Source organism: Poecilia reticulata, chromosome 3 (assembly GCF_904066995.2).
Source record: "Poecilia reticulata chromosome 3, P_reticulata-male-v2, whole genome shotgun sequence".
Taxonomy (NCBI): Eukaryota; Metazoa; Chordata; class Actinopteri; order Cyprinodontiformes; family Poeciliidae; genus Poecilia; species Poecilia reticulata.
Genome location: NC_088832.1, coordinates 22,510,146 through 22,756,527, shown reverse-complemented (window position 1 = coordinate 22,756,527; position 246,382 = coordinate 22,510,146). Strand labels below are relative to the sequence as shown.

Sequence of the window (246,382 nt, the reverse complement as noted above, 5' to 3'; positions counted from 1 at the left end):
CTTCCTTTTTTCTAATGGGATTTTCGACTTCCGGTGTTGAAGAATTTCCGATTAGGCAGTTGGAATTTCCCATTTCTGAGTAGAACTGGAACGCATCATGAGTTCTGTCGTCTCTGCAGCAAAAATGTCTCTTCCACCAGATTCACCGGCGCCTGTCTGGCTTAGAAAATAAATTTTTTTAAAACATCAATAAAGACATCAACAACACATTTTTGCAATTTGCCAACTTTTTCTTGTTTTTCTTTTGTCTCTCTGCTGATGATTTGAAGCAGGTTGTAATTGAAAAGACATTGTCAAAGCAAATAAACAGTTTTTTAAAAATAATATTCAACTGTAATTGCATTGTTGAGGCTTTTTTTCAACACTGCGTAATTTTTGCATGAATCCTGCATCCATTTGCTTTCTATTATTCACTACTTTCTGCATTTTCTATGTAAAAAGTATTAGTTTTGTCACATGTAATCAAATTAAGTTTGTCAAACATTATTTACGTTTATTTAACATGACAACTTAATCAATTTAATAAATGTATTTGGATAGATTTTATTTTATTATCTAATATTATTGTGAGTGGGATCAACTAACTCACTCACTCTTTGGTTACCTAGTAACCGATTAACTTGTGGTTACCTAGCAACAGCCTGTTGTGTAACTTCCACTTTGCCAAATAACTGCTTAAAAATAAACAGCAACGGTGTGGAGTGAAAACTGTAGATAAAACAGGAAACGTTAAGGAGCATTTCAGATATTTAAAATAAAAAACTAAACAGTAATCATCAAAATAAACTGACATGAAACACTTATAATCGTAATATGTTTTTCAGCCATATTCAAAACCTGCTTCAGTTGAAATTCATTATCAGATCAGAAATTTTGTTCATACAATTTGTAATTAGTTTAAATTATTCTAAAGTAAAATAACTTTGATAATATGGAAATGAGTGCCCTTTAACCAGGTGAGGACAGTTTTTATTTGCATATTATGAAACAATTGTTTGGTTTAAATAGCATTTTTAAGGCAGCAGGTGGATGTTCGTTTTCAATTTAAACCATCTTCATATGTTTTACAGTGCTGTTGATGTTAGAGGAAAACAAGCAGAGTGTTTTGATTTTAAAGAAAATCAACAGTATGTAAAATACCGTCTCTAAATTCACTTCATCTCACATCTTGAAGTAGCTGGTCTACAGCAGCAGAGGAGTTTATCTGGAAACAAAGGCTACAATATTCACAGGCTCACCAAAATTGGACAGCAACAGCTTGAGGAAAAACCCCCACCACACCGGAAAAGACTATCTCAGAAAAACACACTGAGTGAGTTTTGTTGCAAACTGCCAAAGCTTTCATTTCTTCTCCCTTCCATGTTGGCCTTGGCCCTGCTACCCATGTGAAAGTGTCACATGCTGCACATACTGTACACACAGAGAAAGAGACAGAAAAAGTGCAGTCAGCTAAATTTTCCTTCTTCCCTTCTCTTCAGTGTCAACACATGCACCTACTTTCACTTCTGGGGAAAAGAGCAGACCTAGAAATTACAAAAAAGTGGCAGCGACAATCGCTGCCACTTTTGGCAGTGACAATCATGGGGATAGAAAATAGAAAAGAGAGAGAAAGGAGTAAAAGTGGTTAGAGACAGGTACCATCAGACTGTTTGCTCTGCAGGACATGAAACACAAGAGACTGTTTTTGGAGATGGCATCACTCCAGCTGCAGCGCCACAATCCACAGCCAGGTCCCATTACACCATTATTATGTGAGCACTCAGTATTCATAGGTTAGATTACAGCCGTCTTCAAACCCGGCTGTCATTTGGATCCCAGTTTCATTCCTGAGAGGTTTCCTCACCTGCAAAGTTGTGACACTTTGATGTTGACAATGACTGATGATAAAAACGCTCCAGTGACAAAACATTTTAGCTTTTTAAGTTCCTGTGGCGGCACCGTAATGGTACGGTAGCAAATGTAACATTTAAAGTATCTTGTGTCCAGATTAGAGCTGCAGCATGTAACTTTTATAAAACTTGTTGTGACTGTTTGTTAGGAGACAGATAATCTGTGAAAAGATCAATCTCCTCCACTTCCTCCCTTCTTCTTCTCGTCAGAAGAAATGCACAGCTCCCGACCAAAAACAACCAATCAGAGCCAGGAAGAGGGACTTAGAGCTGTCAATCAAACTCATGCACTCGCTGCTAAATGTGGTAACAACGTACCGTTACAGGAAGTTATCTGTCCTCATGGGTGGGTATGTTAATGAGCTAACAGGCTATGCTAGCTGCAGCAGAAAAAGGGGGGTTGGGAGGGAGGATGAGCAGCGCCACACAAGACTGTGATTAACAGCGCTAAGACCCGCCTTCTTGCTCCGATTGGTTGTTTCTAGTTGGGAGAAAGCAAAGGAGCTCAATTTATTCACAGATTATATGTCTCAGACTTTACTGTCACAGCATAGTAACAGTTTGAACAAATATGTAAAAAATATACTTTTTTTTAATCAAAGTTACATCCTGGAGCTTTAATAACAAAGGATCCAGAACATTTAGGATGCTCAGAAACCCAAAAGAAACGTTTCAGGGCTTAATTTTGATTCTAACAGCCAATTTTAAATTAAAACAAAGGATTTCTGAAATAATCAAACAGTCCCAACTCTCGCCGAACCGGAAACACCTTGAAGGTTTGAAATGGTTTGTCTCCAGATTAAGGAAGGCCACAGCATCGCACAGATGTTTGACGTCTGGAAAAGTGCATATTTGGGTCACACCAGGTCCGAATTTTCATTCTGACAACAGAAAAAACAAAGGAAAGATTTTAAGCTGAAAGTTTCCATTAGAGGAGTAGGAGAGAATTAAAACCTTGCTGGAACTTTATCAAATACACAAGCAGAAATAATTTATCAAAACAGTTTAACCTGGTCTGGTCAGTCAGGTTTATTTGTATTCCATATTTTAGTAACATGGCAGTTTAAAATGCTTTTCATCATAAAAACACCCAAAATACAAAGTCATAAAACACACCATGCAGCCAATGATTGAGAAAAAACAGTAATAAACATTATATTTTGATAAAAATCATCAAAATAATTAATACCCACCACTGGACAGTACAGTTAATAGCTAGCTGGACAGTGCAGGTCAAAGTTCATGTCTGAGCAGAGTAAGAATCGGTACTGACTGCTGTGGAGAGACGTGTGCAGCAGGTTAGCTGCTGGTTGGAGATATTTTTTTTTGTCATGGTTACATCTAAATCAACAAAGACTGAAACTTGTAAACAGAGAACTGATGATGTGTTCTCCTTCCAGGAGAAATTTAAAAAGTGAATCAGAAAAAAAGATGAAATAAGAGAGAAAACACAGCAGGCAATTCAGCCAAAAACCAATACAGAAGCAATTTTCAAGTTATGTCTTCTTAATTTTCTTAACATCTCTACAAACTTTATATCTTTTTTTTCTCTTCTTGCTTGATCCAAAAAGGCTGGGTAAGAGAAAAGGAACCGATTTTCAAAGATTATAGGAGAGTGAGGGTTTTAATAATGTTTCTGTGTAAAATAAAAGAAGCACTTTAAAAGTTATTGGACTCCTAAATAATCCAAAAGTTCCTGGATAACGAGGATAACAATATGTTTACAGAGTTTTACAACTTATGTGAATGTTTTCTGTATGTATATAACTAATAAAGTAATTGTGACGGGACTTAGAAACAACATATTTAACACGGAAGTTAACTTTCTGGGTTTTATTGAGTAAAATAAATATTTAGAGACGTTGGCGCTCATGTAGAGATTCACAGATGGAAAGATACCACTGCTCCTGACAAATACATAAAACAGATTTATGTTGCTTAGATTGTGCTGATGAGGTCACCAAGAAAGATACAAAAATGTAAAAGAAAGTAAAACTTATCATCTTTAGAAACAAAAGTTCAGTTTCTCCTACTTTGAAATCCACAGTAGTTTAATCTGTCAGAGAGAAAACAAGCTGAGAAAATAGACTTTTATTTAAAAATAAAAAGGTTTTCAACTAATAACATTTTTTTATATTATTGAGCTTAATTTAAAAAAAATAATATTGACATAATACAAACTTTTAGCATAAAAGGGGAAAACAATAGAAAAGACAAGATGGGTCCAGAGTTTCATTGATAAACATAAACAAAACAGACTAAGCCAAACCTAAAGAGTTAAATATGTTAAAATAATATAAATAAACTAAATAGATGAAAGAAAGCTGAAGCTACAGGTGGATGAATGACATTTTGTGACATCATGCTACGTGACGATGCAATCAGAGAAAAATGCATCGCAGCACCAACATCTGGTCCGACGGAGTAATGCTGAAGATGTCCTCCACATTTATGAAGAAATTTTTCTTTTCCTTTTTGCTACAGGGAAGCTCAGAGCTTTGCAGCCACATCCTAAAAACACGGTGATAATAGAGATGTTGAGTTTAACAGCACTATTTTTAACTCCACGTTTGCTTCAGGAATCCAACTCTGGTGAGCAGAAAGAGTCTTTATTCCATAGAGGCAAACCAAAATGTCTGGAAAACAGGCCGATTACGCTAAACTGGAAAGAAGCAAAATAAATTTACTGTTTGTAAAGTTTGCTCCCACTGTTTTCCTGACAGTAAAACACCGGCCCAAACGAAGAGAAGTCATAAAAATGAGGTTCCGTTTGTTATTGCTGTGTTTTGCTGTTCAACATCTCTTACTGTTAAAAACTAAAATATCTTGTGGGAGACAGCATTTGAAACGAAAAGTTTACAAACCAATAAACGACACACACACACCAACATGTCTCTAGTTAGAATTACCAAAAACATTTCAGAGATTTATTTACTACTGCCTTCACAATCTGAGTGATTTTTTTAAGCAAACAATGGGAGAAAGGCTAAATTGTCACAATGTGAGGTTTGAAACAGATAGGAACTGGAAATTATCACTGGAAACGTACATACACACAAACTTAAAAATTATTTTAGCAGGAACAAACGAGGGAAAACATGAAATGAGTGAACGAGAGAAGGAGGTTAAACAGAGAGGGACGAGTGGAAATGACAAAAAGAGCTAATTATAAGTGAGTGGAAGCAGCTGGGGAAGAGAAAAAACGAGGAAACGATAAATAAGTGTTCACTTCTCCCTTCTTTTCAGACAGAGTGGTAAACAAATAATGTTGTTCTTGGTTATATATGCATGTTTTTCTCTGATTGCTTGTTTTCTTAAAACCTGTTTGAAACAAATAAATAAATAAATATAACAAAAACAGCAAAGGTGTAAAGAGTGGCAGGCTGGAGGTGAAGTGAAAGATAAACAAGAAAAGTGGAAACACCTGGACCTGAAATAAACAATAAACAGAAGCATGTAACATAAAGATGAAAATATGGGAAAAGAAAGAAGCAGAAAGTGTTTGGGGAGTATTTCTCGAATGAACATTGATAGTTTAAACGTTATTGAAACATTATAGTTTAACTACAAAAGATCCTAGTTACCTTCTCTACCTTGTCACAGTTTTTAGCCTTTATCTGCAAATAAAAGTGAAAAAACGTATAAATGTAAAGCTCAAAGGAAACAAGCATTCATGCAGTTTTAATAACTCAAACACACAAACCTGGACAGCAATCAGAAGAATTGATCCAAAGCTCAAACAATGCTAAAGGTAAGGAATAGCATAAAAACGAAATTAAAACTTTCACATGCTAATCAGCAACAGAAAATTCACTTGAAGCAATAAACAGACAGATACATTTTTTTAAGCCCAGCTACGGAAGTCAATACATGTCACCAGGATTTGAATAAAAATACCCCTCAGATTTTAGTATGTTTGTGCTTACTTTTTCAGTGTTAAAAGTTATTAAGAGTACATTAACCTGGGGTTATTTCTACATGAATTTCATTTGTTATTTTCACTTCAAGTTAAAAATTCACATTATTTTTTTATTACATTTCCTATGGCTGTTTTTTAGTTTAATTTTTTGGTGTTAAAAAAATTAGCATATAAAAAAATTCAACTTTTCAAAATTCAAATGCAATATTTTCAGTCTCCTCAAATTCAACTGGCTCAATTTTGTACAGAGGACCAATGGGCAAAAAAATAAAATAAAAATAAATAATAATAATAATAATAATAATAATAATAATAATAATAATAATAATAATAATAAGTCAAAATTCTGAGATTAAAGTCAGAATTTTGACTTTAATTCTGACTTTGATTCTTTTTTTCGTTTTCAGTGGCCCTCGTCCTTTTCTGTAATTTCGCTGTCTGAAATTCAGAGTTTAAAAATTCTGTAAAATTCAGTAAAAAAGGCAAGATTACTTCAGGTTAAAAATGTATTTTGAATATATTTTAACACTGAAAAAGTAAGCACAAATATGCAACATTAAAATTTCTGGGGCATTTTTAATTTAAACCTTGGTGACACGTATTTACTTCCATACTTTACTTCATGACTTTCTTCATCTCATGCCGCCCTGGGCTGTGAGCCATATCGCCTTTGTCAGAAGACATCCTGCATGCAGATTACACTAAGGTTTGCTTCAAGCCTTAAAAGAGTCTTATCACGCTCTTTGTATGCTGAGTGAGTAAACTTCTTCTGCTGACTTAAGTATTATTATTATTATTATTATTATTATTATTATTATTATTATTATTATTATTATTAAATATTTAACCCTCGTTTCCATTACTGCCGTTAGCCAAAAGCTAGACACAATTAATGGAGCTAAAATGTCCCCAAACCTTTTCTCTTCACAGCTCTTGTGTGATATATCCAATGTAAACATCTGAAATGCCATTTCATTCCCACATTCACACTTTGGGAGACGGCTGATAACACTTCCTCCCCGTGGTTTTTGCGCTGTCCTCGTGGATTAAGCCTCAGTCAGCGCACGCGGCTCTGCGCCGCAATGTCCGCGCGTCTCGCTGTGGAGGAGCGCGTCAAAGCTCGTAACACATTCCAGCAGAGAGAAAGCGAGAGACGCAGCGCCGGCGTGTCTGTGTGAGAGCGGGAAGAAATGCATGAATGGGTTCTTGGTCAGACCTGAGTGCCCATTACGCACCTGGCGTTTCGTTTTTGGCCGTTATCAGCTATGGAGCGGAACATCTGGAGTTAGTTCACACGAAATAATCGGGGCTACGGAGAGGTAAGACAGATAACACTAAGAATGTGTTTTTATGTGTTTGAGTCATTGCTGCAGACACCCACTTTCTGCACAAATTGGAATTTTTTTAAAAATTTTTTATGTGTTTTAGATCAAACAAAGAGGAACAGTTTCTAATAAATAAATGACAGGGAAAACCATTCAAGAATACAATTAGACTATTAACTTCACAAATAAATTGTGGCATGTTTATTAACCGAATTTATTATTTTAATTTAAATAAAGACAGGGGTGTGATGGATGAACACAAATCATTTCTCTATATCATTTTAAAGAGTTTGAAATATTTTTACATGCAGAAAGATAAATTGCAACATGAATTTGTACGGATTCCTGAAGCCTCCTTTATGAGGACGGGCTGTCCGCCACCCATTGTTCCTCATTACGCACAGCAGACTTGCGGTTATCCATAAAGTTTCTGCCACCAGGTGACAGAGGGAGTGAGAATGGATGCCGAGAGTCTTATTAAACACTTCCAGCGAGACCCGGGGGCCACTTTAATGCCGCTGTCAGTCACCTCTGACTGGCTGGACGACGGAAACGAGACCACCGGGAACCAGTTCCAGCAGCCCGACTGGCAGGTGAGAGAGGACGCAATGAGTGAATGAGTGATATTTCCGTTCAAAAAGTAAAGACACAGCGTTGATCACTTAAATTAGTTCCTCAGAATACAATAGTTGAGACTAATAAAAAATAATTTTTAATAGAAATTGTCTGAAATAGACAGCTGATGATGTAGCAAATATCCTGCTTCTTTTTCAGTGTTATGTTGTCCTTTCACTCAACTTTCCACCAGCAGTCTTGTAACCAGTTGATCAGCTGGGTTGTGACGTCACTGTCGTGTTGTGCGGTTTTTGTAGCTGGTCCAAAATGTAGAAAGGGAACTTGGAAACATTTTTAATGGAGAGGCAAACTTAAAGATACCTGGATGGTTGCAAATGGTGACACATGAAAATGCAACAGAAGGAGCCAGAGGAGGATAATGAGGTTAATAAACAGAAAAGGGCTAATAATGACAAAAAAACAAAAAAGATTCTAATTACACACTGTAAAAAAAAGATTCTGATTTAAAGAACATACCAGCAGAATTTATACAGTAAAATCCTTATAAATATGGATATAAGTACGGATTTTTCCATATGTACCTGGTAAAGTTCTGGCAACCACAGTTGCTGGTATTTTACTATAAATTGGAAAAAAAATATATTACAGGGCAGGTAAATGAATGCAGCTGGGGAAGGGAGCAAAGGAAAGGCTGAGTGTAAAACAGACAAAAAGAAAATGGAAGGAGGGAAAGAAAACTTGTACAGAAATAAAAATAGAACTAAATCTGACAGAACAAATCCAAAAAATATCAAACAATAAGAAAAAAATGAACTAACACAAGGAATTAGCTAAAATGGAAGATATAAGAAAATAATAAAGACCAAAACAGAAAATAACTGAACTAAAATGTCCGAACAACAACAGATAATAATCATTCATTATTTCTGTGTTAAGATGTATATTTTAGGATCTTGGGTTGTTTGAGCTTGGTTTTGTCATTTTTTGTGTTCCTTAGTTTTCATTTCTACTTCAGCTCTTCCTCTTCCTTGCATAGCTCTGGGTTCGTGTTTGGTTTCTAGTTATTCCTTGTCACTCTGGTTTAATTATTCTATTTATTTACTCACTGTGTGCCTCCTGCTCTCTTCACTCACACCTGCAACCCGTTAGCTCATCAGCGTCTGTCCTTTGTCTCAACATTCAGCCTCCCAGTAGATAAGCTTCTCATTTTCGGCCGTCCCTTGCCGGATCCTTTCGTCTAATCCCGTCACTTCCTCGTTCCACCCCGTGTCCTCCTCGTGCTCCTTTGCCTGGTTCTTCATTGCATCCATTATTGATCTTTTTCGCTGGCTCCTTTGTTTCTTTGTAATTTTTGACGTTTTTTCATTAAATCCTATTCAGTCGCCACCTCCATCTCTGCATTTAACACATCATGACAGGATAATATTTTAATTTTAAAAATAACTGAATTTGCAAATTCATTAAAAGTAGCAGAAATTATCATTTCATATCACATTGTGTGTGTTAAAAACACAAGTTAACACAAGTTACTGAGATAAATACACTTTCTGATGATATTCTAATTTATCTGGATTCGTCTGAAAGAGGCAGATTGTAACTGATAATGGTTCAGCTCTTCGTTTCCCAGTGTTCTCCTCCCATCTCCTGATCGTCTTCCTCCTCCTCCTCTTCCTCTCAGGTGGCTCTGTGGGCCATCGCCTACTCCCTCATCATCCTGGTGTCCATCACCGGGAACGTCACGGTGATCTGGATCATCCTGGCTCACAGACGCATGAGGACCGTAACCAACTACTTCATCGTCAACCTGGCCTTTTCGGATGCCTCCATGGCAACGTTTAACACCCTCTTCAACTTCGTCTATGCGCTTCACAACGACTGGTACTTCGGCCTGGGCTACTGCAGATTTCAGAACTTCTTCCCCATCATGGCCATGTTTTCATCGATATACTCAATGGCTGCCATCTCAGTGGACAGGTGAGATAATATGTAAACTATCAGCTCACTCATGCTTGTCGATGTGCCATAATAAAAGCACTTGGTCTCTTTTTGCTAATGTGGGAGCTGCTTTGTTTAGTAGACATACGCTGCAAAAACACAAAATCTGACCAAGTAGTTTCTAGTGCAAATATATCAAAACAAAATTCAGTGTCTCAACAAAAAAAAAATCACTGTGAAAACACAAAGTCTTAAGTATTTTTGTCTAGGGTAAATATCTTAGTACACTTGAAATACGACAAAACTAACTTACAAGTAGCTTTTCAGCAAGAAATAAGATCTTATTTTAAGTTAATAATTCCTTAGTATTGATGAAAAAGCACTAGCTACATTGGAAGATTAATTTACGTATAATATGGGAAAAATGCCTTGTAAGTTAAATAATCTGTCAGTGGAACAAGTACTTTTTCATCCATATTAAGGAATTGTTTACTTAAAACAAGCTCCTATATCTTCCTGAAAAGTTTCTTGTAAGTTAATTTTGTCTTATTTCAAGTGCACTAAGTTATTTGCACTACAAATTAGCAAACTAGACCTAGCTAGAACTAGCTACATTCTTTTGCTTCTTTTCTCATTTGTTTTGCTCATAATGCTGAATTTGTTTTTTAAATGTTGGCATTCGAGGCAACTGGAACATATTAGATTTATGAAGAAGCCTTTTCATTTTTCAGTTTGCACATTTTCTTCTTAGATCACATAGCACCTCTTTGTGAAAATCATTTAGTTACACTCTATGAGCAGAATCACTTGAAATTATGTTAAGCAGCAGCCATACAAACCAAGCTGCAGCATGGAGGAGATGTGGGTCAACACACAGCTGCAACACAGATGTTATTGATGCTTACTGAAGCGTGGATGGTCAGTCTGCTGATGGTGAGTCTGTGCTCTCTGTATCGCCTCTGCGTTCCAAGTTACCACTTTAAATTCACTGCAGAGTAAAGGTTGATATTTCTATTTAATTCTGTTTTCCCAGAACTAATTCACACCAAATTTTGTCTGAAGGCACTTCACTAAAGAAGAGCTGGACAGTAAATCAGTAACAATATACATGGTGATAGGCACGCGGTCAATATCAATCTGCTACAATATTCAATATATGGGATATTTATTAAACTATGATCCAGAACCGCACAGCATTCTGGGAGATGTAGGCAGAGGGAAAGACTTTAGTTGCTCAAACTCTCGAATCCAGCTAAGCTAGGTTGGTGGAATCAACTCACTCTCTCACTCTTCTGTTACATAGCAACTCACTCACTCTTTGGTAACCTAGCAACGACTTGTTGGGTAACTGGCACAAATAAAAAGCAGTTTAAGGTTTTGATACAGGTGGCTCATAACTGCTTAAAAATAAAAACACAACAGTGTGGAGTGAAAACTGTGGATAAAAGAGGAAAGATCACGCTACCAGTTTGGCAGTACCTCAGATATCTAAAACAAAAATCTAATCAATTATTATTGATACTAATTGATATGAAATGCTTACATTGTGGTATGTTTTTCAGCCATCTTGTCCAGTCCTATCTGGGAGTTTGAAAAGAAAGAACATAATTACAACAAACAGAGAAGTAATCAGAAGTACTTTCTATGTTAGATTTATGCAGCCAAAAGTGACCTTACATTAATCTGCCACTGTTTAAATTGCAGAGTTAAAGTCAACATTATTTGTGTTATTTTGCTGAAACCAACCCTGGGTCAAATATGAACAAATCCAGCTCTAATTTGATTTAACCCAACAAGCGTTGTTCTATACATTCTATACATACAATACTGAGTTTGGTTTTCTCTCCAAAAAGTGGCTTAAAGTTAAAATGAATGTTCCAGAGCTGCAGGCCTCTGTCTCCTGCAGGCAATTAAATAGGTAGGGTGCACTATGGATGGGGCATCCCAGGGAAAATGATGGTGCACTTTCACCCTGGGGCAATTTATAGATGCCACTGACAAACAATTGAATGTGGGAAACAAAATTAATGGTCAACATACAATCCTCAACCACTTTCTTGGTTCTTTTTAATTTCAGAACTGCCCTCATTGTTTGTGGCAGACATTTAACAAGGTGCCTCTAACGTTCCTCAGAGGTTCTGGTCCATTTTGACTTAATGGTATCACAGAGTTGCTACAGATTTGTCAGCTGTACATCCATGACACTGATTTCCAGTTGCACCACATCCCAAAGGTGCTTGATTGTATTTATAGTTGTGGATTTCTTAATACTGGGAACTCTTTGATATGATCAGGAAACCAGTTTAAGATGATGGGTAGCTGTGGCTGTAAAGAGATAGAGATGGTTAGTGACTGTGGTGTTGCTTTAAGGGATAATAACAATGACCATGAACAAATATATCACACACTATTACACCACTACGGACTGAATTACTGACATACGACAGGATGGATCTATGATTGGTTTTCTAATTTTCTGGCCCCTTTTGATCCCACCATCTGAATGCCGGAGCTGAAGTTGAGACTCATAAAACCAGGCAGCGTTTTTCTAATCTGTTTTTTCCAGTTTTGATGAACCCGTGTGTCAAGCTGTTTTTACTCTCTTAAGCCACTTTTGCTTCTGGCCAGACTTGAAAAGGTTTGCTTCCTCCAGAAAGACACGGGACCAACTCAACTCAACTCAGCGACATTTTCTTACTCATCTGTTTTCTTTTGGGTTGAATCTCGCCAGCAGGGCAACATTAGTAGGTTGATAACCTACAGAGACAAGAAAAACACTAAACATCATAAATAACAATAAGCTCATTTGAATTTTTAATATCTAACTAGTTTCTTAAGTCATTTTTAAAATAATTTACTTTTGACTTTACAGTGAATGAAACCGGTAAGCAAACTATATTAATAATATGTGTTCAAACACATTGAATCAAGCAATCGGCTGGGCTTCCGATTGATAACTTTTTGATAATTTCCAAAGTTTTACTGCATTGGATTGCAAGTTGTACCAAACTGGCTCTGAATAAAACATAATTTCAACATCTTGACTGAACTGATTTAATGATGCAAATTATGATTTTCAGGGGAGTTTCAGGTGAAACGTCTTTAGATTATTATTTTTTCTTTAGTTAAATAAACTCTCATAATACAATTTACCTGAATTAACTCAAAAGCCTGGGTCACAATGTTTGATTAGAACTGTCCAACTCCAATCCCTTCAGAAAAAAGCAGCATATAGGTTAGAGAAATAACATTTTTTATGATGTAAAGGTTTGAACTCCTCTTTTGACAGCATGGTAGACTTACTGTATTTAGAAAAAGTAGAATATTTTGTCAAGGAGAGAAAAACAGAGTGCTTTTCTTAATGGTTCAGAGCACATGTGAGATGGAAAAAAGGACTGGATGATTTACAGTAGATAAATTGAAAGTTTCTTACAGAAAAACAAGGGGAAGATTCAGAGTGTCTACAACAGGAACTGTCACGTTCGGTGCATTTTAAACTGAAACGTATAGTGCTAAACCCCGGCTGTTTATTGGTTTTACTGTAGTACCCTGTTGTTTTGGAAAAGACCAAATTTTTATAACAATGTTTCAAGACAATGAAGATGGTTTTCTCATAATCTCTGTGAAGTATGAACAAAGTTTCAAGATTTTGGATGAACATATCTGGAGAAAAAAAAAAAATTCTCCTTATACATCGAAAGCATTGCAAAGTCAAAAGAGCTAAAAAAGTTTATTTTCAAGAGTTAAGAGCAACTTATTCAAGCTGAAAATGTTTCACCAAGAAGCAACCAGCAAACCAAACTGCTGTCATTTACTCAGGGATAATGAGTGAAGACGCTCCAGCACAACACACAAATGGCTGATTTTCACACCTTTATCTTCTAGTCATCTTGATCTGAATACACAGTTAGATTTTTGGTTGTCCAAAGATAACACAGAAATGATCACTTTTGATCTCGACCAAATCTCATCACAATAATTTCATGCTCTGCCAGTCTCAACCTCCGTAGATTTAAGCATGAAGTCGGTCCTTTATTGGAACACGTTTAATTTATCTAAAACAATAGTGCAAAGTATTTTAAGATGTGCTTGGAGTGACTGTTTTTTTATTAAGACACTTCAAGCACACTTTAAAAATGAATTATATGTAGTTTTGAATTATTCTTTAATCACAGTGGCAGTCCACTTTCTCCAGGGAGAAACCCCCATTATTCTCTTGATTTTTACATAATAGGACTCCTTAAATAGAGTTATTATTCAGCCGGGTTAAAGAGTGACATCCAAGCAGAATGTGAAAGAAAAGAAGCCAAAGATTATGAAAAGCAAGAAAAACACATGAAAACACACAATCACAACTGCTGAATGCCTTGAAGAAGGATGTTAAAAACATGTCGCCTTTATGCAAATCAAATTATGCAATATCTCACTTTATTAGTCATGAAACACTCACGCTGTCTGCCCTGAATGGTTCAGATGTGTGATTCACAGTCTTAGCCTAATGATTAGACCATGGCGATGACACCACTGAGTAATCCTGTTTTGCTGAAAATGTCTAGTATTATTATTAATTTTCACATTATACACTATTCTGACCTCTTTACACTTATATGCTAAGCATAATTTGCATAATTTGTGACTTATTTACAATTATATGTTAAGCATAATTTACATTATTATTATTATTATTATTATTATTATTATTCACTGAATTTAACATGATTGTACGTAATTACAAAAAGGTGACGTGCAACATATTTAAGCATAACTTATTTTGGAGAGAAGAAGTCTTTTATTTTGAAGAATACTTAATAGGATCTAGTTTTCTCATTCGTCACTATCTTGCCTTTGGTTGCTAGGATACGAACAGCCTTTGCCGTTATCTGATGTCGCCGTTGTTTGTTCAGTAAAAACGGGTCAGAAAATGTTCAGCGAAAGACATGAGAGCCTCCGTCATGATTGAAGAAACTTTTTCTCCTGAATATACACTGTAAAACAAAACATCTCTAATTTCTTTAATAGCGGCAGCTGTACTTATTAGCCACAAAATTTTACCGTATAAATACGCATTTTACCGTCTTTTACGTATAAATACAGAGTTTACTGCTTTTGTACGGTGAAATTTTGACGTATAAACGGATTTCACCGTATTTATACTCCAGAATAGAGATGCTCTTCTGGCTCTGGACCTTGGACGGTTGGCACATACTACCCGCCTAAACGTTGTCAGGGACTAGCAATCCATACTGCCGTTGAAAATAATTGTGTGTGATCATTTTATCTGTAGATTGGATTATGTTGTGTTATTGCTTCAATGTCAGCTGGTTAGGACATACCCAGAGGCAGGCCATCAGGTTTCATTCCTTGGCTTTCTGCAGTGTGGTAAAACAAACCTGCTTTTCATTTCCTGTCTCTAATACAGATGTTAACGCCATCCAGTGTAGCACATTCCTTTTAAAATTGGATTTTGTGGCGTTATAGCCCATTTCTCATTCTATATAAACTTAGCACCAAAAGCTTGAAAGTTGTTCCTTACAAATGCCCTTTATCTGTCTTTATACATTTTCACACATAAAAAACACAAAGTTTGATGTATTTTGTTGTGATTTTCTGTGTTGGACCAAAACAATAATTGTCCTGTCAACAGATTTACACCACCTAGGGTCACCACCCATTGCCTGGCCTGTTAATTTATATGCCATATTTTGGGAGTTTTGCATTTGCATTTTTCTTAAAGCTGCAGTTTTTAAATTAACTTGAGTGAATGTTCGTAATTAAATGTCTGTCCAGACAGAATACAGTCTTTAGGGGAATCCTGTTTCTTACTTTAAAATAATTATTTCCCCTGGTTCTTTTAAAGGTACATGGCTATCATCCACCCGCTGAAGCCTCGCCTCTCCTCCACCTCCACAAAGGTGGTGATTGCCCTGATTTGGATTGTGGCCTTCTCGCTGGCTTTCCCTCAGTGCTACTACAGCGTAACGACATTTTACTACCCCAGGACGGTGTGCATGGTCGACTGGCCGGATGATTACGGAGGAACCCACCAGCTAAGGTGAAAGAGGGAGACAAATGAAAAACACATACAGGGAGAGTCAGAGTCAGATTTCTATGTGTGTTTTATGTATTTATGCACAGGATCTACAGTGTGTCAGAGGGTTTGGTTTCTTTTTCTGTGTGCATGTCAATTGCCTCTCTAATTTCTCTCTATATACAGAGGTGGGTAGAGAATACCCCAAAATGGTACTCAAGAAAGAGCAGCACTACTTCCACATGTTTTTACTCAAGTAAAAGTAAAAAGTAGCCGTTCAAGAAATAAGACTAAAAAGTATTTGGTAAAAAGTCTCCTAAAGTACTGAGTAACTGATAATTTAATATTAAAAAATTACATCTTCAGACAGACCAAATTATGAGGTTAAGAGGAAATTTGGGTATTTTAAAGAACCAAAATGTCAATAATTCATGTAAGTAGCAAAAAATAACAAAATTAGATGAAAGAAAAAAAAATTCCAAATCAGCTTCTTTCAATAAATAACTTGTGGAGCTTTAACAGAAACTGCAGGTGTGTGTCTGTTTCTGATTATTGTTATTTGTTAAAACATGTTTATTTTTCATTCACTGGGTAGAAAATCCAGAAATTTTACTCAATTAAGAGTAACACTAAAAGTAAATAGTAGCTATCCAAGAAATTACCCAAGAGTAAAAGACTATTTGGTAAAAAGTCTACTCAAGTACTGAGTAATCGATCAAATTATCAACAATTTAATATTTAAAAAGTACATAATCAAACAGGGCAAAATCTGAAGTTGAGTAAAATCTTTAGTATTTTAAGGACCAAAATGACAATAATCCATATAACTAACAAAAAAATAACAAAATCGGGTATTTTTTCTTTTTCTCCAATCAGTTTCTTTCAATAAAAAACGTATAAAAGTTGAACAAAAACTGCAGGTCTGTGTCTGGTGAATTTTTGGTTAAACATGTTTGTTCTTCATTCACTGGGTAGAAAATCCAGAAATTTTACTCAAGTAAAAGTAAAAATACTTTATAATAAAATTACTCAAGTAAGAGTAAAACGCACAGTGTTGTAAAAATACTCCTGTTAGTACATTTCCAGGTAAATGCGAGTAACTGTAACGCAGCCCTGTCTGTGTCCAGTTACCAGTTTGCGGTGATATTGCTGATCTACTTGCTCCCCCTGCTGGTCATGTTGGTGACCTACAGTTTAGTGGGTCGCTCGCTGTGGGGCGGACACATCCCCGGAGAGGCGACCGAGCATTACCACAGCCAGATTACAGCCAAGAGAAAGGTCAGCCTGCTTCCATTCTCTGACTCTTGGTCATTTGATCTGATTTGAAGCTGATGCCTCATTCATTTGTTCTGCATCTGTAACTTTCCGAGCTGCAGGTGGTGAAGATGATGGTGGTTGTGGTGGTGACTTTTGCCCTCTGCTGGCTGCCTTACCATGTCTACTTTATTCTGGGGTCGTTTAACAGAGACATTTATAAACAGCATTACATTCAGCAGGTGAGATGCAGATTTTCTGTTTAACGTGATTTAATTATTTCATAATATAACAACTCATCTCTTGCCGTCTCTTTGTCAGGTGTATCTGGCTATTTTCTGGTTGGCGATGAGTTCGACTATGTATAATCCAATTATTTACTGCTGTTTGAACCAAAGGTAGAATTTTGAAATATTTTAGCCATTTTACGCCAACAGTACGAGCTTTTGAAAACATTTCCCTCTCCTTTCTTCAGGTTTCGGGCCGGTTTCCGTCACGCTTTCGCTTGGTGTCCCTTCGTCAAAGTGTCAGAGGAAGACAAGATGGAGCTGCAGTACACGCACACCTTCAGGGTCACGGTGACGCGCAGCCGCCGCAGTGACAACTCAAACACGCACGCCTCCATCAAAGCAAGCAGCGCAAACTCGGAGAAAGACGCTTGCTTGCAGCGGAAAAAGTTCCCATGCAGCATTCAAAACTCCCATGTGATTACGAAGCCGGACGACTCCAGAAACCCAGCGTCTAAGACGGTGGCGCACGACCTCTGACCTCTGAGCAGCATCATGTTGACAACGCAGCAGCTGAGGAAGACGTTGGAGAAAGACCTGGTCAGACGTGGGAAATCTATTGAGTGCTGTTTGTAAAGTTGCAGAGTAAAAACTAAAAATATTTTTGATTTATTCAGCCTGACGGAGAAAACAGATATAATCATTTCAACGTCATATTTTCACCATGTTGTTCAAACATTAATGTCAAAGGTCCAAACTAAATATTTAACCCGCAACCTAGATATTTAGTGTACAAGCTAAATATTTAGCAACCTAGATATTTAATTAGCAAGCTATAGATTTAGTTTGAAAAAATATGAAATTGAAACATTTAGTTTGGAAAATAAATATTTAGTGTGGAACTAAATATTTAATTAGCAAACTAAACAATTAGCCTCCTAACTAAATATTTATTTCACAAGCTAAATATTTTTGTTCAAAAACAAAATATTTAGTTTTCAAACAAAAATTTTATTTTAAATACTGTATTTTAAAATATTTTATATTTAAAAAATATTTAATTTAAATATTTGGTTTCAATATTTTAGTTTTAAATATTTATTTTAAAAATGTATTTAGTTTTTAAAGTAAATATTTAATTCTTAAGCTAAATATTTATTTTTAAAATTAAACATTTAGTTTGGACTGCTGGCATTTATAAAAATATGACCAACATGGTGGAAATATGACTGAAAAAAATTAACACCCACATTTTGTCTCTATGGAAGGCTAAATAAACCAAAAATATTGCTGTAATTTCTTTTTTACTGTGCAACTTTACAAACGGTTATCCACAGAATTTTAATGGGATTTTTTGTGATGAATCAACATTAAGTGTTGCATAATTGTGATTCCTAGCAGAGTGAGAGTCAGACCTGGTGTTTGGGGTCCACAGGGCTCTGCTCTAGGACACCTCATATTACACGTGAAACATAGAAAACTTCAGAAATAAAGCGAATTTCTAAAATTGGTTTTATATTTAAAAGCATTTTATAGTTTATATTGTTAAGTTGTTATTAGTATGTGAATCTATAGCTGCGTGTTGCAGACTCCTGGTTGAGGAGAACCGCCATGTGTGGTGTGTCTGTTTCAGATTATTAATAAGAGTTTTTCCATCTTGTTTTGATCTGTGCTGCATCGTTTTCTCTAGCCTGTCTGCTGCGTTCCTCGCTATTCTTGTTTGTCTCTCTAACAAACCTTCATAGAAGACCTAGATCTACTCTAGAAGTAAATTAAATAGAGATCGATCCTGCTAGTGTCCATAGAGATCATTTCTATTCACTAATGAGGTTGCACCGGATTTTGTTTAGGGGTTTAATGGAAGTTGATGCATAGATAGCCCACACCTTTCAGATTTTTGTTTGGTTAACATTTTCTTTGCATTTTCATCACAATTAAGCATGACTTTGTGTTGGTCTGTTGTGTAAAATCCCAGTGAGACACAGTGAGGTTTGTGGCTGCAATGTGACTGAATGTGGACACGTTGACTGGATGTGAAACGGGGAGAAGCATGGTGCAAACTGAAACTGACAACCTCCCTGTGAAATGCTGACCTTTGAACTACAGCGTTCATTTAGTGTTTACATTTGTAAAATACTGTATATAAGAGACAAAAAGACTAAATGTGGCATTGTGAAGTTTGTTGCTGTGTGAAAATACGTATCTTTATGCTTCTGGACAAATTCACCTTTATTCTCTCTCTCCAGCTGTGAACTTTGACATTTTGGTGTTGCTTTTAAAAACTGTAGTTTCTGATTTCACAGGGAAAGTTGAGTGCTGTTGGTGCCAAACTTTTAGGTAAGCCTAATAATCACTGACGTGAAAACCCAGACGTGTTGCAACGCGTTTTTCCAGCTCCATTTTCTCCCATCAGCTGCTGCAGCTCCAGCTCAGTAAGACTATAAATACACTTGAGAAAAAAAAATCAATAACGATGTTTTAAAAAAAATAAAATTCATCAAAATATGTGGAGGAAACAATCTGTACAATGCTCATAACTATCTAATTAGCATACATCAGTGATATTTGTTCAATAAGCACACATTATATATATTTATGGTGCAGTCTTACTTGCAAAAAAAAAATCATTTTTATGGCCAGGTTTTAAGAAAAAGTTACTTGCTGAGGCTATTAATGTCTACAATTGTAATGTAAATATCAATATTTGACTTGTGATTATGTTTTGATGTTTCGGAATGTTGAATAAAATTCATGGAGCTTTACATCAATGTTTTTTTTTATTATTGTGGCCAACATGCAGAAAATCGACATGAGTGGAAGGAACTTCCTGTTTGCTAATAATAATAATAATAATTCATTTAATACGTGCATCACTCAGGAGTGCAAGTGTGAATCATACAGCTAGGACATTGATCAAAATTAAAATATAGTAAATCGACATCTGATGGTAACAGCCTGAGGAAGAAAGTGAAAATATCTTCTCAGAAAAGGTTAGTCACTTTCATTTAAGTGACATGGAAACCAGGGGAGTTGCTGCAGGATGAGCTTCCATTTTTTATTCCACACATAAATACTATTTGCTCATTCCTGAAGGCAAGACGTCAGAAGTAAAAGGGAGCGTAAAACATATGCACGCCACACTTTTTAGATTTTTATTTGGAAAAATTAAAAACCGTTAGCCATTTTGCTTCCTCTTTACAATCATGCACTCCTTTGTGTCAAAACAATGAATTTAAAAATCTAATTAAATTGCACGGAAACCGATCGAGCAACTATCAACAGAAAACCGCGGCTTCGGATGAATTGAGGTTCAATTTATTGAGAGTCAGACGGACAATGTGCAACACATCCAGTCTGGGTTTTGCAGACCAAAGTAAGAAAAGCACCTGGATGCCTCGCAGGAGCTGGCAGACAGACAACAGGACAGGAACACAGACGGAGAACCGGTTTTAAAACAACAAAACTCATCCAACAGAACAGAAAACAGAAAAAGCTCCACTTACAGAGTCAGATTTTTGAACAGTTCATCAAATATCTGGACAGTTTCTACAGTGGAAAATGCACACTTTTAAATATCCAAGTATTTCTTTTTGCTTTTCATCAGAGAGATGCCAACGAGTCGCACAGCCTTAAAACTTTCCTGAGACTTTTCTAAGAAAAAAAAAACTACTTTATAAAGTGGGGGTAGATTTATATATCATATATGCATGTTGCCAAAATGTAATAAATCTTCTTACATTTACGCACAGCTTGTTTATTTTTTTCCCACTGTGTTGGCACCTCGCTCTGGCAGGCTTTTCTATTAGCACCAGCAGCATGAATTGTTTACACCGGGTTACAGATAAACTGCAGCCAGAGAGCAGAAACATGACATGAAGGTTTTTGTGCACAGGAGAAATACAGTGAGGGGAAATTAGCCAGTGGATAGTTGTGTGTGCATCATTTTTGCAGCAGTAATATTTTTAAACATAAAATAAATAACAACAATGCTGAACACACTGCATCATGTCTGGGTGATCTATTAAAACCGTAAGCACAAATATTCCCTTCCTTCACCGCACATATTTCTGCTCCATCAGATCCCTTTAAATCATCATGTAAAAACACAAATAGCTCCAAAAAGACCCACTTTGGTTTCAACTGCTTAAAGTTCTGGATGTGCAACAAAATAAAGCTGATAGGAAAACCGCCAGACTGCAGTAACAAGAGGAATCCACCAGGTGGAGACAGAGGAGCCACCAAGAGCGGGTAATATTTTATTAGATTTATTTATGTTTCAGCAGATGTTTTATGCTTGTAATTAATTATAATCAACCTTTGAAATCACAAAATTGCACCCTAAAGAGGCCGGGTGCTGATAGATATAGTTTAACTAGAATGGATCACCTTTGCTGCCAAACGCAGCAGAGAAAGAGGGCGACGCTCCCCTTTCTGTCTCAGGAAGACACATGGATGAAGTAGCAGCAGGAGTGTGAGGCGCTGAGGATGGCAGCAGTGGACCGAGAGCCACAAGCTACCTGATATGTGGTTATTTTTTACTCTTGGCCTCTTCCCTCAAGCGGCAGGCCACCGCTGTGATCAGAGCGGCTCCCTTGCCGCTGCCGTCCTCAGACAGCAGGAAGGTGACGCAGCACCTCGGGGCCAGATCCTTGACCGTCTGCTTCATGATCCGGGAGAAACTAGGCAGAAACACCAGACGTGTGACAATCAATTTTACAATTTTATTGATTATTCTGGTGATTAATCAATCAATAGGATCAAAAAATAAATAAAAAATTCACATGGTGTCGAATTTTCACTGAACCGCTTAATACTTTTTTATACAATATTAGAAATGCATAAAAATGCAAATTCAAATAAGAAAATGTACATTTTATTGTGTAAAACGCAATAACATAGCATCCCTTCAGTGCATGCTTGATCATTGGTAATAATAAATATCATTTGTCATTTGAAATCACATGAATAAAGTGCAGAGCTGATCTGATTTTTATTTTTTGGATTAGCTGATTAATGACTGGATAGCAAAAGGTGCTAAAAGGAGATTTGTTTTTCAGATTTGAACCAAATGAGTAGTTCTGCCTACAAATGTCGCTAGATGATAGATTGTCCCAGACGTGTTTGCGATAAACGGTACTATTGTGTAATGATGTTGTTTTGAGACCATTTTCGAGTAATATAATAGAAATAATGGCACAATAATGCAAGATCACATTCTCAAGGATCAATAACCTTTAAATTCTAATGAACATTTAAAGACTGGAGCTGGAAGACATTTTAAATATACAAAATAAATAAAGGAAACAACAAAAACAACAAATAAAGTGAATTATGAAGCATCTGTATGCAAAATAAGAAAGGGATAGTTGAGCTCAAATCACCAGACTGACGACTTTTATCATTCAGTTTTTGGTAAAAAGGAGAAAGAAAAGAGAAAAATATTAAATCATACAAATGAAAATTATTGAGTTTCTTTTAATTTGTCGTGATTCATAGGCCTAATTCTGGGTTGAACATCACATATCTTAAATACAACGTATATTTTTTTTTTTACCGTTTTGGCTTAATTGCTGCTCTGAGATTGTTGTTCTTTTGTTTTGGTCTGTATACTTCAGATAACAATTAATCAATTGCTAAATTAGTTGACGATTATCTAAATAATCAGAACTAATCTGACTAATCGCGTCGTTATGTCACACTTACTGTGGGTGTAACTTGTAGAGTGTGCCGTCCACTCCCACAGTGATGTTCAGGTGGTCCAGTCCCCGGTTCTCCCGTATCTTATCGACGACAGCTGCCACCCCGGCCCCGCACAGCTGAGCGCCGCGCCGCGACACCGCTCCGCACACCTGCCAGCACAGAGCCTCATCATCCATCACTGCAACATCTAACACACTGGACCAGCTGCCACAGTTTGCAGAAACGGAACGAGGACGTCAATGTTTAAACCCAGAAAACACACGCAGGTCTGTCTGCAACTCCTGCGCTCCCTCAAACACCGTTTCATTCAACGGGATAATAACGAGATTCTGCTGCTCTGGGTTTGAGTTCATGACTGAGTCGGTTCCCGTTCGCCTTACCTCTTTGACAATGATGCTGTCATCACAGGTGCTGTCCAGTCCTAAATGCTGCAGGATGGTTCTCACCTGCAGCAAAGCCAACCTGTCACTGAAGACACAAAACATTATGATCAATTTAAATTAACCAAAACTAGAGCTGGACAACGTCACGATATAAGTGTTTCATATCACTCGATACCAATAATTATTCAGGGTTTCCCCCAGTGTAGTATAAGCCTGGCAGGCCACCAGGCTTCACTTGTGCCCCCACCAGGCTAAGCATTGCTTATTTATTTTATTTTTTTTTAATGTTTGCAATTTTTAAGGCCTTATAGTCGGTATTCAAGCATTAATCTAAATAAAGTTATATTTTCAAATTTCCTGCCCACTTTAAACATTGTTTAACTCATAAACACGGCAGGCCGCTGAACGAATGGCTGCCTTAGCGCCCCAACCACTGGACTTACCAAGTTTTCTGTGGGAAACCCTGTTATTGATCAGTTTGTTTTTTGTTTAAAATATCTAAAACGCTTCCAAACTCTTGACGTCACGTTCCCCGTTTTATCCAGTTTCCTCTGAAGTTGCTGTCCTCATTTTCTCCTTTAACTTCACGCAGATGTTATTTTTGTTTTCATGCCGTTTTGAGGCGCAGTGGAAAAACCTGAAACTGCTGCAGCGCAAGTTACTCAGCAGGTTGTTGCTAGGCAACAAAAGAGAGTTGGCTGTTGCTAGGCAACCAAAGAGAAAGTGGCAACTGTTTGGACTTTAGGAAAAAATAAGAAAATTAGCAGAAATGATTGAAAATTGTTTCAGACATATTTTCTATCGATACTGATCACGTGTCTATTTTTATTGATTTACTGCCGAGCCATAACCAAACCCTTACACGTTTCCTGCAGCTTCCTTTATATTTGTTTCTCCTGCAGATAGAAACCCCCAGACAGGCTGCTTGTGTCTCACCTCTCGATCTGTGAGAGGAACTTTGTTTCAAAGATGCCTCTGGTCTTCAGGGTTTCAGAGATCTGCCCTCTAAACAGGAAGCCTCTCTTGGTCATGTCTATGAGGATGTTCCTCACGATCTCGCCGAGGTACATGCCGCTGATCATCTTCTCATATCTGGAACGTGAAGCACAGGCGTGTAAAAACGCTCCAGAACCGAAACCGTCAGCGAGTGTTTCTGGGAAGGACGGAAATGTTTCTGATCACCTCTGCTTTCCTACGTTAAGGGAGAGGTCATCCACGGCATGGTCGTAGTCCGTCCTGAAGTCGTCAAGGCAACCGTTGTCTCCAAAAGCTCCCCACTCCATGTTGATGCACATGCGTCCCTGATCGCCATCGACCATCTCAATGTTCCTCATCTCCTCCATGTAGCAGGCGTTACTGCCGGTTCCTGCAGCCAAACGCAGATGTAAAGCCGACGCAGCGCAGGGAGATGAATATCGGTCATTCGGCTGCGTTCACACTGCAGCCTGAAGTGTCCCAGTTCTGTTTTTTTTTTTTTTTTTTTGCCGTAATGCAACCTTATATCTGATCTTTTCACGACAGCCTGAAAAACACAGGTTGGATTTTTTTTTTTTTCGAATGCGACTCAGACCACTAGGATATCTGATACGTATCCTATTCAAATGTGACCCAACGTCCGGGTCGCCTTCATCCAAATACTCGACAAACGTCACTATTCTGCGTCTTGATATGCGAAGGCGAGAAGAAAAACAACAACCAAGGCGGACTTTATGAGGGTTAAGTTGTTAATGTGCTGCTCCGGTTGGACAACAACTTCAAATATGTAAGCTAAGCTCCACCTTTGGCCTCCATGTTCACTTCCACCCACAATGCGCATTTCTTCTTCTTTACGGCAGTTGGTAAAACACTGAGCTCGCTCTCTATGTGTGACGTTATTGCGCCCTCTACTGTGCATGCAGGACACCTTCAGGCTGCTTGCAGTTCACACTGGAGAACACATACAAGCCTCGTATGTTCGGAAGTGTGAACAACCACTGCAAAGAAAATCTGATTTGGTAAAAAAAAAAAATTGGAATTGGGTCACTTCAGGCTGCAGTGTGAACGCAGCCTTACACTCGATATGTAACTAACCAGCAATGAGTCCAATCTCACAGGTGGACTCTTCGTAGGCACAGGTCATCATGGTTCCCACTGTGTCGTTGACGATGGCCACCACATCCAGCTCAAACTCCTGAGGAAGCAGGCCGACCCATCATGCTGAGCTACACTCTGAACTACCGCTGTAAACCGAAAGATGCTCATCTTCAAATCTTACCTGGTTTCTCTTAATGGCGTCCCTCAGTAGTCCGACAATGTCTTCAGACTCACAGCCTGTTGCCTTGAAGCCTTTGGTCCAAGTCAACAAGATGCCCTGCATGCAGAAGCGGAGCGTCATGAACTGCTCAGCGACTCCGGAGCAAACGAAGGAGACGCTCTACTCACAGCGTCCAGACCCGTCTGTCGGCAGGGGAAGGAGAAGGTGAAGCCCAGAGGAAGACATGCGGTCTTCATCCCCATGTAGTCCAGGAAGTCACTGATGCAGTGCACTATGTGATCGAACAGCTGCAGCAGGAGAAATCATTATAAATATACAGAACTTGATGAAATAGCTCCATGTTTTCAAAGTTATTTCAGGTTTTCTACCGAGTAAATCACTCCTTTTTATAAACAAAACTAAAAATGTGAGGTGGACATACAAAGATTTTCGGATCAGAAAAACATTTCAATGTCAGACAAGATAACTCCAGAAAAATAAACAATGTTTATATTCATTTAGGCAAAACGGAGAAGAACACGTCCAAATCAGCCTGGACTTAAAAAGTAACTTTCCACTAAACCCAATAACTGCTTGTTCCAGTCTTGGTCACCATAACCAGCATTAACCATTTGCAATAATTCAGGCATTGATCTCAGGGATGCAAAAAAAATGTATCGACTTACAATTAAACGTCAACTAATAGTTTATTAGATGATAAATTAGTTCCAATAATGTACATTTATTCCTTTGTTAGTGTCTGTAGTTTGGCCACCGACCAGCAGAGCCAGTTGATATAGAAATAAAATATCAGCTATCTCAGAACAGGAAAGAGAAACGGTCCTAACAGAGTCCGATGTGGGAGTTTTCTTGATTCCCCAACGTCCCAAAGCTCCTTTGTTATCTATCTGGAAAGAGTTGATAGATGTCAAGGACTTAATTTCTCAACTGAATTTCTTTATATCTGGTTTGTTGTTGCTTTTTGGATCTTTTATGTTTTGCAATCAGACAGATTCTGTTTGAGTGATTTATTGACTCTACAGGTTGGTAATCAACTTGTAGCCCTATAATTATCCCATAAAGCCCAGTTGGTTTAGATTGACTTTTTCCCTCAATTAAATCATCAATGGAAAATTACATTGTATATTAACTCTGGTTACATATATATTAAAGTTATTTTGATGATCTAAAACATTTAAGAGAGACAAGCAAAAAGATCAGAAATCTGTAAATGGAGCAAATACTTTTTCACAACACTGAAAATAATATATTATAGGTCACTGCTGAATAACTCAATCACCAATTTAATCTCACGGTGACTCAGGTAAGGCACAATAAGTTCATCAACAAAAACTAACAGGGAAAAAAATACTGTAAGCCCAGAGAAAAGGTCTTTAAAGGTCTGAACACATGGTGGAAACAAGTTTGACGCTTTGTCGTTTCCACTACATCCACGTTGATATTCACAGCCTTCATCCTCAGAGTGAGGAAGCAGATTAGCCTCAGTCAGTGCAAATCTGTTAAGTTCAAATCTAAGCTTTAAAGATTGTTAACTTGATCCTAATCTGAACCATTCGTAACCAGCAGGCATCCTGTTCCCAGTCCCTTAATCCTCCCAGTATGATCTGGTAAACAGGAACTGAGGCTAAAGCTTTTCACCAATCCTTGGATCTCCTCAGGGATCTCACCTCTTCTCCTGTGCCCTGCATCACTTCAAGAGGAATCGCGTAAATCTTGTTGTGCATCTCCACCGATTTCTTCCCGGAGCGAATCTTGACCAGCAGAACTCGAAAGTTGGTTCCCCCCAAATCCAGAGCCAGGAAATCCCCGTTCTCTGCACGCGTGTGGAAATGTAAGAATGAACAAACAAGCAGCAAAAACAGCCGTGCTTGTGATAAACGGCACAGAGACTTTAGCATTAAAAAGAGCAGAAATTAAAACTTGATCACAGAGATGGTACCCTGTAAAGTTTGAAAGGTTAAAGTTGATAAAAGTTTAACAGAAAGTATGAGAGGTACGAGCTCAGGCTAAACTGACACAAAGACGATTTTTAATCTGAGTAGGAGGGCTGAAACGATTAATTGGATTAATTGTGATTAATTGATTATGAAAATAATCGTCAACTAATTTAGTAATCAATTAACTGCTAACTGAAGCATACAGACATGAAAAAGGCCATTTATTGAAAGAACAACAAACTCAGTTCAGTAATTTAGCCAAAACTGTAAATATATATACAGTATATATATATTACAAACCTTTGTTTGTAAATATATTCAACCAAAAACTTCTTCACTTTGTTAAAATTACTGTAAAACAAAATCTCCTATTAAGCTCCATTTTCTATCCAATTGTTAATGGGTTAATCCAAGAAATAGTCAGATTAGCTCCAAACTGATGTTAAAGTGAGCAGAGCTGAGCTTTTACGTGTAGTGGTAGTTGTATTTTTTAGCTGTATATCCTTTGCCACAAAAGATCAATGCTATGCTATTGCATTTTAGGCAGTAAAAGGTTTGTTTAATAATAAAATATTTTAAAAAGCAGTAAATGTTTGCCAGAAAAAAAAATTCTAGAAAAAACTTTGGAAAGTTTGAAAAGTCAAAAATCTGCTTAAAAAAATGAAATTTTGTGACTAATATCAGGAACTTCCTAGAAAAAAATGTGAATATTTCTGAGTTCCAAAAGTCACATGTTGTTTTTTTTACTTTTTTGGTTAAAATGTACTCCTCTGTTGTTTTTTTTCTATGCAAAAAGGTCCTAATGCACTGTAATACCTTTCTCTGCTTATTGGGTTTAAGGATTTTTTCTTGATTTGTTTTGCCTTGTTGTGCAGCATGTGGGTCCAACTATTCTTGTTTTAAATGTGATTCATAATAAACTGAAATTTACATTAAAAAATGTTTACTCACCCATTTAAAAAGGTAGTTAAATTATTTGCAATGTATAAAAAAAAGGTTTAAATGAAAAATCAGCAGGATTTAATCCATCAGAATGATACACAGATTAACCGACTACGTCGAAGCCGTGAGTGAGCGTTACCTGTGCCGTCAGGTGTGCTACGGACGTACGAGGGCAGCATTCTGACGACTGCGACGTCCTGCGTGCTTTTCGAAAGGCCTTTCTGCATCTCTGCCCTCATTCTGTTTTTCACCTAAAACCCACACAAACGTCAGCTAAACGAACTGGGAAAGAGTCGCAGACGCCGATGGCGGCGGCGGGACTCTCCCCTCACCTCCAGCAGCTGCTCCGTCGTCATGCGGAACTTGGACAGAATCTTGCCGATTTCCTGGGTCTGTTCGGCGAGTCTGTAGGCCACGGCCGTTACCATGGCAGCCCCTTTCCCGCTGCCGCTCTCTGACAGGAGGAACCGGACGTCGCAGTCAGGGACCAAACGTCGGACGGTCTTATGTAGGCGCCGAGCGTAGCTTCAAACGGACAGAGAACGTCAGTCTGAATAATCTTTTTATAAACTGAGCGGGTGTGTGTATCGACACACTCACTGTGGGTGCATCTTGTACAGAGAGCCGTCGATGCCCACGGTGGTTTTGAGTCGCACCCCTCCCTTGTTCTCCTTCAGCCGCAGCAGGATGCCGGACAGGGCAGCAGCTACCAGGTTGGCGGAGCGATGAGAGACGATGGAACAAACCTAAAGGACCGAAACCAAAGATAGCAAGATGCTCATGCAGCAGCTGAGTGCACCTGTGAAAAATCCTTAAAATGAACATTTACTACATGTAAAACCAGAGAAGGATTCTTGTAGAACTGGGGGTCAAACTAATTTTTATACCTGGGCCACTTCAGGATCGTAAATATCCTTCAAGGGCCTCTTAAATGTACCGATACCTGTTAATCTGTGGAAGTGTTTTCTCTAAAAATGTAATATTTAACATATTTCACAATGAAAATTAACACCATGCAAAAAACTGATTTGATTTTTATGAGCCTCCAAAGAAGCGGTGCCCAAAGTGGGGCGTGGGGGACATTTGGGCCATTGGACTGAGTTTGTGTGTAAACGTTGCATTATTAAGTCTATAATGAGCATTTTAATGCAAAGTTCTATTAAAATTAGCATTAGAAATTAAGTAAGTGTCATTACTTACTTAATGACACTTCATGACAAATGTAAACATTTATGAAGACTCCTTAATGTTTATGACATATTTTATATCGTGTTTATGAAAGATGTTGTGTCATGTTTATGACAGACGTGTTGTGTTCATGACAGATGCTGTTTCGTGTTCGTGACAGAAGCTGTGTCGCGCTTGTGACAGACGCTGTTTCGTGTATATGACAGACACTGTGTTGTGTTCATGAAACATTTTGTCGTGTTTATGACAGACGTGTCGTGTTCATGACAGACGCTGTATCGTGTTTATGACAGATGTGTCGTGTTTATGACAGACGTGTCGTGTTTATGACAGACGCTGTATCGTGTTTATGACAGACGTGTCGTGTTTATGACAGACGTGTCGTGTTTATGACAGATGTGTCGTGTTTATGACAGACGTGTCGTGTTTATGACAGACGCTGTATCGTGTTTATGACAGACGTGTCGTGTTTATGACAGACGTGTCGTGTTTATGACAGACGCTGTATCGTGTTTATGAAACATTTTGTCGTGTTTATGACAGACGTGTCGTGTTTATGACAGAGACTGTGTTGTGTTCATGACAGACGCTGTGTCGTGTTTATGACAGACGCTGTATCGTGTTTATGACAGATGTGTCGTGTTTATGACAGACGTGTCGTGTTCATGACAGATGCTGTTTCGTGTTCGTGACAGACACTGTGTCGCGCTTGTGACAGACGCTGTTTCGTGTATATGACAGACACTGTGTTGTGTTCATGAAACATTTTGTCGTGTTTATGACAGACGTGTCGTGTTTATGACAGACGCTGTGTCGTGTTTATGACAGACGTGTCGTGTTTATGACAGACGCTGTATCGTGTTTATAAAACATTTTGTCGTGTTTATGACAGACGTGTCGTGTTTATGACAGAGACTGTGTTGTGTTCATGACAGACGCTGTGTCGTGTTTATGACAGACACTGTGTCGTGTTTATGACACATTGTGTCGTGTTTGACAGACAGTGTTGTGTTCATGACAGACACTGTGTCGTGTTTATGACAGACGCTGTGTCGTGTTTATGACACATTGTGTCGTGTTTGACAGACAGTGTCGTGTTTATGACAGACACTGTGTCGTGTATATGACAGACACTGTGTTGTGTTCATGAAACATTTTGTCGTGTTTATGACAGACGTGACGTGTTTATGACAGACACTGTGTTGTGTTCATGAAACATTTTGTAGTGTTTATGACAGACGCTGTGTCGTGTTTATGACAGACACTGTGTCGTGTATATGACAGACACTGTGTTGTGTTCATGAAACATTTTGTCGTGTTTGACATGTTGTGTCGTGTATGACAGACACTGTGTTGTGTTCATGAAACATTTTGTCGCGTTTATGACGGACGTGTCGTGTTCATGACAGAAGCCGTTTCGTTTTCGTGACAGACGCTGTGTCGTGCTTGTGACAGACGTGTCGTGTTTATGAAAGACGTGTCGTGCTTGTGAAACGCTGTGTCGTGTTTTTGACAGACGCTGTGTCGTGTTTATGACAGACGCTGTATCTTGTTCATGACAGTTGCTGTTTCGTGTTTATGAAAGACGTGTCGTGTTTATGACAGACACTGTGTTGTGCTCATGAAACATTTGTCGTGTTTATGACAGACGCTGTGTCGTGTTCATGACACATTGTGTCGTGTTTCACAGACATTGTGTCGTGTTTATGACAGACACTGTCGTGTTTATGACAGACACTGTGTCGTGTATATGACAGACACTGTGTCGTGTTTATGACAGACACTGTGTCGTGTATATGACAGACACTGTGTCGTGTATATGACAGACACTGTGTTGTGTTCATGAAACATTTTGTCGTGTTTATGACAGACGTGTCGTGTTTATGACAGACGCTGTGTCGTGTTTATGACAGACGCTGTGTCGTGTTTATGACAGACACTGTGTCGTGTTTATGACAGACACTGTGTCGTGTTTATGACAGACACTATCTCGTGTTCATGACACATTGTGTCGTGTTTATGACATGTTGTGTCGTGTTTATGACAGACGCTGTATCTTGTTTATGACAGACGCTGTTTCGTGTTTATGACAGACGTGTAGTGTTTATGACAGACGCTGTTTCGTGTTTATGACAGACGTGTCGTGTTTATGACAGACGCTGTGTCGTGTTTATGACAGACGCTGTATCTTGTTTATGACAGACGCTGTATCTTGTTTATGACAGACGCTGTTTCGTGTTTATGACAGACGTGTAGTGTTTATGACAGACACTGTTTCGTGTTTATGACAGACGTGTCGTGTTCATGACAGATGCTGTTTCGTGTTTATGACAGACGCTGTGTCGTGTTCATGACAGACGCTGTGTTGTGTTTAGGACAGACGCTGTATCTTGTTTATGACAGACGCTGTATCTTGTTTATGACAGACGCTGTTTCGTGTTTATGACAGACGTGTAGTGTTTATGACAGACACTGTTTCGTGTTTATGACAGACGTGTCGTGTTCATGACAGATGCTGTTTCGTGTTTATGACAGACACTGTGTTGTGTTCATGAAACATTTGTCGTGTTTATGACAGACGTGTCGTGTTTATGACAGACGCTGTTTCGTGTTTATGACAGACGTGTCGTGTTTATGACAGACGCTGTTTCGTGTTTATGACAGACGTGTCGTGTTCATGACACATTGTATCGTGTTTATGACAGACGTGTCGTGTTCATGACACATTGTATCGTGTTTATGACAGACGTGTTGTGTTCATGACAGATGCTGTTACGTGTTCGTGACACACGCTGTTCGCGCTTGTGACAGACGCTGTTTCGTGTATATGACAGACACTGTGTTGTGTTCATGAAACATTTTGTCGTGTTTATGACAGACGCTGTGTCGTGTTTATGACAGACACTGTGTTGTGTTCATGAAACATTTTGTCGTGTTTGACATGTTGTGTCGTGTATGACAGACACTGTGTTGTGTTCATGAAACATTTTGTCGCGTTTATGACGGACGTGTCGTGTTCATGACAGAAGCTGTTTCGTTTTCGTGACAGACGCTGTGTCGTGCTTGTGACAGACGTGTCGTGTTTATGAAAGACGTGTCGTGCTTGTGAAACGCTGTGTCGTGTTTTTGACAGACGCTGTGTCGTGTTTATGACAGACGCTGTATCTTGTTCATGACAGTTGCTGTTTCGTGTTTATGAAAGACGTGTCGTGTTTATGACAGACACTGTGTTGTGCTCATGAAACATTTGTCGTGTTTATGACAGACGTGTCGTGTTTATGACAGACGCTGTTTCGTGTTTATGACAGACGCTGTGTCGTGTTCATGACAGACGCTGTGTCGTGTTTATGACAGACGCTGTGTCGTGTTCATGACAGACGCTGTGTCGTGTTTAGGACAGACGCTGTATCTTGTTTATGACAGACGCTGTATCTTGTTTATGACAGACGCTGTATCTTGTTTATGACAGACGCTGTTTCGTGTTTATGACAGACGTGTAGTGTTTATGACAGACACTGTTTCGTGTTTATGACAGACGTGTCGTGTTCATGACAGATGCTGTTTCGTGTTTATGACAGACACTGTGTTGTGTTCATGAAACATTTGTCGTGTTTATGACAGACGTGTCGTGTTTATGACAGACGCTGTTTCGTGTTTATGACAGACGTGTCGTGTTTATGACAGACGCTGTTTCGTGTTTATGACAGACGTGTCGTGTTCATGACACATTGTATCGTGTTTATGACAGACGTGTTGTGTTCATGACAGATGCTGTTACGTGTTCGTGACAGACGCTGTTTCGCGCTTGTGACAGACGCTGTTTCGTGTATATGACAGACACTGTGTTGTGTTCATGAAACATTTTGTCGTGTTTATGACAGACACTGTGTCGTGTTTATGACAGACGTGTCGTGTTTATGACAGACACTGTGTTGTGTTTATGACAGACGCTGTGTCGTGTTTATGACAGACGCTGTATCTTGTTCATGACAGTTGCTGTTTCGTGTATATGACACTGTGTTGTGTTCATGAAACATTTTGTCGTGCTTGTGACAGACATGTCGTGTTCGTGACAGACGCTGTTTCGCGCTTGTGACAGACGCTGTTTCGTGTATATGACAGACACTGTGTTGTGTTCATGAAACATTTTGTCGTGTTTATTACAGACGCTGTGTCGTGTTTATGACAGACACTGTGTCGTGTTTATGAAACATTTTGTCGTGTTTATGACAGACGTGTCGGGTTTATGACAGACGCTGTGTCGTGTTTATGACAGACACTGTCGTGTTTATGACACATTGTGTCGTGTTTATGACATGTGTCGTGTTAAGTACAGACGCTGTATCTTGTTCATGACAGTTGCTGTTTCGTGTTTATGACAGACGTGTCGTGTTTATGACAGACGCTGTATCTTGTTCATGACAGTTGCTGTTTCGTGTTTATGACAGACGTGTCGTGTTTATGACAGACACTGTGTTGTGTTCATGAAACATTTTGTCGTGTTTATGACAGACGTGTCGTGTTTATGCCAGACACCTTGTCGCGTTTATGACCGACGTGTCGTGTTCATGACAGAAGCTGTTTCGTTTTCGTGACAGACGCTGTGTCGTGCTTGTGACAGACGTGTCGTGTTTATGAAAGACGTGTCGTGCTTGTGACAGAGGCTGTGTCGTGTTTATGACAGACGCTGTATCTTGTTCATGACAGTTGCTGTTTCGTGTTTATGACGGACGTGTCGTGTTCATGACAGAAGCTGTTTCGTGTTTATGACAGACGTGTCGTGTTCATGACAGATGCTGTTTCGTGTTCGTGACAGACACTGTGTCGCGCTTGTGACAGACGCTGTTTCGTGTATATGACAGACACTGTGTTGTGTTCATGAAACATTTTGTCGTGTTTGTGACAGACGCTGTGTCGTGCTTGTGACCGACGCTGTGTCGTGCTTGTGACAGACGCTGTGTCGTGCTTGTGACAGACGCTGTGTCGTGCTTGTGACAGACGCTGTGTCGTGCTTGTGACAGACGCTGTGTCGTGTTTGTGACAGACGTTGTTTCGTGTTTATGACAGACGCTGTTTCGTGTTTATGACAGACGCTGTTTCGTGTTTATGACAGACGCTGTTTCGTGTTTATGACAGACGCTGTTTCGTGTTTATGACAGATGCTGTGTCGTGGTTGTGACAGACGTTGTTTCGTGTTTATGACAGACGCTGTGTCGCGCTTGTGACAGACGCTGTTTCGCGTTTGTGACAGACGCTGTTTCGTGTTTATGACAGACGCTGTGTCGCGCTTGTGACAGACGCTGTTTCGTGTTTATGACAGACGCTATGTCGCGCTTGTGACAGACGCTATGTCGCGCTTGTGACAGACGCTGTTTCGTGTTTATGACAGACGCTGTTTCGTGTTTATGACAGATGCTGTGTCGTGGTTGTGACAGACGTTGTTTCGTGTTTATGACAGACGCTGTTTCGTGTTTATGACAGACGCTGTTTCGTGTTTATGACAGACGTGTCGTGTTTATGACAGACGCTGTTTCGTGTTTATTACAGACGCTGTGTCGTGCTTGTGACAGACGCTGTGTCGTGCATGTGACAGACACTGTGTCGTGATTATGACAGACGACAGACGCTGTGTCGTGTTTATGACAGACGCTGTTGTGTTCATGAAACATTTTGTCGTGTTTATGACAGACGTGTCGGGTTTATGACAGACACTGTGTTGTGTTCATGAAACATTTTCTCTTGTTTATGACAGACGTGTCGGGTTTATGACAGACGCTGTTTTGTGTTTATTACAGACGCTGTGTCGTGCTTGTGACAGACGCTGTGTCGTGCAAGTGACAGACACTGTGTCGTGATTATGACAGACGACAGACGCTGTGTCGTGTTTATGACAGACGCTGTTGTGTTCATGAAACATTTTGTCGTGTTTATGACAGACGTGTCGGGTTTATGACAGACACTGTGTTGTGTTCATGAAACATTTTCTCTTGTTTATGACAGACGTGTCGGGTTTATGACAGACACTGTCTCATGTTCATGACACATTGTGTCGTGTTCATGACAGTTGCTGTTTCGTGTTTATGAGACGTGTCGTGTTTATGACAGACACTGTGTCGTGTTTATGAAACATTTTGTCGTGTTTATGACAGACGCTGTTTCGTGTTTATGACAGACGTGTCGTGTTTATGACAGACGCTGTTTCGTGTTTATGACAGACGTGTCGTGTTCATGACACATTGTATCGTGTTTATGACAGACGTGTTGTGTTTATGACAGACGTGTTGTGTTCATGACAGACGCTGTTTCGTGTTCGTGACAGACGCTGTGTCGCGCTTGTGACAGACGCTGTTTCGCGTTTGTGACAGACGCTGTGTCGCGTTTGTGACAGACGCTGTGTCGTGTTTGTGACAGACGTTGTTTCGTGTTTATGACAGACGCGGTTTCGTGTTTATGACAGACGCTGTGTCGTGTTTATGACAGACGTGTTGTGTTCATGAGAGATGCTGTTTCGTGTTCGTGACAGACGCTGTGTCGTGCTTGTGACAGACGCTGTGTCGTGCTTGTGACAGACGCTGTGTCGTGCTTGTGACAGACGCTGTGTTGTTTTTATTACAGACGCAGTGTAGTGCTTGTGACAGACGCTGTGTCGTGTTTATGACAGACGCTCTGTCGAGTTTATGACAGATACTGTGTTGTGTTCATGAAACATTTTGTCGTGTTTATGACAGACGTGTCGTGCTTGTGACAGACGCTGTGTCGTGCTTGTGACCGACGCTGTGTCGTGCTTGTGACCGACGCTGTGTCGTGTTTATTACAGACGCTGTGTCGTGCTTGTGACAGACGCTGTGTCGTGCATGTGACAGACACTGTCGTGATTATGACAGACGACAGACGCTGTGTCGTTTTTATGACAGACGACAGACGCTGTGTCGAGTTTATGACAGACACTGTTGTGTTCATGAAACATTTTGTCGTTTATGACAGACGTGTCGGGTTTATGACAGACGCGGTGTCGAGTTTATGACAGACGCTGTTTCGTGCTTGTGACAGACGCTGTGTCGTGTTTATGACAGACGCTGTTTCGTGTTTATGACAGACGTGTCGTGTTCATGACAGATGCTGTTTCGTGTTCGTGACAGACACTGTGTCGCGCTTGTGACAGACGCTGTGTTGTGTTGATGAAACATTTTGTCGTGTTTATGACAGACGTGTCGTGCTTGTGACAGACGCTGTGTCGTGCTTTTGACAGACGCTGTGTCGTGCTTGTGACAGACGCTGTTTCGCGTTTGTGACAGACGCTGTTTCGTGTTTATGACAGACGCTGTGTCGCGCTTGTGACAGACGCTGTTTCGTGTTTATGACAGACGCTGTGTCGCGCTTGTGACAGACGCTGTTTCGTGTTTATGACAGACGCTGTTTCGTGTTTATGACAGATGCTGTGTCGTGGTTGTGACAGACGTTGTTTCGTGTTTATGACAGACGCTGTTTCGTGTTTATGACAGACGCTGTTTCGTGTTTATGACAGACGTGTCGTGTTTATGACAGACGCTGTTTCGTGTTTATTACAGACGCTGTGTCGTGCTTGTGACAGACGCTGTGTCGTGCATGTGACAGACACTGTGTCGTGTTCATGGACACATTGTGTGTCGTGTTCATGACAGTTGCTGTTTCGTGTTTATGAGACGTGTCGTGTTTATGACAGACACTGTGTCGTGTTTATGAAACATTTTGTCGTGTTTATGACAGACGCTGTTTCGTGTTTATGACAGACGTGTCGTGTTTATGACAGACGCTGTTTCGTGTTTATGACAGACGTGTCGTGTTCATGACACATTGTATCGTGTTTATGACAGACGTGTTGTGTTTATGACAGACGTGTTGTGTTCATGACAGACGCTGTTTCGTGTTCGTGACAGACGCTGTGTCGCGCTTGTGACAGACGCTGTTTCGCGTTTGTGACAGACGCTGTGTCGCGTTTGTGACAGACGCTGTGTCGTGTTTGTGACAGACGTTGTTTCGTGTTTATGACAGACGCTGTTTCGTGTTTATGACAGACGCTGTGTCGTGTTTATGACAGACGTGTTGTGTTCATGAGAGATGCTGTTTCGTGTTCGTGACAGACGCTGTGTCGTGCTTGTGACAGACGCTGTGTCGTGCTTGTGACAGACGCTGTGTCGTGCTTGTGACAGACGCTGTGTTGTTTTTATTACAGACGCTGTGTAGTGCTTGTGACAGACACTGTGTCGTGATTATGACAGACGACAGACGCTGTGTCGTGTTTATGACAGACGCTCTGTCGAGTTTATGACAGATACTGTGTTGTGTTCATGAAACATTTTGTCGTGTTTATGACAGACGTGTCGTGCTTGTGACAGACGCTGTGTCGTGCTTGTGACCGACGCTGTGTCGTGCTTGTGACCGACGCTGTGTCGTGTTTATTACAGACGCTGTGTCGTGCTTGTGACAGACGCTGTGTCGTGCATGTGACAGACACTGTCGTGATTATGACAGACGACAGACGCTGTGTCGTTTTTATGACAGACGACAGACGCTGTGTCGAGTTTATGACAGACACTGTTGTGTTCATGAAACATTTTGTCGTTTATGACAGACGTGTCGTGTTTATGACAGACGCTGTATCTTGTTCATGACAGTTGCTGTTTCGTGTTTATGACAGACGTGTCGTGTTTATGACAGACACTGTGTTGTGTTCATGAAACATTTTGTCGTGTTTATGACAGACGTGTCGTGTTTATGCCAGACACCTTGTCGCGTTTATGACCGACGTGTCGTGTTCATGACAGAAGCTGTTTCGTTTTCGTGACAGACGCTGTGTCGTGCTTGTGACAGACGTGTCGTGTTTATGAAAGACGTGTCGTGCTTGTGACAGAGGCTGTGTCGTGTTTATGACAGACGCTGTTTCGTGTTTATTACAGACGCTGTGTCGTGCTTGTGACAGACGCTGTGTCGTGCATGTGACAGACACTGTGTCGTGATTATGACAGACGACAGACGCTGTGTCGTGTTTATGACAGACGCTGTTGTGTTCATGAAACATTTTGTCGTGTTTATGACAGACGTGTCGGGTTTATGACAGACACTGTGTTGTGTTCATGAAACATTTTCTCTTGTTTATGACAGACGTGTCGGGTTCATGACAGACGCTGTTTTGTGTTTATTACAGACGCTGTGTCGTGCTTGTGACAGACGCTGTGTCGTGCATGTGACAGACACTGTGTCGTGATTATGACAGACGACAGACGCTGTGTCGTGTTTATGACAGACGCTGTTGTGTTCATGAAACATTTTGTCGTGTTTATGACAGACGTGTCGGGTTTATGACAGACACTGTGTTGTGTTCATGAAACATTTGTCTTGTTTATGACAGACGTGTCGGGTTTATGACAGACACTGTCTCATGTTCATGACACATTGTGTCGTGTTCATGACAGTTGCTGTTTCGTGTTTATGAGACGTGTCGTGTTTATGACAGACACTGTGTCGTGTTTATGAAACATTTTGTCGTGTTTATGACAGACGCTGTTTCGTGTTTATGACAGACGTGTCGTGTTTATGACAGACGCTGTTTCGTGTTTATGACAGACGTGTCGTGTTCATGACACATTGTATCGTGTTTATGACAGACGTGTTGTGTTTATGACAGACGTGTTGTGTTCATGACAGACGCTGTTTCGTGTTCGTGACAGACGCTGTGTCGCGCTTGTGACAGACGCTGTTTCGCGTTTGTGACAGACGCTGTGTCGCGTTTGTGACAGACGCTGTGTCGTGTTTGTGACAGACGTTGTTTCGTGTTTATGACAGACGCTGTTTCGTGTTTATGACAGACGCTGTGTCGTGTTTATGACAGACGTGTTGTGTTCATGAGAGATGCTGTTTCGTGTTCGTGACAGACGCTGTGTCGTGCTTGTGACAGACGCTGTGTCGTGCTTGTGACAGACGCTGTGTCGTGCTTGTGACAGACGCTGTGTTGTTTTTATTACAGACGCTGTGTAGTGCTTGTGACAGACACTGTGTCGTGATTATGACAGACGACAGACGCTGTGTCGTGTTTATGACAGACGCTCTGTCGAGTTTATGACAGATACTGTGTTGTGTTCATGAAACATTTTGTCGTGTTTATGACAGACGTGTCGTGCTTGTGACAGACGCTGTGTCGTGCTTGTGACCGACGCTGTGTCGTGCTTGTGACCGACGCTGTGTCGTGTTTATTACAGACGCTGTGTCGTGCTTGTGACAGACGCTGTGTCGTGCATGTGACAGACACTGTCGTGATTATGACAGACGACAGACGCTGTGTCGTTTTTATGACAGACGACAGACGCTGTGTCGAGTTTATGACAGACACTGTTGTGTTCATGAAACATTTTGTCGTTTATGACAGACGTGTCGGGTTTATGACAGACGCGGTGTCGAGTTTATGACAGACGCTGTTTCGTGCTTGTGACAGACGCTGTGTCGTGTTTATGACAGACGCTGTTTCGTGTTTATGACAGACGTGTCGTGTTTATTAAAGACGCTGTTTCGTGTTTATGACAGACGTGTCGTGTTCATGACAGATGCTGTTTCGTGTTCGTGACAGACACTGTGTCGCGCTTGTGACAGACGCTGTGTTGTGTTGATGAAACATTTTGTCGTGTTTATGACAGACGTGTCGTGCTTGTGACAGACGCTGTGTCGTGCTTTTGACAGACGCTGTGTCGTGCTTGTGACAGACGCTGTTTCGCGTTTGTGACAGACGCTGTTTCGTGTTTATGACAGACGCTGTGTCGCGCTTGTGACAGACGCTGTTTCGTGTTTATGACAGACGCTGTGTCGCGCTTGTGACAGACGCTGTTTCGTGTTTATGACAGACGCTGTTTCGTGTTTATGACAGATGCTGTGTCGTGGTTGTGACAGACGTTGTTTCGTGTTTATGACAGACGCTGTTTCGTGTTTATGACAGACGCTGTTTCGTGTTTATGACAGACGTGTCGTGTTTATGACAGACGCTGTTTCGTGTTTATTACAGACGCTGTGTCGTGCTTGTGACAGACGCTGTGTCGTGCATGTGACAGACACTGTTGTGTTCATGAAACATTTTGTCGTGTTTATGACAGACGTGTCGGGTTTATGACAGACACTGTGTTGTGTTCATGAAACATTTTCTCTTGTTTATGACAGACGTGTCGGGTTTATGACAGACGCTGTGTCGTGTTTATGACAGACACTGTCTCATGTTCATGACACATTGTGTCGTGTTCATGACAGTTGCTGTTTCGTGTTTATGAGACGTGTCGTGTTTATGACAGACACTGTGTCGTGTTTATGAAACATTTTGTCGTGTTTATGACAGACGCTGTTTCGTGTTTATGACAGACGTGTCGTGTTTATGACAGACGCTGTTTCGTGTTTATGACAGACGTGTCGTGTTCATGACACATTGTATCGTGTTTATGACAGACGTGTTGTGTTTATGACAGACGTGTTGTGTTCATGACAGACGCTGTTTCGTGTTCGTGACAGACGCTGTGTCGCGCTTGTGACAGACGCTGTTTCGCGTTTGTGACAGACGCTGTGTCGCGTTTGTGACAGACGCTGTGTCGTGTTTGTGACAGACGTTGTTTCGTGTTTATGACAGACGCTGTTTCGTGTTTATGACAGACGCTGTGTCGTGTTTATGACAGACGTGTTGTGTTCATGAGAGATGCTGTTTCGTGTTCGTGACAGACGCTGTGTCGTGCTTGTGACAGACGCTGTGTCGTGCTTGTGACAGACGCTGTGTCGTGCTTGTGACAGACGCTGTGTTGTTTTTATTACAGACGCTGTGTAGTGCTTGTGACAGACACTGTGTCGTGATTATGACAGACGACAGACGCTGTGTCGTGTTTATGACAGACGCTCTGTCGAGTTTATGACAGATACTGTGTTGTGTTCATGAAACATTTTGTCGTGTTTATGACAGACGTGTCGTGCTTGTGACAGACGCTGTGTCGTGCTTGTGACCGACGCTGTGTCGTGCTTGTGACCGACGCTGTGTCGTGTTTATTACAGACGCTGTGTCGTGCTTGTGACAGACGCTGTGTCGTGCATGTGACAGACACTGTCGTGATTATGACAGACGACAGACGCTGTGTCGTTTTTATGACAGACGACAGACGCTGTGTCGAGTTTATGACAGACACTGTTGTGTTCATGAAACATTTTGTCGTTTATGACAGACGTGTCGGGTTTATGACAGACGCGGTGTCGAGTTTATGACAGACGCTGTTTCGTGCTTGTGACAGACGCTGTGTCGTGTTTATGACAGACGCTGTTTCGTGTTTATGACAGACGTGTCGTGTTTATTACAGACGCTGTTTCGTGTTTATGACAGACGTGTCGTGTTCATGACAGATGCTGTTTCGTGTTCGTGACAGACACTGTGTCGCGCTTGTGACAGACGCTGTGTTGTGTTGATGAAACATTTTGTCGTGTTTATGACAGACGTGTCGTGCTTGTGACAGACGCTGTGTCGTGCTTTTGACAGACGCTGTGTCGTGCTTGTGACAGACGCTGTTTCGCGTTTGTGACAGACGCTGTTTCGTGTTTATGACAGACGCTGTGTCGCGCTTGTGACAGACGCTGTTTCGTGTTTATGACAGACGCTGTGTCGCGCTTGTGACAGACGCTGTTTCGTGTTTATGACAGACGCTGTTTCGTGTTTATGACAGATGCTGTGTCGTGGTTGTGACAGACGTTGTTTCGTGTTTATGACAGACGCTGTTTCGTGTTTATGACAGACGCTGTTTCGTGTTTATGACAGACGTGTCGTGTTTATGACAGACGCTGTTTCGTGTTTATTACAGACGCTGTGTCGTGCTTGTGACAGACGCTGTGTCGTGCATGTGACAGACACTGTTGTGTTCATGAAACATTTTGTCGTGTTTATGACAGACGTGTCGGGTTTATGACAGACACTGTGTTGTGTTCATGAAACATTTTCTCTTGTTTATGACAGACGTGTCGGGTTTATGACAGACGCTGTGTCGTGTTTATGACAGACACTGTCTCATGTTCATGACACATTGTGTCGTGTTCATGACAGTTGCTGTTTCGTGTTTATGAGACGTGTCGTGTTTATGACAGACACTGTGTCGTGTTTATGAAACATTTTGTCGTGTTTATGACAGACGCTGTTTCGTGTTTATGACAGACGTGTCGTGTTTATGACAGACGCTGTTTCGTGTTTATGACAGACGTGTCGTGTTCATGACACATTGTATCGTGTTTATGACAGACGTGTTGTGTTTATGACAGACGTGTTGTGTTCATGACAGACGCTGTTTCGTGTTCGTGACAGACGCTGTGTCGCGCTTGTGACAGACGCTGTTTCGCGTTTGTGACAGACGCTGTGTCGCGTTTGTGACAGACGCTGTGTCGTGTTTGTGACAGACGTTGTTTCGTGTTTATGACAGACGCTGTTTCGTGTTTATGACAGACGCTGTGTCGTGTTTATGACAGACGTGTTGTGTTCATGAGAGATGCTGTTTCGTGTTCGTGACAGACGCTGTGTCGTGCTTGTGACAGACGCTGTGTCGTGCTTGTGACAGACGCTGTGTCGTGCTTGTGACAGACGCTGTGTTGTTTTTATTACAGACGCTGTGTAGTGCTTGTGACAGACACTGTGTCGTGATTATGACAGACGACAGACGCTGTGTCGTGTTTATGACAGACGCTCTGTCGAGTTTATGACAGATACTGTGTTGTGTTCATGAAACATTTTGTCGTGTTTATGACAGACGTGTCGTGCTTGTGACAGACGCTGTGTCGTGTTTATGACAGACGCTGTGTCGTGTTTATGACAGACGTGTTGTGTTCATGAGAGATGCTGTTTCGTGTTCGTGACAGACGCTGTGTCGTGCTTGTGACAGACGCTGTGTCGTGCTTGTGACAGACGCTGTGTCGTGCTTGTGACAGACGCTGTGTTGTTTTTATTACAGACGCTGTGTAGTGCTTGTGACAGACACTGTGTCGTGATTATGACAGACGACAGACGCTGTGTCGTGTTTATGACAGACGCTCTGTCGAGTTTATGACAGATACTGTGTTGTGTTCATGAAACATTTTGTCGTGTTTATGACAGACGTGTCGTGCTTGTGACAGACGCTGTGTCGTGCTTGCGACCGACGCTGTGTCGTGCTTGTGACCGACGCTGTGTCGTGTTTATTACAGACGCTGTGTCGTGCTTGTGACAGACGCTGTGTCGTGCATGTGACAGACACTGTCGTGATTATGACAGACGACAGACGCTGTGTCGTTTTTATGACAGACGACAGACGCTGTGTCGAGTTTATGACAGACACTGTTGTGTTCATGAAACATTTTGTCGTTTATGACAGACGTGTCGGGTTTATGACAGACGCGGTGTCGAGTTTATGACAGACGCTGTTTCGTGCTTGTGACAGACGCTGTGTCGTGTTTATGACAGACGCTGTTTCATGTTTATGACAGACGTGTCGTGTTTATTACAGACGCTGTTTCGTGTTTATGACAGACGTGTCGTGTTCATGACAGATGCTGTTTCGTGTTCGTGACAGACACTGTGTCGCGCTTGTGACAGACGCTGTGTTGTGTTGATGAAACATTTTGTCGTGTTTATGACAGACGTGTCGTGCTTGTGACAGACGCTGTGTCGTGCTTGTGACAGACGCTGTGTCGTGCTTGTGACAGACGCTGTGTCGTGTTTATTACAGACGACAGACGATGTGTCGTGTTTATGACAGACGCTCTGTCGAGTTTATGACAGACATTGTGTTGTGTTCATGAAACATTTTGTCGTGTTTATGACAGACGTGTCGTGCTTGTGACAGATGCTGTGTCGTGCTTGTGACAGACGCTGTGTCGTGCTTGTGACAGACGCTGTGTCGTGCTTGTGACAGACGCTGTGTCGTGCTTGTGACAGACGCTGTGTCGTGCATGTGACAGACACTGTGTTGTGATTATGACAGACGACAGACGCTGTGTCGTGTTTATGACAGACGCTGTGTCGAGTTTATGACAGACACTGTTGTGTTCATGAAACATTTTGTCGTTTATGACAGACGTGTCGGGTTTATGACAGACGCTGTTTCGTGTTTATGACAGACGCTGTTTCGTGTTTATGACAGACGCTGTTTCGTGTTTATGACAGACGCTGTTTCGTGTTTATGACAGACGTGTCGTGTTCATGACAGATGCTGTTTCGTGTTCGTGACAGACGCTGTGTCGTGCTTGTGACAGACGCTGTTTCGTGTATATGACAGACACTGTGTTGTGTTCATGATACATTTTGTCGTGTTTATGACAGACGTGTCGTGCTTGTGACAGACGCTGTGTCGTGCTTGTGAAAGACGCTGTGTCGTGCTTGTGACAGACGCTGTGTCGTGCTTGTGACAGACGCTGTGTCGAGTTTATTACAGACGCTGTGTCGAGTTTATGACAGACGACAGACGCTGTCGTGTTTATGACAGACGACAGACGCTGTGTCATGTTTATGACAGACATTGTATTGTGTTCATGAAACATTTTGTCGTGTTTATGACAGACGTGTCGTGCTTGTGACAGACGCTGTGTCGTGCTTGTGACAGACGCTGTGTCGTGCATGTGACAGACACTGTGTCGTGATTATGACAGACGACAGACGCTGTGTCGTGTTTATGACAGACGCTGTGTCGAGTTTATGACAGACACTGTTGTGTTCATGAAACATTTTGTCGTTTATGACAGACGTGTCGGGTTTATGACAGACGCTCTTTCGTGTTTATGACAGACGCTGTGTCGTGTTTGTGACAGACGCTGTTTCGTGTTTATGACAGACGTGTCGTGTTCATGACAGATGCTGTTTCGTGTTCGTGACAGACACTGTGTCGTGCTTGTGACAGACGCTGTGTCGTGCTTGTGACAGACTCTGTGTTGTGCTTGTCACAGACGCTGTGTCGTGTTTATTACAGACGCTGTGTCGTGCTTGTGACAGACGCTGTGTCGTGCTTGTGACAGACGCTGTGTCGTGCTTGTGACAGACGCTGTGTCGTGCTTGTGACAGACACTGTGTCGTCATTATGACAGACGACAGACGCTGTGTCGTGTTTATGACAGACGCTGTGTCGAGTTTATGACAGACACTGTTGTGTTCATGACAGATGCTGTTTCGTGTTCGTGACAGACGCTGTGTCGTGCTTGTGACAGATGCTGTTTCGTGTTCGTGACAGACACTGTGTCGTGCTTGTGACAGACGCTGTGTTGTGTTCATGAAACATTTTGTCGTGTTTAAGACAGACGTGTCGTGCTTGTGACAGACGCTGTGTCGTGATTATGACAGACGACAGACGCTGTCGTGTATATGACAGACGCTGTGTTGTGTTCATGAAACATTTTGTCGTGTTTATGACAGACGTGTCGGGTTTATGACAGACGCTGTTTCGTGTTTATGACAGACGTGTCATGTTTATGACAGACGCTGTTTCGTGTTTATGACAGACGTGTCGTGTTCATGACAGATGCTGTTTCGTGTTCGTGACAGACGCTGTGTCGTGCTTGTGACAGACGCTGTTTCGTGTATATGACAGACACTGTGTGGTGTTCATGATACATTTTGTCGTGTTTATGACAGACGTGTCGTGCTTGTGACAGACGCTGTGTCGTGCTTGTGACAGACGCTGTGTCGTGATTATGACAGACGACAGACGCTGTCGTGTATATGACAGACGCTGTGTTGTGTTCATGAAACATTTTGTCGTGTTTATGACAGACGCTGTGTCGTGCTTGTGACAGACACTGTGTCGTGATTATGACAGACGACAGACGCTGTCGTGTATATGACAGACGCTGTGTTGTGTTCATGAAACATTTTGTCGTGTTTATGACAGACGTGTCGTGCTTGTGACAGACGCTGTGTCGTGCTTGTGACAGACGCTGTGTCGTGCTTGTGACAGACGCTGTGTCGTGCATGTGACAGACGCTGTGTCGTGCATGTGACAGACACTGTGTCGTGCATGTGACAGACACTGAGTCGTGATTATGACAGACGACAGACGCTGTGTCGTGTTTATGACAGACATTGTGTTGTGTTCATGAAACATTTTGTCGTGTTTATGACAGACGCTGTGTCGTGCTTGTGACAGACGCTGTGTCGTGCTTGTGACAGACGCTGTGTCGTGCTTGTGACAGACGCTGTGTCGTGCATGTGACAGACACTGTGTCGTGATTATGACAGACGACAGACGCTGTGTCGTGTTTATGACAGACACTGTTGTGTTCATGAAACATTTTGTCGTTTATGACAGACGTGTCGGGTTTATGACAGACGCTGTTTCGTGTTTATGACAGACGTGTCGTGTTCATGACAGATGCTGTTTCGTGTTCGTGACAGACACTGTGTCGTGCTTGTGACAGACGCTGTGTCGTGCTTGTGACAGACGCTGTGTCGTGCTTGTGACAGACGCTGTGTCGTGCTTGTGACAGACGCTGTGTCGTGTTTATGACAGACATTGTGTTGTGTTCATGAAACATTTTGTCGTGTTTATGACAGACGTGTCGTGCTTGTGACAGACGCTGTGTCGAGTTTATTACAGACGCTGTGTCGTGCTTGTGACAGACACTGTGTCGTGATTATGACAGACGACAGACGCTGTCGTGTTTATGACAGACGACAGACGCTGTCGTGTTTATGACAGACATTGTGTTGTGTTCATGAAACATTTTGTCGTGTTTATGACAGACGTGTCGTGCTTGTGACAGACGCTGTGTCGTGCTTGTGACAGACGCTGTGTCGTGCTTGTGACAGACGCTGTGTCGTGCTTGTGACAGACGCTGTGTCGTGCATGTGACAGACGCTGTGTCGTGCATGTGACAGACGCTGTGTCGTGTTTATGACAGACGCTGTGTTGAGTTTATGACAGACGCTGTGTCGGGTTTATGACAGACGCTGTGTCGGGTTTATGACAGACGCTGTTTCGTGTTTATGACAGACGTGTCATGTTTATGACAGACGCTGTTTCGTGTTTATGACAGACGTGTCGTGTTCATGACAGATGCTGTTTCGTGTTCGTGACAGACACTGTGTCGTGCTTGTGACAGACGCTGTTTCGTGTATATGACAGACGCTGTGTTGTGTTCATGAAACATTTTGTCGTGTTTATGACAGACGTGTCGTGCTTGTGACAGACGCTGTGTCGTGCTTGTGACAGACGCTGTGTCGTGCTTGTGACAGACGCTGTGTCGTGATTATGACAGACGACAGACGCTGTCGTGTATATGACAGATGCTGTTTCGTGTTCGTGACAGACACTGTGTCGTGCTTGTGACAGACGCTGTTTCGTGTATATGACAGACGCTGTGTTGTGTTCATGAAACATTTTGTCGTGTTTAAGACAGACGTGTCGTGCTTGTGACAGACGCTGTGTCGTGTTTATGACAGACATTGTGTGGTGTTCATGATACATTTTGTCGTGCTTGTGACAGACGCTGTGTCGTGCTTGTGACAGACGCTGTGTCGTGCTTGTGACAGACGCTGTGTCGTGATTATGACAGACGACAGACGCTGTCGTGTATATGACAGACGCTGTGTTGTGTTCATGAAACATTTTGTCGTGTTTATGACAGACGCTGTGTCGTGCTTGTGACAGACGCTGTGTCGTGCTTGTGACAGACGCTGTGTCGTGCTTGTGACAGACGCTGTGTCGTGCATGTGACAGACACTGTGTCGTGCATGTGACAGACACTGTGTCGTGATTATGACAGACGACAGACGCTGTGTCGTGTTTATGACAGACATTGTGTTGTGTTCATGAAACATTTTGTCGTGTTTATGACAGACGTGTCGTGCTTGTGACAGACGCTGTGTCGTGCTTGTGACAGACGCTGTGTCGTGCTTGTGACAGACGCTGTGTCGTGCTTGTGACAGACGCTGTGTCGTGCATGTGACAGACACTGTGTCGTGATTATGACAGACGACAGACGCTGTGTCGTGTTTATGACAGACGCTGTGTCGAGTTTATGACAGACACTGTTGTGTTCATGAAACATTTTGTCGTTTATGACAGACGTGTCGTGTTTATGACAGACGCTGTTTCGTGTTTATGACAGACGCTGTATCGTGTTTATGACAGACGCTGTTTCGTGTTTATGACAGACGTGTCATGTTTATGACAGACGCTGTTTCGTGTTTATGACAGACGTGTCGTGTTCATGACAGATGCTGTTTCGTGTTCGTGACAGACACTGTGTCGTGCTTGTGACAGACGCTGTGTCGTGCTTGTGACAGACGCTGTGTCGTGCTTGTGACAGACGCTGTGTCGTGCTTGTGACAGACGCTGTGTCGTGCTTGTGACAGACACTGTGTCGTGATTATGACAGACGACAGACGCTGTCGTGTTTATGACAGACGACAGACGCTGTCGTGTTTATGACAGACATTGTGTTGTGTTCATGAAACATTTTGTCGTGTTTATGACAGACGTGTCGTGCTTGTGACAGACGCTGTGTCGTGCTTGTGACAGACGCTGTGTCGTGCTTGTGACAGACGCTGTGTCGTGCTTGTGACAGACGCTGTGTCGTGCTTGTGACAGACGCTGTGTCGTGCTTGTGACAGACGCTGTGTCGTGCTTGTGACAGACGCTGTGTCGTGCTTGTGACAGACGCTGTGTCGTGCATGTGACAGACACTGTGTCGTGATTATGACAGACGACAGACGCTGTGTCGTGTTTATGACAGACGCTGTGTCGAGTTTATGACAGACGCTGTGTCGGGTTTATGACAGACGCTGTTTCGTGTTTATGACAGACGTGTCGTGTTCATGACAGATGCTGTTTCGTGTTCGTGACAGACACTGTGTCGTGCTTGTGACAGACGCTGTTTCGTGTATATGACAGACGCTGTGTTGTGTTCATGAAACATTTTGTCGTGTTTATGACAGACGTGTCGTGCTTGTGACAGACGCTGTGTCGTGCTTGTGACAGACTCTGTGTTGTGCTTGTCACAGACGCTGTGTCGTGCTTGTGACAGACGCTGTGTCGTGCTTGTGACAGACGCTGTGTCGTGCTTGTGACAGACGCTGTGTCGTGTTTATGACAGACACTGTCTCGTGTTCATGACACATTGTGTCGTGTTTATGACAGACGCTGTATCTTGTTCATGACAGTTGCTGTTTCGTGTTTATGACAGACGTGTCGTGTTTATGACAGACACTGTTGTGTTCATGAAACATTTTGTCGTTTATGACAGACGTGTCGTGTTTATGACAGACGCTGTTTCGTGTTTATGAAAGACGCTGTGTCGTGTTTATGACAGACGTGTCATGTTTATGACAGACGCTGTTTCGTGTTTATGACAGACGCTGTTTCGTGTTTATGACAGACGCTGTTTCGAGTTTATGACATACGCTGTTTCGTGTTTATGAGAGACGCTGTTTCGTGTTTATGACAAACGTGTCGTGTTTATGACAGACGCTGTTTCGTGTTTATGACAGACGCTGTGTCGTGTTCATGACACATTGTATCGTGTTTATGACAGACGTTTTGTGTTCATGACAGATGCTGTTTCGTGTTCGTGACAGACGCTGTGTCGTGCTTGTGACAGACGCTGTGTCGTGCTTGTGACAGACGCTGTGTCGTGTTTATTACAGACGCTGTGTCGTGCTTGTTACAGACGCTGTGTCGTGCATGTGACAGACGACAGACGCTGTGTCGTGTTTATGACAGACGCTGTTTCGAGTTTATGACAGACGCTGTATCGTGTTTATGACATACGCTGTTTCGTGTTTATGACATACGCTGTTTCGTGTTTATGACATACGCTGTTTCGTGTTTATGAGAGACGCTGTTTCGTGTTTATGACAGACGTGTCGTGTTTATGACAGACGCTGTTTCGTGTTTATGACAGACGCTGTATCGTGTTTATGACAGACGCTGTTTCGTGTTTATGACAGACGCTGTTTCGAGTTTATGACAGACGCTGTATCGTGTTTATGACATACGCTGTTTCGTGTTTATGAGAGACGCTGTTTCGTGTTTATGACAGACGTGTCGTGTTTATGACAGACGCTGTTTCGTGTTTATGACAGACGTGTCGTGTTCATGACAGACGCTGTGTCGTGTTCATGACACATTGTATCGTGTTTATGACAGACGTGTTGTGTTCATGACAGATGCTGTTTCGTGTTCGTGACAGACGCTGTGTCGTGCTTGTGACAGACGCTGTGTCGTGCTTGTGACAGACGCTGTGTCGTGCTTGTGACAGACGCTGTGTCGTGTTTATTACAGACGCTGTGTCGTGTTTATTACAGACGCTGTGTCGTGCTTGTTACAGACGCTGTGTCGTGCTTGTGACAGACGCTGTGTCGTGATTATGACAGACGCTGTGTCGTGCTTGTTACAGACACTGTGTCGTGCTTGTGACAGACGCTGTGTCGTGTTTATGACAGACGCTGTGTCGAGTTTATGACAGACACTGTTGTGTTCATGAAACATTTTGTCGTTTATGACAGACGTGTCGTGCTTGTGACAGACGCTGTGTCGTGCTTGTGACAGACGCTGTGTCGTGCTTGTGACAGACGCTGTGTCGAGTTTATTACAGACGCTGTGTCGTGCTTGTGACAGACACTGTGTCGTGATTATGACAGACGACAGACGCTGTCGTGTTTGACAGACATTGTGTTGTGTTCATGAAACATTTTGTCGTGTTTATGACAGACGTGTCGTGCTTGTGACAGACGCTGTGTCGTGCTTGTGACAGACGCTGTGTCGTGCTTGTGACAGACGCTGTGTCGTGCTTGTGACAGACGCTGTGTCGTGCATGTGACAGACACTGTGTCGTGATTATGACAGACGACAGACGCTGTTGTGTTCGTGAAACATTTTGTCGTTTATGACAGACGTGTCGGGTTTATGACAGACGCTGTGTCGGGTTTATGACAGACGCTGTTTCGTGCTTGTTGCAGACGCTGTGTCGTGTTTATGACAGACGCTGTTTCGTGTTTATGACAGACGTGTCGTGTTCATGAAAGACGCTGTGTCGTGTTTATGACAGACGCTGTTTCGAGTTTATGACAGACGCTGTATCGTGTTTATGACATACGCTGTTTCGTGTTTGTGAGAGACGCTGTTTCGTGTTTATGACAGACGTGTCGTGTTTATGACAGACGCTGTTTCGTGTTTATGACAGACGTGTCGTGTTCATGACAGACGCTGTGTTGTGTTCATGAAACATTTTGTCGTGTTTATGACAGACGTCTCGTGCTTGTGACAGACGCTGTGTCGTGCTTGTGACAGACGCTGTGTCGTGCTTGTGACAGACGCTGTGTCGTGCTTGTGACAGACGCTGTGTCGTGCATGTGACAGACACTGTGTCGTGATTATGACAGACGACAGACGCTGTGTCGTGTTTATGACAGACGCTGTGTCGAGTTTATGACAGACACTGTTGTGTTCATGAAACATTTTGTCGTTTATGACAGACGTGTCGGGTTTATGACAGACGCTGTTTCGTGTTTATGACAGACGTGTCATGTTTATGACAGACGCTGTTTCGTGTTTATGACAGACGTGTCGTGTTCATGACAGATGCTGTTTCGTGTTCGTGACAGACACTGTCTCGTGCTTGTGACAGACGCTGTTTCGTGTATATGACAGACACTGTGTTGTGTTCATGAAACATTTTGTCGTGTTTATGACAGACGTGTCGTGCTTGTCACAGACGCTGTGTCGTGCTTGTGACAGACGCTGTGTCGTGCTTGTGACAGACGCTGTGTCGTGCATGTGACAGACACTGTGTCGTGATTATGACAGACGACAGACGCTGTGTCGTGTTTATGACAGACGACAGACGCTGTGTCGTGTTTATGACAGACGACAGACGCTGTGTCGTGTTTATGACAGACGACAGACGCTGTGTCGTGTTTATGACAGACGACAGACGCTGTGTCGTGTTTATGACAGACGCTGTGTCGTGTTTATGACAGACGCTCTTTCGAGTTTATGACAGACATTGTGTTGTGTTCATGAAACTTTTTGTCGTGTTTATGACAGACGCTGTGTCGTGCTTGTGACAGACGCTGTGTCGTGCATGTGACAGACGCTGTGTCGTGCATGTGACAGACGACAGACGCTGTGTCGTATTTATGACAGACGCTGTGTCGAGTTTATGACAGACACTGTTGTGTTCATGAAACATTTTGTCGTTTATGACAGACGTGTCGGGTTTATGACAGACGTGTCGGGTTTATGACAGACGCTGTTTCGTGTTTATGACAGACGTGTCATGTTTATGACAGACGCTGTTTCGTGTTTATGACAGACGTGTCGTGTTCATGACAGATGCTTTCGTGTTCGTGACAGACACTGTCTCGTGCTTGTGACAGACGCTGTTTCGTGTATATGACAGACACTGTGTTCTGTTCATGAAACAGACGTGTCGTGCTTGTGACAGACGCTGTGTCGTGCTTGTGACAGACGCTGTGTCGTGCTTGTGACAGACGCTGTGTCGTATTTATTACAGACGCTGTGTCGTGCTTGTGACAGACGCTGTGTCGTGCATGTGACAGACACTGTGTCGTGATTATGACAGACGACAGATGCTGTGTCGTGTTTATGACAGACGACAGACGCTGTGTCGTGTTTATGACAGACGACAGACGCTGTGTCGTGTTTATGACAGACGACAGACGCTGTGTCGTGTTTATGACAGACATTGTGTAGTGTTCATGAAACATTTTGTCGTGTTTATGACAGACGTGTCGTGCTTGTGACAGACGCTGTGTCGTGCTTGTGACAGACACTGTGTCCTGCTTGTGACAGACGCTGTGTCGTGCTTGTGACAGACGATGTGTCGTGCTTGTGACAGACGCTGTGTCGTGCTTGTGACAGACGCTGTGTCGTGCTTGTGACAGACGCTGTGTCGTGCTTGTGACAGACGCTGTGTCGTGCATGTGACAGACACCGTGTCGTGATTATGACAGACGACAGACGCTGTGTCGTGTTTATGACAGACGCTGTGTCGAGTTTATGACAGACACTGTTGTGTTCAAGAAACATTTTGTCGTTTATGACAGACGTGTCGGGTTTATGACAGACGCTGTGTCGGGTTTATGACAGACGCTGTGTCGTGCTTGTGACAGACGCTGTGTCGTATTTATTACAGACGCTGTGTTGTGCTTGTGACAGACGCTGTGTCGTGCATGTGACAGACACTGTGTCGTGATTATGACAGACGACAGATGCTGTGTCGTGTTTATGACAGACGACAGACGCTGTGTCGTGTTTATGACAGACGACAGACGCTGTGTCGTGTTTATGACAGACGACAGACGCTGTGTCGTGTTTATGACAGACATTGTGTAGTGTTCATGAAACATTTTGTCGTGTTTATGACAGACGTGTCGTGCTTGTGACAGACGCTGTGTCGTGCTTGTGACAGACACTGTGTCCTGCTTGTGACAGACACTGTGTCCTGCTTGTGACAGACGATGTGTCGTGCTTGTGACAGACGCTGTGTCGTGCTTGTGACAGACGCTGTGTCGTGCTTGTGACAGACGCTGTGTCGTGCTTGTGACAGACGCTGTGTCGTGCTTGTGACAGACGACAGACGCTGTGTCGTGTTTATGACAGACGCTGTGTCGAGTTTATGACAGACACTGTTGTGTTCATGAAACATTTTGTCGTTTATGACAGACGTGTCGTGTTTATGACGGACGCTGTGTCGAGTTTATGACAGACACTGTTGTGTTCGTGAAACATTTTGTCGTTTATGACAGACGTGTCGGGTTTATGACAGACGCTGTGTCGTGCATGTGACAGACACTGTGTCGTGATTATGACAGACGACAGACGCTGTGTCGTGTTTATGACAGACGCTGTGTCGGGTTTATGACAGACGCTGTTTCGTGCTTGTTGCAGACGCTGTGTCGTGTTTATGACAGACGCTGTTTCGTGTTTATGACAGACGTGTCGTGTTCATGAAAGACGCTGTGTCGTGTTTATGACAGACGTTGTTTCGTGTTTATGACAGACGTGTCGTGTTTATGACAGACGCTGTTTCGTGTTTATGACAGACGTGTCGTGTTCATGACAGATGCTGTTTCGTGTTCGTGTCAGACACTGTGTCGTTCTTGTGACAGATGCTGTTTCGTGTATATGACAGACGCTGTGTCGTGCTTGTGACAGACGCTGTGTCGTGCTTGTGACAGACGCTGTGTCGTGCTTGTGACAGACGATGTGTCGTGCTTGTGACAGACGCTGTGTCGTGCTTGTGACAGACGCTGTGTCGTGTTTATTACAGACGCTGTGTCGTGCTTGTGACAGACTCTGTGTCGTGTTTATGACAGACGCTTTGTCGGGTTTATGACAGACTCTGTGTCATGTTTATGACAGACGCTTTGTCGGGTTTATGACAGACTCTGTGTCGTGTTTATGACAGACACTGTTGTGTCGTGTTCATGACACATTGTGTCGTGTTAAGGACAGACGCTGTATCTTGTTCATGACAGTTGCTGTTTTGTGTTTATGACAGACGTGTCGTGTTTATGACAGACGCTGTATCGTGTTTATGACAGACGCTGTATCGTGTTTATGACAGACGCTGTTTCGTGTTTATGACAGACGTGTCGTGTTTATGACAGATGTGTCGTGTTCATGACACATTGTATCGTGTTTATGACAGACGTGTTGTGTTCATGACAGATGCTGTTTCGTGTTCGTGACAGACGCTGTGTCGCGCTTGTGACAGACGCTGTTTTGTGTATATGACAGACACTGTTGTGTTCATGAAACATTTTGTCGTGTTTATGACAGACGTGTCGGGTTTATGACAGACGCTGTGTCGGGTTTATGACAGACGCTGTGTCGTGTTTATGACAGACACTGTGTCGTGTTTATGACAGACACTGTCTCGTGTTCATGACACATTGTGTCGTGTTTATGACACGTTGTGTCGTGTTAAGGACATGTTGTGTCGTGTTAAGGACAGACGCTGCATCTTGTTCATGACAGTTGCTGTTTCGTGTTAAGGACAGACGCTGTATCTTGTTCATGACAGTTGCTGTTTCGTGTTTATGACAGACGTGTCGTGTTTATGACAGACACTGTGTTGTGTTCATGAAACATTTGTCTTGTTTATGACAGACGCTGTATCGTGTTTATGACAGACGTGTTGTGTTCATGACAAATGCTGTTTCGTGTTCGTGACAGACGCTGTGTCGCGCTTGTGACAGACGCTGTTTCGTGTATATGACAGACACTGTGTTGTGTTCATGAAACATTTTGTCGTGTTTATGACAGACTGTGTCGTGTTTATGACAGACGCTTTGTCGGGTTTATGACAGACTCTGTGTCGTGTTTATGACGGACGCTGTGTCGTGTTCATGAGACATTGTGTCGTGTTAAGGACAGACGCTGTATCTTGTTTATGACAGACGTGTTGTGTTCATGACAAATGCTGTTTCGTGTTCGTTACAGACGCTGTGTCGTGCTTGTGACAGACACTGTGTCGTGTTTGTGACAGACGCTGTTTCGTGTTTATGACAGGCGTGTCGTGTTTATGACAGACGCTGTATCGTGTTTATGACAGACGCTGTATCGTGTTTATGACAGACGCTGTTTCGTGTTTATGAGAGACGCTGTTTCGTGTTTATGACAGACGTGTCGTGTTTATGACAGACGCTGTTTCGTGTTTATGACAGACGTGTCGTGTTCATGACAGACGCTGTGTCGTGTTCATGACACATTGTATCGTGTTTATGACAGACGTGTTGTGTTCGTGACAGACGCTGTTTCGTGTTCGTGACAGACGCTGTTTCGTGTTTGTGACAGACGCTGTTTCGTGTTTGTGACAGACGCTGTGTCGTGTTTGTGACAGACGCTGTGTCGTGCTTGTGACAGACGCTGTGTCGTGTTTGTGACAGACGCTGTGTCGTCTTTGTGACAGACGCTGTGTCGTGCTTGTGACAGACGCTGTGTCGTGCTTGTGACAGACGCTGTGTCGTGCATATGACAGACACTGTGTCGTGATTATGACAGACGTGTTGTGTTCATGACAAATGCTGTTTCGTGTTCGTTACAGACGCTGTGTCGTGCTTGTGACAGACACTGTGTCGTGTTTGTGACAGACGCTGTTTCGTGTTTATGACAGGCGTGTCGTGTTTATGACAGACGCTGTATCGTGTTTATGACAGACGCTGTATCGTGTTTATGATAGACGCTGTTTCGTGTTTATGAGAGACGCTGTTTCGTGTTTATGAGAGACGCTGTTTCGTGTTTATGACAGACGCTGTTTCGTGTTTATGACAGACGTGTCGTGTTCATGACAGACGTGTTGTGTTCGTGACAGACGCTGTTTCGTGTTCGTGACAGACGCTGTTTCGTGTTTGTGACAGACGCTGTTTCGTGTTTGTGACAGACGCTGTGTCGTGTTTGTGACAGACGCTGTGTCGTGCTTGTGACAGACGCTGTGTCGTGTTTGTGACAGACGCTGTGTCGTCTTTGTGACAGACGCTGTGTCGTGCTTGTGACAGACGCTGTGTCGTGCTTGTGACAGACGCTGTGTCGTGCATATGACAGACACTGTGTCGTGATTATGACAGACGATAGACGCTGTATCGTGTTTATGACAGACGACAGACGCTGTGTCGCGTTTATGACAGGCGCTGTGTCGAGTTTATGACAGACACTGTGTTGTGTTCATGAAACATTTTGTCGTGTTTATGACAGACGTGTCGTGCTTGTGACAGACGCTGTGTCGTGCTTGTGACAGACGCTGTGTCGTGCTTGTGACAGACGCTGTGTCGTGCTTGTGACAGACGCTGTGTCGTGATTATGACAGACGACAGACGCTGTGTCGTGTTTATGACAGACGCTGTGTCGAGTTTATGACAGACGCTGTTGTGTTCATGAAACATTTTGTCGTGTTTATGACAGACGTGTCGTGTTTATGACAGACGCTGTTTCGTGTTTATGACAGACGTGTCGTGTTCATGACAGACACTGTGTTGTGTTCATGAAACATTTTGTCGTGTTTATGACAGACGCTGTCGAGTTTATGACAGATGCTGTGTCGTGTTCATGACTGATGTTGTATAGAGTTTATGACAGATGTATCGTGTTTATGACGGATGCTGTATCGTGTTTATGACAAATGTGTCGTGTTTATGACAGATGTCGTGTTTATGACACTTGTGTCGTGTTTATGACAGACGTGTCGTGTTTAGGACATACATTTTGTCGTGTTTATGACAGACGTGTCGTGTTTAGGACATACATTTTGTCGTGTTTATGACAGACGTTGTGTCGTGCATGTCGTGTTTAGGACAGACGTGTCGTGTTTATGACAGACGCTGTGTCGTGTTTATGACAGACGCTGTGTCGTGTTTATGACACGTTGTGTCGTCTTCATGACACATTGTGTCGTGTTTATGACAGACGTGTCGTAATCATGACAGACGCTGTATCGTGTTTATGACAGACGTGTCGTGTTTATGACAGACACTGTGTCGTCTTTATGACAGACGCTGTGTCGTGTTCATGACAGATGTATCGTGTTTATGACAGATGCTGTATCGTGTTCATGACAAATGTTGTCGTGTTTATGACAGATGTGTCGTGTTTAGGACATACATTTTGTCGTGTTTATGACAGACGTTGTGTCGTGTTTATGACTGACATGTCGTGTTTAGGACAGACGTGTCATGTTTATGACAGACGCTGTGTCGTGTTTATGACAGATGTTGTATAGAGTTTATGACAGATTTTGTATAGAGTTCATGACAGATGTTGTATAGAGTTCATGACAGATGTTGTATAGAGTTCATGACAGATGTATCGTGTTTATGACACGTTATTGTGTTTATGACAGATGTATCGTGTTTATGACAGATGTATCGTGTTTATGATAGATGTATCGTGTTTGACAAATGTTGTATCGTGTTTATGACAGATGCTGTATCGTGTTTATGACGTTATATCGTGTTTTTGACAGATGTTTTATCGTGTTTATGACAGATGTTGTATCGTGTTTGACAGATGTTGTATTGTGTTAATGACAGATGTCATGTCGTGTTTATGACAGATGTTATATCGTGTTTATGACAGATGCTATATTGTTTTTATGACAGAAAACAAAACAAGATGCCTTTCTTTGAATATAGTAAACCTGGAAAAACATTTGTATGTTTAGTGTCTACAATGAGGACTTTATCTGTTTTATTTTAGTTTTGTTCTTGTTTTTTTGGGCCATGAGTTCTTTTGAATCAACGATTTTGGCAAACATGACACAAAGATGGGCTGGATTTGGCCTGTGGGCCTCCAGTTTAACACGTGTTGTAAAAAGTCCAGAGTCCTGGATTTACAGAGGATAGTTCAGGTTGAGTCTGGTAAACCATTTTTCTCTTGGCGTTACATTATCCTGCAGTTTTAATGCTTCTGCTGTTTTCTTGCAGAACTTATTAGATAGTTTATTTCATTTTTGTTTATTAAACTGTATATACTGATTCATATACAAAGTAATGCAAGTTGTATTTTTTTGCGAGAATACCCACATGCTGTACAGCGGTGCAGTCCTCTTCAGACGGTTCCAGACTAAGTTGACTTAAAATCTCTTTTGCTTTGATTAAACCTTCCTTACTCCTAAACAAAAGCAAAGGATAGAATGAGATTTAACATGTAATGGTTTATTATAAGGACAGGTATTGTGCGTAGTTAGTTTGTGGACTTACTTCTCCATTGCTGAGATGTGTTTGGTCTGAAGTGTGCCTTTGGTCAGAAGCTCTGGAGTGATTCTTCCCTCAAACAGCATCCCGTCTCGGGCCATCTTCACCAGGATGAGGCGCACCAGCTCCCCCATGTACATCCCACTGATCATCTTCTCAAAGCTGCAGGACACAGAAAAAATTCTCTAACAAACCTCTGAGGCCTTTGCAGAACAGCTTAATTCGTACTGAGATTAAATCATACACTGGTTGGCTCTATGTAGTCCTGAGAGCAATTCCTCCGATTGGAAACCATAGAAACTTTTTCAAACTCCACTTTTTAGTGGATTTTTGACTCAGTAACTTAAAGGAAGCTGTGGTTCTAATGCGACCAAATGTGAAACGTATCAAAGCAAAGTAAAGCGGCAGAGCTTCTCATTGAGTTGTTTTGACAGTAACTGCTGCGTGAAGACAACCGCCCTGGAGGATTAACTCACAGCTGTTTGCCCGGGTTGAGAGAACCTCGGTCTATCTCGATGTCGAACTGCGTCCTGAGGTCCTCCAGACTGCCGTCGTCCCCGAACGCGCCCCACTCGGTGTTAACGCACATGCGGCCCTCGTCTCCCTCCACCAGGTCGATGTGACGCAGCTCCTCCATGTAGCAGGCGTTGGTGCCGGTTCCTGCGGGCACAAAGAGAACCGGCGCTGTAACTCGTCTCCTCTAATCCGACCCGTTCCCCTGTTTCAACAAAGCCGCACCGATGATGATGCCGACTTCGCAGCGCTGGTCATCAAAGCCGCAGGTCATCATCGTTCCCACGGTGTCGTTCACCACCGCCATGATGTCGGCCTCGTAGTCCTGAAATGAACAAACCGTCAAGCGGTTGAGTTTTTCCCGGCCATCTGGGCCGATCCAATAGGAATGATAACGAGACTCACTCCTCGTTTTTCAATGGCTTTGTTGAGCAGCTGGACGACATCCGCCCCTTCCACACCGCTGGCTTTGAAGCGTTTTGTCCATTTTATCAAATATCCCTGGGAAAAAAAATGCAAAAGAAACATTTCAGATTGGATGTCAACATATATAATCTTCAACATCTGGTCTCAGCTGCAGCTTCAACCCCTTTAAGAGATGTTTACCTCGTCCAGCTTTTTCTGTCGGCAGGGGAAGGAGAAGGTAAAGCCAACTGGGAGCTTCTTGTCTTTGATCTTGTGTTTCTCCATGAAGTTTCCGAGACACTCCGCCACGTGGTCGAACAGCTGGAGGGGAGGAGCGGAGGGACAAGGTGAAGGGAGCCAGAAGGAAGCTGCGTTCATGTTCCTGGACTTGGAAATAAACTCACTCTGGTTCCGCTGCCGTGCATGATTTCATCCGGCGTGTCGTAGGTCTCGCTCTCCATCTCAACGGTCTGCCTGTTCTCGTGGCTCACTTTGACACGGAGGATCCGGAACGCGCTGCCTCCCAGATCCAACGCGATGAAATCTCCTTTCTCTGTCGATTCACAGGAGAGATTGACAGAGAGAGAGAAAGAGGGATGACATTGCAGGAAGGCAGGTACGGTTTTGCAAAGAAAGTCTTTTCAGGTTGAAACTACAAACCTATGTATATATATTTTCTTCAAATTTAAATTGATAAAACAATACAAATTTAAAAAATGATGCTTAGATTTCAAACTTCTAAACAGTAACCTTTGACTGGCCCATTCAGACTTTGATCTAAACCGGTTTATTCTGGTTCAGGTTGTGACTTTCTGTCCTGCTGGAAAGTCTTAAACCTTCTGGAGCCTTGAACAGGTTTTCTTCCAGAGCCGCCCTGCATTCATCATGCGAGCTGCAAACTTGTTACGCTGAATACGGGTCACTATGTGACAAACAGCCCGATTCCAAACAGTAAAGAAAGGCATAGCCTATTAAAATGTCTATTCTGCAATCAAGGTCATGCAATGTTTGTCATAAAATTATATAAAAGAACAGAACAGGGTCTGTCTGTGCTCTGTTGTTGCATCGTTCTCCATTCAAGGCAGTGTTGCTGTTCATTCCTGTTTCTTCATGTACCAACATGCAGCTGGAAAACTTGCAGCTTCAGACAGTTCAGTCCAGGCGACGCGTCCTGGATGTTCTGGGTTGACATCACCAGAGGCTTTATGGTGACTTATGGATTTTCTCCTTTGTTACTTCAAAGATCACATTTTTAAATCTCTTTATAAACAAGGCTGCGAAATGTAACATATACAGCGCTGGAAAAAATTAAGAGACCACCGCACTGAACCCCATTGAAAACCTCCTGGTTATTCCACCATATTGGAATATGTTAAAACATCAGTATTGTGGTTTTGAGGTGTGAAAGCTCTGCATCTTTTTGTTATTTTACCCATTTCTCATTTTCTGCCAATAAAAAATTTATTTTTGCTTGGCATTTCAGAGACATGATGCCAGTAGTTCATAGAATAAAAGAACAATGTTCATTTTACTCAAACCTATAAGGAGTAAAATCAGAGAAACTGATCGTGGTTCAAGAGCTGCATATTTATGTTGGATTTTGTAAAATAAGAGATGCTTTTATGTTAATTTATTAATGAGTCCAGTCCAGAACAATTGTCTTGTTTTGTTTGAGATGTTCATAATGATTGGAAAGTGAAGCTTTTTTAAACAACATTTTAACAAGGCGTGTGGCGTTTAATCTTTCTGTTTCTGAATGACGGCTACCATGTAAGATTAGATAAACGACAGATTTATTATATAGATAAGTCTATTTAAACTTATTCTGATATTATTTTCTACTTCCTGTTTCTGTCCACTACTGTGTATTATACAGCACAGCTCTTATTACAATGACTCAATGTAAACGTCACTGGCATGATGATGTGGATCGAGAGGCGCTGATCCACGGTATCGATCATGAAACGGCTTGAAAATCCATCATGCCTGTGAGCAGGAATCACTTTGAATCAACATTAATTTAACAATCCAGATGAGAGAGCAGCACAAGAACCCGAATATTCCCAGTCAGGGTTTATCTCCTGGGAATACGAGTCTCTGTGGGCGATTACCAGGCTTTTATTAAAAACATCTATCACATGAAGAGCAGGATTTAAATCCACTTCTAGACACCAGAACATTTAATTTTTAAGCAGAGCATCTAATTCTGAAAAGTAAACAAATGCATGAAAAATTAGTCTGTGTAAAAATAGCAGCAGCATAATCCTGGCACGGACCCCAGGTACTTGGACGGATCACGATTAATCTCAGACGAACTAACTCACCCGTTCCATCCGGGATGGAGCGGACAAACGTTGGGAGCATCTTCAGCGAGGCGGTGGCGTTGCTGTCGCCGCCCAGACCTCTGGTCAGCTCCGCTCTGAAGCGCTTGGTGATGTCCAGCAGCGTCTCATCAGAGAAGCGCATGGCATACAGGTACTTATCAATCTGAAAACACACGTCAGGAAAACGTCATTACATTACTGGTCATAATTAGGGATGCACCAATTTGTCGGCCAGCCGATTTGTCGGTGCCAATTTCCCTAATTTTGGGAAATCAATGATCGGCCAATTTTTACATGTGAAGCTGATCTTAACCACCAATTTTATCTACCTTGGCAAAGATACTTAAATCAACTTCTATCTTCTTCTGCTCTGCTGTGAGAGAGTTTTGACCAGCAGACCGGCCCACCAGGTCAGGCCTGTATGTTTGCAGTTAACAATAGTCATCTCACTGTTGGCAACTCATCAACTTTCTTGCTACATTTAGCAGCATTTTAGACAAAAAAAAAAAAATCGGTATTGGCCAAAATCGGAAATGGCAGGTCGGGATTTTTAATCTGCAGTCGGTGATCGGCCATAAAACTGCAGTCGGTGCACCGCCAGTCGTAATGTGATTATAATTAGGGCTACAACGAATCAATTTAGTAATCAAGTAATCTGCAGATTATTAATTGGACAAAAAAACTTGTCACATTCTGCTGATTTTTTATTTAATCACTTAAGCTTATTTTATACAATATTAGAAATACATTAAGAGATGAAAATAAAAAAAACAATCCAGATATTATCAAATTATTCAGATTTTAATAAATACAAATTTGGACATCTGTATTGATGTGAACAAATCACATCAATACAGCGTAGGGATGATTTGTTGACTATTTTCTGGATAACCAGTTAATAACATGATAGCAAAAGGCACTAATAAGATTTTATTTTTTTGCTTTTTTATGCAGAATAGGAACCAATTCTGCACTTGATTTCTGTGAAGCTCATACTTACAGATAGAAGGTTTTCTTGTATCGTAGAGGCAAACTGTATATAGTTTTCATACAGTTTTGACATATTTACTGCTTAGACTGTTTTGCTCTTTCAACAAAGAGCATTTTTGTGAGTCTGCATACTCCAATTAAGGATTAATCGATTACTAAATTAGTTGACAATTATTTTGATAATCGAATCATCGTGAAAAATTTGCTGAATCGTTTCAGCCCCATTTGTCTCAGATTTTAATCAATGCACCAAATTTTGCAACATTACATAATGAGAGGAAAGTCCAGGATGTGTCAAACAATCATGTCAGCATGACCAGGAAGGGAATTGAATTCTTCATAGGCTGGACAAAAGTCAAAAATCAGTGACAGAGAAAGCAATTCAAGCAAATCTGCTAAGTTATAGTCCAAACTCATCTGATAAAGAGCCATAAAGTAACTATCGGCCACCTACACCTACAATTATACTGTAGGTGTTCGGTAGCTGTAAAGCTGCCCAGCTGGCTCCGCCCTCTGATCCTCGTCAGAGTCGTCTGGACTTTTAAGGAACAGGACGTTGAACAACTCTGGTGAAATTCAGTTTTGCTTCACACACTGCAGTAAAGAAACAAACTTTATGTGATATGTGTGTTGAAGGAGAATCAGGATGAATAAGGATCAGCAGTCATCTCAGTTACAGTCGATGTGTGTGTTCCCTCTGGCATCCATTCGGTTTTATCTGGGGAAAAACACAGTCAAATGGAAATGTCGAAAGTTCCTCTTTCAACAGTTACACATTTGCCATTTCCTGTAACACCAGGATCTTCAAGGCAGCCTCAGAGGGTGTGAAGAGTTTAACAGGAATTAAAATTTTATAGATCATAGAGCAGGCAGCTCGCCGTTAAAGGGCCGGTTCAGCCTTCCTGACTCAGGGCTCAAACAACCTGACAGAGAGCTGAATAAAAACACACAGTGACGACGATAACACGCTTTATCTGAAGGCTCCAACGTCACATCTGAATGAAAACAACAAAAAAAAATTTTTTTCAACTGAATTAGGATTATTTTCCAGTGATATCCATTTTTCTCAATCAGGTCAGGTTTTTATTCTAATTAGATTAAGAGAAATCAGATCTTCTGACTAAATTGATTATATTTTTGTGACATCATCAGTTCATTTCCGTAAATTTTTCTCATACAAAAGAGATTTTAGGAGAATTTTTTTTTTTTCTAACAGAGTGTACCCTTAACTAGACGTTAAGGGTAAGTACGCATAAACTGAACATTACGTCTTGATTGTGCTAAACTCTCCGTCTCCCTTCTGTCCTGATGGAGTCTCTCCCCCTGATCATCACTCATCGATCCCAGATTCTGAGCAAACCCATCCAGATGTCAGAACAAGTCATGCGTTTTGATGCTCATGTTGCATCCATAGTTCAGAAAGTTGACCTGATTGAGCAAAACCAATGTAATTTCTGGATTCAGCTCATCAAAATGACCATAAAACAGTTGAAAAACCCCAGACTGTGTAATGGATAAACACACAGGATATTTGCTTTCAGTAAAAACAATTTCTCACTGCCAATTATACTGTAGGTGTTAAATTCCTCATGTAAGTTTTAAATATGGTCATGAGAATGCAAAGTAACACCTCATACTGACTGTTAGGTTTACATTAATCTACCAGAATCTGCTTAATGTAAATGTGCTGACGTGATACGGGGGAAAACAAACGCACCCACTGCAACACTTTCCTTCTATTGGCTGAGAGGTTGCTAGGCGACTGCGCCAAAAATGGCGTTTTCAAAAGCGAGCAGAGACTGCCCGTTTACACGACAACAATTTCGGGGGAAAACGGAAGAGTTTTGGTGCGTTTGTAGTGTGCATTTACACGAAACCACCGAATGTTTTCTCTAACAACGGCACAGATTGAAAACGGGTTCCAGAGTGCGATATTTCTGAAACGTTAACGTTTTCCGTTGTCGTGTAAACCTAGAAAACGGATCTTTTCTTCCAGAGAATCCCCAGCTCATGCATAGTATGACGCAAAACATAGCTGCTTCATACAATCCACAGAAGAAGAAGAAACTACTCACAATGCTGGTGTTACCCTTTCCCCATCAGATTCGGTTCCCTCAGCGTCTCTTCACCGCTCCGCACCGCCCAGGTGGCAAAATACACGGCTGCTTGTTCAGCGCTCTTATGTAGAGAACTACGGACCAGCCCGGCTCCAGACGAGTTTAACAGGAGGGGCATCGACTTATTTTGGGGGGCAAAATGAATCTACTAGCTGAACATAGACAACAACACCAGCAGCCTACAGGCTACTTGTTAACAAGCTTAACGTGCTGTATTGATATTAGCTAGTCATCTTTTAGATATCATCACCTGCATCCAACAGCTTTACTCAACTCAGTCGGTTAGTTCGGGGGCAAAACTGTGCCAAGTTATTTACGTTTTGCTGGGTTGCTGCCATGATTCTAACACACCTGCGCAGCAGCAGCAGGTCTCCTTCGCTGCCTCACAGGTGTAAACCCAGCACAAGCGTCTCAGCGTTCATGTTGCGTTTGAAGGCGGCTCGGAAAAACAGGTTACGACTTGTTAGCGACGGATAAAACTGTTTTAACTGCTGAAAAAGGTAACAGAGGACACGGATATGGGACGTGCGGGAACTCCTATTTTATCAAATTGATATAGGAATAACAGACTGTTGGCCATTCCAAGGTAAAAACAATAAACAGCTTCCAGTCCGGGGCCGCTACAGACACGTGAAAGCTCAAACAAGGTTTTTCGGCAAAGTTATCCCACTTTTTCCCAACTGCATGCGCCCTAATCAGACGCACACAATGCTGTTTTCTCACGCAAATCCACAAGCCTTCAAGTACAACTTTTTTTAAACACATGCGCACTTTCAAAGTTTCAAAGAACCTAGCACCAACTAGGCGCAGCGAGAGCATTACACGTTTTCGATGTGTACCGTTACTGTGTAAACACAGATCGTAATTAGAACGTTATCGTGTAAACGATCCAACAAAAACGGAACAAAAGTGCCGTTTTTGTTGGATCGTTGTCGTGTAAACGCCCCCTTAGGGGCAAAAAATATAATTGGCTAAAAATATAATTGGCAAAAAATATAATTGGCTAAAGCTGTTTTCGCACTGCAAGGAACGGAACGGTACGGAATGGAACAGAATGATACAGAACGGTACGGAACGGAACGGTTCCAGCCCTGTTGTGTTTGCATATACACCGAGGGTGCCATCGAAGCTGTACCTGATGTCATTATTTTTAAACTAAACAATGGTTTCGATGTAGCGGCTGAAGCCTTTTCCTCAGAGATGCGGCGGAAAACTTTCTCTTTCCTCGTTGACCTATCTAAGCTCATTCTGTACTTGTTCATCGACGAATAAGCGGAGGAAAAAAATTACCTCATCATTAGACTAGGTGATTGCACTATATTGAGACGAATCCATTGCTAATTAAAACTAAATAAAAATATTGAAAAGAGCACTATTTACAAAATAAAATACAGTTTAGTGAGAGCCAGCTGTCAGCGGAAAATCAACGTCTGACTCCATAACAACCAGCAGCCAATCAGCTGCTGATTCTAAGCAGAACCGCTTGGCCGGCCCGATTGGAACCACAGCTCTTGTGGTTCCAAGGGGCCGGGTGGAACGGGTCGCAAGTTCTAATGCAAACACGGTCGGCCCCACTTTGAACCCGTGCCGTTCCGATCCGTTCCTTGCGGTGCGAAACGTGTGAGCGCGAGGAGAAGTTTTGAGTACAAGCGTCACAAGTTTTGAGAAGAAAGACATGAAGTCCTGCTTTTAAAATAAAAATGTAAGCAAAAGTATTAAAAGCTTTTAGAACAGAAGACATGAACTCCTGCTTTCAGACTGAAAATGTGTGCGCTTGGATTATGGCAGAAAAATTCCCCCATAATGTGACTTCAATATTGTACATGGGGAGATTAATATTTATGCAGTACATGACAATCTGAAGTGTTTAAGCAGAAGGAATTGTCTCTTGTTTCCTAAACAAAAGACGTCCAGCTGCCATTACATTTGATAAATTCCAGTTTTGATAAGTGTCAAGGAGAGGTTTAGCATTTAGCTACAAAATGAACCAATAAGAGATTTACATGCAGATCACATTTTAGCAGCTCTATTCTGACATTTCACACCTGTCACGATAACAAATTTTGTTGGACGATAAATGATTGCAATAAATGATAATATTGTTGTTTTGACACCAAGTGATACAATTAATGGTATAATAATGCAGCTTTACCCTCTCAAAGAGCAATGCATTTTGCAATGGAAAACATTTTAAATCTAAAAAATAAATAAACAAAACACCCAAACAGAAAGACAGAAATAAAACCCAAACACAACCGAAAGCACAAATGAAATTTCTGAGGACACAAGTCAGCACTTTGGTTGAACATGGTTGATTATGATACTGCAGATAATTATTACTTTTTCTTAATATTTTTGATATTTAAAGTTACATTTTAAAACCGCGACCTCACCGCTATGCACTCCTATTATACAAGTTGTGTAGATTAATTGGGATGCGTGATACATCTGCCTTACCAATGGTCACCGACGATGCTCGTCAGACTCATTACTTAACATATTGGTAAATTATTGAACAGATTACATACTGGATACTTTATTTCAGATTACACTGTTTTTAAATAACTCTTCCGGTGTGGAAGTTGAGTATTTTTCCATCCCAGACGCTGTTCTCCACTCCAGCTGCCAGCTGATGTGAACGAGCCACTTAAGTTTGATGGTTGTACCACTACAGCTGCCAACTCTGTGTTTTTGCCAACCGCTAGTACTCCCCTCACGTCATCACAGAGTCTCTTCCTGTTGGAGCTTCAATAATTAAATCATTACTGCTGCCTACAACAGCTCTGAAACACAACGCGTGTTTAATCGGCGCTCAAACTGGATGATTCTGATGCTCTTCCCATAAAAAAGCAGCGGTTTTTAAACTCTTGCTTTCAGCTAACTGACATCGCAGGACTTTGTCTCAGCTAATCCTCTTGTTTGGAGGCTGTGCTCCTCAGTCAGGAACAACAATGTGCTCCACGGGGAAGCAGGGAAATCAGAAAGGCATCCTTAGGTCTTACTTGAACAACAAAGTGTTCTCAGCTGCCCAAACTGATCTTTTGTTACAGCAATGAGACGTTAGCAGCAACAGAACTCCAGCTGGTCGCAGGGGGATGTGAAAAAGTGCAAAAGTATCCAAAGATTTTTTTGTTCTCATATTTAAATGTTTCAGATCACCAAACATTTTTAAATAAATCAAATATAATCAGATTTAACACAAAATACGCCTCTCATATGATGAACTGTTTGTTTTCAGCCTTGCTAAAAACGTCAATCGGCTCTGATAACTGACAAAGTTTACAGATCTATGAAAGATTTTCAAGAATGAACGGCCTGTTTAAGGTCATTCAGCATCTCACTCTAATTTAACTCTGGACTTTGACTGGACCACCAAAAAGGTCACGAAGAAGCGAAGCAGCCATAGATCGACACACCTTCACCATGTTTTACTGTAGATATGCAGATGTTCTTCTAAAATACAATTACTTCATGGGATGCACACCAACCAAAACATTTATACCTAAAGTTTGTGGATACTTTTTGACAAACTTTCCAGACCTTTACAGTCAATTGCTTTGTTTCTCATCTGTTTTTGAGTTTCTCTTGGTGGCGACATGATGGGTGGCTTTTTGAAATCTTTCAGCCTACTTCATGTTGTGAGACAGGTTCTATTCTAGAGGAGGCAGACACATTTTCACATAATTAAAATTATGAAACTGCTGTTTGTATTAACTCAAGTTGCTGAAATTAAAATGTGTTTGCTAGTCAGGAATAATTAAGCTTAAAAAAGAAAGTATATTACTTTGTAGAGGCAGAGTTTCCACCACTCTGTTCCTGACTCAGGATGAGCCGCAGCATTTCTGACTCAGCATTTTTTGCTGATGCATAAACATGTTTTAAAGCACTGCATCATCTGATCCGACAGAACTCTAACAAATAGGGAATAAATCTTTTGTTTGGAAGTAAACTGCCTTGTTTTTTCCTCTTCTGACATTCCCTGAGGTAAGACTGAATCTCCAGACACAGTTTTTGCAAAGGTCACACAATTGACGCAACTCATTGTCTGCTTTACAACTCCTCCTCCCAGCCCTTCCACCCATCCTCCTTTCTGTTTGCATTCTTTTCCTTAACAAAGCCCCGTCCGCCTCCTTCACACACGGAGATTCAGGAAAACTCAAAGCAGCTACGTAGTGTGTGTGTAGCTGCATGCAAACACACATACAGCCTCACTATGTGGAAAAATACTGACCTCCACACTGCCCCCTTCTGTACGGTCTCTTATCCCAATTTAAGCACACACACACACACTCATGCAGACACGGTGAGCCGCCGTTTCAGATGGGAACTAACAGCGAATCAGGAAGTCAGACAAGGTCAGCGCAGCAGATTCAGCTGACTGAGCGGACATCGGCATGAAAAACCTCAATATTCTGAATACTTTCAGAAAAGTCAAACCGTTCAAACTTCAACTTTAACTCAATTTTGCAAGAACGTTTAAGCAAAACACTTCCCAGCTTTAGTTTTTCAGCTGGAGAAGTTTTTATCCATTTGAAAATTGAGGCTCTGATAAACTCCACACACCTGCCGATCGCTGTGCGCAGGCATAAGCCCTCTGCAGTCACCTGTGGTCACATGGTTCAAAGCTGGCCTATTTTAGGGAGGCAGAGAGCGGAAGAGAGCAGGAGTAAAGAAGGGAGGGAGATATGTTGTGTTACATCAGGCCAGGCTGCAGATGAGGGCTGTTTCGCCTCTACAGGCCAGGATCTGAGAAAGGCAGCCTCGAGGATCGCCTTGTGTGATTTGGGGGAAAATATAAAGGTAAAAACAGACGTAGCATGTGGAGACTTTTTTCAGAAAACGAGAGAGGCTTTTGGTGACGTCATTCAGACACCATAAAGAGACAATACATGACTCAAAGGAGTCAGAGAAAGCAAAGTTTTGGTGTAAAATCTGGCAAAAATAAGGATAAATATTAGTTTTACGCCTGGTTTTACGGGAACTGATAGTGAGTATTAGATCCACAATAGCCTACACACACACACACGCTCACACACATACCATGCTGTAAAATCAGCTAAAACTGGTCCAGCCAGTTTTTGCACAGGACTGACACTTAAAGGCAACACTAATTATCCGTCATCATTCACAACATTCATGCATTATAGATGTACCGACTGCGAAGTAATGTTGTCCATTGCCTCTCTATTATTTTTTTCCTTTTAACAAGAAAGCAACACAGATATAATTTTGAAATAGTGCCAAAAACTGAAACATTTTCCTTAATCAACTCTAAGGAATAACTAAAATAATTATCTGTTCATTAAAATATCAAAACTAAGAGCTCCTACTTTCTTCAGGCTCTGAATGCATCAGCACGCTTTATATCTTTGGGTTATGTTAGAAACTGATTGGAACGTTTATTAGGAATACCTACAATAAAACTAAGCAAATTTGAGTCAGTTGTAACTAATATCATCGTTGCAAAAGTCAATAATATCACATGTTCGTGTGTATCTCTATGAATACATATTTGTGTTATCGGGCTGGACAACAAATCATTAACAATATATATTGCGATAGACTAATGCAATCAATACGAATAGATAATACATCAGATAGATAAATACATAGAATATTCACTGAACTCCAATTCAGAACCACACAGCATTCTGGGAGATGTAGGCAGAGGAAAAACTAGCTGCTCAACCTCTTCCGGCCAGCTAAGCAAGATTGGTGGATTCAACTAACTCACTCACTCTTTGGTTACCTAGCAACTCACTCACTCTTTGGTTTCTTAGCAACAACCTGAGAAGTAACTTGCACAGCTCAGTTTAAGGTCCTACCACCGTGATTCATAACTGCTTAAACATAAAAAAAATAACAGCGCGGAGTAAAAACTGTGGATAAAACAAGAAAGGTAAAGCCACCAGTTTGGCAGTATTTCAGCTATTTAAAACAAAAAAACTAATAATTATTGATATTGACTGATGTTGTGATAAGTTGGTGTGTTACAGTCCTTAGAAGAAAAAACTGGGTAAAATCAGTATGAGCAGGTTGGACCTCAAAGAAACTTTTTGACCCTGAAATAAAGACCTGCCTCCTCATCCTTGAGGTCTACTCTCCAGATCACTCACTTCCTCTTCCTCTCCGCCACACCTCCCAGGCTTACATCATAGCATCAGTCGTGTGTGCCACCCCTCTTTACACATCTTACTACCCAAACAGTGCGGTTAGTCACGTCTCACCGGGCCACGTTGAATTGGCAAATGTCTCCAACGGTCAGGATTTTTTTTTCCCCCCAAAATAAAAGTCGGTATTCCCTGCTTGACTCATACATTTCAAAATAGTGCGAACATGTAGAGGCAAGATGGACAAATGTGATTGTTCTCCTCTCAGCATCCATTGGACAAACACTCGGATTGGATTAATAATTGAGAAACAGACTCACCTTTTTAGCTTTGTCATCCTTCAGCTCTGTGAAGAAGTAGGCTAATAACTGAGCTGCGATCATCCTGCTGCTTTTTCCTTCTCAAACACTCATACAGACTTAACTCAGAGACTTCTGTCTCTGCTTCCTACTCAAACCCGCAAAAGTAAATTTAAACAAAAACAATTTAAAAAAACCTAACTAAACTTCGGTTTTGAGCTCTATTTCCCAGCGCGGAAGATTTAAAGATATATCCCGACTCCAGTCCGTTGTGATTCTAAAGCAGCCGGACACTTTTTGGGCTCTTCTGTGTGAGAGAGATGAGGCCAGGAAACACGAGTGAGGCAGAAAGTTGAGGCTGAAGCAGGAAGGGCCACGCAGAGCGCAGAGACGGCCCACTTTCTCTAAGCTCATTGGGTTTGTGCCGCGGATGACTCCGGTGGGGAGGTTGGGGGGAAGGGCGGTGCTGCGGCCTCAGCTCTGCGCTCTGATTGGCTGCTCAGGCGGACTCAAGTGATGGAGGAGGAAGAAGGAGGAGCAGAGGAAGGTCAGGGGGAAACTTTGGTTTCAAGGAAGCCCAGGGCTACATTCTGGTTAGCATGTTGTAGTATGACAATGAATCACCGTGTACTGCCGTATATTACCAGAAGCAGCTTGTAATTCTTTAGTTATTCATCAGCCACTTCAGCAGGATGAGAGGAAGTGAGAGGGAAACTTTAGCTCCCTGTTCATTTGCTCTTAAGTTACAATCAAGGCCAAATAAGGAGGAGAAAAAGTTTTCATGATAGCTTCACTGCTGTTTGGGAACAAAGATGCTGATTTAGATTAGTTTATGCTTGTCCTGCGCATCTGTTTTAGGAGATACAAAGTGTGACATTCAGAAGGTCACATCAGCAAAAAAAGAGCTAGTTACTAAATCTTCCCTCAAATAGTGCAATGGGATGGGGAAATCAGTTTAGTACTGTATTAATAGGGTTTTAATAATAGGTGACCAGACCCATGTGCTTATTTACCCACTTAATTACAATTCAGTCTTATGAAACAATAATGTCAAGTTGATTTTAATTTGTAAAGAGTTTCCTTTCCAAGGATCACTTTGCAGCAATTCCTCCTCTTTAATGAGCATGTTGGGTAAGACGTCAGCTCATGGCATTGAGTTGTTAACTTTGCAGCAATCTCCCAAACTCAGCATGCATATGGTGACAATGGAAAGAGAGGGAGCAAACCAGCAGAAGCAGACTCTGAGCAGTATTACAATTAATTATTATTATCACTTTTATTGTCATTATTATGCCTGCAAAAAATAACAAAACTTTTCACTTGTCAAATAAATAGCATTGTGTGATTACAGTTTATTTCTTTTATTCCCTGCTGGCTTGACTTCATGTTCTGCATCAATCTGCTGTTGGTCTGAAAGTTTTATCGTTGATTTATAATTTATGATTTGGTTTGCATGTGTGTGACTGTCATTTTGGCTTTCTGTTAGTTTACACAACAGCTGTGGGCAAAATATTATTGACGGGTGTTTTCATTGCTTTTCTCTTCAGCATAAATGCAGAATGACCAAAAGAGGAGCACTTACCTGAGCCTACAGGTGTTTAAATGCACATGCTTTCTAAAAGGGTCACAGTGACTCAGCACTTTATATGGCCACTTCCAGGCTCCTCTGAGACAGACGCTGCATCGCCCTCCAAACAAGGATTGTCTGTTGTCTGGACACGCTCCATAACAAAGGAAAACCAGTGCTTTCCTCATAATGGGGCTGTGGAGTGACTTCCATTGAATGCCGACATTCCCAACACAGCAGTTTGATTCAGGCTTTGCTTGACGTTTTTCTCATAAAATCAATGCAAAGGTGTGAACCCTAATGCCAAGAAGTGTTTGTTTTAAGAAAGCCAGTTCCCTAAAAAAAATTTGTTCACATTTTCTTGCATTACATCTACCTACTACACGTCAGCGCCTTTTCTTTTCTGCAGCACCAATTAAAACTCTCCCCGCCAACGTGTCTGGGCTTGTAATCCTAAAGCAGGAAGTGAAAAGCAGTGAGGGTTATGCAGCTTGTGCAATCATTGTGTTATAAAAAAAATGTCACTTTGATCACTTTTTGTGGATCTGACCATTGATCCAAACACTTTCAGCTTGAAAGAAATGTCACAACACAAGCATAAAGCAGGCTTTTTGGAAAAATCCTCAAAAATTTTACATTTTGGTTTCTTTATATTTACTTAAAAGGTTGGAAAACTATTTGTGAAGAAAGGGAACAGAACAGAACCATCTTTTGGAGTGTTGTTGGGGTTGAAAGAAGTGTTTTGATTACCAATATCCTTAGAGAATATAAATAGGATTAATATAAACTAGAAACAGCTGTGAAACATTTTTGATCTTAGATTAAATAACAAAGCCTGTATCATGTCCTGATTATGTTCACCTTTTCTCTTTCAATTTTTACTTATAACATACTTTTTTATTTTTGGCAACTGAAATCATGAATGCAACTATTTTGAGCCGCAAGCCTAAACAAAACAGAAAATTCAACAAAACGTTGAAAACCTTGTTTTAGGACAGTCAAAACTCTTTACAGGCATCTTTTCAGCGCCTCCTAAAACAAATGGAAACTTTTCTGTGATTTTTTTAAAGCCAGAAATAAAAAACAAGCCAAAAACGGGAAAAATAATGCTTCTAACCTGAAGGTGAAGGACAACAAACACAGTGACGTTCCACACACTTTTGCTTTAAAACCTCCTCCTCTTCAGTGTCGTGACTAACTCTGCTCATTTTCCATACCTTCTTTGAGAAGTTTTCCATGATCCAGCTGTCATCACAGGAATGTCTCACTCTTTCACTGCCCACCCCATAGAGGGATCTGACACAGGACTTCATGCTCATTTTATAAACGAACAAAACTATTCTGATATAGAAATTATATCTCCATCCATTTTATGATCCAGGGGAACCAGCAGCTCAGTTCTGCCTCTGCTGGGAAACCATATCTGTTTGTATGGGCATGTGTGACGGACAGTGAACGTGTGTCAAAGCTCTTATTGTTGGTTTGAATAGGAGGCAAAGACACATGCACGCATTCTTCTGCACACAAAGGGACTCGGACACCTTGGTCCCTGAGGCACGTCCAATCAGAAGAGATCTTAAAGCTGGAGGTGAAATATTTATGAGATGAGGGGAAAATGTTCAGAGTGTGGGGGTTCTGCAGGAGCTCTGGTTGCAGTGGTTCTGCTGTGTTTGCATGCCGTGCAGCATGACTGCAGCGTCACTGTCACTGCGTGTGTGATTCAGCAGGGGGATACTAGGTCAGGACAGTGAGGGATTACCAGGTGTGACGTCGCCCTCATCTGGTAACACTCTAACATTTTAATCCCTAGCAGAATAACCACTGTTGCTTTTCATTTTGACATTTCTTGCTTTGTCTTTCCTCGCTGTCTGTATTTCGGTGCAAAAGATTTTCTTTAGTTTTTACTCAAACACTCTTATCTTCAAAAAACTGTTAATCTGGAACCAGTTTGAGTGGATTAGGATACAAATCATATCTTTATACTTAGATCATAACACGGCATGTAAACACAACATTAAGACCTCCTTGTTCAGTTAATACTTTGATAAAATGGATGAAATTGTGTGCGTTTTCATATTGCTACAAGCATAGACAGACAAACCATCGGTCACACGGTCTGAGAATCGGCCAAAAAAAGCTGAACAGAGCGTTTGTTGTTGTTATTGTTGAGAAATCTGGTCGGCAGGATTCCTTTCCTCCTCCTGGTCTTCATCAGTGCCGACATACCGCTGACTAAACCCCCACACGCTCACAAATGCACAGTGACATAACCGTGACTTTATCAAATATTCAGTTACACAAGTTTTATTGTTTTTCCAGATTCACTCTTACTGTTTTGACATTTATATTGTCATAAGCGCAGCCAAATGTAAACTTAAATTGTAATATATAGTTTTATGGAGACTTTTTGAGGCCAAAAGTACTAATTGTTGCTGTAATTAGTATTTTTTAAACATATAAAGTGAAATATTGACAATTTAGTATCTTTGTGTAGGTTCTCCAATAATATTTTGACCATTTTAGCTTCCGAACAACTTATTAATTATAATCCACTATCTGTTCCTAACATCAATGCAAATCTGAGTCTCAAACCAAGAACTGAGGTTTGGAAATAATACATTTTTAATATCCAGACTCTAGGCAAATTGTAAAATAATACACCACCTTTAAGGAATCACAGCTCAATGTAAGAAATAAAATTGTGCACAAACAAGAGACTTCTTATGCTATAGACTGGAGTTAATAGAAGAACTGTCAGGAAATCTGTTCATATGTTTTTGTTCTCACAGGAAATGGAGCAGAATAAAATATACTTTATTGATCTTAAAATATACTTTAATTATCTATACTTTAATGATCTTATTTGCTTATTCGTTGACATGTTACTCCATCTAAGGTGTTAAATATTAATAACACAAATGTAACCATATGAGTTTATAAGTATATATCACCTAACAGATTTAATTCATCTAACCATAGACAGCATGTGAATCTTTACTTCTCTTTCTAAAACCCAACATAAACCCTCATATCAGGAAAAGTCCAATCAGTGCACAGCTAACAGAGGCACAGCTGCAGCTTTGACACGTTTTCCCACAGCGCTCTGACGATTAGACTGGAGAGCTCTGCTTTGAGGAAAAGAACAGCCAAATACAAGTTCAACACAAAGTTAAATCCTTATATTTACGGTAATTCTTGCAAAAGGAAACTATTTAGTCAAGTCAAAGCCAATAAATGTAATTTTGTTGGAATTAAACCAACACAAGAGAAGTAGATAACTATGACGAGAAAGGAAATGATACATGGATCTTCTAGTTTTACAACAAAAAAAATCTGAAAACTGGTTTGCATATATATTTAACCTTCCTTAATCAGATAATTCTAAATAAGATATTCTGACTCCCTTAAGAAGCCATGAACTTAAATAACATGTAAATAGACCAGAGCACTACAAGGGCCTAAACAAATCCTATATCAAAATCTATTTGAAAACATTTGCAAGATTTGAAAACTGATGTTTATATACATAGTTCCCCAATTGTTACTTTGCACAATTCAGATTTCTTTCTGAGAATCCTTAGAAAACAATGTGTCCTTTTCCTTCCACTTCACTGTGATTCACTGCTTTCTAAATCCTAATGATTTAGAAATTTATAGATTTATAGAATGTGACAAGAAATTAAAAACGTCAAAAACGTGATCACTGCCTGTGTTTATTATAAACAGACCTCACGCTGAGCCATAAAAAGAGAAGAGAAACAGTTTTCACAAGTTGGAGGAAAAGCAAATCTAACCTGTGGCAGGGCATGCTGACTATTTACTGTAAATAAGGTCCCTTAATATAATAAAAGTTACCAGACAGCCACTCTTATGTGTAAAAATTAACTAATCTGGGTGTAGTACTCTAAACACTGAAAGTGGTTTTCTCTCTTCTGTGTTGTTTCTGGGGAAGCGTCTTTATTCCCCGTCACATCTGATGCTTCTGTCGGACCACGGCTGCAATGAGGGCGGCACCTTTCCCGCTGCCCTCCTCTGACGGCATGAAGGTCACATCGCACTGGGGAGCCATGACCCCCACGGTCTCTTTCAGGACCTGCGAGAAACTACAAGCAGCAGCAGAGAGAATAAAGCGTTTAGTGATTAATGGACGATTCACAGCAGCAGCAGCAGAGATAACTCACTGTGGATGCAGTTTGTACAGAGCGCCGTCTACGCCCACAGTGATGCTCAGACGCTCCAGGCCTCGGTCTTCTCTGATTTTATCCACCACTGCCGCCATTCCTGCTCCACACATTTGAGCCGCACGACGCGACACCGCTCCACACACCTGCACAACAATCAGAATGCTCATCGTTAGCCAGCTGAGACACACTCAAAACATATCACTCAATATCAGCAACATCAAGATGCACAATTATTTTTGGAGAAGCTAAAAGAAAAGGAGGCATTCTGTTTCAAATATTTATCACAGGTAAAGTAAAATCTTCTTACAATAGAAAAAGTTGGCAACATCGCCAATTATTACACCAATTATTTGACTTTTAAATAATCAAATTCTTTGCTTTGTCTTGCACGGACCTCATATATGCGACTTTGACTGAAAATCCGATTTTAATTAATTTGTTCAACTTTCCTAAATACAGCTAGCGTTTTCAAACAAAGAGTGACTTAAAGCCTTATTTTATTGTTCAGAATCGACTACATTTTGTTCCATTTGTTCCTATTTTTAAGTTTTGGATCTATGATCATTTACGCTTTCCTTCCCAACAACACATTTGACTACTTTGTCTAATTCAACACTGTATAATTTGTTTACTGCTGTGTAGGTAAAATGATCTCTAGTTCTTTTCATGATTTTGGCATATGTGTCAAAAGGTTTGGACACCTCTGCCTTAAGGTATTAATAATTTGGCCTTTTTCAGGTTCTGAAATTAATAAAATGTCTCTTAAAGTATACAACAACACTCAACACATATTCTGTTGTGTCACTTTTAAATTAAAGATGAAGTAAAAATAGAAAAAGCATATCTAAAACATTTTATTGGCCATTATTTTTGGAAATCCAGTGAAAAACGGTTTAAACCTTGCATTTGTTGTTATATCTGTGCTTTGAAACATTAACGGGTTCTTTCTAATTTTAGTCAAAGTTACTAAAGAGCCATTGTAAAAGGTTGCAGACCCCTGATCTATGCTATATCAGATTAATGTTTTAGTAATCTTCACTTATTAAGAATAATCTCACTCTTCCAGGAATGAATAAATATGAAACCTATAAAACTTTACCGAGACATTTGAGTGAAGAAAGAAAACTAGGTGTTAAGAAGTGGAAAAACTTTAACCTATTAGATTTTTTGAACTCTGTTTACAGTCAAAATACAAGCTTTAAATGTTGAACACAATATTTAAAGTATGACTGACCAAACTACTTACAGAAACCTGTTGCATTTCCCTTTAGAATAGAAAACTGTTCCGTACCTCCTTGACGATGATGCTGTCGTCGCAGGTGCCGTGCAGCCCCAGCTGCTGCAGAATAGACCTGACCTGCAGCAGAGCCAAGTGATCGCTGCGCAGAGGAAACACAAAGCAGCAAACCTTTAAAACTGAAAACAAAAAAATGCACCTGAAATATTCCTAAACCACTTCTGCTACCTCTCTATTTGTGAGAGATATTTTGTTTCAAATATCCCGGGGGTTTTTAAGGTTTCGGTGACGTGTCCTTTGAACAGGAGGCCTCTTCGGGTCAGATCCAGTAAAACCTGTCTGACGATTTCACCCAGATACATCCCACTGGTCAGCTTTTCAAACCTGAACATGAAGCAGAGGAAAATAACTTGGCTAACGAACACGTTCGCATGGAGAAAGAGGCTGTGTGTGTCTCTGCTGCTGGAAGGAGAACAATAATAAATGAGGAGTACTGGATGACCTTTGTTTTCCAGGGTTGACTGAGTGTATGTCCACCTCGACATCATAAGGTGTGATTATGTCCTCCAGACAGCGGTCATTGCCCAGACCACCCCACTCTGTGTTTACACACATCTTCAGGCCCGACTTCACAGCAGCCTTATGCCATAGAGGAAACAAACAAAAACACAACCATTAATTAGGGCTGCAACTAATTATTACTGTAGTAATCGATTATTTTGGTGATTAATCAGCTAAATGATGAAAAAGAAACAAATAATTCAATTCCTGTTCATAATTGTTCAGATTAACTGATTAAGAACTGGATAGAAAAAGGTGATCAATAAGAGATTTTTGAACTGGCTGAAGCTAAAATTGAGGAGTTCTGGGTAGAATATTTTCATTGACAAAAGATTTTTTTTATCTTAAGCGCAAAATATTATATATATATATATATATATATAATAATTTTAGGTTAAACCTATATGATGTTCATTAGCAAATGGCACTTTTTGAGAATGTTTACTCCAGTTAACAATTAATTATTAAATTGGTTGACGATTATTTTAAAAGCTTTTGACTAAATACAATTCATTGTTTCAACCCTACTATGTATGGAAGAGGATTAAGGCCACTGAACAAAAAGATTTCAGACTTTAATCTCAGAATTCAGGCTGTAATTTCAGAATTCAGACTGTAATCTCAAAATTATGTCTTTAATCTCTTGTTAAAGATATAGAAGTCTGAATTATTTTTTTTCAGTGACCCAAATCCTCTCCCCTAAGCATGAATATAATCTCTCCATCCCTCTAATTTCCTACAATCTGCCTCTTTACCTCGCCCTCCTCTCCTTCTGACGTCTGTTTATTTGTCCTCAGGATGCTGTTGCTCTGTTCCAGCTTCTCGATGTTCCTCAGTTCTTCCATGTAGCAAAGGTTTGAACCTGTACCTGAAACATGCAGCATCAGCTGGTTTTAGTTTAGACATTTGCACCAAACGTTTTAACGTTTGCTGCAAACGTTTAACATCAGCCATTTACGATGCTCCTTTAAGTGGTTAGGTTGAATCCAGAGCTGATGCTTCTCTACAAACCTTCATGCTGTCACAACCACAGTCCCAGTGATGAACCAGAATGTTTTTTTTATCTGTAGAGACTCTCTGTCACATACCTGCAATCATTCCAACTTCACATTTAGGGTCCTCATAGGCGCAGCTCATCATGGTCCCAACTGTGTCGTTGACTAAAGCAACAATGTCCAAGTCAAACTCCTGAAGGCATGAAAAACACACGTCACTGAATTAGTTATGCCTTACAAAAATACTCACACCTCAAAACATTATTTAGATTTTTATGATAGATCGACACAAAGTAGATGTTGATTGTTAAATGGTTTATTTGAAGGGATAAGACTGATATAACACTGTCATGAACATGATGGACTCTTCATGAATGTATCATTCGGTAAAAAAATGACACTTTTAATGCGAAGTTGAATTAAAAGTACATTAAAAGAATGTAACTTCATGACAACAGTCATAAACATTCATGAAGACTCCAGTTGTGTCATGTTTACATGAGTCTTAATGCTGCAGTTTAAACCAAATAATTATTTCACAATATCCAAGAAAAAAACGGCCCTCACCTAATTAAAGAGACACATTTCTCTCACAATATCAAGTTAAAATAACGAGTTATTTTACTTTAAAATACTTTAAATTCTTGTTTCAAATTGCATGAGCAAAATTTCTGATCTGACAATGAATTTTATTAAACATCACAATGAATTCAGCCCAGAAACATTTAGCATGAACAGGACATCATCCTCAAGCTTTGCAAACTTAATAAAACACAAGAGTCAGATCAACGTAATGCACTTCCATCTCAGGATACAGAAACAAGCCGCTAAGCATTCTGGGAAATAGTTCACACTCCTGTCTTTTGCTTCTTTCAGTTTTTTTAAGTGTTAACCTAAAAACTCTAGTTTATTCGACTCTTAATATAAACGTTAACACAGCTTAACGTTTATATTAAACGTTAAGCATTTATCTTTGATCAAATGTTATCAAAGATTATCAAAGATAACATTTGATCCTAAATGTTATCTTTAACATTTAGGATCAAAATCTAAAACTCACTAAATGTATTTGATTTAAAGAGTAGAAGATAGTTGACACAACTAATTTTAGAGCTCTTCATGGACAGACGCCAGACTACATTAAGAACCTCATACAGCCTTATGTTTCAACTAGGAGCCTCAGGTCGTCGAATTTGAACTTGTTGACGGTTCCTCGGACCTTTTTTAAGACTCGTGGAGACAGATCTTTTAAAGCAGTGGCGCCTCGCCTATGGAATGAGCTACCTTGCACCATTCGATCTCTACATTGCATAGACACTTTCAGGAAACAACTTAAGACCCACTTTTTTAATCTTGCTTTTTAGTGTACTACTGTGTTTTATTGTTTGTATGTTGTTTTTAATTTGTTTTATTTTTTATACTTTGTGCAGCACTTTGTGATCCTGGTCTGTGAAAAGTGCTATAGAAATAAAGCTTACTTACTTACTAAATGTGGCTGAAATGTATTACAGTGTAGACTTTTAATTAAGTAAAATATGTTGACGTAGAAGAGCTACTCTAACATGAGTAATATTTTTGACAACCCTAACCATGCATTCAAGTCCAGTCTTCGCTGTATAATAAGAGTTTGTGTTATTTGGACTCACGTTGCGTCTCTTGATGGCCTCTCTGAGCATGCTCACAACATCTTCTCCTTCACAGTCTGTAGCCTTAAAGCCTTTGGTCCAGCTCACCAATGTGCCCTACAAAGTTACACAATCATACATTTTAATTGACAAAATAATGCTGGATGTTTTTTTGTTGTTTTTTTTTTAAGAAAGAGGTTAAAATCCTAATCTAACAGTGATCCAGGTTCACCTACTGTATCGATGTCTGACTGCTGACAGGGGAAAGAGAAGGTGAATCCTGCAGGAAGGCGAACGTTCTTCAGCCCCATGTAGTCCAGGAAGTCACAAACACACTGAGCCAAGTGGTCAAACAACTGAGAGAAAGAGATTTGACGAATCACTGAACTGGATTTTATCTTCTACTGAAACTTATTTAGACAAGCTGATATATGATAGTCTATTTCTGTACAGAATTATTTCGTTTGCATGATGGCAAAAGGCTTGCCTTACCTCCTCTCCAGTTCCCTGCATTATCTCCAAGGGAATGGTGTAAATTTTATGGTAAAGTCGAGTTTTTTGTCTTTTAAATCGCACAAGCATAGCTCTGAAGTTCGTTCCTCCCAGATCCAAGGCAAGGTATTTCCCACGTTCTGAAAAACAAAAGAATTTGATGAGGACTGAAATGTTTTATATTAGATATATAAGACATTATATATCTAATATAATGTAGATATAAATTATATTATGTGTAATGTATTATATTATATTATAATACATTATAACAGAACTGTGTCCACCAACACAGTTCTGTTGGTGGACAGAACTGTGTGCCGCTTGGAGAATGAGGGATGTCGAGTTTATTTTCACACCTGTGCCGTCTGGTGTGTGGTATACGAAAGAGGGAAGCATTTTAATGGTGCAGCCTTTGCTCTTCAGCCCAGCCTCCAGGCCCTCCCTCATCCTGGACTTCACCAGCTGGAGCTTCTCTTCGTTCAGAGTGAACAGAGATAGAGCTTCATCCACCTGCAGGAACAGGGAAACACCGTGTCAGGTCTCCCTTTGCACGTGACGTCACGCTCTCCAGAACTCCGCCCACTTCGCCATAACGGTCGGCCATGTTTGGTCAAAACGACAAATGCGCTCCAGACATCTGTAACATAAAACTGCTTCTATTTCGTTGATTTCCTTTTAAAATAGTCATAGGATGCTGCGCTGCCGGCTGCACAAACAGACAAGGATGCAAACCAAACCTGTCATTTTATTGTAACTTTTAATGAGAAAAAATATGGCGGCGACGGATAGCAGCCGTTAATAGTAATGCCTGTGTGCCGTCGGTGTAATCGTAGATTTGCAGTAAACACTTTTTATAAGGTAAGAAGATTACCTTGTAAAACGTAAGAGTGATTAGAAAGATGTGAAACATCGCATTATGGAGAAGGTAAGTGTATAATCAGTAGTAACCATGGAGACAGTGGTACCGTCAAGTAGCCTAGCATGTATGGGAAAAAAACTGGATAGCGTCTCGTCTTTTCTACGTTTTTAAGGCTTCTCCGGTGTAAGGGGTTTGTGATATAATGATATAAATCATGTGGTGTAAATTCAGGCAAAATTGGTAATTTGATCAACACGTAAAAGGAGGGAAGAAGTACGGGTCGGTTTATAAGCTAGCTATTTAAAACTTTTATAAATACCGCCGTCTATGACTACGAGCCCGAACCAGGTGTGTTACGTTCACAGACAAATTAGCTCGACTCGAGCAGGTAGCAAATAAACTGACAAAAACAACTTTGGAAAACAATTTCAGTCGCTCTGTTCAATACTCCCGATTCTCACTTCCGACGTCCAGTCAGTGCGCCTCGAACGATTATGTGACGTAGTTGCGCAGGGTCAATACCCAGGAGGGTTGTTTTTAGTTCACCTGGGAAGAAAACGTATACTGACACCTAAATCTGATGAAATCAAGCAGTCTGACCTTTCGCCTCTGTGATGTCAGACGCTGGGCGACCGCTGCCACGAGGGCAGCGCCTTTGCTGCTGCCGCACTCCGAGAGGACGAACCTGACGTGGCAATCAGGAAGCAACCGCCGCACCACCTTATGGAGCCGCTTAGGATACCTGAAGAAGTGTGAAAGTGTGTGAGTGGAGCAGCAATATACACTGAACACACCACCTTGTCCAGGAAACATGGTGACGCAGCATCATGCTGCAGGGATGTTTTTTTTTTTTTTTTTGCAAGACTTAAGAACTGACGCTTTTTATGCAACCGGAGGAATTAACAATAATTTCAGTCTGTTAAAGCCTATAGACAACTGACAAAAATCCAGTTGTCTACAAGTAAAATTACAAATGGGTCACAAATCAGGCAATACGGGAATATAAGAAAGCCCTTAAAATAATATAACAAAGGGATTAAATTGAGCAAAAAGAATGTCAAAAGACAAATAACTATTAATTTTCTGTATGAGTTGTGATAAAAATGGCTTGTTTCAGAATTTAATCGGGTCATAAACCGTCTTGAGCATTTTCTGTGCTTTTGTCCTGTATTTTTCACTCCATGTATTGTGACTTCTGTCCATGGCGACTTACTGTGGGTGTGTTTTGTACACAGTGCCATCAACGCCGACTGTGATTCTCAGTCCTCTCAGGTTCCGGTTCTGTCTGATCCGGGTTAGAATGGCCACCAGCCCCGCCGCCACCAGATTCGAGGACCTAAAGGACACGATGGTGCTGACGTGCTGAACAGCGACGCAGTCGTCAGGTGAAGGGGTCAGATGCAGGTGAGTCAGGATTTCCTTGGTGTTTTTCAGACCGTTTCTGTACCTAAAGAAGAAAAAAGTACATTATTAGAGTGCGGGCAGCTTTCAGATATTGTGAAGCAGAAACATAAAGCGGGCTTACTCCTCCATCGCTGCCACATCTGCAGTGGTTATCTTCCCTTTGGTCCTCAGAGCGTCTGACACATGCCCATCAAACAGCAGTCCCAGTTTAGCCATCTTCAACACCACCAGCCTCACCAGTTCACCCAGGTACATCCCACTGACCATCTTCTCAAATCTACAAAGAAGAAGCATTTGTTGGGAAAAGGTATAAAAAGAGTTTCGGATGAGTCTACGATGAAGAGTCACGTCGTATAAGAAGAAACGGAGAAGCGTTTGTCTAACGTTTGTTTTCCGGGGTTGAGGGAGGCCGCATCAACGTCTCTGTCAAAGTCAGTAATGAAGTCATGCAGGGCCCCGTCATCCCCGAACGCGCCCCACTCGGTGTTCACACACATCCGGCCCTCGTCTCCCTGAACCATGTCGATGTGACGCAGCTCCTCCATGTAGCAGGCGTTGGTGCCGGTTCCTGTGCACACAAACACAAACGTTACACTGAACATACGTACACAAAGCCACGCGTGAATCTACGTTTTTCACATTGCAGCTTCATGTTTCACTGCGAGTTGATGTAGTTTTATGTGATGAAATAAAATAAAAATGTATAAAAGTAATGCATGATTTCAAAATCTGAAACATGTGCCCTCTTTAACTATGCTACCCCTAATTTAAATCTAGTTCAATGTACTCCCAATAGTAAATAAAGTCCATCTGTGTGTAATTTATTCTCATTATAAATGCAGCTGTTCTGTGACGCATAGTGGAGGCAGCATCATGCTGTGGGGAAGCTGCACTGCAAAAAAAGTAATTTACAGTAAAATACAGGGAGCTGTTGGTGCCAGAATTTTACTGTATTTATACTGATTTTACCATATAAGTATGGTAAAATATTTATTTTATTTTATATATACCATATTTATATTTACCATATAGTTATGGTAAATGTTTATAGGGTAAAATCAGTATTTATATACACTGCTCAAAAAAATAAAGGGAACACTTAAACAACACAACGTCACCCGACGAGGGTCAATCAGTGTTGCTTCCTAAGTGGACAGTTTGATTTCACAGAAGTTTGATTTACTTGGAGTTATATTGTGTTGTTTAAGTGTTCCCTTTATTTTTTTGAGCAGTATATATTTACCTAGATGGTAAATATTTTCACCTAGAATTATGGTAAAATTTGTTAAGAATAAAGCTGTATTTATATCTATTTTACCATATATAAATATGGTAAATATTTACACTATAAAATCCGTATTTATACGTATTTTATTGTATAAATATGGTAATAAACGTATTTATATGGTAACCTTCTGGAAACCAATGCTGCCGGTATTTTACTGCAAATCAGAGACGTTTTATTTAGTGAGAGTCAATGGGAAGATGAAAGGAGCTACAAACACTGGAGTCCAAGAGAAAAACCTCTTGAAGACCATAAAAGACTTCAATCGGGGAGGAGGTTCAACTTCCAACAAGACAGTGACCCCAAATACACACCTGGATTTACTGTGGACATGTTTAGGTCAAAGCTTGTACCTCCAATTTGACTGAGTTTGAGTTATTTTGCAAAGAACAGCTGGCAAAAACATGCCTCATGAATTTATGTATATGTAATACTTCACAATTATGAACATCTTTGTGTTGGTCATTCTCATAAAATCTCAGTAAAATACATTTAAGTTTGTAGCTCTAACAGGACCAAATGTGAATGTAAAAGGTAAAGACACTTTAGCAAGAAAATGTAAAAACGTTTTTTTTACTAACAGCGTAATATCAACTATGGCCACTAGAGGGAGTCAGTGGATTCTAAAGTTGCCTTGTAGCGTCTTTAGGTAAGGTAATCTTATTTATATTGCACATTTTCAGCAACAAGGCAATTCAAAGGGCTTTACATGAGTTAAAAGTAAATACAAACAAAATGACAAACCAAAGGAAAGAAAAAAAAGAGGAAAGAAAACTAATCTGATGTTCTAAAGTATGTAAACTAAGTGCTCCTGTTCAGGGTTGCTAAGTATCTAATTCCATTTCTAAATAGTTTATATATTTATTTTGTAACCAGATGACAACCTATAAATTATTGTTACATAATTTTTATTTCCTTTTTCTTTTTATTGCTAATATAAACATGTCTATTTATAGATTAAATTAAACTGATAAAAACAGACTGATACACTTTGCTTTTATATTTTGGACCTTAGGTTAAAATCTTGATGTGGCTTTGGAAATAAATATATTTTTCAGCCTTTCATGTCTATAATTATCAGACCACAACAAAACGTGATGATACAACTTGTATTGAAATTCTAAGAAGACTGGGCATATTTTAAAACATTTGAAAGGCGGCGGCTGAAACGATGTGAATGTTCGTCTTACCGATGATGAGTCCTACTTCACAGCACTGGTCATCAAACCCACAGGTCATCATGGTCGCCACGGTGTCATTAACCACTGCCAAGACATCTACGTCCATATCCTGTGGAGCACAGGAGAGAAAAACATTAAGCTACAAGCTGCATGATGGAGGATATCATGAGGAAAAGCATGAAATAAAACTTTCTCTGAGGCACAGTGGCATTAGTGATAAAAATGTTGGATTCTTGTGCCGTACCCCGGTTCTGTCGATGGCCTGCCTGAGGAACTGGACCACATCTTTCCCCTGAAGGCCGCGAACTTTGTAGTTTTTACACCAGCTTAACAACAATCCCTGCAGAGCAGAAACGGTAAACAAGAGCGATGAACATGCTGTCGTCACAAAGCAGATTTCTGTGGATGGAGGACAATCCTACCTGATCCAAACCAGGGTGCTCACATGGGAAGGAGAAAGTAAAGGCTAGCGGATGCTTTTTCTCTGGACTCATGTTCTTTTCAAGCAGGAAATCCTTCAGAGACTCTGAGACATGGTCAAATAACTACAGATGAGAAACCAGACAAAGGAGAGAGAAAGAAGAAAAGACCTCAGCTCATGTTGTTTGCAACCCGACCAATATTAGTATTTTTATTTTACCTCAACAGCTCTCCCTTCATGCAGCTCCTTTGGTATTGGGTATGTTTTCTCCTCCATCTCCACTCCTCCCTTATTAATCCCCTCATCCTCTCTGACTTTAACTCTGAGAACCTTAAACTTGGAGCCTCCGAGATCCAGAGCCACAAACTGTCCTTTCTCTGCAGGCGTGAACAGAAACCGAGACAAAGTCCGTCACCTCGCTTCTGCAATCCTTAGTTTAGTTAATTAGTTTATTTATGTGGAGATGTTTAACCTGATCCATCGGGAGTGGAGCGGACATGAGTCGGCAGCATCTTCACAGCTGCAGCGGCCAGACTTTCGGCTGAAAGTCCTTTCTTCATCTCAGCCAGGAAACGGTTTGAGATGTCGACGAGCTGCTCGTCCTGCAGACGCATCGCGTGCAGGAACCTGTCCACCTGTACGGAGAGAAGAAACGCAGGAGAAATCCAGCTGAGTTAAAGGGCAGTGAGCTCCACTGGTTTTCTTCACACTAAACAGGAAGAGGTATTTTCTGTGCATTTTGAGCCTAGTCTGACCTGTTTTTCTTTTTAATTTTAAATATTTTTCAGCATCTCCTAACAAATGTGCATCAGATTATACACATATCTACCAAATTTAAGTTTTGTGAGGAAGTATTTAACCAATAAAAATAGTTTTCCAAAAACATCAAAACAATTCATTAGTTTATTGATGCATTATTTTGCCTTTTTATCTTATTTTTATTACTGATTACATACTAACCTCAAACTTAAATAGAGCTCATATTTACAATTTTGTTTTAAAATTAATATCTACAGAGCCAAAAGATGTAAATACCTACCACGTATTACTCATTTTCATCTTATCTAACTTCCTTTTTGCAAATATTCACAAGTGTGGTGTCAGTTACTATTCAGTCTGGGACTGTTTAATAAATGTAGTACCAATTGCCTCCAGAAGACATAACATTTTTAAAAAGACTCCTCCTGTGTGTAATTTAATTTCAGTATAATCTGATGTTTCTTTTGAAAACGGAAAACTTTGTGGCACAACATTCAAAACATTGTTCAGGAAAGTAGCCAGAATGATTAAAACTATGAAGAGATTGGAAAATCTGTTTTCAGGACAACTATTTTAGGTGAACTCTATAGAACTGGTCTTTCTGGGCAAGAAGCAAGAAGTTTTTATTTTTTTGGCACAATCCACGGAGAAGGCGGCAGTGTGAGAAATAATGCTGCACATTCAGCTGAACACGGCATAGTAAAGGTGAAACACGGTGGTGGCAGCATCATGGCACTTCTCTGACTTCAGCAGAGACAACTAGTTTTAAATGGAGAAAATATAACTAAAATAAAAAATGTGGTTTTAAAGGTAAGCATGTAGTAATGACAGAACCAGAAACCTAAACTACTGAACCCCTGGTTGCTATGGCGATTCATGTATCCACATTTATACACTGAGCATGACGACTTTGATGAAGATCAGGAACTTGGAGTGAAATAAAAATACACGGAAAAAAAAAAAAACAGGACATAGACGTGTACATAGATTAAAATAAAGATATTGATATTTATGAAAATGTACTTTAGCGCACATTTATTTGGAGACGTAACTTGTTGAAATCTGACTTTTTTTCATGAGTTTATGAAACTATCTCACTATCCAGTGTTATTACTAATGTGCTATCGCTGCTTGATTTAAACACGTGCATCTTTGCTGGGAGTGTCGGTACTTTGTCCCTGTAGACCAGCAGTTAAATGACTGAGTGGAGCAGCAGTGTGTGTATGTGTGTGTGTGTGTGTGTGTGTGTGTGTGTGTGTGTGTGTGTGTGTGTGTGTGTGTGTGAGAGAGAGAAACGGAGAGAGGGAGAGATGTTAATCATTAAGGCCCAATGGTGACACAGTAACTAATGATTATAGCACCATATTACCTTGTTACAGTGCAACGTTATATGTCTAGTTAATTAATTAATTTTAGTTAGGTGGTATGTAAAGTTGTTTTAATACAAATATTTGTATTTTTAGGAATATTTTTTTGTCATTTCTTTTCAGAGTCAAATTCTGAAAACCACCAGACAGAACTGCAACAGAAGGAAGAACTTTAAATAACTTGAATTAAAGCGTTAAATAAACGCAGTTATTACACAGCTCCTCTACGTCATTAAGTTGTAAATAAACAAACAAAATGCACCAACTCTTCCGAGCCTCGTTGAAGAAACTCCCACCTTCTTAGTCGGATCCTCCTTGAGTTTGGAGAAGAAGAACGAGATGAGATGAACGGCCAACATCTTCACGGTCCAAATGGGAAGCGCAGAAACTGAGGGTTCGTCTGCGAGTCTGTGCGCCTGTCAGAGCGCAGAGGGAGAAACTGAAATGACTAAAATACAGAAATCTGTTCCAACGTTATCTCTACACATTCTGAGTCGTGATCAACCTTCACCAACTCAATGATTAACGAGCCAATCCTCCCGTCATAGTCATCATCGTCACACATGGTCCATCCCGCCTTCACTGAGTCATAATGGAGGAAAGTTTATCAGTGCATTGTTTTCAGGTGTTACATGCAACTTTATTCAAATTTAAAGAGCAATTTTTCTCATTTTTCTCAGAATATCATTAAAAATATTGAGTGAAATAACCTGGAATGATGTATTGAGATCCTAGAAAAATGCAAATATTTAAAAAATATTTTTATTGGCAAATATCTGCTTATATGTACAGACATGAAAAATACAGAATTTCACCTTTACAATGAAACAAAGTCATTTTAGCTCAAACCAATCTGCAGTGATGAATAAACCGAACAGGGAGAAATCCACATATCAAAGGGAATATAAAAACTTTTACGCCAATGATTTCCAAACAAATCCTTCATTAGCTACACAGGAAAGTTTGTTTTCAGGTTATTCAGGTCGCAAAATTAACCCAGCGGCTTTGAGTTAACAGGAGTTATTTGAGTTCATCCATTTGTAGCGAATATTAAGTGAATAAATAGTGTGGAAATATTCAAGAGCCTATTAATATTCCCGACTCTCGACCCGGTCCTAATGTCCAGAAGTAAAACCTGCTGTTGCGTCCATCCAGTCAGTCCTGATTAAGAGTTCCCACATATTAATAAATTTCAGCATTTTCCAGACTCAACTTCCCAGAGTTCCCGGTTCTACTTGCAGTATTTTTATCTAGTTTCTAGAGCTAATGTCTGAGCACACTTAAAATAAGACTAACTTAAAAGTGACTTTTCAACAAGATATAGAGGCTTATTCCAGTACAATAAGTACTTATTTGTTGGCAGATAACTTATAACAAGGAAAAATTTATGTCAAATAATCTGCCAAACTTTTTCATCAATATTAAGGAATTATTTATTTAAAACAAGCCTCTATTTTTTGCTGAAAAGTCACTTGTAAGTTAGTTTTATCTTATTTCAACTGAGATATTTGCACTAGAAACTAGACAAAAATACTTGGTTAGATTTTATGTTTTTGCAGTGCAAGTCCAAATGACACAAAGAAATGAAAGGAAGACATTTAAGGAAAGATGGAAATGAATGAAAAGTAGGACACAAGGATGGAAGAAAAGAAGGGAATAAAGAACAAATGAATCTGGGAATGAAGTCTGGTTTCACAGGTATTTTTTATAAACCTGGAACTGCCATATTTTCATCTCCATTAGTAATTCATGATTAGCATCCGCTAACTTTTAACAGTTCTGAGCCTTTATTTCTTGTTCTTTCTTTTCCCTTTGATGCTCTTGCTATTAAGCTCTGCACTGAATGAACTTTGACCCCCGCCTTCCTGCCTCAGGCTCTTGGACCACTCCCTCTGCAGCTGTTTGAGCAGATCAGGAGTCAACAGTCCGTCTTTCACCAGACGGCTCGCCAGAGATTTCTCCATCGTCCCTGCCGGGCCTCTCTGACCTCGGCTCCTGCTTCTGCTGCCGGCAGCAGAGTTTTGCTCCGGGGACTGGCCCTGCGGCTGCAGCGGGTCGCTGAGGTTCGGGTCACTGGCTCGGATCAGACGGGTGATGTTTCGGACGCCCTGCTGGATGATGTTGTCGAGTTCCTGCTGGATTCCTCGGACGGCGGCCGTGTCCGGAAACATATCCATGAAACGGTAGCTACGGAAAAGCGGAGGAAGGATTAGATCTGTGAGCGTTCAGACACTAAATCCCGTGTGAATAAGGCAGATCACCTTAACCAGAGGTACAGATCCAGAACATCATGCACGGCTTCCAGGTGGACCAGGTCCTTGATGTTTCTGGGTGCAGCCAGGGGCCAGCCGATGTGGCGGCAGACCCAGTTAAACGTCAGAGGCTCGTCTCGACTGAACTGACGTGCAAACTGCAACGTTAACAAGGTTTGAATGAGAAAGGCAAAGCTGTGCAGGACAGAGGAGGTCATCAAAGATCCAGCTTGTTCTTTTCAACAGGAAGTTATTAAATTATTCTGCGCTGATTGGTGACAACACAGCAGCGACAGTGCTTTAAATCCTAAAGGTTGAATCAAGACTTTTATTTTGGAGATTTGTCAGGACGATATGACCATAAACCTGTAGCATTACGACTAGAAAAACTTATTTTACAACCTCCAGTTTAATATTCCTCAACAAACGTCATGAATCTGATCCCTTCCTCCTGAGTGCAGCTTTTCCTCTTACCTTTAGGAAGGAGGTGCAGACAAAAGGCTGCTTTTTATTAATGGGCGCTGTACAGAAGACGTAGCGCGACCTCAGGTTGAGTGGAATATGTTGAATCATGTCAGCCAGAAACTTGAAGTCGTCGATGTTGCAGACAAAATACAGACCGTCCACCTGAGAGAGGCTGACGAATATGTCCTGAAAAACAAGGACACAAAACAAATCGAGGAACTATTTCCTTAGCACAGATCAGAACTTATAAGTTTTTTAACCAGGTTGAATAATTTTACATGATCAGATTTGGAACAAACGTTTTGCTAAATCCCAATTATTTTGCTTTTAATGAAGAAAGATTTATTTGAAAAGTTTATTTCCAGTGCTGCAGAACTTGATAAACTTGTTTAGTTTTGTTTTTAACCAGAGCAGGTCTAAGCAATTTGGAAACAATAAAGTAAAACTTCAAGCTTCTTATCTACATTGGGAAGCAGATGCTGTTGGCAATATACTGACACCTAGTGGCACGAAGTAGAAATTGCAACCACTTGGCAAATTATATATATTTTAGCTTCTGAACTTAATATTTTATTGCTTAAATTACAGGTGATTTTATATTCTGAGAAGCAGTAAAAATGTTGGATTTGTGGCTCCTGTGTTATTTTAACCTGAGCTGTTTTTGTTTTATAGTTTGAAGGTTAAAACTTCCAGCTCCTGTAAAACCTGCGTCTGGTTCTGATGGATCCGGTTTACCCTTCCAGTAAGACATCTCACTTAAATGTTTTATTGGTTTTTAACAGAGACAAACGGATCACGCTTCTTAAGATCGACTGTGATTTTTATTAAGTCTAAGAACTTTAACATTTGGAAACAATGCAGTCAAAAAAAAACTCCTCTTTTTTGGGTTAAAATAACGTTTATCTGATTTTTATTAAACTAAAAAAAGAGAATTAAAGACCAGGTTGTTTTATTTGTTTGTTTGGAGTTAATAGTTTGATGCATTTTACAGAACAAGGAAAATAAATGTGAATTATTTTAATATTAGACCAGGTAGAATTGCATTTATTTAGAGAAAACTAAGAGAAACTGCAGCCAATAAACTATTATAATACTTCTGTGATTAGTTAAACCTCAAATATCAAAATGTAGAAGTGAGAGCAGGATTGGGTTCATTGCTTTACTCACTACAAGGTTGGAGAGCGTAGCGTCGGGGAGCTGATAGGCAAACATTTCTATCTGCTCTGCAGTGGGATGGAGACCTGCAGTCTGAGAAAAACAAGGTTTTGAAGCATGGACTCACGGTGCGATGCGATGCACTCTGACTCTACTGCTGGTGAGACCAGTGAGTGTGTGTGAAATAACCACCTCTACAGGATCAACAGAATGGCTGAGGATTTCCTTCAGCACAGGCAGGTCGTCTCGGTGCATGGTCGTGACCTGTCCCTCTTTAAATATGGAGGAAAATCTGCAACAGAGAGGAAACAGACAGTAAGTTCATCCCAGCGAAGAGGAGAGCCATTTTTCAGACGTCCAAAATCAGTTAACAGTCAAACAGAAGCGAAACGGACCTCCCTGCTCGACCTGCAATCTGCAGCGCCTGCGATGTGCTGATGGTCTCCATCTGCTTCTCTCCTTTCTCATTAATGTTGGGCTTCACCAGGGAGTTGAAGATGATACGTTTTATACTCCTGACAGCATCGAAGGAGGGTAAGCAGACAAAACAAAAAAACTTAAGGTGATTTGTTTTCCTTACTTTGATTCCAGCCGATTTCGTCTAAATATGCGTTTAAATTGCACATATTTAAATAGATCAGAAACACCTCAGGTGGTATAAATGAAATTCCCTTTGGTTTCCTCCAAGCAATTTTCTGTTTGCATTAAAAAAAATACTTTAATGGTTCAAAACTGACTATATGTCACTTACAGGTTGAGGCCCATGCCGATAGCATCTGTAGCAACCAGGATCTTACAGGGGTCGTCAGGGTCATTGAACTTCTTGGCCTGCGACAGTTTAGTGCCTGCAGTTCACAGGAAAGTTCATAAAACTGTAGCATGTAGTAATAATAATATTATAACATTAAACAAACAAAACAGAACAACAAAATGTAAAAATACCACTGATTTCTACAGACAGACAGCAGCTTTAAAGATAATTTTGTATATTTCAAACATTTTTAAGCTGTTCTGAAACTACGATTATATTTATAAAGTCTGATACATAAAATTACTATTTTATTACTTCATCACATTAAATAAAGCATTCACAGGGTTTAAATGATTAATTAGCTCAATACAATCTGAAATAAACCTCATTTTCACATTCAATTCTTCAATAAAGATGCCAGCATTTAACATAAATTAATGTTTATGTATTTTGATGCATTTTAAATGAAGTATTTTATAACTTGAAATCACACAAAGCTTCCTGTAATATTTAAAGTCTTAGAATCTGAAACAACACTGGTTATCCATCATATTTTTGTTTTCTTCATGCTAAAAAGAAAAAGAGGAGAAAAATGACCAACAAATACAGTGCCAAAATTGAATAAGTTATTTGGTAATTTATTTTATATCCGATACATCACTTTTTAAACATTTAAAACACCAATGTGAGCAAATCAAATATTCAGTTAGATATTTAGTGCATTGACCAGCTTATATGTACCTCACTAACACACTCACCTGGAGGTAAACTGCCATAAATTACGGCACATTCTTGCCCTCTGGCCTCGATCTGTCGGTTTAAAGAGTAGATGTCGTTTTTACTGAAGCACACGATGCAGTCTCCTGGTCTCAGGTTGTCCAATGTCTCCACGGCGTGATCCAGGACCGAGAACGGAGTCAGGCGTTTGTAGGTGTGGACCTGCGGAGAGAAGGGAAGAAGGGTCAGGCGGTGAAACCGACCGACACCAATGGGTTAAAACCAGAGTCAGGAAGTAAGGCTGAAAAACGTATCACCACATAGGTGTTTCATATCAGTTTATTGGCAATATTGATAATTAATGATTCACTTTTTTTGTTTTAAATATCTGAAATAGTGCCAAACTACTGCTATGACCTTTCTTGTTTTCACTCCACACTGTTGTTTTTTTATTTTTAAGCAGTTATGAGGCGCAGTGGCTGAACTTAAACAGTTTCTGCGCAGTTACTCAAGCTGTTGCTAGGTAACCAAAGTTGAAGGGAGTGGGGGGGTGGCTTGGAACTTCTTTTTACCCAGAAGGTTGTTGCTAGGTAACCAGAGTGAGTGAGTTGATTCCACCAACTTTTTTTTTTCTTTGTTTTTGCTTTATTTCAAACAAAAGTTTGAAATAAAGCCATCTATATCCATAGAGGATATTTAACACAATGAAAAGTATCACAATACTATGATAAAAATACAGAATAACCACAGACATTGACAATGTCGGTGCTGCAATTTTCAAAGTAAACTAAAAAACAAAAGTGAAATAAATATTAAATATATACATAAATTGGTGAAATAAAACAATGTGTACCTTTTTATGTATACTATTTTCTTAGCTGGCGCTGAGAGGTTCAGCAGCTCTAGTTTTCCAAAGCCTACATCCCCCAGAATGCTGTGCGGGAGTTCATTGAATATTCTAAAAAAAACACTATCTATTGATATTGATTACATGTCTATCACAATATATTGTTATTGGTTTATTATCAGGAAGTTTCCCTTTTAGTCTCACCTCCACCTCCTCTCCGGTGGTGTACATCAGCTCCTGGATGAAGTCCACAGCTGCTGCTTCTCCACACACGTGGATCTCCTCGGCACACAAACCTACACCAACACAAAATCAAAAATACTTTACTCATCCCAAAGGGAACTTAAATAACAGAGGGTGACCAGAAACACATCACAGCATGAGAGAGAGAGAGAGAGTAAAAATGTTTAGCTTCTGTTTAAATGTCGCTAACCGAGTAGAGCTCTGGTCCACGCCCAGCCTCTGGAGGGATCTCTGATCATCTGGATTTCATCGATTACAGCCACCTCGTCTGCAGACAGAAAATAAGACATTATTTAAAGGTTAATCCATAGTAAGAAACAATGTTTACAGACATAATTACAAGGGAAACCAGATACTATAAACTCAATATTAATAATTTCATAAAAAAAATATATAAATTACTTTCATTTTATAATTTTTCCTTACTTGTTTAAGGTAAAAAATAGAAATTAGACAAACTTTTTTCCCCCCAGTCATAGAAAATAAAAGGAGAACAAAAATCCTAACAGTTAAGTATCAAACAATAAATCATCACATTCTCCTTCAACACCTACATACAGGGTGTGTTGACGCTGCACATCTCGATGGTGCATGCCACGTGTCCAGCTGCTCGGCCCTCTGGGTCTACGAAGGTCCGCTCCTCCCCGGTAACCAGGTCACACGGTACACCCTGCAGCACAGACACACGACCCAACACGAACAGCCGTTAATATCAAACGTCACCATGAGAACATGTAAACGCATATAAAGGAAGCAGAAATATTCTTTGGAGACACTTTAGTTGTGCAAGCTGTTAAGGCGACTTGTGAAACTTCCTTCAACAAATTAAGATCGAATAAAACAAGTCAGCAGGCAAAACCTAGAAACTGGGTTGCTAGGTAACAGGGTTGGGCTCGGTCGGGGTTGCTAAGTAACATGCAAAACCACTGCTTGATCTAGGCAGCTAAGATGTTTTGAATCGTTCTTCTGCTACTTAATGTTTTTGTAACAACGGTTTTTCAACTACAATGGGAAAATAAAAAATGGACACACAGCGGCGTTGCTCTTCTCAAAGATTTCGTGGGCGAGAAGTTTCAGGGGACCGCAGTAGACCCCAGACTTAGCCGCCAGATAGCGCTGGATGGCATGGTAAGTTTTCCCGCTGTTAGTGGGTCCAGAGTGAAAGATCACCTTCCTCTGGATGGCTCGGGCCTCAGGGTACCTGGTGTAAACACAAAACATTCAGCTCTTTAACTCGTGTGACTTTTACAGGGATTTAATGCAGTGCATCATTTTGAAGCGGAAAGAAAATAATACATGGTTTCCAAAATGTGTTGCATTTGTTGCATGCTTTTTCATTCAGCCACCCTTTTTTCAGAACAGTCTTTTGCTGCAATTACAGCTGCAAGTCTGTGGAATATATTTCCACAAGTTTTGCACATCTATAGACTGACACTTATGATATATTATTTAAAAAATACCTCAAACTAAGTTAGCCTGGATGGAGAAGATCTGAGGATTTGAAATTTTCAGGCCTTGACAAAAATCCTCACTTGGACTTAGGTCTAGATCAGGGGTGTGCAACTTTTGAAATCCAAAGAGACATTTTTGACCCCAAGTCCAGCAAAATAAAACCTGCTTAGAGGTGCAGTTGTTACATTACCTTTTAAAAATCAACATGTTTCAATAAATATCTATTGTAAGAAATCTGTGGTCATTTATAAAAAGCAGCCGATTATTTCTATTTTTCAGTTTTAAGATAATGGAAATAAAAAAATTGCAAAAACACAACAAATACATTTCCTTCTGTCGGATGTTGATATTTGTGGAAATGCGTGTGAAAAAGCAAATAGCCGACTAGAAAAAATACTTTATGTGCCATTCTGTGGGAAAAATTAAAGGTGATTATTCCATGAAAAACTAAAAAGCAGCTAAAATTTGCATCATAGTCATCAAGAGACATTGTGGAAGAAGAGCCACAGGTTGCAGACCTCTGCTCTATGATTTGTTTAGGCCGATGTTCGGCAAATTTTTATTTAACCACTGATTTATGAGGACTGATAAGTGAAATGTTTACCAGTTTGCTGGGACTCTGAGGTCGGATATCTTTCTCAGGTCATCCATGCAGTCCAGCATGGGGAAGATTTGTTTGGCATGACGCATGAAGTACGGGTAGATGTCATCGATATGACCTGGGGAGAAAAAGAAGACACTGTGTAATAAATGTGAGCGTTATTCTAACGAATTGGTAGAAACCTGAAGTGGCGCACCTGCGTTGCAGCAGATGTCACTGAGGATGATGTGCAGATCAGCAGGGAGGGACGTCATCTCCAGAACGTACTTCCTGAAGCTGACGAAGGCTTGGTGGAACAGACGAGCTGTTTGTCCACAGAAAAAATACTTAAATCACAAAAGGTGAATGAAGTTGCATGAATATCAACACGCAGTGCAAAGATATTCACGGATCCAGAAAATGTTCATATTTGTTGCTACTTTATTACTGTTTGTGCAGCTGAAACACTTTACTTCTTACATGGGGATTAATGAATAAATCTTACTTTGACACAATATAAAAACATAATTCATTGTGGAATTTTATGTGGGAGATAAATCAAAAGTATGGCGAAACTGTTACCCTTAAATAAACTCCAGTTCAACCATTTGTCTTTAGAAGCCACCTAATTGGTAAATAAGAGTCCACTTGTGTGTTAATTAATCTAAATATACATGCAGCTACTTTGTGAGGACCTCATAGCTTTGTTGAGAACATTAGTAAACAAACATAATGGAGATCAGGAACACAGCAGACGGGTCAGTGAGAAAGTTGTGGAGAAGCTTAAAGCAGGATTAGGTTATGAAAAATTCCAGGTTAAATGGTTGTGCATTTTTTCAAAAACCTGCATGTAAATCCTTAGAGGATCACATCAGTCAGAGTTTGTATTCTCACCATCCAGGCCGTGGTCTGCTGCCAACTTCTGCATCTCTTTTCTTTTGTAAAACTTGTTCAAGACTTTCAGCAGCTCATCTGAAAATCACAGGAATAAAAACAGATGTTGACACCAGTTAAATAAAGTTATCTCCGTTGTTAATCAACATTCGCTCAGAATATCCCTCCAAAACAAAAGAAGAAACTGTGGATCACTTTTGTCCAGCGGTTGCGTCAGTTCTGCTCCCACGGTGCCATCAGCCGGGTCGTCTGTCTTCAGTGAGACGGGGACAAACAGCGAGGTGTCCGGAGCCTTGGGGGGGACGCTTTTAGAGGAAACATTTCTGCAGCAAACCGCGGAACCAGGCAGAGGGTGCTGGAGCAACAACCTAGAACCAGAAATCACTCTGCAGCCGCCTGCGGTGGTGTGAGCAGTCCGGGTGTTGAAGTGGCGTTGAAGCCGAGAAAACACAAAGTACACGGCGCGGTTCGCTGACATTACTGCGGGCGGATATGTAACCTAGCCCCGGCAGGTTCTCTGGACCTTTCTAGAAGTTGTTATTGCTGCTCCATACTGTTAAACTGCGCGAAATATTTAGCTCACATAACAAATTCTCCAGCAGAGGACGATCAACACATTTCTGGTATTATCAGCGTGGTACAGGACCGCTCTGCCGACAGATATGCCTGCATAAAAACTATGAACGAAATTTACTTACTTCATGTTTTTGAAAACAATATTTTAGAAGTCTATTTTAAGGTAATATTCTAATACTACGTAATTATATTTCATTTAAAAGTACGCCAGTTAGTGGGCATTTTACAAATACACAAATGAGGCATATATAAAGACACCCTTGACGCTGATCTCGAAGATCGCTTATCAAACTAAGAAGCTGGTCTCGATAGACATTTATGAGTTACATTTATTTTCCCATTGGGACAAATTTTTTAGTTGAATTGTAAATTAGTTGAGTTTAAATGCAGTATTCTCTTCTCTCTCTCTTTTTTTTTTCTCTCTCCTCTCTCACACACAACAGACAACAGAAAAAAAATACATAATACATACTACATACAACTACATACATACATACATCATCGTTCTCCCTGTGCATGCATGGGTTTTCTCCGGGTACTCCGGTTTCCTCCCACAGTCCCAAGCTGTTGCTAGGTAACCAAAGTTGAAGGAGTGGGGGGGTGGCTTGGAACTTCTTTTTACCCAGAAGGTTGTTGCTAGGTAACCAGAGTGAGTGAGTTGATTCCACCAACTTTTTTTTTTCTTTGTTTTTGCTTTATTTCAAACAAAAGTTTGAAATAAAGCCATCTATATCCATAGAGGATATTTAACACAATGAAAAGTATCACAATACTATGATAAAAATACAGAATAACCACAGACATTGACAATGTCGGTGCTGCAATTTTCAAAGTAAACTAAAAAACAAAAGTGAAATAAATATTAAATATACATAAATTGGTGAAATAAAACAATGTGTACCTTTTTATGTATACTATTTTCTTAGCTGGCGCTGAGAGGTTCAGCAGCTCTAGTTTTCCAAAGCCTACATCCCCCAGAATGCTGTGCGGGAGTTCATTGAATATTCTAAAAAAAACACTATCTATTGATATTGATTACATGTCTATCACAATATATTGTTATTGGTTTATTATCAGGAAGTTTCCCTTTTAGTCTCACCTCCACCTCCTCTCCGGTGGTGTACATCAGCTCCTGGATGAAGTCCACAGCTGCTGCTTCTCCACACACGTGGATCTCCTCGGCACACAAACCTACACCAACACAAAATCAAAAATACTTTACTCATCCCAAAGGGAACTTAAATAACAGAGGGTGACCAGAAACACATCACAGCATGAGAGAGAGAGAGAGAGTAAAAATGTTTAGCTTCTGTTTAAATGTCGCTAACCGAGTAGAGCTCTGGTCCACGCCCAGCCTCTGGAGGGATCTCTGATCATCTGGATTTCATCGATTACAGCCACCTCGTCTGCAGACAGAAAATAAGACATTATTTAAAGGTTAATCCATAGTAAGAAACAATGTTTACAGACATAATTACAAGGGAAACCAGATACTATAAACTCAATATTAATAATTTCATAAAAAAAATATATAAATTACTTTCATTTTATAATTTTTCCTTACTTGTTTAAGGTAAAAAATAGAAATTAGACAAACTTTTTTCCCCCCAGTCATAGAAAATAAAAGGAGAACAAAAATCCTAACAGTTAAGTATCAAACAATAAATCATCACATTCTCCTTCAACACCTACATACAGGGTGTGTTGACGCTGCACATCTCGATGGTGCATGCCACGTGTCCAGCTGCTCGGCCCTCTGGGTCTACGAAGGTCCGCTCCTCCCCGGTAACCAGGTCACACGGTACACCCTGCAGCACAGACACACGACCCAACACGAACAGCCGTTAATATCAAACGTCACCATGAGAACATGTAAACGCATATAAAGGAAGCAGAAATATTCTTTGGAGACACTTTAGTTGTGCAAGCTGTTAAGGCGACTTGTGAAACTTCCTTCAACAAATTAAGATCGAATAAAACAAGTCAGCAGGCAAAACCTAGAAACTGGGTTGCTAGGTAACAGGGTTGGGCTCGGTCGGGGTTGCTAAGTAACATGCAAAACCACTGCTTGATCTAGGCAGCTAAGATGTTTTGAATCGTTCTTCTGCTACTTAATGTTTTTGTAACAACGGTTTTTCAACTACAATGGGAAAATAAAAAATGGACACACAGCGGCGTTGCTCTTCTCAAAGATTTCGTGGGCGAGAAGTTTCAGGGGACCGCAGTAGACCCCAGACTTAGCCGCCAGATAGCGCTGGATGGCATGGTAAGTTTTCCCGCTGTTAGTGGGTCCAGAGTGAAAGATCACCTTCCTCTGGATGGCTCGGGCCTCAGGGTACCTGGTGTAAACACAAAACATTCAGCTCTTTAACTCGTGTGACTTTTACAGGGATTTAATGCAGTGCATCATTTTGAGCGGAAAGAAATAATACATGGTTCCAAAATGTGTTGCATTTGTTGCATGCTTTTTCATTCAGCCACCCTTTTTTCAGAACAGTCTGTTGCTGCAATTACAGCTGCAAGTCTGTGGAATATATTTCCACAAGTTTTGCACATCTATAGACTGACACTTATGATATATTATTTAAAAAATACCTCAAACTAAGTTAGCCTGGATGTAGAAGATCTGAGGATTTGATATTTTCAGGCCTTGATAAAAATCCTCACTTGGACTTAGGTCTAGATCAGGGTGTGCAACTTTTGAAATCCAAAGAGACATTTTGACCCCAAGTCCAGCAAAATAAAACCTGCTTAGAGGTGCAGTTGTTACATTACCTTTTAAAAATCAACATGTTTCAATAAATATCTATTGTAAGAAATCTGTGGTCATTTATAAAAAGCAGCCGATTATTTCTATTTTCAGTTTTAAGATAATGGAAATAAAAAAATTGCAAAAACACAACAAATACATTTCCTTCTGTCGGATGTTGATATTTGTGGAAATGCGTGTGAAAAAGCAAATAGCCGACTAGAAAAAATACTTTATGTGCCATTCTGTGGGAAAAATTAAAGGTGATTATTCCATGAAAAACTAAAAAGCAGCTAAAATTTGCATCATAGTCATCAAGAGACATTGTGGAAGAAGAGCCACAGGTTGCAGACCTCTGCTCTATGATTTGTTTAGGCCGATGTTCGGCAAATTTTTATTTAACCACTGATTTATGAGGACTGATAAGTGAAATGTTTACCAGTTTGCTGGGACTCTGAGGTCGGATATCTTTCTCAGGTCATCCATGCAGTCCAGCATGGGGAAGATTTGTTTGGCATGACGCATGAAGTACGGGTAGATGTCATCGATATGACCTGGGGAGAAAAAGAAGACACTGTGTAATAAATGTGAGCGTTATTCTAACGAATTGGTAGAAACCTGAAGTGGCGCACCTGCGTTGCAGCAGATGTCACTGAGGATGATGTGCAGATCAGCAGGGAGGGACGTCATCTCCAGAACGTACTTCCTGAAGCTGACGAAGGCTTGGTGGAACAGACGAGCTGTTTGTCCACAGAAAAAATACTTAAATCACAAAAGGTGAATGAAGTTGCATGAATATCAACACGAAGTGCAGTGCAAAGATATTCACGGATCCAGAAAATGTTCATATTTGTTGCTACTTTATTACTGTTTGTGCAGCTGAAACACTTTACTTCTTACATGGGGATTAATGAATAAATCTTACTTTGACACAATATAAAAACATAATTCATTGTGGAATTTTATGTGGGAGATAAATCAAAAGTATGGCGAAACTGTTACCCTTAAATAAACTCCAGTTCAACCATTTGTCTTTAGAAGCCACCTAATTGGTAAATAAGAGTCCACTTGTGTGTTAATTAATCTAAATACATGCAGCTACTTTGTGAGGACCTCATAGCTTGTTGAGAACATTAGTAAACAAACATAATGGAGATCAGGAACACAGCAGACGGGTCAGTGAGAAAGTTGTGGAGAAGCTTAAAGCAGGATTAGGTTATGAAAAATTCCAGGTTAAATGGTTGTGCATTTTTTCAAAAACCTGCATGTAAATCCTTAGAGGATCACATCAGTCAGAGTTTGTATTCTCACCATCCAGGCCGTGGTCTGCTGCCAACTTCTGCATCTCTTTTCTTTTGTAAAACTTGTTCAAGACTTTCAGCAGCTCATCTGAAAATCACAGGAATAAAAACAGATGTTGACACCAGTTAAATAAAGTTATCTCCGTTGTTAATCAACATTCGCTCAGAATATCCCTCCAAAACAAAAGAAGAAACTGTGGATCACTTTTGTCCAGCGGTTGCGTCAGTTCTGCTCCCACGGTGCCATCAGCCGGGTCGTCTGTCTTCAGTGAGACGGGGACAAACAGCGAGGTGTCCGGAGCCTTGGGGGGGACGCTTTTAGAGGAAACATTTCTGCAGCAAACCGCGGAACCAGGCAGAGGGTGCTGGAGCAACAACCTAGAACCAGAAATCACTCTGCAGCCGCCTGCGGTGGTGTGAGCAGTCCGGGTGTTGAAGTGGCGTTGAAGCCGAGAAAACACAAAGTACACGGCGCGGTTCGCTGACATTACTGCGGGCGGATATGTAACCTAGCCCCGGCAGGTTCTCTGGACCTTTCTAGAAGTTGTTATTGCTGCTCCATACTGTTAAACTGCGCGAAATATTTAGCTCACATAACAAATTCTCCAGCAGAGGACGATCAACACATTTCTGGTATTATCAGCGTGGTACAGGACCGCTCTGCCGACAGATATGCCTGCATAAAAACTATGAACGAAATTTACTTACTTCATGTTTTTGAAAACAATATTTTAGAAGTCTATTTTAAGGTAATATTCTAATACTACGTAATTATATTTCATTTAAAAGTACGCCAGTTAGTGGGCATTTTACAAATACACAAATGAGGCATATATAAAGACACCCTTGACGCTGATCTCGAAGATCGCTTATCAAACTAAGAAGCTGGTCTCGATAGACATTTATGAGTTACATTTATTTTCCCATTGGGACAAATTTTTTAGTTGAATTGTAAATTAGTTGAGTTTAAATGCAGTTATTCTCTCCCTCTCACACACACACACGTTCTCCCTGTGCATGCATGGGTTTTCTCGGGGTACTCCGGTTTCCTCTCACAGTCCTATATATCTCACAGTCCTATATATATATATATATATATATATATATATATATATATGTGTCAGGCGAATTAACCTGACAGTCATGTTTTTGGACTGTGGGAGGAAACCGGAATACCCGGAGAAAAGCCACGCATGCACAGGGAGAACATGCAAACTGCAAGGCAACAGCTCTACCAACTGCTCCACTGTGCAGCCTTATATATATACATATAGATATATATATATATATATATATATATGTTCTCCCTGTGCATGCATGGGTTTTCTCCAGGTACTCCGGTTTCCTCCCAGTCCAAAAACATGACTGTCAGGTTAATTTGCCTCTCCAGAATGTCCCTAGGTGTGAGTGTGAGTGTGCATGGTTGTTTGTTTCTGTGTTGCCCTGCAACAGACTGTCGACCTGTCCAGGGTGACCCCACCTCTCGCCTGGAACATTAGCTGGAGATAGGCACCAGCACCCTTCCTGACCCCACTAAGGGACAACGATGTAAAGAAGATGGATGGATGGATATATATATATATATCGCTTAAAATGTTTTTAAATGATCCAATATATTTAATGACATGAATTTGAATTCATTGTGCTACTTTTGGCTCTAAAAGTAATCTGTTTCAGTTTCTTGAACCTGAAAAATGGCAACTGATCAACTAAAGGATAACGAATTTCTCAAATTCTACATTAGATATATACTTTTTTTTTTACTAAGCATTCATGCATCTTTTTAGTCTTACAGAAGAAAAAATACCTTCAAAAAGTTTGGAAAATTATAATTTAAGAGTTTCAAATTATGACAGGCTTCTTGACATCAAAAAAAGAATTGGGCCATATACAGAAAAAAGTTTTTGTATTAAAATTAGTTGAATCATTTCCAAATTTTTAGACTGCAAAAAAAAAGACACAAAAACAGTTTTTCAAACTAAGTTCAGTATAAATCTGCTTTATTCATGATTTTAGCTTTATATATTTGAGTTTGGTGTATAGAATATATACACACACATTATCCCATACACACAGTCACACAATGACATGAGTAGACAGACATGCAGAGGCAGAGACTGTTGGCTTTGAAGTGTTTTTGACCGTAAAGAAAACCCAACAAATTCTGATCAAAAGGAAAAAAACAAAAACAAATTTTCAATAAATTACACCATTTCCACACAAGATAGACACAGATTACATGATCAAAACTAGAATATAAGGACAGTGAAAACCTGAACTTTAGAGTTGTCTGTTCAAACTAACTGAAAAAGAATGCAACACCAAACATAAGAAGCAAAAAATAAATAAAACATATAAAGCTGACTTAAAATGTGTAGTGAAAAAGAAAAACAGACTCAGAAAATCTGAGGTGAAGTTGTTCCTTGAGTGATGATAACTTTCAGGAAACTTGCCCCTTCAACACAAAGTACAGCACTGAAGAGCAAAGTGCAAACTGTCCACAGATCAGAGCTGGAGGCAGAAATCACATGGGACTGGTAACAGTGTCATTAAAGCAAGACCTAAACCACAGGTCTGAGAGTCACAGTGGAACATCGTTGCATTTACAGTGTGTGGAAAGCACATCCCTTCCTATGGTTACAACAGAAGCCATAAACCGTTTATTACGATATTATTCTGGATATATCGAACCAGCGGGCTCAAAAAGCTTTAACCCCGAAGACCAACAAGATCAGTAAATATACAGGCTGATCCTTCTGGCTAGCAGCTATGCGGCAACAACAGAGTCGTGTTTTCCAGGTAAAAGTGGAAGGATGCGCTACTTCAACTTCTACCTGTGTTGAAATGAGAAGGAAAATGTTTCACACTGAAGGACTGGTCAGCTGACAGAGAAAATGTGAATGCAAAGGACAAATGTCACATTGTGATCACTGAATGCCTTCATTCTAATTACATAGGAATTGACAGAGTTTCAGCAACGAAATTAAAACCTTATCATCCACCAAACACACCCTGAAATGCTTTTTCATTTTTAACAATATGAGCAAACCAATCCCACCGTAGCAAATATACAGTATTTCAGTCAAAAATGGAACTGAGAAGGATCGAAGACGACGTTGTGCGAAGACTTTGACATGTCATGACCTTTAAATTCATTTACACAAGTTCCTGCTGTAGCCTGACAGACACTTTCTAGCAACATATGAATCGATCTTAGCAAGAGTAAAATGCTTTCTCTTTGATATCTGTAGTGCTTTTGTGACAGCCTAACAAAAAACCTGCAGATTATTTGACCTAAATAAATCAGCTTAAGATCATTCATGTTAAAAAGATATCAAGCTCTGAACAGCAACCACAGTCACATTGAGGTGGAGTTATGCTTTTCTGTAAGTGAGAACTATATTGTGGGTTTTATGTCATTGTGGACACTTATTGCACTTGACTCCCCAATTAAAGCAGAACTTCTGTAAACCGCTGTAACATCTTTGTAGTGATAAACCCGCTACACTATGACTTCCTTGACTCTCCAGCTCAGTGAACGGCAGCTCACAGTCAGGTAGTGTACATAAATACGCAGCGTAACTGTCGCCTCCTCCGGTCTTTGAAGCCTTTCGTTCTCCGAGCAGCTCATGCAGACTCTACGAAGCGTTACTTTTATGTAAAGTGTGCAGAAACGTGTGAGAGAAAGTCCAGAAGCTCTTGATTCAGAAGAAGCGCTGCAGTGGTCTGCAGCCAGCTTCTCCTCCTCTTTCTTTTTGCATTCAGCAGACTGAGACTGTATGGCTTCATGTATGTGTGCTTGCTTGGTGTATTTATAGTCCAGAGGAGCCAGAATTAACTCGGCCGTCTTTTCTAATTGGGCTGCTCTTCACGTTAGCTTTAACATTCGACAGCAGACTTGTGTTGTTGCATTTGTGTGCATCTGATTGTGTTTTTCAGCTCTAGTTGAGAGTGCGATGGTGGCAGCTCACATCCCAAGCTGTAAAGTGGTGAGCAGGGTTTGTGGGGGCAAAAGGGAAGTCTGAGGATTGCTAATGTGTGTTTGTGTTGACAGACATTTCTCAGTCCATGGAGAGAGAGCAGCGTCAGCCCACACCATTCTGGCTGTTCTGCAGGAAGGAGCTGTGATGCGTTTGCGTGAGTTTTCAGTTTTTCTCGGGTGTGACCTTCACATCTCCGGCTGCTCTGCGGAAACCGGCTGGCTTCTGGGCTCGGGCGACTCGTAGCGCTGGTGGAAGTTTCTTTTCCTCAGCTTCTCTGGAGCTTTTCGCCACAAAACAATCTCCTACACAAAAAAGTGGAGGACGGAATTAATGGTGCACAGTTTCTCCAAACAGAATCAGGTTTAAAAATGTAATTTAAAAAGTGAAAAAAGCAAAAATACTGCAGCTGAAAAGTCAAAAGAAACACTTCTAAACAGTAATCAAGCTACTGCTGCTGCGCCTGCAGTGCCGCTCTAAGAAACAACAGATCTCAAGTTTAGCTGGATTTACAGCCAAGATTCTGAAGAATTTGTATATTTGTTGTAAAAGTTTTATGATTTTTATTTGCATACTAAGAAAAAAATCTGCAGTCATGTTCATAGACAACACTTATGTCAAAACTGTTTAAATTTGCAATTTAATCATTTTTGTACTTGGAGACAAACTGATGATAATTTTTTTAGATTAAACCCTAAAAGTTTAAAGTTAACAAAACAAAACTTAAAACTGAGAAGCAAAAGACAATGACAAGCTGCACAAAATCTGAGAATATGTGACTCATCTGCTAATTTAACTTCATTTCCATCTGCTTTGTATATAGAAAACTATCTGTAGAAAGATTTAAAGTATGTAACTGTATAAATGTCTTTTACAGCTATGTTACTTTGATAAACCCTAACCTGTAAAGCAAAGACTGATTATGTGGAGAAATGAGAGACTTGTACGGCTCACTAATACAAAGTATCCAGGTGACACATTAAGTCAGAGGAAAGGGAGAGCTGATGTAAGAATGCTGGTCAGAACTGGAGGAAACGTTACAATATCCACCACCAGAATTTTGGTGCTACAAGTAACAGTTTGTCACGTAAATAAAAGTCAGCCTGGTCTCATAAAAGAGAACTTTTAAATCCGTCCACAAGTTTCTGGTTAGTTACGCCTCCCAGCTGTTGCTCTCCTGACTTCCTCTTCATCACTGGATTAAATCACCACATAAATCCTCACTTTATGAACTCAAATTGAAGCAGGAGGATTTTCTATCCCTGCTTTTATCTTGAACATACATTATGTGATGCATTCATGCTGGAGTTCAGTGATCCCAACATCACTCTTTGGCAACTTTGTTCTCAGCTGCCTTGAGCTAATTAAAAAAACAACAACACACATTTCTCCCACTTTGGACATGGAAATTAGTATAACTATAACTAACAAGCCTGAATACAATTCAAAAGAAGTAAAAATGTAGAAAAATAAAATATGACAAATGTCCTTAAACAGTTCAAATAAAATCTCCTCAAACTTTATCTCCAACGATGTTGCAGTTTGTTGACATGAACTCATGAACTATTGTGTGTCCAATTATAATTTGCTTGTTTTACACATAAATCAGTGTTTTCTGAGTAATTATATGGAGTACTGAATCATCACATGATAAAAAAATAAAAGGCAAATGATTCTCACAAACTGAAAATGCTTTGAGACAAGGATTAACAAAATATCCTGTGCAAAATGGCGCAGTTTGAAAAGTAAAACATTAGGAAATTTCTCCAAAACTGATGTAAAACTGAGAAGTGTCGTTCATTTTGTTTGAAATCTGAACCATTAATCTATTAAATAAAGTATGAAAACAGCATTTCTTTTGTAGCAGTAGTTAGGCTAAAAACTTTAAATTTATGTCCAAATATTTAAAGTCAGCCTTTGGTCTTTGCTTGTTTCTGAGTATTAGTAATGATGTGTCATATGAATTACCTGCTGTTTAAAGTATCTCCTGTCCTCCTCATCCACCAGCACCAGATTGAGAAAGTAGCGAACAGAGAACTTCTTATTGACGTCCCTCATGGTGGGCGTCAAGTCATATCCTGGTGAAAGCAGAGCCAGCGATAAGCTAACACCACCAGGACGGCGATTTATAGTTGCAGCAGAGCTTTCGATGCAGATTATCACACGCTTTGGAAGAAGCCAGGACCTACCTGCCAGGAAGAGTCTGATTGGGATTGATTCTCCTTTAACTGGAGCGCCGTCCATGATCTCATACTTAGCAACCGTTTCCGTCTCGGTTGTCGTGCTCGGACCTGAAAGAGACAAAAACAATCTAATTAAGTCTTGGTATTAATTGTTGTGCTTTGATGGAGTTTATTTTGTTTTTTTACGTGCTGCTGTTCTGGATTCATACCTATGCCTGTTATCTCCTTCTTGATGAGCTGCAGCTCCATGTGCTGGATTTTAATCCTGACCAGGAGGAAGTAAATCTTCCCGACGATCACGTCCTTCAGGTGGTATCTAGCAGAAAGAAATATCCTCACACTCACTGGAAAATGAAGATGTTTCATTAGAGAGTTGAAACATTACACCATCTTTCTTACTTGGATTTGTTGTATTCAAACTCGATGTGAAGACAGTCCTCGATGCCGACCTCCATCTTGATGGAGTTGTTTACGTCTGGATAAGTGGCCAGCTGGTGAACAATTAACTCGTATTCCTTTATTAAGTCAGACAGACGGCGGACTATTGTCACCCGGAGGAAATATCTGTGAGAAAAACACAACAAAACGTTAAACCTCAACACCCTAAAGCTTTACTAAACGAGATTAAAGTAAATTCATGAATGTAGAAGCAGGTGTAACACTCAACTATAATATGTAGAGTTTAAAGTCTTAAATGGTTTATTCCTCCATCCATTGCAAAATTTTTTGTATTTGTAGTAAGAACAAGATTCCTCACACTGCTTTTTTGGGTCATTCCTACAACCTGAGCCCTAAGAACATTTTTTGTAAGTAAAATTTACACATTATCAAATTGGTTACTTCAGCAAAACAGTTTCATTCAACAGCACAATAAATGCATTCAATCATATTTTCAAAAATATAAATGATTCCAAACTAAGATTCATCACAATTCTCATCATTTCTTCTCAGTGATGAAAAACTAAATAGGAGGCAGATGCATTTATAATGATGCAAATGATCTCTGCTTCCCATAAAGAAATATTTTCACAACTCTATAATTCAGTCCTAGTAACTATTTAAAATCTGTTGAGCCAGAAGGAAAAGCACACAGAGCCATACTTTCAGATCCCAAGATAAATCACACCAGCATTTACTGGTCCTTTGCAGCCCGTCAGCAGGGCAACACAGCAAGACAACCTTGAACAATGTTCCTACAAACTGTCTGCACCCAGCAGGGTGAGCATGGGTAGTTTTACATTCGCATACCTGCAAAGTAAAAAAATGCACAACAATAAAGGTGTGAGCTGCAGCCCAGCAGGTGTTGCTGGCGTACCTTAGCCTGACGTTTGCTCCGGTGTAGGACTCGTAAGGCTTCTCCACCTGCATGAACTCAAAGTCGTAGCTTCTGTTCTGGGTTAGCTCTCCAGGCAAGGCCAGCTCTTTCACCAAGTCCACAAACTCATGGGTGTTGCTCTTATCAGAGAACAGCTCTGAGACAATGGAGAAAGGATGATTAGTGATTGATTATTGCTTACAGATGATGTGTTTATAGCAGGGGTGTCAAACTCCAGTCCTCGAGGGCCGGTGTCCTGCAACTTTTAGATGTGCCTCTGCTGCACCACACCTGAATAGAATAATTAGTCCATTAGCAAGGCTCTGGAGAACTGATTTACACAAGAAGGAGGTAATTAAGCCATTTCATTCCAGTGTTTTGTACCTGTGGCACATCTAAAAACTGCAGGACAGCGGCCCTTGAGGACTGGAGTTTGACACCTGTGGTTTATAGTTTAACTTCATTAGTTTTACTGTTATGGTCTGTAAGATATATTTATTCTCAGTACTAGATGTGGTCTCAACAAACCCATGGCACTTCAACAATATTATTTTACCTTTTATGTGGAAATAGTGTCTGTTTATTCTTGCCATACAGTCCTCTGTATTAATTATTGCTCGAAAGGTCTTGCCATACCAGTTTCTTTCCTTTAGTTTCTTTCCTGTTGCTAGATTTATTTTATAGTTTATTGCCGCTCATCATCATCAGTAGTCTCATCACCTGCTGCGCCGCTTAATCGTCATTTGTTTCATATCATGTGTTGATTTTTCACTGTTCAGCATCGGATTCTCTGTTTTATGCCATAATTCACATCTAGTTCGTTGCTCTCTTTTATGTCCCGCTTCTCCTGTTTCAGAGGTATGCGCAATGTCCGAGTCTTTTTTTTTTTTTTTTTTTACTCCCTATGTTGCAGGGCCGTGGGGAAGTGTATCGATGGGGAAAAGTCAGACTGACATAAACCTTTCAAAACAACGGAAACAATTTCTGCATTCTGATTATTGAAATTTAAAAGTGCTGTGTTGTTCCATCACCCCCGCCTCATATCGGGGCACTTACAGCACCGGTGTTAACACTATACAATGAACGCTCTCTACCGTGGTGTCTCCCATGGAGGGATTTCTTTATTTAAATGGGTTCATTTCTCAGAGGGATACAAAGTCAGGGTATTGTGATTTTAGTAATTACATGTTTATAAGAGCAATTTTCTGTTGTCCTTCCATGGAAGAGGGCATCCTTCAAACGGAAATAAAACACTTTTTATTATATGTTACTGCTTTGACATGATCACAGAACTGCCAAAACATATGTACAAAAATACCAGACAAAGTGAATCACAGCAACGTCATCAGCCGATGTAACGCTGAACTGATGCGGTGAAGCTACCAGGAGCAGGAGAACGGAGCTGAGCCAAGAAGCTACAAACACTGAAGAGAAGAAGAGCTGCCATCGATACAGTTGCAGCCAAGCATGATTTAATGTTACAAAATACAATTTTACCAAGTTGCTCAAAGTCTAAACTGGTATTGTTGTGCATTTAAGGTGTAAAGTTTACCTTCGACCAAACGCCCCCCAAAGGCATCCCAGCACCCCCCTTTTGTAAAAATGTCCTCCAGCGCCCCCTGCCGTCCTCTGAACGCCCCCCGGGGGGCGGTACCACCCACGTTGAGAACCGCTAGTCTAGAGGGTGAGGAGGATTTAACTGGACGGCACATGACGACCACATGCCTTCATAAACCTTTTGTCCACATGACGACGCGTGAACCAACAGAAACGCAGGCCAGGAATGAAGTCTAAACCTTACATCTCATCCAGAACACAGTAAACCAGCAACAACGTGAATTATAAATCAGGCCCAGCCGGCTCACCTATCTGTCCGACAAACTCGATGCGGATCCCCTGATGCTCCAGCCGCTTCCCTCCCTGCTTCACATTTAGATTCACCTGCAGAGGGAAAATTAATTGTGTCAATGTTTATTAATAGCTTCATGCTGTCAGTGCTGGGTCCCATATTCCTATTTCAGAAGTGTTGGACACACCAAAGAGAAAAAAATGTCCTTTATTTTATTATGCGCTGATTGTTTAGCATTAAGTTAGCAACTTAAAATCACAACAATTCAACAAATCATTGTCTGAAATTATCCATTTATTTTATTCCTCCTAAAAACGTAAAGAATCTCTGATAAAGATTAAACATTAGACATGACAGAACACAAGCACTGATCATAAAAATTAATTATATCAAGCAACTAAAATATTTACTTACTCTGGTAATAAACATTGAGTTAAAACTGGTCCAATAAATAAACTAAGGCATTTGTATCAGAACTTAAAACTTTAAATACCTTAAATCGATTATGTCCTTTAACCTTTGACCATGCAACTACATTTCCATGTTGTTTTTACAGTGAGATCTGAATATTTTCTGTCTCTTTTCAATCACCGGTTTTTGCTTTTTGGGCTTTGCATTGCATTTTTCACCTTCACCATTTTATCTCTGCAGTTTTATGAATTATTTTAATTTGATTCAATAACTTAATAGGGATCATAACTACTAAATTTTAGCATTTTTAATTCTTGAAAAAATATAACTCCAGTCAAAACAAACTCATGCAACAAGGGTTATAAAAAATGGCAACAAAATGATTATTTTTCACAAGTATGGTGTGATAATACTTAAAAACAAAATGTGGATGAATTTTGCTCAAAAGAACCATGTTTACCTTTCCAGACACAGACTCTCCATCATAGAATAGGTAGTGTTTCTCCACTTTTCCATCTTCTGTCTTTAACTCGGCTGTTTTTCTGTTCTCCGCGTCGTTCAGCACCACGTCTATCTCACATACCGGCCCAAACAATCCTCCCAGGAAACTCTGGAAACAAAGGAAACACATTACATCCGAGAAGTGCCACAGATATTGTGTTAACACCCAAATTGTGGAGAAACAGTATTTTTAATTACAGTTTTTGGCTTCCTAAATGGATGTTGTGCCTTTTTCAGCATTTGTAGAGCTTACACTTACAGTAGGAGGATTTGTTTGCACACTATATTACTGTGGGACGTGGGAATAATAAGTTTCTGTTCAAATTCTGTCAAATTCCCCAAACTGCTAAACCAGACAGAAGGATAATAGCAGTCTTTGATATTGCCACAACAACCCCAATCATCACCAGCTGCATTGACACATGCTGCAGCATGCAGAAGCTAAAGATGTTGAAGAATGAGCTCAGTCATCAGGACGTCAGTCAGCTGCACAGGAGGAATCAATGAGGTGAACAGAAAAACTTTACAGTGCAGCCACTGAGAACTCACAACACAAGCAGATTTCTTCATGATCGACAAAGATTATTGATTTATTGTAAGGAATTTAAAGGGCTGCTGCAGTTGTTCAGAGTGCATGTGACATTTCAACTTCACATTCCAGAGAGCTAACCAGGGCACATTACCAAAACTCACTTACTGCACCTACACACAAATTAAACACGTATTAATAAAGCCACTAAACATTAATGGTTGAAAGGACCTTTTTTAAAAGCTACTGAGTAGTTAGAAAACTGAAACATGTCAGAAAAACGGCTTAATACTGATGCTAATTAGCCCAACCCTGAAAGATTATCCCTGACACTTTTATTTCTGCTGTCCAGTTCACTTCACAGGCCCATGCGGTGTTAAGGTGTTTTTAATCTTTATTTAAAAGTAAAATAACTTCAATGTATTGTCAGCTATGTCTTGGTTTTATACTCACCATCTCGCCGTCTTGCCAGTTGAAGCTAACTGCTAGCCTCCCTCCGTTTAGCCTGACGGTCTGCAAGGGGAGGCGAGGAGGGGGGCGGTTGGCGTAGTAACAGGTTTCCCGTCACGTGACCTGCGTCATGTGAGTGTGGGCGGAGTCATCGGATTTATGTTTTCGCATCCACCTAAATAATGTGTAGTTGCGCCACTGCCAGCAATACTTCATAATAGAATGATTCAAGTAAAAGTTAAAAAAATACTCATAAAAGTAAATGTTTTTTTTAAATACTCAAGAGTAAATGTAACTAGTTACTATCCAATTCAAGTAATGACAAACTTTTTGAAGAGATGGAAATTAAATTAACTGAATAAATTAATTTGTGGACTTCACATAAACACTGAGTATGGTGCAGGAACTCCATGAGAAAAAAGTTTAATTTCCAAGCCAACATTTTATTAATGGAAGAGCTGAAACTGAGAAACTTGCCAAATTATATATTAATAGGAACCGTGTGTGAATTACAGGAAACACCACCTCATCTGTAAATAACAAATGGTATATTAAACTTTTTATAGTATAATCCCAAATCCTAAAATAATCTTTCATATTGTTGACCACTAATACTAATATGCAAGGTGCACATCAATAAAATCTACAAATTATCAATCTGAACAATAATAAAGTTTTGAGAACCAAAAAGTTCCCACAAACTTTTTCAATCTACTAATCAATATGTTTTGATCAGCTGTGTCAAACCTAACTTTAAAGCCTTGAAGAAATTATACATATCTTAATTTAAAGCACATTCTTATTAAAAAAAAGACATTACACAGTTTTAAGCAGATTTTATTGAATTGCTTATTGATCAAAATATTTCAAATGCACATTAAGCAATGTGAAATCAATGGAAACAATATACAGATTATTGCTGAGCTGTATGAATATTCATTGTATAAATTTTAAGCTCGTTCACATCGTAAACCCTTTTAATTTTCTCTTAGGGGTTTGTGTCCACAGGGTTTGCTCTATCTGGATATTTTGAAATGCCCTCCTGATTAGGGTGAAAAAATGAAATAAATAAGTTTTCACTGTGGCCTGTTATTCCAAAGACGGCCTGAAAATGTGCAATGGAGTGAAGAAAGTATCATGTTATTGCACTAGCGTTTTCATGATTTAAATGCAGGTTTTATTTACATTACAAAGCATGGTAAATTCTTTCGTTTTTCACAAAAATACTGACGAAGCACAGCTTAGACTTTATCAAATTTACACTGACTGGCAGACTATATTGGCTTTTTTTTTTAAAAACAGCAGTCATTTTTTAGCAAAGAAAATAAATTCTCATGATAATAAAAAATTAGCTTTTCCTCAGATAATCCATTTGGCCTCTGCAAGTTCCGCTTCTTTCCAGCAGGTGGCGATCCTCTGTTACTTTTTCTACCTAGCTGAGGCGTTACAATGGCTGACTTTCCTTTTCCGTCTATATTTTCAGCAGGCTGTCTTCTTCCAGGTCCTGCTCTGTCGGCTTCGCCTCTCCAACCGGAAAACTGCCGGGGAACAACCTCTTCATGCCCCGCACGTTCCCAACTACAAATACAAGAAGATAAACACATCAGAGGCGGCAGAGTAACCAAAAATGTACTCAAAAAGGAAAGTAGCACTACTTCAACATAGTTTTACTCAAGTAAAAGTAAAAAGTATCCATCCAAGAAATTACTAAAGTAAGAGTAAAAATTTATTTGGTAGTAACTGATCAAATTATCAATCATTTAATATTTACAAATTACATAATCAGACAGACAAAAGTAGAAATTTCAGTATTTTAAAGAGCCAAAATGACAATAATTTTGGTTCATAGCAGAAAATAACAAAATCAGGCAAAAATACTTTTTTTCCAGATCAGCTTTTTTCAATAAAAAACATGTGAAACTTTAAAAACTACAGCTTTGTATTTGGTGAATTTTTGGAGAAAAACACGTTTGTTTCCCATTCAGTGGGTGGAAAATCCAGAAATTTTACTCAAGTGAGAGTAAAAATACTTAATAATAAAGTTACTCAAGTAAAAGTAAAAAGTACGGAGTAGTAAAAATATTTGGAAAAGTATTTTTTTCCCAAAAAAGTTACTCAAGAACATGTAATTTAATAGTTACTACCCAAATCTGAAGAGAGAAAAACTGTAAACAAGCAACATAATTAGGAATGTCACAATAATCAATAAATCACATAATAAATTAAAACAAATTCAATAATTACTATTTACATGATTCATCATTTCTCTCTTTTCTCTCTATTTCTACCAAAAACTTCAGAAGGGCAATTTTGTTCACAGAGACTTAATAATTCATTTTAGGTTTTGTTTTGTTTCATTTATTTTGGATATTTAAAATATCTTCCAGTTCATGTGTTAAATAATCATTAGAATTTAAAGTTTATCGGTCTTTTAGAATGCCGTATTGCATTATTATTATGCCATTATACCATTACTACTTAAAAATTGTGTCAAATTAACAATATTATTCTTTATCACAGAAACTTCTGAAGCAAAAAATGTGTTATCATTTTTAGACATAATCGAGACCTTTACAGAAATGAAATACCTTTGGGTTGAGCAGAGTCTGTCCAGGATTCACCGGAGCCTGTCTCACTTTCAGCTGCTGCAGGTTCATCGGCATAAGGCAGGTAATCTGTTGCAGAGCCTTCGTAACCAGAACCTTCTTCTACTGGGACGAACCACGGGGACTCCCCGTCTTCGGTTCGCATCGGTGTCTCCTCATCCTCCTCCACAGGATCCTCCGCAGGTGGACTCTCATCCTGCACTGGCTCTGCGTCTCTGAAACAGGATGTTGATAAAAAATGTTAGGTTTGTTCTGAAGCCTGAAAGAGACAAAGAGAAATAACTTTACGTTTCTTTTAGACATCCTGGCTGCCCTGCTCTCATCATCAGTACCATTTCCTGTCCTTCCCATTTCGCAGAAGCGCCACCCAGGTTATTTTTGCCTTCGCTGTAGGTGGAAGGGGAGTGAACAGGTCGGAAAGGTTTGGTGGCTTTTCACAGCTTCAGCAGGAACAGAGGTGACTCCTTGGCTACAAGTGAAAATACTTGTTTTGTTCAAGTTACTTTAGGATGAAATGTGAATACAGCGTTGTCAAAATCAAGTTTTGTCCCTTATGTTGGAAAAATGGGTTTTATTAGTGCAGATTTTTCTGATATCACCCCCTTTTCTATGCTTTCTGTTCAATTAATTAACTTTTTAAAAATTGTTTTAACTCTTCTTTATGCTTATTCAATCTCTAACCGAATTTTTATATAAGCAAGTTGCTGGACAATTTAGTAAAATGGTTCTTGTAACTATTTTTACTGTCATTATACAATTTTTTTTATCTCTTTTCTTGACGTTTTTTGAACAAACTAACTGCCTGTCTGGTGGATTTCACTTGCAGCATAAAGGCTTTTTAAAGCAAATCATAAAATAGTTCAATTAAAAACCAGTTCCTATGAAAAGTAATCCAAACAAAAGCAGAATCCTCTTAACTATAGTGACATTCAACTGATGTTAAAAATTAATAACATGTTTGCACAGAAATATCTTGTTTTAACACTTAAAGAACGAATAGTTTGGGCTTCCTGGGTGTACTTAATTTAGATAAAGTCGTTATCAGCACGAGTGAAAATCACACTTTCCCCATCAACTCTAAAAATTACCTCTACGTTCTCACAGGAAACTTTTAGAGATAGGCCGATCTGTGGGCTCTGCAGCTTTAGCAAAAATGTATTTGCATCAATATTTTTAAAGATGGAAAAAAAAGTCACACTCAGTGATGGTTTATATACCAGCTGATGAGACCGAAGCACATAAAAAAGCATTTTACCTCTTAAAACTGATAATTACATAATGAAAGTGTCGTACTTGAAGCAGTTGAATCCCTTTGTCTTTTGTTTATATTTAAATATCGGACAATTAAAAGAGTTTTTAAGTTATGATTTAATTTGCAAAAAGGAAAACAGTGATCCAACACAAACTAGTCCTGTTTCTATAACTGCTTCTACCATCCACTTAAAAACTGTGCTTTGTGTTTTACTACTGGATATTCTTGTCTAATAAAAAAAAAAAGTTAGATCTGAAATATTTTACTATAAAAACAAATCGAAAGCAGAGGAAATGTTTGTGATGCTGTTTTAGTTTCTTGAAAGACGAGGCCTCGTGCTCTCGTTGGATTTCAATTTCTAATTTAACAATTTAACAACATCTTGACATTCAGCAGCAGGTTATTTTTAGCAAATGGTTGAAATATTTGACCAGAAATAAATACGCCCCACATGGAAAAGGTAAGGCAGAACAGATGTTTCTATCCAATTCAGCTGTTGCTGCTCAAGCTTAAAAAATGTGACAATGTTGGGACGAACGCAGCAGTGAAACAATAGACCAGAAGCAGCAGCCCATGAAGCGTTGCAGCCCACTTCCTCCAAACATTTCCTCTGACTTCCTGTTCAGAGTTAGCGGAGAGGCCGTGAGGCGCTGCCAGGCGCTCCGACAGGCTCCCAGTGTCATGGCGGTCAGAGAATATTCTGACCAACAACCAACAAGAGCAACCTTCAGTTTTCTAGAAAAAGTTAGTTCAAAAGAAGTCGATGTTTTTTTGCTCACTTCCTGACCTGTAATCTGATTTCACATTTCAGAGGAACTTCTGTTGATAATGTTGGTATTTAAGGCTGTCAGAGTTACAACACCGGCCCAGAAATCATCCTAATAAATGATGATGCTCTAAAAATCTAAATTACTTACTGGGGAAGTGCTGGTCTTGCTTTTAGATCTTTTTTGTTTGTATTTTTTTTTTTTGTGATGTTACACTCCTAAATGTCACTTGGTCTCTCATGACTGTAAATAAGCATAATTGAAAAATGTCACTGTTTTTCACACCATGCACATCTGAGAAATAAATCTAGAACCTGAACTGGACGACATGCAGTCTGTGCTTCTTGTTTTTGACAAGCTTTCTTCTTCAAAATGCAAAACTACTATAAGGAAAAGATTGGCGGTTAAGAGGAACTCATAAAGAGGAAACCGAGGGTTCAGATCAAGATTGATTAATCTTTTGAAACAAACGTTAGAAAACTGCACGGCATTTCAGAAGCTCAGGCAAACAAATAACACTTTCAAACATCCAAAAGGTGTTTTTCTTTTTTTACAGCTTTTAATGAAATAAATTGTATTCCTTCACATGTCTGACCTGCTAGATTCAGAGGATGTTATGAGCTGATCTGTGTAAAATGAAAATCCATCCTAACAAAATGAACTCAAAATAAAATGTTACGTTTTGAAGTTTAAGGTTTTTAAGCCACAAAATGCTAAATCTCTTAGCAGTTTAGCATTTTGCAACACCAAGGCAACACTTTAGTGACGTAAAACTTTAGACACCCTGAGAGTCTACAGACAGAAATTATTAAGTCTTGCCGTAGATTCTCAGTTGGACTTTGACTGGGCCAATCTAGCACATGGATATCTGGTCTGAACCAGCCATTGTGGTTCCGACTGTATAATTAGTCTTTTGCTCTGTCGTGTATTTAACTCCATCTATTTTCACAATAAATCTCACCAGCCTCATTGTTCCTGCTAAAGAAAGTGATCTACCCCGGATGATGCCGCCGCCACCATGTTTCACAGGTAAGGTGATGTCTTATTTTTCCACACCATGCATGCTGGTAGGAGCGTCTTTTCTGAAATGCCATCTTGGCTGCATAACATGTGGCAAACAAAAAGCTCCTCATGGATTTCCTTTTGTCATGTCTTTTAATTGTTGTTTTATCGACAGAATTACCCGCCTCATAAGTGGATCTTTGTGATCGCAACGTACCAAAATGCAAAGAGAAATTAAAGGATTATGGGTACGTTTTCAGATGATTTTAGTTATTTCCCACTTTCACGATCTGAGCAGCGCTGAAAGAGCGTGACAATTTCTTAGATCAAATGTTGTCTTTTTACGTCATGACTCATCCTAGAATTATCAAATGATTGTCCAACCCAGCAACAGATAATAATACTACGGCTTAACGATGTGTGCACGTAGTCTAGACTGAAAAAAACATCAGATATGAAACATTAAAGTAAGTCATAAAATGAGAGCATTTGCAACCACAGTGCCGTGCAGCAGAGAGGCTGCGTCAGCTGCTGAACTGATGCAAAAGTTCAGTTTGCCTTTAGCAAAACAGTCCCTTCATTACAACCACACACTTAAATTAGAAAACAAAATGACCACAAATAGATCTGCAGCCTTTATTTTGCTTTTTGCAGAAGTGAAATAAGGCATCTTTAATGTTTTAAAGGTAAGTTTTGATGGCATGAAACTTTCTGACACATAATAATCTAGGAGTTATCACTCTTGGCCAAAGACTTTTAGAACAAAAGAAAATAAAAAAGCTTCAGCTCAACCCCTTTCATGAATAAACTACAAACTTTTTAAACTGTTGTCATTTTACTACAGCTCTTCCCTCTCTGGTTTTCTGCCTGTCTTTCTTTAGCCATCCACGTTGTCCTCTATTTTTGCCTTTCTTGGCCATGAACCTCACACTTAAATCCACTGTCAAGCAGAGATCATGTGAATACACACGCACGCACACACACGCACGCACGCACACACGCACGCACACACACACACACACACACACACACACACACACACACACACACACACACACACACACACACACACACACGCACACACACACACGCACACACACAGATCAGACTGAGTAAGGAGTATGTTAACCAAAAGATTCAATGCAACATCAGCATTTCTGATTTTTGTTTTGGCAATTTTCCCCTCCCTCCATATTTCCCCCCTTTTAATTTACTTCCTTAAAGATATCGACTGTCTTTTCTTCCGACCCATCGTTGACCTGAAGCTGTGTGAGCGTTCACAGAGAGGCAGTGTACTCACAGACTGTCTGCGTCAGCCGCCGGCAGCTTGGACGGGAGCTCTGGACTCCACGGCATCTCAGCGCTCTGCTGGGTCACGCAGTTGGCCTGGCCGCCCGCAGGATTACATCTCAGAAACTTATAAACGGCCGTACTCGGTGCTCCTGTGAAACATCAAGCAAATTCACAGATGTTAAGACGTTTCCTTGAAAACATTTAAACACGCAACCCGACTTCAGCCAGTTGGACCGTTTCATTTCTGGAGTGTTTCAGGAGATTACAACATTATTCTGCAACATGGTGAAGAAAAAAACCTAAAAAACGACTTTATTGAACCTCTTGAGTTATATTTTAGAAGAGGAAGTGTCACCATCTCAGCTTTTTCTCAACACGTTGCTGCAAGACGCTCATGTATCTCCTCCGTTGGTGAAATTTGTTCCGTTATAAATTGCACAGCCTTTAAAAGTTTCGTCGGTACAATAACGGCCAAAATTATTGGCGGTTACTGATGCAAAAATCATTGATTTGTGTCTGTTCTTGATTTATGCAAGCTTTTTGGCTCTTGAGAAATCTTAGGCATGGATGAAGCAGACCTAGAAACAAACGGATTTCACATGAAAGTGTGTGCAAATGTTTTGCAACTCACTGATGCTGCTGCCAAAGGTGTGCGAAGCCCGAGGCAACGTTTAATTTGGTGCCTGGATTCGTCCACAGCGCCTCTTTAAACTCAGTTCATGCTCAATCGTTTCTTCTCACATCGCACTTTTTATGTCCGTTTTTATATAATTGTTTTTATGCTAGCGTCTTTGTGAAGCACTTTGTGATTTTAATGCGTTTTATAGACGCTATATAAATAGATTTTACTTACTTTACTTGCAATCATAGCAAGAATATGTGGCTGTATGACTCTAATAGAGGATTCTGAGTTAGTTTAGTTTGATCAGGGGTCATAATCTGAATTTTCTTTCTTTTATTTTCCCCCAAAGTGAGCTTGTTGAAAAGGAAATCAAAACTGAAACCAACGAGAACAGTTGTCAGTTGGACTGTGTTATTGAATATAATGTATTCGTTAACCATTTATCTAAATTAAATTACTAAAATACGATCAAAAATGGTTACAAAATGGTTTGTTTACAGGTACAAAATGGAGGCAAGAAGGAACGAAACTAGAGGGTAGTTTGTGTACATATTGGCAAAAGGGTGAAATAAACAAACATTACATTAAATACAAACATTTAAAGTGTCCACAGTGTATTTTCTCACCAGAATACATATAGCAGAAAGTAATACACTAATAATACACTGGCTTTAAAATATGACTCTGTTTAATATAACTTTCAAACTATGGCAATGTAGGCAGAAGCAGGAGCAAAGTTTGCTTATATTTTGGTCCGGCCATTTCTTTAATAAGTCATGTTTGGACATTTTAAGTCGTAGATTCTAGTGAAAACTACTTTTAATTGATTATTTATCAAATATTAGAAAATGAGAAGTATATAAATCTATATATTTTTTAAATTGATATTACGAGCAAAAAACATTTTCAGCACATAAAATAATAAAAAAAAAAAGGTTTTGTTTACTCTGTTGAATTGCGCTCTAATACAGAAATAGTGACAATAAGATACAATTTAATAAATATTTATTCTCACTTTACATCAGCTCGGGCCTTCCTGTGACGTGAAAAACTCTCCAGCATAATAAATAACACCTACTGGGGTTTTCCTCACTGAGTTTCCATTGTCCAGGCTGGGAGCCCTGAAGTTGTTCCTCTTTCACATCTCAACAAGCCTCAACCAAACCTACGTCGGAAATTAAACCGTGTTTTCTCTCTCCGCTTCAACACGATCGAGAGCAGCAGCGGAATGAACATATTTTAGCCTAAGTGGTGAAATAAAGTCACTGTAAAGCAACACAAGTGGGAATGTTGGGTTTTAGGGAGTTTTTCATCCTCTTCCAGGAGGGGATGGCAAACTGAGTCACAGTGATTTACAGTAATCCAATTATGCTTGCGCAAATAATGTGTTACGACAGAATTAAAGCAGTTCGACATTTTTGTCACCAATAGACCCCAATATTTCTGTGTGGAATTGTTAGTATCTGCGTTATGGTGCTGTTTTATGTACACATTAATATGAAATCAAATTAAAAGTGCGTATTCTTAGAGTTTATAGCTCAAGTTACCCCAAAAGAAGCAACTCTCTTCTTTCTGCGCGTTAAAGAGCCGCGAAGTCGCTAAAAACCATTAATGGACTTACCTTTTCCGTCATGCAAGGCGAGGCAGGCCACAACGAGAAGAAGAAGCCGTTTCATCCTGAAATTTCAAAGTTCTTCCTTCCCAAAATAAAAAAAACCTCCCAAGACGGTGGAAATGCGCTCCTTTCTGAGACGAAGCCTCAGCGTAGTGAGGAGCAGAAGCGTCAACTGTGTGAAGTTATTGAGGCTGACAAATTCCCCGTAAAAACAGCTCAGCCCACCGTGTGCGTCACGGTTTCCTGGAGTCTTCTTCTTCTTCTTGTTCAGAGCTCAGTCAGTGGAAACTTCTACCTTTAGCTATCATGAGTTGAGGAAGCAGAGAGATAAGACGCCAAGATCCAATCTGTGTGTTTTTCTTCTGCTTGACAACAGGAAGGGGAGAGGAAGCCACAACTGGACTTAATTAGCTCCGCGACTCCTTTTTTTTTGTTTCTTTTTTAAACATAAATGAGATAAGTTGTGGATTATGAACTTCTGACAGTTCAAAAGTGTTACTTTTTTATTTATGGCCAGAGTTGTGAAATCTTTTTTCCCCTTTTTGCTTTTAGTTTTTGCCGTTTCAGAAGGATTTGACAGCAAATAGAGGCAGATATTGAATTAAATTAGTGAAAACTTTACCACCAGCTTTCGTCACTGCTGGGCGGAAAACCAACGCTGTTCTTTCTTTCCTGTCAGACGAAGCCACTCAAAAAGAAATGTGAATTAAGAATATTTCTATTTGCAAAATGTTATTTTATTTTTTAATATCACCTTCTTCCAATTTAGATTTCACTACAACGCTGATGACGTTGTTAATTCACAACATTTGAGTTAACTGGAGGCACATTTGTAGATGTATTCCAAAGAGACTCGCTGTTTTGTTGTGTGACATGATGGAAAGATCAAAACAAATCATCCAAGAATGGAATAATCTGAGAGACAGTTCTTTGTCTCACAGATTAACGAGTTTTTGTGTGAAATGTGCAACCTAAACAAAAGCAAAAGAAGATGCTTCCTGAAGCTGGAAAGTTTCGGTGTCCAGTCTTGTACCTTCATGGACTGAAAGGCCCATCAGGCAGAAAGAATCAATCTGAAATTCACCCAGGATTTCTGCAGATATATCCGGTTGTTTGATGAAACTAAAAATGAAGCAAGAAGAGTTTGGCCTCAAAGACCATATGGAGGAAAAAAAAACTATAAATCTCGCAGGACTGAGAATACCATCCCAACTTTGAAGTAAAAGAGTGGCAGCATCATGCTGAGGACAGGCTGGTGTGCTTTACCAAACAGATGTTGTCATAAGAAAAGAACATGATGTTCTTGATGTGATCACAAGACATTAGGCAGGAGGTTAAAGCTTGGCCACAGCTGAGTCATCTAAAGAGTCGATGGTATAAACACATCGTCAGATTAGTGAGGACGACAAAGTGAATATTTTTGAATGGCCATCACTTTAACCTATTGATAAACCGATGGAGGGGCTGAAAGGAAGGTGATTTACTCAATCAGTTCTGTAATGGGACAAAATTACAGAAAAGTTTGTGGAAGAAAACCCAAATTATGACATCAGAGAAACTTCTGAACATTTTTGTTCCTCATTATTAACCTAATTATCCATTTCATGCATGATCCTTTGTGTCAGGATTATTTTCCTTTTTTTTATTATTTTCTTAAGGCATAAAAAAGTAGGAAAAAAATTTGTTTAAAAAAAACATTTTTTTTGTTGTTTTTTTAGGTGATCAATTGTTATTTTCTCCAAATACAAAGTTGTTATTTGAAAAATACATCAGTAGTATTGATCTTTAGGAGTTATCTGATGTCACAGTATTTTTGCTTTTTACCTGCCAGAGTCATCTACAGTAGAAAGAGGAACCGGGTCGGTTGGGTTGCTTTTTTGTCTGTCGGCCATATTGGATTTAACAAAAATAATTTCTTGCATTTGCAGCTGATGGCCAGTAGTTGATAGTGTATTTTGTGATGCATTAGTGTCCATTTCAGTGGTCTGTGTGCATTTATAACATAAAAATCCACAAGAAGCACAAAAAAATGGCGTTTAGGCAGCTGTCCACTGTAGTGACCACTATGCATGAAAGGGTTAAATACATCAGTAAACCTTACCGATCAAAAACAGGAAACATTCAGTGTGGTTTGGCAGCAGACATATACAAAGTCTATGTAAATATGTGGTTTTGTGTATGCGACCCCAGTAACCAGGGGCCCAGCAGCCTGTGTTTGGGTCGCAGTGCGTTGATGTTGCTGCTGGATTTAATGTGGCCTCCATGCATGTTTTCCATATTTGTGCCTCTAATGTGTCTCCATACGTCCAGCAGATGTTTGGCAGATGTCAAACATAAACAATAACATTAACTTCTCTATCGGATATATAGACTTAAAGTTTATGTTGTAAATCGCCAAGCTTTTTATGAGACCCTACACTGCAAAAATACAAAACCTAACCAGGTGCTTTTGGTCTAGTTCCTAGTGCAAATATATCTTAGTATATTTAAAATAAGAAAATGAGCTTAGAAGTAACTAAGATAATTTCTTAATATTGAAAGTTTACTAGTTCCATTGGCAGATTATTTCACCCATAAAAACATTTTTTCCCACGTTATAAGTAAATTAATTTGCCAGTGGAACTGGTACATTTTCATCAATATTAAGGAATTATTTACTCAAACAAACACATTTATCTTTCTAGTTTTGTCTTATTTCAAGTGTGCTAAGATATTTGCACCAGAAACTAGACCAAAAATACTTGGTAAGTTTTATGTTTTTGCAGTGTACATTTTTAATAACATTGACAACGGTCATAATACACAACCTTCAAATGCAGCGTTTAAAAACAACAACTTTTAAAGCCACATTTAGAAAAGTAAGTAAATCATGACACTTTCAAAAAAGTGTTATTTTGTATGTTGTAAAGTTATAAATATCATGCTATGCAAAATATTTGTTTATGTATTTTGGTGTGCAGGTTTATTTATCCTGTCTTAATAAACACTTTGTAGAATCACCTTCAGCTAAAGTTGTGATTATTTTAGGTTGTTCTCTACCAGCGGTGCACACTTAGAGTCTCCGTTTGTTTAGTGTTGTTCTGCTTTGAGGTGAACCTCTGCCCCAATATCAAGCTTACCACAGCCTCGCACCTGAGCTGTAGACCTCTACAGCTCCTCCATACTTTCCATCAGCCTCTTGGCTTCTTTTTTGATAAATTACCTTCCTTGTCCTATGAGAAATTTAATTATGAAGGCATATTTTATGTTCTTGTTGAAAATACCGAAAGTGGTTTTTCCCTCCCACTCTCTTTGTTTTGGTGTTTCCCTTCCTCCTCCTCATCAGGTTTTTCCCAGTGTCCGTTTGTTAAAGCAAAGACGACCTCGTATATGAGAGAGAAAGAGATCTTTCAGCTGACACATCATTACGACGCTGAAGGAAGTGGTAGCATCACTTGCTATCATTTTCCTCCAGGAAATGACACACTAGCCTGCCCGGCGTCACGTCTTTGCACAACCGCACTCACACACAAACACATGCTTCAATGGAACGACTCCTATAGGCGTAAATGTTAAACTCAAAAGGTAAATACTGCATGTATCCTTTTGACACTGCTCTTTTTTTAAGTCGATCAATACCTGATCCAGTTTAAAAGCTGATTTCCAACAGTTTCGTAATATTTTTCTAACTCTTCTTAGGGATAGTTTGACAGCTTCTACGTTTCCCTGTAGCAGTCAGTGTCGCAAAGAATAGCAATCTTCTCACCGTGTGGTTTTTTTCTTCCCGTCCCATCACAGTATGTGGGATCAAGTCTATTGTCTGAGGAACCAGAGTTTATAGCATACTGGGTTATTTTCACTCTCTCAGACAGAGCAACACAGGATCCACCCATTAGCATACATAATAACAGAGAAGAGGTTTTATCCAGCACATTTACTAGCAGTGAATCTGAGTAATCCTGCTCCACATGACTTCATCAGTCTTCATCGCACATCATTGTGGAGGAATTTTCCCCTCTCTTCTTCACAACAGTTCTAGTTCACTTCAGTTCATCTGTTGGACAGATGTTCTCACATTTGTCTCTGAAATTCTTCGGTTTACAAAGACGTTTGATGTAATCGTTGTGTCTGCCTCACATCGTCAGCTGGGCTCAGCTTTCGGTTTGGGCTGTTTGTGATGAAATGCCATGTTTGGTTCTCACCAAACATCCCAACTTTGGTTTCATCTTCCTAAAGACAAACTATTCCTACAGGCAATCAGGAATATGCACTTTTCAAACTTTGGACTTTGCAGTCTTGGGAAGTGCTGGCTCCTAAAGTTTTAATTCCTGGCAGCGTTTGCACACAAACCAAACTAGTTGAGCATGGCTTATAAAATGGTACGTTAAGGCCTGGAGGTTTTAAGATGTGATTTTTGCGGTGAATTGCACAATGTTGCCTTGTTGTTAACTTGCTTAGCAGCTGTCTTAATGGCTTTCCCCTTGTGAGTATTTTATATATAATTTTAAATGTATATTTTCAATGCAAACAGCTATCATAAACATATGGTAGTTTGCTTTATGCTTTATATATTAAGTAAATTATATATTATATTAATATATTAGACCCCATCAGGATAATGAGCATGTAAGGTAGTGAATGGATGGTTTAATAAAATATTTTGTGATTGAATTGAAATTATGGAGCTCAGAATGTTTGGATATATTAAAATAATCCTCCTGAGATTACCAACAAAATTTCTTTCCTCTAATGTCTTTGCTGTTGTGCTAAAGCTTAAAAAAGCCTAATAATATTCCCTACACTCATCAAGAGTATAATTATAGGGATTTCATCTGCAGTTTCGGAAATGTGCAGTCAGTAGTTCAGGTTCTCTTGAAGCTGGGAAATGTGTGTTTAGTACTATGTGTAATATTTCTTAATATTACTGACATGTCCAGATGTTAAAGTTTTAAAACTCTACAATACTTTCCATTTCGTAGAATTACAAAAAAGCTGTTTTGAAACAATGTGTTTGTATAATGAGCAGCACTCCCACAAACCTTCACTCTTGCTGTGATTGAGTGTAGACTTTGTGATTTGGTGGTGCTCTTAACTTTAAGAAACAAATTACTTCTGGTCCCTGAAACAATTCACCAGGGAACCATTACTTCAGTTTGTCATCTACCACCACAGCGGCTACTGGGCGGATTTGTGGCCTCACCAAGATGGATGGTTTAACTTGGGAATGTAAACATCAGTCGAGTACACCATAGAATCACCAGACTGCCATGGTGTTAAAGCCACACTGTCTTCCACTACTTGTGCTTCACCACAAACCTCCAAAGCCTGCACAGAGGAAGTAGCAGCAAAGGTTGAGTATGCATGAATTCATTGCTTGCTGGAAATTGGTCAGGATGTCAGCCCACACATCTGACCTCTTTCGCAAATACTTCTGTTTAGCTTGGAACAGAAGCTTATGATTAAGTAATCTTTGAATTTGATGGCGATGCAGTTTTAGCAACGCAGTATGATGCACTGTGCACTTCGTAAAGTAGGTTGAGATTGTTCTAATTTATAGAGAATAAGACAAAGGTAACACTGCCTTACTGGAAATGGTTCCATTACGTAAGTGTCAACATGAATTTAGAGACCATAAATAAGTAGCTACATTATGTTTAAGATAAGTATTTGAGGTTTAAAAGATGTTTTTTTTCTTAAACCTTCTGAGAATTAAACAGATTGTTGACTTAGAAAAATAAACCTAAAACTCATCTCTACTAACAATTTTAAATTGACAGATTTATTTTTAATTCAAAATCAGTCAACTTCACTTTAGATTAGGGCTGTGGAATAAATCGCTAACAATAACGATGTATTTTTAGCTATTGTTATCGACCAGCATCTATTGGTATTAATCTATTGACAAATATTCATCGGCGTTTAGTAAATATCACTGAGCGCCGAGCCAGGACCGCACAGCATTCTGGGAGATGTAGCCACTCCCGGTCAGCTAAGCTAGGTTAGCTGCATCGGCTAACTCACTCACTTTTTGGTTACCTAGCAACAACCTGTTGAGTAGCTTGAACAGCAGTAGTTTCAAGTATGGCCACCATCCCTTATAACTGCTTCAAAATAAACAACAGCGTGGCGCGATCAGAGAAAATGAGTACAACAAAAGGAAAACTGTGGACCAAAACACAAAAAATCACGTCACCAGTTTGGCAGTATTTATTATGTTTAAAACAAATAAAATCCGATACGTTTTTCAGCCCAATACGTTACATGATGCTTTGATACATCTAAAGTTATTTAATCCCTGCTATTAGCTATTGTTAGCAGAGTCGCTTTTCGGCACAGCGTTTAACGTGACATCATGAGACTCAAACCGTTTTGCTTCCGTGTTGTTCCCCCTTGTTTGAAGGACACACCCTTTATTATACACGAGTGTGTTCAATTAGACAGGTCACGTGATGTGACACACAATAATTCAATAATGAAAGAAAAACAACAACAAATGAGAGCACAAAACATTCATAATGTCAACACCCCCACTTGCTCACATTTGGGTAACTTCCTGACCCTTAACATTTCAACCCAAATACATTCATGATACACCAAACATAAACACTTCATACTTCCTTAACTTAGTCTTTGTTGCTGGTTTCGTTAATACATCTGCAACCATTTCATTAGTTGGACAGTACTCTAGAGAGACTTTTCCTTCATTTACAACTGATCTGACAAAATGATATTTAATATCAATATGTTTACATCTTTGTCTATACACTGGATTTTTGGCTAAGGATATGGTACCCTGATTGTCCTCATAAATCTTAGCTAAGTAATCCATACCATCCATGTTGAACAACAGTTGTTTCAAGTATAAGCATTCCTGTACAGTAGCAGCTAGTGCCATGTACTCTGCTTCACATGTAGATAGAGCTACTGTAGGCTGTCTTTTAGTCTTCCATGAGACTAACGGACCGTCTTTATTTAGACTCATACAGTAACCTGTTGTACTTCTTCGATCTGATGCGTCACCTGCCCAATCTGCATCACTGTATGCATGTATAAGGTTATCACAGGCACCCCTTTTAAAACATAGTTCTTTATCTTGTGTGCATTTTAGATACCTGAAAACATGCTTTACAGTATTCCACTGCTCTGTGGTTGGGTTTGCAAAGTACTGTGCCAGTTTACTTACTACATAGCTTAAATCTGGTCTTGTACATGTTGACAAATAGATTAAGCTTCCTACTACCTCTCTGTATTTTCTGGCATCACTCATTATTTCAGCATTATCAGCATAGTTAAGTTTCTGCTCACAAGGGGTAGTTCGCGGCTTACAGTTCTGCATGTCAAACCTTTCCAGTATTTTCCTCACATACTTCGATTGTGACATTTTAATACTGTTAGCATCTTTCTCAAAATCAATGCCAAGAAAATGTGTCAACTTTCCTAAGTCCTTCATCCTAAATTTGGATGCAAGTTTCTCTTTTACATCTCTAAGGATATTCGTATCACTGGCAGCAATAATCAAATCATCGACCCATATAATGATAAACACAGTTTCAGTATCAGTAATCTTTGTGTAAACACAATGATCAGCAGGGTTTTGAACAAATTTGTTTTCACATAGGTAGTCATGCAGCATTTTGTTCCAGTTTCTGCCTGACTGTTTAAGTCCATAAAGAGATTTTTGCAGTTTATACACCAGTCTCTCTTTTTCTTGGGATTCCTTCTTGTAGCCCTCTGGTTGTTCAATATAAAGTTCACATTCAATTGGGGCATGTAAATATGCCGTCTTTACATCCATCTGGTGAACAAACATGTTCTCCTGTGCCACCTTTTGCATCAGCACTCTGATGCTCGTCATGCTAGCAGTTGGTGAAAAGGTTTCATCATAGTTCACACCTTTCTTTTGACTGAATCCTTTAGCAACATATCTAGCCTTGTATTTGTCTGATCCATCACTGTTCCTTTTGATTGCATACACCCATTTACCCACACTACAGCTTTACCCTCAGGTAAGTTGGTCAGGGAAAAAGTAACATTGTCCTTTAATGACTGCATTTCCTCATCCATGGCTGTAACCCATTCTTTTGCATTCACAGATGTTACAGCTTCTTTGAAGGTTTGAGGTACTCCACTTATCAGTCTGTAACAATAATCAATGTTACCCATCTGCTCTTCATCAATGCTACATACATAGTCATCTAAATAACCAGGTTTCTTTCTCTCTCTGACAGGGCCTCGCCTCTCAGGTTCTTCACGTTTTGTTGTTTGACTGGTACTCGCTATTGGTTCTTCTTCTGTCCTCAGTTTATGGTCAGAAACATTTACTGGATCAGCATCTGAACTTTTGGTTGCTCTAGAACCAATTCTAATCATATCATCATCATCATCCAAAGTTACATCCGTCTCATTTTTCTCTTTGGATACAAATTCCACAAGCCTGTGTTTCTGGATTTTCCTGCTGTTTGGATAGTAGACCATATAGCCTGGACTATTCTTGTCATACCCTATAAAAATGCCTTTTTCACACCTTGAATCCAGCTTCCCTTTCTCTCGTTTATAAGTGTAACAAACACATCCAAACTTGTGCATCCTAGAAATGTTAGGCTTCCTGCCCGTCAACATAAAGTAGGGCGTTTGCTTTGTGCGATTATTAAAACATCTGTTTCGCACTACAGCAGCTGTCTGAACTGCATATGGCCATAACATTTTTGGTAACTCACCATCGATCAACATACATCTAGCCATGTCAAATAGAGTTCTCCAGTTTCGTTCTGCCGTACCATTTTGATGTGGAGAATATGGTGCTGAGGTCTCGTGTCTGATACCATTTCTGCTCAGTAATGTCTGGTACTCTTTTCCTGTGAATTCTGTACCATTGTCTGACCTCATGCATTTAACCTTTCCATGTGGGGCCATGTCAGCAATAAACTTTTCAGTAGCTTGTACTGTGTCACTCTTGTTTTTCAAAAAGTATACAAAGACTGCACTGGAATAATCATCTGTGAAGGATAATGCATATCTGTGACCACCTTTAGACATTGGGTCTATAGGTCCTGCTAAATCTGTGTGGACCATTGCTAGTGGTTCTGTAGCTCTTGCATCTGGTTCCTTATTCCTAGTCTGAACAAATTTTCCTTTTGTGCAAACTTCACAATATGGCTCACTTCTCCCTTTAATTTCCATGCCATGAACAACATTTTCTAGCTTCAGTACATCTCTGTAATTGCAATGTCCAAGAATCTCATGCCAACTTTGTAAGTCATAGCATTTTTTACACTGATCACCACATTCATTGTCCATCGTTTGTAAGTAATACAGTTTGTTACATACGTGAATGGGGAACTGGGTGTCGTCTCTGAGAAGAACGTTCTTTCCTTCTTTGAAAATCACCGTTGCTCCGCTGGATGTTGCAGCTTTCACTGAGAAGATGTCTTGCGGGTATGAAGGGATGTACAGTGCGTTCCTCAGCACTGTTTTAAGACGTCGACCTCTGCTGTCGATCAAACACACTTCCGCGTCTCCTCGTTGCTTAGCAACTCCAAAACACCTGGATCCATCAGCCAATTCCACGCAGTGCGTCTCGGCCTGGAAACTTTCATCAAACTTCCGAAACTTACTGATGTCAGTGATTATGTGCGATGTCGCACCAGCGTCCACCATCAGACCTCTCCTCTTGATGCCGTCCACTCGCGTGTCCGCGTCGCTCACCCGGAAAGCAAACTCTTTGTCGCCGCCCGTGTCTTCGGCTACTTTTCGCGCGTTGTCCCGTTGTTTTCTCCGTCTGCAGGTCCCGTTGCTGTGACTGTTATTCTTACAGTAACTGCACCACTGCTTCCGCTGGCAGGTTCTGCTTATGTGGCCTTTCATCCCACATTTAAAACATACGATCTCAGAACTTCCTGCTCCAGGATCATTTACGCCTCTTGGTGCGCATTTGGAGCCAGAATGTGCTTTAGCTTTCATCACGTTGTCATCAGATACTGTGCCACGCATATTTTCAATGTCTTCAAAACTTCTGAGTTTAGTCTTAAACTCTGCAAAAGTCAATTTATCACCATCTTCGCTTTGAGTAGTATAAACAGCAAATGGCTTAAATGTCTCTGGAAGTCCTTTCAGAACCATGGCGATCAGAAGTCCGTCGCTCAGCTGCTCACCTGCACTCCTTAAAGCGGTGATCGCGGTTTCAGCTCTGATGATGAACTCGGTAACCGACTCACAGGGTGATTTCTGCAGTGAAGTCAGCTCAGTATACAGGTTAATCACTCTGGGCTTTCCTTTGCCGGCGTAATGGGCCCGCAGGATTCCAAGCGCCGCACGTCCGTCATCTGCCGCGTCATGCATGACTAGTGATAGACTCTTGTCATCCAAAAACTGAATGAGCTCTGCATAAGCCTCGGCGTTTTTCTGTGCGTCTTCCTCTTCATCGTCTTCATCAGAGGGGCTTGTCAAAATTGTCTGTTTCAGCCCTTGCAATCGAAGGTGTCCTAGAAACTTTGTTTCCCACAGTTCGTAATTTTTCTCGTCTCCATCAAAGAGAAGTCTTGACCAGCGGCTGTGTGCCATGTCCTTTTCTCGTGTGGTCATTTTCCTTGTCTCATAATTAATTCTGGGCCCATAACCTGTTAGCAGAGTCGCTTTTCGGCACAGCGTTTAACGTGACATCATGAGACTCAAACCGTTTTGCTTCCGTGTTGTTCCCCCTTGTTTGAAGGACACACCCTTTATTATACACGAGTGTGTTCAATTAGACAGGTCACGTGATGTGACACACAATAATTCAATAATGAAAGAAAAACAACAACAAATGAGAGCACAAAACATTCATAATGTCAACAGCTATTTTTATTGTTAAAATTCAAAATTATTTGGGTGTTTGTGATAATTGCAGTTTTGTAGTTATTATTAAATCCCCTGAACACAATTCTTCACAGGAGCAAATTTGAAGCAAATGAGCTTTGATATTTGCCTCTCCTGATGAAACCAGTAAGGATACGACACCTTAAATACCAGGGCAGAGGATAGTAATATTTCATTGCTTGTTATTAATATGAAAGAGGATATTATCTTGCACAAACAAGGTGCTGCTAAGTTTTCAGTTTTCCGCCTTATATTGAACAGTCAAGGGTTTCATGCTTGAACTCATCAAAAAGCATAAGAAGTCAGATCCAATTTGCTCACAAGTATGAAAATAAGTCAGAGTTTTTGGATTTTGTTCTATGAAGACTAAAACTTCAAACCTGCTGAAAAGAACACAGTGGTGGCTCAGTGATGCTTTGGGACTATGCCGTTTCCTCTTGCATAGGAAACCATCATCATATGGTGACAAATATATCTCAAAATTTACCAAGGCTTTGTTTCTAAATGAGATAAGGGAGTGGCCATTACTCACAGCTGCAAAAATGAAGAATATTTTTGAAATGAAGGGAGTAACCCTTGTGGTGTGAACTCTGAATAATGCTAGAAAAGCTTTGAGCCACATTTACAGAAGCAAACTTTCTCTACCAAGTCTTCAAGATGTTATTAATTTTGAAATACTACTTGTACTCTCTTGAGTTTTATTGAAAACAATACATTTATTCTACGTTTTTTTTTTCCTGTTCATCTGTTTTGTTGTAAAATGATGTTAAATCAAGATTAAATAAATCTACTCCGGGGAAATTTAATCTAATGTCATACAATGGAAAAAGAAGAAAAAAAAAACAGTAAAACTTTTTGAAATTATTTGCTCTTCAACTAGATAATAGACATTTTAGAGAACAAACTCTACTTTATGCTACAGAATATAAATATATAATTCAAACAAATGTTAAAAATATATATTAATTATGATGAATATGAGAAGTTTAAGGAGATATTAACATTTTACTAATAAACCCCCAAAATGTTGAGTTTAACACATAGATGCTATGTCAATTTGAAGAAGCCAACAAGTCTGTTTTCCGTTTCTTCAGTGTTGAAAACTAAAATTATTCTCCATAAATATACCCAACCTTTGTTTCTATCTCGTCAGCCATCTTCTGCATATCTGACCAACAATCAGAGACGAATTAATCACAACATTTATTGCACAATATTGAGCGCACTTTGCAGCAGTTACAGGCTGTGATGCATTCGAAAGCAGCATGCTAAACACAGGAAAAATGAACACAGAATTTAGTACATGAAGAACAAGAATCCACATTTTGGCTTCTTTGACTGCAGAGTGTTCATCAACAGTGTTGGGATACATTTCGATTGGGTCTTTTAAGTTAACAAGAGCAAGTAGTTAAGAGCAAAACTTGGTCCGTAATTAGTTGTTTGCAGCCATCCTCGATTTGAGGCGGTTGATCTTCAGGGGGAGGAGGCCGACCATCTCCGTACTCAGCTCCAGCTCCGTCTCCACGGCAGCGGCCGCCTCAGGGTGCGCCTCGCAGTACTGCACCACGTACCTACACAGCAGTTTAAAACAAGTTTAAAACAAGTCTCGTTTAAAACAAGACTGCACCCGACACGGCAGACTAACTTTAAAAATGTGTGTGATCCTACTTGTAGTTTTCCAGAGCTCTGTTGAGGTTTTCCAGCTGGACTGGAGGCGAGGAGCTGATAAGTTTGCTGTGAAGTCGGGCCACTCTGAATCGGGCCACCAGCGCCGGTCTGAGCACCTCCTCCTCCAGATGTTCGGGAGGTTTCCCTTCTGGTGAGCACAGAGAGTCCAGGAACATCTGGAAGTACCTGCAGAGGAAAGGAGGTTAAAGTTGTTTAAGAACAAATCGAAATCCCAGAGAAACTCCATAAATGGAAACTCACTTGGCAGAGGCAGAGCAGAGATGGTTGAATTTCTTAATAGTGTGGCCATCTAGGGAATGGTTATCAGCCTGTCTGTTGGCCAGAGTCAGCTTCAAGTCCATCATTTCATTGTAGGTCTCAGCCAACTCAAACATCAGCTGTCTGCGGATCAGCAGGTAGTATCTGGAGTTCAAGTCTGCAGAAAAACAGACCGACGGGACGTCAACACACAGCCTGGACGCTTTAGAGGCAGAATAAAAGGTCAGAGGGCCAGTACCGTTGCAGATCGGCTCCAACATGTCAACTCTCCGCTTGTGCATCTTGCAGCGACGTTCCAGATCCTCCTCGAAGAAGGCCAGGGCCCGGAACAGGGAGCTGTGGTCCTGCAGGATCTCTATGTGGTCCGTCACATAGCCGTCCATCTGGAAGTACTCCTTAGCCTTTTAGTTACAGTGAGGATGGACACAGAAAATCTATCAGACACACGTTCCACATGGTTCTGTTTTCATGCATGGCTTCACTGCGGTACCACAATACATGGCTTTAATAAAAACTGAAACTCTTTTCTTTAGGTTGACCACAAAGCTCATCAGTTTATCAAGAGACATTTCAGGCAACGGTTGAAAATAGGATGCAGATTTTGGGAGCATGTACCATGCAGTCAGACTCTCCATGCCAACAATATACAACTCAGAAAAAAAACTAAGAGCCCACTGCACTGAACCCCATTAAAACCTGCTGGTTATTCCACCAAATATTGGTTTCTGAACTCTTCCTGAGTTAAAACATTAGTATTATTGTTTTCTTTGCACTGCATCTTTTTCTCATTTTCTGGAAATAAATACCAAATCTTTGGTTGGAATTTCAGAGACATGTCAGTAGTTCATAGAATAAAAGAACAAAGTTCATTTTACTCTAACATATTCCTATAAAGAGTAAAAGAGTTAATTCTAGCTGATATCAGTTCAATCCTTTGTTTACCTGTGTATGGATATAATGTCTTGATTAGATGACTAATCAATATACTAACATGTGAGGATGTTCTAACAGATATTTGTAAAGTCTGTCTCTCGCACTAATGTTTCGGTTTATGCATCATACCTGCGTTACGTAGTTCTGTCCCACCAAAAACACAGCTCTGGCCTCCGTGAAGTCCAAAGGGAACAAACACATCACCTGTAAACAAGAACAACGTAAAGTGACTTTAATGTCATCTACTATAAAGAAATCAGTTGCTAAGTGGTGCCCACTAAAGAAAAGGTAATCATATTTTAATTCACAGATAACTGAGCACACTCATGTTATTGATTATGTAGCTCACAAAAGCATTAACATTTTAACTCTTGTACATTTTAAAGGGGACCCATTATGCAAAAAGCCGTTTTCTGGCAATTAGTTCATGTTTGGTGATGCCTGGAAAACGAGCCGTTTCAAAAACCTCTTGATTATCAAGTCAATTGGCAGGGGTTTCCTGTTGCCTAGCAACCCAAGAGGAGCACCAGCATGTTTGGTTTCACTGCTGCATGTGCTGTACAATGGCTGCTGGAAAAGACAAGTGTTTTGTTCCTGACTTAACCCCTAGAAACCACTTGCTGCTTTCTTGTTGGCTGTGCAGGAGGCTCCACTTCTTCTGCTTCTGGGTTAAAGATGTCTACAATTTACTTGTCTGCAGCCGTTTTGATGTGATAAAGTACGAGTGCAAAGCTAGGGGGCGCCACCAGCAGCAGGTTATTTGCATAAAACTGACTCAGCTCTAAAACAGCTAATTGTGAAAGGAGCTCAACAGAACTGAGAAGGTGGAATCTCATTATCTGAGAATGATTTTGTGCAAAAAACATAAGCATGTTTCGTATCGCCCACAGACCAAATGGAAGGATAATATGACGTGACGTGAAAAAGTAATTCAACCTAACAGTTTTAGCTTTATTTCAAGAAAATAAAGCTAATACATTTTGAAAGGTTAATAAATTCATATCTCTCAATATTTGCGTAAAGCTGGTGTAAAGAACACATTAGAACACATCACAAAAGGTTTTTTAAACCACATTTGAAACCATTTTCAAGCCTGAATGTCGTTTAGCTGGGGTGTAAGAACCACAAACGTTGAATGTGAAATGAAATGTTGCAACGTGTGAGCAGGCAACAGTCAGAACTTGTCCAGAGTCAGGGGTTGTTGTCAGCAGAAAATGATCATGTCTATAGAAATCTGACACTGTAAGTAGTTCAAAGACATGACTAAAAGCATCCGACACATTCAGACCTTTTCCTCCACACTCGCGATGGAATCAAAGGTATCTTCAGAGCCGAACAGCAGGGCGCTCTTCCTCCCCTTTTCTTCCTCCTCCTCCTCCTGCCTTCTTGCTCTTTTCAGCTCGTCTTGGCGATCAGTATCCAACTCACCGATGTTATCCTGAACGTGCAATCAAAACAGCTTCTTTTTTGTTTCTTTGGAGATTGGATGCATTTACAGTTTGCGTCTGCAGATGTGTAGCCGTGCGACGGTGCCGTACCTCCAGCAGCTTCTTGGCGTCCTGCAGGAGGTTGAGGCAGTATTTGATCCAACATCTGGCGATCTCTGCTCTCTTCTGCTGGAGCTGCTCCCTGCGCTCGCTCTCCGTCTCACCTGTGGACAGAAAGAGATGGGAGGACGTGCCACGGCAGAAGAAAGTTTAGAAAAAAAAACTGGTTCAGTTCTTTTAAGCAGCTCAATTTACTTACAGGAAATAAAAAAAAAGTGTTTTTTTTTTTTATTTGCTTGAAGCAACAAACAGGAAACACGTTACATATTTTCCTACTTGAATGTGGCTTACAACAAAGTTATGCTGCGTGGAAAGCCTATTATTTGCACAGTGAAGTGTAAATCTGTCACAATAACTAATTTTGCTGCACAATAAATTATCCCACAGTTGTTTTAAGATAATTTACAAGTAATGTGATGATAGCAACATAATAATGCAAGAACACATTCTTTAAAAATCAATAAACTTTAAATTTGAATAAACATTTAACAAAGGAGCTGTAAGACATTTTAAATGAATAAACTAACAACAAATAAAATGAACTATGAGGTCTCTGTAGACCAAAGCTCAATGAAGACTTTTGTCATCCAGTTTTTTGTTAGAAAGAAAGAGACGATAAATCATGCAAATGGAAACGATTGAGCTTGTTTTAATTATTGTGACGGTGGAGATATTTACTTTCTTGTGCGGCAGCTTCAGAGGGAACTTCTCCAGCCAGACCTGATATAACCGTAGCTGCTGCAAGGCAGTGTCTGCCCTCCATGTATCGGCCCTGAAAGAACAGAAACATTTAGCTTTAACCTTTGAAATTAACGGATTTGCTTGAGGTTTCCGATCAAAGTAATCAATGACCTTTGTGATGTAATACTGGGACAGTGTGGCAGCATTCAGAGCCCACTCCATTGGACTGAACTGGTTTAACTGGAGCTGTCTCTGCAGGGTGCTGTGGCAGTAGGTGGCAGCGCGCTCGTTTTCACCTGACACACAAAACAAGTAGATATTATTACCACCAAACACGACATAACTTCAATAAAATATCAATATGCCGGATTGACGCTCATAAAATCAGACACTAATCGGTATTTGTATGATCCTCAAACTTACCGAGGTTCTTATAAACTTGAGCAAGGTAGTACATGGTGTGGGTGTAAGCCAACTCAAACCTGATGACGGGGGAGACGAAATAAGAGATGCAGACAAGATAATAAATAAAAAAATTAAATCTAGATTTAATTTCAAAAATATGCATCCTCAGCGTTCAATTTCTTTCTTCTGTTTATTTTATGGCTGCAATAAATAATTATTTTAGTAACTGATTATTCAATCGATTAATCTGCAGGTTTTTCATTTAACTACTTCAATGTTCGACATTATAAACAAATAATTAAATTCCTCTTAAATAATAAAACACAGCACTGCTTTTGTAAAGGCTTGATCGATTGCAGAAAATGAAGCACTTACAGGTAAAGACATGCTTCTGACATGTTAAAAGACCATCAGCCCTTTCTGCTAAACTAATCTTAAGGGATTTTGGGTGGAAAATATTTACAAACATTAAATTTTTTTTTTAAATCTTTAATGCAAAATGTTGATAGTTTTTGTACAGTTTTGGCTTAATTACAGCTCTGAGTGTGTCCTTCTTTTAGCAAATAGCCTTTTTTGAGTTTGAATACTCATGCTTAGTTGGCAATTACTTCAATAATCCGATAAATAGCTTCAGCCCCAGTTTGTTTATCACTTAAACTCCCAACAAAACATACAGATATTTGTGGTTATAACGTGGAAACACTTCAGAAACAACTAAAGCTGTAGAAATACTTTTTTTTTTAAGAGTACTGCAAGGCAGGCGATGCACACGGGTAAAAGAAACAACCTCTTAGTTCTCTCCTGATGCGTCAGCAGGTTCTCCTCCGTAGTGAAGTACTCCGTCATGTCGGTCGGAGGCCTCCCATCCTGGATGAGATGGAGAAAACACAAACAGGCCAAAAGGTCAAAGGCTGGAAGTCTGGAAAGTCTGTCAGACCAAACATGATGTGTTGAAGCTGCTGAGCAGAAACAGCAGGGGGAGACAGAGTTACAGAGGTGTGTGTGCAGAGAGCGCTGGGAGGGAGACTGAAAAAAGGGAGAGTGGATGAGGAAGAAAAAAACTTGAGGAGATAAACATGAAGAAGGAAGCTGAGTAGACAGACCTGAAACAAAGTGATAAAGTCAAGACGGCGTCTGCCTGCACATCTAAGCAAGGCATGTATTCATATTTCACTACTGTCTCTCGGTGCATATGAACCAACTACTGCAGCCTCACACAGCCGGGCTAAAGCATGGTACATCTGAAAAGATCATCAGCAGCACATGTACATCGGCTTTTTTGAACTTGTCATCTGTGGACAAACTGCTGTGACTCAGTATTGCGGACAGGGTATCACTGCTGGAATGATGCTTAACATGGCGGTGGAACAATCGCAAGGTTTCATCCAGAAAAGCCCGGTGGTTGGGCGCTTGTGCAGTCATTCATCCAGCGGCCCACCTTGTTTTTGAGTAAAAACATGTTTCAAATTTACAGAAATTTTGAAAATATCACTTGATAACTATGTTTTATTGAAAGATGAATACCTGAACACCAGCTATAAAGTTTTAAAAAAATGCTGATATTAAAAAAAAACTTAAAGTAATGTTTAGCCTGGTGGCCACACCAGCATTTGCCTCCTTCAGGATTTGCCTGAATGAGGCAAGTCCTGAATTGTCTCAATGCCTCATACCTGAAATATGACAAACTGAACATTGTTTCCATTGTGAGATGATATAGAGGAGGACAGACAACAGAAAACCATCAGAGAAAACTAAATGGAAAAAGTTGAAACATTTAAGATGGCGGCCTGTAACACCGTGGGCGATATGGGTGTAGATTTCGTTATGATTATTAGTGATGCTTCTGTGGAATAAGACTGAGAAAATAGTTAAATTAATAAACCTGAATACAATTTTTAAGGTTTTCAGACATGAATTGGAATTATCTAGATAATAAATGCTTCAGTACAACAATAAATGACCATTCCTGGTGAGAGACTGGTGTTGCAAATTAGCGACGGTGGCTTAATATTTTTTGGTGAAACGGATCACTTACAGACTGTTTTGTTCAATGTTTGTGTGCGCACTGTACATTAAATTAAATAACCAAGTCCTGACACGTATTTACATGTCATATTTCTCCGTCGTGAAGGGAGCAGCCTCACCTCCTTCATGTAGCGTTGGTAGATGGACTCTGCTGACTCCAGGAAGCCCTGCGCCGTCTCGGTCTCATCACGGCCAGCCCACAGGATTCCCAGCTGGTTCTGAAAGCACACAGGACCAACTCATGATCACCATCAGCTGATGAACTCCACACTGGGCTGATTGTAAAGACTGAAACCACAGCATGCGACCCAAGACTACTATATTATGAGCTGTACGGAGCCACGTTTATGGAAAAATAGAGGGAAACATTGTTTTTACCCTGACATGGATGAACAGAGACACATTCTCCGAGGACACCCTACATTGCTCCAGCATTTTCATGCAGTTCATTAGATGCTCCTGCCCGGCTGACAGCTCCTCCGTGTCCACATGGTTGACGCCCAGGTAGTACTCCACAGCCCCGAGCTTAGCTGCCCGCATCCCGGCTGGTGAGTCGCCGCTGAAACCCTGGCTGAACACATCCTCCGTCTGGCCGTCCACCGGTTGGTCAGGGGGCCGTTGCTCGCAGTTCTCCCCTCCGTCGTCCTCCTCCTCTCCGTCCCCGGCCTCGAAGCTCTTCAGCGAGCAGTAGATTTCTCTCAGGAGCTCCCTGGCTTTATATTTGGAGCGAAACGGGTCGTTTTCTGGGTCATTTCGGGACTCTGTTTCGGTGAGACGTTGGGCGTTGGTGAATTTGTCGCAGATGGATCTCCACTCAACGCTGTTAATGGAAGCCATATTTGTTTTCTTCTCTGTCATGCGGCTACAGGATGGCAGTAAAATGCTTCGCTGGCATTTTACTGCCATCTAGTGGAATAATGTAGTCATGACTACCAAATAAGTATTTTTTTTAGTTGAACTTCTGACAAAATTCAGAAATATTTCAGCTCATTTATATTCTAATGAAACTTAAAGACAAATTAACGATTTTTTTAGACACAGATTTAAGTTTTGTTTGTATTCAAATATTCAAAGATGTATTACCTACAGAGAAATGTTTTCAAGCTAATTCAAATTGCATATAAAAAAAAAACAAAGACAAAAATAAATTTCCCCAAAATTAGAATGTACAAAATATTTTTTTATTTTTTCTCAAAACATAGAAATGGTAAATTATGTCAACACTTTTGGGAGAAGCTTGCCAATGTTCTAATTGTCCAGCAGAAAGTCATCATCCTAATAAGCCTCGACACTCAAGAAATGTCGCCACACACACATCTGGATTCAACACAAAGAATACAACTGACCACTTCCAAAACAGAGACATCAGAGTATTAAAAGCTGCATTTATCTTTACATCCATCCATTTTCTGCCGCTTATCCGGGGTCGGGTCGCAGGGGCAGCAGCTTCAGAAGGGAGGCCCAGACTTCCCTCTCCCCAGCCACTTCTTCCAGCTCCTCCGGGGGAATCCCAAGGCGTTCCCAGGCCAGCTGAGAAACATAGTCCCTCCAGCGTGTCCTGGGTCTTCCCCGAGGCCTCCTCCCGGTGGGACGTGCCCGGAACACCTCACCCGGGAGGCGTCCAGGAGGCATCCTGACCAGATGCCCGAGCCACCTCAACTGGCTCCTCTCGACGTGGAGGAGCAGCGGTTCAATTTATCTTCAGTGTGCGGTAAAAGAAGGTGACACCTGAAAACATTGTTTTTCCAGTCCAGTTTATTCAAAACGTGTAAAGAATCCAAACAATCACTTGGAAAAAATCAGAAGAATCATACAAGACCCTTAAATTAATGTGAATTAGACGTGACTACATGTGTGGTCAACACTTAACAGGATTTTATTTTGAACAATTTTACAGGATAATAATCTGAACAGCCTTAGCTTTTAAACAAAGCCTTATGTTTTTCATATTTACATCTGTTCATTTCAATATTCTCTAATTTGCACTTTTTGCCATAGCAGGTAAAATGATACCAAACTTGAACCATACTGACAGATTAATTTCTTTTCTCATTTTGGCTCAGTTAGTTCTACACATCTAAGAAAGATGACAATATGGAGGACAAAGTTAAGTTTCTCCACAATTACTGTCTGTGCATTTTTGCTCAGTCTGACCTCCCATCTGTTTAAATATCCATGTTTCAAAAGGATACAGTGTAACAATATTTTTTTTTCCCCCCCAAAAATTGAGTTTTTTATAAGCTGTTGCAGCCATGCGTCTGTGCGAGGCATCTGTCACTGTTAGTTCATTTTTATTCCATGTAAAATCTAAAAATAACTGATCGAAACTACTGGAGAAAAGCTTAAATGTATTTTTTTATGATTATTTCATTGTGTCTTAAAGTGAAAGTGGCAACAGCGTCGCTGATAGGTTGAAGGAGTTCTGGTGTCCAAATGTAGTTTGTTGAAGCAGCATTCATTCTGCGTTATTGCACCGGTTTCACTTCACCACTAGGACGACTTCTTCTCCATGCTGAGATTAGAAAGAAAACACAGAATTAAGTTACATCTGAATGCAGATTTTCTCTTTACAAATATAATATTTACAGAATATATTCCTGTCAGTTTTATGTTATCGTTGCTTTTTGTCATGCATTCCACTTGAAACTGGACAGTTGTAATCTCAATTTCAATATGTGGAACTACTAGACAGCTCTGGAAAAAAAATTAGCAGACCACTGGAAAATGATCAGTTTCGCCGATTTTACTCTTTATAGGTAAATGTTTGAATACAATGAACATTGTTCCATTATTCTATGAACTACTTATTTATGGCAATAAATAAATATTTATGATGTGTCTTCAGGCATGATGTGTCTTCAGGTATGAAGACACATCATGCCTGATGTCTTCAAGTATGTCTTCGTGATGTGTCTTGTCTGAATGTCAAGACACATCATGACAGTCAGGCCTTCAATTAAAACACAAGAATCGCTCAAAACAAGCATTACAACACCGGATTTAAATTAAACTGCTTCCTCGTCTTGCATTTCAAACTAGTGACAATAAATGAAATGCTGACAGAACATCAGGTATATCTCACTTGTATTTGATGAGGCGACTTCCCTGGACCAGTTGTGCCGACTCGTTGGTCAGATGGCAGGCGAAGAGGAGCCAGTTACGAGGCTGAACCTTGTAGGCGAATCTCATGAAGAGCAGAGAGTAGCAGCACAGAGCTGAGAGCAGAAAAACACGCAAACATGGATTTATTAATGTACCTTCACCTTATAAACTTCTCACTTTCCCAAATGCTCACATGTAAGTAACTGTGAAATAACACTGGAGCATCTTAATAAATCAACAGCAAAAGTCAGGCCATGATAACAACAGATTAAGTAAATCTGAATTCAAATAAAGAAGAAAACTTTTTCAAAAACTACACCTGAACTTGATACATAAAACAGATTTTTTTTTTTTTTTTTGCCAAGTAAACCAACGATAGCCAAAACGGGATCAGATGCAAGAAAACAACAGCATCTGTCTGTCCATGCATTTGTATGTCTTACCAAAGGTCATCCTGCCGCTGATGATTTCAGGGCTCTTTTTCATGTCTGCGATGGCAGCGATGGGAAGACCCCAGTTTGCTACAGGGCCCCAGAAATGCTGGAAAAGTGACATTTAAATTATATTAAACAGGAGAATAAAACTGTAAGCACTGACTTATTCTGCAGTCTACACAAATATGTACAACAATAACTAGACAGAGAAACTCTGGACTTACCGTGCTGTCATACGTTTATGTTTTCATTTATAGGTCCGACGTGGAAAAAAAAAAAAAAAGAAAGTTAAAACTTTACTGTCAGATCAATTAGCATTTCAGTTTCTAAGCTGTCAGATGTGAACCCGTTTTCTTACTTAAAGGTTTATTGTAATGCCCATTCAAGGCATCTTGAAAATGTGACAGAAAGATGAACATTTTGTTTTTAAAAAGCAAACAAATGCAGCTTCTTGCATCACAATACTCTCACCTGACCTTTACTCTACATGTCAGGAATGAAGCAGGTTTGTGGAGGGTAAAACTCTGTGTACACTTGAATTTCCTTACAATAAGTTATTTCATATAGTAACAAAAGTAGTTCTTAGGTAAAATCAGGTCAAAGAGAGGTTGGTGTGAACTTCAAGCACGTCCCACGTAAGTATTGTTTTTAGGACGCAAAGCAGTATTTTCCAATGACGGATTCACACATACCCTCAGCTACTTTGGAAGATATTTCTGAAGCAACTCAGTAAAGATCAATACAACATTTATTTATCAGCATCTAGTTTTATACAAATGGATACCCTACTATTAAAATAGTGATATATATATATATATATATATATATATATAGGAATTATTAACTATCATAAACAGTAAGGAGCTGTAGATAGCAAGCGCCCTTGAGAGTTTAGCATACGACAACATAGAAAACAACCAGCAAACACTAACAGATGAGAGGTAACAATATTATTTACTGTTGTTAATGAGTAGATTTAGTTAATTTAAGTACATTTCAACCAGCCGGTACTTCTCAAAGAGTTGCCACAGTCAGTCAGATTGGTTAGCATTCATGCTAGCAGTAAATATTGAAGTGTGTTAAATACGAACCTCATCAAATATTCCCTGAACTCCTTACTCTTCAGGTGGTCGATGGCTTTGCGTGCAATTGTCCCCGCCATGGTGAAAAGTTAAAGGTTTTGTTTGTTTTCACGGAGAACTGGACTCTCCCTGACAGGACTGAAGGGCGACTGGAAACTGGAGGGCTGTGCAACCAGAGGACGAGCGATAATATCCGGGGGTGTTGAGCCGAATTAGGTCCTTCCGCAAAAAAGAGACAAATCATGTACACCCATTTTTCCATAATTACAAAATTACAAAAAAGTCTTTTATCTTCTTTTTTATTTTTGAAGAATTGGATTCCCATGTTGTTATTGTTATGCTGAAGTTTGATAGGAGTGTTGGTAAGCTTAAATTGTCAAAAATGTTAATAAAGTTTTCTTTGTTTTAGCCAATTTTTAATTAGTTTATTTAATTGAGTGAAATCTCTTAATTTCTCTTTTTGTTGCTGTGTTTGTAGTTTTTGCTTGTTTTATCAAAACAGATCCATCTTGTAAATTAGATCTTGAATGAGACAACCTGTATAAATAAAGGTCATATAAAAATTAAAATGAATAATTTTTAGATGAAAGATTGAATCATTTTGGGTTAAAAGAGATAAAACTTGAAACTTGGTTATGGTTAAAACGCAGATATAAAAATGTTGAGATAAGTGGGAAGAACATATCAACGGGAGAACCAAGCGAGATACAACACCGGCAAGCGCATGCGCAAAAGAGAAAAACCTAAATTCCCTTCCGGTTCACGGCTATTACTGCATGATGGCTGTGCCTGGTGAAAACGTGTCTCAGAATACCGAAGAAGATGCAGTTTGTCAGCTTGAGGACGACAACCAACAGAGCCATTCAGAGGGAGAAAGTATTAACGAAGACTCTGACGAAGGAGAAAACACAGACAGCCATGATGGCGACGAAGCGGAGAGCGAAAAGGACGAAGATAACGACTCGGACGCCGTTGGTGGATGGGCAGACGCCATGGCAAAAATCCTGGGGAAGAAAACTACCCCGAACAAGAGCAGCATCCTGGCTAATAAGAAAGCGGTGACGAAGGGAAAGGAGCTGCTGGAGAAAAAGAAAGAAGTGGACAAGAAGCGAAAGTGGGAAATGATGTTTCGAGAAAAACCTGACATCGTGCGGGACCGTGAGCTTGAGAAAGCCATGCAGAGGACCGCCACCAGGGGGGTGGTGCAGCTCTTCAACGCCGTGAGGAAACACCAGAAAAACACGGGTGAAGCGCTGAAGGAGGTCGCTGGCTCCGAGAGGAAGAAGGCTAAGATTATATCCTCTATCTCAAAGAAAGACTTCATCGATGTGCTGAGGCGGACTGAAGAAGGAAACAAGGTTTCCGTGAAGATGGAGAATCCTCCTCCTCCTGTGTCTGAGCAGAAACCTACGTGGAGCGTCCTGAGAGAGGACTTCATGATGGAAGCCAGCATGAAAGACTGGGACAAAAACAGTGACACGGAGGAGGCTGGTCCCCACAAATGAGGACGGAAGAGATTTGAACTGAATCTTCCCATTTAGGACTGAATACTGAAGCTCCTGATCCCCTGAGAGACAAGCCAATGAAGGGAGACGCTCCCTTAGTCTGGATGAGAGTTTGGTTTCTTCTGTGTTTATAACCTAAGAGAACATTAACAGTCTGAAATCAGCATTTTCAAGATGCTCCGCTGCAAAATACGTGTGTATCATATTTTTGTTTTGATGAATGCAGCTGAAAAGATGTCTGATAAAATCAAAGAATTGCAAATTTTGTATTTTCAGAGTCTATTTTCTGTTTCCGTTTTTTTTTAAATAAAAGACATAAAGTTGGTTTTAAAAAGTGTATGGAGCAGGCTTTTCATTCATGTTTAGTCTGATTTAGGTCAGGGCTTTGGGAAGGTCATTCCAGGAGTTTAATAGTAGTTTGCTTTATCCACAACTCCAAATGTTGAAGTTGAAAAAGTTTTGAGGTAGCCAGCCTCCATTATTATGTCTATTTTATGGGATGTTTGGCACTGACTGCAAAAAATAAAATGCTTGGTCAGATCTAAAGGCTTCAGCTTTACTCCAAACGTTCTTCTGTATTTTTTCCAAAAAGCTTCACCTCATGTAAAAACTTCACCATAATTTTCAATGTTGGGGCCTGCAAATTGGAATCAAGATTAAAGGTATTGATGTTTCAGAAGACGCCTCTGTTTTGACATTTTTAAGATTTCCGATAAGTTGTGCAATAAAAATGTTTTTATTGTTGCTGGTGTTTTTTGAATTTACAATATTATGTGGGTTTTCCAGAAACTAATGTGAGATTGGAGAGTAAAAGGTAATGATCTCAAACACGACGGATAATCTACAAGTGAATATAAGTTTTCTACTTGACTGAAGAGAAAAGTGCAATAATAACAGCATGGCATTTACTGAGAGTTTTTGAATATTTAAAGTTAAATTTGATTTGTGTTCTTGGTTTTGTAATAGATTTGTATTAATCTCTGCTCCGCCTGCAGCTGGAAACAACTTTGTGGCTAGAAAACTCAAACTCAAGTTTCCAATAAATACGTTTAATCAGTTATTTCATGATTTAACAAGTTGAGAAATTAACTTTTTACATAAGACTAGGTTGGTTTGGTTTGCTCCATCTGAAAACTACTCTTTCAACTCATCTTTGACTATAATATTTGTTTGGTAATCTGAAACAAATGTATTTGACAAACAAGAAACCCCTAGAAAAGCTTTGTATGGCTGCTTTTTAACTATTTTTTAAGTGTGCATAATGATATTAAAAGAGATTGAAATGAGAAACGGGACACCACAAGAAAATAAGACACGCAACAGAGTTTAAACTTCATGTTTCCTGGTTAGTGAGTGCCAGTCTTTAAAAACATTTTATGTGGAATATTAGGTAATAAGTAAACCAGTTGATCAATCACCAGTTTAAAAAGAAATAATCTTTTAAAATCGTATCTGTAAATCAATGATGGAGAAAAGAACAGAGGACAGGGTTTGATGTGAATGCTTAAGGTTTTAACAGAAACTACTTGATGTGAACCAATTTCTAATATAGTAATTTATTACAGAAATGTAAAAATAAAATGGTTCAAACATGGAAACCGTTTATCATAGCTGCTAAGCTAATTTACCACTTACTGGACAATCAACAGCAGTCTGAGACAACCCTACATGTCTCACTTTGCATGTTAAATATTCACATTTATGGCTAAATAAAGAAAAACGATGTATGATTTTCTTTTTGTTTGGTTTGTTTTAACTGATTGGCTCGACGTTTAGTTTGTCTAATGTGAATTATGTTCTTCATCCTATCGTGTGATTTGGACGCTTCAAAGTGTGACGTAAAGCAGCTTCTTTAATGAGATTAATACATTTTAAGAGACTGCAGTTTCTTTTCACTATCACTTTATATAACTAGCTAATGAACTAAAAGTGTGAGACTGTTTGGTTGATTAAATATACCCACAGGCAAACAATAAACTGACAATTTAGGGATTATTTTATCAGTATGAATTTACAAGTTACAGGATAATTTAAAGAATTTTGGAAAAATAATTCAGCCCAAAACATTCAATTCATAGGATTCATTCTTCAGACACAAGAAATTATTCATGAAGTTACATTTTACCTATAAAGACTCTGATTGTCAAATCAAAGCAACTATGACAAAGACACCAAAAGTGCAGTTTCCAGAAAAATCAAATATCCACACACAAAAACCAACCAGCACACAAATCTGTTTTTAAACAGATATCTTAAACATAATGTTTCACTTCACCAAATTCATTTTATCTCCTACAAAATATAACATTTTAAAGTTAAAATGGCATCTCCACTCTTCACTGTAACACAGTGAATGTCTCTAAAATGTTTCACACGTTTTATTTTCCACTCTTAGTTTGATCTGTGATTATGAAGGTTTTCCTGTTTTTTAAACTGATTATTACCTTCATAAAAATATTCCTGACATCCAGAAAGGAGAGAGAATGAGTCTTACCACAATAAAAATAATGTTTCAAAAAAACAAAACATCATCTTTAAAACCTTTTTATCACTGTAATAATTAAATTAGACATTAAAAAGAGCATGGCGTCTTAACAGATACAAACAGAAAGTGTTAAAGAGGCAGTATTATATATATTCCAGGCACATTATTCCATTTTATAGCGCAATAAAGTAACTATGTTACCTGCAGTTGTTATAAAACTCACTAAAAAGAAACATGACTAAAGAGAAACATGACTTGACATTTTAATGCCTTAAAATTGGGTCTCTGTCTCTTTAAGAAGCTCTTGCTCTGCCTTTAGTATGTCATCAAAACAAAACAATATTAACGTTTTTATCAACACTACACTTATTAGCAACCAGTGTAATGAGCTCAGCAGATGCTCAGTTCCCCCAGGTGTTTGCTAATTGCTGCTGGCTAGTCTGCAGGAGCCGAGTGGAGGAGTTGTTGCATCTAAAATGGCTGCCAGGGGAAACTAATGGATTTCTCAAACATGTGTGAAGGAACCAAAGCTATGGTTCTGGTGAGGGAATAACATTATGACATGTTGATTTTATATAACACTGCCTCTTTAAAACGATTTCTCAACAGGCACATGTGTGATAAAAATAATGAGATTGTCTTTCAGAGCTTCCTGAAGGGGGCAGTAGTGTGCATAATGCAACTTTTTATACATCTTCTGGCTGCTTTGGCAGAGACGATTACAAGCCGTCATTAATTTATGTTTTATTTCTGTAGGAGAATCTGCAACACCAACGAGAAAAATAAAATAAAAATAAATATCTAATTGTTAATTCAAGGAGGTTTCTTCAAAGGAATAATTTCCTTTTTAAAATGATTTAAAATGTAATTAATTCAGAGAAACCATTTTGCCAATAGGAATATCTTCTTATATAACATTTTAGAAAGTGGAAGCATAAAGCAAGAGATCTTTGACCAATGTTTTGTAAACAATGTTGATAAAATGTCTGGAGTCCTAAAACAGATGTGAACACCTGACAAATTTATAATCAATGACAATTTCTTTTAAAGATACTATAGCATGTTTTTAACCCAGTAAATCTACAGAAACACAAAACATTAGTGCAGGCTGTGCTTTCACTGAAAGAAGATTTTAGAATTACATTTTTACCAGGGGAATCAAAAAAGTGTTTGTGAACTTTAAGTGATGCTTTTAAATCTTAACATTTGATAAAAAAAAGAAAAAGAAAAAAAGACATATTTTAAATTGTGTTCACAACTTTAACGTGTCAGGTGTTGAACAATTACATTGTAAAACGTATTTCATGTTGACTTCAAATTAACTAATTGTTCCTTCACATCTTTCCAGTAATTTCAGATTTACAGAGAAAAAAGTTTTTATTATTTTGTTTTGTTTTTTGTGTAAAAACAAAATAATAAAAAAATGCATACATTAAAACAAACAAAACAAAACAAAGTCAACAAAACATAAGAAACTGTTTCCCTTCAAAGTTATTATGATGATAATAATTCACAAATTTAGAATCAAATTACAGTCAGTGGCTTTTAAGGTCATTTTAAATGTTTTCCCTTTTCTGGTTTCATCTGGGGTGGAAGTCAACAAAAGGAAAGAAAAAACAGCACACTGAGGATATAATAACAAAAATGTAAAAACAAATAGTAAATAAATTGTAAACAGTATATGGACATAGCAGCAAGGGTTTCTGACGCCAACAGTTTTATCCTTTGTGCCCAAACAAACAAAATATAAAGCTGCAACTCTGAAAATGTGAATATTATGAACAAGTTTAATGTTTTCTTTCTCTCATTTCAGAAAGTGAAACATTTAGTCACACATTACACAGATTTATTACAGAGTGAAATACATTAAATCTCCATTTCTTGTAATTTTGATGATTATTACATATATTAGAATATTACCCAATGCAACTTTTAAAAAAATGTATTTTTAACTTATAAATGTAACGGCCATAACATGCTGTTCCTTTCTTAAACCAATCTTACCCAAACACTTAATTTGGGTATTTTCAATCATTTGTAAGTTATAATTATCAAAATTACAAGAAATAAAGGCTTTAAATATGTCACTCTGTGTGTAATGAACCTTTATTATAGCAGTTTCATTTTCCGAAATAAGTAACAAAAAACAGAGCATTTTCAAAATATTCACATTTTCTTACCTGTATATAAAAACACCAACACCAGAGTCTCAGCCCTCCAATTCATCTTATTGCATATCTACACATTATCATCTCCTCGCTTCTTAATATTTGATTTTATATCTGTAAAAAATTCTCCTCTCTACTCATGTACTTTAACCATTTTGTATTTCCTATCATTTCTCAAGGAAGTAAAGATGTAGCTACATTCTTGATCAAAGTCTTAAGACTGGTGTGACGTTACAAATATTAACATTATGTGCTGCAGTAGTAAGTTGAGGCTCAAAATGCAAATTAGAAGAAACATGTGCAAGAGGAGCAAAAGTAGATGAGCGAAACAGTAACATTAGAAACCACCAGATTATTTTTCTTCCTGAGATGATGAAACTGTTTTGAGCCATGAGTGTTCCTGTTACGGTCACTGACCACTAGGGGCTCTCTTCCTGTGAGAGCTCTCTGTCTCTGTCTTTGTGTTTCAGCTCTACCTGGCTGCCGCAGGTGAAATGTATTGGAGCTCGTCAGCCACCCCATGAAGAGCTTCATGCTGGAGATGCCAGATCCCTTTCGACCCTGGGCCTTGATCTGACGTGAGCTAGTCTGACTGTTTGTGGGAACTTGAGTGGATGTACTGTGAGCATATTGTGAGGGATCTACTGTTTAACTGAAGTTCAAGGTTTTTCTGTTCACAGTGGAAGCCAGTAGGGGTTCTCTGCCATTTTTGTTAACTGTTTTCTCCTGTTTTGTGTTGAGCCAGGTAGTTCAGGTTCTGTATTTTCTTTTAGTTCTTCTTTAGAAAGTGGTTGTTTTACTTTATGGTTAAAAGGGGGGTGCTTTGTTTGTTGTTTTGCCCTTGGAGACCCTGAAGCTTAAAGCTTCCCTATGTGTTCTGTCTCCTGTGGTTGAGATGTTACCAGAATTGTAAAATAAACTATTTTTGTTACCGACATCGACTGTTCAGATTACTGATTTTTATGTTAAACCTAGTGCCAGAACTTGCTTCGGGGTCTTGGGGTGGGGTTGTAACGGTCCCATACAAAGCTAAAACGAGTCCTTCTCTTGCAGCGGTCATCTTATGTTCAGTAGGCAGCAACCAGCACCAATAAAGACCTCAGTTTGGGTCAAGGATTTGTTTAGGACATCACAAACCTCCCACTGTATCCCATGGCTGAGAGCAGACGCAAAGCTTTTAGGGTTCAACATTTCACTTTTGTGTCTCAAGCCTCTGGTTGTTAAAGAATGTCAGAAGGACTTCTGTAGATGCTCTGCTTGTGTTGCTCCACATTCAAATGACGTTCCCAAACAGTTTTGCTTTTGAAGCTCTTCTTGCAGCCTGGTTATGATGCAAAAACAAAATCCTGCTGGTAGATGGTCACAAAAGTCATATAACTTTTTTTTGTTTTTTTTCTTACAATAGGCTATGAGTAGATTTTAGAAAAATAATTTAAGTTGTTGGTAATCAAAGCGGGTTGGAAGGAATTGACTCATGTTCAGTAATGAATATCCCCTGACAAGACGGAAATTTCTTGTCATGTAAAAAACCCCCACAACTACAAAGACGCAAATTGTGCAGAACCTGAGTCCAGCTTCTGAAGTTTGAACATCAGTGTCCACCATTTGGACGAACTTCTTCGTAGTTCTTAACCAACTGGGAGATCCTTACGACTTTAATGTCAGGCGTTACTTTATCATAGTCAGACCACAGGTATTCTGGAGACAGCACCTTGGTCGGTTTGTTGGTCAACAGGTACCTGCAGTGAAGAGGGACAGACAAATAATGCAGTGCAAGTATTTTTCTGTTTTAGATATTTTAGTTCAAGGTTGTGTCATTTTGTACCTGTTGAGATGACTCTCCTCCTGCCAAACGGCTTCAATCTTGTTTTTGGCATCTACCTCTGACATCTCGTAACAGTACCTGGCAAAAGAGCAGAAATCAAAATACAAATCCTGCTGCAAAAACTTTAACACTGCAGCAAACAAAAAAAACATGACATTTAAGTTTACATCAAAACGATGAAAAACATTAATACGGAGATGTAAAATGTTAAAGGTGTCTATGTTCAAAAGGAACTTTTGATCTGAATGATGAGCCTCACTCTATTTATTAAAACTGTTCATTATGTGTCTCTGGATAAATAATTGTTTTCACATAATGAACAAGTTTTGAGCTTAATTTTTGGTCATGCTTATAATATGATCATGTTTCCAGAATGAATGTGAAAGAATATCAAATTTATGATTAATGGAAATGGTTTTTGTCATTTTTCAGAAGTACCTATACACTGTAAAACATTTCAGCCACATTTAGTTGTGTCAACTACCTTCTAATGTTTAAGTCAAATAAATTTAGCGAGTTTCAGATTTTGAACCTAAATGTGTGAATTTGTGAAAGATAAACTTATAGAAAGTTGTGTTAATTGTTTAAGAGTTGAATAAAGTCGTTTTTACGTTAACACTTAAAAAACCGAAAGAAGAAAACGAGGAGTTGGAACTATTTCCCAGAATGCTTAGCGGCTTGTTTCTGTATCCTGAGATGGAAATGCATTACTTGTGTTTTATTTAGGCAAATGTTTATTTTAAAGCTTGAGGATAATGTCCTGTTCACACTAAATGCTTCTGGGCTGAATTCATTCTGATGTTTAATAAAATTAATTATCAGAAATTTGTTAATGCAAATTTGAAACAAGAGTTTAAATTATTCTAAAGAAAAATAACTTAATAATATAGAAATGTGTCTCTTTAGCCAGGTGAGGACAGATTTTATTTGCATGTTGTGAAATAATTATTTGGTGTAAATTGCAGCATTCAGTTAAAACTCACAATTCAAGATTAATGAACTTAATATGTTTAGACAACTTGTCTCTTGTTGTTAAATCAACTTCATGTTGACTTCAATTGCATTTTCAAGGCAGCAGGTGGAGTTTTATTTTCAAGTTAAAGCACCTTCAAATGTTTTACAGTGCATTATGAAGCAGCTAGAATTAGGTAAGCTATTTCTAATTTATTTCTGAAACAAACTAGTTCATGCAGTGTTTAGATATGTAGGCATTTTGTGAAGGTACATGTTGGAAATATCTTTCTTACATGTGTATAGATTATTGATCTTACCATATTACTATAGATTATTGTGATTTTCAGTTAGAAGTGTTGGCCTCTCACTGTCTGTGTTAAAACTTCAGACTGCTGTGTTGAAGACTTTCCCACACTGAAAACAGCTGATAACTTGTCTCCTCTGTCTATCCCTCCCTTCTCTGAAAATAAAAGACGAGCTCTAACTGGAAGTTATCTGAACGTGCGGTGGGCATCTCGCTGGAGCGGTCCGCTGCGTCTTCTCCTTTCATGAAAGCTTGGTAAAAACTCACATAAGTTGTCTGTGGTTCATTTTACGTAAGTTGTCGAAAAATACCTATCAGTACAGTTTACATGAGCTTTCTGTTACGAGTCATAAGTACTCCATGAATTGGTTAACATTTCAGTCAGCCTTTCACAATGAAGCATAAACATGCTGTGCATTGACTGTCAGAGCTGCAGTGTTACATTCCTTGCAAATCCTGGTTTAAGTCCTGATCACTCGAGATAAAAGTCACTTGATCCAAGTTAAGTCTTGGCAACTCAAAACCTGAGTCAACACGTCCGTCTGGACAGACAGGATTTTAAAAGCGAAAGTTTTTTCTGTTATATATGTAAATGATTACTTGACGAGCTTGTACATGTCCTCCAGGTATCCACCCCACACCGCTGCAGTGTAGTAGTAGTCTCCTTCCCCAGCAGGAATAAAGGCTTTGGACTCAGGTCGACGCTCGTAAGGAAAACTGTCCCTCGGCGTCGTCTGTGTGGACAAAGCAGGTCAACATGAGAGGCTTTGAATAATATATGTGATGAACTGAAAACGACTGGTAAAAGCAGCACAAAGAGACTGAATATCGCTCATCTTAATTAACGTCTCTTAAAGCAAATATGACGTGAGGCTACCTTGTAGTAGCCCCGGTGAAGGACAGCTGAAAGACGACTGAGGGACTCGGCTCCAAACCGGTTATGGAAGACGCTGTCTATGTCCATCATGAACAGATAATCCGCCTCTTTACGGATCTGAAATCAAAGTGGACGTAATGGAAGCATTAATAAAACATTGTAATGCTAGATCACATTGTAACGGACGATGATTGTAAAGCTGGCGTCTATTTCTGGAATGTAAAGAAGCAAGTTGAATACTCTACTTGTCTGAAAATACAATGAAATGACTGGTTTGGGAGGCACCTGGATTATTTAGCTTGGAGGATTTAGTTAGTTTGGGTGGGGAAATTTAACGCCTTCTCTAGGTTTAGTGCTTTCATCCTGTCTTCTCAGAAAGGAACCAAACCACTTGCTATGTAGTTACAACAGGGTGTTTGGTTGGGACTCTGCCCAGCATGAGCAACAGGTGAGGCATCCTGTAGCCAAGATTGCAGCATAGTCGGGGATAATTTTATATATATAGTTTCAACTATTTTGATCTATTGAGTCATAGTCAAAAGATTATAATATCATTGAAACATTCCTTTATTTCAGCAACTCCGTCGCCGACTGAAACACATCATAGATTATTTACAGGGATCTTTAAAAAGCCTGACCCGACGAAACTGTTTTGACTGATATTCTTTTACTTTTGTCTGAAAAGTTGATAATTACAGAGACAATGTCATTAAGTGGGCCTGTAGTTGACCGCAGACGTGTCGTCAGCTCTCTCTCTCACTGCAGAGCAAAAGGAAACGGTGGCCGATTTTCAGACATTTCCGAACGTAGATAAGACTGGTGAATAAGACTGGTTTCACGTGACGGGAGATCTTCTAAAATTAAGTAAATCACAGCTGATTTATTCCTTCTCACCCCTAATTATTTACACAGAAGCACATTTGAAAGCTTTTATTTCTGCTATTTATGATGTTTTTCCACTTATAACTAATAGAAATGTGACATCTAAAATTACAATATCGCATCAGACCAAAACAAAAACACAAAAACTGAAATGTGGGCTTAATGAAAAGTTTCTTTACCTGCTTAAAATCTGACAAATGAGCCTCATCAGAAAGCATATTTTAAGTTATTGAATGTGAATGTATATGCAGGAAGGACTGATTGCAGGATAGGAATTTGACTGTGTATTGAAAATAATGGAGTGGTTATCATTAAGTACTTGATAGATGAAAAACTAACATTTATGGATATTGGAACACCATGTCTATTGTCAACCTTTGCCTAATATTTACTCCACTTTTTACTGTAAATCTGTGCATCTATTTAGCTCCATTAAAAAAAACAGGTTTTCTTCCTTGGGCAATATTTTGTGTTTCACTTTTTACCGTCGTTTCAATGGTGGAGGTCGCCCATTTCATCCTTCCCAGCACTACGTCCTGCCAGCGCTGTGCACTTGGGACGGACACAACTGTAACCTTCCTGCCTTTAGCCAAAGGAACCTGGAAAATCAAACAGAAAACCCAATTGATTACAAACAACACCACCAAAACATTCAAACTGTGGTCAAACAATGGAACGAACCGAGTATGGAACTAAAACAATGCCCAAACATAAACCAGTTTGAAAATTAATTCAGAGAACCTTGTCTGTATGTCAGGTTGTTATTTGCAAATGTTATTGCTACTATTAGTATTATCTGTACATCTTCTTATCTCATGAGAGTTAGTTTGTAATCATCTTGTTTGTGTAATATAATTTATTTTTGGTTCTATATCATATTATCAATATTATGGCTTTAATTACTAATTTTTGATAATTATTAAGTCAGTAGGTAATATATTTAATTAAATTGAGATAAGGGGTAGGATTAAGGAAGTGTTCACTTCAAACAGAAAAGTGTAGTAAACAAATTATTTTGTTCTTGGTTATGTATGCACATGTTTCTTGTTTTTTTTAAACCGGATTGAAATAAATAAATACAAATATAAATACAAAAGGAGCATTGATTGAATGATGAACACCTACAAAATTATTAAATATTCGATATCAAACATAAGTTTTGATATGCTTTTTTTTTAGAGCGGTGTTGTCGTGGCGCATGGGTTTCTCCATATTGAAAGGCTGAAATGCTGCAAGAGCACTTAAAAAAAGAAACAAAATACAAGAAAAACAAAAACAAGCATCTGATGATACTTTTGCTCCACTTTAACTACTTAGACTTGGTAGCAGGTTTTTAGTGTGACTTTTTAACGAACTCTGAATTCCTGCAGCTCAGTTTGACAAGTAAAAGATCTGGGCCTGGTTTATTAGTCAATCTTTTGTTTCTTTTGTAATTTTAGCTTGTGCTCAGTGTTTTTCATCATTAGTAACTCCCGAGTCACCCCTTGTGACTTTACTTCCTGTTCAAAAGTCAGGAAGTTGCAGGTTCTGGTCAACCTGCAACTTACTTTCAGTTCTCTGACTATTTTTATGCACTCACCTGTGTCGCTTCTTGTTGACATTATTATTTATTAATATGAGTTAACTGTCTGTAAATAGTTTATTTTGTAAGTTTCTGGATCTGTCTACACTGCCTGCTTCTCTTGTTGACTGATTTGCTTTCTACGCTTATCAAGGATGCATCAATACAAGAATTAATTTCATGATTTCATTATGATTGCTGATTCCCCCTGCCCCATAAAACAGTCTCTCAGAAAATGTCAGCATTTCATGAGCCCATTTCTTGTCCTGCAGAAAACCTCAAGAAGAGTAAACCATAAAAACCTCATTACAAAAGAATCTAGCTGGTCAAAAAATGCTTTCACCAGCTTGATGTGGCGAATGAACCACAAGACCACCTGCAGCTTTGAGAGTTTCTAAATTCAAACTATATTTCAGTTTAGAGTTTCACAGGGTGTGAGATGCAGCTCGAGTCAGAACATAGAGCTGAACGGATGTGTCTACAAAATGAGCTACAACTGTAACCTCTGACATTTTGTTTATCTGAAATGCACCTGCAGAGCAGTTTTGCCTGAGAAAACAGTCTGCTAAGTAGCTAGTGCACTAGTTAAAAAAAACAAAAAACTATAGCTACTACTGATACAGTCGCAGCACAGATCAACTCCGGGGTTAGCCTCAACTCTACTAGCTACTAAAATGTTAGCAGAGTCACAACTACGTCCCTCTGCATGCAGGCCTGAGGTGAGTCTTTTTGAGAGCTGGCTTTTGCCGCAATGACAAAAATGTTTTTCAAAATGAAGATTTTTGTCCGTTTTTGTAAATTGTATTAAAAAACCCGAATATTATGTATAAAGTTCAGATTTTCGCTAACTTTAGATCTGAGTAACAGGTATGAGTCTCTTTTCTTCATTATGTCAATTCAGTGCAAAAATAAAATGGGAACCCTCAGATTAAGCTGCTCTGAGGAAAAACTACATACTCTCCAACCATAAAGGAGTCCATTGATATATTTCAGTTTCTGCACAATCCTCTACATTTACATACATTTTAATAATGCTGGATTTATTTTACTGGTGTATTTGCCTTGAATATTTAGCTTAATTTTCTAGACTTTCTAGAATTTTCAAGACTTTAAATCTCTCTTCTCTGCCTATTTGTGTCCTTCCCTCTTTCTTTGTATTTTGTTATCCGTGCGTTCCTGACACAAATGCCAGGAGAAATCTGATCACCACCTTAAGTCTTTGTCCTCTGTTTCACCTGTCTTTCTTAAAAGGCCATTGTTATTTCCAGCTTTCTGGAATTCTCTGAGAAGACAAACCAGTCTGCTGAAGTTTTTTTTTCGCTTTAATTGTAAGGGTCAATAAGAAAACCATGGAATTAGTAACATTTTTTTAAATTGTACTAATTTATCTTAATATAAGGTGCTTTTTCTACTTAGTATGGCTACCAAACTTAAATAGCTTGCACTGAGATATGCACGTCTAACTTGCTTTAAGAATAAAATTAAGGAGGTTTCCATTACTGTAAACCATGACACCAGATATGTTTTTGTTTCAGTTCTCAGAAAGGAGCAATTATAACAAGAAGCCGCAGTTGCGTTGTAACCTGTCCTGTTAATTTTTGTGACTCGGTTGAATCAAATACCTTCAAGGAAATTATCTTGCATTTTAACAAACGAGTTTCAACACATTCATTTTCTGCATTCAGACTTTAAGTTAAGCATCTTACTTTTGTTGCAACACAACATTTTTGCTGAAAAACAAAAACAAAATTCTCTTTTATTTAATACATCTGAGATGCTATAGCAAGTCACAGTACAGTCAATGACTCATAATTAAAGATGAATTTCCTCATATTTTATGGTCAAGAATTTTTGGTGCCAAGATAACAAATGGCAAGTGCAATTACATGACTTCAAGCAATTTTCCTGGTTTTAGATGATAACAATAGTCCTCAAATCCTTAAGACAGAGCCTAGTTTCATGATTTTTTTAAAAGAAACAGTTGTAAAAATTGAACATGCAAATTGGTCAAATACAGATTGGAACACTCTAACTTAAATAAAAAAAAGGAGAAATGCCAGACTTATCCTTTTTTTTAAAAAGGGTTTTATTGGCTCTAGTGGCCTTTATTTGATAGTTAATTGACATGAAAGTTGGTAATGAGAGATGGGGAAAGACATGCAGCAAAGGTTGCCAGGCTGGGAATTGAACCTGCGACGGCTGCGTTGAGGACTAAGGCCTCTGTACATGTGTTGTGCTTAACCCCTGCACCACCACAGCACACCCAACTTATGCATTTTTATAAAGGTAAGGCAAAAATAAAAGCAAACTAGACTATTTCTTTTTAGAAAGGTGCCGGATCACCCGCGGGGTGATCCGGCACCGCCACCTGCTCGCCACCGCGGACGCTTGAACAAAGCAAGAATTTTATTATTAGAAAGAATGTTTTTCATTTCAGAAACAAAAATGTCTTTCCTGGAATTTTCTTTGCATTTACATTTTCAACCTGATTTGCAGGTTCTGTCACTCACGGCTGGGTTTGCATCTCTTCTTGCTGCCAGTCACTCAGTGGGGATCAGTAACAGGCACAGAAAGTGATCCTTTTTCTTGTAAAACCTGCTCTCAGCATTTAGTGAGAAGTGACTTTGCTTTTGTTCTTGGTAATTCAGAGACAAATATCAGGTTATCGTCAGCGAACTATACAGGTCGTTGCAAAAGTTTTTATGACTTTTGAACTTTCCAATCCAAAACATGAACCAACACAATTTAGCATATAATTATAACTTTCTTTTTCATAGCTACTGTTTCTTCCGTTTCTAAAACTGTACCCAACCCCATAGCCTCTCTCTTTCTTTTTTCTTTTTTAGCAATATAATTTTTACACACAGTAATCTGATGCGAGACAAGCCTGCACAAAGAGTCTTGAGATGAAAACATATTTACCACTTCTCAATTTTAAAATGTTTACGTTGTTGCACTTTTATGTTTCAGATAATCAAAGGATCTCTATGACTAGACAAAGAGAGCATGAATAATTATAAAAAGCTGTTTTGGTTCTTTTAAAAAAAAATTCAACCAGCATTGTCTCAGAGAAGAATTTAACTTTTAAAAGTGGGGCAAAATTATTTGATCATATTGTCTGTAGTCAGTAAAAGTTGTTGGACTAATTGATCTTTTTTAAAAACAGAAGTTTGCCTGATCAAATCTGTATTTGAACAGCCAAATACAGATTTGGCTGATTAAGAGGTTTTAAAGTGCTTCTCACAATTGTTGCAGGGCTAAGAACAAAAATACAAGCAGCTCACCTTGGGGACTTCGTCTTTTCTGTCTGTGTGAATGTAGTAAGTGACATTGAAGCCGACAAGGAAATACTTCTCTCCTGTCTCGATAAATTTCTGCAGAAAACGAGTGTACCTGGTTGGGGAATGCAAACAACGAGGGCCTTCAATTAGTGAGAAAAAAAAACAAGCAATACAGAAAAGAAACAGCAACCTAGTAAAGCGTCTTTTTCCACAACATATTCTGTTTACATACTTGCCAACAGCAAAAACCACCACAGCTATTCTTGGGTTCATTCTCTTATAGATTGCATCGATGACCACAGGATCAAAGGTCCCTTCCCAGACGAGAGGAGCGTTCCAGTTTGTCACGGCGTTCACATCGCTCCGTCTTGGGGATAAAAGGGAAATGCATTTAGAAACAAAATGATCACAGGGTAGTTTCACATCGGAGCAAATTCTGATCTGATCTAAAAGGCTTAAAAAGCAGGAAACTTATCTTCCTTTTTTTGGTTTCTAATGACTGATGAGGAGTTTAATGCTAACAGTAAGTAGCATCACCTAGTTGGCCTGCCCATTATTCTTTTAAAACATGTGGGTCGTCATCCTGATTACTGCTTTTTAACCTGCAGCTGCTCAACAGGGATTAGAAAAAACACCAGTTTCATTGCATTTTAGTTATATAAACATACACTGCATAATCCACAGCTACAGTAGATATAAAGAGACCAAGTTAAGTCAATTCTCAACTCTTTTCACCTTTAATGCAACATGTATAAGAAAGTAGTAAAAAAAAAGTTATTGCTTAGAATCTCTATTGTTTTTGTGTTTTATCAGTTTAATTGCACAAATGTCACAATTCCAAGGTAGAAATGTTTTGAAGCAATGTTTCATAGCTTCATGTTTTACCACCTCAAAAGAGCTAAAATTTTAATCATGGTATATAGTTTTTTTTATTTCCACTGTATAATAAGTTGTCCAGAATATATTTAATATTAAAAAATAGTTTTGACTTGAAGAAACATTTCAATTTACTGATCATTACTGACAAAAACCATTATAATCGCTTCATTTGCACTCATCACTCAACCTTAGATCAACTTACTTTTCCTGTTTTTCATCAAATTCAAAGAGCAACCTAAATGCTCATGTGGTTGTTCCTGTACTTACTTACTAAGGAACATTAGAGCAATAAAAAGGCATAATGAAAACAAGCAAATCCCTCTTTCAACTGCAAGGTTTTACATACTGAGCCAGAAAAATGACAACAGTGGGAATAAAAAGGTGAACAAGAATTGCACCATAGTTAGAGAAAAAGAAACCAAACATACCACAAGCATCCTAATCCAGGTCATTGGGGTTTCTTACGCATATCATTTAAGAATTTATATCATGTCCTAAAGCACAAATTTAAATAATGCAAGACGGGTTTTTTCTCTTAAGTAATTTTCTGTATGAGGATACTACCAGGAATCTGGAAAAGCTTTTCCCTTTTTTTATTTCCTCACTGTTTAAAAATGGAAAACAAACAAACAAAAAAAACCCTAAAACTTAATACTAAAGCAAGAACAAAGTTGCACAGTAGAATCAAATGTGTTGTGATGCTTACCCAATCAGCGTGCTTGGCTGAGCATATTTTAGTCTGGAGAAGAAAAGGAGAAATCAGCTGCAGCATTTTATTTTCAAGGACAGAAGTTGTACGTGCAGGACATTTTATAAATCGTAAAAGATTAACTTAGAGTGTAAATCTTTACTATTTAATCAATTTTAAGCAATTTAATGTCAGATAAATGTCAACTATCTGAAAATGGCACATTCTCTAAGACTGTGCTAAATGAGAAGCCTGGTGTTCGTAGATATGGGATTTTTATTCAGTACAGTGGAGAAATATAATGTTGCTTTTATTTGTTATTATGTTTCTTTAGCTAGTGTACTTCAAATTCATAATTAGGCTTCATAATTTGTCAGAAAATTGTTTGGGCAAGTAAAGAAAATGTATTTGTGAATTTTTTTGATTGTAGTTAAAAGTTTATTATAAAAACAAAGCATAATACATTTCTGAACAATTTTCCCATAGACCGTCTTTTAAAGCAATGAATAAATCCTATTTATTAAAATCTAAACACCTTTAAATTACCCTTAAATTTTACATAAATGATCAGTAATAATTTCGCCAACCTAATTTCAGTACAAACTACTTTAAAGTGACTGGATTAAAGTAAACGGATTCAGCACTCATTCCACACAGGGTTAAGTCACTGAAACGTGGCTTACAGGTTGTTTATAATTGTTCTGCCGGTTCAAAGGTCTCACATCCGTCCTTTGTAAAGTTAATATTTTGTTGATTTAGGCCAACTCAACCAGAGCCCTTCAGATTGGGAACATTTCCTCTTCCTGCAGGATCCCAGGCTGTGCTGGGATCGTTGGATCATGAACTTGATAAAATTCCTTGCCACACACCAAAGGTTTTCCAGGAAGCTCACTTGTCTTATGTTATTCCTTTAAGGACACTGCTTTCTATCTGAGAAGATGAAGGGGACAAAATCTAATGTTTGAAACTAAAAAAAAATAATAATAATAACGCAACTAGAGACAGCAAAATCATGTTCTCAGAAAGAACCTCAGTTGCTTTCAATATCTGGTGTGATCTTACCACATTAGGGTCTCTCTTAAAAAACATAATCTCCTTTCACACAGGAAGAAGCCATGATGAATTGAGACGTAACACCTAACATTAAGATGCAGGTCTGCTAACTGTTTAACAAACTCAATTAAGCCAAAAACACGGCAAAATATGTTATCAAAAGTGCTGCTGGTGCAGATTTCCACAGGCTGGATATCACTTATTCACCCAGTCTGTTTTTATTCTTCATTTCTGCATCTTAAACTGTAAACTGATTTCCAAAAACTACCATTATGACCCACATGATCAGGTGAGGTTAGTTTAGTTTTTTTTTTTTTTTCCCTCCGTCTGGGTCGGGGCAGCTGTTCTGAGAACAAAGAAACAAAGGCTTTATCTTGGCGGATATGTTTTCTAAGAGGAAGGAGGCGTTCAATTCAGTCATTGTTCCTGTCCTCACTATAAAACCGAATACCTACAAAAATTCAAATTAAGCTCTTAGTCTTGGTAATATGCACTAAATGAAATGTATTTTTTACATTTTGGTATGTTGTGTCTTCCAGATTACATTTTATGTCACGTTAAGATCAATGCTTGTTGTTTTGTTTTAGTAACTTTGAACAATAACTAAGTCACCATTCATCTTTTGAACCTCATCTGATTTGTTTTGTCCATGTGTGCTTTGTTTTTATACAGTAGAATTCTTAATTACATGCATATGATCAAACATGTTACCGTACTTAAATAATTTTACAAACAAATTTAATAACAGTGTGAAATCAAACTCCCTGACATAAACTGAGGTCTAATCCAAGAGTTCATATGTAGAGTAGATGAGAAAAGTATGATACTTTTTTCCCTGTTCAAATTAACAATTTTCTTTATAAATCTCCAAAATTCTCCATCCCTCAAAAAAACAGGGAATGAAATTAAAATTAGGTCTGGATGCAAACATGGACAAATGATTATCTAATGTTAGAAAGAGAAAACACCTACCAATTACTCTTTAGAAAATAGTTATTTATGCATTAAATTCATTTTATCTTATGGTTAACAAAGGTTTTTTAAAAAAAGAAAAAAAACATTTTTACATGTTATAACTTATTTAAAATGCTCCTTCACTATACAAGAATGAGAAGATATATATTATATATCGATGGGTGTTTTATACGGTTTTTAAAGCTCTAGCACATTTTTAGCCATAATAAACCATAATAGTGTTTAACAACAATGTACAACAAAAAATGGCTTCTTACCCTGATTCCATTATCATTTCGCCTGTCTTCCAGCTGCCTTTTTGGCACTGTCCGTCCTCGTTCCTGTCTATCTCATCAAGCTTATTTTCCATTTCAAATAAATCCTTCTCAGGGACAACACAAACCGGGTTGCAAAATCTTTGAAGGAAAACAAAAGCACGTTTTCAAATCACGTGACAAAATGAAATGAATGAAAGAGATACAAAACGGTCATGGGATTTGTTGAACATTGACAGACTCAGTGGAAATCTCTAACAGTGTTTAATTATATATATTTTTGTAATGTTTTTATTACTCACTTGATAGATGTAAAGCTTTCTCTGAAGTAGCCATATACAAATCTGTGAAGACATAATGAAACCAATATCCTATTATTTTGTTTAGTCAACAAGTTGTTTCTTCAGCACCATAAATCAAATCACCTTAAAGCACCATTGGTGCTTTAAGCTCTTGGCAGTTGGTGGTTACCATAGCAACTGGTAACTGATGGCTCCTCCCCCTTTTTGTTGTTGCTGTTTGTATGTTTTCGTCACAAATATTATATTTTAACATATATTTTATACAAATTTAATAACACAATGTTTCAAAAGTGACTTGTAATGTTTTGTATATGTTTTTTAACTGTTGTCATTATTGATGTCCATTTTAGCTATGTTTAATTTTACAAATGTTAACGCTAACTGCTCATTGGGAGATACTGCTCTTGTAGTTTGTTTAGGGTTATTTATTGTATTTTATTTAATGTATAGGGGCAGAAGCTGCTGGACTGATGTTAACCAACAACTTGACTTTCTCTTTTGTTGGAATAAATACACTAAACCTGAATGTTTCTGTTGTGACGTCAACCTGTTGGATCTGAGACAGACATAGAAGGGTTACACATCCATACAAAATGGATAGCAATATATGGTTGCGATATAGCCATTTTAACTATGTGAATTGAAAATATTGCAATACATCGAGTATACTCGATACATTGCCCACATTAAGTCAAGTTTATTTTCATAGCACATTTCAGTAACAAGGTTAAAAGTGCTTTACATGATAAAAACATAACACAATAAACAAAACAAAAAAAAACGTAAAATAAAGTGAAGTGAAGAGAAGTGAGATTTGAAAAGTTGATACAACAACAGATCCTTAATGTATTTTGGTGCTAAGCCATTCAGTCATTTATAAATTAGTGTCAGTTTAAAGTCTAGACTCTATCCTCTAAGCCATAGGGAGCCAGTGTCAGGAAATGTATTATTAAACATTTTGGAGAAAAAGTGGTTTGTATTTTGATCTTTGTAAACATTAATGTTTAACTCACTTTGTAAATATTTTGCAATTTATGTCCAGATCATTTAGTCTTTCACTAACTATTCCTACTCATTGCTATTTTGTCCAGTCCACCTTCTATTTTCTACCTGTAAACAAACCAATAAACTGAAACTGGCATATAATTTGTTCATCCCAGACAACCAAACAACTGTTTGCTTGTTTTATACAGTTTTTAGGTCGTCCACAGGAATACGTTTCTTATCTTAAAATCACCGCTATGCCGCTCGAATATACAAAGGAATTCAGAAGAAAGAACCAGGGCTCAGCCATGCTCTCTACTACTACACTATCCGTTCCCTCCATGCTTGAAACAACGTTTCTGATAACATTCTTCCGATTCCCAGAATGTCCAAAGTCTAATCGCTCTGGATTTATGATTAACATTTTGTAGAGGTTCACCCAGAGTCCTGACTTTGAGTTAAACATTTGCCATGCTGTTTTTAAAGCCAGATGAAGCTGCTGTGAGGAACACAGAATACAAGCAAGAAAAACCCACAGTACATAAATACAGTAAAACATCTTTTCTCAAATGGGATTCTTTGCAATAAGAATTATTTTGGGTGTAAAGCACATCAGTGAAGCTAAGACTGTTCTTTGTAAAAATGTCATTGGCCTTTAGTGGATATTTTACTTAAGACACTCACTAAAATGTTCAATGAACTGAAATGTTTTCTTAAAAAAGAAAGATTAAATCTGTTTGACCGTATACTAATCATCACTTGACACCATTTGCACATCTAAGAAACACAAGACAAAATGGAAAGACAACAGTTAGCACCCTGAAAAAAGCAACGCATTGATTATCTGGTAAAATTACATTTTTGGGTAAGTTAATGTTTTTCCTAATGATGACAACATAGGGTTAAGTTTGTATTGCTGGTTTTCACAGAACCACCTTCTCTTCCTCATGTCATGAATATTGTTTTATTCACACTTTACATGCTGCCCAATGACTTTGCCTCTGTATCTTATTCTGAGTCACAAAACACAGGCTGGTTGTTAATATCTTGTAATATTTTCACAAACTGCCATTATAGCTGCGTGTGCTGGTAAATGATAAACCAATGTTCACAAATTGCCTTGCAATAAATGAGCAAATACAAATGCTCTGGTTAAACATTTGTCTTTATAGCATTTCGTGTGGGATAAAAGAATAATCCTCTGCAGTACTAAATGTGTTTATAGGAAGTAAGCTTTAAAGTCAGCCGTTTCATTACTGTCTGCCAGATTTTGCAATAACTGAAAAAGCAAGTTAGGCAGCAAGTGGAAACTCAACTTCGACTCACTGTGTTTCAGATTGGCTCTGCTTGTCTTGAAGCTGTCTATGTTTATATATTAATCTCATTCTCTCGATAACGTAACAACTAGTTCAAGCAACAATTTTTTATGTCATTTTGCATTAATTAAAATGGTATTCTTTCAACAGTCTTTTTTTCTTTCCTTAAATATAGATAACAACAAAGCAATAAATGCATCCAAGCTCCAAAATTTTCGCCAAAACCCTTTCTAATTGTAGACTGATCAAGACAATGTCCAAACAATGGAAAATCTGTTTTGTGAAGTGGTTATCACAATTGTTAATCATTAAATAGACAATGTTTTTGAGCTCCCATCCCTAATTTTGGACGATGAGAAGCTGAATGTGGAGATATTTGTCATAAAGTTTAGTTTTCTTTCCTGCCTTTTCCACATTTGCATTACAGTGGAGACTTATACCTGCCTAGTTAAATCACCAAATGTACCTTTATATGCACTAATACGTACAGTGGAAACTGTCTCAGCATTTCTGAAGAAGCTAATATGTACAGTTCTCCTTATTTCCACTCTTGTTCAACAAGCATCGAGCAGAGGTATTTCAACTTAACTTCATTGTTTTCAGAAGTTCTACAAAAACAAAAAACTCTCGTTCTGAAAAGCTATGAATCAGGAGACAAATTTCCACAACATTACATGAATACGTGACTGCGAAAACTTGACAAAAAGACTAAAATTAAATGTGTCAGGGAGGCTGGAAAAAGGCAAGTAGCTGCAGGAGCTTCAGGAATTTCTTACACCGAGTTTTACGTGTTTCTCATAACAACAACCTGCACTCGGAGCAGAGGAAACACCTGGGTCATTTTAAACTCCCCCACCACCTTGTAGTAGAATGTGTCAACAAAAGAACAGCATTTCCTCTAGATAATGAACCGGGGTTGCTTTTCTTTACAGTAGAAAGATACATTTTGTTTTATTTTTTGTTTTTAAGGTCAAGCAGGCCATTTTCTAAAAGTTGGCTGACACTGATAGACTCCAACCCAAAAGGATCTAAATTAAAACAAAAGAATGGAGGAAAACCTGATGAGAGTTTAAGTAACCCACATTTTGCTACTTAAATGTAGTAAAGATTATTACTTAAAAAAAAAGCAGCAAAAAGAAACACCTGATGTTTCTGTCATTTGCTATCTGTTCTCATTCATTTTGAACACTGACATTCCCATAAGCAAGGATGATCTGTGAACACTGAACATGTGGCTTACTGCCAAAGAAGCACTTATCGTAATGGCAATAAACATCCTCCACAAACCAGTAATCAGCTTGCTCTCTCTGAAAGACAGAATTCTTTCCCCACTTCCTGTCCCAGCATGCCGTTCTCGGCTGGTAAGTGGGAGATCTCCCACTGGTCTGGTTTGACAGCTGATAATTTGAAATATTTTTTAACTTTCTACTCATCTCCAGTAAATCATGCCTACCAGGAGAAGGTAATCTTGAGTTATTTTGGTATCATTTGCATCATCTCACATGTTTTAAGAGTCATAAGAGCTAATCTGGGGTCACTAAAATAAATGGCAATCGTGTTCAGGTAATGGCATAATTAAATCACATGTAAGACTGAGCAATTTTTATTATCAGTAGTCTTAGGATGGCAATGCAAAAGTAAAAAACAGAGAATATGAACCGGTGAAAGATTGATGCAGAGTCAGAAGACGACTATATTGACACAAAAGCCTGGGCGGCTCAACTTTCCCCATTAGATATGGAAGAATTATGTTTCTATTCTTAAGTCAATTGCTGTAAATGTTCGTAACGTGCTGACTACCATGGATATGAACAGAATGTTCTCCATGGAAATCTTATTTAAAATATTTGGAGATAATCTGTCGTATCCTGACCTCCAGAGACTGGCTGTAAAGCGATGATTACAGCAACACTAACAACATTGATCTGATAGTTACACCCACAGGTTCCTGTACAGTGAAGCAAGAGGAGCAACTTGCCTAACTTTTAAAAGCAAGGTGCAATCTAGTGTTTTACCCCTCCCGTATTTTGACGCCAAAAATTCACATGAATGCAGTAGAAAACATATCATGTTTTCAGACCGAGGCTGCAAGCCGCTCACATCGTTCTGCAGCAGCAACGCAAATGCAATGCAAATGTCAAGAGGTCTAATTCTCTAATTTTTCTCTGTGGACCACACAGGATGATCTGTATAATAATCTTTGTTAGTCAAAGCTGTGAAGTATTGAATATTTGCCAAAGGAAGGAGTAGAAACGTAGAAACAATGTTTTGCTCATTTATGACACAATATCAAAAGCTATCTCTGTTAACAATATAGGAACACAGCTGAATTTCCCTGAGTTAATGTTGTACACACCTCTTCATGAAATCTTACTATTACAAAACATTGAATTATCCTTGTTAGACCATTTAATGATTATCCAAAGGCTTTGCTAATTGGCTGCACTTATCTTTAACATAAATGTTTGCCTGGAGGGAAAATATAATTGAATATCTCTGAACCTTTGCCAAGATAAGCAAAAAACAATACTGGTGGTTTTAGAGTAGGCTAATAAAAAAGAAAAACTCATTACCACAAACAGATAGCTATTCAAATGGAACTCAGTTGATAGGCATTTCGTCTAGCTACCACACCCTCTTCCAAGCAGGTTCCACGAAATATTTTGCTAGTTAAACTACGGTATGAATTACATTAGGTCTTCTTTCCCTGGAAGTGAGTTTGGAACATTTTTACTGCACAAATTTTTTATAACAATTGTATTTATTTTATTCACTCAGATTCGTCCAGAATATACAGAGGGCATTTCAGTATTGAATATGAAATCCATATATGTCCCACATAATTATTTACACTTCTAAGTTTTCCTCCGTGTCACAGCTTCTACTCTTTGAAAATTATATCTGTACAATTAATTTACTATTACCATGTAATGCTGTCAGGAAGTTGAAATATTTCTGTCGAGTTGTTATATGGTGGAGAGAAGTTGCCAGTGTTGATGCTGGTCGATGGTAGAATGCGAATTCACGCTTCCATCTTTCCAACGTCACACTCAGAACATGGTATTCAAATTGAGAATAAAAATGGACTGATGGTTAAACCACACCGACGCATGTCACCATAACCACCCGTCTACTGAGATCCTTCGTCTGCACGATGCCGTTTGTTTACACATAAATAGGCTTTCTATCACACCTCGTTTATTGAACAGCTGTGTTTTAGTGCGATTGAGCTTCACACAGGTGAATTCAGTTTATTAAGTGATTAGCTGGATTATATTTTATTTAAGAGTGTGGTAGTAAGTGGGGCCTGACCACAAATGCACACCACACTCTTCAGAACTATATCATTAAAAAAAAAAGAAAAAAAAAAAGAAAAGCAAACTATGTATCATTTCACTTTTATTTCACAGTAATGCACTAGTTTATGATGGTTCTGTAATGCCAACAAGTCACAACTTGAAAAGATAAGGGTGTGAATGCTTTCACAAGACATTAATTATGACAAGTGAGCTGTGATTGTTGAAATAAAGCAGGAAACAACCAGACTGAGAGGAAACCAAAGCAGCCTAAGAAAACACATTTAAACCAGCATTATTTCACTGGGATCACAGTTTCACTTCAGCTGCATTGCAAATAAGTAACTCGTGGACAGGAGTTACTTTACAAGATGCAAAAAACAAAACGAAAAAAGCAGGGGAGACAATGCATGCAGCACAACACACCCATTTCTAGGTATAGCAGTTTCAGAGAATTGCTTTGACACCTGAGTACAACACACAAAACAATGGAGTTTGCTCTAGCCCACAGGGAAGCAGATGAAATATTTATGTTTTTAAACCGCACACTTACAGGGAGAAAACTTAACTCAGCCCTTTCCCCCCTTATAGCAACACATGCGCTTGGATTTTCTACATTTGAACTCATTCCGGGTGACAAGATAATTTTCCGCTAATGTTTTTTTTTTTTTTAGCTCCATAAATTCCGGGTTAGAGCTTCCGTTCTTGGTGGTACTTGCAATATATTTACCATTTTACAACATAACACTTCACACTAAATTTCACTGATCTACGCGTCGTCTATAGTCGTTCAGAAAAAAACAAAAAAACATGTCAAGGAGAGAAGATTGGCTACAAACAGCCCTCCGTTAAGCAATGTGATTTGAAGTGGAGCAGTTCTCTTTTTAACCCCTGACATAACGGGATAGATTATATGCAAAGGGCAAAGGGTTGGATATATGTGTAAAAATGAAAAATAAATACAAGTCAAGTTTAACTCATAAATGATTCGCTGTAACTACATCCGAGAGTTCTTCAGAGACGATTTCGCAGTTCTTGAGGGAGGATATTTAGTAATGAGGCGGGCGACCGACGCGACGCACCTTCGTTCACACAAATACATATTCTTATACTTTTAACACCCAGATTTAACGGATACGGGCAGCAAATTTTCGCCTTCTCTGCATGATATTCTGAACAATGAAAAATAAGACACTTTTATACGCAATTTTCTTATTCGTTACAGACTTTATGCCTTCCCCCCCTATTTTTATTTATTTTTTTTTGTACTTTTCTTGCATCACTACATCAAAAATAATCAAGAAAAAGTCAAACACTTACACCAGGATGACAAGAAAAACTACCACGATCAAGACATGGGACTTGGTGATGTTCCGCTGCATTTTCAATCCGTTATGACGCGAACCACCGGACGTGAGTAAGAAAGCGTCGAGCAGAAGCTGAAGACAGATGCGCAGGTTCTGGGGCTGCTTGCTGGGACTTCCTGTCCGACAGGCGGTGGGAGGTAAACAATCTGGGCGTTAGCAGCCGTTTCTATAGGGCGGAACAAAAACACAAGGCGAGGGGGACGATGTTCTCATCGTCATCATCATCACCAGGAAGCTGCACTGAAATGACAAGGGAAAGAAACATTTTCACTTCTCCTTTACATGGCTGATAAAACCACCAAATGAAAAAAAAGCAAGAAATTTGTCTTTTAGACTTGTTCGTCCGGATCAAAGCCTGTTTTATCTGAACTAATGTTTTTTCAAAAAAATATTGCATTTAATAGTAAATAAGAGTCACATGGTAAGTTACAAAAATAAATGCATGAATAAATTAAATAAATAAAAATAACAACAACAAAAAAAAGTCAAACATGTTTTTATGGAACTCCAAAATAAAAAAAAATATAAAAAATAAATGATTTTACATATTTCCAACGCTCTTCTTATAATGTTTCAGGAAGTGCTGAACCAGAAACAAAACGTAAAAGTTCTGTAACCAACAAGATGATAAGAAAAGAAGCAAAGTTATTGAATGGATTTGCTTTCATGAAAAATCATTTCACAGTAGCAATTAAATGTAAATGATGATGAATTCATGCTGGGTGTATTTCACTACAGTTAGCTTAGTAGGGCTTTCAAGTTTGATATAAAGTCAACTAAAAAAAAAACGAGTAAGTGGAACAAAGTTGAAATACTTATCACAATTTAAAAAGCTCCAAAACTTCTGCTGCACATAAAACAACTCAGTTATTACTTTAAAAATTATTTTTTGAGTTTAACTATTTAATAGTTTTGTAAATTTCAGTAATTTTACTTATGTCTGTTTTCAAGATATGCTGTTAGGTTTTACAGTGCAGATTAGTTGAGCACAGAATCTTAATGTTGCTTCTCTGTATTTGGATCCGATTCTGGGGGAGTAAAACGGCTGAATGTGAAGAACAAGAGAGGCAGAGATGTGGCAAGAAGATAAAGTTACCAGAGTACTATCTATTGAAAGCAGAAAAAGAAAAAAGGAGAAACGCGCTTCCATACACTTACCAAAGTTCCCTAAAGAGAAGAGAAACTCAGAAAAAGTGCTGGGAGACGTTTGTCAATTCCGTCAAATTTTTTTGACAGCACATCATTCATATCTGCAACATGAAGCAATTTCCACTTTTCCTGTTTTAACTAACTTCTACAACAATATTTAACACTTAAGATGACGAGTGAAACTCTGCTGCGGTTTAACTGAAATATGCAATGCCAGAAAGCAAGAACTCACAATGAAAGATAACAATGATCAACACTTTTTCACCCCTCGAATTCACCCGTGACCAAGGCGGAAGTTGGTGTCCGGATCGAAGTTTCACAAAAGGCCTTTTGCTTAAGTTGTCCCATAATTTCTGCTTACAAGATACAAAAATGCATCCGAGTTATCCAAATTGCACGAGGCCAAATCAAGGACGCTTGCTTGTGGAGCCAGTTTACTGTCTTTAAATAAACTATACGTAAAAAAAGAAATCCAGTGTTATGAAATTGAGATCACATATAGCATAAATTAATAATAATGTCTCCTACAATAAAAGTTTGACGCAACAAAAAAAGTTTTATTCAAGAATAATTCTGTCTAGATCTCATCAATACAAGTGTCATGAATTAAAAGAGGATGATCAACTTTCTCTGAAAGCAGACAGTCTTTTGTTCTAGCTACGAATAAGAAACTGACTTCAGTGTCCGCCCTGTTAGACTCAACAGGGGAGATAAAGGCTTTTTGGCAAAGGATGGCTGCGAGTAAAATGCTCACCGCGGTCGCTTGGGCGCGCAACTGGGTTCAACCGCGTGTAGCTTTGGAGAGATGTGGACATTCACTGCATGAAAAGTGGGATTTTCGACAGCTATTGACACCTAGTTCTGCCGTGCGCATGGAGATTGAGGGCTATCGGCAAGAGGTTTTTGTCAGAGTGGAAAATTGTAGGGCATTGCTAAGAATGGTCAAAAACTCTGTGTGTCCATGTTCCCCTGTCACTCCGCTCCCCTTGTGCCTAGCAGAGGTTTTCGTATTTAAATGAAGTTGCTCGGAACCATGCAAATGCATATCAACTGTTGAGCACTGGACCTTTTAACTCTCATTCCAGTTGTAGCTAACCCATTTTACCTTCTGGGTTTTGGCCAGGACCCTAATTGAGAAATAATGAGATTTAAGTATAAAACAGGCATTAATGCTGAAAATGTTCTAATGTTACAAAGTCGCACAAATGGAACAAATTTAGTGTGACATTCACCATCCAGCACTGAACACATTTAGCTCAACTTAGGGATATAAGCTTAACACTTAAGTCTGCATATCAAAGTACAGTTTTCAGGGTAAATCTGATGATACTTTGTCAACATTGCATGTCTGCCAAGCTCATCCAAGATTGTGTGGTGGAAGGCAGACCGAAGTGTTTCTGCCAACGTGAAAACACTGAGCTTTACATATAGCATCAGTTGTGTCATCATGACAAAGTTCCTATCATTTGCACATGTAAAATTTTGGTCATTATAGTATCACAGGCTTATATTAAGTTATCAATTTCCTCTTCCCTTTTGTTATTCGTTCCACTGGGGAGAGGCAAGTTTTATAATCTATTGTAATCCTTTCATTTATATTGTTCAAATGTTTATTTTTCCTTCTGTATTAATGATAAGTGTTTGGATAGTTTCATTTGAGTTGCTATTACACCTTTATATCATTTGATGCATGCTAACTATTATTTTGTATAGATCGGGTTGGAGAACTGGAGCACATGCTAGGTGCTAATGCTAATATCTCCCGATTGACAGATTAAATAAACGGAGACCGTCTCCAAACCCAGACTTGATGTATTGTGGTTTGTCTTATCACCACACAACACACACAACGCAGAAATCCACCGGTCACACTTGGTGCCGTTCGACCCGAGACATCTCCGATCGAGTCTGCAGTCAGCGCTCTCCAGTCCGGCGGACCTGTGACGATCTCTGGCTGTCTCCTGGCTCCAAGCTGCGCCGCTAGAGCCTCTTTGCCCTGATTGCGGTCTTTCAGGTCTAATACTACCCTTTTTTGGCGCAAGCCGCTTGGAATCGACAAAAAAAAAGAACAGTAAGTTTTCCATTAAAAGCAGTTTTTTTCCTTCTTTTTTTCCGCATTTGTTCTGGATGTGTGAATTTAAAAAAAAAAATCATTCTGATTTTTTTCATTTTATTTTATTTATTTATTTTTTCTTCATTTTATTTGTATGCTTTGCTATAATTCACAGACATGTCTTATGCAAATCTGCCTCAGTTATCTGTTAATCTGAATATGTTGGAAGTAGTGTCAGTCTTGGTCCAGCAAAAGTTCACACAATGCTTCACTGTGTTTTGGGAGGGGTGGGCCTGTGGCCCCTGGTCACAATGAATGCACAGTTGACCAGTCTGCGATAAATCCAAAGTTTGTACCTGTTGCAAACTCCACGCCAGTTCCTCTGGTTGATTCGCAGCCTACACATGTTGCACAAGAGGCACTCAGTGGTTTGACATCTGACCTGGCAAAACAAATTGGAGATAATATTACAGCTAATTTGTGCACCATGTAACAGGCCAGCCACTCCCAGGAGTACCCTGCTAGTAATGTGTCTCCTACTCTACTGGAGTCCCCCCATGTGAAGGTTGTGGTGCAGTCTGAAGCCAAAGCCCCTCCATTTTTCAGAGGTGACAATAGTGATACCTTTTCCATTCAAGAATGGGAAGATCTGATGAGGTGTTACCTGTCTAGGGCTAACTGTGAGACACCAGAAGAACAATATGGGCTCCTGATGTCGAGATTAACAGGCAAAGCCCGTGATATGGTGAAAGTCTTTGCGGTTCCGCCCTGAACTGTGTGGAGGTGGGTTAATTAATGCTGTGTTTGATGTCTTGAAGCACCACTTCAGTGAACTCACATGTTCCAACTTGCCTCTCCCCAGTGACACCTTTGGGCCTGGTATCCCTCCTCGTGCCAGTGAGTCTACTGAGGCCCGCACGGCATCCTGGGTTCAGGCACAGTCGTCATGTGGGAGCGTAGACTTACCCTCTTCTGATGGGGTGTCTTCTGCCCCCCTTGGGTGGACTGGTGCAGCTGCTCCTTCAGTCCCTTCCATTGAGTCACATAGTCATCCAGGGGACTTGAATGACCTTCAGGGATTAGGTCACAGAGTGACTATGCGTCTTGGCAGGATTATCAAGCCAGTGTGTAGGCTGATTGAGTCATGGCCCAGATTGAGTCTGTTTTTGAGAGTCAAAAAGTTAAACCTCCTATTACAGCTGTGTAATTTTTTTTCTTTTGTTTGTTTTTCCCAGTACTTCATCTTTGGTGACCTGACTGTTCTGCTTCTAGGCAAGTGTTTTGTTGGGTATGTGGATGAAATGTGCACGATTTTATTTCTGAATATTGTCATTGGCCAAAACGGTGTGGTGTATAGGGCACCGCATCCTGTCTGATAGGTTTCTGTCACCTCTTAATCTTTTACTAGATGGCTCTTCTGCCGACTTTGTCAGTTGGCTGTGGTGATTTTTGGCCTGTGTTGTATGGTTTTTGTTTGTTTGTTTTCCTTCTGGTTTTATAATTTTGTGTAAATCTAGGGGGGTGAATGTAACTGGGTCTATATTAATAGTTGTATATTTCCACAAAATATGTTCCTTCATGTATTTGTCTGCTTCTACTTGACGGTTGCTGTGGTCCTCTGTGTCTACCGTAAGGGGTTTGGTCCTCCAACTCCGCCTTATTTTCTCCTTCTTTTGTTCAGGGTCCTCCAGGACTATTATAAATATTAAGTTATTAATTTCCTCTTCCCTTTTGTTATTCGTTCCACTGGGGAGAGGCAAGTTTTATAATCTATTGTAATCCTTTCATTTATATTGTTCAAATGTTTATTTTTTCTTCTGTATTAATGATAAGTGTTTGGATATTTTCATTTGAGTTGCTATTACACCTTTATATCATTTGATGCATGCTAACTATTATTTTGTATAGATCGGGTTGGAGAACTGGAGCACATGCTAGGTGCTAATGCCACTATCTCTCGATTGACAGATTAAATAAACGGAGACCGCCTCCAAATCCAGACTTGCTGTCTTGTGGTTTGTCTGATCACCACACAACACACACAACGCAGAAATCCACCGGTCAGGGTTGTCCGTTAGAATGGATTAAAATGATTATACTTAAATAGCACATTTTTACAAGAAAATTGCCTTTACAAGAAAATTGCCTACTAGCATAAGCTAAGTTAATGTTAGCTACAAAGTTTAAAGAAAATAAAACTCACCTTCGCATCTGTGAATGTATAGTGAGGCGTACATCTTAAAACCTTTCTCCAGTTTACTTGTTGGGGCTTTGGATTGATGTGTGTCAGTTAATTGTTACCTTGGCAAGTACCTAGTGTAAAATGCTATTTTCAACAGACCGGAAACAACCAAGCCGCTTTTCCCCCCGAACGCGGAAGCTTACGTGTACGGAGCCCCTAAGGGGACATACAGAAAAAAAAAAAAGGAAAGAAATCCCGACTTATCTCAAGATCCCGACTTTCGAGATAATAAGTCGGGATCTCGAGATAATAAGTCTGGATCTCAAGATCTCGACTTAGCTTCTCGGGATCTCGAGATAATAAGTCGGGATTTCTTTCCTTTTTTTTTTCTCTTTCTCCATGTCCCCTTAGGGGCTCCGTAGACGTGCCAAGAGCCCATTGTTCCAAGTCTCAAAATAATTTCCAAGTTCCGTTTATCAAGTGAATCAGTAACATTTAGTCAAGACTACGCTGTTTGAAAGAGAAAAAGTGCAATTGATTCAATGGGATGTGGATTTTTAGACTTAATACATTAAACATTTTTACAACAGTAAGCATTGGTTACTGTCGTAATGTGTGGTGGTTGGTGGTGAGGAGAGACGCAAGTAGACCCAGGATGTAGACGAAAATGAAGAATTTAATTATGCTCAACAGTCCAAATCACAGGCAGCACGGCAGAGCGGAAACACAGAGGCTCAACACCGTTAGCAACTGAATTAACAAGACTGACAAAAACGAGCTAATGCCAACACAGGACTTCACAGTACTACTGTGCCGGTCTTGTGAGAAATTCTGTTCCCCTGAGAAAATCTGTTCCCCCTGTGTCGGGAGCGCGCATAGCAGCCAGAGAAGTGGATCCGGCGGATCTGACCATATTCACGGCGCTTCTGATCGATTTCTCGGTAAAACCACTCATATGATCACGTCACTGTTGTAACTTTCAGTTTAATCGGCAGCTATCAAAATAAAAATACATACATAAATAAACGAGGTCTTGTGTGGAGGTCTTTTTACGCTGTTTTGTGTTATTTTAAACGCGAAGTGAATCGATCTTTTTTCAGCTTTTGTCTCATAAGCCTGACAAATAAAAGTCAGTCAACAAACACAGGTTTCCAACACGTTGTGTGCATTTATAATTTTTCATTTCTCATAAAGGAGGAGGAGGGAAGCTGGCCGATAGCAGGGCAAAAAAATGAAGACTTCCTGAAAAGATCAGAGTGTAAACGTTTTGGTAAATCCCGTTGTAATGTAAAATATGACATTACTGGATTAAGGAAATGTCTAGTATGGTACCACACATAATATTTTTTGAGAATTTGGAAACAGGTGCTTTTTATTTCACAAAGTTATTGGAGGGGAAGAGGAGAGGATGGATATTTCAGCTGCCTGAAATAATGTGTTTGCCCTCTCTAAAATGGAAACAAATTAATTTACCTGCAAGTCTTTTGCTGTGTTTATTCCCCTTATAAATAAGAAATCCTGCAAGTTTGAAAACAGTTGCTCTTTTGCCAAAGTTAGGATGGGGGAACAAAATATCTTAAGCGCCTGATAAAATCTGTTCCCCCTCTCTAAAATGGAAACAAATTAATTTACCTGAAAAGTCTTTTACTGTGTTCATTCCTCTTATCATCAACAATAATTCCTGTGATTTTCATAACATTTGCTCTTTTTTTGCCAAAGTTAGGATGGGGGAACAAAATATCTTAAGTGCCTGATAAAATCGGTTCCCCCTCTCTAAAATGGAAACAACTTAATTTACCTAAAAAGTCTTTTACTGTGTTCATTCCCCTTATGATCAATAAGAAATCCTGTGATTTTCATAGCATTTGCTCTTTTTTTGACAAAGTTAGGATGGGGGAACAAAATATCTTAAGGGCCTGATAAAATCTGTTCCCCCTCTCTAAAATGGAAACAAATTAATTTACCTGCAAAGTCTTTTACTGTGTTAATTCCCCTTACGATCAATAAGAAATCCTGCAAGTTTGAAAACATTTGCTCTTTTTTTGCCAAAGTTTGGATGGGGGAACAAAACATCTTAAGCGCCTGATAAAATCTGTTCCCCCTCTCTAAAATGGAAACAACTTAATTTACCTGAAAAGTATTTTACTGTGTTAATTCCCCTTATGATCAATAAGAAATCATGCAAGTTTGAAAACATTTGCTCTTTTTTTGCCAAAGTTAGGATGGGGGAACAAAATATCTTAAGCGCCTGATAAAATCTGTTCCCCCTCTCTAAAATGGAAACACATTAATTTACCTGAAAAGTCTTTTACTGTGTTCATTCCTCTTATTATCAACAATATTTCCTGTGATTTTCATAACATTTGCTCTTTATTTTAAAGTGTTAAAGCGGGGGAACCGTTTATTTTAAATGTCTGTAATGATCCATTCTCCCCGTGACATTGGAATAAATAAATAAATTCTATTAATTCTTTATTATTTTTCCATATAAAGTTTGAAGTCCAAAATGGTTTAAATTAATATGACTGTTTCAAAATCTTTATTAAATGTATTTTATGTTTAAATATTTATCAACAAATTTAGTAAAATTTTTTTCTGATATTGCATCTAACAAAGTACATTACAATATAAAGACATACGGTGTTTTCTGGAAAGTCAAAAATCACGTGACACTATTCCTTCAATCAATTATGGAAATATCCATGTCCGCTCGGTGTTTGGCAGGTTGTTTATCACTTTTTGCTTTATGTTATGCCAAATATTTCATTAATATAAGGTAGTATTGGACAGATAGTTTAAATCACACAATGAAGTGCAAATATTTTAAATTAATGTGTTTCCATTTTAGAGAGGGGGAACAGATTTTATCAGGCGCTTAAGATATTTTGTTCCCCCATCCTAACTTTGGCAAAAAAAGAGCAAATGCTATGAAAATCACAGGATTTCTTATTGATCATAAGGGGAATTAACACAGTAAAAGACTTTTCAGGTAAATTAAGTTGTTTCCATTTTAGAGAGGGGGAACAGATTTTATCAGGCGCTTAAGATATTTTGTTCCCCCATCCTAACTTTGGCAAAAAAAGAGCAAATGTTTTCAAACTTGCATGATTTCTTATTGATCATAAGGGGAATTAACACAGTAAAATACTTTTCAGGTAAATTAAGTTGTTTCCATTTTAGAGAGGGGGAACAGATTTTATCAGGCGCTTAAGATATTTTGTTCCCCCATCCTAACTTTGGCAAAAAAAGAGCAAATGCTATGAAAATCACAGGATTTCTTATTGATCATAAGGGGAATTAACACAGTAAAAGACTTTTCAGGTAAATTAAGTTGTTTCCATTTTAGAGAGGGGGAACAGATTTTATCAGGCGCTTAAGATATTTTGTTCCCCCATCCTAACTTTGGCAAAAAAAGAGCAAATGTTTTCAAACTTGCATGATTTCTTATTGATCATAAGGGGAATTAACACAGTAAAATACTTTTCAGGTAAATTAAGTTGTTTCCATTTTAGAGAGGGGGATCAGATTTTATCAGGCGCTTAAGATGTTTTGTTCCCCCATCCAAACTTTGGCAAAAAAAGAGCAAATGTTTTCAAACTTGCAGGATTTCTTATTGATCGTAAGGGGAATTAACACAGTAAAAGACTTTGCAGGTAAATTAATTTGTTTCCATTATTGAGAGGGGGAACAGATTTTATCAGGCCCTTAAGATATTTTGTTCCCCCATCCTAACTTTGTCAAAAAAAGAGCAAATGCTATGAAAATCACAGGATTTCTTATTGATCATAAGGGGAATGAACACAGTAAAAGACTTTTTAGGTAAATTAAGTTGTTTCCATTTTAGAGAGGGGGAACCGATTTTATCAGGCACTTAAGATATTTTGTTCCCCCATCCTAACTTTGGCAAAAAAAGAGCAAATGTTATGAAAATCACAGGAATTATTGTTGATGATAAGAGGAATGAACACAGTAAAAGACTTTTCAGGTAAATTAATTTGTTTCCATTTTAGAGAGGGGGAACAGATTTTATCAGGCGCTTAAGATATTTTGTTCCCCCATCCTAACTTTGGCAAAAGAGCAAATGTTTTCAAACTTGCAGGATTTCTTATTTATAAGGGGAATAAACACAGCAAAAGACTTGCAGGTAAATTAATTTGTTTCCATTTTAGAGAGGGCAAACACATTATTTCAGGCAGCTGAAATATCCATCCTCTCCTCTTCCCCTCCAATAACTTTGTGAAATAAAAAGCACCTGTTTCCAAATTCTCAAAAAATATTATGTGTGATACCATACTAGACATTTCCTTAATCCAGTAATGTCATATTTTACATTACAACGGGATTTACCAAAACGTTTACACTCTGATCTTTTCAGGAAGTCTTTATTTTTTTGCCCTGCTATCGGCCAGCTTCCCTCCTCCTCCTTTATGAGAAATGAAAAATTATAAATGCACACAACGTGTTGGAAACCTGTGTTTGTTGACTGACTTTTATTTGTCAGGCTTACGAGACAAAAGCTGAAAAAAGATCGATTCACTTCGCGTTTAAAATAACACAAAACAGCGTAAAAAGACCTCCACACAAGACCTCGTTTATTTATGTATGTATTTTTATTTTGATAGCTGCCGATTAAACTGAAAGTTACAACAGTGACGTGATCATATGAGTGGTTTTACCGAGAAATCGATCAGAAGCGCCGTGAATATGGTCAGATCCGCCGGATCCACTTCTCTGGCTGCTATGCGCGCTCCCGACACAGGGGGAACAGATTTTCTCAGGGGAACAGAATTTCTCACAAGACCGGCAGACGAACTCTTAGACAACGACGTGTTATCCAAGGACCCGACAAGAGACAAAGACAGCAGGTGGACTTAAATACACACGGGGTAATCAAGAGAACGAGACACACCTGGGAACAACCAACGGGGAAGACGCAGAGACAGAGACTCACAGGAAGGAACTGAACACAGAAAACCCTAAAATAAATACACAGAAACACGGATCATGACAGTTACTTGTCAGCTTCTTCAGTTTAGTTTTTCATAAGGTTTACCGTTTTTGACATTTATTTTGACATTCAAAAATATTAATGTAGAAAAATTGTTATGGAGGCCATTGAGAACTTAGTGGGAAGTATTTCAGTTTCTTTCACAATGCAAAGATGGAAAACTCTCAACACTGATTTTAGTTTCACTGGTAAAGAATGAAGCATACCAGTCGTTGTTCTGGTTTAGTTTTTTATGTGATAATTTCACCTTGTGAATCAGAACAATGAGGTTCACATGTGATAATCAGTCTGCTCTATGACCAAGACAAACCTTTTATGAACAGCAGTTCACTCTAAAAAGTTATCCATGTCCCCTTATCTCAAGTTTTGGGCAGTAATTGTTGACTTCAGGGTTTGCTTAAGTGTTTCCCAGAAAAATTTTCTGAAGATGTTCAGGTGGGAAAATAAGGTGATGATTTTTCTTTTAAATCAAGAAAATGTTCCTGCAATGTTGTGCACTTAAAACTGTCACTATGTCACACTAAAGCTGTCAGAAGAAGGCCACAGTCGCACTTATGGGAAATAGTTCTCTATAAAATCTTTTGACATTGGCTTCATTTCCAGTGTCTTCATGAGACGTCATTAAACTCTGTGTCCAAAGCGCCACTTTATTTTACATACGCATTCAACAGAAATAACCTTAAGCACACTGTAAATGACTGTAAGAGAAATAAAATTGTTAAAAGCATACAAACATAAAAGCTGTTGCACTGCCTACTGGTTGGCCATACATTTGATCCATCCATAATTTCTATTCGATAAATTCAAATATGCATCCGGATGAGGCTTGTTTGTCATCTTAAAAGTACATTTTGAAGATAATAACCTTTTACAGATATTAAACATAGTTTTTACCAAACCCACAGTATGTGTTTTGATCTTAAATGTAAGGTTTTCATTAGCTGTAAGCAGGGTGACCTATGGTGGCCCCTGAGACTGAGAAACAAACATTTTATACCATTAAAATTAAGGAAGTTAAGAGTCATCCAGGTTTTTACTTCCTCAAGGCACTACAATGACTGTATAGATTATCTTTCCTCTTGTTTTGTGCTCATACATATACCTGGTAGTCATCAGCATATACTGTAAATGAAAAGAGCAAATATCTATTTCAGCTTAACCCTCAGCATCTCTTCACTGTTGTCAAAACAGCTTAGTTCCTTTCGATTCTAATCTAACATAAAACTGAACATGTAATTGTATTTCATATTTTCTAACAATATTACAGATACTGCACCTCAGTCACAGTCACATACAATAAATAAAATATTTCATGTTGCTTTGATCGCCTTTTCAGTCCTTTTTAATGTCAGTTACAAAAGGGGAAGTAACCATGAAAATGTTTTAAAAATCTTCAAATGGGGAAAATAATGAGGGTTTGCCCTTTGTATTTACTTTCCTTTTGTCGAAAATACAGTAAGTAAAAAATAGACAATTAAAAAAGTTGGAAAAGTTTGAGGAACGTCTGGTTAGCTCGTTAAATACCTAGAAGTCTAACAAACAAACAAACACAGAGCACTATTATCAGATCAAGATCAGAACAGTTCAATCTGGAGAGACTCAAATGAAGAAAGAAAGCGATTAAAAGAGTTTAATGACAAAATGAACATGAAAATAAAAGTCCTTTGGCGTTCAGGCCCTGGACGGGGACGTCGAGCTGGACTTCAATAAGCTCGATGAACATTCCTGAAGCAGCATAGGAATGTAGACCCCCCGGGGCCTGTACTGGTGGCGGCGGTCGGAGGAGGATGAGGCCTGAGCGCCGGGAGCAGAAGGTGGAGATGGGGCGGAGGTGGATCAATCGCAGCTGGTGAGCAGAGGGGGCCATGGGTGGAGGTCCTTTTGAACTGGAGCCCAAACGATGATTGGCTGGAGCGAGGCTTGGACTGGCGCTGATAGGTCCAGGTTGCAGAGAGGGAGGCGCTGATTGATGAGGCAGGTGCGACTAGAGTCTTCCAGACTGAACTTTCGTCAAAACTCCATGATGTAAATCATTGTGCCGTAGCGATTCTGGAGAAATGACAAACAAAAGGAAGTAAAATGAGTTTTCGTGGAAACACACAACTGCATTGGTTTTTGAATTTTGAAAATCTATATGTTTTACCTATTTGAGTGAGTTTCCATATAAACATTACTTAAAACGAAGAGTTTGAACTCTAAAAAAAACCTGATGGATAAATATTGCAATGGCGCTCCGACTTTGCAGGAATTACATCTGCAAAGATCCAGACGTAGTTCCTGGATCTTTGCAGGCAGGCCATGTCGCTGACGCCTATATCCTGGAACTGGTATGGCTGGTAGACCTGGACTCCATCTACTTTTGGAGATCTCATGACGTGGGTGTGTGGTGTCTGTGTGTAGCCTCTGGTTCAGCTGAGGTCTGTTGAACAGACCGTGCAATCCTGAACGCTACTGCTACTGACTGTCTACAACAGCAGTATATGCCATAGATTCGACCCGAGTGACAGTACTTCTGGAAAGGTAACAGGTTTTCCTACACATCAGTCTTGTTGTTCTTTTTTTCACATTAACAATGATTTGAGAGACCATCATGGTGGATTCATCCCAGAATAAATAGTCCAAATGGAGACTTTTGAAAAATCTGTCTTCAGATATTTCTTGGCCCAGTCTAAATGGGTACTGTTATTCAGACAGTGGTGGTCGGGTTTTAGCCGGTCTTATCTTGGCCACGTCTCTGAGGACTGAACTAATATGTTCTCCAGGCAGGTTGCAGCTGTGGAACAGATCTGGAAGAAAATGGGTTCCTGGTTACTGATCTTTAAAAAGCTTGACCAGTCAATTCAGAATTTGGTCAATCCCAACTTTTTTTTTTGTCTGAAATGTTGTTAAAATAGCAAGAAAGTCACTGTGGGGTGAGTATTTTTAATTGGAAATATGCAGACATGACCTGGTGGATTAGTCTGTCAAACCTCTCTGTAGGCAGAGCAGAAGAGGACAGTGGGTGATTTCTATACCCTTGCTGAGTAATTATCGGCTTATTGCCAATCTCCCAAAATTAAGGAAATGTGCACAATAAATCGGCTGGTACATAAACCAATCCATCCCTACTCTTGAATCCAGTTACTCTTGATGGCAGTTAGTTTGCATATTTTTTTCTCTGCATGCTTCTTGCGACCCTGCCGACTATTTGCAACAAAACGTTTAATGGTTCTGTGAGCACTGCATCCCTCTGAGAGACTTTTGGTAATTTTTGACTTTTCAGAGTCAGTTAAAACTCTTTTATTTTTTACTCTTTTTGCCAAACAAAAACAAGCTGCATAATAATGATGCACTCCTAAATATAAGATATTGACAAACCTGGGTAACACCTTCCTTCATTACACAAATACATGCCACCTGCTAAATACTTGAATCCATTAAGCTTCAAAGTTCATTTAGCTTGGAGTTAGAAAATATTCCTAAAATGTTTTTTTTTTACCAGTGAGCATTCACATTTATCATTGCATGTTTTTTTCTTCTTGTCTACTTTAGCGCTTCCTGTTCTTTGCTCTGCTGTTTTGAAAACATTCTTTTTTTAGCACGCTTCCTGTGGTACGAGTGTTTGTTTTTTTTCACACTTACAGTTTTGCAACACAAATACTTTGTAGCTCTACAACTTATCCACGTCTATTTCAGCATATGCTACATTTAATGACCATCTTTTAGTGCTGTGAGCGTTGTTAATGCCGTACAAGTTCAATGTAACAGCTGGAGTCAAACTATTTACAGACGTGACGCATGTTGTGGTGATTTGTAATTAGTAAGAACAGCTTGAGGTTAGAAAAACCTACTGAACTCTTGGTATTGTGTTATTAATATCAAAACTGCCATTTAAAAGCACAAGGTGATGTGGGCATTACTGCACTTCTCTGATGCTCAATGAGGGGATTTGACAAAATGTAATGTTTACTGTTTGTTTTGAAATTGGTGACTTTATGAGGCTTTATGATGCAGAAATGTGCTAGACCAGTGGTCCCCAACCCCCGGTCCGTGGACCGGTACAAGTCCGTGGACCAATTGGTACCGGGCCGCGCAAGAAATAGTGAAATATTTCCGTTTTATGTATTATTTGAGTCTGGAGGATCTTTTATTTTGAAAATCCTTTAACCGGATTCTCTCGGTTACTTGTGCGCCAACACTGAGCCCACAAGCAAAATGAGTATGAAACAGATCAAATACCTTTGGAAAGTTTATTTGCGAAGGGGAAAAGGCCCAGAGAAGAGACCGGAGAATGGATTTATCCCGGACCGGTAGGTGAGTCCCACATTACAAGCAGCTCTGCGTAACATGCGGCGACCGGCTGCTAATGAGGCAATGAAGCTTCAAGCTGCTTCGCCACTTAGAGACCGAGTAGGCTGTGGATATAAGTAACACTTCAGGTGTTATTGTCTCCCATCATCACTCCCAGATGGGACTGTCTCGTTGCAGAGAAACAAGCTCAGGGCTCCCGTTAGTCAGTATTGTGAGTTACAATTTTTACGAAAGTAAAATGTTTGTTTTCGTGGCACATTTGTATCTTATTTTGAAGGGGTATGTAAACGTTACCATAGCGACCAGAGTCGGCGTTTGGGCAGTGGTCGAGAACAGATGAGTAGAGCTTGTGAGTCTTAAGTCTGGTTTAGACGGAAAGATTTAAGAATTGTCAGCCGATTCTCCAAACCTCTGTGACCACAGAGCTGATAAAAGTCCAACAGGTTCGATCGGTTTGTGTGTCCAAGGCAGGAGCAACACGAACCGATTCCAGTCACGAACATCCCGATTCCAGAAGATAATCCAGTAAAACCCCCAACATAGCGGGAATTTAGAATAACCAAACACGTGTAAAAACACTTTTTGATTTGCTACCTGTCACATTCAGCAGGTTGTATTCTCATTCCCAGACATGAAAAACTCCACAGGTTGCGATAAAAACTCCAAGACAACCCAAATTGGGTATATTCAGGATTTAGCGGGAACACCAACACCGCCTCCAGATAATGTGACAGATAATGTTATCTGTCACAACAACATTAAGAAGCTTTATTTTCATTCTTATTTTACTTTTAGTGACTATGTAAAGTAAACTTGTCAATAGTGAAATGTTTTTCAGGTACATCAGCTTAAAGATACCTCACCAAAAACAACCATAAAGTCTTTGATCAGTTTCTAGATTTAATACGGAAACACTTTGTTTTAACACTGGATTTTAATATACACCCCAGACTTACATAAACAGAAGGTGACTCTATTAGAGTAAAATTAACTCTGCTTTTGCAGGAAGTCTACCAACACCAAAACATTTAACACTTTTGAATTTGCTGTCAAGTTGAAATTTTCATGGGCTTGATCTGAAGACGCCACTGCCACTGTGTTTTCTGTAAATGATCATCTGGTGCTATGCTTTGCTAATGCAGATAAACCCTACAACATCAGTTAAACATGTATAAAAATATGGTATACTCATGCATCAATAAATAAATACATTAAACAGGGTGTCGTCCCCTTCAGGGTGAAGGGCTGCAGCCTCAGGCTATCTGTCTTGAATCCATCCATCCATCCATCCATTTTCTTGCACCCTTGTCCCTCGGTGGGGTCGGGAGGGTTGCTGGTGCCCATCTCCAGCTGGCGTGCCAGGCGAGAGGCGGGGTACACCCTGGACAAGTCGCCAGTCTGTCGCAGGGCAACACAGAGACACACAGGACACACAACCATGCACACACACACTCACACCTAGGGACAATTTGGAGAGGCCAATTAACCTGACAGTCATGTTTTTAGACTGTGGGAGGAAACCGGAGTACCCGGAGAAAACCCACGCATGCACAGGGAGAACATGCAAACTCCATGCAGAAAGACCTGGGCCGGGAATCAAACCCAGAACCTTCTTGCTGCAAGGCAACAGCTCTACCAACTGCGCCACTGTGCAGCCCTGTCTTGAATGGATTGTATTGAATTAAATTAATTTTAAATTCATAATTATGCTGAGCTGTAAACTATTTCTTTGTAGCTTCGGATGGATCTTTAGGGTGTCTGTCCTGTTGAAAGGAGGTGTGACGAGGTTTTGCTTGGGGACAAATCAACTCAAAAGAGTAGGAGTGTAATCTTTAATCTTTATAATGACTGGATTCATGAATAGATCATCAAGGGATCAGTTGTCTATTTTCTCTCTGAGGGTGGATACCCCTCACAATTTGAAAATCCCTGACAAGCAAGTGTTATATTTTGTTGTTCATTATGTAATTATTGACTGGATGAATTCATATTTGGTTGCAAGTTGTGCTGTTTCAAGGCTACATTTGCTTGTGTTTCACATTATAAAGTTTTGGCACGGTTAGAGCTTTTACAAACAAAATGTATCACTTTGACGACGAGTGCTGCTGTCTAGGAAAATATTGAGTATGAGTTGACAACTACATTAAAGCAACCAATAGAAACTGCAATTTAGGTTTTACCACCCTCTAGTGGACAAAAATAAAATACGTTAAAAAAATCAGTGCTGAGTGCAGTTTGTTTTAACAGGTGTCGAAAAAATTCACGATCACATTTTAGACTTATTCAGTTAAGTTCTAAAACGTGCACACAATACTCTTGTTAGTTTTTACTTTACAGTTTAAAGTTTATTACAACAAATGATACAACGTAGAGGATAATGAACTCATGTCAAATGTGACAATATTCAGTCTTTAACACAAACATTAACTTATGTTTACAAAAGTATGCACCTCCCCCAAGATGGCGGAATGTTAGTGACGCATTGGTACTCATTGGTGAACGATCTAATGATGCGTTCTCATCAACTCCGAGGTTGGTACTTCCATGGTTCACACCGAAATATACTGTCTCCCAGTTGCAAGCCAGCGAACCAGTTGGATTCTCTAATTTGCTAACTGAGAGATGTAGCTGACTGGAAGTAACAAACTTCTCAGAATTTGTATTTAAACGCTTTTGCTGCATGTTCAGTAAACATGGCAGTCGCCATTAACGAACATTCCGTGAACGTTCCACTCGTCAGCTGCGATCACGTTTCTTCGCTCCGCCTCTTCCGGTCCTTTCCATCCGCGTGCTCTAGGTTAGCCTGTGTCCACGTCGAGGGTCTCCAACAGGGAAGAGAAATGCCGTCAAAAATCATCTTTGAAACTGAAGAAGAAACCACCGAGAAAGATATGGACACCGTCGCGGAAGCTGAAACCTTCAAGGTGAGTTTGACGATCCACGTCGAGTTAAAGGGCTGAAGTTTCTGCCGCGGCTCCTCCATGTTTGACAACATGCGGCTGTTCTTGCTAGTAGCTAACGTCTAACGGTGGCAACAATAATAAATCTGTAACAAAGGGGAACTCGAAACAGACAAGTTACAGTTGAAATATTAACATTGACTTGGTTAATTTTCTCAATTTGACCAGCTTTACCTTTTATCAACATGCATACTGGTGTAAAAGGTAACAATTCACACCTGGCATTAAAAACTACTCTGAGTGATTGGAGTGCATGCATTAACTGTGAATTTGGTTATATTTTTGATAGTGTAGTTATAGAAATCTAGGAAATTTAAAGGAAATTTAAAGATATTTGACCGAAACAATATTTAGCTTAGGAGTGCCTGGCTTTTTCATAGATCATATATTTATATTTGTTGAAAAGAATATTTACAATGTTTTGTTTTACCGTCTATATGTTTGAATGTGAAAAAATAATATATTGCAGCCCACAACTTAATAATGAGCCTGTTGACGTGTTAGAAAAACTGTTGAATGTACAAAAACAAGCACAAGGCCTAATGACTACAACAGATCTATCAACATTGAGATGAGGGCAGTTTTGATTGTCAGATACTGGAGTATAATTTAATTTTATACATTTTCCTTCCTCATTTCGAACATCCAGTTGTTACACTGTGAGTAGTGTCCCTCTGTTTACATTCTGCCCTGTGAAAAGCTGTAACATTGACCAATGCATGGTGAAATCTGCCCCCTGAAGAGATGCTCTCTGCTTCATGTTATTTATTGGTGAATAATATTAGGTGCATGCATTATGTATGAAGTATTTCTTTAAAAAATCATGGAGTAACATTATTTACAAATGATATACCTAATGCAAAATGTATTTGTTACTGTTAAAATTAGTTTAACAATGTTGCTAATGATTACTTGAACAATGAATATTTGGTTAGGGTAAATATTTTTCTTTCCTTGTAGGTGAAGAACAAGACAAAGGAAGGTAAGAAGCTGAAGAAGAAACAACAGCAGTCTGAGGAGCAGGAGGAGGACCCAGACTGTGAACCTCCAGCACCAAAGAAGAAAAAGAAGAAGGACAAGCTGGCAGCGGACCAAGCGAACGGCCACATCAACGAGGCCGCTGACCTGAACGATAACGGCGGTGATGTGGAGTCGCCAAAAAAAATAAAGAAGAAGAAAAAGGAAGCATCAGAGGTTAGTGCTGTACTGTTGTACATGCATATTGCATGTAATTTTTTCAGTGTCTTTCTTCCATGTGTAACACTTTTAATGCTGTTTTTGGGCAAATAGAAGAGCCAGAAGCAAAAGAAAGCAACCACTGAGGCAGCAACCAATGGACATTCCACCCCAAACACACCAGTTCAAACTCCCAGTCAGACCCCAGCCCAGTCGAGCGATGAGTTGGCCAGCGACAGCGAAAATGTAAGATTTGAAAAATCCTTAAGTGTTAAGATGTTAAACGTGTATGTAAAGGGTTGTTGCGATATAGTTTTGCAGCAAATGATTACGGTGACACCATGTTTGCTGTCTATGCTGGCGTGAAGATGCTTAAAATTTGCTGCAAAGAACAAAAGAAAACATTGGGACTGAATGTTTTTTACATTTTTAGGAGCAGACACCTGAGCAGAGAGAAGGAGCTTTCTCCAACTTCAGAATTTCCAAAGTCACCATTGATAAACTGAAAGGTAAGCAATCTCTGTTTTTATAGTCTAGATGTTTACATTTTAAAACTGGTAAAAAAAAAGAATTCCTTTTACATAGCTGGCATGAAGCTGCATTTATCTGGTGATTGTATGGTTTGTGTAGAGGACTCATCAACTTAATGAGGACTTATGAACATTAAAAACTTAATATGTGATCTTGATGACATTCACACACAACTGTAGACTGTTGTGTGTCTACTTTCAGCCAGATGTTACTCATAAGTTTGCAGTCCGAGGTTAACGTTGTTTGTCTTTTGCCTCTTATGCATCTCTCTCTTCTCTGTCGTCTTCTCAGCTCGGGGAGTCTCCTACTTGTTTGACATCCAAGTAAAGTCATTTAATGCCGTATATGATGGAGAGGATGTAATCGCTCAAGCCCGTACTGGCACAGGAAAGACCTTCTCCTTCGCCATACCGCTGGTAGAAAAGCTCCAGAACGATTCAGTGGAGATGACAAGAGGCCGGCCTCCCAAGGTACTCACCAGACACTTACACATTTCTTCTTCAGTTTCTCTCAATATTAGTCTAAAACTTGATTTTTTTATTTGTTAATAGGTGCTAGTCTTGGCTCCTACCAGAGAATTAGCTATCCAGGTCTCCAAGGACTTCAAAGACATCGCCAAAAGACTGTCCATTGCCTGTTTCTATGGAGGCAGCTCATATAACCCACAGAGTATGTCCATGTCTCAGTATTAACAGTTTACTGAAGGTTGTTGTAAAAAAAATGAGCAAAAATAGAGAAAAAAAACCCAGCAAGCTCTTGTTCAATATATAGTTTTTAAACGTGATTCAAATTGAAATAGTCTTAGAAATGTGGCCTGCCGCCTCTTAATAGTTATACTTTTGTCTGAATTAATACTTACTGTTTAAAATCTTTGTGCAGTTGAGGCTATTCGTAACGGAATTGATATTTTGGTGGGAACGCCCGGTCGCATTAAAGATCACCTCGAGAACAACAAACTCAACCTCACCAAACTGAAACACGTCGTTCTGGACGAAGTGGACCAAATGTTGGACATGGGGTTTGCAGAACAAGTTGAAGAGATTTTGGGTACTTCCTATAAGAAAGGTAAGTCAATATCAAGAGTTGTGTGAGAGAAATTTAAGTAGAGCTGCAGTAAATGGATTTATCAGGGTAGTAGAGGTTTCCAATTTTCTTTGAAATCCTGCTTGTCTATTCCGACTTAGGTTTATTGTATTTTTACATCCTAAGTACTATAATATATTTAAAAAAAGTGTCTTAAGATGAATAGTTTGAGTCCAACATACAATGAAGCAATTACAAAACTATCATCCATTGATGAAAATAAAATTAAAGTCTGTGCTGTTTGTTGATGTTTATGTAGTATAAAACATTTTGAGAGTGATTCGTTAAATGGAGCAGAAAAGCTCAGATGTTGTTTTTGGGGAGCTGATGACTCCTACACCTACCATACAGCAATAAGTAAACATTTGGGTGTTATGCTTATGAATATGATGTGTTGGATTTGTTCGCATTCATGTGAAAGTGGATCTAAAAATCAGGAGCAGCGTTTTTAAAATGACTGAAGCCTACTTGTGTGTGTGTTCCCCCTGCAGACAGCGACACCAACCCGCAGACTCTTCTGTTTTCTGCAACCTGCCCTCCTTGGGTGTATGATGTGGCCAAGAAATACATGAGGCCAGGGTGCAAGCACATCGACTTGATCGGCAAGAAAACACAAAAAGCAGCAACAACTGTTGAGGTAAGTGTGAGGGAAATAAAAACGCTGCATTCTGAGAACAAACGTGACCCTTTCTGGGTTTTGTTCTCTTTTGTTCACTTGTTGCATCCTCCTGTCCTTCCCTCTGTAGCACCTGGCCATCACGTGCCACTGGTCCCAGCGGGCTGCAGTGATTGGAGATGTAGTCCAGGTGTACAGCGGCAGCCATGGCAGAACAATCGTCTTCTGCGAGACTAAGAAGGAAGCCAATGAACTGGCCATGAATGCATCCATCAAACAGGTAACCATAGCAATTTGCATCTCATAATAACCTTACACAAAACCAGTTCTTGAATATAAAGCCACATTTGCTGAGCTGTTAAGTTTTTCCTTTCTTATTTGGTGCTTTCAGAGTTCCCAGTCCCTCCATGGGGATATTCCACAGAAACAGAGAGAGACGACTCTGAAAGGTTTCAGGAATGGTGTCTTTGAGGTCCTTGTTGCCACAAACGTCGCCGCCCGTGGATTAGACATCCCAGAGGTCGACTTGGTGGTCCAGTGTTCTCCGCCGAAGGTTGGCTCACACAGAAACTCACTCTGCTCAACCAAAATCGGCTCTGGTGTGAAACAAGCCATTATCAGATTTCAAGAAAAAAAAACGCAGCACTGATAAAATCTATTATCATAACTGGGGCTGGACGAAATGGCTGAAAAACGCATCACGATCAATCAAGCATTTCATATCAGTAGATCAATAATATTGATAATTATTCACATTCAAAATTAATCCCAAAGGGTTAATAAAATATTAGTTTTGATTTTAAATAACTGAAATACTTCCAAAATGATGCTGTGACCTTTCCTGTTTTAGCCACAGTTTTAACTCCACGCACATGTTTTTTATTTTTCCACCATTTAATTTTTACTTTTAAACAACCTGTTAGCCTGCTGCTAACAGGTTCTTGCTAGGCAACCAAACTTGGGGGGTGGGGGGATGGACTTGAAACTTCTTTTTACCCAGAAGGTTGTTGCTAGGTAACCAAAGAGCGAGTGAATTAGTTAATGCTACCAACCTGGCTTAGCTGGGTGTGAGAGGCTGAGTGGCTAAAGCCTTTCCTCTGCCTACATCTCCCAGAATGCTGTGCGGTTTTGAATTGGAGTTCAGTGAATATTCTGTCAGATATTATTAGTGATCACGTGTATTGCGACATATAATTTTAGCAACTTATTGCAGCAATTTTATACTTTTCTTAGGCCTGTAACTTACTATTTTATTCATAAGAATGTAATTTTAATTATTTTTATTTTACAATAAAGGTGCATCTTTTTACGTTACTTCAGGCACACTGCAGAATCATGCTTGACCTTTTCTAGAAGCTGTTGCTCCAGGAGTCACCAACTCCAGGCCTGAGAGCCACAGACCTAAGATGCATCGCTGCTCCAGCACACCTGAATGCAATTGATTCATTACCTCTTCACCTTTTTGTTATGTTTGACAGATTCCTAGTAATGAGTCAGGTGTGTTGTAACAGAGGTGCATCCAGAAGTTACTCTGGAGGTCTAGAGTTGGAGAGCCGTAGCAATGAATATTGAAAACAAAGTCATTTAGTTTTTAAATGAGAAAAACTTGATATAAATCAATAACATCTTGGCATGAATAAGCAATTTTCTACGTTGTCATCAGGATGTCGAGTCCTACATCCATCGTTCAGGGCGAACAGGACGAGCAGGCAGGACTGGCGTCTGCATCTGCTTCTACCAGAGGAAGGAAGAGGACCAGTTGCGCTACGTAGAGAACAAAGCCGTAGGCGTCTTTCACCAACTTGGTTAGATTCTGGCTATTTTACTTGTTTAAGTTGATACTAAGTGCTTTTTGTTTGATTTCATTTTAGGGAATCACTTTCAGGCGAGTCGGTGTTCCAACTGCCAATGACATCATCAAATCATCCAGCAAAGACGCCACCAGGTATGTATGGGAGACTCTGCTGCTGTCATTCATAAAGCTATTGTAATATTGAACGTTTATGAAGTCATTCAGCTGGTCGGTTACAAGATTTTGTCGGGATTTTAACGGTCTTCATAAAATCCTTTTCCATTCTTGTTTGCAGGTTTTTGGACTCTGTTCCAGCCACAGCTGTTGAATATTTCAGGGAATCTGCAGAGAAGCTGATCAAAGAGAAGGGAGCGGTGGATGCACTCGCTGCTGCTCTGGCTCACATTTCCGGAGCCACGAGTCTGGAGCAGAGATCTTTGCTCAACTCTGACGCTGTGAGTTTCGTTTGCCCTCAGAAACTCTTTATTTCAAACCTTTCAGAGTGACTGCAGTTGGTTAAACTGCATCAGATCCAAAACCTGACCTTTGTATATATAACCCCGGGTGTTTTCTCTTGTTTCATTGGTGCTGCTCTTCTTGCTGGGGTTGGGCGACGAGGCTTAAAAATAAAAGATTTTTGTTTTCATACCAGATCCAATTTCTGATTTTAATCATTTTTTTCTTCCTTTCTAAAAAAAAATCACAAGAGTTTTATTGAATTATAAGAAAATAGTCATAAAATTAGAAGAATAAAGATTCAATTTCACCAGATCGTCTTAAAAGCAAGAGGAAGAGAGTTGTTTAACTGAGAAGAGCTTCAAGAGTTACTGATATATGACCTTTGACATGGACTCAGTCGTTTTCTCAATTGTTTCAAAGTCCTGCTACTGATAATTTAATGTTTATGTGTTAATAGATGAAATATTTACTTATATTTGAGTGTTACTTCACAAGACGCTCAGCGTTTCTCATAACATTTTTTATGTACTCATTTATTCTCATATTACAACTTTATTCTTGTAATAAAACAAAATGGCTTGGCCCTAATGTTCTGTTGAATTCAAAGTCCAAATAATTAGAAGCTGTAACACACGCTTGTCAAGCAAGAGGGCGTGCTGACACAACTCTGGAAATACAAGGAGCTCACTGGTGAGAAAGAAGATCCAGATTTTTCATACATTAAACTCAAAATTTGGTTGATAAAATCGATTTGTCGCCCAGCCCTACTTCTTCCTGATGCACAAAATGAGTCATTTTCTTCCATTTTGAAATGCATGCTGTAGTTATTGTGTGATATTTTGTGTGTTTTTGCAGGGCTACACCACGATGCAGCTGCAGTGCTCCCAGGAGATACATAATCTGGGTTATGCCTGGAGAACCATTAAAGAGCAGCTGGGAGAGGACTTTGAAAACCACATTCACAGAATGACCTTCCTCAAAGGCAAAACGGTAAATCCATTCAGACGTCTCACTTCTGGAGTTGGTCGGGACCAGAAATGTAAAACACAGATATGATCTTTTATCACTGGACAAAACTGCTCACTATTTTTATTTATTTTGTGTCTGTTTGTTTGTAATAGGGAGTTTGTTTCGATGTCCCAGCCAATAAAGTCAAAGAGATTCAGGTAAGAACACCAGCACCCTCTAGTGTTCAACGCCAGAATTCTTTCTGAAATAAATTCAGAAATTGATTTTTCTTTTATTTAACCCTTTCATGCATGAATTATGATCTTTTGTGTCAGGATTTTTTTTTCTTCCAATTTTTGAAAATTTTTTCTTAAGGCATAAAAAAAGGTAAGAAAAAAGTTTGGTTTTTTTAGGTGATCAATCGCAATTTTCTCCAAATACAAAGTTGTTATTTGAGAAATGCATCAGTAGAATTGATTATTGTTATTGATTATTATTGGTTATCTGATGTCACAATATATATATTTTTTTTACCTGAAATAGTCGCCTGCAGTAGAAGGAGGGACCGGGTCGGTCGGCATTCTGTTTTTTCTGTCAGCCATATTGGATTTAACAAAACATATTGCATTTGCAGCTGATGGCCAGTAGTTGATGGTGTATATTATGATACGTTAGTGTCCACTTCAGTGATCTGTGCATTTATAACATAAAAATCAACAAGAAGCTCAAGAAAATGTCTTTTAGACAGCTGTCCACTGTAGTGACCCCTATGCATGAAAGGGTTATAGTGAAACAAATGTTTTGACACTTTTAGGCCAGTTTCTGTAGTTGAAATAAAACCGTCATCACTTGTTTCGCTTCGTCAGGATAATTGGAAAGACGGTCGCCGCTGGCAGCTGACTGTAGCCACAGAGCTCCCGGAGTTAGAGGAGAAGCAGTTCCCCAACCGTGGAGATAGAGGCGGGTTTAGAGGCGGGAGGGGGCGCGGCTTCGGTGGAAACGGAGGACGTAACGGCGGCTTCCGGAGCGGCGGAGGCGGAGGCTACAACAACCGAGGAGGACACAAACGGACCTTCAACCATGCGTTTGATTACTGAACCATCAACTGATTGATGTTGTCAGCTTTGCTGTTGGTGGACTTTATTAGCCATCATTAAGAGACCGACAGAGCCGGTGAATATATTTCTGATGTAAAATATTAGATTCACATGCCACATAAGCATGAATTACTCCCCTTTGTTCAAAAGTAATACAAAAGTTGAATTTATCATCTAAAATAATGAATTCTTAGAAAAAAATACAGATGGTCCTTTATGGCTTCATATAAAACCAATATTGCTATTTGGAAGAGTTGAGCAAAAGCACAGCTCAAACACCATTAGCAACGGATGTGTTGGTTTTCCAATATTTCGATTTATAAACAAAGTATTTAAAAATAGTTTCCTGTCCTGGAGCGTCACTCTTACTGGAAGTGTCGCCGTCTTATCCTGGATCTTTGGGGAACAGCAGGAGCAGTAATCAGTCTTTGACCTCCGTCTATGTAGAGATGACTCGGCCATCAGTAGGTAAACATGTTGCATAATGTTTTTATAACATATTTACCGTCGGATTGCTGCATTACAATCGGCTGAAACCTCAAATACATCTGTTGAATGATTGCTTTGCAATTGCCTCTGTTTAATACCTGTTCTGCTTCCATTCATTTGAATGAATTAAAAAAAGGTCAACTTGGCTGATGTTTGTTCTTCTTAAAGGTGTGGAAAAATCAGACCTTTCACTCCTAATGTATACAAGACACACATGGTCAAAGTGCATGAATGAATCAGTTTTATTACGATGTTGCAATTTTATACTGTGGTACGATGTGTTGGGATAATGTTGGTCGGAATAATAAACCTAACTGAGACGCACTCTAAACTGATACGGGAATAACATACAGGAATTTTCTGTTATTCATATCAGCATTACGCATAATCTAAACCTGTTTAGTTTTGATCTTCAGTTATAATCCTATAATTCTTGAACTACAAGAATAAGGATTCAGAAAGAATTCACAGCATGTCACTGTTTCCCATGTTACACCTTAATTCCAAATTATTAATTTTTTTGCCCTAATTTCCACAGAGAAGAATCCTGTTAAGACGATGTGAAAAGTTTTTATTTTTATTCAATTTTTATTAAAACTAGAAATCACATTTACGCAAGTATTCACATCATTTCCTATGAAGCTGAAAATTGTTTCCACTGATTCTTGAGATTTTTCTACAACGGATTTTCCTTCTGTGGAAAATTTTGTTGGTCTATCAAATCAAATTTTATTTGTATAGCACATTTCAGCAACAAGGCATTTCAGAGTGTATTTCATGATAAAAACAAAAATTCAACACAGTCGACTATTTGCCGTCGTTACACATCAGATTGTTGATTAATGATTCATTGATTATGTTTCTAAGGGAACTCTAAACTGGGGGGGGGGGTTTAGTCTAGATTTAAGGGAACTCAGTGTTTCGGCGGTTTTGCAGCTTTCTGGAAGTTTGTTTCAGATTTGTGGTGCATAGAAGCTGAATCCTGCTTCTCCATGTCTATAATGTCCCAGAGCTTGCATCACGTCAGAGGTCAGAAATCAGACACCAAGCATGAAATTGAAGGAGTTATCAATAGACCTCAGATCGTCTTCAGACACAAATCTGGAGAAGGATAAAAAAAATGAAGATCCTAAGAGATCTCTGGCCTCCAGGAATATATTTGCTCTTTTTCTGACCCTAAATCTGTAAAAGTCCTGGATGGAAAGACGGCCCGCTCCATGATCCTCTCTGCAGGCTGACTTTAAGTTTTCTATAGACATCAGCTGGACGACAGTGGTGGATGTGCACAGGACAGACTAGATGACCAGCAGCTCCTGCTTTACTTCTTGAGTTGGAGCATGAAGGTCGTTTTTTCATGGGGCGTCTTTGTGTGGCTGTCTGGAACTGGAAGTTATCCACAGCGTTATTGGAGGGCAATCGCACCAGTTTGGACCAAACCAGTGGACCTGGCAGTCTACCTCATGCATCCAGACCAGTGTCCTGGATCTGACCGATGACATTGGTGTCATCTGCAAACTTCAGGAGTTTCTCAAGCTTTAAGTTTTGGATTTTTTTGGGTTCCGAGAAGATCTTGGAACGTCTGCAGTTTTTAATCAACGCTTTTGTTTGCGTCACAAAAATGACATTTTAATTGCAGAAAAAGAATTTATTTCATAACACATTTGATTTTCCAAATACATTTTGCTTGTACATTTTTATGATTAATAGAAATTTCTTTTTTTTTTCCATAGTGCTTTGCGATGATTAACAGATAATTACAACATTATAATTTTAATGCAGTGCAGAAAAAGTAACACTGTCCAATACTTTGGTATTACGGTAGAAAATTCAGTATTTCTAACTATATGTGCAAATGTTGAATGTGCTGAACCGTCAGTGATTCCAGGAAAATATCTAGATATTTACTTTAAATGATTTTAAATGTTTAAAGACGATATTTCTGAAATGGAAGGAAAAATGGACTACAATGTGTTTTGCATTATATATCGCCCACATCTGCCAATCATCCAACAAAAAGATGCTCGAAATGGAAAAAAAAAAAAAAACAAGCAACAACTAGACAGCACTGATATTCTGTAAACCATGCCTGTGTATCTTTGTTTTCACTTCCACTAAATTATTCCAGAGTCATACGCACACACTCTGCGACACCCTCCACAATTAGGCCCTGAAGGATGCTTTTATCCATACAAACAAAATAAATACAAATCTTAAAAGCAAACACATTTAGGTAAAACAGTCATTAAAAGCCCTCTCTCCTGTGATTTTGTTAAAACGTACTCTCTCGTTCTCATTTTGCATCGCCAAACAAAGCTTATTGAATTTGTAAAAACTGATTTCCCTTGTGCCGTTTGTTCCTCCCCACATTGATTACAATCAGTTCTTTGGGAGGGGAAACAGCTGCTGCAGAACAGATGAAAAGTTTATTATTTCCTGTGTTGACCGATTTAGAATATGGCTTTGTTACTATATAAAAAAAAGAAGAAACCCAGGCAATATAGCTTCTCTGGAGTATGATCAAAGATGGCTGTAATGCATTGTGAATGGTGGAAGATATAAAGGAAGAATGGAAGAAATGCATGAGGAGAGGTATTCGTTTCTTGTGCTACAGCTGGAAGTCCTCACTGTGGAGAGAAACGGCGTAATGGTTCTCCACGGTCTGGTCCTCCTCCTCTTCATCCTCCTGAGTTGCAAAGCAAAAATCACATGAGGAATTTTATATTTCTTAACATACCAGAAATTTTTTTAACAACCACAATCATACAAGAGGGATGGTTAAAGGTTTCCTGATTATCATAGTTGCATTTTAGCTCATATACTGTATTTTCCGGACTACAGAGTGGACCTCACTGTAAGCCGCACCCACAAAGTAAAAAACAAAAACAACTAGAAACGTACATATATAAGCGGCACTGGGCTAGAAGTTGCTGGTATCTCCGCAGCTCTCGGTTTTTCACAATAAATCTGCTATTAAGGACGCAGCCCTGCGTCAACAACGCCGAACCATGTATTCGTTCACGCTGAGTTTACGTGCAGCGGCTACCGATCTGTACTGCCAGATCAATAGCCTTCAACTTAAAAGCTGCATCATATGAACTTCTTCATGTTGTTTCCATGATGAGGGGGTATGAGTTTAAAAACATTTCTCCGTTGTGCCGGCTGCTAGCATGTGCTTGCTCTAAATGAAAATTAGCACTTTCTTCTTTGATTTCCAATTTTGACTTCCAATGATTCACTTCCTGCTACAGAGCCCCCTGGTGGTGGGAGAAAAATCCATAGGAAAGCCGCACCAGGCTGTAAGCCGCATGGTTCAAAGCGTGGAGAAAATGTAGCGGCTTATAATCCGAAAAAATACAGTAAAAGAAGTAATAAATAACTAAATAAATAACCAGCTGCTGCAGACAAAAGTTTAACTTTAACTTTTGCTCCTTATTAGACTTTTTAAATATTCTTTCGATACATACTGTTTTATGTCGAGTTCTAAGTTGTTGATCTATAATATTCTGAAATTTGGGTTTTAATGATCAGTAAGCGTTAAAGAAAAAAAAATCAGACTAATGCTGAGAAATACATTGCTCATAATAAATATTAGATATAAATCTATATTATGTACGAGTTTAACTCTTTAAATTAATTCACTAAAGTAACTTTTTGACAATATTTGAATTCACTGGGTGCATTCGGACGGGTGTTGTTTCCTACCGGCTCTCTCTCTTTGTAGTCCTTCTCTGTGCCACGGTAGGAAACCACATGGATCAGAGTGTAGACCCTGCAAACCAAGAGACACAAACGTAAAATGACGGTCGGCCGTGTGGAAAATACTATCTAAATAATCGATTATTTTAGTCATTTTAGAGTTAATTTTACTTAATAAAAAAACGTGTAGAACATGAACAGGAATAGTGTTCTTTAAAAAGCAATGGTTTAGATAACAAAAATAAAAATAAACCGAAGCATTGAATGCATTCGTTTGTGTACCTGTGATACAACATGGCCACAAACTGGACGATAAGAAGAATCGCAAAGGAAAACAGGAACATCAAACTGAGAGGCTCCACCTGCCAGAGGAAAACGAAACCAGCGTTTATTTTAAAGTCCCTTCGCTTTATCATTGTGTTGAACTCTATTTTCTGATGTTCCCACCTTTAGGTATTCTGTTTCATTTTTCTCCTCTGAAAACTTGGGAATCTTGATGCTGATGATGTCGTTTCCGATGAGCTGCAGGAAGAAAGTTGCTACCACCCAGAGAACGTTGATGATGAAATACAGGAAGACCGACTGTGGGAACCAGACACATTTTTGAGAATTTGGTGGCGTCTTTACGGCAGATATAACGCTTTGGAAAAACGGATCATGGACTTTTCATCACAGGACACTGTGATAAAAAAATGTTGTACCTTGTTTCGCAGCGACTTCAGTTCTTTGCCCACTCGCTTCTTGTGCTCCTCTGTATCACTTATCGGTGTCAGATATCGTTCGATCAGCTTGTCCCAGAAGTCCTTCTCACCCTAAACACACAGATAAAGGAACAGCATTCTAGGCTTTAAAAAAAAAATACAAATAGAAATTGGAAATAAATCAATGTCGTTTTCAACTGTAGAGTTTTAGTTTTGCATCAATCCGTCCAGACGCCTGGTTGTCAGATGTAGAACGATGTGAACCATCATCTCACTTTCTCACATGCAATCAACCCAACTCAGACAGATACGCAGAACTCACTAACATCTTTTATCTTCTAACCCCAATAACGATTCTGCTAATCACGTCAGCAGTGAAGGTAACCTACTGAAGCTTAAACCAAACATCAGAGCAGGGGAAAAAAAACAAGTGACTTTGAATGCAGCACAGTTGAAAAGCTTGTTTGAGTGTTTCAAAATCTACTTATCTAATAAGATTTTCACACACAACCGTTTCTAAGATTTACAGAAATTCGTCTGAAAGGTAAAAATATCCAGTGAGTAAATGTGATTTCTGAAAACCCCACATGTTGAACCCTGACTCATAACTACGCTGCCAGCTCAGATTAAAACCTGCACAGGTTCTCCAGAACTGGACAATAATAAGCAACAAAAATATAGCCAGGGTCAGCCTTGATTTGAGCCGACATTCAAACGTCGGAGTCAGAATTTGACACAAAACATGGAAACATGGATTCGCTCTGAAGGACTCAGATCGATGTTGGTGTGAAAAATATTTTCTTCAACAGAATATTGTCCATCTGTTTGTGACTTATGAAGGCTCCTTGTAACAGAATAATGCAGCAAAGCTCAGATCGCCTCCAACTCTTCTTAAACATGATCATGAGTTCCCTGCACTCCACCGGCCTCTAGTCAAGAGGTTTACGATCCAGCAGAGCGCGTTTCAGACGTGGTGGAATGAGTGATTTGTGTCATTTACGAGCAACAAATCTGCAGCAAATCTGTGATGTTATCAAGTCAACATGGACCCAAATCTCTGGGGAATATTTCTGACGTCTTGTAGAGTTTACTATAAAAAAAACTGAAGCAGGTCAAAGTGGATCCAACCTGTTACTAGAAACGTGTATTTAATAAAGCAGCCGGTGTGCGTACATTTGAAATGTTATTTATTCTGTGAGCTGATTGGTTTTCTTACCTCATCCAGTCTTTGAATTTGTGGGGCACTGAGGGTTTTCTCTATGGCTCGTTTCACTCTCTTTTCTAACTTCATCATTTTATTATTCTTCAGGATGTGTCGAGCCTGAGATATAAGCAAAGTAAATCACTCAGTGATTCTACAAGTTTTATTCCAACAGAAAATATGAGTCATGTTAATTATTGCAAACTGTTGTTCTTAAGGCTGCTGTTTTAGAAACAAATGATCCCGTTTTTATGTTTTGAAAAAATAAAAAAAATAAAAAATAAAAACACATGACATCCACCTGATTGGTCAGTTCGTGCTGCAACTCGTCAATCTCAGCTTGTTCCAAAATGTCCTCGGGTCCAGCTTTGCTGAGTCTTATATTAAGCGTGTCCGTCAACATCAGGATCAGGTCTTCAACCACATCTTCCTGATTTTTGTGGCGGAGTGTGTATCTGGGAATGAAAACAATATTTACACAACTTCTACTTGGTGACGTCAATATGCTGCTGGGATTTTGTTGGACATTCGAACATGAAGCAACACGTTTTAAAACGAGACGGAGGCAATAAAATGCACATCAGTTACTTCAAAATTAGGCAGTTTTAAAATCAGTAGTCTGTAGTTTCCTTTTGTCCATTCATTAAGGTTTAAGGTTTGCTTCTTTTCCAACATTATCTCACAGGACAAAAACATGAAAACGAGGAAGCTCATCACAATTTACCGGATTTGTGCCTGCAGATTTCTCTTCATGTTGAAATAAGTTAACTTCTTCAGAAACTCTACCTTTACAGGCTCCACCCAGTCTGCACATAGAAAAATGCACGTGTATTTACAGTTTAATCCTCTGAATGATGTGGATATTGGACATAACTGTGTCTGACTGAATATACGTTTATAACGACCGCTCACCGCTGACAGGGATGTCTTCCATTTCCTCCAAGTCTGCATTCATAAAGTCATCATCGTCTTCATCGGACGAGTAAGAGGAATCAGACTTTATGCTCTTTTTCTCATCATCGTCACTGTCATCACTGTTTACAAATATAGCAATAAATGTAAGTGTTTAGTCGATGATTCAACTGTAACTTTTTTTCTTTCTCCCTAAATACATACTGACAACACGAGGCGAAGCAGTGATAAAAATGACAACAAAAGAAGAAGAAAAATCATAACCTCTGAGAGGATGAATCTTCCTTGTCTTTCAGTGGTGCCTTTTTGTTTTGGTCAGCTAGAGGAGTTTTAGCTTCTGCGGCTTTCTCTGTGATGAGTTCAGGTTTGTCTTGAGGCTCCGGGTTTGAGGCGGCCTGCGGCTGCGTTTCATTTTTGGTGATTTGAAGGAGAGGCGCTTTCTGTGTGGCAAAACTTGTGATCTGCTGAAGCATGGGGTTTTCTGCTTCCTGGGATATCTGCGAGACAGAAGAGCAATTTAACTCGGCAGATGCTCTCGCCGAAAGGTTTGTGTCTATTTCTCTCTTGGCCGTACCTTTATGTTCATGTCCCAGCAGCAGAGCCTGCAGTCTTTGTTGCACAAAACGCTCTGAGATTTCTTCTGCTCTCCTTCTTCCCTAATGACCGAAATGACGTAAAGATAAAAATAAGGACATTAATGACAACTAAAACCTGATCCTGTGTGAATCAGGTGGATTCTGCGCTTATTGTTTTGTGTGAGTGGTTACCATTTTGCAGTAATTCACTTTACTGTTACTCTATATCAGATTTAGTGCCTTTTAAATAACATTTGGTGTGCAGGTTAAACACTACACATTGTGGAAAGTCAAAACTCCTTTTCAGATTAAGCCAACATTTGAATTTTACATTTTAGCCAAATTTTATTATGTTATTAATCTCAAGACAATTTCAAGAAAACACTACGATGTGTATAAAATTTTATTATCTCATTACTTGGATTCTCTTGTTCCCCAAGACACATTGTTCATGTTCACCAGAGAGTAGATGGTCAGCAGGAGGTATCCACTGGGGATACAGATGAAGTACATCATACCATAGATAATCAGCCCTAGAAGACAGCAGAAAAAACGAATTAGCATAAAATTAGCAGAGTATAGCAAAGTCATTCAAAAACACTTTCAAAATCAGGAATTAACTGATTAAAACAAAAACACTCCTGAAAATAAGCACGTGATGCACTTCTGATGGAGAATAATGTTTATGATTATAATAAAAACCTACCAAACTCTTGTGGGTGCAATATGGCCGTCACCAAGTACATAATCGCCATCGAGACCAAAAACACACCAGTGGGGGTCAGAAACGTGCCCTGCACCACCATGTCCCCTAAAAGAAGAACACTCTATGTTGGTATGCACAACAACTGCACCAATGCAGCGACGCATAAGGTTGTGCCTACCAATGATGGAGAAGAACGCCGCGGTCATAAGAAACGCATATATAACGCTCATGACGGCAGCGATGGTTATCTGGGTATTTGCTTTAGTTGCAAAGCAGATGATGATGTAGAAGACGGGCGGGACGCAGGCGACGACGATGGCAATGGCGCCATTCATTCTGAAGATGAACTGAAAAGCTCCTGTTGGGAAAAACAACATGGAGAGCGAGGGACGTATTAACGCCTGACAGAAACATTTTGCATATTACTCATAAATAATGACCATATATGTCTTATTGGCCCAGTTTTTGTCAATATTATTTGTGAATCTAAATGTTTCGTTTCCAAACTGTGTGAGATCTGCTTAAATATTGTTCAAGGTATATTTGATTTGACAGTCATAAAAATATTCTTTTCATGGTCCCTACTTCTCGTCGAAAAAGTACTTTCTAAATGACCTCAAGAAAACGACTGACTTGATTTTATTAGCTTAGAAGTGACAACTCAGTTCTCTTTAGTTTTTCAATTTTTTCTTTCCAATTAATTTGTTTTGACACACTTTAAAGACACAATGTTCTGTCTTTATAAAATAGAATATATACATGCAGCTCTGGAAAAAAATAAGAGTCCACTTAAAGTGATCAGTTTCTCTGATTATGCTTTATATGACTGAGTAAAATGAACGTTGTTCTTTTATTCCATAAACTACTGACAACATGTCTCCAAAATTACAAGCAAAAATTTAGTATTCATTTGCAAAAAATAACAAAAAGATGCAGAGCTTTCAGACCTCAAATAATGCAAAGAAAACAAGTTCATATTCATTTAGAAACAACAAAACCAATGTTTTAACTCAGGAAGAGTTCAGAAATCAATGTTAGGTGGAATAACCAGGAAGTTTTTAAAGGGGTTCAGTGCAGTGGACTCTCAGTTTTTGCCAGAGCTTTACATCTGAAACATGTAAAATCAACTTCCAGTTTCTAAGTCTCTCTGTGATCAGCTTTCAGTGACCGGTACACAAACTGAGGTTCACAAATAAGTCGACACAACTAAACTTGTTTAGCTTCATTGTTGTGTAAAAACTAGAATGGTTTAAGGCAGCAGGTTTCCTCTAAACAAGTCAAACAATCCAGGTTAAGAGAGAACAAACATGTTGCAGTTTGCCTGCGTTCTTATTGTCAGACTTCTGCAGTAAAGTTGAAAACTTGTGCTTTATCTCTAATTTGCTGAGCACAAACATGGAGTGTGAAGGGTCTTTGGTTAACTTGTGGCCTTAGATGTGACGGTCCGGTTCTGCTCACCTGCTACCATAAGTGTCACAGAGGCGGGTCCCAGAATAGAGGATCCAACAGTGAACATCTGATAGAAGATATAAAGGCTTGAGATGGATTGATTTCTCTTCACCGTCTCACTTCCACTGTATTTAAATGATGAAAGACACAAGAATTAGTACATTTTGATTTAAATATGTGACATCTTTAAATGTCTCGCTGAATAATTAAATCCAGAATAAGATCACAAGAAACCTAAGCAGATATAAAAAAGATTTACATAAGTATCAGACTTACTTGTGTATTTACAGTGCATTGGAAAAGGATGGCATTTTTTATTTTTTTTTTCAATTTGTCACATGTTGCATGTGAAAATGCACATAACTGGCCGACACAAAATGAAGCATAAATGTAAAAAATGATTGATTGTTTTCACACAAGATCCAATAAAACATTTTAAAGATTTGGGGGTAGTAACATATGAACATGTGAAAATATTAGCTTTCCAAGGCACCGTGTGTATTTACATTTAAAACATGAATGAAAAAGTGTGTGTTAAGATTGGGTTTTTATCGTTAACCACGATTACTGACCTGTGCAGGAGATCCAGCGTGTTAGCCAGCGTGGAAGGCCCCCATCGTCTCCTCTGGTTGTAAAACTCTTTGAATTCCTGTGGTGAGTTGGTGTATGCGTCTGATGCAGCGTTGTACTCCACACGCCATCCTTGTTGCAGCAGCAAAGTACACAGCCAACGATCCTCCCCTGATGATACGCACAATTATTCCTGCTCCAAGGCCGTCGCATTACAAACCCGTGTTGGATCAGAACCTACCTTGGTCATATTGCACATACTCGGCTCCTCTTGTTGCAGTTGTTGTGTACTTCTTCAAGATGTTGTCGTCCATCAGCGCGGAGCCCCTAAACAGACTGAAGCATCCCGGGCTGCACAGCACGGAGCCGAACACGTGCTCTGCGGTCTTCTGCAGCCAATGGCCCACTGCGTACTCAAACTTCTGGTACCAAACCATGGGACCTGTGACATGCAGGGCAAAGAAGAAGATTTAGAGTGAGTGTGGGTGAGAATTTAGCATTATGCACAAAAAAAGAAAGCCTGTCCTTTAAAAAGGCAACATTTACAGCAAATTGCATTCACAGCTAAATGCATATCAGCTGGTTGGCAGCTTTCCATGCATCTTTCTGAGATATAAAGTTAAAATCTGTCCAAATGTTCTGAAGTAAAAACACAAAGTAGTGAAAAGTTATTGAGAACATTTGACGTACCCATGCCAGTTGGATGGATTCTGCCACATGCTGCACCGACGTTGTAATACATTCTCAGCCTGTTAAGAAATTATTATTATTTATTATTTCAAAGCATTCAAGTGAAACTGCAGAAGTTAAGAAAGTAAACCATTTATGGTATTCATGAAATAAGTAATTCATCAAGCTTTGGTCATTTGTTTTGAGGAAGTTTGAATCATGTTTTCTGATGATGATACTGAATGACAAAACTGTAACACAAGAGCTACTTTTTTTCCACACATCATATTCAAGCTGTACCTTAGCACTTGCTATCTGAAGAAAGAAAAAAACCCCACCTTGATTATGTCAAGATAAGAGAACTGTAAAGATACGATCTCCAGTAAAATTGTACGGTGGTATGAAATGACTTCCCGAAAGTGAGATAAATCAATATGTTTAGTTTAAAAAAAACGTGTCGCCCACCTGTCCACGAGCAGAACCACGGCTTTAGGGTGGAAGTCTGTGTCTCCGTCCAGAGCCAGGATGTACGTGTTGTCGTCTGAAATGAACCTTCTCTTGTTGTCGTTGTCGTACTGAGGCAAAAGGAAAATCTCTCCGTCCATAGAGATCAGACTTTCTCTGCTGGTATCCATACGCTGGAATCAGAAAGAAGGACGTTTAACATTTTCACCAGAACATAGAGATAATAAAACACAAATGAATGCAAGAAATCTCTTACTGGCATTTTCTGGGGGTTCTTGGTGATGTAACCTTTCCAGCCAAGCAGATAGTACATGTACATTATCTGGAAAAAAAGGGAATATTTTGACACTTTTCAGTTTCATAATACATAAAAAATATAACAATGTTGTTTATTAAAAACTATGAAAACTACAAGTCATAAATACAAACTATATAGTGCTTCTCCTTACCTGAGACCACCTTTTTTTGTTGCGAATCCGACTTTTGTCCTTCAGGTGAACGTAGAGCATGTTGCCCTCAGGCAGGACAAACATTAACCTCCCGCCGTAGGGAGTTTCAATGATCGACACGTCGTCAGGCTCTTTGTTGGTGAAAACTCTGAACGGGGGGATGGACAGATCAGTGGTCAGAGATGTCAAAATGTACAGGTAGGTGCTCCATGTCTACATGGTAGTCTTGTACCTGTAAACCTCTGTCACAACATGAATCAGGTCTTCCACATATTCATTGACCAGCCTTTTCCCTGTCTCCTTTTGAGTCATGAACGCATCGTCAACAAAGATGTGGCTTTCAAAGTCAAAACTGTCCTTGTGCTCCTCCTTTGGATCGCCTCGATAACGATCCAGCCTGAAACGAAGCAAGAAACAAATGGTAATGCAAATTAAATCTTCAGCTTCACTTATTTCACATGTTAAGCTCTTGAATGTCAGCAGGCATAAATTACATATTTTCCGGACTACAGAGCGTGCCTCATTATAAGCGCTACTCACAAAGTAAAAAAAAAAAACAAAAATAAAAATCTAGAAACGTATATATATATAATATATATGTTGTTTCCATGATGAGCGAAAGAAATTTTTCCGTCATGCCTGCTGCTAGCATGTGCTTGTTCTAAATGAAAATTAGCACTTTCTTCTTGGATTTCCAAGAAGAAAGTGTATAGTTCAAAGAGTAGGAAAAAATAGCGGCTTATAGTCCGAAAAACATGGTATTGATATTGATATTGTGCTACCTGAACATGGAAGTGAGAATCTTCAGCATTTCATCGTAGGTTTCGTGCCACATGGTGGCGCAGAGATAGATCACAACGTTCTGCAGTTCATCCTGGCTGTGGAGACGAGAATTTAAAAGATTACAGGAAGGTTTTAGCACTTTGTTATATACAACTGCACAGTATTGCTTATGTTATAATCATACACAGTACATTAGTTTTATTTTGTTCATCTTGTTTTGTACGTATAATACTGTTTGATCTTTTGTGTGAACTTATTTCCCCACTTTGGGACAATAAAAGGTATTTATCTCTTCTTCTCTCTCTGTTATTCTGGTGAGGATTCATTTTCGTCTTCAGTTCCCCTCAGCTATGGAATAACCTAAGGGTTCATTGTTGGATCACTTCTCTCCTGCCTGTACGTGATTCCATTTGGCTTGATTTTCAAGAAATATAAGATTTCATCCTCCTGCTACATGGATAATTCAAAGAGGTTTCTCTTCCTAAAAAGAATACTGCAGCACTTCTGAATCACTGGTCGTCTACCTGATTTTCAAATCATATATGGCTCTTAAATTTATCAACCTAGTATTTTTTAAAAATCTGCTTGTGACTTCAACAGTGGTAATGTTGGGCCACTATAAATGTTCAATAAAGGGACTTTTCTGTTATTTTTGAAAACACTTCTATCAAAAATGGATAAATTAGGTTTCCAAAAGCAGATTTTTCTAATTTAGAGTGATTGCTACAGTCAACCCATGTCTGGATGTGCCGTTTTACAATTTTAAAACAGGAAAACAAAGCATGAGAATCCTCTTACTTCTCATTTGTTTGGGCTTTTGGTAGCTTCATCTTGGTGTTGAGCAGCAGAGACAGGTCGATGAAGGCGGATTCGTAGAGTCGACGCACAAAGAGCTGAGACGTTCTTTCTATACGCTGGACCTATTGAGTGTAGAATCATCCAAACATTAAGGTCCGCGACTTTTTGTATGGTTAAAGAAAATAAAATGGCTCAAACATGCAGTGTTTTAACTTTAACCTAGACAAATGTCAAGCACATTTTTTCAGAATCGTGGTTTCAACCTTGTAATTTTAAATATTCGGTAAAGAGAGGAGTATATAAGAGAGCATAAAAATACCTTGATCTTCCACACATAATACGTAGCTGAGACAAATCCACCCCACATGCACACTCCCTCCAGCACCAACATGGCAAAAGACCATTGGAAGTAGTAGCTGTCAAACAAACAACGCATCACCGTGAACACCTTTTGCATTTCTACAAACACTTCTGTGCCTCATATACAACCAAACTTTTCATAGAGCACATCATTTATGCAGGTTTGTGTGGAAATAAAGCAGAATATTTGCATGGGGTGTCGTACTTGTTGAGTGACGTCCTGCAGATGCTCCGGAACATCTCCAACAGAGGAACATTAGTTGTGTTTTTGTCCTTAATCAAATGCAAATTTAAACAGAAGGCTGCAAGAATAAAAACATCAATCAGATGGTTCAGTTTCATGCATAGCATCCGTTTTGTTTTATCCTTTTGATAAAATATTTTTAGTTTTTTTTTCTCACCTAATTAACAAAATAATAATAACAGCAAATAACAATAGATAAGGTAAAAAGAAAATACTTCTGGAAGCTGTATGTTGGTACTTGTTTTCCCAAGTAATCTTGCAATAATCATGCAACCATTTTCTTTTTATTACATCTGATACACGTCATAGAGAAAAGGCTCAGACAGATATAGTGATGTGCATAAGGAAGAAGTTTGTCTCTGAGTAAATGATGTCCCAGCATTTTATTTTTTTATTGAAGCTGGACATGTAACAAGTCAGGTGAGGGAATAAGGAAGAAAAAGTATTTGTAAGAAAATGTAACCTTACTAGTAATCCCGTTTGAGTTTGCTGGATCAAAACGTTCTGCATGTGTCAGGAAGAGTATCAGGCCCAAGCACAGCACTGCTGGGCCAGTACAACACAGAGGCAGAGCGAAACTCATCCGGACGGCGTTGATCTTACAGGCAACTACGCCAAACCAATGGCAGGCTGCTGAGCAGAAGGCCTGAGATAAAAACACAAGAAAACATTTTAAAGCTTGCTGTGTTTAGGAAGGGATTCGTTTTCTTTCACAGTTTTCCAGCGTAAAGTTTCACTGGGAACTTTTACATCACGTACAGGCATTCACAAAACGCTCGCTTTAGAGTCAAAGGTTGAATTAATCAGGGTGCAATGCAAAACAACTTGTCTTAATTGCCATTGTCATTTGTCATTGTCAAAAAAAAAAAAATTGTGAAAACCTTAAAACACTACTGGTAAATTTTAGATTAAGTTTAATACCAGATTCTTTATACAGTATGTTCAGAGTGTGAATTGTCTTTTTCTCATAACTATAGTTTTGCCAGGTTGGGAGTTCAGGGTGAGTCTCAGTTTTATAAATAAGAACAAGAAAACTTTCTGAGGAGGTAAAAACGAACCACATTACTAATTCTCTGATAATACACCTCAGTTAGAATAGATAGAGAGAAACACTAACAATATATTCCACATTACAGCATAAATGTCTATTTTTCAGTCTTTCTTGGACTTGCCTGTAAGAAAAAGAGCACAAGACCTATTTGCAGAATATCTCCATCATTTGCCAGGTTAAAATCACTCCACACGATAGATTTGATCATGAGTCTGTGGTAGATCAGGTACACAGCTCCTGCAAAAAAACAAAAAACATACTGCATGTTTACAAAACATGATAATGACAATGTGATATTATGAAGTAGAAAATAGGCATCAAACCTCAAAAGCCTCATTTACATCGTTTATTGTGTGACTATTTCTAAAATTGTGATCCCATTTGTATTTTACTATAACAAACGCTAACTGGTGATGTTCATAAAATCCTAAAACTAACAGTATTTTAGGATTTTTGTTGTTTCCTCCAATGTTGTCTCCATGTGGGATTCAATAGACATAATATATATAGCAATTAAACTGAACTTATTAAAGCCACTGGTGTAATTTATTAACACATTTCTCATTTGTTAAGAGCGGAGTTTGTGATGTTTCTGTAGCAGCGACTTTTTATCTACTCTCCTGTCATTACCACGACATCAAAGCTCATATTTCCTCATCCCTGCCACATAGTGCACAGAAATGTGTTTGTGTTTTCATGTCGACTCTTTTCCATCCAAGCATATCAAACCACAGTGAAGCTGAGCGATAAGACGTTTCCCCGCCAGGTGGGATTCCTCTGCATTGTTTTGACTGCTGCACACCGACACAAGCATCGGCAGCAGATAATTACCTATCACCAGTATCCTCAAAATGCTGCTGATGACAAAGACAAAGTCCCTGAAGCCGTCCAACTCTGCCAGCGCTTTCTGTGAAGTAAGACGTAAAGGAGTTTCACTGATCGTTATTCGTTGACATGTCGGCGCTTTGGAGTGTGTTTGAGGAATACCTGCATGCGGTTTTTGGCCTGCATCGTGTTTTCCCACCAACAGAGAGAGACGAGGAACGAAGAGAAAATCCCTAAACCCACGTAGTAAAAGCAGTCCTTTTTCTGTCGGTCCACATGCGACGCTTCACGGATGTAGTAGTCCATTGCCAAGAGGCAGTAACCTGCAATCAGGCGGTTATTCCCAAACTGTTAGTGTTTCCTGTGCGTTTCTGTCTGTTCGGTCTAAACCAAGCAACAGAGGTTTTATTTCATACTTCAGGCAGTAATTCAATTTGTCTAAACTGTTTTGTCCAGTGGAGCAATTAAATCCATGATTTGATCCTGAAAATCGGGTTAGGAGAGAACATTCGTGCTTTCTGGAATAACCTGATTGGAGATTCTTTAACACACTATTATAGAGTGGCTATCTGCTAAAAAAAACACAATGAGATTTTATTAAATCATAAAACTCTTTCTAAGCCACAATTTGCAATATCACTTTTCTACTTCTATTATGGAGTTTGTTCAAGTTGCTCTAACACAGCAGCATAGTAGGAAAATCTGTAGTTTATAATCTGTTTTCATAATAAACAACAAAGTCAGGAGCATTACCAGCACTGGTGAGGAAGAGGGAGCAGATTGGGAAGAGGATTTTCCAGTTCTCCCTTTGTAACCTGAACACTATCTGCAGGATTGCCGACACAATGCAGACTCCTCCACTGATGAAGAGATTCGTCAGGATGTCAAACTGAGGCATAACGACCAGGACCAGGAGTGAAGTGCCAAGAGACACCAAACTCTCAATGACACAAATCTGAAAAGGACAGGAGAACATGATGGGACAAAAACCCACCAGAGCCTGAAAAGATGCCTCATAAGAAAAACTGTAGGTGGCGAAATGAGCCGTATTTCATACCGTAATACATAAGTTGTATCATGTATCACCTAATACATGTCAGCAAATAAGTAAATCTAAAATGAACACTGTATAGTTTCTGGTTCTGTGTGATGGATTAATTTGACGTTTTAAAACACATACCAATGCCATGGTTTTCATGTTGGGGGTCACAAATGTCTTGAAGGCACAACGCCACAGGGACTTCAAAAACACTAAGAAGTTGGGGAAGACCAGGCAAAACACCAACATCAGCATGTAGAACTGCTGGTCCTTTTCATTACGGAGTGATTTTGGACTGGAGAGTGCTGACAAGACTAAGAGGGAGCCCTGAAAGGAGACGACAGAGAGCCACTGAGAGACAGACTAACAAAGACAAGAGCAAAGCAGATACAAGTCTGCTAAAAACGAACTCTGTTAAAGATTAGTCAGCTGTAATAAGGATGTCATGTACAAGGAAAAAAGATGCACAAAAAGATCTTACAAATGTTAAACAATCCAAATAAAACCAAAGGTTTGTTTGCTGACATTAAACACACTAAATGAAGAACGTTGTTATGATTCTAGAGAATAGAGGAGTGATAAACTGCCCACTATTTTTATGTCATTTTCCTCATTTTCATTTAAGTAAGTATCAAGCAAACATATTTATTTTTTTTTTTCTTTCTGCTCAGCTCTCTCCAAAAGCATTCATAATGCACCAACCAAGTCAGACTGGAGAACCAATTAGATTTATGAAAGGAAATGTAACTTTTTGTCCTAGGAGCTTTAGGATAGATGCTTGGGTTTCTTAAAAGAAGAGACCAAAAAGTGTTTGAAAAATCATTTTTACCTTGGCAACAACAGCGCTGACCAAAACTGCCAACCCAACAAAAATAGCCACCAAGTACTGCGCCACCAGGAGGCATCGTTTCTTTTGCTCCTTCTCGGCTCCAACGGGGTTCAGCTGAAATGGATCCCATGTGTCCCTGAGACACGAGCACAGATGTTTGGGTCAACGGTCAAAACAAAGAGTATCAACACACATTTTTCTATAACTAAAGAGAACTGTGTACATTTCTAGAGAGGTTAGTCACTGTTTGCCACTGAGCTCATTGGGCCTTCAAAGCAGGCAGCAGGATTTTTCTGTATCCTTCCCCAAATCTACAGATGATTCCTTTGATTTCATGCTTGGTGTTTGACCTCTAACCTGCACTGTCAGCTATGGGAGCTTGGAGACAAATGCATATCCAAATCAAGTCCAAAAAACTAGATTTACCATGAATGGACTCCATTTAAGATGCAGAAACATCTCAAGAATGATCAGTGGAAATGTCTTAACTTTGAGTTTTCAAGCCAAAGGCTGTGAATACTTAGATATGTGATTTCCTTTATAAGTAATAAAAAAAAAACATTTTGAAAAGCATTTTCTACACATAGTCCTAATGGGGTATTTGTGTGATAAAATATATTAATTCCTTGGACTTTTTGAATAAATTTTGAATAAATTCTTTGTAAAGGAATATTTTAAGTTTTTAATTTTCATAAATACAGTTCTAATTCTTTGTATGTTAATTTGTGTTTGTATGTTTTTGTTTTTCCATTTGTATTTGTATCATGAATTAAGTGAGCAGAAAGGATTTGGCACTTAACATAAACGCTGCTTACTCAACCCCAACACGTCGCAGAAACAATGTTTTCCCACTAATCCGGCTGAATATCTCTGACGTTGACAGATGATAGGCAATCAGATTGTTTATGTCCGTCATTCTCTGCTGCCAGTTTGTTACCCACATATAGAGTAATCAGGGTGTGGGCTCTCACTGAGCAGATAAGACATTTTTCTTTTTTATCTTTGTTTCTGGCGTAACAACCATCCAAACAGCCCAGACTGGAAACAAGGACAGCAACACATGCAGTTAGTTTATGTTGTATGAAGCAATTAAACAGCTTCCTTAAGACTCTTTACAATCTTTATCTGACTTGACTTGTTATATAAACTTATGAGCTGATTTAAGCGTTATTTGTTGAGCAAAAGTATTTCTGAAGACAATCTCTTAGGTTTAAAAATGTGGCAGAAAAAATTACGTCTCATCGACATCTCTATGGATAATGATTGAAAATTACTCCCTTTTATCACAATTCAAAGTACGCCTGTTAAAGACGCGTCATCATAAGGAAGCAGACTCTGTCTAACGCTGTATATATGGCTACCAGATCTCCAGGCACTAAAATGACAAACACGACTGTTGACCTTTCTGAAAAAAAAATCCCTTTAGCTTTTTTCCTTTTTCCTGTTCTGCAGCGTTGTGTGCGTATAGAGGCACCCTGTGGCACGTTGTGTGCCTCCATCTCGTTCCTGAAATCTCAGCTCCAAAAATGTAATAAATGCCATAAGCTAACAAGGCTGCTTTTGTGTCACTGAAGCCGGCCTTATAAAACCCTCTTGTGTAACATCTGCTCACTGGCTAATTGGCAACAACTCAAACAAAAAAAGAAATGAGCAGCTGTCACACTCTCCGTCATTTTTACATGACTTCACGAATCAAAACTCGCTGCTGACAAAAAGAGACAAAGTGGAACATATTTTAATCTCCTGACGGATGTGGCGATAATAGTGAGGAACAAGAACATGACCAAAACCAACACAAGTAAAGATCATTTCTGCTTTTCCTTGCAGCAGGTCATCGAAGGCTGAATTAACTGAGGTTATGTTCTGCTTTTCTCATCATACTGACCACTCACAGCACCGTTAGACCAGGAGTCTCACTCATCCACACTTACAAACCTCCCCAATCATACGAAGGCCAGTAAGAAACTTTGGTTTCAGTTTTGCCCAAAGATATGAGGCAATGGTGAGGCGTTTGATTGCAACATGACCACTTTTCCCACTGACCCCCAGCCACTGCATCATTGTTACACTAGAGTGCAATAGAGAAAGGACAATTAGGGGCAAACTGTTGTCATGAATTGCAATGGTTACAGTAGAGGGGAAGTCATTTCTGTGAAACTGAATCTAAGCAAAACATTTCATCAAAAGAAAGAAAAGACTAGCTGCAATTTCTAAATGAGAAAAGGTAGTAATAAGATATCTACCGGCGTCTTAAAATGAGTTAGAGTTGATCAAATAGACAAACCAAGGATGAGTTTGTCTTTGATTAAACTCAATTCAGATTCAATTTTCCACAAAACTTTTTCTGGGATAAAAAAAAAGGACCTGGCAACTGGAATTGCAATCAAATCGTTGTCCATCCACGTCCTGAGTTTGAGTAATTTGGTTCAGGATTTAGTCGATGTTGTTTTGCAGACAGTTATATGCACAACAGAGCAAGAAAAACCAAAATATTTCTGTAGAGAAATTGAGAAGTAAGGAAGGATGAACAATTTTATCATGACATTTTGCTGCGTTTGGTGTGAAAACCAAAAACAGCAACTGTAATTTCTCTGATTTATTTAGATGTATTTATGAGCCACTAGAGGAAAATGGTCCCAACACAAAATGTACTTATCCCCAGGAGTTTTTGGCTTTACCAAATGTTATTAATTTGTGTTTAACATCATAACAATCACTATGTTTCTTATCAAGATTTTTCTTCTCTAATAACAACAAACATTTGTATTTTCCTTTCATCATCTGGTGAACATGTTACTGACGGCATTAGGAAAAAATTGAACATTTTCTGATTTATAGGAACAGTATAAAAAACGTAAAGGATGACATTTAATTTAGAACAAATGCAAAAAATAAATGCCTTTGTGGTCTATCAAGTTTTTAGTTGTTCCTTGATTTATTAACTTTCTTTAATGTTACTTTTATTTGATAAAATAGAATTAAAAATGTCCACATTTAGTTTTAATTACATACTTTACTCTTGTGATGCATATTTCAATATTTAAAATATTTTAAGTTTTTAATTTTCATAAATACAGTTCTAAAAAGAGTTTAGTACATAAATGTAACCAACGTCAATTTCTTCGCCAAAACTATGGATTTTGTACATTTTATTTAAACAATTTTTATTTCTGTTTTCTTGATATTCTGTTGTTAATTTTGCTGTAATTTGCTATTTTCGAAGAAGAAAACTAAATATTGCCTGAATATTTAGTTAGATTAAATATTGAATATGACGTTAACACCTTTAAGGACAAGTTGATCATATCAGTAATACGAATAAAACAACAAAGTTATGCATTTTTGTTTGATAAATAATGAGGGAATATAAAAAAAACTCAGTTTGAAACGGGATTTAAACCTTCAACCCTGTGGCTGTTATGAATTCACCTGTTGCGTTCACAAGATATACATTATTCAACTTTTACAAGCAAATGCAATAAATCAATTTTAAAGGGACCTGTTGGACTTAAAACATATTCTGACATTGCTTTTAAAAATTATATTATAATTCCTGACCCTCAGATAATAGCGACATTAATCATCTATATGCTTTGTTTTTTTTCCAAAGCTCTGAGAGTTTAAAATCAGATAAAAAAAACAACAACCTGGTAACCTGATTCCATATTTGCCTCACAGATACCAATATGGAAGATGTGATTAAAGCTTGGTATGTATTTAACATTTTTAATGGCCCGTCTAACAGCAGGCAGCATCAGCGGGGATGATATCCGGCGCAGCAATAAAGAGAAACGCAGCGGTGCTCAAGGGAAATTAAGTGTTCCCTCAAACTGTAAATTATATTTAATTGAAACCAGGTAATACAAGCGAGCAGTTTTTAATTTTATCCAATACTAATATCTATCCCACTAACAATTAACCTCCTAACAATGATGAAGAGGTTAATAAAGTTTGATCATGAGCCTGAGGACAAGGAAATTGAATAGTTTCCGTGATTCAACTTGTCTCTTGAATTTGTTTTCTTTCTGTCTCTTAAGGCAGTTTACAGGATTTAAAACCTGACATCCGGTGGAAACGCTTCCAGTTCTGCTTGTGGAAGAACCTGGGTTGTTATGAAATAAGAGAAGTGAATTCACTCTTCCAGTTTTTTACTTTCAACTTCTGTGGGTGATTAACTAGAAATAATCTGTTGAACAGACAGAAACACATACGTAATTAATCTATTTAAATAGTACAGTAACCTATTTTGGATTAAGGACTCAATAGTGAAACAAATACTATAAAAGCATATATTCAGAGTTTTGGCCACAATTAAAAAAAGACAGATAATCTTTTTTTGCTCGATGTCAACTAAGACAAAACTTTTCCTGGTTTAGGTCAAATAGCATCAACAAAATTATTTCTATTTACTGGTGAGAATTTTACGTACACAAATGTTGCTATAACTTTTAACAGTTTGTGACACCACAGATTATAATTTCTGTCTTTGTATGATTTTAAAAGATTCATTAAAATTTTCAACACTTGAGTTAAGTGCATACAAACATTACAGCGCCACCTCAAATACGATGCTTCCTTGTGTGACATCATGAGAAAATAAAGTTAAATAAACAAAAACCCTCCTGGCTTTTCCACCAAATACTGATTTCTGAACTCTTCCTGAGTTAAAACATTCGATTTGTTGTTTCTAAATGAACATGAACTTGTTTTCTTTGCTTTATTTCAGGTCTGAAAGCACTGTGTATTTTTCCTTGTTTTGACTATTTCTCATTTTCTACAATTTCTGCTTGGATTTTCAGATAAACTGATCATTTTAAGTGGTCTCCTAATTTTTTCCAGAGCTGTAAATCTATAAATACAACCTAAAGAAACCACCATTTGTTGCAAAGTGGCTTAAGGACAACAATGTCACCAGATATCATTACAGGATTGTAAAATACTCAAAAGAATTTGCCCAAGTCATATATACAGCTAAAAATGAAACTACAATGAACTAAGCTAATTTCTGCAATCTATGGACTTTAAAGAAAGTTACAAAAATATAAAAAATAAATCAATCTTTAATTATTCTGACATACATGAAATTACAAACAGCCTGTTTACCTGTGCCTCCCTTCTCGTTTCCTCCCTCTGAATCTCAGCTCCTCTGACATGGTCCAATCCGCTGCCTCAGCGACCACCTGAAATCAGTAATGGTTACCGCAGTACGGTTGGTCACTGCAGTGAAGTCAGTTTTATGTTGGATATTCGATATTCGAGCTCCGCGGAGTAAGCGGCGTTTAGCTCAAGGTTGATCCGATGTATGAACGCTAATTTCGGCCAGCGGTTCTCCACCGCTCCCGGCCCGAGCTCCGCGGAGTAACCGACGTTTAGCTCAAGGTTGATCCGATGTATGAACACTAAAGTCGGCCAGCGGTTCTCCATCGCTCCCGGCCGCAGCGCCCGAAGGTTCACTTACAGAGACTATCAACAAATTACCGAACCAAACATTCCTGTCAAACAAATGTTAATAAATGCCTTGAATTGTAACCAACTAACTAATTGTCAGTGCTAATTTATGCTTTTACATGAGACAAAATATCATCTATTAAATTTTAAAGTCATATACAATATTTTCAATAATTTTTAATATTAAATAATATTTTTCCTTCAATAGCTTCCAAGTCATGTGACCTATTGACTCAGAATTTTTTTTTTTTTTTTTTTTTTTTTTTTTTTTTTTTTTTTTTTTTTTTTTTTTTCTATTGACTATGATCATTTTTGAAATAATTCTACTAGTCTCTATAGATGAGGCACAGACATTTGTTTTCCATTTTGACTCAATTTTTATTTTTTAGGAATTTTATTTGTCAAAATTGAGGGTTTTTCTTCAATAGCTTCCAGGTCATGTGCAGTGGCGGAGCCAGAGGGAGGCCTGGGGGGGGCAGTGCCCCCCCTGTCATCTGATTGCCCCCCTAGAGGCCCCTCTGATGATTGACATGTAACAGCTCCAGGTCATTCCTGTACATTATTTGGAATCATTCTAAGCCAACCTGATATCTAAAGAAGAAAAACAACAATATATATATGTAAAGAAAATGTATAAAACTTTATATAAGTCCATGTGATGACATATATAAATAGATTTATATCAGGCGCGATACCAGCCTCCTTTATACTTGTACTCATAAAAACAAGCTGAAATTGTTCTCCTGGATGTTTCAGTTGTGCTGCGCTGTGGGGCAACTCAAAGGCTAAAGCACTTCATACCTGGTGGTGATGGTTAAAACACCAATAAGTTATTTACTGATCCTCTGCAAAAACAAAAACAAAAACAAAAAACAAAGAGACAATGTTCGTAGTTTGGAGCAGAGGTCGCGCTAGAGTTTTTTCGTTGTCCGTTAAAAAAAAAAAAAATTTATTTCCAATTTGTAGTCATCAAACGAAACATTTAGTATTTCTCTGCGAGAACGTTTTTGAAATCAGGTAATATTTCACAAAATGACGTGATTAGAAGACGGCAGAACTCTGACAGTTTCCTGATCCTCACTCACTTCTCTCGTCGGCGCACGGGAGAAAAACCCCGCAGAAGCGGATCGGCGAAGAACCGCTGGCCGACATTAGCGTTCATAAATCGGATCAACCTTGAGCTAAACGCCGCCTACTCCTCGGAGCTCGAATATCAAATATCCAACTTGAAACTAACTTCACTGCAGTGACAAAAAATGAGAAATAAGCAGATGAAATTTACCTCGACTCGTCGATTATTCTCCACACAAATGACAGGAAGCTGAAAGTATGGTACAGACTCTTCTCAGTGAACTTCTGCCTTTCAATGCTGCTTTTCTTCCAAAAGCAAATGTCAGCAAACTTTAGACATCGCTACTCCGAATCGTATCCCACCGAGTCAGTCTCTGCTGGTCTGTGAAGCAGCTTCTTCTTTGTTCGGCTGTTTTTCTTCGTGTTATCTCCAATGCTTATAAAAGAAACACCCATAAAGACACTCATCTTCAGCCCTCTCAGGTGTGTTCACCTTAATCAGAGTTTATGAAAGATAAGCGTCCCGGGAAGTGCATGTGTGGGGAAATGGTATTAGCAATTTACCATGAGCAAGAGTTACCATAAGGACCCAATCACACCCATGATTTTGTGTGTGTGCGTCTGTGCGTGTGAAGCAGACATATCAAAGTTTTGCAGTAATAAATAACTTCAGGCTATCTAAGCAGTTTTTATGAGGGCTGTAAGACGGTCCAAGGGTCATGTACACAGAAGCACGCAGAAAGATAAACTTCATATCCACAGCAAGTCCCAAATGTAGCTTTCGGTTTGATATTTAATTTGTGAGGCTGGTCTTTCATGGCTATGCTATGTAAAAACTTCATTAATTAAGATGTACAAGTAACACCTAATGTTATAACGGTGTTACAGTGGCGTGAAGAAGTGTATGGCCTCTTCCTGATTTCCATTTTTTTTTTTTTTGCATATTTGTCACACTTAACATCAAACTAATTTAAATGTGAGTTAAAGATCACCCAAGTGAACACAAAATAGATTTTTCTAATGAAGGTGTTTATTATTAAGGGAAACAAACCTACGTGAAAAGTCGTTAAAACAGAACCTAACTCTGATTTATCACACTTGAGTTCACGTCTAGCCACACCCACATAACACCTGTTCTTACTCAAGATATCACTTAAAAACCACGTCCACGTTGGTGGTGAGGTTTTCCAGGAACGCCTGGTGAACCAAAGTTACTTCAAGAGTTCAGTAATGACTCTACCAAAACGTCACAGAAGACAAATAAAACAACAACAACATACAAAAAACTGCAGGTCCCATTTGCCTCGAGGTCAAAGTTCACCATCAGAAAAAAAAACAGCCTGCATGGCAGAGTTCAAATACAAAAGAAGAACATTAAGGCTCATCTCAGTTTTTCCAGAAACATCTTGATGATCCATAAAACCTTGGGGAACAGATTCTGTGGACTGACTCAACTTCTTAACTCTTTGGAAGAGAGTCCCATTACATCTGGTGTACAAATACAGTACTTTTCAGCATATAAGCCGCTATGTTTTTCCTACACTTTGAACCATGCAGTTTATAGCCCAGCGCGGCTTTTCTATGGATTTTTCTTCAACCGCCAGGGGGCGCTTTAGCAGGATGTGAATCATTGGAAGTCAAAATTGAAAATCAAAGAAGAAAGTGCTCATTTTCATTTAGAACAGTGTTTCTCAACCTTTTTCGGGCCAGCGCCCCCCTAGCCCTAATCCAGGTCCCTCACCGCCCCCCACCAAAGAATTTGTAGGTTACTTTGCACTGACAATTATTTTATTATTAATATTACTATCATAGATGTTTTGAATCGGCGCACCGATTATGTTTTCCGTACACTTCGCGCGCCTTACGCTCCTTCACCTCGCGCACATAACGGGGTAAATGTAGCGAGTTTTGCCCTAAACGTATCGGCGTCTGGTGGAGGGGGGTGGGGGGAGGCGAGTGTATGTTTTCGCATCCACCTGAAGCCCCTGCCCATGACATTTCAACAATATTATTTTACCTTTTATCTGGAAATAGTGTGTTTATTCTTGCCATACAGTCTCTGTATTAATTATTGCTCGAAAGGTCTTGCTATACCAGTTTATTCCTCCGTATTTACTTTAGTTTCTTAGTTTATTCTTGCATTTTGTTCTTCATTCATTTTCATTTAGTTTCCTTTGATTAGTTTTATCCTCTCTTGGTTTATTGCTATGTCCACTTTAGTTTCTTTCCTGTTGCTACATTTATTTGATCGTTTATTGACCATCAGTAATTTTCACTCATCACCTGCTGCGCGGCCTAATCGTCATGTGTTTCACATCATGTGTTGATTTTTTTTCACTGTTCAGCGTCGGATTCTCTGTTTTTATGCCATAATTCACATCTAGTTCGTCGCTCCGTTTTATGTCCCGTTTCTCCTGTTACAAACACTGAATAGAAGAAGAGCTGAAATCGATACAGTTGCAGCCAAGCATGATTTAATGTTACACAATACAGTTTTACCAAGTTGCTCAAAGTCTAAACTGGTATTGTTGTGGATTTAAGGTGTAAATTTTACCTTCGACCAAACGCCCCCCAAAGGCATCCCAGCGCTCCCCTTTTGTAAAAATGTCCTCCAGCGTCCCCTGCCGTCCTCTGAACGACCCCTGGGGGGCGGTACCGCCCACGTTGAGAACCGCTAATTTAGAACAAGCACATGCTAGCAGCAGGCATGACAGAGAAGTTTCTTCAAACTCAAAAGATGCAGCTTTTAAGTTGAGGGCTATCGATCTGGCAGGATAGGAGGGAAATAGAGTCACTGCACGTAAACTCAGCGTGAACGAAACCATGGTTTGGCTTTGGAGACGGAGGTCTGAGTCCTTAATAAATCCAGCAGGTTTATTAGGACGCAGCCCTCTGCTGGGTCCTTATGGAAAACCGAGAGCAGTGGAGACACCAGTGGCTTATAGCCCGGTGCGGCTTATTTATGCACGTTTCCAGTTTTTTTCAAAAAAACTGTAGCTGCTCTTATAGTATGGCACTCTATAGTCCAGAAAATATGATACCACTGCATTTCAGAAAAACAATCTCAAACCTTCAAGTGTGGAATAATATACAAAAACCTGACAAAGATGAACGGGCCAAAATTCCTCCAACGGGCTGTAAAAGATTGATTTGAAGTTATCACCAACACTTGATTGCATTTATTGCAGTGCAGGGTGACCTGGCCAATGATTAGGTTTAGTTGCAATAGCTTTTCCACATCAGCCATATTGGTTTGGATTTTGTCACCTTTAACAATGAACACCTTCATGTAATATTTAAACTGTTTGATGCTCTGAAACACTTAAGTGTGACAAACATAAATAAAGTAGGAAATCAGGAAGGGTGGGACACTTTTTGACAGCTTTTTTATATGTGTTTTTGATTTGATGGCAGCAGAATCTCTTAAAGTGCCCAAGATAATCAAGCGCATGAAAAAACTAGAACTGCAAGCCGTTATATTGGGTTCCTCACACGACCCAGCAGGTCCTCCTGCCCCCAGCATTGCCCCCATAACTGGTTTCCATTTTGTAAAGGCCACTGATAAAGTTGGTTTAACCCTTTCATGCATGAATTATGATCTTTTGTGTCAGGATTTTTTTTCCAATTTAAAAAAAAATTTTTTAAAGGCATAAACAAAAGGTAGGAAAGACAATTTTGTAAAAAAGGTCTATTTTATTATTATTTTTTTAGGTGATCAATTGTGATTTTCTCCAAATACAAAGTTGTTATTTGAAAAATACATCAGTAGTATTGTTCTTTAAGGGTTATCTGATGTCAATATTTTTTTTTTACCTGCCAGAGTCGTCTACAATAGAAGGAGGGACCGGGTGGGTCTGTCGGCCATATTGGATTTAACAAAAAATAATTTATTGCATTTGCAGCTGATGGCCAGTAGTTGATAGTGTATTTTATGATGCATTAGTGTCCACTTCAGTGGTCTGAGTGCATTTATAACATACAAATCCACAAGAAGCACAAGAGAATGGCTTTTACACAGCTGCCCACTGTAGTGACCACTGTGTATGAAAGGGTTAAAATAGGCTGAGTTTGGTAAATCTACCAAGCCCTGACTCCATACCTGAAGTCAGGGGAATAATGTGTAAAGAGAGCATTATTCACATAAGCTGCTACAAGCAGCTCTAGATGAGCTGCAGAAACTCACATCTCAGATGAGAAAATGTGTTGAAAGGACAGCTATTAGATGTTTATTTCATCAATATGGTTCTTTATTTGAAGATGTGCGAAACAGAAAAGATTTATTTAAAAGATAGTAAAAGAAAAACAGAGAGCAATGTAGGGGGTATGCAAACGTGTGGAATAGTGTGTTTTCCTGAGATTAGATCCACATTATCTGGGCAACATGCAGCTGAGTACCATCCTCTCCATGACACCATGTTTTGGTGCATCTTGCTGTAGGTGGTGTTTTTCCTATCACTGTTCATTCCTGTCCCTGAACAATGCAGGACAATCTTAGAAGGACACCTGAAAGAGGAAGAAAAAGCACTGGAGGCTGGTCTGGAGGTTTGCCTTCCTGCATCCCAGTGACACTTTAAAGACACTGCTGCAGCGGGAGGTTTGGATTAAAACTTTCTTCTGCTAAAGTCAGGAGCTAAAAGCTAATTGACAACCTGATCCAGGACAAGAAAAGGCAGGACAATTGAAGTCCACAGATGACTTGACTCTGAAAATTGTTGCATTGGAGGGGTTGAAAGCACATGCAAGCTACATTTTTCTCAGAATTGTATTTGTACAAACACAGTTGGGAAATCCACACCACTTTCCTCCCACTTCCAAACTATGTGCTACTTTGTGGTATTCAACTCAGTCCAGGTGAAAAACTTTGAACATTGTGGCTGTTTGTGGCAAAATGTGAAACTCTAACAAGCTTTAAACATCTGGAATTTTAGAAATTGCTCCCCAAAAAATGAATGAAAAAATGTCAAAACAAATATCAGAGACACGGAAAATAGTATTTCTGCTCTAACAAAGTGATTTGCAAAGGGATCTTTGCAGAAAACCTGGTACGCTGCAGACGACCAATGATCACAGATACTGAAGGTACAGAAACATAACAAAGAAATATTAGACACGTTAAAGAAGTAGTTAGCTATTTGGCAGTAAAATATATTGGAATTAAAGTAATTTAAAACCACCAGGCCAACAGCGATCTATCTGTCATTGTCGATCACCACTAGGTGTCACTATAAGGCTTCAACTTCAGCTTGTTTCTATGCTTGGATTATTATTTTTTTATTATTTTGGTTGTGTGGCTGCGCACAGAGACGGATTGAGCATAAGATTTTTTTCTGTAATTACTGTTTGTTAATTTAATCTTCAGGAGTGCGTTTCACTCGCACTCATGGTGAAACGCACCATGATTGATGTGGAATCAAAAGAAAGTCACTGACAGTTTATGGACTGACTCTCATGAAGACACTCTGCCAACATGTAACGATCTGGCCATACTTCCATCGTAGCGTTAGCTTCTCCCTCCTCCCTCAGGTGGATGAGTTTGACACTCATCCCTGTGTTAAAGCAAAAAACACAGCATTTTACTGGATTAACCCTTTCATGCATAGTGGTCACTACAGTGGACAGCTGTCTAAAAGACATTTTCTTGTGCTTCTTGTGGATTTTTATGTTATAAATGCACACAGACCACTGAAGTTGACACTAATGCATCATAAAATACACTATCAACTACTGGCCATCAGCTGCAAATGCAATAAATTAGTTTAGTTAAATCCAATATGGCCGACAGACAAAAAAAACCTCTTTTTACTGTAGACGACTCTGGCAGGTAAAAAATAATATTGTGACGTCAGATCAACAAAGATCAACACTACTGATGTATTTTCCAAAAAACAACTTTGTATATGGAGAAAATTACAATTGATCACCAAAAAAATTAAAATAACTTTTTTTTTACACATTTTTTCCCCCTACCTTTTTTTTATGCCTTAAGAAAATTTAAAAAAAGTGGAAAAAAATCCTGACACAAAGGATCATAATTCATGCTGCAGATTGTTGCTGCAGATAGCGAAACAATCACTGTAAGCACATAAAAATGAGATGGAAAGAGATGTGTGTATGTACATATAGCTGTAATTTGGCTCAGCAGTTCTGCTGCATGATCTCTGATCTGAGTTGTGGCTCACATCACATTGGTGATGTTATTCAGGGCTTTGTTGCTGCTCTGCACAGCTGATGCCTCTCAGATCTCCAGAAAAGGTCAGTAGTCGGGTATCCAACCTTGACTTCGATTTGGTCTCACGAATAACTCTGAGTGCCAAAGCATAATCAACAGCCATATGCTCTGAGTCGAGGTATCTCCCTGTTGTAGAGTCACTTAGAGAGGCTTTGTTGACGCTCAGTTTTTAGCATAGCGCTTAGTAAAGTGGAGCAATAATCAACAATCTCGTCCAATCAGCCAGAAATGGATACAGAGCTGAAAACTGATCAGAGTTTCAGCAAGCTGCAGCAATTTCAAAGACTCATAGTACATTTTGAATTTTGGGAAATGAATTCAGTGGGATGCTTTTATTTTGGCAGTGCGAGAAATTACATCAAGTCAAAATCCAGTATTTTCTCCATGGACATTTGACCAAATAAAGCACCGGGCTCCTTCCTTTCTACAAGATGATTTTCTATGATTGAGCAGGAAGAGTTGAAAGAAAAGGATGAAATTCCTCAATGCATCACTGGATCCTCTCCGTAATCCTCTACAAACTATCAGCAGCAAACTGGATTTAAATTCAACTATAAGGTTCATGTGTTATTTGAACAAAATTATAAAAAAAAATTTATTCTCGTTTATGTGACTTTCTTACCTTTTCCCAGTGAAAAGTTGAGAAAATGATGGCATACATCGTTATGTGGAAGTTTAGGTCGTAAATAAGGAGTAAAAGTTCAGAAGAATCCCTTCATCAAAGCCCTGTTGGACTGCATTTTTGCAAAACGTGGTGGGTTACTGTCTGATACCGAACGCGGCTGCTATTAGAAATGAAAGGACTTTGATGTCAGGTAACTTTGCTTGAGTTAAGTCACTTTTTTGTACTGAAGAAGCATCAAAAGCTCAAATATAGCAGATAATTTGGGGGAGAACGCAATGCAGTTCACGGTATTTAAATAACTGAACAGCAATAAAGAGATGCGAAATATTCAATACAGCAATCTATTTTCTAATGTATTTGCTGTACAGTGTGTTACAGACTGATAGGTAAATTTGCAAAAAGTTGACTTAGGTAATGAGAAATAAATATGTGCAGATGGCATACTGTGCTGAACCAAAACAATTAATGACAAGTCTGTCGGTTGCATGTTGTTACAGCTGGTTAATCGGGAGTTATATCCTCTGTTATTGCGACATAGTTATATTCATCTCTTCCTGGTCAAAGGTGTGAATGCTGCACAACTGAGCATGTGTTCAAAAATCACAAAGGAAGTCAACATTCAGTTCTCTAAAACTTTACAATATTGTAAATTAATGCAAAATGGAGTTTCAGTACTTTTTGTACTGTTGCATCACAGCTAGAAGGTTTCTGGTTCAAATCTTGGCTGGAGCCTCTTCTGTGTGGAGTTTGCATGTCATAGTTTCTGCAGACATAAATATTATGTTTAGGTGACTTTAACCTGACCATAAATGTGTGTGTGTGTTGGCCTATTGATAGCAGCTTTGAGTAGTTACAGAATATGGAGAGAAAAGATTTATGTGTTGAGCTATACTGGACTGAATAAATTGTTCCACCAATTTCTAGTTTTCTGATACGGTGAGTATTTTTGAAATGAGTAAACGGCTGAAAATAAAACTACATTATGGCGTTCGAAGCTGGAGATCAGCCGGCGTGAAGCAGCAGGTATTATTTTACCCTCTTCACCAAAACACATGTGGCTGAGTCTAATGTCATTGCACTGGACAGATATATTTTTTAAAAATCTGTCCAGATTATTTTTTTTATATCTCTAAAAGGAATTCAACAGAAATAAAACTTTTTTTTTTTTTTTATTGGATTATCCGTCATATTTTAGTTGTAACTTTAGTTATCAGTTATTCCCAATTCACAACAGACAATCCTGTGCAGTTAACTTTTGCTTTACAACCAAACAGAGATTTTGATGTATTACTAAAACACAACTTGGACATTTTCAGTACAAAGCTTTTAAAATGACGGAAATCATTAACGACTTCCTATTTTCCTCAGATATAATTTTCAAGTTGCAATTTGGGAAAAAAAAAAAAAGGAGAGAAAAATCACCAAATTCAAAATTAAAGTGAGAAAGTTGGTTGTTTCTCAATGGTCACAATTCAATATGGCTTCCATTGATTCTGAACTCTGCAATTTTCCACTGGAATTAGACAAGAGATTTTTCTTTCTTCAAAGTGAAAAGCAAACATTTGATTTTTGAGATGAAGGAATTCAATCAGACACGGCACAACGGGAGTAAACATCCCAAACTGGACGAGTTTATGGAGCGATCCAGAATTAGGATGCACAACAATCACTGTTCATGAAATCACAGAGAGACAGAGAAAACATTAAAAGCAAGACTTGCTTTGACTGGATTAATAGAAAAAAATCCCCAGGCCTCAAGCAGAGGGACAATTTGTAAAGGAATGCATCGTTGCTGCTGCAGATCCACTTTTTCCGGACAAAGAGAAATTATTTGAAAGCATCAGTTTGTTCATTTATTCACTGACACAGCAAACAACTCGTGTCTAAACCGAAGCACTTCCAACGATCATATTAGGGCAGTCTGACCAATGCATTAATTTAACAGCAGATGAAGTATTTTCAAATAGAAAATACTTTCTACTTGAGTCCAGAGAGTAGCATTAATCTGAAATGATTGGTATTATACACTGTGAACAAGTTAGGTCTTTGGTTTACATTATTTAGGGATCCAAGCTGGGCTGCACAGTGGCGCAGTTGGTAGAGCTGTTGCCTTGCAGCAAGAAGGTTCTGGGTTTGATTCCCGGCCCCGGTCTTTCTGCATGGAGTTTGCATGTTCTCCCTGTGCATGGTGGGTTCTCTCAGGGTACTCCAGTTTCCTCCCACTGTCCAAAAACATGACTGTCAGGTTAATTGGTCTCTCAAATTCTCCCTAGGTGTGTCCTGTCTGTGTCTGTCCAGGGTGAACCCTGCCTCTTGCCTGAAACGTTCCTTGGAGATAGTCACCAGTAACCCTCCTGACCCCACTAAGGGACAAGTGTGTACAGAAAATGGATGGATGAGCGAACGGCCAAGGCAGTTTTGTGAAAAATGTAAAACTGATTATTGGATTTTTATTATGTTAAAATTGTTGTGTCGTTTGGATTTACAACTTGTAATTTAAGAAAATTTAAAAGCAAGTTTGCTATAATGATTGTTGCAGTCTTTTTAAAGTGAAAAGTCATACTTTGGATCTTTTTTTTTTTAAACTGGGACGACACCTTTCAATTCAAAGAACCCGTACCAACTCTGAAAACAAAAACAAAAGAGGATCTGCTGCACTAAATCCCTCTACTGACAGGGTCTGGTGGAGCATCTGGTAATGAAAGCATTCAGTCCCTCCCTCCTGGGCTATAAGTCAGAGTGTCCTTCAGCAGGACACTGTACCTCGTCTGCTTCACATGAGCAGGTCAATGATCGTTTTGTTAGAGAGAGATGCTCTCTCAGGCCTGTGACCTACATCTGCGCTGCCTCAGATTTAATGCGCGGCCCATCACTATTGACGAAAGACTCGCCCAGGATATTACTCAGGACTTGCTTGCAGATTAATAATCCAAGGTCCAGAGATGATCACTTAAAGTCACCTTCGGTAACACGGGTAAAAAAACCAAACCAAAACAAACAAAAACAGCCTTATCTTTTAGCGCAGGCCACAAAGGCACAACCCCTCTCTTGGTGTTTGTTCATGCTCTTAGCTGTAAGGGCTGCATCTGCTTGCTTCTGTTCATCACTTTTCCCTCCATATTTATTGCCCCATCTTCTGTAAAGATGTGTCAAAAGCTTTCAAATAAATACATATTGAATTCAGTTGCATAATTCCTCACTGAAGACTTTACTGCTTTGGGAATTTCTCTAATCTTTTCTCCTCTCATCCTTCTTTCTCACTGGCCTTGAAGGCAAGACGAGATGTGTTCATAACAATACCAGTTATTTTAAACTTTGAGTTTATTGTTCTACTCGCTTCAGAATGGGGAAAGTAGTAATTTTATTTTGAGTCCATTTGCTAAGTTGTGAAGGCAAGAAAACTTATATGATGCGTTCGATTCTGTTTATGAAGACGAGCGATCCTGCATGTTTCAAACACGTCAAATTACTGCTTTACGTTATCAAGCCCTGCAGAGGCATTGCAGTGACCTATTTATTCAAATTAGATGTGCTGAATCAGAGAAAGATCCAGTCAACCAGCACACCGACCTGGATGACAGGAAGCGGACGCTTCTGCATAAAACGTCCCTCAACAACATGATCAGCTTAGAACCATTTAAAATTGCCTTCATCTACATTTATTTTAAAAGAAATATTTGTGATAACACCTTTTTTTTTTAAACAATTCAACATATGAGGTTAATTTAAAGACAGGCCCTTTTTAAAAAAAAATATTTCATGACAATATACCACTGTAAGAAAAGATGAATCAGTGTAATGGAGTCTTGCACACATAGCTGCGCCTGGGTGATGCTGTAGCTACGTTAACCAACCTTTGCATCGTTGTAAATCAGTTTGCTGACCTCTTGTGTCAAGCTTGAAGCATGGAACAATGTTCTGGCTATTGAAATCTGAGCAAAAGAGAAGTTGTCCACATCTAAAAAAAAAAAAAAAATCTTACTTACTTAGAGAGTTTTTGTTTTGTTGCTGAGAAAGCTAAACATTATTCCAGTAGGAACAAAACTCAGCAAAGTAGCTGCTGGAAGTAAGAAAGATTTCTGGAAAGCAAAATATCCCTGCAGGCAGTCTGGTAGGAAACTGTAAGATTTACTTCACGCAGTGGATTTGATAAACATTTGCTTGTTTTATTGCCACTTTTTATGCCCTCGTCTCTGGCAATGTGCGTGAAGTCAGTGAGTGATCAGGATTATTAGTGACAGGTGTAATTTAGTAGAGTGATATGTTTTCTTTTAACCAATCAAAAGGATAATGGAGCTAAGCAAATCATAGCATTAGATAAATCTGAAACTCTTTTTCCTCCAGTCAAAACAATGAAATAGCTCCGCCATGCCAGCAGTAAATTAACCCAAATCTAAACAGATAGAAAAATAAAAATTACCCTTTTATTTCTTATATAGGTAATATAATCAGTCGTTAGTTTCCTCTTTGCAGGTCAGATACATATTTGGGGGATTTAAGTGAAAAGAATCTAATTATAACAAAACTCCAAAAATAGCTTAAAGACATTTTTCTGTGTCCTTGATTTGTTAACTTCTTGTTCCCTCGCAGTTTCCTTTCAGTGTTCAGCTCTGCTGCAAATGATTAAACCTTCATGGCGATAGGGTCACAAAAACAATAGCAGATGTTAAAAAAAGAATAAATTGGCATCATTGTTAAGTGAAGTGTGCATAAAGAAGGGCTGCTTTGTCATTCTCGTGTCACGTCAGTGTATCAACGGTATTTTTAGAAAATCTGCTTTTCTCATCAACCTCGTCATTTGCACGTTGACAAGGTAAAGGTGCATAAGTTTGCTTTGTGTCAGGACATTACAGTGTCTCTCCTCAAATATCATTTCATGGTTTTTGTTAAAATGATAGCCAGTTCTTGCAGGTGAATCTGTTCTGAATTTTTTTTATATGGAGTACAGGAGAAAAAGTAGTGGAGCTCTTCCAGGGATGATACGAATGGAAACAATTTGCAGTTGAGTTTCTGTCCTGCCTCTCAGAGCGAGCAGGAGCTGCTGAAACTCTGCAGTCCAATTACGGCCTTTTGTTTTCACTCTGCTCTTTTTTTCATGTCACAGGTTTGTGTTACAGCAGCTCAGCTCCTGCGCTGCAGCGCAGGGGGAGCAGTCATTGTTGTGACAAACACGTGTTCCTCCCGCAGAAATGTGGTATGAAAATAATATGTTGTGTCTTATCAGAAGATTGTTGGAGGAGGTGACGGCAGCAGCGTCTCAGACTGTTCTCTAACGGAAAAATGGCAGCATGTGGCTCATCATCAATTTCCATCTTTTTGCTGCCACAGCTGTAGGGAAGAAAATGCAAGTCTTATAACTTAGCAGAGTTTCTAGACCAGAGGAAATAGACTTTCCTAAAACCCTCTAAAAATGTCAATCTTTCCTTGGTAGGAGGCAGATTTTAAGAAAATAATACTTTTGTATCCTGGTGGTTTCAGTGCCAAACCAAAGCTGGTCCTTAACTTTCATCCAGGCCTCTACTGCATCACTATATATTATTTTTAATAAATATTTACTCCTTCCTCTGTTTCATTTACAATTCTTGCACTCAGGATTGCAATTCAAGATATCTGCTCAGATTGGGGTGTTTGATTTCTCTCTGATGAAAGAATATTTGGGGTTTCTACTGAAAAAAAATGTCTGAAATTCAAAGCAAAAATTTAGTTTTTATTTGCAGAAACTGAGAAATGGTCTAAATAACAAAAAAGATGCAAAGCTTTCAGACCTAAAATAATGAAAAGAAAACATGATCGTGTTCATTTAGAAACAACAACACTACTGTTTTAACTCAGGAAGAGTTCAGAAATCAATGTGTGGTGGAAAATCCAGGAGGTTTTCAAAGGGGTTCAGTTCGGTGGACTCTTAGTTTTTTCCATATTTGTATGAACACGACTGCAAACAGGAGCTCCACCTTGTTTTTAAATGTCTTTCTCCACCTGATGACTGGCTGAGATGCTTTAGGACTGATTGTCTTTTCCGACAGAAGCAGTTGTCGTGAAGTGGTTTGTTTTGGTGAAACTCAACTTGTGGCACCAGCAGTTGTGCGTTAATCAAGCACTCAGAGTAAAATTGAATTATTCCTGTGGTCAGTGGATTATTTTGAGTTACCAATTGACATGCAATCAAAAAAAATGTGCCATCAAAATGTGAAGCATCTAATTGCTTAGCTAACTTCGCCAGCCTTAATGAAAAGGGTTTTCTTCCCATTCAGATGGTGCTCAGAGAGCTACAGGCAGTAATTAAGATGATGGAACGAAAAACCTCAACTCCAGTTTAATCCTGGAACTGGTTTTGGAGAAAAATTCCACAAAAGGGGGAAATTATGTGTCACCAATCTGAATAATTACAGGCTCTTCCTGGACGCCTTGTTTTATAGCAATACTAGTTGATGATAAATGGATGAGAGCTACGTGACGGTTTCTCCGTTCTGGAAGCACATCCCACTCATCAGCGTAGTCTAAGGTGGGAAATGTATTCCTTATTTGTTTAACAAGGAGAAATAAAACGAGCGAAATGTGAGCAACAAATGTTGAGGCTATAAAAAGGGTCCGGAGGCTGCTCGTTCTGAAGTGAATTATATGTCACGTAGAATTGCCGAAGACTTCAGACTGGCTGTTTAGAGGGATTGCAATGTTTGCAGTGACTAATAAAACTATATTTATGAGGCAGGCGAGCTGCGTTGAGAAGAGGATGCTGGTTTTGCATTAAGATTTTCATTGGCATTCATGGTGGGTCTGTTTTGTAAATGAAATAATTTAAGGTCTCCTCCTCTCTTAGGTTTTAGTTAATTTACAACAAACTGGTTTATTTTTAAACCACTGCATTTTAGACCATAAACCGCTGCATTATGCATGTGATAAAGGGTTGTATGTTACCTGTCAGGTGGAACAAGGGAGAGTATAAAATGGAGGAGCTTTGCATGAAAAACAAAGTTCAACATAAGAGCAGCCAGTTGAATAATTGATCATAAAAAGCGGTGTAATCCAGTCTAAAATACACAGCTTGAAACGATACAATGAAGGAAAGGCATCAGATTCCAATAAAATGAAGACAATGAGGAAGATTACTCAATCTTTACCGCATTACATTTGGGATTGCAAACAATATTCCAGGGTCAAGGGATTAAATCAAATTATCTGAATCATATAAAGCAGGGATGTCCAAAGTCAGTTTTCAGTTTTTGTTCTCTGTCTGGTGATTGTTACGACTTCCTCAGCTTGATAATGTTCTGCAGCTTGTGTTTAGAGTTTGACTAATATTTAGAAGATTGCACCACAAAATGCAAAAACATAATGAGGAAACGGTCAGATACTCTCAACCAAAACTGCTTCTTGAGATTAAACAAATAACTCTCATAATAAACTCATACTTATCAAGTGCACCCACACATTGATACACACTCTCTAAACTGAAGAACGTCCATTGCGCAGTAGTTGCATAATAAATTTAGAAAAACAGCAAGAGAGTAACCCAGGTGAAAAAAAAACATACTTTAGTATAGTTCAAACATACTTAAATTTGTGAAAGTACACTTTAAGTATACTAACTATTAAGTGTACTACCTATAAGTATATCTGAAGTATACTAAAAATACACTTGTACCAATTTCGAAATTAAACACACTTAAACATAATTGTACCAGAATACACTTTTAATATATTAAATAAAAGTATACTTTAAGTGAACAAAATATGAATGAATATGTATGAATTTTTAAGTGCCTTAATAATCTTTTACTACTTATTAAAATTGCATACATTGAAAAAAGGATAATCATGATGTAATTTTTAAGAAAGTATCCAATCGATTTTCAGATGTGTGATGTAAAACCTTATTATAATCAACGGCATTAGCTCCAGTTCACAATCCAGACCAGGTGGTGGAGGTATTGCACATTTTCATTTATTTAAAAAAAAACGCCACAAAGAGAAGAAAAAACTTGAACGCAGGGAAGATAACAGACGCTGTTCAAATTCGCCATTTTTACTCGCATAATATTGTCTTAAAAGTAGAGAGGGACTTGACAATAGTTACTAATTTTGGTAAATTCAAGCTGGTGACGTCCTAGTCCGAGTTAGACGACAACACAACGGGACAACAACCGATGGAAATGAAATGTGTGTCACAAAAGGAGCCCGGGGGGACGAAGGCTGCTAAGTGTTGCTAGCTGGTGGTAAGTTTGCTTATTAATTATCTTCATTTCATTATAAACAGTGCAGTAAAGATATATAACTTACATTGTTTTTTTTTAAATAATTATTTTATCAATGTTATTGTGACAATAGCAATCATTCAGCTTCATGTTACAACTGCATGGCGGCTGTTTGTTGCGACTTATATTTTAATTCATAAACTAACCTGGTTTTAATTAAGCTCCATAAGACAGAGAGACTTTGATATTGTGAGGTGGTTGTTCTAACTCGTTCATCAATGATTTTATCTTCAACATATGTTTGCAGTCTAAGCAAATGAAGATGAAAGAGTAAGCCAGAGATATCAGGTGTTAGAAAACCTAAAGACTTTCTGTTTCAGAAGAGGCTCTGACTCCACCAGATCACCAACCAGCTCTAAGGATGAACCTTCACATTGTCTTCATGATGTAAGTTTGTTTTTTCCAATGAGGAGCTAGCTACATTTTCAGCAACAAAAACTGCTGTGTTACCAACACTAAGTGCTTAATAAACATGATTTGATTTAAAGGTAACTGGAAAGAATTGTTCTCTTCTTGTTAATCTAACATTTCTCTTTCATACATTTTATTTGTTGTTGGCTTTCAGGGCCCTGTGATGGACTGGTGACCTGTCCAGGGTGAACCCTCCCTCTGATCTGATGGCTGCTGGAGATGGGCACCACCAGCCCCCCTCACCACCCTGCAAGGATCAGTGTGTTCATATCATGGATGGAAAAATTTTAAGGTAGTTTATCTCCTTAAGTCCACACTTAAAACAGCTTCATAGTTAATGCCAACATCAACTGACTCTATGACATTGCTGACTATTTTTTTTCTACTTCTAACATAAATAGGCAAAGACAACACCCAGAAATGTTTTTCCACCCCAGGCATCCGGTCCTAATCATCATCAGTTCTTATGATGTCACATACATGGCGAGTCCACAACGTCTTAAAATTGTAAGTATTATTTTTTTATTTGCCATTTTTCTGTTCTCTTTAAATACAAATACTTTCTGTGTTTAATTGCTCTATTGTTCTTTTTTGTAGGTTTCTGTAAAGTGCAGTGAACGAGAATGTTCTGTCGTTGATCCTCACTTTCATGTTTTATTGTCACACTTAAATTTTCATGTTCATGTGTTCACTTTTGATGTGTAAACTTATAATTTATGTGAAGTTCATAAAATTGTGAGTAAAATTGGACAATTTAAAAATGTCAGTAATAAAACTAAATATTTGAATTACCTTGGGCATGTTTTGTAATTAATCTTTCCATGTAATTGTAGCCTAAAACAATATACGTACTGTAGTGTAGTTATGCATATCATGTACAAAATATGTACGTAGAAATAAAGACTTTTACGTGTAATTAAAATTGTAGTTTATTATCAATAGCAGAAAATCAAAAATAAAAATTAAGTGTAATTTAAATACATCACCAATATATTAAAAATATATTTGAAGTATATTAAATATATATTTTTAATATAATTCTGAGATAGAATTATTACACTCAAAATATAATAAAGCTCTGAAATATATTTAAAAAGTATACTTTAAGTACACTAAGTACACTTGAAGTTGTTCCAAAAAAGTACGTATAGTATACTAAAATATACTATTAGTTGTAATTTAATACTATTTAAATACTACTAAAGTATACTAAGCACAAAATTAGTTGTTCCAAAATAGTACAGTTTAAGTACATCGATAAAAGTATACTAAAGTATGTTAAAATTTAGTATACTAACGTATACATTTTTTTCACCTGGGAATACAGATCTGGCATGGAGTTGAGGCAGGTTCTTCCAAAACCCAAGAAAAAAACAACACAATATGTGGTGGAATGAAAAATATCGACAACATGAGAATAAAAAACATGCAGCTGATATTACTGTCAGTGTCACCACGCACACTTTCTCTTTAAATCCAGTTTTTATCCTTTTTTATAGTCATGCAACATGGGTCTGGCGACCCACGTTAAGAAAAATGTATCTCATATAGACGTTTCAAAGTCACGTTTCCACTAAAGACGGTGGCTTTAATGACTGTGCAAAGGTAAACGACTCGCATTCAAAGCTGTTTATCGAGATCTTTAACTGGTTTATGACCATGTTCATTCTGTCATAGCTAACCAGCAGACTTTGAAGAAGAGAAAATGAAAAGATTTTAATATGTTAGGGGTCAAACCAAAAATCAAACCAGTTATTGTTAGGTAGGGGAGAACAGGAAGGTATTGCCGTCTAGGAGGATTTCTGATATGGAAACGTATAGGTAGAAGATTAATACAGAAATGGGTTGAACAGGAAACTCTGCATTAAAGAGACCCTGTTCTGTAAAATATAGACATATGAATTTCCCCCCAACGTAGTGGCATGATTAATCAGAGAATGATATCTTGAAGTAAAATGTGGCTTTCGAAGCATTTTGACTGTATCTTTATTTCTGGATTTGACGCATCGTGAAAGAACAGCAACATCATTTCATTTTATACTAAACATAAGGAGAAATTTCTGTACATCATCAAAATATAAACCTTGAGTTTGTCATTTGTAAAATCTTTACTGTCAGTTACTGATACTTAATAAAATTAGACTATTCCTGATTAATTTATTACCAAGCTAATAATTGATTAGATCTTTTTTCTAATCGCATCAGATCTTAAGTTAAATGGTGAACTTAATGTAAAAGTGGGAAAAAAACAATTATTTGCAGGTGTGACTCTTACCGTAAGATTATGCTATTTATTGATACAATAAGCTATGAATTATCTGAACATACTATGTAATGTTCAGATTCATAATATATAATAAATATATTATGCGCCTTAAATTATTCCGTTTTTACTCTGAGACAAAAATATTGACAGAATTTCTCCACACAGGCCAGATATGGATATGATCTAGGCGTTTTATTTTCCAAAAAGTCCTGCGAATGACAAATAATGGTGTTTGTTCTGTCACTGCACTCCACTGATCAAGTCATGAACAAACACTAAGTGCAGCCCAGCCGGTTTCCATCCACTCTCAGTCATTTGCAATTCTATTAAGTCCCAAAGTGACACATTCCACTTTCTGCTCATCTTGGGACAGAATTGCATTAAAATAATGTTTGTGTCCTGCAGTGACAGATGCTGGAAGTGGCGGCGAGTCCAGAGGACGTGTTTGTGCGTGCGCACGTATGTGCAAAAGCTGCAAAGGAGAACAAAACCAAAGCTCCTGTCATCTTCTTGGTTCTTTCTTCCCCCCCCCCCCCTGTTTGCTCACTCGCCTGTTTTCTGTTCATGTCTTTGTTTTTAGAGTGAAGTTTTTCTTTTTGTTCCTATCAAACTCCAAAATTAGGTTTTATTTGGGGTTTGAAGCTTTGGAGCGAGTGAGATCACAGTGTTTGTGATGTATTCAAATTGGATATTTGTGTTGCACATCACAGCTCGTCCTCTGCTTTGGTTTCCAGTTGATGTTGTTTTATCCAGAATGGTGGAGAAGATGGACACAAGGAAGAGTAGATAAGAGAACACAGTTTGAGCAGGAATGATGAGGTAAAGAAAGGACGATGGATGGGTACACACATGTAAGGACTAAATGTCACGATAAGAAAATAAATGCTGCTTTTAGTGATTGGGGGAACAACAAAAGTTTGGAAATACAAATGTTTTCATACTATTTGGTTTATAATCTTTCAGACCTAGAAAATGGATCCATTTCATCCTGGAAGAAAACTATCTCAGTGTTTATAAAAAACTGGGTTCACTTGGTTTGAAAGTCACACAAAACCTTTGAGATTATGCATAGTAAAAATGTAGAATGTGAATCCAGGAAATGCGTACATTTCAGCAGATCATCACTCTTCCTTACGTTGGTCCCTTTCACAGTCTCCTCCTCCGTCACACCAACACTCTACATATCATTTTGGATTAATTCTTCTTTTCTGTGGCCTTCCTCTCCTCCCTCCCGGCAGTCAACATGCATCTTATCTGCTACCCCTTCTCTGCAGATGTCCAAACCACCTCTGTCTTTCTCCTCTAACTTTGTTTCCAAACTGATCACCCTGAGCTGTCCCTCTGATGAAGTAATATCTGATCCTGTCCATGTTGGTCCCTCCCACTGTAAATCGAACCCAACTGAGACCGCCGCCTCCAGCAGCATCTCCTGTCTCTTCTCCACAACCGAAATCCCTGAACCATAAATCATCGTCGGTCTTGCTAACATCTTGAAAACCTTCCTGCTCATGCTTGCAGCTAATTTCCTGTCATAATTCACCCCTGACATTCTTCCACCTACCCACTCCATCCTGACTAAGCCCTCTTCCTTACCTCCCGCATGCACTGCCCATTACTACGTTTGATTGACCTGAGGTACTTAAACTCATCCATCTTCATTGCCTTTACTTGTTGCAGCTTCCTGTAGCACTTATTATGAACTTTATTTTATTGAGTTTCCTCTGCTTTACGTTTTTATCAGGAACTGGAAATACTTTTGCTTTGATTGTGCAGTGAACAATTTCAACAAGATTTAATTGCAAGTGTCTCTAATCCACACAGAGCCTAAGTTATACACACAACCTGCAATATATACATACTCTGACAAATAACCGAATAATGCAAGCTGCAATAAACTCACGTTTTGTAAACAAGGTTATGATGTTCTTATGTAAAAATATTCAATCATTGTTTATTTTCAGAATTAGTAAAGCCCATTAGAGCTTGTTAGATTCCTGGAAAACTTAACTAAATAAATACTAGCGGAGATGCATTTACAGATAAATTATTCTGTGTTTTTCCTTCAGCTGTTTGCATGCTCATATACACGCTCATATACACACACATCTACACACACGTAAGGTTAAGGAAATTACTTCATAAGGAAACGCCGTCTTTTGGGTGTAGCTTAGATAGAGAAAAGGAACCAGAAATTGTCTAGGTCCAATTTCTGCGTTTCCCATAAGGAAGCGGTGATGGACCAGAGCTGGAAACGATTTCTCTGCTGCTCCTAAACAATGTCAACACTTAATTGGCCTTAAGAAACTGGACTGATGATCTTTGTTTTCATAGGTATTCGAGACGATCCCTCCCCCCAAAAAACAGTCCGGGGCAACAATGCTAAGCTTTGGCTGGCATCATTTTCAAGTTCTGAATTGAAAAAATAAAGATAAAACCTAAAAAAAAAATCATTTTTTCAGTGCTGCTGTTGTTCCTCATTCCAGTGGACCTCGCACCAGTTTTAACTACCAAATGACTAGAGTCGGTCCTGCATTGTCCTACTGGAAACCTCAACTATATGACCCAAATTGTTATGGCGTGTTAATTGTTATGTAGTGGTATAGAAATATACATAATTCTACAGAAATAGTTTTCAGGTGAGAAGTTCCGGTTCTTAAAGTGGGCGTGGTGTATATAAGGAGCTGCGGCGTTCATTCAGGCATGTGTCTTTGTTCTCCCACTGTGTGACTTGCGTCCTGTGGGCTCTGGCAGCGAAAAGCAACAAATCGCCGGCTGGTGCATGTTGCGCTGACATCCTGGTGGTAGGTGTTCTCTCTCTCTCCCTGCACTTTAGCCGATCTTGGTCAGAAAATCTAAACTGAAGTGTGATCATAGGTAAAACGCCACTGTGCCGCGCTCCTTCTCCCTCGTTTTGCGAGTGTGTGTGTGTGCGTGTTTGGATCGGCAGGAACTAACGCTCATCTAAATTCCAGTTTGTTCCAGTTTTATTTATAATGGTGACTAATTAACTTTCATAGGTCCCCCCCCATTGCTGCTCTGCTCTGTCTGAGTTCGTCTCCCGGATCTCTCTGTCTGTCTGCCTCTGTCGTATCCCGGATTTCTGCACAATCGTTTTAAAGTTGGACTGCAGCGGCGTTATCCGCCTTCATTGAAGCGGTGAAGCGGTGTTTGGTGTGTGGCATCGGCGCGCCCATTTCGCCTCCTGCTGTGGCGGGGCAAGGGCCACGCCTGGTCCTGAGGTTTGTATTTTCTATTAATTAGTTTCCATTTCTTTTGTTTACGGCCCTTTTTGTTCTTTATTTAGTCTGGCTGATATTGTTTTTCTCATCAGGTTTAAGATTGTTATATTGGTTAACTGTTTTTCTTTTGTTGTTTTGCAGTTGCTGAGGTCCGGTGTTGGTGTGGTGACTCTGTCTTCCTTTTCTGCGTGCTGTGATTCTTGAGTTCGGGTTGTCTCACTGCGTCTGGTGTGTTAAAGGTTTTTTTTTTGGTTTGCTGTGTTTGGCAGATGCCGTCCCTATAGCGCCCCCTCCGGCCGGTAACCTCAGCTATTGCACTTTGTTTTTCTTCGATTTCCTTTGTTTCATTCTTAAAAAGAAACTGGTTTTAAAAATAATTTAATAAATGGTTTTTGTAAACTTTAAACTGTCTCGGATGTTTCAATCCACGCATAACTGAACCTGTGTGCCTTAAACAAAAGGTCATATTCTCTGGGTGAAATTCCCAGGGTGGCGTTGTTGAGCAATTTATTAAAACTAAAATTCCACAAAATCTGAGTTTCCATCTAGTGTCGACACAGTTGTATAGAGGAGAGAAAATTTACCAGAATGATCTGGAGCAACTCTGATCAAAAATAGAAACGTAATGCAATATCCTGCCAATAGTGATCCAAGTTTAAGATCAAAATAGAAAGTAACCTAGAAAGAAGCAGGAGCAAGGTTTGAGTAGCTAGATCAGGGTGGGCAACTCCAGGCCTCGAGGGCCGGTGTCCTGCAACTTTTAGATGCATTTCTGCTTCAACACACCTGAGTCAAATGAGGTCGTTAGCAGGACTCTTGATAACCTGACTGCACTTGGGAGGTGATTCAGCTGTTGGGTTCAAGTGTATTGGACCAGAGAGATATCTAAGAGATGCAGGAGACCGGCCTTCGAGGACCAGGATTTCCCACCTCTGAGCTAGATGCAGAAAAGGATTCTTCATAGGACCAAGAAAATTAGGGAAAATCCTGACCATCCTCTTCATCAGATTGTCTTGGGAGGGAAGAGCGTCCATCTTCAGGAGATCTTTCCTGTCGACAGCCATAGTTGGCATCTTCAAAGGCTCTTTGAATAAACTTGATGAGCTACAATTTCCCTTTGAGATCAATAAAGTATTTCTGAAACTGAACTGAAACAGGAAATTTAATTACAACTGGTAAATGCGTTTTACCAGTTGTAATAAAATTTAAGATAGCTTAGCTTGATATTCCCGACAAAAAAATATGAAAATACCACCAAAGTAAATAAAAACCAACGGAAAACAAAGTAAACAAAAACCAAAAAGTATCAACAAAAATTGTTCCCATACATTTTCAGTTTTGTGGAGAGAAGATGCAATTTCTGCATCCTCTGCGACAATCCCTCCAGCCCCAAAATAGGTTTGTCTTGTTTTCAAGTTCTTT

General features: G+C 39.1%; 13 protein-coding genes and 3 long non-coding RNA genes across 25 annotated transcripts; 6 read left to right on the top strand and 10 right to left on the bottom strand.

The window, feature by feature from the left end:
- Nucleotides 1–6,707: 6,707 nt before the first annotated feature.
- Nucleotides 6,708–19,915, top strand: tacr2 (tachykinin receptor 2). Its single transcript, XM_008405837.3, has 8 exons — nt 6,708–7,127; nt 7,574–7,726; nt 9,388–9,683; nt 15,502–15,696; nt 16,800–16,950; nt 17,049–17,168; nt 17,248–17,324; nt 17,402–19,915. Exons 2-8 carry the CDS (start codon nt 7,592–7,594, stop codon nt 17,691–17,693), a joined length of 1,266 nt encoding a protein of 421 aa, XP_008404059.1. The 5' UTR covers nt 6,708–7,127; nt 7,574–7,591; the 3' UTR covers nt 17,694–19,915.
- On the bottom strand, nt 19,637–74,923 carry LOC103462842 (hexokinase-1-like). Of its 3 annotated transcripts, none has more exons than XM_008405851.3 (21): nt 74,807–74,923; nt 62,507–62,669; nt 60,587–60,735; nt 60,384–60,503; nt 60,183–60,278; nt 60,003–60,102; nt 59,741–59,924; nt 59,271–59,426; nt 59,094–59,181; nt 28,970–29,115; nt 28,702–28,894; nt 28,509–28,620; nt 27,158–27,303; nt 25,658–25,777; nt 25,491–25,586; nt 25,307–25,406; nt 24,419–24,602; nt 24,173–24,328; nt 23,234–23,321; nt 22,857–23,002; nt 19,637–21,832 (listed from the first exon to the last, which is right to left on the bottom strand). In XM_008405851.3, exons 1-21 carry the CDS (start codon nt 74,906–74,908, stop codon nt 21,682–21,684), a joined length of 2,796 nt encoding a protein of 931 aa, XP_008404073.3. In that variant the 5' UTR covers nt 74,909–74,923; the 3' UTR covers nt 19,637–21,681. The 3 variants fall into 3 exon arrangements, with proteins under 3 accessions (XP_008404073.3, XP_081461383.1, XP_081461384.1); XM_081605257.1 differs by lacking the exon at nt 74,807–74,923 and adding an exon at nt 72,044–72,470; XM_081605258.1 differs by lacking the exon at nt 74,807–74,923 and adding an exon at nt 66,364–66,545.
- A 2,359-nt stretch (nt 74,924–77,282) lies between these two features.
- Nucleotides 77,283–90,338, bottom strand: LOC103462844 (hexokinase HKDC1). Of its 4 annotated transcripts, XM_008405853.2 has the most exons (21): nt 90,259–90,338; nt 88,309–88,471; nt 88,056–88,213; nt 87,838–87,960; nt 87,660–87,755; nt 87,425–87,524; nt 85,334–85,517; nt 85,071–85,226; nt 84,759–84,992; nt 84,146–84,287; nt 83,043–83,196; nt 82,684–82,823; nt 82,428–82,547; nt 82,213–82,308; nt 80,660–80,759; nt 80,327–80,439; nt 79,513–79,649; nt 79,239–79,394; nt 79,065–79,152; nt 77,771–77,916; nt 77,283–77,692 (listed from the first exon to the last, which is right to left on the bottom strand). In XM_008405853.2, the coding sequence occupies exons 1-21, from the start codon at nt 90,319–90,321 to the stop codon at nt 77,557–77,559; spliced, it is 2,805 nt and encodes a 934-aa protein (XP_008404075.2). In that variant the 5' UTR covers nt 90,322–90,338; the 3' UTR covers nt 77,283–77,556. The 4 variants fall into 4 exon arrangements, with proteins under 4 accessions (XP_008404075.2, XP_081461380.1, XP_081461382.1 ...); XM_081605254.1 differs by lacking the exons at nt 84,146–84,287; nt 84,759–84,992; nt 85,071–85,226; ... (5 more) ...; nt 88,309–88,471; nt 90,259–90,338 and adding an exon at nt 84,007–84,085; XM_081605256.1 differs by lacking the exons at nt 84,146–84,287; nt 84,759–84,992; nt 85,071–85,226; ... (5 more) ...; nt 88,309–88,471; nt 90,259–90,338 and adding an exon at nt 83,951–83,969.
- LOC103462843 (uncharacterized) lies at nt 83,211–90,180 on the top strand. Of its 2 annotated transcripts, XR_014086927.1 has the most exons (5): nt 83,211–83,611; nt 84,167–84,307; nt 84,781–84,949; nt 88,402–88,559; nt 90,086–90,180. It is a non-coding gene; the product is annotated as an uncharacterized LOC103462843 (long non-coding RNA). The 2 variants fall into 2 exon arrangements; XR_533403.2 differs by lacking the exon at nt 88,402–88,559 and having other exon boundaries at nt 83,218–83,611.
- Nucleotides 90,339–90,706: 368 nt separating the features above from the next.
- On the bottom strand, nt 90,707–100,054 carry supv3l1 (SUV3-like helicase). Of its 2 annotated transcripts, XM_008405856.3 has the most exons (16): nt 99,514–100,054; nt 99,319–99,396; nt 98,642–98,749; nt 98,449–98,563; nt 97,425–97,593; nt 96,951–97,062; nt 96,583–96,660; nt 96,354–96,445; nt 95,344–95,524; nt 94,586–94,679; nt 94,230–94,349; nt 94,027–94,126; nt 93,847–93,927; nt 92,689–92,865; nt 92,224–92,372; nt 90,707–92,149 (listed from the first exon to the last, which is right to left on the bottom strand). In XM_008405856.3, exons 1-16 carry the CDS (start codon nt 99,794–99,796, stop codon nt 91,750–91,752), a joined length of 2,337 nt encoding a protein of 778 aa, XP_008404078.2. In that variant the 5' UTR covers nt 99,797–100,054; the 3' UTR covers nt 90,707–91,749. The 2 variants fall into 2 exon arrangements, with proteins under 2 accessions (XP_008404078.2, XP_081461385.1); XM_081605259.1 differs by lacking the exons at nt 97,425–97,593; nt 98,449–98,563; nt 98,642–98,749; nt 99,319–99,396; nt 99,514–100,054 and having other exon boundaries at nt 96,947–97,059.
- Nucleotides 100,055–100,802: 748 nt separating this feature from the next.
- LOC145551111 (ATP-dependent RNA helicase SUPV3L1, mitochondrial-like) lies at nt 100,803–104,707 on the bottom strand. 2 transcript variants are annotated; one of them, XM_081605260.1, is made up of 8 exons: nt 104,150–104,707; nt 103,955–104,032; nt 103,276–103,383; nt 103,083–103,197; nt 102,065–102,233; nt 101,591–101,702; nt 101,223–101,300; nt 100,803–101,085 (listed from the first exon to the last, which is right to left on the bottom strand). In XM_081605260.1, the coding sequence occupies exons 1-8, from the start codon at nt 104,430–104,432 to the stop codon at nt 100,913–100,915; spliced, it is 1,116 nt and encodes a 371-aa protein (XP_081461386.1). In that variant the 5' UTR covers nt 104,433–104,707; the 3' UTR covers nt 100,803–100,912. The 2 variants fall into 2 exon arrangements, 1 of the variants encoding a protein (XP_081461386.1); XR_014086926.1 differs by having other exon boundaries at nt 100,960–101,085; nt 101,587–101,702; nt 104,150–104,705.
- A 1,216-nt stretch (nt 104,708–105,923) lies between these two features.
- vps26a (VPS26, retromer complex component A) lies at nt 105,924–115,317 on the bottom strand. The gene is made up of 9 exons (XM_008405857.3): nt 115,166–115,317; nt 114,143–114,292; nt 113,288–113,363; nt 111,423–111,579; nt 110,507–110,671; nt 110,317–110,423; nt 110,114–110,215; nt 109,893–110,002; nt 105,924–108,229 (listed from the first exon to the last, which is right to left on the bottom strand). The coding sequence occupies exons 1-9, from the start codon at nt 115,166–115,168 to the stop codon at nt 108,113–108,115; spliced, it is 987 nt and encodes a 328-aa protein (XP_008404079.1). The 5' UTR covers nt 115,169–115,317; the 3' UTR covers nt 105,924–108,112.
- A 666-nt stretch (nt 115,318–115,983) lies between these two features.
- Nucleotides 115,984–124,553, bottom strand: srgn (serglycin). The gene is made up of 4 exons (XM_081605253.1): nt 124,326–124,553; nt 122,090–122,231; nt 117,751–117,983; nt 115,984–116,740 (listed from the first exon to the last, which is right to left on the bottom strand). Exons 1-4 carry the CDS (start codon nt 124,378–124,380, stop codon nt 116,634–116,636), a joined length of 537 nt encoding a protein of 178 aa, XP_081461379.1. The 5' UTR covers nt 124,381–124,553; the 3' UTR covers nt 115,984–116,633.
- Nucleotides 124,554–136,342: 11,789 nt separating this feature from the next.
- On the bottom strand, nt 136,343–143,596 carry kifbp (kinesin family binding protein). The gene is made up of 13 exons (XM_008405858.3): nt 143,069–143,596; nt 142,810–142,908; nt 141,453–141,532; nt 140,684–140,742; nt 140,432–140,556; nt 140,258–140,351; nt 139,571–139,683; nt 139,321–139,470; nt 138,162–138,236; nt 137,338–137,500; nt 137,082–137,256; nt 136,821–137,006; nt 136,343–136,723 (listed from the first exon to the last, which is right to left on the bottom strand). Exons 1-13 carry the CDS (start codon nt 143,594–143,596, stop codon nt 136,585–136,587), a joined length of 1,986 nt encoding a protein of 661 aa, XP_008404080.2. The 3' UTR covers nt 136,343–136,584.
- Nucleotides 143,597–144,427: 831 nt separating this feature from the next.
- On the bottom strand, nt 144,428–147,388 carry mpc1 (mitochondrial pyruvate carrier 1). The gene is made up of 4 exons (XM_081605252.1): nt 147,314–147,388; nt 146,236–146,332; nt 145,773–145,905; nt 144,428–145,202 (listed from the first exon to the last, which is right to left on the bottom strand). The coding sequence occupies exons 1-4, from the start codon at nt 147,386–147,388 to the stop codon at nt 145,181–145,183; spliced, it is 327 nt and encodes a 108-aa protein (XP_081461378.1). The 3' UTR covers nt 144,428–145,180.
- Nucleotides 147,389–147,437: 49 nt separating this feature from the next.
- LOC103462851 (globoside alpha-1,3-N-acetylgalactosaminyltransferase 1-like) lies at nt 147,438–174,426 on the bottom strand. 2 transcript variants are annotated; one of them, XM_081605251.1, is made up of 12 exons: nt 174,218–174,426; nt 167,302–167,343; nt 167,003–167,140; nt 164,736–164,768; nt 163,383–163,517; nt 163,154–163,262; nt 158,794–158,907; nt 157,427–157,543; nt 157,150–157,283; nt 155,292–155,369; nt 155,031–155,205; nt 147,438–147,527 (listed from the first exon to the last, which is right to left on the bottom strand). In XM_081605251.1, exons 1-11 carry the CDS (start codon nt 174,277–174,279, stop codon nt 155,058–155,060), a joined length of 1,110 nt encoding a protein of 369 aa, XP_081461377.1. In that variant the 5' UTR covers nt 174,280–174,426; the 3' UTR covers nt 147,438–147,527; nt 155,031–155,057. The 2 variants fall into 2 exon arrangements, with proteins under 2 accessions (XP_081461377.1, XP_008404084.2); XM_008405862.3 differs by lacking the exon at nt 147,438–147,527 and having other exon boundaries at nt 150,792–155,205.
- On the top strand, nt 147,979–149,557 carry rrp15 (ribosomal RNA processing 15 homolog). Its single transcript, XM_008405861.3, has one exon. The coding sequence runs from the start codon at nt 148,085–148,087 to the stop codon at nt 148,811–148,813; it is 729 nt and encodes a 242-aa protein (XP_008404083.1). The 5' UTR covers nt 147,979–148,084; the 3' UTR covers nt 148,814–149,557.
- A 17,198-nt stretch (nt 174,427–191,624) lies between the features above and the next one.
- Nucleotides 191,625–200,243, top strand: ddx21 (DEAD (Asp-Glu-Ala-Asp) box helicase 21). The gene is made up of 16 exons (XM_081605249.1): nt 191,625–191,870; nt 192,867–193,100; nt 193,197–193,328; nt 193,516–193,591; nt 193,905–194,083; nt 194,165–194,282; nt 194,493–194,678; nt 195,188–195,333; nt 195,443–195,592; nt 195,704–195,865; nt 196,976–197,095; nt 197,184–197,257; nt 197,400–197,559; nt 198,419–198,553; nt 198,685–198,729; nt 199,378–200,243. Exons 1-16 carry the CDS (start codon nt 191,640–191,642, stop codon nt 199,606–199,608), a joined length of 2,379 nt encoding a protein of 792 aa, XP_081461375.1. The 5' UTR covers nt 191,625–191,639; the 3' UTR covers nt 199,609–200,243.
- A 2,352-nt stretch (nt 200,244–202,595) lies between these two features.
- chs1 (chitin synthase 1) lies at nt 202,596–222,982 on the bottom strand. Its single transcript, XM_081605250.1, has 34 exons — nt 222,523–222,982; nt 217,420–217,555; nt 216,732–216,917; nt 216,305–216,506; nt 215,714–215,874; nt 215,558–215,633; nt 214,848–214,963; nt 214,144–214,321; nt 213,637–213,733; nt 213,391–213,487; nt 213,072–213,193; nt 212,273–212,368; nt 211,723–211,887; nt 211,491–211,638; nt 211,298–211,363; nt 211,042–211,214; nt 210,598–210,656; nt 210,149–210,349; nt 209,910–210,078; nt 209,347–209,462; nt 208,067–208,246; nt 207,889–207,993; nt 207,601–207,715; nt 207,182–207,263; nt 206,872–207,104; nt 206,608–206,729; nt 206,420–206,501; nt 205,997–206,150; nt 205,711–205,815; nt 204,495–204,605; nt 204,241–204,375; nt 204,076–204,155; nt 203,800–203,866; nt 202,596–202,780 (listed from the first exon to the last, which is right to left on the bottom strand). The coding sequence occupies exons 1-34, from the start codon at nt 222,570–222,572 to the stop codon at nt 202,703–202,705; spliced, it is 4,263 nt and encodes a 1,420-aa protein (XP_081461376.1). The 5' UTR covers nt 222,573–222,982; the 3' UTR covers nt 202,596–202,702.
- A 15,769-nt stretch (nt 222,983–238,751) lies between these two features.
- LOC145550997 (uncharacterized) lies at nt 238,752–240,308 on the top strand. The gene is made up of 3 exons (XR_014086760.1): nt 238,752–239,431; nt 239,610–239,962; nt 240,053–240,308. It is a non-coding gene; the product is annotated as an uncharacterized LOC145550997 (long non-coding RNA).
- Nucleotides 240,309–244,312: 4,004 nt separating this feature from the next.
- Nucleotides 244,313–245,365, top strand: LOC145550996 (uncharacterized). Its single transcript, XR_014086759.1, has 3 exons — nt 244,313–244,522; nt 244,739–244,960; nt 245,102–245,365. It is a non-coding gene; the product is annotated as an uncharacterized LOC145550996 (long non-coding RNA).
- Nucleotides 245,366–246,382: the final 1,017 nt, after the last annotated feature.

What these genes read in the sequence shown, in the direction of transcription:
- LOC103462842 (XM_008405851.3), bottom strand. Translation starts at nt 74,908, where the DNA reads ATGAGCATGAAGTCCTGTGTCAGATCCCTCTATGGGGTGGGCAGTGAA. An exon ending in GACAGAAAAAGCTGGACGAG is followed by an intron (nt 60,279 to 60,383) that starts GTAAACATCTCT and finishes TTTTTTTCCCAG; the next exon opens with GGATATTTGATAAAATGGAC. An exon ending in TTCCTCTCACAGATCGAGAG is followed by an intron (nt 23,322 to 24,172) that starts GTGAGACACAAG and finishes TTGTGTCTTCAG; the next exon opens with TGACAGGTTGGCTTTGCTGC.
- tacr2 (XM_008405837.3), top strand. Translation starts at nt 7,592, where the DNA reads ATGGATGCCGAGAGTCTTATTAAACACTTCCAGCGAGACCCGGGGGCC. An exon ending in TCCAGCAGCCCGACTGGCAG is followed by an intron (nt 7,727 to 9,387) that starts GTGAGAGAGGAC and finishes TCTTCCTCTCAG; the next exon opens with GTGGCTCTGTGGGCCATCGC. An exon ending in GCTGCCATCTCAGTGGACAG is followed by an intron (nt 9,684 to 15,501) that starts GTGAGATAATAT and finishes GTTCTTTTAAAG; the next exon opens with GTACATGGCTATCATCCACC.
- LOC103462844 (XM_008405853.2), bottom strand. Translation starts at nt 90,321, where the DNA reads ATGTTGGCCGTTCATCTCATCTCGTTCTTCTTCTCCAAACTCAAGGAG. An exon ending in TGAAGTTGGAATGATTGCAG is followed by an intron (nt 80,440 to 80,659) that starts GTATGTGACAGA and finishes TGCATGTTTCAG; the next exon opens with GTACAGGTTCAAACCTTTGC. An exon ending in CTGTACAAACTGCATCCACA is followed by an intron (nt 77,693 to 77,770) that starts GTGAGTTATCTC and finishes TGCTGCTTGTAG; the next exon opens with TTTCTCGCAGGTCCTGAAAG.
- supv3l1 (XM_008405856.3), bottom strand. Translation starts at nt 99,796, where the DNA reads ATGTCAGCGAACCGCGCCGTGTACTTTGTGTTTTCTCGGCTTCAACGC. An exon ending in ATTCTGTTGATCCTGTAGAG is followed by an intron (nt 93,928 to 94,026) that starts GTGGTTATTTCA and finishes TGTTTTTCTCAG; the next exon opens with ACTGCAGGTCTCCATCCCAC. An exon ending in GATCTGTACCTCTGGTTAAG is followed by an intron (nt 92,150 to 92,223) that starts GTGATCTGCCTT and finishes GCTTTTCCGTAG; the next exon opens with CTACCGTTTCATGGATATGT.
- LOC103462851 (XM_081605251.1), bottom strand. Translation starts at nt 174,279, where the DNA reads ATGCAGCGGAACATCACCAAGTCCCATGTCTTGATCGTGGTAGTTTTT. An exon ending in GTTTTTCTTGTCATCCTGGT is followed by an intron (nt 167,344 to 174,217) that starts GTAAGTGTTTGA and finishes ATGTCTTCACAG; the next exon opens with ATTTGTATATGGCTACTTCA. An exon ending in TTCACCGGGGCTACTACAAG is followed by an intron (nt 157,284 to 157,426) that starts GTAGCCTCACGT and finishes TTGTCCACACAG; the next exon opens with ACGACGCCGAGGGACAGTTT.
- kifbp (XM_008405858.3), bottom strand. Translation starts at nt 143,596, where the DNA reads ATGGCAGTAAAATGCCAGCGAAGCATTTTACTGCCATCCTGTAGCCGC. An exon ending in TCGCGAGTGTGGAGGAAAAG is followed by an intron (nt 138,237 to 139,320) that starts GTCTGAATGTGT and finishes TCTTGTTTACAG; the next exon opens with GTGATGTGTTTGTTCCCTTT. An exon ending in GACAGAACTACGTAACGCAG is followed by an intron (nt 137,501 to 138,161) that starts GTATGATGCATA and finishes TGTAACTAAAAG; the next exon opens with GCTAAGGAGTACTTCCAGAT.
- rrp15 (XM_008405861.3), top strand. Translation starts at nt 148,085, where the DNA reads ATGATGGCTGTGCCTGGTGAAAACGTGTCTCAGAATACCGAAGAAGAT.
- mpc1 (XM_081605252.1), bottom strand. Translation starts at nt 147,388, where the DNA reads ATGGCGGGGACAATTGCACGCAAAGCCATCGACCACCTGAAGAGTAAG. An exon ending in GGGAATATTTGATGAGGTTC is followed by an intron (nt 146,333 to 147,313) that starts GTATTTAACACA and finishes TCACTTTTCCAG; the next exon opens with CATTTCTGGGGCCCTGTAGC. An exon ending in CAGCGGCAGGATGACCTTTG is followed by an intron (nt 145,906 to 146,235) that starts GTAAGACATACA and finishes TTCTGCTCTCAG; the next exon opens with CTCTGTGCTGCTACTCTCTG.
- LOC145551111 (XM_081605260.1), bottom strand. Translation starts at nt 104,432, where the DNA reads ATGTCAGCGAACCGCGCCGTGTACTTTGTGTTTTCTCGGCTTCAACGC. An exon ending in TTGAGAAGAGCAACGCCGCT is followed by an intron (nt 101,703 to 102,064) that starts GTGTGTCCATTT and finishes TCTGTGCTGCAG; the next exon opens with GGTGTACCGTGTGACCTGGT. An exon ending in GTGGACCAGAGCTCTACTCG is followed by an intron (nt 101,086 to 101,222) that starts GTTAGCGACATT and finishes GTGTTGGTGTAG; the next exon opens with GTTTGTGTGCCGAGGAGATC.
- chs1 (XM_081605250.1), bottom strand. Translation starts at nt 222,572, where the DNA reads ATGTCAGAGGAGCTGAGATTCAGAGGGAGGAAACGAGAAGGGAGGCAC. An exon ending in GGCGTTCTTCTCCATCATTG is followed by an intron (nt 207,994 to 208,066) that starts GTAGGCACAACC and finishes TTCTTCTTTTAG; the next exon opens with GGGACATGGTGGTGCAGGGC. An exon ending in AATCTGCAGGCACAAATCCG is followed by an intron (nt 206,151 to 206,419) that starts GTAAATTGTGAT and finishes TTTCATTCCCAG; the next exon opens with ATACACACTCCGCCACAAAA.
- vps26a (XM_008405857.3), bottom strand. An exon ending in CGAGTTTGTCGGACAGATAG is followed by an intron (nt 111,580 to 113,287) that starts GTGAGCCGGCTG and finishes CCATTGTCTCAG; the next exon opens with AGCTGTTCTCTGATAAGAGC. An exon ending in AATCAGACTCTTCCTGGCAG is followed by an intron (nt 110,003 to 110,113) that starts GTAGGTCCTGGC and finishes TGCTTTCACCAG; the next exon opens with GATATGACTTGACGCCCACC.
- ddx21 (XM_081605249.1), top strand. Translation starts at nt 191,640, where the DNA reads ATGGCAGTCGCCATTAACGAACATTCCGTGAACGTTCCACTCGTCAGC. An exon ending in TGAATGCATCCATCAAACAG is followed by an intron (nt 195,593 to 195,703) that starts GTAACCATAGCA and finishes TGGTGCTTTCAG; the next exon opens with AGTTCCCAGTCCCTCCATGG. An exon ending in CCTTCCTCAAAGGCAAAACG is followed by an intron (nt 198,554 to 198,684) that starts GTAAATCCATTC and finishes TGTTTGTAATAG; the next exon opens with GGAGTTTGTTTCGATGTCCC.
- srgn (XM_081605253.1), bottom strand. Translation starts at nt 124,380, where the DNA reads ATGAAACGGCTTCTTCTTCTCGTTGTGGCCTGCCTCGCCTTGCATGAC. An exon ending in CGCCTTGCATGACGGAAAAG is followed by an intron (nt 122,232 to 124,325) that starts GTAAGTCCATTA and finishes GATGTTTCACAG; the next exon opens with GAGCACCGAGTACGGCCGTT. An exon ending in GCGGCTGACGCAGACAGTCT is followed by an intron (nt 117,984 to 122,089) that starts GTGAGTACACTG and finishes ATCCTGTTTCAG; the next exon opens with AGACGCAGAGCCAGTGCAGG.